Source organism: Prinia subflava, chromosome 16 (assembly GCF_021018805.1).
Source record: "Prinia subflava isolate CZ2003 ecotype Zambia chromosome 16, Cam_Psub_1.2, whole genome shotgun sequence".
NCBI classification, from domain to species: Eukaryota; Metazoa; Chordata; class Aves; order Passeriformes; family Cisticolidae; genus Prinia; species Prinia subflava.
This window is the reverse complement of record NC_086262.1, coordinates 2,965,001-3,230,000: the sequence shown is the minus strand read 5'-3', so window position 1 is coordinate 3,230,000 and position 265,000 is coordinate 2,965,001. Positions and strand designations below refer to the sequence as shown.

The 265,000-nt window shown below is 51.7% G+C and overlaps 2 protein-coding genes across 4 annotated transcripts; one reads left to right on the top strand and one right to left on the bottom strand.

Moving 5' to 3' along the window:
* The first annotated feature begins 51,509 nt into the window (after positions 1-51,509).
* On the top strand, positions 51,510-124,191 carry PSD2 (pleckstrin and Sec7 domain containing 2). The gene is made up of 16 exons (XM_063413690.1): positions 51,510-51,645; positions 89,260-89,358; positions 91,284-91,790; positions 95,353-95,841; positions 96,907-97,101; positions 100,150-100,230; positions 100,705-100,817; positions 101,456-101,514; positions 106,280-106,369; positions 107,457-107,500; positions 110,409-110,599; positions 111,708-111,778; positions 118,310-118,467; positions 119,451-119,595; positions 120,613-120,756; positions 122,278-124,191. Exons 3-16 carry the CDS (start codon positions 91,327-91,329, stop codon positions 122,482-122,484), a joined length of 2,451 nt encoding a protein of 816 aa, XP_063269760.1. The 5' UTR covers positions 51,510-51,645; positions 89,260-89,358; positions 91,284-91,326; the 3' UTR covers positions 122,485-124,191.
* A 3,664-nt stretch (positions 124,192-127,855) lies between these two features.
* Positions 127,856-240,401, bottom strand: NRG2 (neuregulin 2). 3 transcript variants are annotated; one of them, XM_063413670.1, is made up of 11 exons: positions 240,284-240,401; positions 186,131-186,302; positions 173,873-173,991; positions 170,741-170,806; positions 160,173-160,293; positions 150,916-150,992; positions 137,556-137,658; positions 136,562-136,685; positions 135,144-135,271; positions 132,467-132,691; positions 127,856-130,225 (listed from the first exon to the last, which is right to left on the bottom strand). In XM_063413670.1, the coding sequence occupies exons 1-11, from the start codon at positions 240,348-240,350 to the stop codon at positions 129,598-129,600; spliced, it is 1,830 nt and encodes a 609-aa protein (XP_063269740.1). In that variant the 5' UTR covers positions 240,351-240,401; the 3' UTR covers positions 127,856-129,597. The 3 variants fall into 3 exon arrangements, with proteins under 3 accessions (XP_063269740.1, XP_063269739.1, XP_063269743.1); XM_063413669.1 differs by lacking the exon at positions 240,284-240,401 and adding an exon at positions 212,888-213,056; XM_063413673.1 differs by lacking the exons at positions 170,741-170,806; positions 240,284-240,401 and adding an exon at positions 212,888-213,056.
* Between the last annotated feature and the right edge of the window lie 24,599 nt (positions 240,402-265,000).

Below are 265,000 nucleotides of genomic sequence, written 5' to 3'. Positions count from 1 at the left end.
CTGGGGATGGCACTGGGTTCCCCCATTGCTGCATTTCAAATGTGCTGGGTCACACTTGGGTCAGTTCTCCCTCAGTCACTGTGACACTGCTCCCTGCTGTGACACAGCACGTGGAACACTCCTGCCAGGGCAGTGCTGCCACTTCCCACCCTGGGAAGGACTCACTAGGGATGGGTGGAGGTGTCAGCAGCTGGGGATGCACACTCCGGGAGCTTTGCCTTCTCTTTTTGAGTCCCAAATTGTTTGTGAGCAGCTCCAGGCCTCTTTGCCCTCATCCTTTCAGAGTTTTCCCTCCATCCTTCCATCCATCCCCTTGTATTTCCTCATGTGCTGAGTCCCCTGTTTTCTGGCCCCTGTGTGGGTTGTAGGGTAAAGCACCACCACCCAAACACCCTGTATCTGCCTCTGATAAATTCTCATGAGGTCACATCTGCTGTGTCTTGCCCTGCTGGACTGACAGGAGCCCAGAAGGTTTGGCTTTAAATCTCAACTTTGTCACTTCTGAGTTACTCAGGAACATTAAACTGTCATCAACACATGGGTGATGCAGCCCTGTGCTTCCCCAAGATGCTCTCCCTTACAAGAGTTGGTACATTTTTACAGGAGGGAAATCCCAAAGTGCACAAACACACAAGAAGTTCTTTTGTGTCCCTTTTTATTTGTTGTTGATGCTACTGTTGTTTTTCCAAACCTGGAGGATGAGTGGCGCATCAGAACAGGAGGAAAAGACCATGCTGAATGGCAATAACTGGATTAAGAGATTCAGTGGCAGACTCTCACCTGTGCTGTTTATAATGCAGATTAACTATTTAATCCAGCTGCATCTCCAGTTTCAATTCTCTGTTCCCCTTGTCCTGCTTTCCCCTGAGGTCCTCCCCCACCCCCTGCAGTCCCTGCTGCTCTGTTGCCTCGCTGCCAGGTCCCTCCTGTGCCCTGCCCGGGGCTTTGCCCTCGTCCCAGGGCTGGTTCTGCTCTGTCCCTCCATGGGAAGTGTCCCAGTGAGGGCAGTGGCTTTGCTCTCATCCCTTTGCTGGTCCTGCTCTGTCCCTCCGTGGGAAGTGTCCCAGTGAGGGCAGTGGCTTTGCCCTCATCCCTTTGCTGGTCCTGCTCTGTCCCTCCGTGGGAAGTGTCCCAGCAAGGGCTGTGTGCTGCTGGTGCCTGCCCAATGAGCCCTGCAGCTGCCCAGGCGCCAGGAGCAGCAGTAATGACCGCCGTGGCGGGGATGATTAATCAGGAAATGGCAAAGAAAATGCACTTGAATTTCTGACTTTACTGGGGGGTGCAAACTCACAAACAAGGTCATGGAAAAGAAATCCATCGAGGAATTGGGGACAACTGAATACAAGGACTTTAACTCTGGGTCAGGAAGTCTCTAAACCACAACCCACTGCAGGCTGGAAGGATATCATGGGAAGTGCTTGACCATGATCACGCTGTCCTGTGCATTGGTCAGTGCTGGGGACAGGTGCTGAGCCTTTGGGGCACTGTGTCACACCACAGCCATGGCAGCATTCACCAGATTTTGATGGTGGAGACAGAGAGTGGGCCTTGCCATGGACCACGAGACAGGGAGTAAAACACCAGGCTTGATGTGTACATCACCCACCCTCCCCTCTGCTTGCACTGGCCATGTCCTGTGGGAGCTACACCTTGGAGAAGATGGCAGAAACATCTCCACACCTGGACTCCTCCTTCCTGCTTGACCACAGTGCAAAAGCAGGGCCCAGCCCAGGGTTCAAACTTCTTTGTCTTCTGTGGAGAGTCTTATCCAGTATTTAAAATTCCTCTGCCAGCTTGGTGTGTGACCATGCAGGACACCCTGAGTGCCAGACTCAACCTGCAAACATAAAATGGAGTGAGGCTGGCCTAAAGTCACAGGGGCATGGGGGGTCCTGCTCTCTGCACTGACAGCACAGGCTTCACATCCCCTTCCCTTTGGAACTTTTCACATTCTCATTTTTTTTCTCTGTTACTGAATCCATATAGATTACATGAATGTGAATGTATGGTTCTTAAAAACTGCAAATGCATCCCTGAGATGCAAAGGCTGTTTCCAAATCATGGGTTTTAAAGGGGCACCTGCCACAAAGGGCTGAGGGTGGTTAATACAGCACATACCATCCTCTGCCTGAGAGGAATCAGCAGCACTGATGATAAGCTCATTTGATAAAGCCTTTGCTGGGCACTGCAGATGCAGGCTAAGTCCAGCCTTTAATATCTGTCCCAGTCCCACAGGCAGAGCTCTCAGACAGGGCTGCCTGGAAATATTGTAACCCTCTCTATTGCCCACCCCTCATGCAGGTTTGAGTCCTGACAAGTCCTCACCGTGTGGCCTCACATGTCACAGCTGCCACTGACCTGGCCAGAGATCACCAGCTGATACCCAGGCAAATGCACGTTTGCACCAAGGCTCCACGGGCAGCACAGACTTTTTGCAGCTCTGTGGGGTTGTGGTGTCCTGTGTGGTTGAAGCAATGATTAAATCCCATGTAATGGTTCCAGCTGGTCACTTACCACAGAAGATCTTTTCTGCTGGAAGCTGCTGACGTTGCCCCATGAGATGCAATATTGGGGCTGGGTTCTAGCAGCCTTCACGTGCAGGAGCTTGTCCCATCACGAGAAATAATGGATGGGAAGGAGCTGTTGAAGGAAAGGAAAATAGGGTGTGGTGTGGCCTCGTCTGTCTGCTGGAAAAGGCACAGGATTGCTCTGCGCCCTGGTCCTCACACTGCAGGGGACTGGGTCCTGGAGAATCCCACTGGGCTGGGGCGCTGCTGATTGCCAGGCTGCTCTAACCTAACTCACAGCTGATGTCTCACCAGCTCTCATGGCATCCTGCCAATCGAGGAATTGGGAAGGGAGGATCTGGGCTCAGGGTGTTTTCAGGACATGCAAGACATGTGCCACTTGAAATGTGGCTCATCTCCCTTCTGAGCCTGAGCAGAGATGAGCTGCAGTCTGGGATGTGCACTGGGTTGGTTCCCAGAGCCCATGATTGGAAACCCAGGGCTCACAGCTCCTTTGATGTGCTGCACTGGAGGGACAGTGGCTGTTAAGGTTCTACACCTCGAGGGCCATCCCTGGGCTTATGGACATCCCTGAAACCAAGGTAAGGAGCTCCTAGTGGCTTCTCCATCTAACACCAATTAAAGCACAATTTTCCAGTCTACCCTGAGGCTGGGTTGAAAGATCCTGAAGAAAAAAAAATTATTTTTGGGTTCTGTATGACTTGAATTCAGCAGGAACATTTGAACGTGTGATGTTGCACGTGGACACCAGGCTGTGTCTGAAGGAGCACAGGGGCATTTCCCAGCCCTTCCATAGTGGTCCCTGCATGATCAGCACTTTCCTCCACTACTGACCTGGAGGTGGCAGAACCTCGGGGCTCCCCTAAACGTGCTGCTGATCTAGGAGTCATTAAACCCTTATCTCTGTGTCTCACTCCATCAACGTTTTTTCAGTCTGTATTAAAAATCCTACTATGGTTTTTTAGCACAAAAGGGGAAAGAAGAGAACCTTCTATGTTCAGGACATTTGGGACATCACTAGAATTTCATCCATCTGTGATTGGCCCTCAGACCGTCATACTCAATTTATTTCTCAGCCAAAGTTTTTCAGCCATCTGCTCAAGTGGAACAGCTTCCAGCATTTATTCCCAATAGTGCTCCTCTGAGGGAGCGCATGGATTTTCTCCAGTACGACAGCATCACTATTTTCCAAAAAAACCCTCAGCCCAAGCCCGCAGTCACTGGCGGGGAGCCCTCCCTGCTCTGCACCCCGACCTTGAATTTTAAGCAATTGATCAAGAAAACACAGAACAGTGTCTGCTCCACCCAGGACCACCGTGACCGATGTTTTTTAAAGGGCTCCTCTGCAGAGATGTTAATGAGGTCGCCTTGGATACTCAGCTTAAAACGGTGTCGCTTCAGCTTCTTTTATGTCAGCAATCAACAACAACAACAAAAAATATAAACAACCCATCAGCGGATCTGCTTGGGTAGGGGTGGGGGACTCCTGGCAGGTGACTGGAGCAGATAGTGACTCTCAGTCCACCTGCTGCCAGCAGTTCGGTGCTGAGCCTCTCTGATTGTCTACTGGAGCATCAACACAATGATCCCCATAATTATTATCTCCTTAAATTGAAAATTAAAAAAAAAAATTAAAAAGACAGATTAGAAAAGCCTGATTTTTCCAGCCATCCTATTGAAAGTGCCCCAGGAAAGGATTTCAGATTGGGAGTAATAAGAGGTTCAGGGACAGTCAGGGAAATAAAAGCAGTTTCTCTGTGTGAACAGAGGAGAGCTGTGTGTTCTTAGGGAATTGTTTGCCGGGCTGAGACCCACTTGCATTTCTCCTGCTTAATGAGTTACCATCCATCAGCTGAGCTGGGAGAGTGGGCCATGTCCAGGTTTAAAAAGCAGGGGGAAAAACACCTGAGGCAGGAACACCAGGCAGGTGCATTCAATGCTTTGATGATCCACAGAACACAGCGCTCACCAGGACTCCAAACAAGCTGCTTGGCTCCTCTGAACCTCCCTGCCTGGTGAGCAAGAGTAAATTCAGTGCCACGTCCCACAGGCTCCACTGGAGTTCTAAAGGAAAATGTGGAACCACCGATAGAAAGGCATGAGCAAGTTCAAAGGAGTGGCTTTGGCAAACACACCTTTACATATGAAGTGAGATCAGACTGATTCCTCAATTAGCAGTTAGATTAATCACTCTAGAAATGTTTATTATTACTTTTTATGTCTACTACTCCACTAATCCAGTTTATAGGAATATAGATATAGGAGAACCTACTTCTTTAACCCCCACCAGCAGTGCCCAAACGTGATGCTGGAGAGCATCCTCAAACCCTCAAGTAGATTGGCATCATGGTGTGAGCACCCCTTTCCTTTGAGGAACTGAGCCTGGCACTCTGTCTGGGGTCTCAAAGCTCAGACTTAGACCATAGAGCAACCCAGGCTGGTTCTGCACCTCCAGGAGTTCTGTCTTTTCTATCCTTCCCTTCAGGCAGTTGCAGAAAGCAGCTTGATCTTCCTCCTACTCTCCTGCAGGATGAACAAACCCGGCTGGTTTTGCCTCTCCTTATACCTCAACCACCCACTGGTGGCCTCTGCTGGACCTGCTCCAATCTGTCAATGCTGGTTTTGTCCCGAAAGCCCCAAACTGGACCCAGTGTTTCCAAAACAATCTCAGAAGGGCCAAACAAAGGGGATTCTCACTCCCTTGGTGTGCTGCCTGCCTCCTTGCTGACACAGCTGAGGGTGTGTCTCACCTCTGCTGTAACACAGCAATGACCCGTGCTCATTTCCTCACCAGCAATCCCATCTCCCTTCCCACCAAGCTGCTTCCCAGCCCAGCTGTCCCCTGGCCTGTCCTGTTCCCTTGGGAGGTTATTCCATTAGGGTTGTGTACTTGTCTGCCCATTTCTCCACTCCCTCTGAACAGCAGCTGCAGCCTCTTGGCTGTCGAGTGCTTCCCTCCCCACCGCTTCCTTTGGTGGCATCTGAAAACTTCCTGAGAGTGTGCCCAATTATCCAGGCCATCAGTACCAGTCCCTCCAGGATCTCAACAGCAATGAGCCCAGGTGGGCTCTGATCATCACCCTGTGAGTGCAGCAGTCCAACCGATCCTCCAGCTTCCTTCTTTCCCATTTATTGGGTCCATATCTCCCCAGCCTGGCTCTAGGGAGAGTCAGCATCGAAAGCTTTACTGCAGCCAAGGGAAACCCCTCAATATTCCCTTATTCACCTCTATCCTCCCAGCCAGTTTTGTGGCCTTTCTAGGTAGTCAGGTCCATCAGGTGTGATGTGACCTTCATTTTGCCGGGTTCAAACCAACCCATCTCTGACAGACATTCTCCTACCCAGACCAACAGCTTCCCAATTGCACCAGTACTACTTCTGTGGAAGAGTCACAGAATCACAGAACTGCAAAATCCTTCAGGTTGGAAAAGACCTCTGAGAGTACTGAGCCCAACCTGTGGCTGAAAACCACTTTGTCAGCTAGACCAGCGTGCAATCCATTCTTGAACACTACCAGGGATGGTGACAACCCAATGCCTGACAACGCTTTCTCTGAGGGAATTCCTCCTGATGTCCACCTTAACTTCCTGTCTTGGATTATGTAACCAAAAAAAAAAGTGTATTCTATTTCATCTGTAGAAAGCAGTTGGGGGTGGTTTCTTTTTTTCTTTATCTCTTGTAATTCCAGGGGGAGGGGGGTGGATGCCCTCTGATAACAGCCCAGTTGTTAAACCAGGTGGGGCAGTGTTTGTGATCTCTGTCACCACTGCCCACCCTCGGGGATATCTTCTGTTAATGGGCCATTGAGGGTCACCAGTGACTGACACATTCCATCATCCCATTGTGGGGAGGAGACAACCATTCCCTACCCAGATAAAAATGGGGACACAGGGACCCCAGACATTCCTCTTTTCCACTGGATTCCCAGAGGAAGAGCGGACTCATCTCAGCACCACTGAACCTGTCTGCAGGATCATCTCTACTCCAGCAGAACCACATCTGTCACTCCAGGAGGATTTATTTGTACTGCTCTCAACACCCTGACCAACAGGGTGTCAGGTCGTATTCCTCACTCTGTCAGGGATTTCTAGAACTCTTGCTTGTTTGTTTTTTTGTATTAGTGCATTTGTATTTTTAATATTCCTAGTAAAGAACTGTTATTCCTATTCCCATATTTTAGCCTGAAAGCTCCTAATTGCAAAATTATAATAATTTGGAGGGAGGGGGGGTTACATTCTCCATTCCAAGGGAAACTCCAGTTTTCCCTGACAGACACCTGTCTTTCCAAACCAAGACACCTCCCTGGCACAGCTTGAGGCTACATTTCAGCCACAGGTTGTGTTGATCCTGCAGTAGGCATGGTCTGTGCATACAATCAGAGCTGCTCCTTCATCCAGAGACTCTAGAGTTCCTTATCCAAATAGACAGTGTGGTGGGAAGACAAAGGAACGTGAGACCACCAGGGATCATTAGTCTGAAGCTGGATGTTACGGTGGTTTAGTTAAACTGCTCTTGGAACAGTTGTGTGGACAGTCCTACTCACAATGGGAAGAAAAAGCTGAGTTTCTTTTCTTCTCGTTTATTGTGGACATGAGGCAAGCTAGGAGTGGAGACTACTTGAATTCTGAACAGGAATGTCCACATAGACAGTTTAATGAAGTTTAGCTAATCCAATTTGCAAAGGTTAATTCAGATTCATTTTCCTGGTTGTCTCTGTGTAGATAAGGCCAAGGTCGCTTCCCCAAGGTGACTGGCTGAGCCAGGCACAGGATCCACACTTCCTTTCACCGTCACTTTCCCAGGCTGGTTTGTCCCTATCCATGTACCCCCTGCACACTCCCTGTACAGAAGAACACAGTTTCTCACACTTTCCTCCATCAGCATCACTGATCCTTGCTGATCAAGATCCCTCCAAACCCTTCTCCTGGGTGAAGTGCAACAGGCCCCGCCGTTCCTGGGGCTGCAGCTCACACTGCAGCTTGGAGGTGAATTACAGCACACACACAGGAGCTGGTGATGCTAAAATCCCTCCCAGGAATCCAGAGCAGCCCTAGGATCTTGCTGGTAGAGGTGGACACTTCCAAGCATTCCAGCTGGCTGACAGGGCAGACCTTCTAAATCATCCTGATGCTTTTCTGGTTTTTTCTGACCCTTCTGTGCTCTCACATACGTAACTGCAGTTATCCAGGATCTCCCAGCAAAAGCAATGGAGGCAGTTTAGGAACTGAAGCTCCCTGTCCTAGGTTACAGTGTAAGATGTGCCCACAGTCTGTGTTCTATCCCCACCTTCAGGAGCTGTCAGAACCAGCTGGGGCAGTGTTTCCCTTGCCCTCCCTCTGGATATCTCCTGTTCATGGGCCACCAAGGCCCTGCCCATGACTCACAGGTGACTCCCTGGGGAGCTCTCTCTGTTCAATGGGCAATCAAGGACCCCTGCAGGACTCATGGAATGATTTCAGCCCATTGGGAGATGCTCTGCCCAGGGGAGGAGCCAGGCATTCCCACCTGGATATAATCTGGGATTTGGGACAGCAGAGGGGCCTCACCCACTGGATTCCCAGAGGACAGGAGCTACAGACCTTTCTACAGGATCACTGCTTCAACAAGAGTGCTTCATCTGGACTGCTGCCACCACCCTCACTAACAGGGTGTCAGGCTGTATTCTGACTCTGTCAGTGGACTTTTCTACTATTGCTTTTATTTTATTTTACTCTTTTTTTTTCTTTTCTTTTTTTCCTTTTTTTTCCTTTTTTTTTTCTCCTATTGAGCTGTATTTCTGACTTGGAGTCTCTCACTGGTTTTGCTTTCAAACCAGCACACTCCCCTCTGCAAGCCTGCCGGGTGCAGGCTGTGATGGGACCTGATGTGCAGGGACATCTGTCCCACAGCTCTTCCAGCAAGGTTCTCACCTCTGCTTCTCAGCAGCTGGTGCTGGCCCCTGCAACACCCCAACTGCTCGTCAGGGACTGACATCCAAAGATATTTCAGAGTATTTAAAAAGATACATATAATCTAACCAAACTGAAGAGCTGCCTTAACCTTAGCTAAAAACTTCCCCAAAGGAGTTACAACCCTAGAACAAGGAGCTTACATCTCCCAGCACATGATGAATGGGTGCAGGAGCTATTCTGAACAGCAGGAAATAGTGAATGGTTACATTTCCTTGGCTGAGATGAGGAAGCTTTAAGTAACTAATTAAAAAAAAAAATCAATAGAAAGTCTTTTCCCACGATCTTTTGCCATGAGTCCTTGGCAATAATTTCAGTGCTCACTTCAAAGAATTGAGGTCTCTTTTCTGGGCCTCTTTCTACCATGGCAAAAGAGTTTACAAAGAGAAGTTGCTTGAGCCTAGTAGCTGGCTGTTAGCTTGCTGTTCTGTTTTAGGGAGGACTTGCAGTCCCCAAGTCCTTGTGATCAGGGGTCCCTGCATGGGTTCTCCTATAACCATGATATGTGTCCACACTTCTGGTTTGTTTCCATCATTAGAAGATCGTTTCATTTCCTCTGGACTTCCTCAAGTGATCATTTCTGTTCTTTCCATACATGACTGTCCAGCTCCTCATCCTCTTCCCCACCTCTGCAGCCTCTCTCTTAGACCTGAAGTGCCCTGAACTGTCCAGGGCTTGGTCCCTGCTGCAAGGACTTGAGTTGGGCAGTGAAGAACAAGCCAAGGAGCAGAGGGGACAGAGAGCTGTGGGTGTGCAGGAAGCAAGGATGAGTTTTCTGCCAGCAGTGGTGAGAAGTGCTCTCCATCTTGCACTGTCACTGTAGCCTTTCCCTTCAGAGTCCATGGCACAGCTGGGACATCACCCATTGGAACACAATCTGTATTTCCCACAGCTGCAAAGCAGTTTCAAGTGGTCTTTCAGAAAGAGTGCTGAAGGTGTGATGTCCTCTCTGTCCAGGAGGATCTGCCCATACCCTGCTACTGCATCTAATTCATGGAAGATTTTGCCTCATTTCAGAAAAATTTTAATTGCTCTCGGACAAGCGGGAATGTTCCTTCTTCTTGGTCTGGTCCACCTGCTCCAAGTTAAGACAAAGCCCAAATCTACCCTACAATTACTAAGAAGGGACCCAGCTGCTGCCTCTCCCCTTCCATCAGTGATCTGCTGCAAGAGTTTGCTGCTCTCCTCCTCTTCAGGGAGAAATTTAGTGGAGACACCTGGGCAGCAGACCAGGTGTGCTGTGGGGTGTGTGTTTGTGTGTCACCACGTGGGAAAGGCCAGCTCCCACCACCCCTGTCCCATCTTCCCAGCCTTGGTAACAGGTCTGAAACAGAGTCTGAGCTCATACCCCAACACCTGCAGGAAAATCGTCACCCCTGTTCCTCTCACTGTCCCAAGAAACATTAAAGGCAACCTCCAACTCTTTCCTCCCTCCCAGCAGTACATTCCTTTTAGTGTGTAGCCAGAACAAAAACCACAAAAAAGGGATCATACTACTTTCTACTATTTTTACTATTTCTACTATTTCTACTGCTCCTCTTTCCAAAAGCTTTTTGAGGCAAAACAGGCAATTGGTAATCAGATCTTCAAGGAGGTGAACTTACCTTTGGTGTGGAAAGATGCCTTTGAGCCACTTCTGCTTGGTGAGGAGAGAGCCAGTCACATTGCCCTAACTGAGTCTCGTATGATTTGTAGCATCTTATTCTGGTCCGAGTTTTTCATGTCATCCCAATATGAAGCAGGATTTAATTTCTTCTTGTAGCCCCAAAAGGCTGTCACAAGGCAGTGGAGAGCACAAGGCAGCTGCAGAACATGTACAGAGGAGTTCATATAGCAAATAAGTGTAATTCTTTTGTACTTAATACAGGCTAAGGAGCAGTGCTAAAGACAACTCTTCATTAGTATCTGAATTGTTGGTCCTTTCTCTTTTGAACTGAAGCATCTGTTAATATTTAGTTCCTAAAAGATTATTTTTTTATGGGAGGGAAAGATATTAATAACCTAGGGTCTACTGGGTCAAGCAATTTTATTATGACTAATACAAGGTCCTATTTCTTGAGTATAGACTCAAAACCCAGGATGTAGCTCAGGACCCAGTCTAGGTGCTCAGTGCTTCCCAGAACCTGTCCCACGTGTTCAGTCCTCTTCCCAGTGACTGTAACCCCCAGCTCCTTCCCATGGCCACAAGAGACTGCCTCATCTGCAGGTTTTTCTTGGTCACTTGCACTGCCAATTTTCCCTGTGATAATCCTCGTGTTTGCTGCTGAGCTCCCTGGGTAGGCTCCTCACAGTGCTGGCAGTCCTGAATGGAGGCTCTGATGTCTTCTCCTGGTGGTTCTTCCACTGACCTGGGATGGGTCATGGAGGGTCTGTAAATTGAAGCATAGAAATAAATAAAATGTTCTATGATAAAAATATCCCCTTCCAGGAGATCCCATGCAATAGGGAATATCAGTACTTTGACTCCCATTGGGACAGCAACAATATTCAAATGATTGTGAGGAGTGAGCATCACTTCCCGTTACCTAAAGGTTTGTGGCTGAAATGTTGAATGAGGCTGAATGTCTGGGGTCTATTCTAGACCAAATGTGGCCTTTGGGAGGGCTGGGATTTTTCAAGAGCACTCATCAGTGCTCCAGTTCTTCTGTGAATGAAACCTCCTCTGACCATAACCAAGGAACCACTCTGTGTGCTTCTGAGTGCCACCTCTAAAATGGATCAGGCTCTTCTGACCTGCTTCACAGCTCTGTGCTGCTCAGGCACGGTGTCAGCCAGCACCTCTGAAAAGCCCAGGTAGGAACAAGACCTGCAGCAGTGCCTGATCTGGGCACTGGAGGAGATCTCTGGGGTCTGAGTTCAGTGCTTTGGAGATGCTGGAGCCAAGGGCACAGCACGGGGCCCACAACACACAGTGAACCAGTGCTGGGCCAAGAAGTGGGGATTTCTCCCACCCTAAGGAGAGTCCCTCAGGCTCACAGGTTCTGCAGGTGGCTTTTCCCCTGTAGGATCAGGAATATCTGGGATGTCACTTGGGATCTCTTGTACCAGGGAGCTCTCTGGTTTCAGGGATTGGCCACCCTCTCAAGTGTGGGAAATAGATTTGTAGAGAATTTGTAAAGCTTGACAGAAGATATGAGATACTTTGAAGAAATAGAACTGTGAAAGGTGCATTGTAATAGGACCCGCAAGGGGTAATTTCAGATGATTTGCTTTAAGGCATCAACAGCATGGTATGGCAAAAGCTGATAGGCCAAGAAACGCTTATAATATTTTGTAATTAAGAAATAGTTGGCTTCTGATTGTGATAGCATGAATTAAAACATCTCTATTGTCTCACTCTTCACATGAGACTGAAAACAGAATAAAAGTTTTTAAAACACCTCTCAGTTGCCCCATCTCTGGGTCAGAAAAGAGTGTAATCCAACACTCCAGGAAACTCAGGGCTCCCCAAGCTGAGGTTGTGCCAGTTTTCAGTTCTCTTGCCAGTGCCAGACTGTGAGAGGTTCACACTCCCAGGACACCTGAACAGGTCCCTGGACTTACCCAGTGCCCTGTGGGAGGTGAGGCTGGGCTCAGCTCTGCAGGAGAATTTCAGTTTTTCCAGTTGCTCGCTGCTGTTCTCCCGTAGCAAACAGCCTGGGCCTGCTTGCTGCAGCACATTTGTGTACTGTGCTCTCTCACTGCATTGTCCTGCCCCGGAGCTGCGGGCGGTTCAGCGGGAGACCGAGTTCTCCCAGCGCCAGCTGCAGCCCTCAGCCCGTGCACGCACCGCTCCCCGCCAGATTGCACTGGGAGCACAAAGGGGAAGAAAGAAACTGCCTCCTTGGCTGCTGTTTGTGTCGTTTACAAAGCCTCTTCTGCAGGGTTTCTGATCCCTGTTGGCCAGGGCTGCCGGGTTGTCCCAGGGCTGCTCTGCTGCAGGGGGGGTGGGCAGGATCTGTCCTTGAGAGGAGGCTGGCAGGGAATGGGGACACTGGCACCTCAGCACCCTCACCAAGGAGCTCCTGTGCTGGAATTGGGCTGTCCAGACAGGGATGCAGCTTTGCTGGCCCACTGGAAAGCTCTGTGTGCCACCAGGGGCAGGGGGATATGCCATGCTCTGTACCCACCATGGATGTAAAAGCTGAGGGAGACTCCCCTTCAAGCCTGGCAGTGGGGCCCCGTGCCCGGCACCCCAGACTGTGCCCTGGCACCCCACAGCCCCCTTGGGCATGGCCACAGCCCTCCCTGCAGATGCCAGCATGCCTGGCAGCTCTGCAGAGGAGGGACACAGCTGGGTCCCAGGAAGCAGTGCTGTGGCTGTGCACGCTCCTGAGGCTGCTCATGAACCAGTGTCTTTATTCTCCCATTCTGGTTTTGGTCACCAGTGATGCAAAAGTTGGGTTTCTGTCATATTTTCGGGGTGCTGCTGTTGGACAGTGTTTTGCTTTGGGCTGCCATGGATCGTGGCTCATTTTCTGCCTGGCCCTTGTCCAGGGGTGAGGCTGTGGGCTCCTGGGGATGGGGCCAGCCCCAGTGAGGGGCAGTGCTGTCACACCACCCTCTCCAGGGCATTGCACTTGTAGAAATGATCAGGATCACGTAGATCCTGGTGGGTTTTGAATTTTGACCTTTTTTGCTGTGGGGAAGGGACTGCTGGACTTTGTAGGGTAGAGATCTCCTCACAAGTGAAAGTTGTTGGTCCCTGAGGGAAGAACAAAGGAAAATCCTTCTGATTTGAGGAAAAAGGCCAGCCTTATTTATTTTACAGCTCTGAGGAGGTAAACAGGGTGGCAGAGTCCAGGACAATTAAAACATTGACTGAGCAAGGATGACATCTCAGAGATGAACCTTTTTTAATTTTAAACACTGCAGACAGGGAAACAAGCTGACATCATGTGAGATTTTAGAAATACAGCTGAGGAGAGGCCTCCCACATGGTGGCTCCAGTACAAACCAAGGCAGGGCTGTCCGGTTTGGTCTCATGGTCGCTGAGGATGGCTGGCTTCCCTGCCAGAGGCTTGTGCTGTGCCCCCCAGCAAGCTGCTCGAGTGGAAATGCTCAGCCTGCTTCTCCCTTCTGAGGCTGCCCTGATCTCTGCAGCCCCCCGGCACTGGGTACCCGGGAATACAGAGGGTCTGAGGGGAGGGGGGCTCACCCCACGGGCTGCACGCTGCGTCCCATCCTCTGCCCTCCCTCGGGTTAAATAGGCTGTGCCCTGCAGCCACCGGCATCACCGGGGGATGTGCTGCGGGTTTCAGCATCGGGCTCTGCTCCTGGAGGGGGCTGCAGACAGGGGGTGGGAGAGGGGAGACCGTGGCAGTGAGGTGGGGACAGATCAATGCAGACTCTGGGGCTCCACGTCCCCCCTGTGCCGAGGAACGCAGGGCACGGAGCCCGCCAGGCTGCTGTCCGCGGGGTCAGGAGCAGGAGGGGCATGGGGACCGCGATTCCTGCTGCTGGCAGCGCTCTCGGTCCTGGGAGAGATCCCAGCGGAGCCCGAGGAGCCCGAGGGGGAGCTGCAGACCCCGCCGGCTGTCTCCCGTGGGTGGGAGGAAACCCACCCCGGGGAAGGATGCTGCGGAGGGAGGAGAAGCCCCGGCACAGCGCTGACAGGGCGAAGCTGCTGGCAGGCAGCTGTCTCCAGGGCGGCTGCAGCACTGCAGCATCAATTAACCTTTGGGGAACTTCTGCCAGTGCCGCTCAGGCGTAGCCGAGCGCTGGGGCGCGAACCTGCCGCGGTGGAAAGCTGCGGCCAGACTACAAAAGCCCGAGCAGGAGCCAGCCACCTGAGCCGAAGTGCCTGTGTCTCGCTCCCCAGCCCGCGCTAAGTGCTTTTATCTCCTCTGCTCGCGTTTACGAGGGTGGCTCTCTCCTCCGCGCCGCGGCGGTGCCGCGGAATGCTAATGCGGAGCGAGCGGCGCCTGCCCTCCGCAGCCCCTGGCAGGCGATTCCCCCGGGCTCTGCGGGGACATGGGACCCCCTCCCTGCAGCCCTGCCCTGGCACCCACCCAGCTCCGGGGGCAGTGCCAGGATCGTCATTCCCCGCCAGGCAGAGGGACCCGGTGAGACCCGAGCCCTCGCTGGCGGTGTGGCACAGATGTCCCCGCACTGCAGCCTCGCCAGGGCCGGCGGGAGGCAGCGCTGCTGGGGAGGGGGCTCTCGGCACGGGGTGCTGGCCCGAGGGCAGCGGTGAGCTCATGGTTCCTGCAGCTCCCTCCTGCCCACGGCTCCTGCAGCTCCGTCCCGTGAGCGCCGTGCTTTGTGTGCTCTGCAGGCATCTCTGGGAAGTCCAGACTGGGAGGTTAGCGGGCAAAATGAGAGGGGAAGAAATAGAAAACAGCAGCAAGGTTTTAGAAGGAGCAGCAGTACCAGGGAGGTGTCCTACAGGGAGGAGTCTGGTCAGGCTCGTCCATAAATCATGTGTGCTCCTGCACACAACCTCTCCTTGGCCACTGAGCTCTGCTCTTCAGGGAGCAAGACAGTCCTTGGCCAAAGCCCTCTGAGGCAGTCAGGCATCAAATTCCTGGAAACGTGGGCTAAAAACGTGCTCTTCATCCCAGCCTGATGTGTTGACTCTGCTGTCAGAGCCTGGGGCGCAAGGGAACAGCCAGGGGTAGCCCAAGCCCCTCTGGCACACGCTGCTGTCACTTTGGAAGCCGTGGCAGGGATGTGCCATGCTTCCCCTGACTGCCCCCAGCCAAGCAAGACGCAGCAGGAGCCTTCCTCTTACCCTGAAAGAGATGGACTCCACCCTGACCAGGGACATCGTGAGGAATCAGGAATTTGGGGTGGTGTGGCAGGATCCCCTGGATCCCATCACCTTTCCCAAGGGCAGCCACACCCTGAGCTCCCAGCTCAGCCGGGGCAGCGCTGCCAGTGCTCTCCCAGCCTGCTTCCCTGCATGCAGCGTTCCCTGCACGCTCCAAGGCAGCCATTTCCATGCTGCAGGGGAGCTGCAGGCAGCGGAGCCGGGAGGCAGCAGCAGCACCTGGCTGCCTTCACGTGCCCAGCCTGGAGACAGCCTGGCAGCCCCTGCCCGCCCAGCCCTGCCCGGCGCCTGCCGCGGGTGTTCCGTCACGGAAAGGGCCACGTTGGCCACTTTTCCTATGATCTCACCCCGGCCAGAGCTGTGAGTCATCGGAAACCTGGTCCCCCTGGGGCTGAGCCAGAGCTGGGCGAACTGACAGAACGACCACCACGGCCTTTGGGACCAGGTTGAGCTCCACGGTCACTCCACAGCATGTGAGGCCAGCAGCAGGGCTGGGCTCAGCTCTGTGGGGAGCACAGGGGTGCTGCCACGGCAGCTCTGCCTCTCCTGCACCCCTGAGCTGCCAGCACTGGTGCTGCCTCCTTGGTGAGCCCCCAGGGCACTGGGGTGGAGATCCAGCCCTGGCCCCAACCTTGGCATCCCCTCTCTTGCCAGACGGTGATTTATAAACCTCTGGGCTGGGGAGGCCAGGAGCAGCAGGGCAGCTGTGCGGCTCTGTGAGTCTGCCACAAGGTGGTTTCCAGTAAGGACAGCTCATTTCTTCCAGAGCATCTGAAAACACGAGCTGGAAATATCCCCACCCGTCCTTTGTAAGCAGCACCCAGGGCAAGGCTTCCCCAAGGTGGGGCTGGGCTTTTGCTGTCATGTCATAGCTCATGCTGTGTAGATGTTTTCTGTGTGCCTGGTAATAAGCTGCTGAAAAGACAGATCATTTACTGGCAGTAGCAAGGAAAAGTCAAAGCTGTTTCTCAGTACAGCTCCACTCCTGGAGATTTCCCTCTCTGCCTCATGAGTTAGGGGATGCTGGTTATTCCAGAGACTCCCATGTAGCCCTGCACATCCTTGCTACAGGGAATATCTGCTTCCCAAGACTCCTGGTGTGTGTGTCACAGTGGGTGTCTGCCTCCAAGGAGGTACCTGTCAGACTGAGAGCTACCCTGAAACCTCACTTTGCCCACCAGTGACAACACTGCAGGGGCAATTCCACCTTTAACTCTTGGATTTGTCATCTCTAGGGAAAACCAACTAGTTTCCACCAAGTTTCAGGTCCAGCTGAAGGTGGGAGATGAAGGACAAGAACAGGAAGATGCAGAAATAATTTAGCCTCAAACACATCAAGAGAACAGCTTGGTTTTCTTCTGCTCTCTTCCTGTAAGGGCTGCACGGGGCTGAAACACATCGGGTGTTCCTCTCCAGCTCCTGTTTCCTTTGGAATGCCAATCAGTGGGCTCACCAATGCCTGGAGCTCGTTGTGGATGTTCCTCTGCGGATGTTGTGGCTGTGTTCTAAGCAATGGATAAAGCTTTCTTGTCCAAAACCAGCTTGAACATCTACCTTTACTGCTGGGAAGTGCAACGCTTTTCCTGCAAGGTGAAAAGTGCTGAAATCCCCCACAATATCTTTCTCCATGCTGGTGTTTCAGAGTGCTCTGACAGCACTGTGGGTGTCTGATCCCTTGGAGTCTGGCACAGCCATGGACAGAGCCTGCATGCTGACTGATTTAAGCTCCTTTAGAATGATGTAGTATGATATCATCATTATATCATGCTGCTGTCACCCAGGTTGGGTTTAATCTGAATTAAGCTGAATTCCCAGAGAGCAGTGTATCTTTTAAAGTTAGGCTTAGCTAAATGCTTGTCACTGCAGGTTTATTCATGGTGAATACAAGCAATAATTGCTTCAGCTTCTCATGAACTTGTTACAAATTTGTGTGGCTTTACCTGCCAGCTCCTGCTTTTTAATCTGTCCCACAGCAGCAGGTCCCTGAGCCACCCCTCTGGGATAACTACATACTTGCAGTTTATCCCAGAAATTCATGGTGTCACACACACCACGGCCCTGGAAGCTTGCAGGTGGTTCCTGTGCTGGACACTATGGTTGCATTTAGTGATATTTTGCCACAATGGACTGAGAGTTGGGAAGTCACCCTTAGAATCTGGAACTGCTTCTGAAAGCTGTGGAAAGTGATGTTTTAAGAACCTTCTTTTCTTAATCTGTGGTCTGTTACAGATCTTCCATGTCTCCTTCTCCTCCCAGTTCTGTCTAACACTTGTATTTCAGACATGTTCATGAACACACAGACACAGGCAGGGTTGCTTGGTGAGCCCAAATTCCACTGCAGGAGTAGGTGAATGTTCCTGACCATGAAAAACAGGGCTGGTCCAGCCAACAGGGACCATTGTGGTGTTGCAGGAAAAATCTGAGGTATCTTTTTAGTCTTTGAAGGATTTCCATCAATGGCTCATTAGGTTTATTGAGGCAACAGTGATGTTGTCAAACACACCCTGTTAGGCAAAGAACAAACCCACATAATAACAAATTAATGCACAGACCAGTGGCTTTTTCATGACCAGTGGACATCAGTTTGGCCCTTCCCATACCTAGATAGTGGGTCTTAATTTTCCAGTTTTAAACTGAAATGTCAAGAAGTGCCGCACTGCCAGCCTGGGTCCAGATGCTGTCACAACAGATGTCCTGGGCCTGGAGCTGTCACTTCTGTACTGAATGTCCCCGTGTCAGTTTTGCCATGTTACAGGGCACAATCCTTGAGATGCTGTGGTGACGTGACACACTTTGACTGGTTTTAGCTGTGACTCTCCTTTGCTTGGCTCTTTAAAGTTCTCCCTTACAACTTGCCAGCTATGGAGAGAGCTCTTTTTACTCTTGTTTTGACAGTGGAATTGATGCCAGTTTTGGGGAAACACTATAAATATCCCCGAGTCTGTGATCTCTGGTGTTAGTATTTCCTGGCAGTGCTTTCAAGAGTATCTGATTGATAAGCACTCAACACAATGGTGAGTCCTGACACATTTTTAAGTGCTCACAGATGTGGCAGATAACCTTGTCCCATCATCTTTGGATGCCAGGTTGAGGGCTGGACATTGTTTATTGATAGCCACGACTCCATCAAGGTCCACTGTTATCAGCGAGTCACAACTCAGCCAAGTGTTCACTTCATTTCCAACACACTTTAAAAGATTATCCTCACAGCTTCATCTAGTCATTATTTTTAAGATGGGCTGGAGGATGACAATGTTTTGGTTTCTTGTAGTCACTTTCTAGATTCTTACAGATAATTAGAGAGCATAAAGCTGTTTCTTTTTATAGGAAGGGTTACTTGGGTCTTGTGCGAGTGATCTTTTGGGATATCTGATGCGAAATGGCTTCTTAGGAAAATGTCCAGTTTGTCAGTTTACTCCATTTCATGAGCCTTTTAGTCACAAAATCACCATCGTGTTTCTGGCTAACACCTCCAATTATCATTACATTTTCTGCTGTGGCCAGTGACCTGCAAACCCACTGATGCTCCTCAGTAACATCAATGGAGCCACTTCTATGACCAACTCCTGCATTACCCCAGCTCCCTGGTGCTGAACTGTTGGATTTTCCCCTCGTGGTGCCTGGCTTCAGACAGAGCAGGATCTGCCCTTGGTGTCTGTATTGGAAACCTGATCAGAAATGCTCAGTCACCAACAGTCCCCTCCCCTCCCCGTACTCCTCAGTGCACTCCAGAGCATTGTAATGGCTTAAGATGATGAATACTATGCAGACAACACACCCAGCTGTCCAAGCAGACAGTCAGCGGAGAAATGAAGATATGCCTGCCTAAGTAAAAGTTTGATTAATTGCATTAATTAGGCCCTAAGGTATGGTTCATAAAATAGGAGTACAACTGGTGTATTGGATTGGGGAATTGACTATGTGACAGGGAACAAACAGTGGCATGAACGGGAGCTCGTCTCTGTCTGGAATGGCATGATAAATTATCAATTAAATAATGGAGAGTGACAAAGCTGCTGTCCGTGAGAGGGACCTCCAGCCACGGCCACGGCCGGCCCGGGTGGGTGACTCAGCCACCTCTGCCAGTGTCTCCAGAGCTTCCACACGAGTTTGTTCTTCCAAAGGGGAGAGCAGCACAGCCCTGGCCTTGTGGCCCTGTCAGCACTGCGGGGCATTGGACCCTCCTGGGGTGAGGGTGGGCTGGGCAGCCATGGGGCTCTGACAGGGACTGCAGCAGAGCATTCACCAGCTGCTGATCTCCCCCTACCACAGCAGCAGGACTACCTTCTGCTGGGCAAAGGGGGGAAGAGGGATTAATTCATCCCAAATGCACTGGTTTTGACCTTCCCATGTGTCCCATCCTTTGGCATCTCCGTATTTGCTCACCAAGGTTTTGCCTTTGTGGGAGAGCCACGGGTCAGCTCAAGCACAAGGGCCAGTAGAATTTCTCCTCTTGGATGCTGCGACTTTGTGCCAGGCTTTCGTGTGGCCACAGCTGCAGCTTCCTCATCCTCTCCTGTCCTTGCTGCTCTGAACGATGGACTCCTCACTGCTCTCCCCTCCTATCACCCTGCAAATCTGTGGGGATTTGCCTCCTGCCAGACAGGGGCTTGTCCTCACCTGCGCAGGCAGAGGTGAGTGGATGGCTTGTGTTTGTGGTGTGCTCCACCACACCCCTTTCCCCTCTCCCCTCTCCCCTTTCCCCTTTCCCCTTTCCCCTTTCCCCTTTCCCCTTTCCCCTTTCCCCTTTCCCCTTTCCCCTTTCCCCTTTCCCCTTTCCCCTTTCCCCTTTCCCCTTTCCCCTTTCCCCTTTCCCCTTTCCCCTTTCCCCTTTCCCCTTTCCCCTTTCCCCTTTCCCCTTTCCCCTCTCCCCTTTCCCCTCTCCCCTTTCCCCTTTCCCCTTTCCCCTTTCCCCTTTCCCCTTTCCCCTCTCCCCAGGGATGTCAGAGCTGCCGATGTCCGGGGCTGGCGCGGTCCCGCCGCTCCGTGAGCGCCGCCGCCGCTCCGGTCCCAGGCAGCGCTGCCGTGGGTGCTGCAGGGGGAGCCGGGCAGGAGCAGCCTCTGCAGACCCCTCCTCACCGGTGTCATTAATGACTCTGCATTTCCACGAAGCCAGGACAGGCTGGGACAGCTGTGTCACCCCCTGCCCCAAGAAGCTGATGAGAGATGCTGCCTCCCCAGCGGCACCGCCTCAGTTTCTTTTAGAAGAGATTCCTTCAGGATCGTTTCCACCAGCTCTCACTTTCCACAGCTTTTTCTCTAATTCTGCACTGTTTTCTGTTCCAAGGTTTGTTCCATTATTATTTTTAGTGTCACACAAAGGCCTTGACCGAGATCTAGGCTGGCCTCTGACAAAGAACCTCTACGACAACACCTCTGTGAGTGGGCAGGTCTGTCTCCAGTGCAGGTGGCACGAATGATATGGGGAACCCCAGGGGAACTTCAGCACTGCCAGTGAGAGCTCAGGAGCAGGTATGGACTGAATTATCCACTCCCTTCCCTTGGGAATGGTCCCTGCAAGCAGAGGAGGGACTAAAGGCAGTGTGAGAGCGGAAACCCAGCAGGGAAACGAGCACAGTTCCACCCTGATGAATGGCTGAGACAGGGAGACGTGCCTGGTCATTAGTTGTGTTGTCTCCACAGTGGGTGTCCAGACAATGTAAGACATTGCTTGAACATTTCTCTTGTGCCATTCCCCTGGCAGGGTAGGATGCTGGGGAAGTGACAGCTCTCTGGTGCTTGGTGCCCTGTTCATTCTCAAACCATCGTTGGGAACACTCCTCTCACCTCCTGTCTGTCGGATTTCTCTGCCATCCATCCTGTACATTCAGACAGGGCCCTTTCAGGCACACCAAGACTGACTTGTCAAAAAGAAATCAGGGTAGTTCAAGGATGGTTGAAATCCACACATCCTGGTTTTTCCTCTCTCCCTTCCCTTTTTCTTCCACAAGCCCAAGTACCTGTGTTTCCTTGCCCTGGATGGAGCAGCGACAGTAGCTTGGGACAGAGCAATCACATGCATCAGTGTTTACTAGTGCATGCTGAGGAAGAAGAGATTCCTCCCAAAACTAGAGAAAGAAACAATTCCTGGTCCATTGGTGCTTATGGCGGCCATCAGTGCAGAGCAGACAGGGGAGGAAAGCTCGAGAGGGACAAGAACTACAGCCCTGGGATCTCATTCACTCGGGATGCAGGCACATCTCTGTGCTGGTGTAAACACACCTCTGTCAGGTGTTTTAATGACTCAGCACCTCTGGGGACCTCTGAGATTTCTTGCTTCCCTGTTCTTTACCCTTTCTGAATGATTTTTGGAGTTACAAGGTGTGGATTACTCAGCACATTCTCTTCAGCTTCCTCTGAGTCCTTTGTGTGCCACTCTCCCAAGCGCAGCAGGGCTGTTATTTCTGGACAACTGTCTCCTACCAGTGACGGTGACACAATCAGTGCTATGTCTCTGCCTGTCTCTGACATGATTTCAGTCCCCTGGCAGGTTGGCTCTCTGTCCCCTGGCAGGCTGGTTTCTGTTTGGGATATTTGTGCAGCAGTGTCCCTGACAACTTTCAGTATCAGCACGTTTCTGGCATGTGAATTTGGAGATGGGTGGCTGCTCCATGAATTTCTCTCCTCATTTATGTTTAGTTGTAATGTGTGTAGCACAGGTTGTAGTTGGGATACTGCTTTCACAGGACAGAGGATCTTTCCATTTTGCTTTGAAAAACACCCACTCATTCTGCAATTGTAAAGCCACGGTTTCTGTGAGAGAGGCTGTACACTCCTTGGGGAGGTGGTTGTCCTTGTCTCATCAGGTTTCTTGCAGAACAGGGCACATCATCTCACCCCAACTTTCACAGGTGATGCTCAGTGAACTTGTAGTTGAGCTGAAGCCTGGTTTTCCAAAAGATGCCCAGCCTGGAAGTTTTGGATGAGTCTATTTTCAACCACAGAAAATCTGATAGAGCATCCCTCTATGCAGAAAATGAACTAAGCTTTGAGCTTGCTCTTGGAACCATGGAAATCTACTGGCAACAGGCATGCAAACCTCTGGCTGATTCATCTGTCTCTCTGCTCTTGCTTTGGGTGCCCCTAGTGAGGAAACTGGATGGGAATTTGATTGGTGTCATCACAAAAAGTGGCTGATGTTGAACAAAAAGCTGTGAGAGCCCAGCTGTGTTTGGCTGCAGCAGTGCATGATGCCTTCCTCTGCCCCCCTGACCCCTGGCCCTGCTCTTTTCGTGGTCCCACAAGCAGGCCAAGCTTCCAGGGCACTGGGACATCCCACAGTGACCTGGTGTGGTGCTGGCACCACTGCATGAGGGTGCCCTGCAGAACCTCCCCTCAGCTGAAGTCCTTTGGGGTGCCCCCCTGATTGTCACAAGGAGCCAACAGCTGCAGGACAAGCAGCAGCCTCATTTTAACTGCAGCTCAAGGCCCTGCCACCAGTGCTGGCTTCCACAGGTCTGTGCAGGCTGGTGGGAGCACTGTGGTGATTGGAACCTACTGGGAGTTGTTATCTTACAAACCTTTTTCTTTGCCTCGTTTGCTTGCACCTTTCAAACATAACTTGATAGTGATCAGGGAGCCTCCTTCACCCTCCTCAAACCTCACTGGGGGTGAGTGAAAGTTTTTAGTGTCCAAAGGAGGGACAAGAGGATGGGGAATGGCCCAGAGGGGCCACCCAAGGAGCAGCTGAGGGCACTTGGCCTGTCCAGCTGGAGCAGAGGAGACTGAGGTCAGACCTCCCCAGGGGCTGCAGCTCCTCCTGAGGGGCAGCTCCCATCTCTGCTCCCTGGGACCAGAGACAGGACCCAGGGAATGGCTGGAGCTGTGTCAGGGCAGGGTTAGGTTGGATATCAGGAGAAGATTCTTCCCCCAGAGTGTGGTGGAGTCCAGGGAATGGTCCCAGCCCCAAGGCTGCCAGAGCTCCAGGAGTGTTTGGATAATGCTCTCAGGCACAGGGTGGGAGTGTTGGGATGCCCTGTGTAGGGACAGGAGTTCCCTGTGATCCTTGTGGGTCCCTTCCAGCTCAGGATATTCCATGATTCGATGGTAACTGCACAGGGATGCCACTCTAACCCATAAGTCCCCCACATCTGCCAAAGGACCCCAGTGCCTCCACAGAGCTGGTGACAGGCGTGGGCTTTGGGGCACGTCTGCCAGGCTTATCAACACCTCACTGCTGATACCAGCCCCAGAGGGAGTTCCTGTGTCAGGGCACTTTTTGGGTGGCAGAACAGATGAAAAAGCCCCATGATCAAATGCAGCAGTCCCCACCCATCCCCTTGCCTCATACATGGCAGCTGGTGAGTCTGTTGTGAAATACCATCCGCTGTCCTGTTTATTCCAGATGAAAATCTCATCTCCAGGGACTCTTTCCCCAGGAAAAATTCTTCATTTGTGTAAGTAGTTCAGAAGGAGAGACTCTGAAGCTGGTCTGAAATGAAACCCTTCTCTCTCATCAAGGCTGAGGAGTCCAGCTAAAGCAGCTACAGCACCCCTGCTTTACTTTCCAGGAGAAAAAGAGATCCTTCCCATGGCAGGGAGACAGCTCTGCCAATGTTTCCTTCTCATACCTAGCACTGGCAGTAATTTCAGCTGTGGCAAGATTCATCAAAGTTAATCATCTGACCCTCATCTACATGAGATAATTTTTCAGCGAGCAGGATTTGCCAGTAGCCTCAGCTGGCATCACGCAGGCCAACATGAACAAATCACATCCTGTTCCAGGTCTGGCTTTCCAAATCCCAAGCAGGGAAAGAGAGCAGCGGGCGTCAGATCCTGAGGAAGACCTAGATTGGATTCAGCTCTTGGTGTTGGGCCATACGGCTGCCTCAGGTAGCTCTTCAGCAAAAATCTGACAGGGCCCAAAACTTCACGAACACTTCTGGCCCTGAGCGGCTGGCATCTTGCACAACCTTCTGATCTGACAAGTTTGCCAACATCCTGAATGGTGAACATCTCATGGGGTGGGCGGTTCTTGGGAGGCTTCCATGCATCTTCTGTCGTCTCTGAAAACCTGTCTGAAAAAAAACCCGGCCTCCTTCTGGCTCTGCGTTCAGCCCGGCACCAAACCTATGGAGGCAGGTTCCATTGGACGGGTCCCATCTCTGCAGGGGCTGCAGCCAACGCTCTGGTTTGATGTGAGCAGCATGTACGGGTGCCACTGAATGACATGTTTCCATGATAAAGAGTGTGGTGATGAAATCCCCCTGCGTGCCAAGGATGGAAACAAAAAAGTCAGTGGGCAGCTGCAACACATCACAAGAGCTGGAAAACAAAATCCTTCCTGATTCCCAGAGTGGTTCTTGAGGTACTTGGAAACCTCAGATTCCTGCGCCCTGCAAGGGACCTGCGCCTCCCCTGAACACATAAAGCACTGTCACTGTATTAAAGCTAAACAAATACTCCACAGAGAATAGGGAGATATTGTTTGAGTGACAAAGGCTGATAAATCATTCTCTGGACGTTTTCCTCTTTGCTTGGCTTCTCCCCATTGATCCATAGGAAATCGGTGGCACTTTGCATGTGAAAATCCATAACCCGAAAGTCCATGCATTGATGACTGTGAGCAAGCTGTGCTCTCAGGTAAAACACACCGCTTGCTTTTGGTTTTCATCAGCATTGTTTGGTGGGGAGGAGGGCGAGGAAGGCCCAGGGTGATTTCTGATGTGGGGGCAACAGAGCTGATCCGTGTGCTCATGTCAAAGCAGCCTCCGGGCCCATCCTGGAGAAATGCACACCACACGTGTGTCACCCATCCCCAGTGCCACAGCTCAATATTCTCAGGGAACTGAGGGCAGAGATAAACACACGGCATTGATGCAAATGATCCCTTCATGGACAGCTGGAACGTGGTGGGCACCTGAGGTTCAAGAGCCCAGCAAAGCCCTGGGAAGCTCGGCGTGTCTGCCCCACCTCAGGCACCACCCTGGGCTCCCCTCCCTAGAAGAGGGATGACAGTCCTTGCTGTGGCCTTGGCACGTCAGTCTGACTTCTCAGCCTGCAGGCTGCATCTTGTAGGCCTGTTGTGGTGGGCTGACCCTGGCCAGCAGCTAAGCACCCAGGGAGCTGCTCGTTTGCTTCCTCGGCACAGCAGGATGGGGAAGAGAATCAGAAGAGCAAAAGTGAGAAAACTCGTGGGTCGAGGTAAAGAAACAAAGCTGTGTGCCTGCTAAGGGAAAGAAGGAACTCGTTCACTCCTTCCCATCAGCAGGCACATGTCCAGCTGCTTCCTGCAGTTCAGGGCTTCAGTACACATGATGGATACTTGGAGAGACAAACATCATAACCACGAACAGCCCTTCATCCTCCTCCCCCTGAGCTTTCATTGCTGCCATCATATGGTCTGGAATATCCCTCTGGGGTCAGCTGTCCTGGCTCTGCACCTTCCCAATCTCATGCCTGGGGGTGGAATGGGAAACAGAGAAATCCTCAGCACAATGCAAGCCCTGCTCAGCACTAACAAGAACACCAGAGTGTTATCAACACTGTTTTAGTCACCAATCCAAAACACAGCACCATACGGGCTGCTGGGAGGAAAAGGAGCTTCGTCCCAGCCAGACCCACTACACCCACAAAGCTTCAGCCCTCAAAGCCTCCCTGTGCCTGGGGCAGCACTTTCTGTCTGCCATTGGTGAAAACTTCTCAGGGCTCTAAAATGCCACATACAGAAATAGGTCCATCAGGATCATCTTCCCCTGAAAATCTTCTTTTGATCCAAAGGCAGAGACAGCCTGAGGCTGGAGGGAAGAGCAAAGGGCCTAGAGAGTGCTCCCCTTCAGTGTAGGACAGGTACCAGGAGACCTTTGCTTCACTTAGATGTCCTGAAGAAAGGCTGAGTCATTTACCTTCCTTGTGTCTCATTTTCCCAGTGCCCAGGGCAGAACTGGCAGCACTTGTGTCCCAGGGGGTGGTGGTGTTCAGGGGTATCAGGGAGGCTGGTGGGCTGTGTAAAATCACCTGGGGCTGGCTCTGTTGTACAGATAATTTGCCACCCTTTCTCTGACCTTGTTTATCTCCGAGCTGCCTCTTCCACAAGATGTAACCTCCACCTGGATACCACCGAACTGGTTCAAGACTCACGGAAGTTTCCCTGCAGATCTGTGCCACAAGATGTGATCTGAACCTGCACAACATATGGCTCAGATCTCCGTATTTCATAAAAATGGGACTGAGCTTCGTAATCCTGAACTAAACAGAAAGAGATGCAAGCAGAGCCAGAAGGGAGCATCACTGCCACTCTCCTGCCAGTTTTCTGGGTCGGCACTGACTTACACACATCTCTGCACAAGTGTTCAGCAGTCAGCCGGTCTCACCCACCAAAACTCATTTCCAAGCAGCCAGATGGGGACTGAGTCAGGTTTCAGCTGAACCACTTCCAGGTGGTGCACCAGGTAGCCCTGTGCAGACATTGCCTGGCACTGTGCTGGGTGACACTGCCATTCAGGGCTGCTCCAAGCAGGGTCCCTTCCCGGCCTCAGGGTCCTGAGGGAGCTCTGGAGTGAGTCACCAGTGGCACTACTGACCTTGTGCTGGCAGAGATGGGCAACAAGTCCCCCTGTGTCCATCCAGTAGTCTGGAATACAGAACTGGATCATGAATTTGCCCATAAAGGCTTCTCAGTGTGGGGAACAGGCATGTGCCCAGGCAGGCAGGAGGGACTTAGCTGTCCTGTCCTCTGGCTTGCTGTGCCTCTTCTTGAGCCTCAGCCTTTCTGAGTTTGACCCATGTTTTCATATTCTTCTTTCTGTATTCCTTGGCTCTAGTTACACAGTTTGTTTTTCCCTTTCCGAGTTTCAGCGCAGTGAGTCGTTCAGGAATCAGCTGTTTTGGTTGTTTGCTGTGTTTCCATGGCTTCCTTTGTACCTGTATGCTTAAGATCATGTCTGTAAGAAAGTGTCAGCAGCCCTCCTGCCTGTCCCCCTTAACCCCTGGGATGTCCCCTCTGGGTTCTCCGAGGCCATAGAAGATGTCTCCCAAGCCCACTGCCTCTCTCTTGCCACTCTCCTGCCACTCAGAGCTGTGAACTCTCACAGCTGCTCTCACCCAAGGTGCCTCCCACTTCCAGTTTGCAAGGATCCTACATCAAATCCATGCAGCCTGAAGCTAACAGATGTTTTGCCATCCCATCAGCTCACTAAGAAATTGAGATTGCGATTTTTTTTCCATTGCTTGTACCACCCGTACCAAAGGTTCTCTGGGATAAAAGCCGACTTCACTGAACACCTGCTCAGCCCTTTGCTGCCCTGTGAGTCCTTCTGTAAAGGTCTAGTCATGCCATTTTCCTGCAGATGCTGTCTTAGGATGCAGAATTGAAAATCAGTAACCTCGACAATCATAGATATCACGAATTTGTCTGAGTACAGGACTCCTGACTCTTTTTCCAGGTCTCTCGGAGATGTTTCCCACTGAAAATGGGCTACCTGGCCATGCTTCCCCACAGTTTACTGAGGAGCTGGAGTTCCTCTTTATACCTGACCTCAGAGAGCTGGAAAGAGCAGTCATGCTCACAAAGAACCACTGTTATTTTCCCAGAGGGGAGCCTGAGTTCTGTGGCGAGACCAATCCGTGGTGATTATCCCTTGCTGGCCATATAAGAGAAAGTCAGGCACAGAGAGCTTTCATGGCTGCATGGCAGCACAAAGGAAGGACCAGGCTGTGTGCAGCTGCAGGGCTGAAAAACCTTCTTCTTTCTCTACAGCAGTGTGGGACCTGCTGGGGAGCACACCCTGCCTTTGTGACCCATGAGCAGGGCCAGCCCTTCCCGGGGTGTCCCAGCCCACCTCCTCACTGCATGGGAGGTGAGGAGTTCTAGCCCTTGCTTCCCACCCCATTCCTCCATTTCCAAGACAGAAAGGATGGGTGTAAAAAAGAGCCAGTCTGTTCTCTGTGCCCACTGGAGCAGGGCTGCTCCACGGCCTGCGCCAGGCTCTGCACGTGTGTTGAGGGTAGGATGCACTTTTTGACGATTCCGCAGAAAATGCATCCTGCTAGCTCCCTCCTCTGTAGGCAGCCCAGCTCTGCAGAGCTGTGAGTCATGCCAGGCAGCACGATTTTATTCCTGTCATTGCCACATCAGCTCGGGCTGCTGCACAGGGGAGCTGGTGGGTTCAGTAAGGAGGTGCCATTTCTACACCGTCGCTCTCCAGGCAGGAGCAGCACTTTTCTCACAGTATTTTTTTACAGTGTCTCAGCAAATAAAACTCTGAGCACAGAGGGTCAGGACATGCTGCATATCAATGAGGGGGATGTACAGCAGTCACACATTCTCTTATCTCCTGCTATCCCCCACAGAAAGCTGGACCTCAGAGCTGACATGTCTTGCTGAGGAGGTCTCCAGAAGGACACACAAGTCAGCAGGGTGCAGGAGGAGTCCCTGAACTGTCAGCAGAGGAGGCAGGACAGCAAAAGGGACTGCTGGATGGAAGGTGGATATGGAAAGCTGTGCATGACCACTGGCCTTTGATAAGAGACACAACCAGAGGAAGCTGAGAGAAGCAAGTATCCACCACCTGCTTGTCCAAATCCAACTATCCTCCAATTGAAAACAGCATGGTAAAAGAGGGAACCCACCCTGGTATTACCAAACAGCTGGGGAGTCTTGTTCTGCTGACCTAACCGTGTGGATCTCCCTTCTGAGTTTATAAAACTGAAAGGTTTTTGTCTAAATGGTAATACTAAGCTGCTGTCTAAGTGACAGTTTTTTGTCTAAGTGATCTGATCTCGTTAAGGAAGGGGGAATCTCTCCTCAGAGACCAGCTCGTTCCAGCAGCATGGAGAGCTCCATCTCTGTAAACAGAGCTCAGCTCCAAGCTGTGGTTTAGGTGAGGAGCTCTGGGTGTGAGGAGCCAGCTGGGATAACTCACGGCTTTGTGGAGCATGGGGCAGATCTGTCCCCCTTTGCCCCATGCCATGGCTGTCCCTGACCCAGCAGTTTGGCCACACTTAGCTCCAGAGGGAAGGGGGAAAGAGCTGAGCAAGTCCAGTATCTTAAGGCTTCCTAAAGGGTTTCACCCGTGCCCTTTGTTTCCATGTCAGGTCTGGTGTGAGCTGAGGACCAGCCCGTTTTTTGGGCCCAGGGTGAGAGATTCTCACAAACTTTCAGGCTGACTGAGAAGATGCCTAAATCAGAGTAAATCAGTTGCCCTGTGATCTACATACATAATTTATACATTTTGCACAAACATGTTCTCTAAAGGGGCTGAAATCCAAGAGAGGACCAAGGCAAAGAGACAGTAAAGGAAAAGGATGCACCCAAGCTTTGTTACTGAACAAAAGAGAAACCAGTGGCTTCTCCATCCACATCCATCACAGACACAAGGAAATGTTGATGGGGAGTGACCTCTGAAGATTTCTAGTCCAATCTGCTCAGAGCTGGCCAGTGCTGTGCCAGATCAGCTGTGGTTTGTCCTGACTGCTTCTTGAGAGCCCCATTCCTCTGCTGACCTGTCCAGGGAAGGAACACCCACACAGATAAAACATTTTTAACCAGAATTTCTCAAGCACAACTTGTGGCCATGGTTCTTTTTTGACTTGTCAGCTTCCCACCTCCTCAGGACCACATCACACAAGGATGGGAAGGAAGGTGTTGCCAAAAGTGCACTCTGAGTGTGTCCCCATCAGCATGTCCACTGAGAAGGGCTTCAATGATGTCTTTGGAAGCTCTCAGAAAAAACCCTGCACTGACAGCCTCACCCCTCAGGCAGCTGGGAATTATGTCCTGACTGCAGACATTAGAAATGCTCCAATAGTGAGTGGGAGAAGCTCCAGCAGGCAGTGTAAGCAGGTTGTTCCTGGCCGTAGGGCAGTGCCACTTGAGCCCTGCCCAGTTTGCCTCTGCCTGGGAAGAAATTCAAAACAAGTGCAGCTGCTAAGCAAGATCTCCAAGTTACCTGCAGCTGGGAAGGTTTTGATGCTGCTGGGACTGAAGTCAGGAGGTTTTGCATTGGTGGATAGAGCTGATTGGTTTTTTAAATTGAAATATTTAGATCCCCCTCTTCCTGGGGCTGGAGAGGGCAGAAGCCCTTCCCTCAGAGCACGGAGGAGGCCCCCACACCTGGGGCCAGGTGTGCATGTACAGACCAAAGGAGTGACTCCAGATGTGCCCTCTGCTTGTAGCACAACACTTCAACATTCCCCATCCTGCTGGGCCTCCTTGCCCATGGCAGGAGCTGGCAAGAGGCTGCTCTGTGCAGGATATTTGAAGCCATGTGCAGGTAGTTATTGTTTGGAGCTGAGGAAACACAAACATTTTCTTACCTATTGGCAGGAACAAGATCATCCCTGTCCAAAGGCACTGGGTTGAACTGGAGGTATCTGAGTAATCAGAGAATGATGGAATCACAGAAGGTTTGTGTTGGAAGGGACCTTAGAAATCATTCCATTCCACCCTGCCATGGGCAGGGACACCTTCCACTATCTCAGGTTGCTCCAAGCTCTGTCCAGCCTGGTCTTGGACATTTTCAGGGATGGGGAAGCCACAAATTCCCTGGGCAATGTATGCCAGGGGGTCCCTACCCTCACAGGGAAAAATTTCTTCCTAATATTTAATTTAAATCTACTCTCAGCTTGAAGCCATTCCTCTTTGTCCAAACAATAATACTCACTAGGAGTTCAGTAGCTTCTTCAAATCAGCTTTCCTGAGTTGAAAAATGGTTGGAATGGTTGCCTGTGAACCCACCCAAAGTCTCCCTGGAAATTACAAGCCCCCTGATTTTTGTTTGCTAACACATTGTCTATTTTTACTGAAACCTTCTCCAAAACTCCAAACTTAAAATTTGTTGTCGACCAAACCCCTTCTGTTAAAATACAGTTTCTGAAAAAAGTGAATTCTCATAATTGTGTAGAATATGGCAAATGTCAAATTGAATTAATGCCAGCTCCACTAATTTATTAAAAAGAGACAATCTTTCCATTTAAGTAAGTTCCTATCAAATATTTTGGCCAGCTCCCCTAACTGTGGCTTTAATTGTGATCCACTTATCCCACTGGAGCCAGTCAAATGAACAGAGGTGAGGACGTGGAACAGAAATTGCTTGGGAGTGAAATCGAGGGCAGATGAGGAATTCCCTACCCCCATGGCAGAAACCCACCCATTGCCAAGGAAAGCTCATTGCTCAGACTTCAAACACTACAGCTTGTGCTTAATTTGGATACCACGGTTCTCCTGCTAGGATGAAAGAGTGCCAGTCTTACTCCAGGCAGAAGAAATTGGGGGCTCAGCAGAGCTGCCAGGCCCCATCCTTGCACAGGAGCAGCGCAGGGTCCAGAGCAGGGGCGGCAGCGGCGGCCAGCTCGGAGGGGTGGTGACCAGGTTGATATGGGTGGGAGGAGGCCTTTCCTCACCCACTGGGGAGTCAGGCTGGCTTTCTTTCACCTTAAAACGCCAGGTTATCACTCTGGCCACAGTGATAACAGTGTCATTAACCTGTGGGGTCTCAGCAGTGGTGCACGGGATAATGAGAGGCGATGGCTGCAGGCAGAACCTGCAGGTTGGATATTAGGAAAATGCCTTCCCCCCAGGGGTGCCCTGGATGGGTCACAGAGGTGTGGGATTCTCAAACCTGGCCAGCAAAGCTACACCAGAGTGCCAACAGTCCTGCTCCAAGCAGCAGGATGGAGCAGAGACCTCCCATGAGCTGGACCCCTTTTCCATGTTTTATTTTATGTCCTGGTCTGGCAGACTGTGCCATTATCTGTTCCACTGAGCTCAGGTGTAGCATCCTCTGCTAAGAGCTCCTGTGGGCAGGCAGACCTTGCTAAAAACACTGAGCCACTTCTGTGCAAGGATTTTTTGGTGGGAGGTGAGCACATACAGGTGCAGGCAGCTTAAATGTTGGAAGCATTTCCAGCCTGCAGCCTCTGTCCTCATAAAACTTTGGAGAAATACCTTCCTTCCCAGGTCAGCTGATGTTGACACAGCTGGATGGGCTGTTGGTGAACCTTCCTGACCTCAGGGCAGCTCAGGGCCAAGGAGTGAAGGTGGACCCCTCTTGGACCTCACCCCAGACCCTTCTGAGGCCTCAACCCCTCTCAAAACTCAGTCCCAACCCCTCAGGGACCTCAGCCCCACCCGGGCTCCCAGACTGGCTGGTTTGATTGTGCTCTACCCTCAAACAAGGACAAATGAGGAGGAATTCAGGGAAGAGCAACGGGAATGATTATGGAGGTGGAGGTAATTGCTGAGGAGGAAAGATTTTGAAATTTAAAGATGGATAGCCAGGCTACAAGCCTACATACAGAGACATTATCATCAGTCATTAGGCAACACAACACTTCAGAGCCGGGGCAGGCTCATGATTCAAGACAGCCCAGTCTCTAAAGTGCCGTAGCCCAGAGGAGCAGTGCAAGGCCAGGCGGAATGAGCCTGCTCAGGCTCGTGAGCATGAGCATTTATTTTTATTTTTTCTCTCAATGCAACATCTCACAGCATGGAGTGAAATTCTGTTTGGCACTGGGCAGTACCACAGGGGCACCAGGGAAAGAGAACCTCTTAGCATCAGGACGTGATGATCTTGGAGGTATTTTCCAACCGTGGTGGCTCTGTGATTCCATAATTCCATGATTCTATGATTCTATGATTCTATGATTCTATGATTCTATGGTTCTATGGTTCTATGGTTCTATGGTTCTATGGTTCTATGGTTCTATGGTTCTATGGTTCTATGGTTCCATGTTTGAGGAGATTATGAAGAAGTTGGAATTTTCTTGGCATGGCACTGCTCAAACAGAGAAAGCGCCAGAGCCCCACAAATTGCTCAAGACACTGAAGTTAGACTGGACAAAGCATTGGGCAGCACCCAATGGTGAGGAATGGCCAGTGGGCAGCAGATGGACAGAGCAATCACAGGAAGGCTTTCCCAGCACAGGTTTGCAGGAGAGGGGCCAGCTTTGCCTCTGCTGTCACCCAGAGGTGGCCAAGCCCTCCTCACACCTCCACCCACAAGGGAGCCAGGCTTTGGTTGCAAAGTGCTCCCACAGAGTTTGCAAACCCCAAATGCCACGGGGTGAGACAGGGAGGGAATGAGGGGAGCAAGGGGAGCAGTTAATGTGCAGCTGGTGCACGGCCTGGGAGAGAGGAGGTGCTGAAGACCACCCAGAGCTGAGGCTGGGAAACCCACAACAAAGGATGAGTGCAAGGCCCAGCACACCAGAAGAGATGCACTGAGCTGGAACCAGCAGCCAGCAGTGACAGCAGAGCCCACGGGCTGGGGGCACGTGGCTGGCACAGAGAAAGGAGGAGGCCAGAGAGGAGTGCAGATGAGCTCTACCAAGGGAATCGGAGGCCTGCTGTTCTGAGAGCCAGGACAAATGGCAATGGCACACACGGCGCTGGCAGCAGGAGCTGCCTGCTCCTCCGTGTCCCCCCAGGAGCCAGCCAGAGGCAGCTGCTCCAGGCTCAGCACAGGATCCTCCACCTTCCCTCCTGCCTTCCCCAGGGAGAGCTGCCCTCAGTAACGCACTGCTGGAGAGAACTCAGGGCCTGCTCCTCCAAAGCGATCCTGCAGCCGAAACTCCTCTGCCTTCTGGCATCCAGGCCCTTCCCATCACGAGGGAGGGGATCATCCTTTGCTCACCCATCATGGTTTGGGGTTTGGTCACCTGGGGCAGGGCTGCACCAGCCTGTGGCTCGCAGGTTGGGTTTGCATGGTGGGACGTGTGTGGAGACCTGAGAAGGGAAGGAAAGGTCCACACTGCTGAGGCCACCTGCCCCTTGCCCTGCTGGGACATGGAACTGTGGCTTAGCACAGCCACTGCCACCATGAACCTGGTGACAATACTGCTGCTGAGAGCAGAGACGATTTTGTAGCCGAGCACACAGACCAGAGGCCCTTGCATCAGTGACATCCACAATGTGTCTGTGTAGGATGTGTGAGCACATTAGAAATTACAGTAAGTGTTTGAGGGTCACATCAAACATCTGGGACAGCAGATTTGTAACCCTGGTCAGGAACATTTGTAGTTTGAGCACCTCACCCCTACCTTCATGTGCAGGGCTCCAAAGGGCCTGAGTCATTGGTTTCCTTTCACCAAGCTAAGCACAGCGAAGCAGAAGTTGAGCATCTCTGCACTAGCAAAATTTCCAGGAGCAGTAAAACTGCCTTGAACAACTCAGACCTTTAAAAGAAAGAAAAAAAAACCAAAACCATGAATCCATCCAAACCCTCCCTTTTGACTCCTGGTATCTCCTCCATTTGTTTGTGGCCTCCCTTGTGAAAGATGATAAAAGAAAATTTTGCAAAGCGTAGGGTGGCGTGATTTTTGAGATCCTTCTTGCTGCTCCCAATGCACAGCCCAGTTTAGAGGAGTGTTGCTTCATCTGCCCAGCTCCTCACAGTTCACCTGTAGAGCAAGGCAGGCTCTGCAGTGCTGTAACAACCCATTGGACAGGCAGTCAGTCACACCAGTGATCTCTGTAATGGTGCTCCCACCAGAGCTGGGCACAGCAGTGCACCTGGCAGTCGCCCCAGTGTCTACCAGGGGATCAAAGGATATTAAAGGGGTAAAAATAAAATTCTCAACCTGATCTCCTCTCCAGCTGCCTCTTCCTGCTGGTGTGGACACAGTGTCCTTGAGGATGCCATGGCCATGTCAGAGAGGACTCCTCTAGCTGGGGTTAGGCTCTCTGAGCTCTCTAAAAGCCCTCCTCTCAACAGCTCACCAGCCCCCACTCCCCAGGAAGCTAAAATCACACTGGAGGGTATGCTGGAAGCAGGAATCCCTCTCCCTGCCCTTGGCCTTCTTAAGCCCCATGATAACTGATGCTGAGATCTAGTCCAGGAGCCTGGCTATACAGGGCAAACTGCTCTTCAGTGCTGCCCTGCTGCTCTCTCCTCTTCATTTGGTTGTGTCCTGTCCTTGGTGTGTGATGGATACTCCAGAGCTACCTCTTGGTTCTAGAGATTATGCACTGTGTGGCCAATCCCTCACAGTCTAGACGAGGACAGCTTTAGAAACTGCATCAGGAGATGTTTTTATTTCTTCTCCAGCTTGAAGCCCTTGGAAAGTGTCGCCCACAGGCTTAAGCTCTTCTCAGCAAGACACAAACTAACTAAAATACATCAAAGCAAGATTCTCATATACGCCCCCAAACCTTCCAAATATCCAAAGCCTTGCACTGAAACCAGCCTAACCAGCAATCTCTTGATGCCCCAAAACAGAAGGCTTTTCTGGAACGGAAACCTTGGGTCCCTTCAAATTACTGAGCATTGTGCAGGGGTGAGTGGATAAGAGCCTCTGGACTATGCCAGTCAAAATGATCTAATTATTTCTTCTGGCCTTAAAAGTAATTTGTCAAAACCACACCGAGTCTGCACCAGGCCAGCAAAGCCTCTGCTATAGATTTGGCAGCAAGATGTCCAGATCTACAGTAGCCATTGACACCCTCATGATGGATCTGCTGAAGAAGGCTTGGGTAAAGGAGGGGTACATATACAACAAGGAATATGGTACACATATAAATATGTGCAGGCTTCGGTAAGCAATAAATCAGTTGAGAACCCCTTAGTGTTTAGAGAAAACCAAGCTACGTTCTAGTCAATCAATCTGTTCCTGAAAATATTATTAATGCCTGGCACATGGATTTATGATGAGGGCTAGATGGATGCAAAAGAAACGTTTGTTAGTGGGAATTTTTGATGACTGTGCTGAAATATCATTCATTTGTGAAAAGAAATCTAAATACAATCATCATGGTTATTTATCAAGGAACAGAGTCATCTTCATCTCTCAGTTTCCACCTTAAAATCCAGGATACCTGCAGGATTCTCCTGTCTCTCTTTTTGTCTTAAATGCACACAAGCTAAAAATGGGTCCCTGTGAACAGCATCGTGGCAGGAGCTGCACCATCATCACATCACTCCCAGCACAGCAGGAGATGTTGGGCCTGGTCTGTGTTCAGAACCTAATGGCACAAAGTCACGGTGTAGGATGTCACCTCAGTGATGTGTCCTGAGTGTCTCCGTGCAGAGATGGACACACGAGGAGAGGAAAAGTCCCTTCTGTTGACTTGGTTAAGCACAGGGGCTGTGAAGCTCTGAGGAATTACAAAAGAACATCTAGAGAAGGTCAATAGGGAGAACAGGTTGTACCAGTAAGAGCATCTCTGGCACTGCTCACAGGATTGTGGATGGGTGCTGAACCAACAGCGTCCAAAAGTGGTGTAAATCCCAACTCCTCATCCCAGCCCTGCTGACCACAGTTCCACTTTGCCATCACCTTTTCCTGCCCTCCCCAAGAAGGTGCCTGAGCTGCTGTTAGACCCTGGTGTGGTCATTCCTCCCCAGCCAGCTGGGAGGTCCATGGTGTGGAAGAGCCAAGCTTTGACACTTTGCCAGAAGTGCACAGGAGACTGTCAGATCCCACGGGACACTGGCTCCAGCCTTCCCAACACCTCCATGGACACGTCTAAATGCAGGCTTGGGTGGAACCAACATGGGATGAGTTACTGTCTGCACAGAGGAGGAGCTCATGGTGGGGGTACAACCCTTCCCCACACCGAGCAGAGCAGCTCTGGGACCCCCGCTCCAGCACCAGCCTCGGGCTGAGCTCTGCCCCTCCAGTCCCAGCCCCAGGCTTCCTGGGCCAGCTCTCTCAGCTCCCTGGCTTCCCTTTAGTGCTGTTTTTGTTTTCTTTCCACAGCTCGTTTTCTCGGTCATCCATGTCTCTGTGCATCATATATCACGCCTGTGTGTCCGGAGGAAAGAAGGATCCCCTCCAACCCAGCAGCCCTGTAACGGATGGACCTTCCCGACTCGCAGCGAGCTGACAGCTTGTGAGAACAACAGCTTGAATTACTGAAAGAACTTTTCCCACTGAGTTAATCTGCAATGGATGTAGGTGACCTTCTAAAGGCATCTATTAATCAAAAAACCAGTGCCCATTCACTGTGCTAGGCTGAGCCCTTTGGGGGAGGGGGAAACACTAATTTCCCTCTGAGATAAATCATAATTTGACAATAATCATCTGCCCTAATCACTCTGATTCTTCCCTTTAATTATTTGTACACACGGCTCTTCCTGCCTGAGAAACACAAAGGACGACATTAAATGTGGAAATGCTGAAGGCTCCAGCCACAGCCTGAAGTCCCTGTGTGGAGCAGGGCACCCAAAAGAGCTGAGCTGACAGGGTGCACCCTCCTTCCGAGATGCAGGGAGCAGCCTTCCCCACTGCTTCCAGCCACAGGGAGAACACTGGTCCCAGCCCGGGGACCAGAGCACCAAGGAGAGAGCTGCTGGAGGTGACAGCAGAGAGCAGAGGGGCCCCCGAGCTGTCCCAGCAGCCCGGGGTGACACCTCAATGCTGGAAGAGGCTGATCCCCACACAGCAGCCATTCTCCCCCCTGGGAGGGCTGTAATAACAGGAGGGCAGTGGAGAGCACAGGGTTAATGTCACATCAGAGCCCCTCGGATGCCGGGAGGAAGGGCTGTGAGCTGGGGAGCCAGCCGACCGTGGGAGGGAGGAAGGAGAGAGGAAGGAAGGGAGGGAGGGGTGGTTTGGGTGGCCTTGTGCTGTGTTGATGCCTCGCCTTGGCCTGGGGCTGGCATGGGGTCTGTGCCCGGGCTGTGACCCTCACCCAGACTGCGAGGGTGGCTCCGGCAGGCACCAGCAGCCTCCCCTGCCCAGGGAAGCTCTCAGGTGGTGCCAGAGCGAGTGCAGTGCCTGGGGGCCCAGTGTGGGCTCCACTCCCTGGCATCCCCTGCCACCTGGCCATCGAGCTGGGGTGGGGTGCTGGTACTTACACTCAGCCACCTTGGAGCCACTGCATCCCCAGGGCATGCTCCAAGCAGCACAATGCTGTGTTCTTGGCCACCGTGAAAGCAAAGGGGACATTGAGGGGGGTCAGGTGACCATTTTGTAAAAACCTGCACCTGTGAGATAAGAATATAAATGGCAGTGGTGTGAGAATTTGCCTGTGCCTGAAGCGGGGCAGGCAGTGGGGTGTGCCCATGGCAGCGAGGGTCCTCTGCATGTGACCGACTGAAAAATGCTCAGCAAAACCCTTTTTCAGTAGATTCGTGGGATGAGGCACACAGAGCATGCCGTCCCCAGGAAAATGGGACTCCTCCTTGTTCTCCTTGGGAAGAAATCCTCTAAAACTGGAAACAGCCAGGAAGTGCTGCACAGCAGCTCTTGGGAAGTGAGATTTCTCACTGCCCCCATCTCCTCTCCCACCGGCCTGTGCCCAGAGCATCTCCCACCGTGCAGACACAGGCTGGGTGTGCCGGCTCCTCGCTGCCAGCCCCACCGAGAGCCTGGAGCTCCTGTAGGGATGGGGCCCCAAGAGCAGCAGCATCACTTCAGAAACACACCAGCCACATTTCATCCTCTGCTTTGCAGTGTTTGGGCCAGGACCTTTTAGGATTTAAACATCTGCCCTCCAAAAAAAAAAAAAAACCCAAGCAAAATAGAAGACAGCCTGCACAAGCTTCTCCAGTGCTTCTGAGCTGACTTCTAGCAATTCTCGGAGCCCGGGTCACTGTGCTGTCTCACGAGCTATACCATGGACCTACAGCACCATATGCTGGCCTAGCTTAGCATCTACACGGCAGTGCCGCCTGCGCTGGTTCCGAGCAGAGCCGAGCCGAGCCGGGCATCGCCTGCCCCGGGCCCGGGGGAGCTGCGGGCGGTGCCGATGCCCCCCTCTCTGTGGGGGGACTGCCGGTGATCGGTGGGGACAGAGAAGGAGCTGAGCCAGCAGCCCTGGTGTGCCCAGTGCCCAGCAGGGCAGAGTCCTGGGGTGCCCACCCCGCGGTGTGGGCACAGGGGGTGAAGCTCCCTCCCAGCCGTGTCCTCCCGATCCGCCCCAGCCCCGTCTGACCCTCGGCGCTTTGTCCCTGGGGCAGTGCGGCACCAAAGGCAGAACTGTGGGAACGATCTGCTCCAGGCTCAGCAGCGCTGGCGGTGCCGGTGCCCTCCCTCGGGAGCCCGCAGCTGCTCCCCTGTAAGCCCAGCCGGGGCCAGCTCTGGGTCCTGCCCCACCAGGCCTGCCAGGCTTGGCACAGCTCCGCGCACGATCCTCCCTCGCGTGGGAGGGACGGAGCGACCTTGAGCAGCTCTGGAAGTAACCACATTAACATCGAGCTGGGGAGGAGCGGGCTGTTTCCCGACAGTCTAATCCACAGGACTCCCTACCATGAGAGACTGGTGGTGCTGAGAGCCAAGGATACAGAAATAAAGATTTAATACGACTGCCGAGAACTTAGCGTATCCCTGAGGAAAACAGGCACAGTGCTGCTCCATGCCTGGGGCCTTTATCCCTTGGTTCTTGTCACAGGATGCCCTTTGGGCTGTCCAGCACTGACCAGCGAGCACAAAAGCTTGGATTGCAGTGCTCAGGGTCGTAGTTTAGGGGTGGACCTGGGAGTGCTGGGTTAAAGGTTGGACCCGATGATATCAGACGTCTATTCCAGCCTTAATTCCATGATTCTGTGCTTATCTCCAGGCCAGTGAGGCATCACTGAGCACGAGCTTTCTGTGCCCACTTTGCAGTGCTGTGGTGCTTCCTAAGCCATGGGGGACAGCTCAAAACCACACGTTCCCCTGGAGCAACTCTGGTGGCAGACCCTGAGAGTTTGGGACACTGTGAGTGACACTTGGCCTGTTTGTGACTAAGTCTTGCCATGGGCAGGAGAGATGGATGGTTCCTCATGGGGGAGAGGGGTCTAAAGTGCAGCATGGCTCAACATTTTCTCAGATTATACCCTTTTCTGACCCAGAGATGGGGCAACTGAGAGACATTTAAAAAACTTTTATTCTATTTTCAGTCTCGTGTGAAGGGTGAGACAATACATGCCATCACCATCAGAAGCCAACTATTTTCTAATTACTACACATTATAAGCATTTCTTGGCCTATCAGCTTTTGCCACACAATGCTATAAATGCCTTAAAGCAAATCATCTAAAATTATCCCTCGTGTGCACCTTTCACAGTTCTATTTCTCCAAAATATCTAGTCTTACTTGCAAGGCCATCCTTTGAAACTTCCTTCAAGTTCCATTTCTCTCTCAACAATGTCTGTCCTATCCCATGGCATTTCTAAGTCATCATTTTTTATCTCAAAGTTTGCATAGATGCATACTATGTGAGCCTTCTGTCAGGCTTTGAGAATTCTCTACAAATCCATTTCCCAAATTTCCATCTCTCTCGTGAATGGAACAAACTTCTTTGATGTTCTTTTGTCCAAACCAAAAACTACTGGGAGAAGTCTGCCCTCATGTAATCATAGGATGATTTGGGTTCTAAGGGCCCTTAGATCTCATTTTGCTCCAACCCCCTGCCATGGGCAGGGATACCACCCACTAGACCAGGTTGCTCAGAACCCCATCCAGCCTGGCTTTGGACCCTAAGCCATGCATCACCCTAGGTCCCTCCTGACCCCAAAACCTCTAGAGGCAGAGCTGGAGTTAGCAATGACCCATCCAGGCATTGGATTCACCACCCGCTCCAGCTGCCCCTGCTTTACAAAGAAACCCATCCCAGCACGCTGGCTGATCCCCTCCTCCCTGTGGGATGTGCCCACCAGTGAGGTCAGATGGAATGCCCAGCAAGAAGAGACATGACCCTGCAGTCTCACAACACCCTCTGGATTGGTTTGCCCACTACACTGGGGCCCCAGTGAAGAGCCTGGGGAGTAATGGACAGAGCCTTTGCCCCCGTGGTCCAAGGATGCAAGAAACCAAACAAAATGCAAGAGGTCAGCAAACACAATGCAGCAATTAGCACAGGCAGTGGGGAGGAGAGAGGAGACAACACAATTTATGGTGCTCAGGAGAGGGAATTCTCTATGGGCGCCGATCATGCACTATAAATACCTTCAAGGTAATGACAGCAATGGAGTGAATTATTCACCATCCCTGGTAATGGGAGGGCAAGAGGCAGTGACCTGGATCTGAGGAAGGAAAGTCTGGGTGGGAGGAAGCCTGGGCAGCAGGAACAGCCTGGCGTGGGCTGTGCTCCCAGGGGCAGCCCTGCTTTCTGTGCAGAGTCCATCTCTAATATGTCCTTGGCTGAGTCCACATCAATCCCAGTGCTGGAGGGGCCAAGGCCAGGTCATGTGAGAGTTCCCAGCCTGCCTGTCCCTCCTGGCATTGAGGGAGTCATTGAAGTTTCCTGCATTTAGTGGCTCTAGCCCATACACAGACTCTGCTGAGTTCCCGGGGCTGTGGCTGGGCAGGCAAACATCTTCCTTTGCCTGGGAGAGCCATCCACGTCCACCTGGCCCCACACAGGTCAGTTTGGCATTTGTGACAGCCATCAACCTGGGCAAATTACTAGAAAGGAGAAGAATCTAAGGTTCTAGGAATTATTAAGGGATTATTGCCTCCAGTAAGATCTCACCATCACAGACTGTCTGAGGTTGGCAGGGAACTCTGAGGGTCACCTGGCCCAGCCCCCTGCTCAAGCAGAATCACCCAGAGCCAGTTGCCCAGTTCCATGTTCAAACAAGTTTGAAATAGCTCTGAGGATGGAGACTCCACAACTCCCTGTGCAACCTGTGCCAGTGCTTGGTCATTCCCAAAGGGAAAAATGTTTCCTGATGTTCAGAGGGATCTTCCCGTGTTTCCGTTTGTGCCCATCACCTCTTGTTCTGTCACCGGGCACATCTTCTCTGCACCCTCCCTTCAGGCTTTTATACACATGGATGGGGTCTCCCTTGAGCCTAAGAGATGGAGATTTTCTGTGCACAGCCAAGAAACCTCCTGCCTGCTGCTGGGGCTGTTTGTTTTCCTGTAGACCTGTGTGTCTGTGCTCAAGAGAAAGAACCACACTGAGGGTATGGGGAGGCCCAGAAAGATGCTGTGCTTCCACTGGTTCTCTTGGAGAGGCTGTGGTTCAGTCCTGCTCCAGTCCTGCTCCTTCACAGCAATCCTGGGAGCTGTAACAGCTTTCCCAATGCCTGCTCTTTGTTCTCTCTGCTGCTGGATGGCAGCTGACGACACAAGGAAAACAGAGGAGAGGTGGGAATATCTCTGCTATCCCCTCTGTCGTGATGACCTGTGGAGGCAGCAGTGCCTGCTGCATGCTCTGGCAGCCTAGAAACGCAAAATGATCAGTTGTGCAGGAGACTTGTTGCACCTGCTGGGAGACCCAGACTGATTTCTGGAGCTTTTTCTATCTTTCTGCAGATGGGTCTGTCCCTATCTGCATCTTCCCTGGGGAGCTCTTCAATGCTTTATCATAGCACCAGGCCTGGAAAATAGCTAAGGGTCCCCCAGAGCAGTTGTGGAGCTCAGGGTGGCACTGGGATACCCATCATCAGCCACCCACCAACCTTCCTCCTGTCAGGGGCAGATGCTGGAAAGCAGGAAATCAGGGAGAAGAGTGGGTCTCTTCCTGAAACCTCTCCAGGAAAAAGTAAACAGTGCTCTGATCTCACGTTCAACATGCAGAGTCACCCCACTAGCCAGGACCCTGGATGTGCTGTCTGAATTGTGTCAGTCCTGTGTGTTTCTCACCCATCACAGCCATGTGGAGAAGGTGGCATGGGCTGAAATGGCTTCTGGAGCAGAGTCTAAAGGATATTTGCTGGCTCTAAAACCCACAGAAACCGGTGTGGAATAGCGTTTTTCTTCCCACAGCTTGTTTCACAGCTCTCTCTTGAACAGAGATCCTGTTCCCTCTTAGCTGGACAGGTGGCCACAGGCAGGGTGGTCAGCCCCAGTGTTGGGGGAGAACAGAGAAAGGAAAATTCACCTTGGAAGAACATCACAGCTTTGGTAGCCCTGGGCCAGCTGCCTGGTTCGTGTCTCCCATAGAGAAGGATTGTTAAATTCAGTTTCTGGACACTGCAGTGGCACAGAGCTGTATGACAAGAGCAGGAAAACAATGATCCCTTAGACCCTGTTTGGTTCTGTATGGCACTGGCAGAGACACAGTATCTGTCCCAGGCCCTGATTCTGTATGCAGAGGACAAGGACATAGGTCTGCTCCAGCGTGGGACATGCAGCTTTATGTGCCAGAGAAAAAGAAAGAGGAAGAGCAAAGGAAATTGCCTCCTAAATGTGAAATAAGTGGAGGCTGGCTCCAGACCCTCCAGACAAAGCCATAAATCTGCCCAGCCCTGCTGCGAAAGCATGAGACACCCTGCAACAGCCACATGGCGTCAGAGTATCCTTGATCTCTGTTTTCCCTTCCATCCCTCCCTTTCATCCCCCCAGCCCCGGGGCACGCTCGGTCTCGGGGCGGCTCCGGCTGCTCCGCCCGCAGCCGGGCCGCTCCCCCGGGCCGCCGCTGCTCACGGCACTCCCGGCTGAAGGACAGGGCTGCAGCAGGGCAAGGCTGGCCTCGCTTCCCTCGGCCTGCAGCAGGGCCGGCCCGTGCAGGGAGTTCATTCCCGGTGCAGGGAATGCAGCCCCGAGGATGTTTCCCCCGGGGCTGGGCTCGGCTCATGCGGTGACAGTGCCCCGGGCTCTGAGCCGTGGGTGGCCCGTGGCCGTGGTGACCGTGCCCCCGGGCCGGCTGTGGGTCACAGAACCATCGGGACGGCTCCCGACCCTCTCTGTTTGCTGGGCTGGAATTTTCCTGGTAAGCGGAGATGAAAGGAGGAATTCTCCGGCAGTCCCAGGGAGGGCGAGCCGCGCCGACGCCTCTTCCCAAGGCACGGCTGACACCGAGACATCCCGAGAGCCACGGGCGAGCCCGGCTGCTTTAACGCAACCCTAGTTTGAAGGCACAGCCCCCCTGTCCCGCATGAACGAGCAAGGAGACGGTCCCAAAGGCACCCAAACCACATCCAGGCGGGGCCATTTCCCGTGTGGCCACGTCCTGGGCATTGTCTGGAAGCGAGGGAACCAAGCAGAGAGGGCACAGAGCCATCGCCTTGCTCTCCCCCAGCTCGGCTCTGTGGAGCACAGGCAGAATCAGCACAGAAGCCATAAGTCTGTGCCACATTTGTCTCCTTTCTGTCCCTGGGCTTGCTGCACAAGGAGCAAGGGGAAGAGAAATGTGTTCAGGCTGCAGCTAATGCCAGAGCCTAAGAAAAGGATCAATTCACTCCCAGACAATCTGCAATGCAAAGGGAGCAGCTCCCCTCTTGTTTTACTCCTCCCCACGACCAGGCACAGGCACAGCCCCTCTTTCCCACACCCCTGCCTCGGGAGGAAAGCAGCTCGCCGTCCCAGTGCAGACAGAATCCTCAGCCCATCCGCTCCCCCGCCTGGCAGCTGATTTAAACCCTGGCACCGGCACCCGGTGCCCGTTCACCCCCTGGCACCGGAGCATCAGGAGCAGTGAGGAGGGGGTGCCAGGGAGGGGGGCACCCAGCACATTGGCACTGCTGCCCGTACACAGCTCAGCTCTCCTGTCTCCAAAGGCTTCTCTCCCAAGCGTGCCTGACTAATTAGTAAACGGAGCCTAAACCTTTTGGTCTCCATCGATCTTATCTTTAAACCCTGCAGACAACAATTCCTCAATCGATACCTCATTTAATTGCTGCCACCAGGCTGACAGCTGGGCTCCTGGCTGCGCAAGCCTGGCTGTCACATGGCAGGTTGCCAGTGCCACCTTCTAATCCCAAACTGATTTATCCTCTTCCAGCTCCTCTCCTCTCCCTACCCCCCCACTTCTGACCCTATTCCTGCCCCTCCTTCCCCGTGCAGGGGTAGAAAAAGCCTGACTGACTGCATCTCCCCCAGGAGCACATCCCACCCCCGTGATGATTCCCCCCTGAGCATGGCTGTGACCAAACTCGTGTTGATGAGCATTTGAGCAGGAACAAGCAGCCCCCACACATTGCTGAGACCCATTCCCAGCCAGGCACTACCACAGGGGGACACCTGGATGTCACCTGTGGTGTGTCCCAGCCAGCCCACACAGGGGGACAGGCACACAGGCAGCTCCTGCCCTGCACATCCCAATCCAGACCCGGCCTCTGAGCATCCACGGCAGGACCCAGCATGTGCTGGGCATGATCTGTGGCTGGCTGCTGTTCCTGGCCGGCCCCTGGGTGTTTATGGATGTTCTTGGTGTCCTGAAGAGCAGCAGGTAACAGAGGCAGGCTGTGCTGTTTTGGGAGAAGCTGCCTTTGGAATCAGGCACTGATTTCCCAGCTCAGCACTCTCTGCTCGGGGCTGGGGGACGCATGGCAAGAGGATCAGGCTCCTGTGATGGGGCAGTGGCCATGGGTGCTCTGTGTTTGCTCTGGCTCAGTTTTTAATCTTGTTTGGATTGTGGTTTTTGTTTTGTTTTTTGTTTGTTTGTGGTTTTTTTTTGCTGCAGTTTAATGATAATCATAGGTGCAACACACATTTCTGTCAGTGGCAGAATTGGAAAATAATTGCTGTAAGCTGATCTTAGATCAGTTTATATTTGTCATCTGCAGCTCTTGATGGCCTCTCTTGGTGGGGATGCTGATTGCTCTGTCCTTGTAGCCTCAGGAAACATCAGTGTGTTATTCTGGAAGGAAATAGCATTTGTAAATGACATCACCAGCAATATCACCAAAATGAAACCTCAGGATTGGGATTGTGCCCCACAGCACAACCCTGAGCCTGTGGACTGTCCAGCAAGGGGGTGGGTGCCTTTTTCCACCAGTGACACTTTGTGTGCCACCTGTCCTTGCAGCTTTGAGTTGCTCCACTCTGTGGTGAGCCAGAGTCAGCCTTGTCCAAGCAAGAGGAGGTTCAGATATAGAAAATAAATCACCACCTCTACAATTTGCCTTAGGTGGAATCCTGATTTTGAGCCAAGTAAGAAGGACAAGGCCTTCACTGGGCAGGTGCTGAGGGGAACCACCAGTGTCCAGCAGGAATGTGGAAATCTTCTCCAAGGTACCATTTAAGGTGTTCACAGACCAGCAATGAGAAACTAATGCATGAGGAAAGTCAGGGGAACATGCCAACGCCTTCCTGGGAGCAAGCACAGCTCTGGGGAACATGGATGCATGGTGGGAACACCGGGCTAGCTCAGAAGAGCTCTGGCTGCTGCAAGGCACTGGTGTCTCCTCCAGCAGTGACAGGCAGGATGTACCATAGCTCACACATCTCCTCTCCCAGTTTGCTCTTCTCCTGCAACAGCTACGCCAAGGCAGGGTGTGACCCTGGGCAGAGGCCAGAATCTGCTCTTGGTGCAGGCTGCTGAGGCTGGAGAACAGAGCAGAGGTCAGGCTGAAGGTAAAGGCACCTGAATGCCAGGTTTCTGGGCCAGAACCCAATTCCAGAGCCTTTCAGCCTGGACAGAACCTGGACAGCCCATAGATCCATGGTCTCACACAGGGCTCAAACAGCACCTGTACAAACAAGGCTGGGCCATACCAGGGTGCCATTAGCAGACAGTGTGTCCTGCTCTCATCCCCCAGGCCACAGCTTCCAGAGAGCTAGGGAGGGAGGGGAATGCTCAGCAGCTCCAGGAGGGAAGGCCAGGGAAGCTTGTCATGGGAGTGGGAGGGAGGGATTCCTGCACTATCAGCCACCAACAGCTTGGGGTTGTCCTGTGCAGGACCAAGAGCTGGACTCAACAATCCTTGTGCAGAGCCAGGAGTTGAACTTAATGATCCTTGTGGGTCCCTTCCAGCTCAGGATATTCCATGGTTCTGTGACTGTCTCACCTCTGCTGCTCCTCCATAGCCTGTTTCATTCAGGGCTGCTCTCTGCTGCTCCTGCCAGCTGCCCTGTGAGCCAGGCTGGAGCAAAGAGGCCCAGGTGGGCAGGCCTGTTGGGAGAGGAGAGCCCCGTGAGCAGGGCAGGGCAGGGCAGGGGTGGCTCCCTGTGCCAGCCATGGCACTGGAATGTTGGAATGCCGATCCCACAGCCCCTCGCCGCGGTGCCAGGGGGTGCTGACACATGGCACTGGGAGCTCTGCAGTTGGCCCCGAGCGTGCCCCAGATGGTTCAATGCCAGGGTGTTTGCACACAGCTCTGCCATTTAATGGGGAGAGAAGGCAGAGCTGATCCCAGCTGAAGCCACACCAAAATGCTGACAGACTGTTTGTCGAGACACAAACATTGGCAAATGGCCCCGCTTGCCATGTACTGAGAGTCACGGCAGGGAGGGAGGCAGCTCGAGAACAGGGATGTCTCTGGCAGGGACTGGGAGTCCTCGAAGTGCAGTTCAGAGTGTGTTTCTGGGAAGAAGGAAGCCACCTTCTGGGGAGATTTGAAGCACCCTTCTCCAAAAGCGCAGAACTGGGATGTCCAGCTTCTCTAGATGAGGCTGGGGGTGATGGGGAGAGCAGGGTACAGTTGTTGTGCAGCACAGTTTGGGGGATGGATCATCCCACCTGCCCAGCCAGGACAGGATCTCTTTGGTCCTCTGGCTGGTGTTTCTTCTTATCCAGACAAAGCCAGACCATCAGCACTTTGGTTGTGTTAGTGCCCAATCCCAGCAGGAATGGAGCATGCGGGGTATGCTGGAGCTGCCTGTGATCCGTGGATTTTGGTAGGGCTCTGCCTTCCCCACCAAAACCTGCCATTAGCTCTTCCCCTCTGGATCCCATCCTCCCAGAAAGGAGGGAGTGGGAGCTGTGGGGAAGGTCGCTGTCTTGGTTTGGAAAGACAGGTATCTGTCAGGGAAAGCAGGAGCTCCCCTTGGAATGGAGAATATAACCCCCCTCCCTCCAAATTATTATAATTCTGAAATTAGGGGCTTTCAGGCTAAAACATGGGAATAGGAATAACAGTTCTTTACTAAGAATATTAAAAATACAAATGCACTAATACAAAAAAAAACCAAAAAAAAACCACCCCAAAACCCAAAAAACAAACAAAACAAAACAAAAACCCAAAAAACCAAACCAAAACAAAAAAACCCCCAAAAAACCAAACCAAACCAAAACAAAAAAAAACCCAAGCAAAAGTTCTAGAAAACCCTGATGGAGGCAGGAATATGACCTGACACCTGGTTGGCCAGGATGTTGGGAGCAGTACAAATAAATCCTCCTGGAGTAACAGATGTGGTTCTGTGGAGTAGAGCTGATCGTGTAGAAAGGGTCCAGGGGTGATGAGATGGGTCTGGTCTAACTCTGGGAATCCAGTGGAAAAGGGGATGCTTGGTGTTCCTACATCTCCGTTTTTATCTGGGTAGGAATGGTTGGCTCCTCCCCACTGGGTGGAGCATCTCCCAATGGATGATGGAATGTGCCAGGTGAGCCTCAATGGCCCATGAACAGAAGATATCCCCGAGGGTGGGCAGTGGTGACAGAGATCACAAACCCTGCCCCACCTGGTTTAACAGCTGGGCTGTTATCAGAAGGCATCCACCCTCCTCCCCCTGGAGTTATAAGAAAAATATTTCCCCAACTGCTTTCAAGAGATGAAGTAGAACACACTTTTTTGTTGTTGTTGTTGTTGTTATATAACCCAAGACTGTGGCACTGAGAGCATGAGCCAGAGCTGGGCAGCCTGGAGCAGTGCCCAGCTGGTGGCACAGGCCTGCTCACCTCAGGGACAGGCTGGCCCCTTCCCACAGTGGTGCAGGAATTTACAGCAGGGCTGTGAAGGGAAGAGCTGCCTTCGAACAGCACCTTCCAGCCTCTAGCACATCCCCTAGGGAACCTGGGCTTGGATCCTGGGAAAGCCAGGTCCCCTCACCTGAGTGTCCAGCCCAGAAAGTCCCACTCTCAGGCCACCTGGGTAGCAGGAGGAGGCTGAAGGCAGTGAGCTGGAAAGCTTTACAGCTTGTCATCAAACCAAGGAAAACACAAGCTGCTCCTGTGCTGATCTAGCAGCTCCACTTTGCCAGCAGGAGCCTTTTGTCTCTCAGAGGATCCCCCTGATTGGAAGCAACTTTGGAACCTAAGTGTTAACTCAGCTGGGCCTCAGTTCAAGGTGACTTCTCTGGACAAAGACCCAGTGTTTCCAGAAGCTCTCCCTGCAAAGTGCTGAACACTTCCCAGGGCAACAGGAGAGGAAAGGAAAACGTAGCCTTCTGTGGGGGCACAGAAGGGTAATGAGGGGGGAAGGAGCTGCCAGCTGGGAAGAATTACAAACAAAACAAGGTTTTGTCATCTACCAGGACACCAGATGGATGTTAAAGGGGTCCATAGCTTTAAATTACCAAGAATACCATATCAAAAATACCAAAATTTGGGGTGAAGGTTCAAAAAACTGTGGAAGGACTCCTGTCACCTGTGTTTAGGTGACAGACAGGGGTCCATCCCTCCACCAGCAATCACCACAGTCCTGCCCAGCTCCAGGCTGAAACCAGCCCTGACTGTGGCACCCACTGTCACCCAACCAGCAGCATCACCAAAGAGTGCTTGGGGAGCCGGGTGGGGATGTAAAGGCCTGGGAGAGCCTGGTGAGCTGCCTCCTTGGAGCAGCCACCCCCTAATTTGCTTTGTCAGTGCAGCCCAGGGCTTTAAACTCGATGTTTGCACCTGCAGGGGTGCTCAACCAAGGAATGCCCGAGCATGCAGAGCAGCACGGTCACTCTGTCTTGTTTTGTGCTTCCTTCTGCTCCCTTCTGGGGCCTCCTTCGTGCTGCCAGCATCACAATATGTGATGTTTTTAAAATTTTAAATGGCATGACAGAAAGGGTGGTCACCTAAGAAGCAAAGAAAGGTTTTAGCTTGTGTGAGTGACTGTGATAAACATTAAAAGGACTTGTACAGAAGTGGAGAAATGCCTATTGTGGTACTGAGGGGCAGCTACTCTGCAAAATCACAGCATGTGTCAGACAGCAACACCCCATTGCCCCAGTCCAGGCTCTGGGACAGTTTTCCACCTAACTTGCACTGGGGAAATATCCTGAAATCTGTCTCCTATATCATCTCCGTCTGTTTTTCTCCCTGGCTTTCAGACCCCTCATGAATTCCTTGCCATATCAAAAGAGAGGAGACAAACAGGGCCAAGTGAGTATTTCTCAGCCCAATGCAAATGCCCCAGGCAGGGCAGCCCTGCACTGCCCAGCTCCCAGTGCACTCATCCTTGTCCTCAGTGTCCCCCTGCCCTCCCCTCGGCCAGGTACCCCCTCAGCCTCCCCTCTTGCACGTGTCAGCTGCTACCGAAGAGCCTCCATGGCCCCAGGAAGGGGAACGGGCTGCTAACAGAAATACCTCGCTTCAGAGTGACCTCCCTGACCTGAAACCCTCCAGAGACTCTCTCCAGATTTTCATCATCTTGCTGATGCTCAGCTCTTCCTCCTCCTGGCCTTGACCCTTCTGTCCCCACTGCAGATGTTTCCCTGAGAGATGTGGGGCTTTCTCTCTCCCAGTGCCTTGCTGCAGCTTTTTGTGCGCTCTCTCACATCACCCTGCCCTCATCCAGAGGTTCTCCCGCCGACGTACCGGGCTCGGCGCTGGCACCGCCGCATCCCGTGGGATCCCGTCTCTTAGCAACGCCAGGGAAGATGCTGAGAGCACGTCTGGTCCATTGGCCCGCGGAGGCTCCCTGCACAGGGCAGAGGGCAGCTGCATTCCCTGCACACACCTCCTCCTCCTCCTCCTCCTCTGCCCCTGGGAGGCGGTGGAGGCGCAGGAGGCCGAGCACTGCTGTGGCTCACCTCAGCCTGGTGCTCCAGCCCTGCTCCCCGGCCCATCATGGAGCTTCCCACAGCCCTCCCTGCTCCAGCGCCCTGCCAAACCCCCACCACCCCTCCTGTCTCTGCCACGGCTCCTCCACGCTCGCAGCCCTTTTGGGGCGGCTGCAGCACCCTGTGAGGGCCTTGGTGGTGGTGGAGGAGCTGTGGAGGAGACAGGAGGGGTGGTGGGGGTTTGGCAGTTTGCTGCAGTGGGAAGGGGCTCTGGGAAGCTCCGTGATGGGTCAGGGAGCAGGGCTGGGGCACCAGGCTGAGTCCTGTCTCCTCCATGGCCCCTCCATCCCCGCCAAGGTCCTCACAGGGAGCTCGGTCTACCCCAAAAGGGCTGTGAGTGTGGAGGAGCCGTGGCAGAGACAGGAGCTGTGGTGGAGGTTTGGCAGGGTGCTGGAGCAGGGAGGGCTCTGGGAAGCTCCATGATGGGCCAGCGAGCAGGGCTGGGATACCAGGCCGAGTCCTGTCTCCTCCACAGCCCCTCCACCCCTCAGGGCCCTCACAGGGAGCTCGGTCTGCCCCAAAAGGACCGCGAGCGTGGAGAAGCTGTGGTGGGAGTTTGGCAGGGCGCTGCAGCGGGGAGGGCTCTGGAAAGCTCCGTGATGAGCCGGGTAGCAGGGCTGGGGCACCGGGCTGAGTCCCGTCCCCTCCACGGCCCCTCCACCCCTCAGGGCCCTACAGGCAGCTCCGGCCGCCCCAAGCGCCGCGGGCCCGGCGCAGCAGCGCCGCGGGGCCGCCAGGGGGCAGCGCGGGCCGGGCCTGCTCTCGGCCGCCCCCCCGCGGCCACGGCGGGCGCTGCAGGCGCGGCCGGGTCCCGGAGCCGCGGGGCCGCGGGGCCGCTCGCCCATGGGCGCGGCGCTGCCCGGGGCCCGCAGCCCGCCCGGGGCCCGCAGCCCGCCCGGGGCCCGCAGCCCGCCCGGGGCCCGCAGCCCGCCCCGGGCACGGCGCGGAGAGCGCGGTGAGTGAGGGGGCCCCGCCGGAGGAGCGGCTCAGCCTCGGGGCAGCGGCGGGCTCGGCAGGGCGGGGCAGCTCCCGGCTTTCCGTGCCGGAGGGATGGAGGTGCTGCCGGGGTTGTGGTACAGATGGGGAAGATCCCCGGGCTGCGTTGTCGCTCTTGCCGGAGGGATGGGGATGCCCCCGGGGTTGTGTTATTCCCCGTGCTGGAGGGATTGAGGTGCCTCCAAGCTGTGTTATCCTCATGCCGGAGGCGTAGGGGTGCCCCTGGATTGTGTCATCCCTTGTGCTGGAGGGATGGAGGTGCCCCCGAAATTGTGTTATCCCGCTGGCGGAGGGATGGGGGTGACCCTGGACTGTGTTATCCCGCTGGCGGAGGGATGGGGGTGTTCCCCGGACTGTGTTATCCCCGTGTTCGAGGATAGGGATGCTTCCGGACTGTGTTACCTCCGTGTTCGAGGGATGGGGGTGCACCTGGACTGTGCTATCCCTGTGTTGGAGGGATGGGGGTGTTTCCCGGACTGTGTTATCCCCGTGTTCGAGGATAGGGATGCTCCCGGACTGTGTTATTTATCCCTGTGTTCGAGGGATGGGGGTGTTCCCCGGGTTGTTTTTCCCCACGTGCTGTAGGGTTACGGGTGCCCCCCTCGTGTTATCCGCTGTGTTATCTCTATGCCAGGGGAGGTGGAGGTGCCTCGGGCTGTGTTATCCCCGCCCGACGTGGAGAAGGGGCTGCTCCCGGGGCTGTGCTACCCTCGTACCGGAGGGACGGCGATGTCCCCGGGCTGTGAGTCCCCGCTCCAGAGAGCAGAGGGTGCTCCTGGGGCTGTGTTGTCCCACAATGGGGAGCCCCCAGGCTGTGTCATCCTTATGCCCTGTACCAAAGGGAAGGAGGAGGTGCCTCCAGGGCTGTGTTACCCCCGTGCTGGATGGACGGGGCTGTTCCTGAGGCTGTGTTACCCCGGGCTGGAGGGATGGGGCTGTTCCTGAGGCTGTGTTACCCCGTGCTGGAGGGATGGGGATGCTCTTGGGGCTGTTGCCCACTTCTGGAGGGACGGGGCTGTTCCTGAGGCTGTTACCTCCGTCCTGGAGGGACGGGGCTGCTCCTGGGGCTCTGTTACCCGGTGCTGGAGGGACGGGGCTGCTCCTGGGGCTGTTATCGCCGTGCTGGAGGGATGGGATTGCTCCTGGGGCTGTTACCCCAGTGCTGGAGGGACGGGGGTGCTCCTGGGGCTCTGTTACCCCGTGCTGGAGGGATGGGGGTGCTCCTCGGGCTGTGCCATCCCCTGGATCAGCAGCAGGGTGCAGGACAGGCTGCTCAGGGCGCTGCATGCCCGCCTCTCTGCAAGCCCAGCAGTGCCTGAGGCTGGAGCGACCACGTCTGGGAACAGCATCCTCTTACAAGCGGTGCTGGGAGAAGTGACAGGAGCTGAGCTGGAAGGCGGCTGTTCTTCCCTGAGAGCTCCAGGATGGAGTATGCGGGATTAAGCTTGTGCTCAAGTGGTCTCACGCTATCTCAAAGCTGCAATTCCTCTCAGGCTGTTCAGGGAAGGACTTGGTTCAGGGGTTTTGGAGGATTCCAGGCCTGGCAGAGAATTTGCTGCAGGGATTTTTCTGCACTCAGGTTCCTGGCCAGCTGCTTCCTTGTCCAGTGTGTGTCCAGCTTTCTTCTGTGTGAGGAAGCAGGCTCTGCTAGGTGTCAGAAACACCCTCCCAACAGGGGTGGGTAAGACATGAGCCAGAGGAGCGGCCTCCCTGCCATGCCCATTCCTTTGTTCAGATATGTGTTCGCCGTAGTTCCCTGGTGTAGAAGGAAGGCTGAGGAGCAGAAACAGAAAGCTATGATGTAGATAACCCCACTGAAGCTGACTTGCAGGTCATCATGGTCTGATGGACAGCAATTGCCCTGGGAAGGTGTCAGGCCTTTCTAGGCACACAAAGTTAGCAGCATTTTGGTAGATTTGCAGGCACAGGGTGCTGTGTCTGTGGGATGGGAAGCTCTTGCTGTGAGGAGCAGCCTTGTGCTCAGAGATGTCTTCAGCCTCAAGTCCACTGTCAGTCCCTCTGGGCAGTTTTGATCAGAGTGGAGCTCCTCTGCTCCCACCTCTGCAGATATACTTTGGGGGAGATAGAGGGCAGGCTGTGAATTAGAATGTTTGATAAATGAGGTTGCTTTCCTGAAATGTCTTTTTTAATTAAAAGAAAATGTTGGTCATGTCTTCAGAATTAAGTTATTCTCTGTGAGTCTGAGATTCCTCAGTCAAAATGCCTTTGCATGGGATGAAAGACAATCTGACTTAAAAAATCATTGTCCCAGGGTGAGTGCTTTTGCTTCTTTCTTCCTGGCAGCAGTTGGCAGCAGTGTGGCAGGAAAATGGTTACTGGGTTTAGTGTGAGGGAGGTGGTGGTTCTGGGTTTCTTCCTGGGCTGGCTGAGGTGGTGAGTGGCTGTGAACAGCCAGGCTGTGCCCTACAGAGAGCTCAGAGCCAGCTGTGCCTGCACCCTGCTGCTGGCAAACTGAGTTTCACTGCTGGGAGCCCAAAGGCATCATCCCATTCCCACAAATGGGACCCAGGCAGCCCTGGGCTGGAGGCTGTGGTCCCTTCTGTGTCTGTCCCTGTGTTTTCTGTCACCCCTGGGCTTCATCCAGCACCATCACTCCCTGTCCCACCCTGCTCTTCCTGAGGAAGGACCCTGACATCTGCTCCAGCACAGGGCAAGGCAGACCATCCTCCTGCTTTACTGCTGCCTGCTCTGCCTGGTCCCTCCTTCTACCCCAAAAGCCTTTTCTTCTCTGAAAGCCACTGAAACAACCCTAGCAAAGACTAGAGGAACCTTTCTTCACCTCTCAGCTTTGTTCCAGCGTGGTGTGCAGACTCCCCCGGCTCAGAGTGAGGGGCTGAACTCCTGAACTCAGTGCAGGGCAGGCGAAAGATCATTGTGGGTGACAGATTAAAGGGATCTGACATGGGGATACGGGCAAAGTGATCTCTCTGGCTTTTCTCAGGGTGGGCTCAGCCATCAGGTTAGTCCAGAAACACCCACCTCAGCTGAGAGAGTCACTCCTCGCCTCAAGGCTGCCTCAGACTGCTTTTGGCAAGTCTGAATTTACCACACCTGGCAGGGACACCTTCCTCTGGAGGGGCTTAAAGCTTTCTGGAAAGGGACCTGGATGGTTTCCTAGTGCCTCCTTTGAGAGCAGGAACAAGGAGCAGGGCTTTGAATGGTGTCCTGAGACCTGATGCTCTGAGTTTCCGTTCCAGCACGGGGTCCCAAGCCAAGAAAACTGCCTGTCCTGCCAAGGCCGGGTAGGAAACTGGGCCCTGGAGCAGCAATGTGGTGTTAACTCCTCTCTGCAAGGAGCACTGAGGCTCCTTTGATGAGCTGGCTATCTGCAGCATTCACTTTCTTCTTTCCTTCCAAATGACCCATCCTGCCTGGCTTAGCTGCAGCCTGACGCTGTGCAGCTTGTGAAGATGCTAATACAAGCTCACTGGTGAACCTTAATCACTCTTAGCCATGTCGTTTCTGAGCTGAGCCCTGCTGGGGAGCTGTCAGCCTGGCTGGGGGAAGGCACTGGGGGTCAAGGAGTCCAGCAGAGGTACGTGGGCTGAGCCAGGGGAGGGATGGCCTTGGAGCAGGGAGCATCAAACATGTTTTGGCATGCCAGTGGTCTGGCACATGGGGAATCCTCTGTTTTGTGTTTTTGGGGATCATTTCTTGCAAAACCCTGCATTTAGCAAATCAGGTAGAAGGTTAGAAGCTGTTAGTTTGGGCACCAATCCCACAGGCTACTCGGGGTGGGACACTGCTCCAGGTAGGACAAGTAGACTGACTGGCAGCAGCAAGTTCAGAAGTCACCTCAGAGAGACTGAGAGCTGCTCTGCTTTGGTGGGGGACTGCTCATTCCAGCTGTTTGCCTGAGCACACCACACATCTGCACTGGGGCCGCCTCCATCAGGTGAGACGTGTGCGTGGACAAGCTGCCTGCTCTGCATTTGCTCCTCCTGCTGCAGTGACCAGATGTCCTACTCTTCAGCAATGCTGCCCTACTTTCAAGTAGGTTATTCTATTTTTGCCTGGCCCTGTCCTTTTTGTGACTTTGCCTTCCTTCGTGTCCCGTGCCCGGCTTTCCCCTGGCGGAGGCAGAAGTCCTGCAGGTTGTGGTCCCAAGCAGCACAAGCCATTTCTCTTTGCTGTGTTTCCTTGCACACAGGGCGTGAGCTCAGGGACCCAGTGCCTCCTTGGAGATCATCAGATGCTGAGGGTGCTCAGGGGGAAGGGTCAGGCTTCCAGCCTGCTTTAAGGGCCTGGGTGCCTGGCAGTCGTGTGAAGGTGTTTGTTCTTGTTTGTACATCTTATCTTCAAGCACCAGCGCTCCCAGGATCTGGAAAGGAGGTTTGGGCAGAGAAGGAAAGGGCTGAGCTGATGCTCAGGTTCAGTGTGAGCTGGGAAATGGGAATGGAGCCTTGTCCTGTAACTGCAAACAGGCAGTCTGGGTGCTGCCAGCTCATAAACCTTTCTTGGAAAACGCCTTGGGCTGCCAGTTCCTGCTAGCCCTGATCTCTGACTCTGGCTCTTCCCAACCTCTTCTTCACTTACCCTTTGACCTCAGCTGGAAAACTGCAACCTCTCGTTCAAGCCAGCCATGATACGCTGAGGTCAGCATGTCAGAGGCCTCTCAGCTACCTCAGGTGGACTCCAGGTGTCCTGGCATGGCTGCAAGGCCGTGGAAAAGGGCAGGGGAGCTGGAGTGCCCTGTTGGATAGGCTGTGCTGTAGCAGGGCCGGGAGGGAGCACGCAGGGTGGAAGCTGAAGGCTGATGAGCTTTGGGCCAGTGCTGCAGTTTATTTATGGCCTGCTTAGCAATCTCAGGCAGGCAGTGTGAGTTAAGGCATCTCCTGTCCTGGATTGACAGTTCAGATCCAATTAGCCATGAAAGCCTCTAATTATTTGTCCTGAATTGCTCTGGTGGTAACCAAGGCTCTGCTATCTCCTCCTTTTGTCTGTGTCCCAGCTGGAAATGCCCCAGTGTCCTTGCATCTAGAGCAGCAAGTGTGATGTGCAAGCAGAGTCAGCACAATCTAATCAAGGGAGACAGGCCCTGTGAGTTAATGAGGGGATGGACCTGCTTCGTTTACTTTGGAGAGTTCTCTAAGCCCCGTCCTGAGAGACAAAGGGCTGAGGTTGCGTGTGGCAAAGATAAGGCTCACAAGAACGGGGTGGCTGTCAGACAGGGCCTGACAGCAGAGAGCCCCTTGTGTCTCGGAGGAGAGAAACACCTCCCTTATGAGGAAAGGCTGAGAGAATTGGGGTTGTTCAGCCTGGAAAAGAGAAGGGTTCAGCATGACCTTGTTGTGGCCTTCCAGTACCTGCAGTAGCTCCAGGAGAGCTGGAGAGGGATTTCGGACAAAGGCCTGGAGTGTCAGGACAAGGGGGAATGGCTTCAAAATGACAGAGTAGGTTTAAATTAGATATTAGGAAGAAATTCTTCCCTGTGAGGGTGGTGAGACCTTGGCACAGGGTGTCCAGAGAAGCTGTGGCTGCCCCATCCTTGGAAGTGCTCAAGGCCACATTGGATGGGCCTTGGAGCAGCCTGGGATAGTGGAAGGTGTCCCTGCCCAGGGAATGGGGTAGAACAAGATGACCTGTAAGGTCCCTTTTAACCCAAACCCTTCTGTGATTCCTCAATTCTGGTTCTGCAGCTTGGCCAGCTGAGGTTGGCAGCTGGAGGCACCACTGGGGTTACACAGGCAAGGCCCAAGGACTTCCCTTTTCCAGACACTCATGCTAAGTTACAGCTGTGCATTCTCAACTGCAAAACTATTTTAAGGGGAACAAAGCTTTGCAGGCCACTTATGGCATCCTTCTGCCTCTTCTGGGTTCTTGTTGTGAAGAGGGGCCTTGGCTGTCTGTGAGAGAAAATGTGTCATTAACGTTCTTAGTAACCTTAGCTCTGACCAGACATGACAGCAAATAGCTCTCGGATGAGACAGGGCAGCCAGCCTTGGCTTGAAAGCAAAATTTTGCACAAATAACATTCAGCTCCTGTATGAGGGGCCAGCTGAGTGCTTCCACCATTGTTTCCAGGTCACAGGGTCCCCCCAAAAGTGGCGTTTACATCATTGTCTTGAGATGCTGCTTGCAGGCAAGCCATGGCTTTGCTCACCAAGTGCACATTTTCTTTGTGTGTGGATGGATGAGCAGCAGACCTGCCGGCAATGTGGCTCTGCCCCTGTGCAGGGAGGAGAGAAGAATCAGCAAGGATGCCCACCTGGGGGAAGCTGGGAGCTGTTCCCAGGCATCCTGGTGCAAAACAGGCTGCTGGAGCACCAAACGTGTCTCTGACCTCCATCCAGGGGACCTTCAGACAGGTCCCCTCTCTGCCAGGGCCAGTGCTGGCCCCAGGAGTCAGCTGACACCTCCTTCAAGCCTCTTGGTGTCCTTCCCATGCAGTCCAGAGCCTGCCAGGTTCCAGCCAGAGAGCTTCCTCCATACAAATGGGGACGAGGGGGGCGGGCTGTGAACTTACAAAAACTGTTTCTTTCCTGCCCACTTGGAAAGGGGAGCTATGGAATTTTAAGCAGCAAAGACAAAACTCTGCTGAAGAGGCCCTTCTGTGCTTGCCTGTTGAAATCTCTGATGGCAGTGGTGGTGGGGTCCAGGGACATGCCAGGCTTGCCCTTATTAATGGCCCTGTTGTTGTCTGCTCCAGTTTGTTGGTCTTTGCTCTGGGAGACGGTTTGCCAAAGCAGCAACTATTTTCCCTGGAGCAGCTTCCATGGAGCTGTCCCTGTGCTGGTGGCTGTCCCTGTGGTGGTGGCTGTCCCTGTGGTGGGGGCTGTCCCTATGGTGGGTGGGGGTTGTCCCCATGATGGGAGCTGTCCCCATGGTGAGGGCTGTCCCCATGGTGGGAGCTGTCCCTGTGGTGGGGCTATCCCCATGGTGGGGTTGTCCCTGTGGTGGTGGCTGTCCCTGTCATGGGAGCTGACCCTGTGGTGGGAGCTGTCCCCATGGTGGGGGTTGTCCCCGTGGTGGGGTTGTCCCCGTGGTGGGGGTTGTCCCCATGGTGGGGGCTGTACTCATGATGGGAGCTGTCCCCGTGGTGGGGCTGTCCCCATGGTGGGGCTGTCCCCATGGTGGGGCTGTCCCTGTGGTGGTGGCTGTCCCCATGATGGGAGCTGTCCCCATGGTGGGGTTGTCCCTGTGGTGGGGCTGTCCCCATGGTAGGGTTGTCCCTGTGGTGGTGGCTGTCCCTGTCGTGGGAGCTGACCCTGTGGTGGGAGCTGTCCCCATGGTGGTGGCTGTCTCCATGATGGGAGCTGTCCCTGTGGTGGTGACTCTCCCCATGGTGGTGGCTGTCCCCATGGTGGTGGCTGTCCCCATGAAGGGACTGTCCCTCTGGGTGGCCAGGCTGCACATGCACAATGCCAGTTCTCAGACCTGGCCTACAGGGCTGAGCCAGAGTGTTCTTGAACTTGCAGGTAGAGGAGGCATAGGTGAGAGGAGACAGAGGATCTTTGCTTCATCTGGGACTTTTCCCTCCTGGATTTTAAGGGTGTTCAGCTCAGTACCACACGTGGGGGCACCAACTTCTCCTGCCTTGGTCTCTGCTCTCTCCAGCAGCACCAGTTTGGCTGAGCTGGGGATGCAGTGACAGCCTGACTGCTGCTTTTCATGCATCACTTTTCATGCATCATGACCATCCAGCAAAGCAGCTGTGCAGCTGCTCTGCCCTGCACACCTCCTGTTTCCCACCCCGAGCTCAGAGCATCGGGCCCTCTTACCTGTGTTTTTCTCCTTGAACCACTTAGTTTTAAAATAGAGCAATTATCTTCCTTCAGAAAGGAGCTTACCCTCTCCAATCTAGGGCAGTTTGGCAGTGCAGCAGCCTGCACAGCTCTCCCTGGGAGCACGGCTGTGTTGCCAGCATGGGGGCTCCGAGGGCTGGAGCCCCTCTGCTCTGGAGCTGGGCTGGGAGAGCTGGGGGTGCTCAGCTGGAGAAGGGAAGGTTCCAGGGAGAGCTCAGAGCCCCTTCCAGTGCTTAAAGGGGCTCCAGGAGAGCTGGAGAGGAACTTTGGACAAGGCATGGAGGGACAAAACAATGAGGGAATGGTTTCCCACTGCCAGAGATCAGGGTTAGATGGATATTGGGAAGGAATTGTTCCCTGGGAGGGTGGTGAGGCCCTGGCACAGGTTGCCCAGAAAAGCTGTGACTGCCCCATCCCTAGAAGTGTCCAAGGCCAGGCTGGACAGGGCTTGGAGCAATCTGGGATAGTGGAAGGTGTCCCTGCCCACAGCAGGGGTTGGACTGGCTGATCTTGAGGGTCCCTCCCAACATAAAGCCTTCTGTAATACTGTGATTCTTTTCAGTGACCTAGGATGGTGTTTGGATCATTGGTTTGGGGTCTGAGGCATTACTGGGGCTGAGCAGTTTGAGCCCTTGGTCCCAGCCTTTCCTCTGTAACCATTCCTGTGTCAGAGGGATGCAGGCTTGGCTCCTGGGGAGCAAGGCCAAGAGGTTCTGCCAAGGTCCACAGCCCTCCCTCCATCACCAAGGCCTGAGGGATAGGGAGTATCCCTCTGGATAGGGAAATCTGTTCCTGAGTCTGTGTGATAAGAAAACACAGACCTTCAGACTTTCACCTACACACCATCAACAAGTGACAGATCTGCAGGAGGCTGGCAGGAGCTTTCAGAGGTGGCCGAGCCCATGGTTATGCCTGAAGATGGGACTAGTCCTTTTGTAGGTCACTGCCAGCAAAGGCTTCTCCAGCCTGCTCCTAAAATGCCTGCCCATGATCCCTGTCTGTTTTACAGGATGGAGTATTGGCCGTGATTCAGGGTATGTAATTGTTTCTGGGTTTAAATACTCAAAAAATAAGGTAGCCTTTGCAGAAGCTTGCTGCAGTGAAGAGTTTGGTGACGGAGCAGATTGTGCCAGGCTCAGCTGCCACACTCTCTGTGGTAGGAAGGGTTTACATCCTCACATGTGTAGATCACCTAATCTCCTCTGTCTTGGGATCCCTCTGCTGTCTCACACGTCTACACCCAGCTGTTGTTTAATTAAAAAATAAGCGGACAGGTATTCACTGGGAAAATTAAGCTGTTGTGTTCTTTATGTGTCCTTGATGCTCTCCTAGCATCTTATCTGGGGACAACAGCTCTAAGCCTTGAATTTGCATTTATTTTTGTCTTGCAAAGCCAACTGTTTTCACAGGGAGCAAACCCATGGAACAGTGCACGTGCCATGCCACACAGACTGGCTGTGCTGCTAGAGGGGAATGGTGCCGCGTCTCCCCTTTGCCCTGCCCCATGGGCTGCGAGGTTCAGGGGATGTGGCTGCAGTTCCTGTTCAATTCCACGTCATGGGTGACTGCTGAGGGCATTTGGCTTCTTCAGCCTGGAGCAGAGGAGGCTGAGGGGAGACCTCAAGGCAGTCTGCAGTTCCCTGATGAGGGAAAGCAGAGGGGCAGCACCAATGGCAGGGACAGGACCCAGGGAATGGCTGGAGCTGTGTCAGGGCAGGGTTAGGTTGGATATCAGGAGAAGGTTCTGCCCCCAGAGGGTGCTGGGGGCACTGCCCTGGCTCCCCACGAAATGGGCACAGCCCTGAGGCTCCCAGAGCTCCAGGAGTGTTTGGACACCCTCAGGCACAGCATGGGAGTGTTGGGGTGTCTGTGCAGGGCCAGGGATTGAACTGGATGATCCTTGTGGGTCCCTTCCAATTCAGCATATTCTGTGATTCCATGGCACAGCTTTGTGTAGCTGTGCTAAGCCAGCCTCAACACCAAACACAGCCCATGTTGTGCTGTGAAATAGGGTCAGGAGGATCAGGAGAACACAAGAAAGACCTGTGAAGGGCACCCAAGGTCACATGGAAAGGCAACATCAGCTACTGATGATTCCCAGTGTAGTAGAGGAGAGCCAGCTGAGAAGAAGCTAAAGGGTGGGGGTAAACCCTTTGTAACAGAGGGTGTTTGTCCACAGACACAGAGCACACGAGCTTTTAGTTCCTTCCTTTCAGTGAAGCTGGAGCTATAATTCACACCCTAGAAGTTGGGGACCTACAGATGTGAGCTCTCTGCATTTGTCTGGGCCTGACAAACCTGGAGATGCCAAACAGGGGAGCAGGCTGGGGCTGTCTCACAATTCCCTGAGTCAGCAGAGCTTCTCCATCTGGTGGCTTTAGGTAAGACAGAGAAGAATAAAGTTAAAAGGCTGATTTTCAAAGGTTGGAGGAGTTGAATCTCCTCAATTAAGGCACTGTAGAACACCGTGATCATCAAGCCCACCCTAAGTGTTTGTCTTGAGCCAAGCCCAGAACATCTCCTGAGTGGGGACCTGAGAGTGCTGGGTACATGAAGCCCAAGCTTCCATGGACACCCTCTCAGTGGATCAGCTGGGGCAGAGTTCAGAGATGGTCCAGCTGAAGAAGGGTTTCCTCCAGGAACAGACAAAGCAGGACAGGACTTGTTTCCTTTGAACTTTCCCTGCAGGAGTGCCAAGCTTTTACCCCAGATTCCCCCAACACCCTCAGGGTCCAATCCGCAGCTGGGTACCCTGAATGACTCCATCCCTCCAGAGCAAATGCAGTGGAGCAGATCCAGCCATGGCTCTCTAATGCCTGGAGGCACATCAGTGTCACTTCCTTGTCATCTCCCAGCTATAGCACCTCTGACCAGGGCAGTGCTCATGGCTTGAGCTCCTCTGCACTCCTATAGAAGCACTGAGCAATTTTCATACTGAAAACTGGGATTTGCAGAGATGAAGTGAGTTGATGAACGAAGTCAGAGCTGTGGGGAGCGAGAGAAAAAGAACCCAGGAAAGCTGTTAATCTGCCATTTTAATTTACTGCATTGTACCCTGAGAACATCATCGTTGCTGAGCTACCACCCCAGTGCTCATCCAATGGAAACTGCTGGAGATTTGCAAGTAGAAGAGCTTTAAACAAGAGACAACGTGGATTAAGCCTGACACCCCATCAGATTCTCCTTTTCTGGGTCCCTGATCTTCCAAGAGGCACCTTTCCCACTTTGCATATAATGTGAACTATTGTATAAATATTTAGTCACTCTGTTGGGAACATTAATTATAAATAGAGACACAGCTTTTGAAAGCTGCCTGTAGGTCTGGGCACCCAATTTCCATTAATTTTAATGAGAACCAGACATCCAAATCCCATTCGGTGGCTTTGAGCATCTCAGGCAGGAAGCTTCATGTGACACCCCCCGCCTCCATTCCCCCTGCTCTGCAATTTAAGAGTGAGATTTGCAAATACCTTACAAATCCTGCTGATGCCTGAGTTGCCCTTGTGCCACGCCATTGTTGTCTGCTGAGGACGGTTGGGTGGTAGCTTCAGAAGTATTTCTAATAAGTTCATTTAATCCATCCTGTTAGTTCTTTTCCTTGGCACCCCCCTCAGCACTTTGAAATGGCGATGCCTGAATGAGCCCCCAGCCTGCGTGGTTCTTGACAGAGAAGCTTTGATGCTTGCAAATGACAACTGTGCAGAGCAGGTCTGAAATGAATGATTGAATTATCTGACTGATTAAAAATGTGCTGTGGCTTGGAAGATCTGACAGCAAGTATTCACTTAGGCAGCTCCCATGAAAGAGAGCACACATGCACGCAGGGGGTGTGTTTGTGTGTGCATCGGGAAAAACAGCTGGTGAGATGGGACAGACACACAGAGCAGCAGCTTCTTAAGCTCAGCATCCTTTCCAAAGCTCCAAATCTGCTGTGAGATGCTCAGCAAAGCTAAAACTCAGCGTGGTTGTGGAGATAATGATTATTTAGACAGACGTCAGCAGTGGTTTAGGAAATGGAAATTGAGCTAAAAAGTAGTGCAGGCTGGGGAACTACTTAACTGCATCTCAGTCCCTCCTGGCCCGTGGCTGAGGAGGGATAAACTCTGCTGCTGGAAACACGGGTCCATCCTGTGTGCTGCAGACACGTGCCATGGTGAGGAGCAGCCCCAGGGGCACCAGCTCCATGGGAACCCAGCCCAGAGGCTGCACAAACCTGAGCCCTGGTGAGATTAGCTATAAATGGCTGGAAGGATGGAGCAAGGAAGCGTGGTTATGGCTGTGCCCTTGATGCCATCAGTGATGGCAACAGCAGATGTGCCCATGCAGCCCTTCCAGACCCACCTCAGCTTCCTTCCCAGTCCCCATGTAGTAAACTCTCCCTTCCTGGTGCCTCAGAGAAATTGAGCTCAGCTAGAACAGAAGAAAACGATCTGGAAGTGAAATTAATAAAAAAAATTAAAAAGTAGTTTTTTGCAAATGAAACATATTTGGTTGGTTCAACAAGTTCACAGGTTCCTACTGGAGTTCCACACAGAGAAAAAAAAATCATGTTATAGAACACAGTTGCAGTTGCAGTTCTTCATTGTGAATGGTCTTCTGATAGTTTGCTGAAATTGATTTTTTTCCTAAATTGTCAAACTGCTTTTCATCTCCCTGCTTACAGAAGATCACTATCTTGCCCTGACCCCCAGCTCAAAAGAGGTGAAACACTGGGCTACAGCTAATTGCTTTATCTGAAATAGTTTTGGTTTGTTCTCTCAGCCCAACCACTGAATAATTTGCTCTTTACCCCTTCCAGTGCCATTAGTGCTGTTGGGTGTCTGTAACAGCTTCAGCCTTGCCCTCTCTGCTCCTGTCCCAGTTCCAGTGGTCATTTGCACAAGACTAAATGCTGCAATAGTCCTGAGGGCACACAGAGCTAATGGCAGCTCATTGGCATCTGTGTCATCTCTCCATCAACATCCCAAAATGTGCCTCTTATTGAACCCATTCTGGCAGCTCAGGAACACTCAGAGCAGAGAAGGTGCTGCTCATGTAAACCCTAATCATTTTTATCTGTCCCCCTGCAGCCCAGGTGTGGGAGCCCCAGGGCTCTGTGTTTCTGCCCCACATCTCTCCCAGCCAGGACCTGACTGCTGAGCTTAAATGAAATATCAGATCATTTGAATTCCCTTTTGCGTCATCTGACAATGTCTGTTTATTGACTTCGTTTTTTTTTTTTTAATTTTATAGACAGTAGACAAGCTGTTGACACTCCATCCCTGGAAGTGTTCAAGGCCAGGTTGGAAAGGGCTGTGAGCAACCTGGTCTAATGGAAGGTGTCCCTGCCCATGGCAGAGAGTGAAACAAGAAAAGCTTTAAGATCCCTACCAACCTAAACCATCCAGTGTTTCTGTGAATATAATCAAAATCAGGTTTTAACTTCAAAAATTGTTTCTAATCGTGCTTTCCTTATCCCAAGTCTTTCAAAAATGAGAGCCAGAGGGCCTGGCCTCTAGGTTGGACTCAGAGTGACAAAGAGCCTTAAAGGTGAGGGTAGATGGGCCAACACCTCCAGTCAGAGTCTGGACAGTTTGATTTACCTTGGCCTGAGTTTTCTGCTGCCCTTGGTCAGTGTACCTAACCCTGCAGGCTGAGCAGTCCTTGGCCTGGAAGACCCAGGGCCTCTCTTCCCACAGCTAAAGTGTCCTCACTTTCTCTGTCTTGGATTGTTTCAGGTAACAGCAAATTGTCCTTCCTTTGCTCTCTGCCCCTTCTCCTCAGTGCTCCAGAACCTGCCCACAGCCAGCAAAATTAGTCCTCACACCCTCTGAAATCCCTCTTCAGCTCTCCTGGAGATGCTTCAGGGGCTCTACAAGGCCACAATGAGGTCACACCAAAACCTTCTCCAGGCTGAACAAACCCAACCCAACCCTCTCAGCCTTTCCTCATGGCAGAGCTGCTCCATCCCTTTGGTGCTCTTTGTGCCTCCTCTGGACTTGCTCCCTCCTGTGCTGGGAGCCCGGAGCTGGAGGCAGAGCAGGTCCCAGTGTTCCATCAAGGGCTGCTCCTGCTCTGGGGCTGGGGCAGATCCACCCGGTGCAGATGGATCCCTGCAGGCTGCCGGATCGAACGGGGGATGCACAAACAGCTCCCCTAAACAGCTTCATAACAAAGTGAAAGGAAATCCATGTGCCCAGAACAGCTTTTCAGCCTCGGGGAGAGATGCTGAAGGGCTCGTGCTGCTGCCAATGCAGAGCCCCACGGTTTCTAAAAATGACAGATGATAATTTTCTGTTACCGAAAGTGTTGCAGTGAATTTGGTGTGATTCTGGATCAGGCGTCAGTTGGACAGATAAAGGTGAATTGATTAGTGAACTCAGAATTAATGGTTGCTTAAATGCCCTAATTGCATTTGTTCTGAGCAGAATGCGATCCTAAATTGATAATATGTATGCAAGGCACTTGAAAGTGGTCAATTTTCCTAAGTTGGGAACAATTACAAACAAGAAACGACTGCAAGAAAAAACGAGAAAAAATAATGTGTGTTCTAAATGAGGGTTGCTTAAGAAAGCTTTGATAGATGCTGTCTCCTCCACAGCATGCACACAGTTCTGCAGTCATTGAAGATATTCTTAGCTGAGAATCTATCATTGTTAAGGAAGAGAAAATCAGAAATAATAACAGTAATAAAAACCCAAACAGGAAAAGAAGGGATTTGGTGACAAAAGCAATGAATTAAGTGTTACATAATGCAGAGACCTGGAAGGCTAATCTGGAAGAGCAGTCAATGGAAACTATGTTTGGTGGAATTAAGGACTTTTAGGGAGTGTGCATGTGTGTGTGTTTATATGTATGTATGTCAGGAAGAAAATAAGTGCCTGTTGGTTTTAGATGAAGCCGGTAAAGACTCTGCTCTGATACTGCCAAAAAAAGTGTCCAAAGATTCATAGCTTTGGAGAAAAGCAGCCTGGTGGGTCCATGTCCTGCTGAGAGGATGGAGAGATGCTTGCTCCAGCAGTAACCAGGCAGTGCATTAAATGGCACCTGGTAAATTGAAATGTTTGTACATGTCTAGGACTAGAAAAACTACATTGAATGGTCTCATGTGTGTCAGTACCTGGGTGTTGGGGAAGGGTGTGCCCAGGGAAGATGTGGCTGCCCCATCCCTGGAAGTGTCCCAGGCCAGGCTGGACACTTGGAGCAGCGTGGGACAGTGGAAGCTGTCCCTGCTCATGGCAAGGGGTGGGACTGGACGGGCTTTCAGGTCCTTTTCAGCCCAGGCCATCCCTTGATTCTATGACGTTAGTCCAACAAAATGGGATATCATTTGTTTAGGTGAGATGATGGATGGTAGAGAAGGGGTGACTCCTTGCACTGGGGTGTAATAAAAGATGGAAGAGATGATGCTGACCCCTTGCAGTCAGGAGAACACCAGACTCCCTGTGAGACCTCCAAGAACCTCCTCACTCACATCAGTTGCTGAGGATACAGTTTTCATACCCTTAATGCTACTGAAATTAGGACAAGTCAGATGCTGCGAGTGGTCAGGTCTGCTTGGGGAGCTGATTTTGTGTCAGCAGTGGGCTCTCAGGAAGACAAGTGCAAATTCATACACTCAGAAACCCCCGTGGGCAGAGGAAAGATGGTGTTTTGGAGGACAGTGACTCATTTGAAAGTTCCCATGAAGGAAGATGGAGACTGAGCAGAGTGCTCATCCAGCACCATCACTCTTACCTTCTGCCAAAACCTGAAATGCCAAGAATGATGACTCCCGTATTCCAGGCTGGGATTTCCCAGGCAGAAGTGCCTACACTGGGCAGGGAATCAAAAACCTCCATGGCACATGGAGATTTATTTAGTGTGAGCAAGAGAGGTGACTATTCCTGCACAGGAGATTAGTGCACAGTGTCCTCTTGGGACTTCCCGAGGGCTCTGGTGGCTGTGCTGGCCAGGCTGGCACTCAGCTCTGGCTCCTGGCCCAGCAGCCAGAAAGTCATTGAGGAGCTCAGAGAATGAGCTGTGGAGTAGAAAACCACACCCCTGTGGAGCCCTAAACAAGATTCCCTTGGATATATCCAGGAGGAGGTTGCAAGGGAAATTGTCACAGCCTGGGTGAAAGAAAAACTCTCAGGGCAACACTCCTGAAGTCACTGGGCATGTCTGTGTAGGAAGAGCCAATGGTTGCAGGGTGACCCAGACACAGTATTCAGGTGCAGGTCCTGGGACTGGAGCTGTTTCACCTGTGAGTTAATTTGCTGTTTGTTAATTTGGGCAGTTTGTCTCTAGGTGAGGTGTTTGGTGTAGGTGTGGACTTTCTGACCACACCTTGCCTCCAAGGCCAGACATCACCCAGGACAAAGAACTGATCTTAAGCGTAAGAGAAATGCAAAGGCTCTCAAGGACTGGCCCTTATTCTTCAGAAGGGCTGTAATCCCCCTCCACATCCCCATGTCCACCCCACCTGCATGCAGCAAGGCCCTCATACAGATTCCTCCTAATTGTGGCTTCCATCAAAGTGGCTTGTACTGAAAGTTAGTGAATCCCAGCTGGGAAATCCGAGGGATTTTCTGAGAAAAACAGCTGTGTGAGGGCATGGATGCGTGCTCATTCCTGGGTACAAAAGAACACTAGCAATGTTTTTTTTCATAATAAAAACTGAGAAGGCTGAGCAGCACCCAGAAGTGTCCCTGTGTGCCACACAAGAGCAGGGCACTGCTGGAGAGCTCTTTGTAATGGGGATTCAGCACTTCAAGCAAAGTCATTGAGCTGCAGTTGAGGCACTTTTTAAACGGTGAGGCAAATGAATGAACCCTGTGGGGCTGCAGGGTACATGGTGCTGTCTTCTCCACTCAGAGCCAAGGGGGAGCAGAGTCTGCAGAGCTGCAGAGTTCAGGTTTGGTGGGTCCCATGGGACTACAGGAACATGAACCCTCTCAGGACCACATGCTCCTGTCTTTTTTCCAGGTGTCCCCTTCTGCCCTCAGCCTAGCTGGGGCATTCCCATGGTCTGTACAGTGCAGGTGTTTGCAGTGTTCACTTGTGGTGTCTGCAGTTCCCTGGCAGGCTCACAGGGAGGTGCCTTCACCTGTTTGGGGGCTCCCCTGATGCTGCTGTGCAGGGAAGGTGTCCTTGCCTCAGGATGTTCCCTCTTCCTCAGAGAACTCGTGCCACAGGTGGCAAAAAATCCAGACAGTTCAGCAGCACACACAGAATCACTGTAGTTTAGGGGTTTTCTTAATTGGAAGGAAATATTATGACATATTTGTGGCACCTGACAGAGATGTACCAGGAGAAATCTCTGTACTCTGTTGCTGTCAGGAATGCCCAATCAATGACAGGAACAGGCTCAGTACCCCGCCAAAGGGAGGAGAGGAGGCTTCTCCCTGAATCCAGCTGTTGATACGCTCATTCCCAGGAGCAGAATGATTGATAACACAGTTATTTGGAACCCACCAGTGGATGTATTCTTAGAAACTAGAACCTCGTTTTCTCTTGCTGCAAAATGTCATTTCCTAGGACTGGCTGCACAGAAATTGGATTCTGTTCCTTGCCTTCAGAACTGAACAGCACAACAGACTGATAAATATTGATTGTGCTTTTATATTTTAATTTTTTTTTGTTAAAGCACCCTAACCTGATAATTGCTTGATTACAAATACACTAGAGTTTATCAGAAAGAGCAGCAGGACAGACTTCTATGATGGTGTTAATTGAATTTCTTTGGTGAAGGGATCCTGTGGGAGGTTAAAAGCCCCACACCTGGATTTGCCCAGCTTCTTGACTGTGGCCACAAGATCCATTTTTGTGTGTTTCCAGCACAGTAACCTTCATTCACACTTGCATTTGTTGGAGAAGTCCTGAGTATAGCTGCAGGGTGGCTCATTACATGGTTCATTACCGATACTATCCCTGGCAAACAACCCTGTGTGCTGTGCTGGGGGTATCCCTGCTGGAAGCATCTCTGGCCGTGTTCTGCTGAGCTGCTCCAGGATGTTATTTCACCTGCTGGCTGTGCTGCAGTGTTGGGGTGTATGGCTGTATGTTGTAATGGTATTTTTAATTTGGGATGTTGGGGAGCCGTCTGCTTGTTCAGCAATGTGTGTCCCCTGGAACAAGTTTTCCAAGAGACAGAGTAGGGAAAGGTTTTCTCCTTGGAATCAGGAACATGCATCTACGGCAGACACCAAACCCTTCATCCTCACCCAGAGGTTTGATGGGGTTTGGTCTAGTGGAAGGTGGCCCTGCCCATGGCCTGGGTGCTTCAGGTGCCTTCCAACCCTTCTGTGATTCTGTGACCCCACATCCCTGCACAGCAGTCAGGGTGCACCTCCTGGGTGTCACCAAGACATGGGTGATGCCAGCACAGAGGTGTGCCAGCTCTGGGTGAAGGATCCTTGTAGCTGGCCCAGGCTAAGGAACCACTGTGCTCCAGCTGGGCAACTTGACCCAGAGAGCACCCACCACCCCTCACCCGAGCACCCACAGAAAAGGGTATTGTACCCCATTGGTTTACAGCCACCAAAAGGGACAGTGTTAGCCCCACACCACTGCTCTGTCTGATAAAAGGGCCCTAAAGCAAGGAAAGCCCTGTGTCCCAGCCTCTCCAGCCCACACTGCATCCCCAGCCCTCTTGGTGAGCCAGGCCCTGGGTTAGCCTGTGCACAAATCCACTGTCTGTGCATGCAAGAGCTGTCAGCATGGAGATGTGTCAGTGCTGGTGAGCAGGCACCAGGTCCAGCCCACGGTGGTGGGGGAGGCTCTGGAGCCAGCTTGGGAGGCACACGGGCTGCTGGAGCCAGGGAGGCTCTGTGGGATGGGATGGGGTGGGGTGGGATGGGATGGGATGGGATGGGATGGGATGGGATGGGATGGGATGGGATGGGATGGGATGGGATGGGATGGGATGGGATGGGATGGGATGGGATGGGATGGGATGGGATGGGATGGGATGGGATGGGGTGGGGTGGGGTGTGGTGGGATGGATGGGATGGAGCTGCAGCAGGTGGGAGTGTCCAGAGGCACGGAGCAGCCCAACCTGCAGTGCTGGGGTCTGCACCAAGGTGGGTCCTTGAGGCATTTCCAGTGCTGCACTTCTGCGTTGGGAAGCGCATCGATTGTTAAAGACAGTGAGAGCGTTTGGCAGCATTTCAGCCCCAAACTTCAAGCCAGTGTCAGTTCGCAGGGTGACGATTTGCTGGCAGCAAGCAGAGCAATCCCTCGGCGCTCTGCAGGTGCCCGTGGGGGGACAAACCCCAGCGCTCCGGGGACATCCCGGGCAGCTCCTGCGCTGCCAGCGGCGGCTCTGCTCCTGCCAGGGGCTCTGCCGGGGGCTTCGGCAGCCAGAGCTTTCTTCCATCCTTTCCCTGGTCCATTCACCATGCCTCCTGCCTCCTCCCCCTCTCCCCGTCCCTCCCACCCTGCCTGCCGGATCCCCGGCAGTCTCTTGACACCTTGGGGGAAGGCTGGGAGGTGTAACCATCGCCAGCGAGCGAGGGAGAGCAGGAGAGAAGCGAGAGGGAAGCCAATAACAGGGAGGTCTAGGAAGGTGGTGGAGGGGGAGGGACGGGGCCACTCCTCCATCGGTGGGACTGCAGATTATTTTGCATGGATTGTTGAAGAGAAAAGGGAGCTGCATTTGTGAAGGGACCAAAAACCAAACAGCTCATTGCTCGGGTAAGTGCCAATGCGAGCTCCCCGGCTCTCATTGTCATGCCGTACATCGACCCCCCCTCCTATTTTGCTTAGTTATACTGGATTTGATTCTCATTAGGATTATTTGGTGCATCAGCTGTATGCTTCAGTTGCTGGAGACTGAGGCTCCCCGGTACGTGTGTGTGAGTGTGTGCATGCGCCTGCATGTGGGAAGATGCCCATTCTCTGGATAGACATTGACACATTTTTCCAGCTCTCAGTGTGGTGTCTCGTTCCCAGTGTTACCCCAAAGCGTGCCGTACACACACACGCAAATGGTGTTTGCTGCTCCTGCCTTTAAAATCCACTCACACACGCGATTATTGAAGCTGAAAATTAAAGGGGGGCTCTTAAATCACAGTCCTCGGTGGTAGGGGGCTGCTTCTCTTCTTCCTGAACCTGACACGTTCAGTATTATGTTTTATAGCAAAGCTACATTTAAAGATCAATTCGGCAGTGGTTATTGCATCCAAATTACATGGTTGTCATGGAGATGGTACAGAGAAGCTGAAGTGATATGACTGCATCTGGACTGGAGTGGGGCTTCACTGCCGAGTGAGATCCTGCCTTGCCTCCTGTGTCTTTTTGTCTCTGCTGGGTTACAATTTCTTTTAATCTTGAATGAAGCGGTGCCGTATTAGAGGATTTAGAGGTCGAGCTGCTGGGAGGGGGGTGTGTTACCCCCACTCAGCACTGAGTTATTATCATAATTGTTCTATTAACGTCTGCATCTCCCTGAATTTCTTCCACAAGTCTGGGAAGGAGGAAGGCGTGAGAAGGACAGATAGTTTTCTGAACACAGCTAGGGCTGGGAGTACTTTCTAAAAGGATACCTGCCATGCTCACACCTCCCTGCTGGCTCCCACACCTTGGGGGACAAAAGGGAAAGGATGCTCTGATTTTAGCCATGGTTATCTTCCATTTTGCTGCCTCAACTTTGAGGATTCAAGGAGCCAGTCACCTGCTCATCACTGTGTCATGGGAATGGATTTTTTTTTTCCATTTTATATTTATTATTATATTTGTTTGCTTTGCAACTGGTAATGTGGATGTGTTGGCAGTTGGGAAAGAAAATCCATAATTTATGAGAATGAAATTTTCCTGCCTAAGGCTAGCTAGAATACAAAGAGTATATCTGTGGGAAGGGCATGTTATATGTTACAGATGTGTATTTCTCTAGCGGCTGGGAGTAAATCACACTATTGTGCTCATCTTCATTATTTGGGGTGTTAGGCTGGCTTTAGTCAATATTTAATCTAAGCTCATTGTGTGCTCACACAATAAACGTGCAATTTGGAGCCTAACTTTACATCTCTGAAATGCTTTGGGAATGCATGTGGCATTGTCTCCATAAATGCAATTTCACCCTTTTCTGTGAGACCAAGCCTATTGTAGGCATGTAAATATAGTAAAAGGCACTGGTGGAAGCAGGCCCATCAGAATGGCAGTGTTTCTCTAATTGTATCACTAAACATAAGACAGAATTAATTACTAGGATAAACAGAGCTTTGTAGCTCTTGGATCAGGATAATATTTGTATGGAGTTCCAGGCCTGCATTATAGTAGCTGGCATTATGGCTTAAATTCCCCCCATGCCAGTAGATAATGTTTTTAGCCAGGAGTGGAGCATATTATCATTAGATATTTTTGCATTAAAAACATGTCAAATCCCCATGTCCTTGTCAAATTGTCCATTGCTAGTGTTCCAAAGTCTGTGATTCAACCAGGATTTTCCTTAATGTGATTTTTCTCATACAAGTCCAAGCAAACAATGGATAAAGTCTCAAAGTGGGCAGCCGAGTCCAGAGGGGGAGAGATGGCTGATTCACAAAATGGATGGTTCTCATTTTGTGCCTCTTCTCCCCCTAAAAGTTGGGCACAAGTGGAGTTGAAGAGGGCAGTTTTCCTTGGAGATCCCTGGTGTGTGAGGCTGGAAGGAGTTCTGCATTAATACTGAGTTCCCTCCTGTCTCAGCACCTTCTTGCTCTTCAGCCCACCCCAGGACGTGGCTGGATTATTCTCTGGGGAAACTGAGGCTTGGCGTGGTTAGGTGACTTTGCCAAGGTGACAGTGGCAGTGTTGGGCAGGGGACACAGGAGCTCTGCCAGGAAGAACCTGTGTGTGGCCACCAGGCCTGTTCAGTGCCCTGCTTGTGCTGGGGAGGTGGTGGTGGGAGGCAGCAACTCCCATTCATGGAGACCGGGTGGATGGGGTGAGGGTGTGCTTGCTGAGACAATCTCACTCATGAGAGCTCCACAAAGGGTGCTAAGAGGGAGTCAAGCAGTTTCAGGCCAGTTTCTGATGTGGCCAGGACAAGGACTTGCTTTTCTGACCTCAGGGTGTCCTCCTTGCGTGGCCCATCCCGTGGCTCTTCACGTGAAGCACTCGCAGGTGTCTTGGCTTTCTGCTCTCCCCACTGGTGCTGCTCACCTCTCATCTCCCAGCTGAAATGCCCTAAATTGCTCTTCTGGACTCCAACCCACAGTGCCATCGCTTCTCTGCTCTCCATCCCATCACCCAACTCCTTTTTGTCCTCTTCCTCCGTGGCTTTTCCCACCAATGAGGTTCTGTCCATCCAGCAGTGCCACAAGCTTCCATGCCATGGGTTTGTGTGTTCTGTGCCTGTCCTGAGGCAGACACTGCTGGGTGTGTCAGGCCACCATGTCAATGTGACTGAACTGAAAAGTCTCCTCTGAAATCTGAAGTTGCCCCATGTGGTGTCCATGGTTCTGCACAAGGCTGGAGCTGGTTCTTGTTGCCAGAAGGAAATGGAATTCCCTGTTCAGGTCATACACAGACACCTGTGTGTGCCCCTGCAGGCTCGCCCAGGCTGGTGGAGTTGCCAGAAGGAGGTTCCCTGGGCTGGGAGGGAGCTGTGGTTACTGCCAGCAAAGTGTGATAGCAGAGTGATTCCTGCTGAGGGAAAAGCTTCCCTGGAGGTTGTGTGTGAGCAGCCCCTGGAGTGGGTGATGTCCTGGTGGAAGTGGCCACATCCCTTGTGGGTGCTGCTTGCTCTGCTACCTGACAGTCTCTGCTGTGGACACACCTCTCTGCCAGATTTCCTGGTGGTGAAAATCCTCCTCGCCCTTTTGGCAGGAAAATGCCTTTCCCAGGGATGTGCTGGGACAGGATCCATGGGAGGCTCAGTTCATGCAGGCTCTCAGTGGCTGATGGAGCCATGGGAGTGGTGCAGGGGTAGATTCTGCACAGGAGGCTGGTGGTACTTCCCTGTGGGGTTATGGTGTGAGAGGGACAGGGTCAGTTCTGGCTCCCCCCCTGTTTCCTGTGACCCTGGGGAGGAGACGGGCAGGCTGGGCTCACGGGGGACCTGTCCAAGCTGGACAGTACCCAGCTCTTCCCTGCTCCTCACTGCTGTCCCTCTGTGTTCCTGCAGGAGCTCCAGGAGCAGCTGAGATGCTCAGGGAGGTCCTTCCCTGCAGGCCATAGCCCAGCCCTCCTCCCCTGGGCAGCACCCAGCTCCCAGGTGGGGACACTGGTGATTCCTTTGGAGCAAACTCTTCCTATCGCTGGATCAGGCCCAGTGCTCCAGGCAGGGCCAGAGAGAGTGAGGAGCTGCAGGCAGCCTCAGCAGAGATTCTGCAGCTGAGCCCAAGGCCCTTCTTGTGCTTTCCATGCTTTTTCTGGGCTCTGGGCCCCAGCCTGGCACTGGGTACACAGTTTGTCACCTACCTCTTCACCACCACTGCTTACATTTCCTCCACTCCTCCCTCTGCCTTCTTCTCATCACCTCCCGTACTCCCCTCATGGTTTCTCAGCTCTGTAGTTTTGAGGGGCCTGGCTGTGGCTGTGGAAGAGGCAGGGCTGGCGGGTGGCTCAGGCTGTCTGCTGTCAGGTTCTCTGAAGGAACTGTCCCCATGTCCCCATGTCCCCATGTCCCCATGTCCCCATGTCCCCATGTCCTCATGTCCTGGCCAGGAGCAGTGCTCACACTGGGTCCCAAAAGAGGAGACCACACCTGAGGGGATCTTCCCAGCAGCACTCCAAGGGGTGCCATGGGAGCTGGTCAGGGTGTCACCTCTGTGGTGCCACCATCCTTGCCTCCTCTTCTGCTATGTCCTCTTCTCTGAGGCATCCTGGATGGCTCCCAGCAAAGGTGGTGCTGGTGGGGTGCCCTGACATTGGTGGTGCTCTGAGACACCTCATCAGGGGTAGGGAAGGGGCAATGCTTCCTCCCAAGCAGGATGAGCCCAGGATTCATCCCAGGATTTCCTGCCTTCCTGTGCAGCATGGGACATGGTCTGGTTCCAAGGACAATGTCCCAAAGCCCCAGTCTGGCGAAGTCTTTGTGCACTGTTTTTGTGTCTCCCCCCTCCAGCTCTGACACCTCCACACTGCCGAGGCCCCCAGCGTCTCTGGGGGCTTTCTGTGTGCTGTGACTGTGGCAGGGACGTGCTGGGGCAGGGCTGCTCTGTGACCTTCTGGATGAGGTGTTTTCTGGGCTGGGCGCTCACAGCTGGATTCGGTGTCTTGTGCGGTCACTGCCCATCCTTGTCCGCCCCGCAGGCGACACAGCTGAGCTCCCTGTGTCTCTGTGGCCTTCCTGGGGCTCTGGGAGGGAGAACTGAATTCCCCCTCAAAAAACAAAACCTAGGAGAGCAGATCCCAGTGATGTTCCCTTTCTGGGGGTCAGAGCATGTGCCTCTGAGCTCTCCTGATCAACATCAAGCAGGAAAACCGACATCAGACCCCAGTGGCTGATACACTTACGGTTCACCAGTCGTGCTGAAAAGCCCAGGGAAAATGATGTGAGCTCAGCCCCTCTCTGGCTTCTCCTCCCCTGTGTGCAGTTGTCTCTCCATTATTTTCTTTATATGGAAAAACAAATTTGACCCAAATGTATTTTTTCTTTTAAATCTTTAAAGAATTGTAAGATAGTAGGGAAATGCTGTGATACCAAACTAAATTGAAGGCTTGCATTTTTATGTTTTCTGTATGTGCCTACATGCTCCAAAGTCAAGGCATAAAGCTCAGGTCTTGCAACATTGGTTTGTTTTGTTGGGTTTTTTTAAATCCAGCTCTTCAGTGGTTTCAGCACAAGTGCATCACAACTCTAGGTAAGGTTTAGCTGACCTATAATCACAGTTTTCAGCAAGTGAAAAATTTTTCCAAAAAATTTCACACGGTTCTGGGCAAAAGCCTCACAGAGGTGGAGAGGGAATTCCCTGTGGGACCTTCCAGCCTTCCTCCAGCACCTGACCCAGAACTGGGTGGTGTGAGGCTGGCTCAGGGAGACACCCAGGTGCTGCCATACACAGAGCAGGACCTGCTGAGTGCATCCTCCCCAGCAGGGCCTGGGCACACTCAGAGATCTCTGCCCACGCTGTGCACAGCCACTTGCTGTTGGCTGGTACTGGACACAGGAGGAGAGGAAGGCCCTGGTCTAGTGCAAGGTGACCCTGCCCACAGCAGGGGTTTGGAATTAGGTGATCTTTAAGGTCCTTTCCAACCAAACCATTTGGGGATCCTGTGGCACCTTCTCCAGTTCACCCACAGCCTCCTAAAGCAGCATCTCCTCACTGCACCTCCTGGCACTTCAAGGAGTGTTTGGACAACACTGTCAGGCACAGGGTGGGATTGCTGGGCTGTCCTGTGCAGGGCCAGGAGTTGGACTGATGATCCCTGTGAGTCCCTTCCAGCTTAGGGTATTCCATGGAAGACAGGCCTGGCAGACTGGGATGAGCCCTGCCCTCAGTGTGACACAAGGCACCGCTCCCAGTGCTGAGCTCACCTTGTGTGGGGCTCTGCTCCTTCCCGGATTCTGCATGTTTGCCCTCAAACAGGCACTGGTACCTAGACTGTGGCAGTGGATGGAGGTGAACTGGGACCCTGGAGCTTTGGCACTTCCTAGGAATGAAAACAAGCAGGCTGTGGATGCAGCCTGCCCAAGCAGGACACAGGCATGGGGGAAACAGACGGGGTTTCTGCCCAGAAGGGGATAAACGATGCAGGGAGATTCTGCTAAATTAAAAATATATATTTGTCTTTACTGGTACAACAGAAGCTAGGGGAGCAGGCAAGAGGAAAGTGAGAAAGCTTTATTTAATTAGATTATAAGGCCCCAAAGGCTTCAGACTCATAAAAAAAATGAATTGATTTTTGTAATTGAGGATGGGGTTTCTGCCAAGTGCTGCCTTAATGAGTATTTAGGTTTTGCCTCCTAAGTTAGCAGCACCAGGTGAGGGCAGCTATTCAAGGCACTCCTCAGCAGAGTCCTGAGCTTGGGAACAGGAGCTGCTTGCCTGCAGCTGGGAGTGTTAACCTGCCTTTCCAGGAAAAGACATCTTGTGTCCTTTCAGGGCAGTTCATCCACGTCTCTTGGTAGTCTCTCATGAAAAGCCCTCCCTCTTCCCCAGAACCCAGGAGGCATCTTTCTCCATGCATGGCTGTGGAAACTGAGGCACCAGATAATCACAGGGTTGTTTTTCCTCACAGAAGTAGAGAGAATTAATTTGCTGCAGCAGCTGAGGCAACTTCCTTTGGTGGCTCCTTCCCAGGGGCTGGTGGGAGAGGTGTGGAGCCCATGCTGGGCCACCCCTGCGTGGGAAGGTGCCTCTCCTGCAGGTGAAAGCACAGCACCTGAGCACAGTGAGAGGGGTTTGGTGTGTCCCAGCTGGGACCTGCCTCTGCAGGAGCCACAGCACACCAGGGAGGGCATTATCCCTCATCCCAAACCATAAGACTGCCTGGAAAGAGTAAGAGATTTTTATCCCAGCCTTTTGGACCTGCCTCCTCTCGCCCCTACAGGCTTCCTCCAGAGTCTTTTCATTTTTGCATACAAGAATGGGGAGAGTTCAGTGTGCAGAGGTGGCTTCAGGATTTCCTGTGTGCCCCCGCTGTGAGAACTGGGGTAGGTCCAAGAGGAGGTGATTCCAGAGTGCCTGGCAGTGATGTTGATCTAGAGCTGCCTGGGGACCAGGAGCAGAGTAACAAGGCCAGGGGAAAGGCAGGAGGTTTGGACGTGCAGGATCACAGCGAGATCACAGCTTGATAGCAACACCTAAAATGCAGATGTGTTACTATTACTGCCTTCGGAGGAGGGGAGCAGAGAAGTGGCCACAAAATTCCAGCAGCTCCTGGCAGATGTAGGGAATGGTCCTGTAGCAAAAGCCTGTGCTTTTGATGAGCTGGATATTTTCTGAAAACAGAAGAGCAGGAAATCCACTGCTCTCCAGATAACAGCAAACTGCAAGGAGTGCTCCTTGGGGACCTTGGGGACACTGTCTCTGTCGTGCTGCACACGGTAACAATGAGAGCTGGCCAGGGGCAGGCGCAGGGCTGCAGTCTGCACATTGTCTCAGGCTGTGTGCCCGCAGCAAACCCGGCTGCCCCTCCCCGTGTGCCACTGTGTCATTGGGTCACTGCCTGAGCAGCGCTGCTCTCCGGAGCCTCCCTCATCTTTACAGCACGCTGAGTTCTGGCAGGCCCCTCTGGGCTTCAGTAAAGCCTCAGTCCTGCCCATCATTCATCGGTTCCCAAAGTCATTGTCTGATGCCCAGATGAAATGATGTCTAAGGAGCAGGAGAAAAGCCCTGAGAACACCTAAAAAAGTCTGCTGAGAGGCAGAATGACCCTATTGCAGGCTGATGTAGCAGCTCTGCTCCATCCTTACCACAAAATCTAGTGCAGGGCATCTTGGAGGTCGGGAGAGCCTTTTGGTCCCAGAGCAGGTGTAATTAAAACACTGTCCTGGTGCAATGACATCACCCCGATGTGCTTTTTGCTCTTTTTGTAATTCTCCTGAGGAGAAGCAGCATCCTTGTCCCTGTAAAGCACCTTTCCATCAGTTTAGGGGTGTGCCTGTTAGAGTCCTTCCTCAGGGAAATCTCTCTCCTTCCACCGTGGTTATCCAGCACATCCATCAAGGGCAGATCCAGCCTCTGCACAGGAACTGCAAAATGGCTCCACCAGGGTTTCCCTTGCAATTTCTGGGCAACTTGCTCTGTTTTCAGAACAAGTCAGCTTCAACAGTTCAGGCTGCTCAGAGGCAGTGGTGCCTAGGGAGGCCAGGTGTGGCCGTGTCACAGTAAGATGTTCCTGTGGATGCGTTTGCAGCCCCAATATGTTTGGCAGGGCTGGGCAGGAGCCCCATGCTTTTCATGTGGGTGTTTGCAGCAGACGCACCAGAGCTGGGGTTCTGTCCCAGGCTGGGGGACAGAGAGCAGCAGAGTGAATCCTTCTGCCTGTAACACAAACTTCTAATGCAGATCAGACACAGCCTTTCTGCTGGCTCTGAGCCCTGGGGGCTGAGCTCAGCTGGAGATGCCTGCATTGGGGTGAGCTGAGTCTCCCTCAAAGTGCTTTTCCATGTATTCAAGCAAGTTCTGGTATATCCAAGTTCTGAGCAGCATCTCCTGTGCCATGTCAAAGATAATGATAACAGATCCTAACAGAGCAGCAAAATCCTGCTTTTCCTTTAGTGATTCCATCCTGGTCTGTAAGTTCTGAGAATAAATATGCAATTATATTTTCTGCCATTTCTACACCCTGCTGACTGCAGCCTGGGAGACTGAGCAGACAGCACATCACTACACAGGTGTGATGAAGACACCAAAAATGTAGGTGTGCCCTACACACCTACATTTTTCCTTGAGTGAAACGTGCTGGAGAAAGGAGAGAGTGGTCATGCTACTTGCAAAACAGACACATTTTCCAGAGAGCAGAATGAGTGTCACTCCTCCAGCATGGAAGGATGATGAACTGTTGGTGCCTCCTTGGTTTTCTACAGCCAACAGGCAGTTTCCAGAAGGTCAGTGATCATCTGTTTGCCTTTGAAAGATTTACTTAGCCCATGCTTCTTTTATAGGAATGTTTTCTGCAGTTTTGAAAGCAAAAGTGGAATTTTTCTGCTAAACCACATTACAAAAAGCCTGCTGAAGTGAGCTTATAGGCAGAGTATTCACTGGGAAAGGGCTGATGTTCACATCCTAGGCTGAGAAGGGGTGATTTTCCTACAGCACTGTCCTGAATGTGCCCCTGTAGTGGCTCCCTCTCTCCACTTTGCCTCTCAAATGTCTTGATTTGGTCCTGGTGACGTATTAAAGTCCCTTCATATTAGATCTCACGTTCTCAGGCAGTTCCTTGCAGGTCCTCTGGGCAGACAGCTTTATGCCCAAGTGGAGCTGCTGACTTTAGTGGAATTGCCACGTTTCGTGCCCTCACACCCTCTAATTTCAGGCAGGGAAGTTTCAGCCCTGTTGGCTGTCAGCAAATCTTGGCTGAGTCTGTGTTTTCAAGCCAAATAAGTGCATCTCAGTCTGATTTGTGTGAGGGAAGCTGTTCTTTTTTTCCTTCACTGAGATGAAAATAGAAAGTCCCCACTGGTGTGACAGCTACCCAGCTGTTCCCCTCACAGATGGATGACTCGCCTTGGGTCTGAAGTGGACACTGGTTGATCCCACGTTATGCTTTGCTTGCTGAAATCAGTCAGTGTAATTAGTCCTCTCTGGACTCTCCAGCAGCCTTTTCTGGACTCAAACATCTTCAGCAGTCAAGGTCTCTGCTACCTGTCCATGGGTGCCTTGTGGCAGTGCCCCTGGTTTGGAGGCCAGCTGGAATTGCAAGGCTGGCATGGGGACACTCAGGAGCACCCAGGAGTCCTGAAGCAGGTGTTCCTCTCGAGGCTGTGGGGACATCATGGTGTGCACAGAGCTGTGCTGGCAAGCAGAGATTCTGCTTCACTGATGGGCAGGGAGAGCCCTTGGAGAGCAGGGCTGAGTCTCTGCTGGGCAGAACAAGGACCATTCCTCTCTGCCAAGGGAGCCTGGTCACCCTCCTCACAGAGACTGAAGTGATTCCTTTTTACCTGGAGGCAGTCCATGGTGGAAATGCAGACCCTTTGAATGTCTGTAGATGTATATAATGCCATCCACAATGCTTGCTGTTCTCTTTCTCAGAGAAGGATCCCCTCCTTCATCCTCCAGCTTCCAGAGCAGCTGTCTCATTCACACTGATGCCAGCAGGTTGTTCCTGGTGGTTCCCTGTGGGTGAAGGAGTGCTGTGTGGAGAGAATGGGAGATTTCACACTCTCACTGACGTGTGAGGAGTTATCTGGTGTTGCAGGTTGCTGCACTTCAGCTTTGGACACCATCAGCTGGCTCCAAACCAGTGTTCTCTGATGTCAGCACCCGCAAAAGTCTGTTTGCTGTCGTCCTCCTCTCCTGACAGGTTTGGGAGATGCTCAAGAAGACTTTGCTCCCTGCTCTCTGGGGCACACTGAGCTCCCAAGGAGCCCAAGGCCCATGCCCAGCCATCTCTGCACATTCTGGGCATGTGGACTCATGGTGCTGCTGTCCCCACATCCCTTGGGCTGGAGGCCATTTGCACACATTGCCTACCAGCTTCTGTGGCCAGAGCACCTCTGTGAAAGCCTCATGTGTTACTGGTCCTCATCTCCAAGGTTTATGGATGTGTTGGAGTGTGAAGGGAATTTGCCTCCCTTCCAAACCCCCAGTTCATTCTGCGGTGCTGGTCTCCATCCCTCTGGATGTTTCTCCCATCCAGCAGGATGGGCTCGCCTGCTGCCTCCTGAAATCTTGCAGCGAGGCGTTGCATGGGTTTAGTGTAGACAGACAGCATGGCAGGAATTTCCTTTTCTGGGGTCTGAGTCAGCTGCCAGCCCTGTTTTATTATTTTGGGTACTGGGAGAATGTGGGGAAGGAGGATCAAGCAAAGGGAGGGAAAGAGAGGGGAAGAAGCTGTTTCCATTTATGGGTTATGAGAAGCAGTTGCAAGTCTTGTGGATTTTTATGGAAGGTAACCCTGGCTGTGGGGAAAGCTGGGTTTTAATGAATTCAATTACAATGCTGCACAGACCTCAGTGGAAAGGCCCCATAAACAGCTTGGTTTTATATAAAAAACCCAACCCTATAGACACTCACACTATAAACTCCCCCTCCAGAGAAGGTGAACACCAGAGCAGATAGGCCAGGTGAGGAAGGAGCCAGCTCTGAGCTGAGCCTAAGACCCCTGAAAACTCCTGTCTTGAATTGGACTCAACCCAACACGGACTCATTACAAGCTGTTTGTTCTGCACTAAGGCAAAGCTGGAGCCACTGGGACTCACCTGTTACCCAGAACAGGGATCCTTCTCTCAAGCTCTCCTCTGAGCTCTGGGAGCTCCCTGAAGCTGGGGTACCCGGGCACAAAAGGCCTTTTCTCTGCCCCTTTTCTCCACCTTTTCCCCCATGCCAGGAAAGAGCTGGCTGGGATCCTTTGGTGTCCCTGTGATCCCTCTGCAGCTGCAGCCTTGAGATCTGTGCCGTGGGCTCATGGCCTTGGGCTCCTGCAGCAACATCCACCTTGGCCAGACCCCTTAGTGGGGAGCATTGTGTTGGAGAGGCAGGAACAACACCCCTTGGGTGCTGCCCTTCTCTTTCCCCAGGATGCAGTAAAAATTTGCCCTCCTTTGCTGTTCCCTCTCTGGAGCTCCTGGTTCTCTCTGAGCCACAGAAGGATTCCTGTGACTTGCAGTGGGTTTCTGCAGGAGTAATCCACATGGCAAAGTCCCCAAGGGGGTCAGGGTTTGCTGTGCAGGAGGATCTCAGGATCAGACAGACCCCAGCAGCTGCAGCAGGATCTCTGTCCTCCCACGGTGAGGCTGTGATGCCTTGGATGGGGTTTGAGAGGAGCCTGTTCCAGGAGGATTGCAGGCCTGGCACGTTGTGTGGAGCACAAGGACGTTCAGGTGCATGCTCAGCCACACCCTGCACCTTCTGCCCCGAGCTCACTTCTCCTGGGACACCCACAGGCCTCACTGTCCCTGTGCTTTGGCCCAGTGTTGTGGAGGCTTTAGTGACTCCTGCCACGTCACCGGGATGTGAAATGAGGGTGCAGTCACAGAACCACAGCACCACAGAACTTCAGAACCACAGAAACACAGAATCACAGAATCAGAGAACCACAGAACCACAGAACCACAGGACCACAGAACCACAGGACCACAGAATAACAGAACCACAGGACCACAGAACCACAGCACCACAGGCCAGGGAAGGTTGGAAGGGCCCACAGGGGCCCACCTGGTGCCCCCTCCCTGCTCCAGCAGGGCCATCCCAGAGCTCAGGGCACAGCAGTGTGTGCACACAGCTCTGCAACATCCCAGGGAGGGACACTCCACAGCCTCTCTGGGCTCTGCTCCGGGCTGGCACTGCCCAGGGCAGAAGTTGTGCCTCCTGTGCCTCAGTCCCTGCCCGTGGCTCTGGGGCCATTGCTGGGCCTGGAGCAGAGCCTGGGCCTGGAGCAGAGCTTGGGCTGCTCTGCCCTCCCTGCACACAGGGACAGACACAGGGACAGACAGGGACAGACAGGGACAGACAGGGACAGCCAGGGGCACACAGAGACAGACAGGGACACACAGGGACAGACAGACAGGGACAGACACAGAGACAGACAGGGATACACAGGGACACACAGGGACAGACACAGGGACAGACAGAGATAGACATAGGGACAGACACAGGGACACACGGGGACAGACACAGGGACAGACAGACAGGTACACTCGGGGACACCCAAGAGCACCCAGGGAAACACAGAGACACACAGGGACAGACAGGGTCACTCAGGGACACATGGGGACAGCCAGGGCTGAGGGTCCCCCTCAGCTGGGGCTCCTCTCCAGGCTGAGCAGCCTCAGCTCCCTCAGCCTTTCCTGGGCACGGAGATGCTCCAGGCCCTTCCTCAGCTCCAGGAGCCCCAGGTCCCTGCTGTGCTGGGCAGCCCAGAGCAGGACACAGTGCAGCCTTTCACCCCTTTGCACAGGCTTGAAATCACGATTCTGATTCCCCTCAGTCAGGTTTGCATGGTGCACACGCAGGGCTGGAGGAAGGCTCCGTGCCCACAGTGCTGCCCAGCCAAGGTGTCAGCACGAGGAAAGGAACATGCAAAAATTAGTAAAGATATTCTTTTATTTTTCCCTGTTTTAATAACTGCAAAAGAGTGCAAGCAGGAAAGCTGTTAAGGATTTTAAGATTCAGCTTTATTGTTTTCTATAAGCAAAAAGCTGCTGTTGTTTCCCCAGGATGAAGTTTAGCAGGAGCCATTTGGATCTCAATGTGTCCTAATTGCTCTGGGGACTCTAATAAAAATTCAAAATAAGGAGCTGTAGGATTTGGTTTCAAGAAAACTATGTTCCTTGCATAGTGATTTCTGATTACCCAAAGACTCTTTTTTTAGCATGTAGCTGGTTTATTTTAATCTGTGGGATAAGTTTTATCCACGGCCTCTTTTCCACACTGGAAGTGAAGGGTGCAGGACCTGCAGTTTGCACTGGCAGAGATGGATGGAAACCACTGGGACAGCATATTGCCCATGAGCAATGGCATCAGTGCTCCAGGGGCTCTGCAAATTCTGGAATTCAGTGTGTGGCTGAGGGCTCAGCCCAGCCCTGCCCCTCGCTGCCTGGTCTGCAGGACAAATGCTGCAGGTGATTTAGAACTTGGTGTCATCAGGGAGGGACCCCTGGACAGAGCAGGGGGTGATGTGCAGAGCAGTTTGGTGCTGCACAAATCTTTGGTGTGCCCACACCGTGAGTTCACTATGCAGTGCTGCTTTCTCTGTGTTCAGACTGTAAGAGTGATAGAAGTAAAAGAATTAGAGAAAATCCAGGAAAAAGTAGTCAAAATATTTAGGAGAGTGGAGAAGTTGTCTTTTGAGAACAGGTTAAGAAGGCAGGGTCTACAATCTGGAGAGGCTGATAATGATATGATTGAGGTTTCCAAAATCATATAAAAACCAAGCCCATGGGAGAAATAAATGGGGATTTTCACAATGAGAATGGTAGAAGGTTTTTATTTTCAGCCATGTTGAAAGGGCAGAGGTCAAAGCAGAGACATAAGAAGGAAGAAATGTGCTTCAGAAAGAAGAACCATGGCTGTGATCTCTCCATGTCTCTACAGGACAGTCTCTTCAAAGAGCCCTGACTGTGCCCATGTGTGTGACACCTGCCTTTTATAAATTCACTGGTAAGTCAGGCCATAAAAGTACATCCATCCCTGTCCTGCAGCCACGCTGTGGATGGGATCTACAGCCTGGACATCAGAGGGATGGGATCTACAGCCTGGACATCAGATGGCTGCTGGGCACATCCCATTCCTGCTCACAGGGGACAGGAACTCGGAGCATGTGGTCCATCACAGCAAAGGATGTCATTATAGGCATTTTAGCCCAAGAAGTTCAGCATCTCTTCCAACCCAAACCATTCCATGATTCTCTTTTCACGAAGGGAATGGGATGCAGAGCAGCAAGGATAAGCAAGACTGCTGCAGGAAGCAGCCCAGCTCAGCGTGAACTTGAGGAAAGGCACATGCTTGACTAAGCAGCAGAATTCTTCTCCAAGCCTTCCTGTGTCCCAGCAGCCAAGTGGTTACACAAAACTGAAGTGGGAGCCTTTCCAGTTCGTAACGCAGGGAAGAAAATTAAAAATAAATCATTTCCCACCAGCCATTCAGCTTCAACAAAAGCTGGGACACTTCCAGAGCCAGTCCCTGAAAGAGCTGCTGTGTGGTTTCCAACCCCTCACAAAATCAGGACAAACTTTGATGCATCTCTGCCCGGCCTCTTTGGGACCAGTGCTTCCCTGCAGTGGATGCCAGCTCAGTTGTGCTGGTCCCACTACAAATCCAGCATCATCCCAAAGCAGATGATGGGGCATTTCTGCTCTCCTTCCCTCCCAACCAGCCCTGCCCTGTCTCCTCCTGGCCCAGGGTCTGTGCAGGACCCTGGGCAGAGCAGGGAGTGAGGGCTGTCCTGAATTGCTATCCTGTGGCACTGGAAGCTCCCAGTGATGAGCTGGTGCTGCTGGAAGTCTGATAGATGAAGGTGATAGGTGTTGGCTTGCTGAGTCTGGCCTGAATCTCAGGCAGCACGAGATGGCCACAGGGATGGGGTCCTCAGTCCCTTCAGCCTCTGTGCCATCTCTCCCACCAAGCCCCAGCTCTGGGAAGGAGATGGAAAGGCCATGGTTAGCCATGGATCATGGATATCTTGGCTTCCCTTAGCCTCTCCCACAGCAATAATGTGCTTTTTCTAGCATGAACCCATGTTCCTCTACTTCTGTGGGCCTTACAGAGCTGGTCTGCTCCAAATCATGGAGCTCCTGCTTAACGACTGTCTACAGCTCACAGGGCCACACCATCCATTGTTGTGACCAGTCCTGGCTGGGATGTGTGCCAGTCATCCTCTTTTCTTGCCAGACCCTTTTTTGAGTGCTAACCCCAGTTACGTCTGTGGGAAGCTGGGAACACTGGACATGCAAGGGTGCCCACCCTATTCCCAGGACCTAGGGAAGAGCAGTCACTTGAGGGGGTGCCTGAGCCTGCAGAAAGGGCAAGACTTGTGAAAATCCACTGATGGGAACCCACATACCACTTTTCAGCCCCCACCTGCTTCACAGAGCATTTTGCAAAGCAGAAACAGAAGGAAATGAGGAGGGACTTGGGGAATGTCATCCTGCAGCCCGAGGCAGCCAGGCTGTACAGCTTTGGGACAGTCAGAGGAGCCCCAAGGGCCCTCTGAACACCCCTCCATCCCTTGCCCCAGTGCTGCAGAGTGTCCTCTCCCCACAGCCCGGTTGAAGCTCTGGCAGCTTCAGAGGCTGAGCTGCACTTTGGTGCTTTCCAGAGTAAACAGAATGGTGTGGAGAGTCTGGGTTTGGGCTGTGTCCAGAGCTGGTGACCTCTCAGCTGTCTGCTGGAGGCAGATGTGGACAGTTGCAACCAGCTGTTCCACCATTGCTTGTCTTCCAGGTTTCCCAAACTGTGGCCTCACAGCCTGTCTGCTCCTCCCTTTGCTCATACACCTTCCCCACACAGGTGGGGAGGCAGCAGGAGGAGCTGTAGGGTGGGAGAGATCCTCTGCAGCTGACGTGGGATGAGCTGGGAGTGTGGCAGGAGCTGGCTGCATGACTGCAGTACAAGGCATCGCCATGAGGAGCTGCGATCAGAGCCACAGATGGTCACAATCCAATCTTGCAGCTCCTCTGGACATTCTGGGAAGCCTCAGCCACTCATAACCTCTGTGTGCTTCAAGTGACTGTCACTGCAAGCAAAAATCAAGTGGTTGTTGGTTTGTTGGGAGTTTGTCACGGGTTGCTACACCCTCAGCTTGTCTGCAGACCCCGGGTGCACACAGCAGCCCCCAGGCAGGTGTGTGCAATGGAGCAGGGATGCAGTGGGAGACACACCATCCTCAAGGGTCAGGAGGCTGCAGGAGGCCTGGATTTCTCCTCCTGGCTGTGCTCAGCTCCCAGTTTTGTCACACTGGGAGCTGATGGTCTTCCCAGCTCAGCAATAGTCTGTGCACACATCCTGCCAGGGCTTCCCTGGTGCCTCCTCTGCAGCAGGAACACGGGCCAAGGAGGAACATGACTAAGGCTTTAACTATTGATTCCTCAGCACTCCTTCCAGACCACAAACATTCCAGCAAGGCTTCACAGAGGGGGAAACAGTAGTATAATGCTTAACAACTGTAGTAGTTTATATGTAATAAAAATGGTGGTGGTTTTTTTCTTTTAATATAAATAATGGAAGTTACTTAAAGTTAGGAGGGATGGCTGGGACACCACACTAAGGCTTGCCAACATTTCTTACTCAGGCTCATCTCCTAACTGCTTTTAGTTTCCTGTTTTCTGGTTGCATACAGCTGTGCCAAGCTTCAACTACTGGACTGGAATTCAGCTTGGGTGGTTCCTACTGGAGTTTTTGGATGGATGGCAGGGAGATGGAGCATTTCAGCTCAAAGCCTTTTGGCTGTTTTTTAAAAAAATTCACTTAAAACCCCCACATTATTCATCTCCTCTTAAGAAAAAGGCCTGCTGGAAAGTTTTGCTGGAAAGATTCCTCCAAAGATTTCAGCAGTGACTCTGTGTTGCACGTCTTCCATGTCTGTGTTATACCTCCACTTTGAGAAAGTCCAAATTTGGCCCATGTTAGGCTTTCAGTGTTTTTGGGGATCACAGTGTGGTTATGCTCAGGACGGTGTTGGTAGTTTTGCAAGTCAGTTCCTGGAGGATGCTGCATTGGTTTGGCCTGCTCTCAGGGCATGGGAACACCAAGTGTCTGGGGCTGATTTTCTCTCCTGGATTTGGTGGGAGAGATTTACAGTTTTCCCCCTTAATTTGGGATGGCAGATGAACGGGCTAGAGGAGACCTGGCCCACATGTGTGAACCTGAGGACTGTCCCAGGGGCTTGTTTTGCCCTCCCTTGGGAGGGTTCAGCTCCTGCAGGTGGGATCCTGAGCTGCAGGAGGCTGATGTGCTGGTGACCCAGGAAGTCTAGCCAGCCTTTCTCTTGTCAGGCTAGTGGAGAATGAAGCTGAAGGCCTGCAAGGGCAGCCCAAGAGAGGGTATAAGCAGATCCCTCTGCAGGGACTCAGCACAGACATCTGCTGCCAAGCTGCTCCATGGGCTCTTTCCAGCCACTGGAAGGCAGGTGGCACATCTGGGCCCTGATCCACCCATCACCTCTAGCAGCACACAGGCAGTGGTGTCCCGTCTTTCTGTCTCCATCAACTCTGTGCAAGTCTGGCCTGTGAGCTCGGGCAGTGTCTGCAGGGGACACACCATCTATGGTGACCTGACATGCTCCCTCAGCTTGGGGTCACCTCGGGGGGCGCATCACTGTCCATCCCTGCATTGTACAAAACACTCTGCAGGAGAAATGCTGCTACATCAATCACTTTGACAGCTCGGGTTTGCTTGCATGTAGCTCAAAGACCTTTAACGTGGCTCTTTGTTGGTGGGGCTGAGGAGGGGTTGTTGGGGGGATCAGTCCAAGACTCAGGTATCTCACTCTATGGGTCTGAGGGGTGAAATTGGACCTTCTGTGCGCTCACATCGACAGGTTGCTTCTGAAACCTGCAACCACAGGGTCCCTTTACTCCACCTTAGCTGGCTGGGGGGCTTTGTGAGGAAAGAAGCCCCATGTAAGGAATACTCTTGCACTGCCCTGTCTGAAAACTCCAGAGAACCAGAGCATGCTGAGGAAAATGCACTTGCTGAGGAGTCGTAGCATGGGCCTGGGAAACAGCCTGATGAGGAGCAGCAGCAGGGTGGCAGGAAAGCAGCAGGATTCTCCTCTCTGTCCTGGGAGTCACTTTCTCTGATGCTTTGTTGCAGGCAGGGGCCGTGCAGGGATCGGGAGCGCCGGGCTGCGATAGGTGCGGCGGTGCCGCGCCGTGACAGCGAGGGATGCACACGGACACACCCGGAGAAGAGGTAAAACCGCCAGCCCTGCCTCCAGGAGGGACCTGCCCCATCTCAGCACTGTGGCACCCGCAGTCCTCAAGGAGTGCTTCACCCCATGCAGGGCTCTGGACTCCCCAGCCCATCACACCTCCCAGCTGTGGAGAGCAGGACGTGGAGAACACGCGGGATGTGATCCCCAGGAGTGCCTGGGCTGTGGGACAGGAGCAAAGGCAGGAGTTGGGGTTCCCCTTGGGATCTGTCTTGCTCAGCAGCAGCTCATCATGTACCTACGTGGATCTGCCCCTACCCAGGCCACTGAGGGGTTTTGGGTCCAAATCCCTCCTGTCCCTTCTCAGGTGCAGAGCAAGCAGCAGGGAGGGTCTGCTGACCTCTCCACAGGGGTGAGAGCAGAGGCAGCTGCAGTTCTGCACCCCTCGTTAACAAGAACTGGTAGAGCCCTGACCTGGCCAAGAAATCAGTGATTTTACTGCTAATAGAGGCTTCAGCTCAGCAAGTGAGAGCACCCAGTGTTGCTGAACCTGGGCACCCTCCTGGCTGCTCAAAGGTTCACTGAGAGGGAAACTGAGGCAGGGAATTTGGATGATCTGCTTCAGATGTGCGTTAGGAACTGAGTTAGGGGAGAACCCCAGAGTCCTGTCTGCCTGCTGGCACTGATTAGCCAGGCGTCCTGTGCAGCGGAATCACAATCACATCACCAAATGGTTTGGGTTGGAAGGGACCTCAGGGATTATCCTCCAACATCCTGCCAGGGGCAGGGACACCTTCCACTGTCCCAGGCTGCTCCAAGACCTGTCCAACCTGGCCTTGGACACTGCCAGGGATGAGGCAGTCACAGGTTCTCTGGACAGCCTGTGCCAGGGCCTCCCTACCCTCACAGGGAAGAATTTCTTCCTAATCTTTAATGCAGCCCTGGCCTCTGTCAATGTGAAGCCATTTGCCCTTGTCCTGTCACTTCATGCCCTTATCAAAGTCCTTCTCCAGCTCTCTTGGAGTCCCTTTGGGTTCTGGAATGGGCTCTAAGGTCTCCCTGGAGCTTTGTCTCCTCCAGGCTGAACAGCCCTATAAGGACAGATAATATTTTAAAAACATCTGTGAAGACACATATTGCTTAAAACCAAAATCAGCTGTTACAACGGCTCAGCCTGTGTGCCATGCAGAATCCTCCTGCTTCCAGAAGAGATCATTTCTGGTGGCACTTGACTGCAGCTGTGGGAGGGTCATGATGGAGTAAAGCTTGCAGCACTGTGGGGCTTGTAAGACTTTGCATCAATGGGTCTATTTGCCAATAAAGTGCCTTTTTGTCAAAAAAACCCTACTTATATCAATGCAAAATGGTGTCCTTCCTTTGCCCTACAGAGAGAGCAGCCCAGGGAATATTCAGTCAGGACACTTTTGCCAGGGTTTTAGCTGGCAGCTTGTGACACCCTTCAGCAGTACGTGTGTTTTGGGAAAGGAGAAGTGGTGCTCTGGCAGGCAAGATGCTCTGCAGAAATGCTAAGCCAGCAGGGAGACTCACACAGGTTGGCACAGCACAGCTGCCTAGAACGGTTAGAAAAGAATAAATCATGCTTATTGCCTGTTTCACCTATTTCTCCTGTTTCTGGAGGGCAGGGAAGAGCATCCCTGCAGGGAGCCCGGGAAGTGCAGCCGTGCCACGTTCCTGTCCCTACCAGCCTGCCAGACACATCCCCTGTTCTGGGCCCCTCTGGGGTGATGGGAGCAGCAGGAAAGGTGGGTGTCTGACCTCAGTGGCTCAGCACCACCACAGCAGCTCTTCCTCTCCCATCTCACTGCCCTGAGTCGGGGCACTGGGCCTTCAAAAGCACCAAGCACCAGAACAGTCCTTCCCTGCTTTTACACTGAGGATGTGAGGTGGGGCGGGGGCTTCAGCCTGCCTTTGTGATGCCCACGCCGCGGTTTCTTTTCCCTTGCAGGTAGTGCCGAGGCTGAGCTGAGCGCTGGGACAGCGAGCGGACCATGAGCGAGAGCAGCCCCGTGCCATGGCCCGCCGGCGCTGAGGGCGAGCCGCCCTCCCCGGGCCCGCCGCCGTCCCCGCCGGCCGGCAGCGATGCGGACGAGCAGCCGGGCCAGCCCGCGGAGCCTGCCAGCGGGAGAGCCAGCCCCCGGCACGATGCTCAGCCCTCCCGAGAGGAGGGGGAGCGCGGGCACCAGCGGGACGAACATCTGGGAGCGGTGACAGAGGCAGGCGAGAGGCTCGGCGGGCAGGGCGGCCCTGCGGACCGGGCAGCGCTGGCCAACGGCGGGGACGCCGCGCTGGCCGCGGGCCCGGAGCGGCCGCGGGGCCGGGACACACCCGGGGCGGGGGACAGCGGCTCCCACCGCCCGCACACGGCCAGCGGGGCCCTCAGCAAGGAGCGGTGGCACAGCGTGCTGGGATCCTCGGAGGCTCTGAGCGCTGACGAGGCGGAGGAGCAGTTCGGGTGAGTGCGGAGCCGCCGTGAGGTCGGCTCGGTGCTGGGGGGTGTGTGTGTGTTGTTTTCGAGGCTCCTCGGTTCGAGTTACTCTGCTCCGTGTGTAACTCATCAGTTTAAGGAGCTGCAGCTGCTCTCATGGCTGACTGTGGCTTTCTACTCCTGTTTCTCTTTGGGTTTCTCGCACATTTTTTCCGTGTTTGTAACTTTTTACTCGTTTTCTTCTCTGGGCTTCTCACAGTTTTTTTCCTGTTACAAATGCACAAAGCTGTGATTGCAGCAGTGTCTGCTCAGAGTCACTGAAGTGAAGGGGAAGTTTTTGGGATCTCGAGAGGAGCTGGTTGTGCTCGATTTGGGGGTGTCCCACTTGCAAAGTGGAGACTGAGCTGCAGCACTAAGGGCAGAGTTACCTGAGGTAACTTAAAACAAGCACAAGAGCCTGGGGATGCCAGAGAGCCAGGCTTGTCTGGGAGGCTGGTGTGCCCTGGCAGTCCCTGGCAGCGTGGCTAGCTCTGGCGGTCCCTGGGCTAGCAGGTGGCAGCTGTGCATCTGACAGGGCACAGCACTGAGCTTTGCTCTCCACTGCACCTGTGGCAGGTGTTACCAGCTCCTGGGTGACAGGCACAGCAGTGTGGGACAAAAGGTACACAAGTGTCATCCAGCTCTCAAGTGCCTGAGACAAACCTGCATGAGTGCAGTGTCCCTCAGTCCCTGAGTCCTCTTTTCTGGCAGCCTGGCTCACAGGAGACTTCTCCAGGCTGGGAGCACCCACACTGGTGTGGTGTCCACAGCTGATTTTATGCCTCTGCAGGTTTCTAGACCTCCATGGGACTCTGCAGGCTGGGGGCTTAGGGGGAATGACAGGTCCCTGGGATGAGGAGAGGTTCTTCCCATGCCATTCCTGCAGGAGGGGTATGGATGCCTCCCTCCCTTTGCCACCAGAAATCAGCCAGGGCTCTGTGTTGTAGCAACCCGGGGTTGATGCCTGCTGTGAATTTTACAGTCCTGCCTGTGCACCTACCCCGGGGCAGGAGAGATGCTGCAAATCAGGAGGGGCTGAAGAAGAGCAGCAGGGGTTGTCCCAGAGGAGTGTGGCCTTCTGAAGAGGAGCTGTGAAGGGACAGGGTGGGCAAAGTGGCCTGGGGATCACCTCCTAGCTCCAGCCCCGTGCAGGCTCCATGCTGAGCTGCACGTTCCACACACTGTCTGGAGCGTGGGCAGCAGAGCTGGGCTGGGCTGACAGCAGGCATCCCTCCTGCTTTGTTTCTCTGCTGTTGAACAGGCTTCTCTCTAAAAAGCTGGTGGCTTGTTTCACTCAGGAGCAAGAAGCAGCACACTGCTTCAAAAAGCACAACGGCAGGTGCTGCAGAGGAAGCGTCCAGGGCAGGCTGCTGGGAGCCCGGGGAGCCTGTCCCCAGCAGGTCCCATGAGCCCCGAGAGCTATGCAGTCAGGTCTTGGATAGCTGCAAGTCTCTCAGGTTTCAGGGGAATCAGATTTGCCTGGTAGGTGGCTCCCTGGCAGAAGCTGCGAGTTCAAGAGGAAGCTAAGGGTGGTCAGAGAATGCTGCTGCAATCACTGGAAGTGCAATTATTTTAAGGTACCAGGGCATGAATTGGTAGAAGTGGCAGGCTGAGGATTTGGAGATGATGCAACCTGACTGGGGTCTGCATGCAGAGTCCGTGATCTTGTGCTCTAAACATATTCACTTGGATAGCAGAGGAGTCTTTTGGGAGGCTGAATGCACAAGGGACAAGTCACACGCTATATTCAAAGCAGAAGGGCAGCTGGAAAACTTCTGGGACACAGCTGAGGACTGGGAAAGCACTCAGTGCCTGCAGATCGGGTGAGCTCACTGTGTGGGAGCTCATCAGGGCTTTGATCACCTATCTTTAGGGTAAAGGGCAGGAATGTGGCTGGGCCAAGCACAGCGTGGAGCTGCTCTGCCCTGACCACAGGGACTGTCCAGCTCTCCTGGGTCAGTGTGGGTCAGGAAGAAGTGGCAGATGCACCAAGACACCAGGAAGTTGCTGTCATCCTGCATCACCTCTGAGTTTCCCCATTTTTTTCTTTACTCCCCTTCGGGGAATAGCTGTCTGGGTACAGGAGAACCTGGTCTGATGTTTTACTAATGAGCAGTCAACTATCTGTTCCTGATGACAAATCATTTGTCATCATCTGCATGTTGCTGCTTGTATGATGCATTTTCTCCCTGAATTTTAAAGTACTTTACAAGAAGGTGTTGAGACTTGCTCTTCCCACTGGAATGGAGAATTAAAGGGGGAAGTTATCCAATGTCATCACTCCATGGTAGAGCTGGAGAAAGAACCTATGATTGTCCTCATGAAGGTAGGTTAGGGCATCTATGCAGGAAATGGTTGGTAAAAAAAGTCAGGGAAATAGAGCCAAAGACTGAGTGTTTGTGTTGCAGTTTGCACTAACTGAATTCCTTTTTCCCCTTTCTGGTTTATCCCATGGCATCTATTGTGTGTCAGAGTCCCATTTTCCTTTCCTTTCACCTTCTCAGATGCCCCCAGCGTTGGCCCTGCTGATCTCAGGGAGGTCACAGCTTTGCAGTCCAACTGTGAGATCCAGTTAATGATACTCTCTGCTTTCAGCCCCATGAACTCATGGAAAAAGAGCAACATTTTTAACAGAGAAATCCCCACCTTTTGCTTGTAGACACCCTCAGCACCTGCAGTTTTGGGACTGCGGCTTTTGCCCACACATTTCCTCCCATGGCAACATACAGCTGTCAAAAAATTCACATTCCATCAAATAAAGTTTCAGAAAAACTTTGCAGAAAGACTGCAGTGCAGAGGCAAGACAGTCCTGGTTTCCACCGTGTCTGTCTCTGGCAGGATCCACACTCCACCAACACAGCAAATTTGTGATGGCAAGTTGAACATGAGTCAGGAGTGCCCTGGAAGCTGGGGGGACAACCATGTCCTGGGGGGCATCAGGCCCAACATTGCCAGCTGGGCCAGGGAGGAATTGTCCCACTCTGCTCTGAGCTGGGGTGGCCTCACCTCGAGCCCTGGGGCAGTTCTGGGCACCACAATATGAGGAAGACCTAAAGGTGTCCAAAGGATGGACATGGGGATGGTGAAGGGCCATCAGGGGACAAGTGTAGGGCTGGAATATACAAGGTCTGTGGTGTGAGCAGTTAATAGAAATGGTTCTGTACAGGGTATTGAAAGAACAGGGCTCTCTTCCCTGGGATTATGGCAATGTGGGACCTGCCAAGTTATAACCAGGAGGTTATTCTGGCACTGGATCTAGTAGCAAGTGTCATATGCAAAAGTCTCCAGTTCAGAGCTCTGGCTTTTTACTGGAACATGACCAAATTAAGGGCTGACTGGGCCTCTGGGATTGCTCATCACAAAACTGTTCTTTTCAGCTCTAGAATCTTGTAACAAAATTGGGAATCAATCTTTCTGTTATACCACAGAAAGATCCCAAGGGCCATTATCACAGCAGCCATTTCTGCCTCTTCTCTTGCCTCCCAGATCCAAGTGGAACAGAGCAAGAATCGCCTTGACAGTATTTTCTACATTTCTCCTTTTGGTCCAGGTTTGCTTCTGGAGATGCCAAGCTGAGCTGCAGTGATGATGACAGGGAGCATTTCCAATTCAAGGACATCAGGGATGGCTTCAGCTCGACCTTCGAGAAGATTGTTGAGTCTGACCTTATGAAGGGCACCTACTACAGCAGCCTGGACTCTTTGGACGTGCTCTCCCTGACAGACGAGACAGACAGCTGTGTCAGCTTCGAGGCACCCCTCACCCCGCTGATCCAGCAAAGGGCCAAGGAGAGCCCCGAGCTCTTGGAGCAGAAACTGGCAGCCCAGCAGAGAGAAGCCCTCCAGCACATGGCTGCTGATAAGCAGGAGCAGGGAGCAGCCAAGGCAGCAGAGGGGGATTTTGGGAGCCCTCTCAGACACTCCATTACCAGCAGCAGGTCAGAGAACGTGCTGAGCCGGCTGTCCTTGAAGAGTATCCCAAATGGCTTCCACGTGGAAGGGCCAGAGGAAGATGCCACCAAGATCATCAACTCCATCAGGTAAGGCAAGGGGGCTTCTTGGGCAGTGGCTCTTTTGCTTAGGAGATCCCAGTGCAGCAGCAAGGCTCAGTGGGCATGACTGAGTTGGAACTGCTCTTTCACCCCTTGTGCTTCCTCTCATGTGCTGTTGTGGCACAAAGGCCAAACACCAGCAGGAAAACTTTCACCTGCACCTGCAAACCCTTGGCAGGCTGGGGATGGTCAGCTGCCCTCCCAAATGCCTCTGAAGTGCAGGGAAGACTCAAGGTTTCACTTAGGACAGGGTATCCCTACAGAAGCTTCCCCAAAGGTTCTTCTACAGGCAATGAGGAGATCAGCAGAGACTTCATTCATCCTCTGCACCAGCTCAGACCCAAACTATCACCCCTGGGAGGCAGCAGCTCATTTGTAGGGCACTTCCCTGCATGAGGAAGCCAAGTGATGAGCAACCAGGTCAGGGGAGAGCTGGAGCAATGTTTTGTGTCCAGCTATCAGGCCAGCAGTGAGTCACACTGCTGGAAATGCATGAATTGGTGCTGTAAATGGCCTTGGGCAGACAGATAAAGGGCTGTATGCCCACCTGGATGGTGCCAGCAGGGTTGCTCAGAGCACTGTCTGTGGGCACAGCCACGAGGCCAGCAGGCAGCTACAGGGGAGCAGCTCACCAGTAAAAGCTGGTCTGATGCCAGTCCCACTGACATGATCTGTGCAAGTGCAGTTTCTCATCCTCAGCAAATAACCTGAAGAGCACAGCATCTATCCCTAGGATTTCCTGGATGTCCACGGCTTGGAAAGAGCTTGGGACCCCCAGTGGGGAGAGAGGAAGCTTAAAAGGTGTTGAGGCTGCTTACTTTGGTACATCCTTTCTCAGGGGGGAGCCACCCTCTCTCCAACCTTTTCTACCAATTTGGAATTGCACTGCACTGTTTAATTCAAGCTGAAATGAGGGAGGGTTCATCCATTGCCCACTTCACAGCCATATTGCTGCTTTTTCATACTTCTTCTTGTGGGGGCACGAAGGAATCAAAAAGTGGTGTTTTTGGTGGGTTTCCTCAAGCTCCTTGAGTGTTTCCTGTCTCTGCACAGCGACGCCAGCCTGAAGGACACCCTGTCCGACTCGGACTCCGACATGGGCAGCACGGAGCAGCTGGACCAGGGCAGCACGGACACGCTGGCCAACGGCTGCAGGGCGGACAGCGAGGCTGCCAAGAGGCTGGCAAAGCGCCTCTACAACCTCGAGGGCTTCAAGCGCTGCGACGTGGCCCGGCAGCTCGGCAAGAAGTACGTGGGGACAGCCCTGGGAATGGGGGCACACAGACACGGGGCTGGGGGCACTGCTCCTGCTGGGAGGGCAGGAAAGGGCAGGAAGGGCCGAGCCTGTGTGCTGGGTGGAGTCAGGGCTGATGGAGATCTTCCAGGTGAAGCTGGAAGCCCAATGCCCTTAAAATACGAATCCTACAAGCTGCCTGTAGTATTGGGCAGTAAATGTCACAAGCTGCTGCCCACCAGAACCAAGAGCTGCCTTCCCTTAGGAAGAGCCCAGAAAGACTAAAGCAATGCCTGAAGGGTTTGGGAGCCAGAGCTGCCTCTGCACTGGGCTCTCTGCCACTCCCCAGGTTTTTCATGTCTGCACCCCAAAATGTTCTTGCTGCAGAGCCTCCCAACCCAGTGTGTACGAGAGTAGGAAGGGTTTTCTGGAGAGCCAGAGACACACAGGGCAGTCCAGGCTCTTCACCTGGTAAATTTGTCTGGGTAAGGCAGAAGGGAAATCAAAAAATATTCAAAAGTGGGAGAGTCACAGAGATTTCTAAGAGACAGAGTAACAGTAACAAGTGTAGCAGTAACAGATTATTTTAGGATGCCAGTGGGTGTGAAGGCACCAATCCCCATCATCCTTCGCCTGGATAGATATAACCTGTGTTGCTGGGATTTTTTTTTTCCTTTTTTTTTTTTTTTTTGTCCTTGGAATGTCTCCCCCTGCCCGATCAGCAGAACACACCTGTCCCTCAGCAAATACCCACACTCTCAGTACCAGGGCTTGTCTTCATTCCCAGCTCAGTGCTGGGACAGAAAGAGCCCAGGAATTGTCTGCTAGAGAGGCTCTTTGCATCACCTGCCATCACCCTCATTCCCCTCCTTTGCTGAGGTTCCTGTAGCAGGTGCATTGCTGGTTGCTCTTGCCCCAGGTGTGTAACATCCTTCTCCTTTCTTTCAAATTTGCCATGACAGCTCACTCAGGGGGGGAGGTTTCAAGCACTGGTTTCTGAGTCTGTCCCTTTGCTATTTCCTGCAGTCCTCACTCACACCTGCAACCCTCACGCCTTGGGAGGCTGTTTGGTGACCCACATCTGGAAATCCACACAGCCTGGGAAGTAAAAGGGTTGTTCTCATCAGCTGGGTTCTGACATCTGAGCCATTTCCTGACATGAGACCTAAACAGAGCTGCAGACTCTTGGATCAGGGAGGTGAATTGGCAGAGCAGAAAAGGAAATAGGGTGAAGATAGGTATTTATAGGTATTAATAAAGGTATTAAGTCAGTCTTGCTCACTTAAGACAATGAAAGACCAACCTATAGTGCTGGGAGCAGACTAAGTTTAAATAATGCTTTCAGGCCAGCTCTATGTAGGAGGGCTGTACAAAAAGTGAAATCTCATTTTACCACTTCTTTTTTCTTTGTGATAATTGGCAATTAAAAAAAAAAAAAAAAGTAAACCAAAGCCAAAACTATTCATCGTTGTCAAACAGGCAGAAAAGGCTTGACAAAGAAAGAAATGCAGGCTGAATATCTCCCCACAGTTTGCTCCCATCTGCCTCAGTTGTGTGAAATCAACCTAAAAGCCAGAAATTACCACTGTCCCACTGAAGGGAAAATGTTTGGGCAGCTGAACACTCCATGGAAGACTCTTTTTTTTTCAGTGTGGCCCTCTCAGCTCCAGCAGTGCCCACAGCCACTGCTGGTGCTGGGTGGAGGTTGAACTGTGCCGGGCTGTGAAGGTGGCAGTGCCAGGCATTTCTTTGTTGGGTTTCCCAGAGCTGTGCTCACCAAATCCCTGCAGCAGCAGCCCAGGGCAGTCCCAGCATGGCAGGGCCCTGGGATGTGGGGTCTGTCAGGGTCCCACCCTGGGCAGCACGGCGTGGGCACAAGGCCTGTTCTGTCCCCCAGAGAGGAGCTTTTACTCACACAAGCATCTGTGGATCTGAAGGGACCCAGGTGAAGCACAAAGGAGCCCTGCCCTGCAGGACAGTGGCACTCAGGCTGTGAAACAACACAAATCTTTCCATGTCCAGACACACAGGAATGGACTGGGACAAAAGACCAGGGCTCCTGTGTCCCCCTGGGGTGACTTGGGACCCAGCAGATCAGTCAGAGCTCCTGGGGCCTGGACCCTCCCAGAGCAGGCAGAGGGAGGGAGCATCAGACTGGGGTGTAAGGTGAGAGGAGGGCTGTAGAGGCTGAAAGGGCAGCAGCCAGAGGATGCCAAGCATGTCCCCACAGGAAATGCCTTGCAGGGCCACCAGCCAGAGCATGGCAGGAATGTCCCCATGGGAAATGCCTTGCTCTCCTTGTAGGAATGTCTCTGTTGTCATGGTGGAAGTGTCACCCATTGCTGCAGGAAGGGCTGGCACTGGCACAGGGACAGAGGAGGATAATTCCTGAGGGAGGAAGCCAGAGCAAACACAAAAGCCCATCTTAGAGGGGGACACGGTCTTGCCCTGACCACTGTTGTTATCCCATGGCCTGGGGCACGTTAACTGGCTCTGGAGCTTAGGGAGAAGAGTCCCATTTGCGTCCTGGACTTTATTGTTTGCAGGGTCTGGCAGCCTTCTGGTGTCCTGTGACACTGCCCAGCTCCCTTGGCAGAGCCAGCAGCCCCTGCCTGGAACCCACTGAGCCCTCCTGCTCCAGTCTGCAGCAGCACCCATCTGCCACAGGAGCATGGGGCTCTGGTGAGAGGGTGGGATGGGAGCCTGTGTGGTGAGAGCAGGAATATTTCAGTGGGAGAAGAGGACACAGGTGTTGGAGGAGCACAGGATATCCCTCTGGTCTCCTCCTGGCTGGTTTGGGAGGAGGCTCTGGCCAGCAGCACAACACAGGGGTGCACAGGGCAGGTGTCCCTTATTCTCAGGTGTCTGGGGCTGGCTGTGGGTGCATCAGGGAGATCTCCCAGCAGCATTCCAGGCCAGGAGCAAGTCTCCCTGGGTCTGAGATCATGTCTGCAGTGTCTTGCTGGGATTGGGCTGGCCAAGAGGCAGCAGTCTGCTGTTCTTCTTGTGCACAGTGTCTTCCTCCCTTACAAAGGGGCTGACCACTCTCTCTTTAATTACAGTAACGAATTTAGCAAGTTGGTAGCAGAGGAGTATCTCAGCTTCTTTGACTTCACTGGCCTGACCCTTGACAAAGCACTCAGGTGAGCTCTGGGATGGAGAGAGTGGTGGGATTTTGGGGGTTCCTCCAGGCTCCCCAGCCTGTGTGAGCCATCCATGTGACAGCAGCAGGGACTGGGGGAGATCCAGGCTGTCATTCAGTCTGTGGTGTCACCTTTGGCACAAGGTGCTGTCTCCAAAGGTGGGCTTTAGCAGGAGGGCCTGCAGCCTGCTTCCCCAGGGTGGAGAGCAGCTCTCCCAGGAATCCCATCCCATACAGAGTCAGAGCAAGTGGGAGCAATCCCTTTCCTTGGGATGGGTGACCCATGCTGGTGCCATCATGCCTGAGGCGGATCAGATCCCAGCTGGCAGCACATTTCCCTGAGCAGCTCCATGGATCCCTTTGCATCCCCTCAGCAGGGTGTGGGGCTGGGGGAGGATCAATGACCCCTTTCTGCCTGAACCTTGGCCAGGACACTGCCCAGCAGTGCCTCTGTCCTCATCCCTTCCTCTGGCAGGACGTTCCTGAAGGCGTTCCCGCTGATGGGAGAGACGCAGGAGCGGGAGCGGGTGCTGATCCACTTCTCCCGGCGCTACTGCCACTGCAACCCCGAGGAGAGCACCTCTGAAGGTACTGCCTGCTTCCCTCTGCCCCCTGGCCACACCACAGGGCACCCGTGCACAGAGCTGGGGTGCAGAACCACCCACGGGCAGGCAGACACGGTGCAGCTCCTCCCTTCCCCGGGATCCTGCCCTGTCATCCCTGCCCTGAGAGGGGCTGGGGGTGCTGGGTGCTGGCAGAGCCCCCAGACACAGCCACACCACTCACACGGGCCAGCTGACTGCACTGGGATCCAAACACACTCTGCCACATGGGCTGGTCCTTGAAGGATCTCACAAAAGGGCTGGAGAGCAAAAGGGAGGAGGCAGGACTGGAATGTTACTTTGAAGCAGCTGCTTTGGGTTTAGAAGTGGGAAGTTTGGTCTTTTTGAAAAAAAACTGCTTTGAAGCCAATTTGATGGTGGTTGTTTTAGGAAAAGGTAAAGTCTGAGGGAAAAGAAGATGTCTTTAGGGGGTTTTTTTGTGTTGTTTGTTTTGGTTTTTTTTTTTTAATCCTACACAGCCGAAGGGAGCAGATATTGTTTAAGGTCCCTAGATACAGAACTGGCCTTGGTTTTGCAGTAGCTGGGCTGCCAAGACAACAAACACCAGAGCTGCATGAGAAGGGCAGCAAGCAGCCCCAGCTGAGTGACTGTTGTGTGTTTCAGATGGGATTCACACGCTCACCTGTGCCCTGATGCTGCTGAACACAGACCTCCACGGCCACGTGAGTAGCCCTTGGAGGAGCATCCTTCCTTTATCCCTCAATAAATCACTTCCCAGGGCACAGCTCTGTTCCCTGATGTTGAGTGTGTTGCTGGACAATTGGGATGGGCTGGCAGAGTTCTCTACCTGCTCCAGGTGGAATTTTGGGTGCCAGGCCCCAGCCCCCAGCCGAGTGTCCCTGCAGGCTCCACCAGAGGCGTGTCCTGCTGACACCAGGGATCTGCCAGGGACAGGCAGGGCTGATCCCTCTCCCAGTCCCAGCTCAGCCCTGCCCAGGAGCTCCCAGTGAGATCTTCCCTGCCAGTCCCTGTGGGGCTGCTCCTTCTTGTGATGCAGACACCACTCCCCAAAAACTGCTGCAAGGGGGCCAGTGGGTTTGCACAGGTCGAGATTTGATCTTTCCTTCCCAAACCATGAAGTGAGGTCCAGCTGTTCCTCTTCCCCAAGGTGTAACAGGCAGCCACTGGAGAGTTTCACAGCAGAGAGGCCTCTGGACAGAGAGCAGAGTGAGCAGAGCTCAGTGCCCAAAGAGTGGCTGGAAAAGGCAGAAGCTGTGAGAGGGTCTCTCACCACCTTTTAGAGGCTCCCAGTAACCTGTCTCTGCTCGCAGTGGTGGGATCAGTCTCACAGAGCATTCATCCTCCAAACAAAACTGTTGGAGCCAAGGAATTATTTCCATCAAATCACTTCCTGCAGCAGCAAAAGCAACATTGTGGCAAAAGGCAAACTATGTGACCTCGATCCAAAATAATCTTGTTTTCTCAAGTTTTTTAAGTAAAAAAAAAATTCCAAAATATGTCTCTGGGAAGACAAACATAATTGAAGAGACAAAAAACCTAACCTAAACCTCAAAAACCTTACCATTTCTATCCTTCATTGACAAGCTGGCTCAGAGGCCTGGTAAGAAGAAAAGCTGTCATGATATCTAGGCACTGAAAAAATAGTTTTCTTTTGACCAGGTGTGCAAATGCCTGAACTTTTCTTTGAAAAATCTTCTCTTTATTTTTCTGCATGTGTAACATTAATTTCTTCTTCTCCTTTTCCTCCTTTTTTTTTTTTATTTTTTTAAATTTCCTTCTGCTCCTGGAACCTCTCTTTCTGCTCTTTAACCCTTTCCCAGGTGGTAAGTGCAGACCTTCTAGTGTTTTGCTTTAAAGCGCTGGCATTTTACTTTTTTTGATTGTGTTAAAAACAGTGAGGAATTTTGTTTGTCTGGAATCCTAAGTGATTGTGCAGTGTTCTTCCCTACGTAGCAGCTGATACCATCACATGAAATGCTCCTGGTGTGAAGAAACCTCCATGAACTGTGGTGTACCTGGGAATGTGTGACTTGACCTCCCACCCCTCCTTGTCAGAGATGCTGCCATGATATTCCATGTCACTTTTGGTTTTATTTTCCTTTCAGTGTTGTGTGTGTGTTGCGGTGTTTTACTGTGCCTTGCTGGAGTGGGGATGCCCCTGGTGAGGAGAGGGGGGTGGATGTGTCTGTAAAGGGCAGCTCCTCACAGCAGGGCCAGTTCACCATTCCAGCAAAGACCTGACACACAGGTTTAGAGCAGGAGATTTGCACCTGGCCTCAGCACTGCTGATTTTCTACTCAGGTGCATTCAGACCCTGTTTCCAAACCATCCAGAAAACTTTAAAATGAGGCATTCCCTATTCATGGAAGCACCTGGAGTTGGTGTTAAAAGCCAGCAGGCACCAACAAATATTCCAAGTATAACAAACATTCCAAGACTGATGCCTTGGAGTGGCTACCTGGAACAGAGGCTAGACAAGATTGAGTAAAAGCAGATATTTATTGAAGGCCTTCAATAGGTGCACCTTGGGCAGTCAGAAGCCTCTGAGGGGCTACACCCGAGGTCACCTGAATTTTTCAGACAATTAAAAGTTTTTTTCATTTACATATCAAGGGTTAATCCTCTAATTACAGTTTCAGGTAATGAAGTCATTTACTCCAAGTTTTCCCCCCCTAGTTCACTGTTGTTTACATCTCTTGGGGCCAGAGACAGTGAGGTGTCCTTGAGCTTCAGGCCTGGAGAGGAATTGTTTTGTCTGAATGAAATGGGAGAACAGCAGCTGCCAGGCTATGGAGTTTTAGAGTTTTACACTAAAGCAGCACAGGATCTGAAAAATGTAAAAGCTAAATCCTAGGGCATCAAGACTATACATGTAGGATAATCCAAGTTGTTGCAACTGTCTGCCTTGCTCTGCTGGTGCTGTTTGAGCTGCAGGAGATCTTCTGGCAAAGTAAGCACTGCCCTGCTCCACCTCTGCCCCGGGGAGACAAGGCTTGGGGATGTGTCCTGTCCTTCCCCACTGTCACTGTGAACCCTCCTGGCCATGACAGATCGACACCTTTGCATCACCAGCACTCAAGGGTGCACTGTGGTCCTTTAGGAAAGGCCACCTGCTGGAGCAATAATGGGATTTGTTCAAAAAGCAGAGCACCAAACAAAGCTTGAAACGGGATCGTGGCTCCCATTTTTCCATCCCCATTAATCTTACAAAGCCTGTGGTAGTGTCCTCAGGCCAAACCCAGGGTCCAGTGTGAGCAGTGTGAGCAGCAGTGCTGTGTGAGCAGCCCCTGGCATCACCTGCAGGGTGACACTGTGTGCCCACAGCAGCTCTGTGTGGCCCAGGCCTCCCTGGTACCCAGACTCTGCAGGCTGGTTCCTTGCAGGGCATGATTTTATTCCTGCAGCCTAGAACACATCCACCAGCAGAGCAATTACTCAGCAATTAGCTGCTTTTCCGCAGTGTGGCTGCTGCCCCAGGTGAGCTCAGAGGTCTCTGGCACCAGAGAAAGAGGCAGATCACACAACGAAAAGGAAGGCATCCCTCGGGGTGGATGTGAGTCCCAGACACGCACATGACAAACCCCCAAAAGGGCCTGTGAGACTGGTGATTTGTGTTATCTCACTCTGTCCACTGACTTCCAAAAATGCCTTGGCCTCTGCCTTCAGTGCTGAATCTCTTTGGGCACGGAGGGCAGTGCTGTGGGTTCTGCTGCCCTGTCTCAGGGCGGGGCTGGGAACAGGCACCTTCACCTGCACAGCAATTCCGTGCCTCAGTCTCAGGCAACACCTGCCTCACCCCCGAACCCCCTCCCTTCTGGGGGCTCCTTGTCCTCCTCCCTTTCTCCAGCCACACTCTGTTGTGCTGCTGGATTTCTCCTTTATCTTTTGTGTCCGAAATTCACCGGCCAGCAGGCACAGGAATCTCCTCTCTGTGCTGAAATCCCTGCATGTCTGCTCCTTTGCTGAGCCCTCCTGCAGCCCTGTACCCCCTGAACCTGCCTGGCAGCTCTGGCTAGTGGGGCTCCCTGCGAGAAAGCCACGGGGGCTGAGCTGTGCTGTGCCACACCACGTCCCCAGGCTCTGCAGACTGGTAGCAGTGCTTTACTCCTCTTTTTCTTCATCTCTCAAGGGAGCCAGCTCATCTGGAGCTGGCACCAGCAGGATGCATAATTAAGAGTATCAGACAGAGCTGCTCAAAGGCAGTGTTGGCTCCCTGTGCAGCCTGAGAGTGTTTGCACACACAGAAGGCAGGGGGTGCAGGGGGCCATGCTGAGCTGATCCTGTGCCCTCACTTCTTCCTGATGTTTTCAGCTGGGGAGAAGTCCCCAAGCCATCAGCAGTGCACATTTGTGAGCAGGGGTTTCTGGTCTCACCCCTTTCAGGAGGTTATTTCCTTGCCCAGAGGACACATCTCACCCTGCAGGGCGTCCCCTGCATCATCTGCTGCAGCTTCATCCCCTGCCAGACCCACAGAGGCCCTTCCTCTTCCTCACTGAGCCCTGAGCAGGGCTCTGGCTCTGCTCTTCTGGGCCATCCTCCCATGTCCTCCTGGATGGTCACCTTGATGTGAAGCCCAACACTGTCAGGATGCTGCTGGGATCCCCAGGACCACCAGTGGCAGCTCATGCTGTGCTCACTGCCTCCACTGCCCCCTCCAAGCCATGCCCCACACACTGGGGGTGTGAAGGATAGGAGATAACATGGCACTGTCATCCTTTGTGACATCAAACTCCTTTTTCTGAACCCTGTAATTGCCTCTAACTCCTGCACACCTCTGGTCCATCCCTTTGGAGAGGTAGGATTGCTGGGGAGCCTTGGGAAGAGGCTGACCTTTGCAGGCTGAGGAAGTGAAGGGTAAAGGGTTTGGGGAGACAGGTGCCACAGATGATGAAGCTGTGATATCAGGGCTGCCAGGTGGCCTGGAAGCATCAGTGCCAAATATTGCTGGCATTAGCTGGTGCTGAGTGTGTTCCAGGCTGTGAGGTTCTCCCAGTACCAGTAACTGGACCATTTCTTTTTGTAGTGCCAATCAAACATAACAGCTTCCATCAAGGACCAGCATTCCCCTGCCCAGTGCTGGCAGTTCCAGGTTCTGGCACTGCAAGCTCACACGATTTCACTCACAGCAGGCTTGGAGCCCCATCCAAACATTGCCATTTCACCAGACAGAGGGTTTGTCTTGAGTTTGGAGACACAGAGCCTGCACCCATAACCACTCCAGCAAGAGCTGGAGAGGCTGTTTTCAGGTGTCTGATTTCCACCATTAAAAAAAGAGGTCATTTGAAACATTTGGATGCTGGCATGAGCAAATAAAGCAGAGAACCCAACAGCAAACGAGATCAGAAGCCCTTTGAGCTCCTGGGATGAGCCCAGGCTTCATCACTACATATAAAATTGTTCTTTGAAAGACACTGATTAAAGTCAAAACTCTCCACAAGTTTAATGAGCTGCTTCTTTGCCTTACAGAACATTGGCAAAAAGATGTCGTGCCAACAGTTCATAGCAAACCTGGATGGGCTGAACGATGGGAAGGACTTTGCCAAGGATTTGTTGAAGGTAATGGGATATAAATAGACAGTGGGATACTGTCATTATGATTGCAGTGCCACCCAGTCCTGCTGGGACACTCTGAGCCCTTCAATCAGCATTTTCCAGTTGTTTCAGGAGGAGAATTGTAACCCCCATGAATGTCTCTGCTAACTTGCTGTGAGCCAAAATAAGTCTGTTTCCTGGTGGTGTTTTATCCAGATTTGTGCCTTCAGAGCATACCAGGGGCCCTTTTTCCCCAGCAGCTCAGATAATGCCCAAAGCAAGGTACTCCCCACCCCAAAACACGACCATCCAGACAAAACTTTTCTCTGCCTCCACTACCACGTGCTGAAATGCAATGTTCCAACACAACCCGTGCAGTACCATGGGATATGGTGAAACATCCCAAAGGGAGTATTTTCTCCTGCCACATGGTTTAGCAGCACCACTGCTCTCTGCACCTGCTGCAGCAGCCTCACCTGAATTTCACTGTATGGGAGGAGGTTGGAATGAGAGGTGCTACATCAGGGGTGTCACAACATGTTTGGGGTGACATCCCCATCTCCCAGCAGAGCTCACCCTATCCTAGCCCTCTGTATGGTCAGGACCACCTGCACATTCTGCTCTGCTAGCCCACTCCTGCTTCTTTCCCAGTGCCCCAGGGAAGCCAGTGGAAGTTTTGCACAGAAGGAACTGGAAAAGTGAATTCCAAGGTCATTCACCCCTCCCCTGCTACTCAGTTCAAGCCTCCCTGTCATTGTGCCTAGTTAAGACATTGAAGGTGTCATGGGATGTCCCAGAGTCTCCTACCACTGTGTGGGCCAGGATTCACCCAGAACTAGGTACAGCAAATGGAATGAGTCAAAATCCTGAGCAGGGCTGGCTGCCAGAGCCCTCTGCTGCTGCTGTGTCCAGTCCAATACCCAGCGTGGCACACAGAAAGAGGGGGTCTAGCAGGACAGCAGCCATCCTGCTCACCAGGAAATGCTTCTCCAGGACAGCCCAGCAGGGAAAGTATCCCCAAGAACACAGACAGGCTGTGGAGGAGGAGATATCTCCACAAGCAGACATGACTTGGATGAGAGACACAGCTAATTCCATGTTCTTTTTTCAGACACTGTATAACTCCATCAAGAATGAGAAGCTGGAGTGGGCCATGTAAGTATATGCTAAGCATTAAAGGGGTGGTGTGCCTTTCCAAGTAGCTGGCAGGTCCTAAGTCATGTTTTCAATTCCAGAATATTTCCTGCCAAGCCCTTGAGTGCTGAAGTCCCTCTGTAGACAAATGGAGTTTATTTATGTCTTAGACACAAAGGCACTTGGGAAGGTTGGTGACAGTGTGTGGATCCATGACCTAAAGGAAGGGAATGCCCTCTTTGTTTACTATTCCACTTGTAAAATGCTGGTTCCTCTCCAGGTGCTTCAGAAGTCTTTGCACAAGCAGAAGTCTGGGATTATTTTGATCATTGACTCTTTCTATCTCTCCCACGAGGTGTTTTTTTTTTTTTTTCTGGAAATAGTATCAGAGAATCACCTAAGGAGGAAGAGACCTTGTGATATCTGTAGTTCAGCTTCCTCCTCAAAGTATGATCAGTGCAAAGTATTGAATTCAGACCAGGATGCTCAGGGCTTTGTTCAATTTGATCCTGAAACCCTCCAAGGACGGGGAACCCCTGCTCTGGATCCACAAACCAATACTTTTTTTATTATGAGAGTGGCATTTTCTCTTGTCTCTGTTGTTTTGACTTCTGCCCACTATCCCTTGTCCTTGTGCCACCAGTGATGAGCCCAGCTTTGTCCCCTCACACAAGGCTGCCACGAGGTCCCCAAAGCCATCTTTGCTGCAGACTGAGCAAGTCCAATTCTGAGCTGTGCAAATGCTCCAGCCCCAGGTTTCTCGGCCTCAGCTGGAGTGTCTCTCCTTGCTGACGCCCTCTCCTGCGCTGGGCCCGGCAGTGTTGGCTGTTTCAGATTCGGTGCAGGCAGAGCAGAGCAGAGCAGAGCAGAGCAGAGCAGAGCAGAGCAGAGCAGAGCAGAGCAGAGCAGAGCATCACTTCTCCCGGCCTCCTCACTGTGCCGCTGTTACACAGCCCAGTGCTCCTGCCCCTGCTCCTGCCCGGGCGCGCCGGCTGCTCCTGCTCATCCTGCTCAGCTCCCGGAGCCCCAGGGCAGCACTCGGGGGCTCCAGGCCCTCTCAGAGGTGGCCTTGTATCCCTCTTTTTCATATCATCCACTAGTTCGATGAGATCATCGTTTGTTACCCTGAAACGAGCCTGGGAGCAGTTGGCAGGGGGGGCTCCATCACAGGTTCACACAGCCCCTTCCTCAGTCCTTCCCCCCGCTGCTCCCTCAGAGCACAGCCAAGGTCACCAGCGAGATCCCCCAGCCCCGGTGTCCCTCGAGGGGAAGCCCGTGACAGAGCTGAGCTCCGAAGATGACACAGGACACGTTCCTCCTCTCCTCTCCTCTCCTCTCCTCTCCTCTCCTCTCCTCTCCTCTCCTCTCCTCTCCTCTCCTCTCCTCTCCTCTCCTCTCCTCTCCTCTCCTCTCCTCTCCTCTCCTCTCCTCTCCTCTCCTCTCCTCTCCTCTCCTCTCCTCTCCTCTCCTCTCCTCTCCTCTCCTCTCCCCGTGTTTCCCTGCTCACAGCAGCCATCGGGAGGTGCTGCCCCGGTTCCCGCTGGATGCGGCGGTGCCGCGGGGGCTCTGTCGGGAGAGGGAGCTGCGATCCCGAGGTTATGGAAGGGCGGCTCGGCAGGAACGCATCAGCCTCGGGCTGCGGGCCGTGCTCACAGCCGGCACAGCTCCCTCCCTGCTCGGGCACACCCGGGACTGTCACCCTGCCGGGGTCCCAGCCAGCGGCGCCCGGATCCCTCCCGCCCCCCTCCACCCAGCCCGCTGTCCCCCGCATCCCTTCCCCATCCCGGCCTGGGGCCTGCCCTGCTGCAGGGTGTCCTGCCGGGCTGCGGGCTCAGAGCCCTCAGCTCCTCTGCAGAGGGACAGACGCCCCCTGGCTTGGGGTCCTGGGCCAGGGACTCCCTGGTTTTCTTTCAGTCATAACCTTGCACAGCCAGGAGCCTCTTCCCTCTGCTGGCCTCTGCCTTGTGCCCTTGCCCATCCCAGGGAAGGAGATGCCCTTGCCCACAGATCCCAGCGGACAGGCAGGGATGTGACCAACAGCACAGAGCTCAGAGAGGTGCAGCCCAAACACCTGAACCCCTCTATTCCCTGCTCAGGAATAGTATCTGTGCTCTGCCTCAGCCCCAGGACTCCTGAGGGCTAAGAAATCACCCTTCTCTTCCAAGAGGTGCCCGATGCTTTGGCCACCTGCTTGCTGCAGGTGAGGAATTGTGTTTTACTGCTCACAGCCCAGCCAGTGCATTCATTGAGGGTCAGTTCTCAGCTGAGGTTTGTTCCCAATCTGATCTGCAGCCTGAGGCGACCACTCATCCCATTTAGACATTGGCATGTATCAGACAGGGCAGAAAACCCCTCTCTGCTGTTTCTCCTCCATGTCCAGGGACACTATCACTTCCCACACAAGTCCTACTTTCTTTGTGCCAGAGCAGGTTCATCTCCCGAATGTCTGCAGATCTGCTGTTCCTCAGAGATGCAGAGGACATTCCTAAAGGTATTTCACTGTTTAGGAGGCCCCAGGCATTGCCTCCCAGCAGCTGAGAAATGCTGGTAATACCTTGGTCTTCAGCAAAAATCCTCCTTAAGCTCTGGTTTTAGGGCACAGAATTGGAGACTTTTCCTGTGAAGTATTTGTAGCCCTCAGCATGGGATGTCTGCAGTTTCCTGGTGTTCAGGCAAACACCCGGTCCCTTACTGTTTTGAGTGACCTCACAGTGGGACCACTGGGACAGTTACTGCCACCCACACTCGTCCCAGCTCAGACCACCACCACTGGCACTCTCTCCATTATGGTCCTGACATCTCCTTCCTTTTTCTTTCACTGCCCAGTCCTGAAATAAAAACTCTAAACCCAAAGCAAATAGGGCTGCTCTGCACTGCCACCAAACCCACACCTCCTCCACTGAGACTCTCCTCTGATTTTGTTTCCAAGTGACGAGGACGAGTTGAGGAAATCTCTCTCGGAGCTGGTGGATGACAAATTCGGGGCCAGCTCGAAGAAAGTGACGAGGATTGTGGACAGCAGCAACCCCTTCCTGGACATCCCCCAGGCGCTGAACGCCGTCACCTACAAGCACGGTGTCCTCACCCGGAAAACGCACGCGGACATGGATGGCAAGAGAAGTACGTGGTCAGGGACAGGGACAGGGACAGCAGGGTGCCCCAGGCAGTCCCAGAGCCTTGCCCTGGCTCTCCTGGTGAAAACATTCCCTTACCACATCCCAGGCAGCACAGGAGAGATCCCCAGAAGTGCTAGGACAGAGGAAAAGGGGGGTGTTCTGGGGCATTTGTAGATATGAGTGTTTTGAGGAAGCCTCAGTCTTCCCTTCTCGCTGCCAAGGAATCTGACACAGACAGAGCTGGCCTTCCATCCTCTCCATGGGCCTAATCCCAAATCCCAGTCTCTGAGCAGTGGAGGAAGGCTGGTTCCTCAGCAGTTGTCCACCCCAGCCCTGACCTTGGGGACACTCTGGCCTGCCAAGCTTTGCTCCTGCCCATACCCTGCCATGGGCTGGCTGGGCAGCAGAACACCCAGAACTCTGCCACCAGCATATGGCACTACAGGAAAGGTAAAGGTATTTGGGAACTGTTAATGAGCAGAGATTAATTAAACCTCAGGTAATTCCTTTTGCTAATTGATGTGATTGGCCCAGTCACCACAGCTGATTAAAAACTCTTGAGTAGAGATTACCACCAAAGGGCTCCCTTGCTTCCAGCACCTCCTTAACAGCCCGTGCATGGAGGATCAGCTCCCTGGTGGTGATGGCTCCCCTCATCTCCCACCCCTCTCCAGCTTCTGCCAAGCTCCCTGTCCCCAAGTCCATGGAGATGGCAATGCTCCCTCCTCAGGGGAACAGAAGCTGCCTTATCCAGCTGTTCAGTTCCAAGCAGAGGAGCTCAAGGGATGTCTCTGCTCTCCAAGCATTAGGGCCAAGGAACACAATGATTTGGAGGAGCAGAGACTTCCTGCAGGTGTCCACTGGTACCTCTGTACTGGCTCGTGTCTGTCTCTGACCTGCTTGTGTCCCTGCTGGGAGGCTGCAGAGCCCAGCCACTGTCCCTCAGACACCTGTCCCTGCTCACAGAACCACTCGTGAGCAACAGCCTGGACCTGTGAGGGAGCTCTGGGCATCAGCGAGTGCCTGTGGTGGCTCAGGAGGAGGGTTGGCTTTGCCTGAAAGGTCAAGCAGCACTGGCAGACATGTACAATTAAATATTCTTCCTTTTTTAGCTCCCAGAGGAAGAAGAGGTTGGAAGAAATTTTATGCTGTGCTTAAAGGGACCGTCCTTTATTTACAAAAGGTAACCATGTGGGTCTCTCCCCTTTGCTGTCCCCAAAGCAGTGATGCAGAGGTGAATCCATGTCCTAACTCACACATGGACATCCCCAGAGCTCCTCCAGAGGGCAGAGCTGGAGGATGCTCTCATCTTTGGTGGTGCTCATGCTAAGGGCACATTCACAGCCTCACAGGGAACCCTGAAGGAAGAAGCATGAAAGTGGAAACACAGATTTCTGCAGGAGGATCCCAGCAAGTAGGAGCTATTGGGGAGGATGAATGAACAGATAGTGTGGAATAGGTGAAGTAGGAGGTTGGTGAGAAATGAAATAAGAAGGTGAAGAGGTGGAGCATCTGACCAGTCTTATCCTGCCTATAGTTTTATTTGCTGGCATAGATCTGATCATGCACAGCTTTATTGGGTCTGGCATAGGAAGCCAGCTGATGGAATCTTTTTGGGGTCCACTAAAGTTTTTGATACTGTCCCTCACAGGACCCTTCTGGACAGAATGTCCAGCACAGAGCGGGGTAAACACATCGTGTGGTGGGTGAGCACTTGGCTCATGGGTTGGGCACAAAGTGTGACGGGGTGACATCAGACTGGTGACCTGTCCCCAGTGGGGTTCCACAGGGCTCCATCCTCTGCCCTGAGCTCTTCAACACCTTCAGTAGTGGTTTGGGCACGGGACTCAAGGGAATACTGAGTAAGTTTGTAGGCAATAGTAAACTGAGAGGGGCTGTTGACTCCCTCAAAGGCAGAGGCTCTGCAGAGAGACCCTGACAAATGAGAGGCCCAGGCAATCCCCTGCTGTATGAAGTTTAACAGACAGTGCTGGATTCTGCACCTGGGACAGGGTAATCCTGGAAGCACAGACAGACTGGGGAACGAGAGGCTGGAGAGTAGCTGTGGAAGGGGACCCGGGAGTCCTGGTCAATGGCCAGCTGAATATGAGTCAGGAGGGACATCTGTGCCCTGGGGACATCAGGTCCAGCATTTGGATAAGGCTCTCAGACACAGGGTGGGATTGTTGGGGTGTCCTGGCAGGACCAGCAGTTGGAGTTGATGGTCATTGTGGGGTCCTTCCAGCTCAGAAGATTCTGTGAGTCCATGGTTCTACGCTGAAAATTCATATTCTTCAGGACCTTGATGATTCAGGGTCCTTCCATGGGCTGTCAAGTGACACTTTGTGCCTCTCTTCATCTCTGTTCATTGTGTAGCCACCTCCTGTCAACACAAGTGCAATTCCCAGGTTCTCATGGGATGCAAAGGCATCATGGAATTGCTTCCCTGAATGCTGTCTGGCACTTGGCTGCTTGGAGGATTTGCTGGAAAGCCTTTTCTGAGGGAAAACCCGAGGAGACAGGATAGGGGCTCACTTGAATGTCAGTGTGAGCCAGCCCAGGATGCCAAATGTCTGTTTATCATCAACATAACCCACTGAACTAGGTCTGAACTACCTGAGCAGCACAGGCAGTGCAGTAACCCATTGAACTCACCTTGCTGGAGCAGCACTCCCCGTGGGTAGATGCTCCTGCCTATTGCAGCATTATCTCCACAGCAATGAGAGTAAGCAAACATTGGATTATATAAGAGAGGCAGAAGATCCTCAGGGCAGCAGGGAGCTGTGACTCAGAGCTCGTAGCACACCCCAAAGACTCTCGTGTTTCGCCAGGTCCTGGCACACGTCAAAACCCAGCAGAAATCTGGCAGCAGTGACTCCTACCTCCCACTGTGGGTTGCTCTTAGCCCAGAGGTGTTTTTACAGCTGTGCCACTCTCTCCTGCAGCTCAGGGAAGCTGCAGCACACAGGGGAGCCCGGATCTCCTTCAGGCCTCTAAGCATGGTGTTCTTCAAGCCAGCAGCACTCTTCTCACTCCTCAGTCCTTGTGTCATTACACATCTTCACATGGAGTCCACCAGAGTCCTCATGCTGACCCGTGGGTTATACAGGAGGATTTGACTTGTACAGAGTTACCATCAACATTTAATTGTATGACACTTCTTCTGCGGGAGGAAAAAAAAACCTATCAAAACTATTGCAGAACCTTTTGGATCTAAATGAATTTTCCACCAAGGACTTCTCTGTGGATGAGTCTGATGAGAGGGTATATATTGAGAATGAAATACACTTTCAGGATGGAGCTTTCTTCCCTGGCAGCAGAAGGAGCCGTGAAGCCAAGGCTGAGTGTCATTGCTGCTGCTGGGGCAGAGGGGCTGGGGGCTCTTTGCTGTGCAAGACTTGCACAGTAACCACTCATTTACAAAGTTCATTATGTTTGTCTGAGGTGTTCAGGATTTAAAAAGAGAGCAAGGGATGAGGTGGCAGTGAGGAGATCAATGCTCTTATCTCAATGACCTTCAGGATCAAGTGGTCCAGAGAGTGAGAGCTGTCTTTATGGAGAAGGAGCAAAACACCCAAGATTTGGCTGCGTTATCAAAGTGTCTGATAAGTAAGAGCCATGACTGATGTGTAATTAGCAGGAGGGACCAGAATTGCCAAGGATGCCCCAAGGAAGTAGAATTTGGAACAACAACAAAAATAAACCGAAGGAATGTTTGGGCAAGGGATTTGGGGCAAGAGGGGTTTCTTACTCGTGAGCTGCTGCCAGACTGGATTATAGTCCTCTGCAGGGAATTCCTTGGGCTTGGCTGTAGACAGTGTCTATCAGGCTTGCAGAGACAGGACAGAAGGATGAGAACACAAAGACAAAGTCCTTGCCCTGTCACTTGCAAACATTCCCAGCACCACCACAGAGAGTGGATAAACATCCACCTGCCCTGTGGATCCTTGGTGTCATTTCTTGCCTGTGGGGTGGTTTGCAGAACAAAGGAATTGCACAACACAGGAAGGAAGTGGTGTGCCAGGCTCCCCAGCTGTCAGCAGAAGACAACTGCAGATAAACATAAGGTAGAACCTTGGCTGAGCATAAATCACTGGGGAAAGATTTTCTGATGGGGAGATAGAGAAGAAAGTACCTGCTTCCAGAACCACCTGATGGAGCACAGGCTCAGCCTGTTCCACTTTTCTGCTCAGGCCAAACTAAGGATCTAGGCTTTAGTAGTAAATTCACATAAGCTGAACAGGGAACTCCATTTGGTTTTGAGGAGCAAGTTGAGTATAAATAAGACTGAGAGGTAGAGGGAAGGTGGGTGGAAGGAGGGGCTGGGAGGGTGGATGTGCAGAAAGAAGCCAGACACAGAGAGAGGTGGACATCACACAGGCAGAAGGGTGGGTGGACAGGCAGCAGTCAGTCTGACAGAAGCAATTCAGGCAGCAGCCATAAAGCTGCTGCTGAGGAGATGTCACATGTCATTGACTCGCTGGTGTTAATTGCTGGATCAGCATGTTCCAGCACAGTCTGCTTGATCCCCTAAAGGGATGCAGCAGAGTCTGGAGGAAGAAATGCAGGCTTGGGAGCAGGGCACACCTCTCCTGTGCACTAATCTGCTCTGGGCACTGACTCACTCCATGGCCTTTGGCAACTTACTTCACCTCTGTGAAATGGGGATAATAATCCTTAATCACCACACGTATAGGGGGGTTAAGAAAAATGATGGAGAGCTACAAAGCACGAGGTGCTTTTATATAGAAGTGCTTGAAAGGGTGCAGGTGTTCCCACAGGTTCTGTCCCCAGCCAGGAAGGGGTTCCCAGCACAGCCCTGAGCCACAGGTGCTGTCCATGCAGGCAGACCCTTGCCAGGGGCTCTGGGGAGGGCCAAGAGCTTGCCTAGACTGAAAAGGGCACGGGGGTTCGTTTTGCTAATTAAATGGTTTGTTTAGGATGGTAGATGTGAGGTGAAGAAAAGAAAGGAGAAAGGCCACTCACGAGCCAGAGCGTGAGGAATATCTGTTGGTCCATGTCCATACTGCCAGCACTGCCCAGGGCTGGTTCTGAGGCCAGAGGAGAGGGCAGCAGAACTGATTCCCTGGGCTCTCCCACCCCATCCAGGTGCCCTACAAAGGCAGGCACAGGAACTAGATGCCTTTTCTTGGCAAAATAAGCTTTGAGATCAGTTGTGGATCTGCTCACAGGGGTAGGCAGCAGGGGACAGCAACCCAAAGGCACCAGGATCTCCCAGCATTATCAGCCAAACGTGCCTTTGGCATTGGGATGAGCCTCTGGAAGAGCCATCCCAAGCAGGGAGCCTCCAGCACCGTCCACTCCTGCAAACAGGCAGGCAGAATGTAGAGAGAACCTGCTTCGTTCAACCTCATGTTGATTTACTGGGCCCAGCATTAGAAAAAGAAGATTTGATTTTTTCCTACACCAGCATTGATGCCTGAGAACCTGAAATCCGTGGAGGCAATACTGGATAATTCCATTCAAGACGAGGATCTGCATTAGTCAAAGCACTCGGCAGCTGTGGCAGTTTCCTCTTGTCACATGCCATTAAGATGCTGTTTCGCACTGCATTTTCAGAAAGCTTATTTTGAAATAAGAGATCATGGGCAGCACAGTCAGATTTATTCAAATCCAGAGAGCTTCAGCCTCAGAAAAAACCCCAAACTGAAGTTTGTCTATAATCCATAAGGCCTGAGCAGTAATGTCTTCCTCAAGCAAATACTTCTGTTCCAGTGGGGTAACACATTAGGTCTCCACAAGGCAAAGCATTTGGTTTTCTTTCAAAAAAGGCTGACAGGCCACCCCTCTGGCTGCTGAAATCACCAGATAAGGTCATCCATACTGCCCACCTGAGTGCCTCCCTGAACACAGAATGCCTGCAGCACCCAGCCTTGCTCTGCTGGAAACCCAGGGCTTTTCTTTGGGATTCACCATCCCCAGGAACCTGTGCCACGCATTTTGGAGAGGGGCATGGCATTTTTTTTTTTATCCAGGCCAAGTTTCATATCATGATGAGCACAGTATGGCAACCACTCATCTGGATGAGATGATTGCTTTGAAAAATGAGGGAACAAATGCCTCAGAAGCTTATTTCTGACCAGGGGCAGGACTAGAGTGAGCCACATCCATGGGCTGGGGAGTGCTGGTCCTCAGTGCTCTCAAGAGCAGCAGAGGGGAAACCTTTCTGACCCTACACCAGAGAACAGCCTCACAGACCAGGGTTACCATCCCAGGGCTGAACAGCTGCATGTGTACCACTGGGAATGGCAAACAGAAAACAAACTTTTTGCAAACCTGCAGAACTGTTCTGGCTTGGAAGCTAAGGAAGGCTTGGGATGTATAGACCACCATGACCAGGCAGGTCTGCCCTGGTGCTGACAGCCAAGGAAAGCAAAATACAGAGCACATTAATCCTGTAGCACTGTGATCACCAGGGCAAGGCAGGGCCTTCCAGGGACACCCTGTCCTGGCATGGCCTCTAAGGTGGCTGGGGTGGTGGTTTGCTTTAGCCAGGGCCAGGTTCTTTTCACCAGGCTCTTTTTCCACCTGTCCATGCATCCATCTGTCCATCCTTGCCCTGCCACCATCCCTCTGGTTGAGCTGGCAAGGGTGCAGAGTGGGAGGCAGGACATTGTGTTAAGTCACTGGGAAAGCAAAAGGGTAAACACAGGATGGACTGAACTTCTTTATCGCCTAAAAAGTGCTGTGCCAAGATCATCATTTCAGAGTCCCATGTTTGGTATTTTCTACCTTTTTCTAAAATATAAACACATACAGTTACTGCTGCGATCCCTACTTGTGTGAAGTTGTTCTTCAGTGGAGAAGGTAAAGCAGGAATACAGGGAATGCTGCTGCAATTTGCAAGTGCCAGTCTGAGGAGTTACAGGGGGGAGCGTGCCAAAGGAGCACGTGTGCTAAAGGGAGACCAAACCTGGTTCAGGGGGCACACTCAGACTGGCAACTGCCCACCAGGCCCCACACCTGTACAGAGATGCACTGGTTGCAGGGATGCTGCTGTTCCAGGGCCACCTTCCTCCACACAAAGTTGTAGTGGTAGGACAAGGAGCAACAGATTTAAACTGAAAGAGGGGAAATTTAGGTAAATATAAGGAAAAAATTCTTCCCTGTGAGGGTGGGGAGGCCCTGGCACAGGTTGCCCAGAGAAGCTGTGGCTGCCCCATCCCTATCCAGGGCCAGGCTGGATGGGGCTTAGAGCAACCTGGGATAGGGGAAGGTGTCTCTGCCCATGGCAGGGGGTTGGAATGAGATGAGCTTTGAGGTCCTTTCCAGCCCAAACTGTTCTCTGAGTCTGTGAAGCTGCAGCACCAGGGCAGGTACTCGTTGCTGTCCTCTGCTGATTGGGATTGCACCCTGGTTTGGGCTCTGCACTGTGGGGGGAGCTCTGCAGAAACCCAGCCCTGCCTTGTGCCTCCCCACAAAGCCTCAGGCATGTGCTGGGTTAGAAATAACTATTGATAATTATGTTTAAAACTTTCATCTCCTTCTTTACATCTTCCCAGTGAACTTAATGATGGAAGCAGTTGTCAGATGTTAATTATTATCATTATCAGCTCCTAGCATTTACTGTACAAAGCAGCTCTTTTCCTGGTCTCGGCGCTCTGTGATTATAGCAGAGGGAGAAAGGCAGGTTCATTAAAGCAGCCCGCAAATGTTAGTGTTGTCATTATCCAATTAACGTTCCTCTTCACAGGATGAATATAAACCTGACAAGGACCTCTCTGAAGTGGATCTGAAGAACGCCATCCGTGTGCACCACGCCTTAGCCACAAAAGCCTCCGACTACAGCAAGAAGTCCAACGTGCTCAAGCTGAAGACAGCTGACTGGAGAGTCTTCCTCTTCCAGGCCCCGTGAGTCCCACCCTCCCTGCAGTGCCTGCTGGGCAGCCTGACCTCACCGTCTGACCTGGCCAGATCAGCACCCGCACTGGGGGGCACACCTGGGGGAGGAAGGGGCTGGGGGCTGTCTCTGCAGGGCTGTGCAAAGGATTTAGTCACAGGTCACAGTTTCTGGGTAGCTCTGTGCCAGTCCTTGAGGTCCTTCCCAGCTGTCACCAAGGGTGAGCAGGATGGGCTGGGATGTGCAGGGCTGAGTGAAAGGGCTCCTCTTGCTACCTTCTCTTGGTGTGTTCTGGAAGGGAGAACATCTGTGTGGTGCAGGTGGTGATTCCCCTTGTCAGCTTCTGATGGGGAAACTTCTAAACCTCCTTAAAGCAGCCTCCCCAGCCAGGGAAAATGTTTTATCTTAGTCCATTGCTGAGAAATTTTATGGTGTTAATAAGTGTCAAGTGTGATGAAATCATCTTCTGTCTCACGTTTTTCATGTCTTCTGCTGAGAGAGGTGACGCTGTCTGTAGGCTGGGCTGGGGTACTAATGTCTAGCTAAAGCTTGACATCTGAATTTGTGTAGCAGACACCCACTTGAAGGCTTGGGGGAGCAGTGTCTGGTCAGATTTGATGAAGGACCCTGGGCAGTGTCTCACAAATGACATAAATGACATCCTGCTGTGTGGCTCCCACTCTCCTAAGAGCAGGACACCCCTGGCCCTGGCCTCACCACAGCTCCTCAGGAGTACAGCCAGAGCTGATGAAGAAGGCAGGACTGCCCAGGCTTTGAGAGGCAGGCAGCAGCCCTGAAATCACCAGGGCACTGCAGAGGAGCCAGCTAGAGAGTGTTTCCCTCTGCTCATAACCTGGCACAGAAGTGGCATCTAAGCAAGGCCACCCATGGCCTTCCCGAGCATGGGTGGCTCTAGGGCTGTTGTCAGCTTTGTCTGCTCCTGGCTCGAGAGCATTTACAGACTCCCTCTCCCTTCTCCCCTCCTCCAAAACAGAAGTAAGGAGGAAATGCTCTCCTGGATCCTGCGGATCAACCTTGTTGCTGCCATTTTCTCTGCCCCTGCCTTCCCAGCTGCAATCTGCTCCATGAAGAAGTTCTGCCGCCCGCTCCTGCCTTCATCCATGACCAAGCTGTGCCAGGTAATGTGTGAGAGAAGGGGTGGTGGAGGGGAGCCCAGGGCTCAGCAAGCCCTTCAGCTCAGGGTGAGCCCATCTGCAGGTCCCCCTGTTCCTCCTGGACAGACAGAGTCAGGTGCTCAGTGCAGGAACAGGGGAGAGGAGGGGGCAGCTTGGACAGAAATGGGAAATCCTGGCATCTGGCCAGTGCTGCTTGTGCATAAAGAGCTCTGTGCACACACCTGCCTGTTGGTTCTGCCTTGTTTATTGCCCTTTGCCCATCACATCCCAGCACCTTCCTGTTGCTGGAGTGGAAACAGCAGAACAGCTCCAGAGTTGATGCTGCAGACCCAAGAGCCCAGGTCTGGTTTATATCATGGCACCCTCTCGTTTCTGGAGCTCAGAAACCCCAGACAAAAGGGGTGTCTGAGTTCCAGTCAGTAGGGAAGGTTTTCTGGAAACAAGGGGGGCACCGGGCTCAGCTACCCAAGAGCAGCTGCCATCCAAAAACAGCTTTTGTTTCCCTGTCCAGGGAAGGCCCAACACGCCTCAGCACTTCCAAAAAGCAGGGACACGCTGCCACTGCCCCCCAGCAAAGGGGAGGAAAGCTGCAATGTCAGGGCAGACACAGCCTGCTGAGACAGATGTGGCCAGATGTTCACCTGTGTCAGAGCCCAGGTGGGGAGGGTACCTGTGTCTCCAACAAGAGCAGGATGAGCAGCTCCTGGGACAGGGCTGCTTCTGCCTGGCTGATAGAGGATGTGTGTTACAGGAGCATTTTGTGCTTGTGAAGCCAAAGATGCCTCAGTGCCAAACAAATCCACTCCTGGCTCTTGAGATACCCGAGTTTTGCTCTTGCTCCCATGCCTGTGTTTGAGCTGCTCCTTATCAGATGAATTTGCAAATGCACAACCCCCCTTTGGCTCCAGCACAGCAGCTGAGCCTAGAGGCTCGCAGGGAGAGTTCCCCCAGCCACAGGCAGGAGGAGCACTTGGGTGCTGCGCTCCCACCTTTTAATACCTGACACGCTTCTCTCGGCAGGAGGAACAGCTGAGGTCTCATGAAAATAAAATGAAGCAGATTGCAGACGAATTAGCAGAGCATAAATTACATCCTGTAGAGAAGAGCCTCAAGTCAAAAGAGGCTGAGGAATACAGACTCAAAGAACATTACCTAATATTTGAGGTAAAGGAACTTTCATCTTTTCTGTGATAAATGATACCTTGGCTGATGGAGGAGAACAGAGCTCCAGAGTGGGTGCTGTGAGTCTGGGAGAGCGTGGAAGGAGAGGCAAGGACAAGGGTTCCCAAGCTGGATGGGTGTCTTGGGGCAGCAGCAAGCCTCACTCTTTTGCACTGAAGCTGAAAAAAGAAATAAGAGCCATTTCCTTCCCTCTGTCATTTCTAACCAGAGGAGGTGAACACTGACAAGAGAAAGAACATCTTCCTTTACTGTGCCAAATTTTGACATTTCCTCAGGTCCCAAGTAAGAGAGTGGTTCAATTCTCAGTGTGACTCAGTCTTTTTCAGCAATTAATAAAAAGCAAAGGGAATCCCTGGGAGAATTAATCCTGTTTCGCTGCAACCATTTCTGTAAATAAAGCCAAACCCAGTGTTACAGCTGATTACAAACCCTTTGAGGATGCATGTAAATAAGTTTTAAGTCCCTGTAAAGTCTGAGAAGCCTTTAACTGTGGGAGGAATGGGGTATTTTGTTCCAGTGAGAGTTGGGCAGAAGGTGTGGTTCCTGCCACATAGGTGTCAGTGGGAAGGGACTGCTGGAGGCCTCTAGTCTTGCTTCCAGCAGGAATTTGGATTATTTGTAGTCTTAGCCCAGACTGAGTGTGCCATTTAGTGGCCAAGCCCCCAAAATCACTAAGGATGGAAATATCCCACTTCCCTCATGCCAGGGCTGTGCCATCCTGTTGTGTAACACCCAGCCTGATTCTCCCAGCTGCTGGTTCCCTTGTCTTTGTACCAACCTCCCAAACAGTTGCTGATGCCTCCCTTTTTCCAGCATCTGGTTTCGGATGCCTGCAGAGAAGTCTCTATCTGAGCTTTTCTCTGGACTGCCTTTTCAGTCTGCAAGGAGAAGCTGGCACTTCCAGGGCATAATTCATCTCATCTGTCTTGTGAGATGTGCTCCAGAAACGCTTGTTTCTTTGTGCTGACAAAGAAGCCAGCACAGGCTGCCTCTGAGACGTTAGGAGAAAGGATGGGTATTACACAAGTCCTCAAAAAGATCCCATCCAGCATTGGAACAAAGGATCCAGGCAGAGAGGATGCCTCCCTTTATGCTGTGCTCTGTGAGGAGCATTGGGGGCAGAACTCAGCAGCAATAACTGAACCACTGGATGGAAACAATGACAAGCAGAGGTATTTTAACCAGCCAAGGCGAGCTCCCAAATCAGGAAGCAGCAGGTCTGTTGATCTCATGTTGCCCCCAGTATCATCCTCCTACAATCAGAGTGGCAGCCAAGACCTGTAAAATCAACTGGAGAGTCCTACACCCCCCACACATCCCCACACACACCTTTCCCCTCAGACCTTTGCACAGACCAGGCCTCGTGCTGGGGTTACGTTTGTGGGGTGTGATTAGCGGGGTGCTGTTGGGGTAGGATGGGTTTTCCTGGGGTAGCTGATGGAATTGTGCACACACCACGGCCTGTCCCTGTTCCCAGGCTCTCTGTTCCCTCTTTCCCTGCAGAAGAGCCGCTATGAAACGTACATCAACCTACTGTGCATGAAGATAAAAGTGGGGACAGACGACCTGGAGAGGATTGAGAGCAGTTTCTTCAAGGTGGAAGCCGACGACATCGCTTTGCGGAAGACGCATTCCAGCCCTTCCCTGAGCCAGGGGCACATGTCCGTCAGCTGTAAGGCAGAAAAGGACATTTTAGAGCAGAACACTTAACAAGGAACATGTGCACGGGGGGATGAACCGGCCATGCTCTGCGCTCCTGGACTTAGATTGATGAGCACAATTTTACTTAGGAAATCATGAGAGCAAAACTGTAGACATGTATGACATGGAGATTGCTCTAGTGAAAGAAATCAAAGAAGCTTTAGTTGACACTCTCTGACAATGCTCTGGCATTTCAGCATCATCTCTTCTTCATTCCCAACTGCACCAGTGGCTTTCCTTTCCCTCCTGCTGCAGCCTGCACAACAAAGGGATATGCTGGTTCTTCAAGGGCTGGCTTGCTCTTTCCTCCACCAGCCCTGTCTCTCCTCCTTCCTTCCCTGGAGTCCCCAGCAGTTCCCGGTCACAGTGCCTGGCAGCACAGGAAACCGAGCCAGGACGATGTCTGTGGCACCAGCAGCGCTCCCAGAGAGGGGCACAGGGGGCAGGGGCCCGTCCCTGTCCCCGGAGGAGCACGGAGGGCAGGACGGGTGTCGTGAGCGGGTCCCCGACAGGGCGAGAGGCGTCTGCAGCACGGCGTGCAACATGGGAGCGTCACCTGCCACGGCAGGAGGAGCCTGGAGGGCCCTCTGCCACCTTCTCCTTTATATATATATATATATATACATATGAATATATATATAAATATATATATATAAGGAAACTTTAACGTGGGTTTTTAACCTCAGTGTGCAAGTGAAGGCAGGCTGCCTGGGGAAGACACGAGGGATGTGGAGGGTCTGACCAGCCCACCAGGATGCTCTGAAAAAATGGAGTAGCTGTGTACCTTTTTTTTTTTTTTTTTTTTTCTTTTCCTTCTTTTTTTACTCGATTGGAAATCCCACCTGGCTTTGCTGTGGAACATCGCTGTCCCATTCCTGCTTTTTCAGACAAACTGCCCAAGTGGCTGCTGGTTTGGCAGCCATGGGATCCACCACTCTGGGTTCGAGGCACAGCTGGAGCCGTGAGCAAGCTCCAGAGGAACCTTGTGTGCAGGAATGATCCCACCTACCTGTCCCTGCTGTATTCCTCCATCCTGCAATGCACATGCTGTACTCTTTTAAGTGGGAATTGTGTTTCTGTTCCTTTCTGCTGTCTGTGGTCCAATGATTTACTGTTGTGCTGAAGTGAATCCTCTGCTTTTCAATGCCACGACTGTCCTCCCACACTTTATTTATTTCACTGTTTTGTTTGATCCTTTATCTCAGATTGCTTTTCTTTCCCCTAGATGCGTTCACAGTAATCAAGTTCCAGTTTTGAAGGATCTTGTAGCTGCTAATTACAGTCATTTATTGTTTATATTTTGCAGCATTTTTTAAACAAACAAAATAAGATTTATTTGGACCTTCAATGTTTGAGAGCCTATGGACTACTGTTTTCCATGACAGTTCATGACACTAAAAACCTCTTCCCAACTTTATCGCCTCTTCTTTTATCTCAGTTTCTTTGTACAGTTTGATAGTTTATTTGAAATGATGCACTAAGAATCATGTAAAAAAAGAATAACAATAAAACTGAATCTGTTGTTAAAGAGAATTGGTCTGAAGCATCGTTCCACCATGTGCTGGATTGATCCCAGATTTCACAGAACCAGAAGGCCAGGCTGATTCAGATATCCACCAGCACCTGATGCAGAAAAGCCAGGATCCTATGGACAGAAAGCACCAGAAAACATCAATTCCTTTCCACAAGTGGGTACCAGCCCACCCAGTCTCTTGGATGGTTTTGGAGCGGGTGTGGAACACGTTCAGGTGACCCTTCCCTCCATCTGGTGCATCCCAGATGTGTCTGTCCACATGCAGCTGAGAGATTTATGGGAGCAGAAAGGTACCAAGCCCTTCATTAGTGATTGGAGATGTTCTCACAACGGTTCCCAGAAGAGTCTGTGGCTGTTTCTCCAAGGCATCTTTGCTTTTGTGTCAGGTATTGTACAGACATTCCTTGCTCAAAGACCTCCAAGATGTTCCTACTCACATGAAGTACCTGCTGCGGAGACTCTCACAGTGGAAGTCCAGGGGAAAGCTGGGCCCAGCTCCTTGTCTCCAAAATCCCAGGTAATATTTTGTACCTCAGTGTTCCCTTTCTGAGCATCCCTTCCAGTGGGCAGTGACATCTCCAGTGTGTTTGAGCTGCCACCAAGAGCAGCTCAGCCCCCTGGCTGAAGGTGCCAGTCTGCCATCCTCAGCTGGCAGCAACTTGCAGAGAAAAGCAAGATCTTGGGAAGTCTCCTCTAGGCAGCAAGAAAGAGACTCAGAGCCATGAGACTGAACACCCAATGGGTGTGGGAAGGGGTGGCAGCTGATGTCAGACGACTTGGCAAGACAGCTCAGAGTATTAAACTCGTTCTTACTGAGTACCTGCAGTTTGCCTCATGCGCAAGTCCTGATCCAGGTGCACAGGTACACAAAAAGGTGTTGAGAGCATCTTACCCACATGATGGCAGAGGGAAAATGCCTTGTTCAACCAATCCACAGCCTCAGACTGTGACTTGGAAGAAAATGGGTTTTTTCATCCCTTTACTCCCTCCCTGGAGGTGAAGGACTCAGCCACCCACCACTAAGAGAGAAGAGCAGCATCTCAGAGGAGTAAGCAGCCACATCCTTTTCTTCTCCTGCGGTTACTCAGATGCACTTTCTGCACATCCCCAGCCTGTGCCAGCCCCTCCTGCAGGCACCACGACTCCTTCAGGTCTCACACAGCCTCCCCTGGCAGAGGTGGTTCAGCCTGACCTCCCTGCCAGGCCACTTACCCTGGACATAACCACATTCATTTTAGAGGGACTTCTTGTGGGGGAGACTTTGTGACCCCAAAGCCAGGATCCAGCACTCCTCTCCTGCTTGTGTCACCGATCTGTGTCATCAGAGCAACTCCTTCCCCTCTGGGAAGGGCATTGAAGGCACCTCACATGCAGAGCAGAGCTGTCAGGAGGCTTTGGTGGCTCCCCCACCTGTGAAAATTGCTGTAAAATATTTACGGCAAAACCCCAGGAACACACATGGCTGGAAATGAGGAGTCTAAAAATAAACCAGCCAGGGAGAAAAGAGAGAGAGATACAGGCTTCCTTCAGAGGCAATTGGAGAGAAAATTGAAGTAGCATAACTGCCTCTAAATATAGAAGGCAATTATGGGAATCAAGGGGCACGTTTAGCAAAAAAATCACACAGAATCCTGAGGCTGCCATGGCTCAGAGCTAGTGGTGTCTCAGCAGATGCAGAACATCACAGATCCCTGCAAACCATGGAGCGGGGAAATATCCCCCTGTGCAGGGCAAACCCACAGCTCCTCTCCAAGGGACCCAGAGGGATTCCTGGTGGGGATCAGCTGCATTGACCACACATGGAGATGTGGCCACATGGTTGTTCTGCATGCCAGGGAGACCTGGAGCTGCACCTTCCTGTAGTGCAGGTGCTGCTGTGCCAGCCTTGGGGGGATTTCTCCATGAGCAGAGCTCACAGATCCTGAGGAAAGCCAGGCAGGGAGATGAGGCTGCTTTGGGCAGCCAAAGGCCCCTGATCTCTCTCTTCCATGTGTCTGGTTTCCCCAGGGATCAGCCTTGGTGACTGTCCACACGTGTCCCTTCCAAGGGGTCAGGTGTTCTCCGCCCATTTCGGTCCATCTCACCTTGCTCTGGGAGCCACTGGAGGAGCTAAGATGGATCAAAGGCAGTGGGGAGCTGGGACATGTCCCAAGAGTAACGGGGAGTGGAGAGCTGCACTGCTGCTTTCATCCAGCACAGTATGTCCAGAGACAATTGTCACCCACATCAGGACTTGACCCTACCTCCTTTATCCCCAGGTTTAGTCACCTAACACCTCCTTTGGACGTTGCTGTTGGGTGACATGGGCCCCATGGCAGGAGGGCAGGATCCTTCAGCCTTTAACCTTCTGGGAAATCAGTGTTGAGATGTCTTTATTCAGGGTGGAGTGCTGAGCCCTCTGGTCTGTCTGGAGGCCGCACAGGACATGCAGTGAATGTTTGGGGTGGCCTGTGACCCAGCTCCAGGGCAGTGGGCAAACTGGGGGGGTTGGAGCAGGAGAAGCCCAGGCTGTGGGTGTGCTTAGCCTGCCTCCAGCATGGGCAGCACTGTGAGGGCTGGGGAGTTCTCTCACAGCTCTGGGCATTCATAGAATCACAGAATGATTTGGGTTGGAAAGGACATTAAAAATCATCTAGTTCCAATCAGATCAATTAGTTCTAACCTATCCATCTCAATAGGGCTGACTCACCATAACAGATCCCTCTCCTGATAAGTGAGGTCAGCGGGGAGTTTTGGATACCTGTTCATGTCACTGAGCAGGAACAGGGGAGCGGCTTCTGAGCTGGATGGAGCCATGGTGCCACCTCAGGGACTGTGACCACACCACATTGTCACTGAGTCCCCTGCATGGGGTTGGCCAGATTTGCTGTGGAGGAGTTGAACAAGGGAGCTGTTTTGTGGGAGCTGGCAGGGATGGACGCACACATCTCCACTCTACTGCAGTCACTGAAATAAGTGCCAGGTCACAGCACATGCCAAGCATCCTGACCTCTCTTGGCACAACTGGAAACTTCCTTGGTTCAAGTGAAGGGACATCTCCTGGTCTGCAGCTGGAGGAGGAATGGCATCCCCCAGGAGATGTGTGGATAGCATTCACTCACCTCAGGGAGCCTCCACTCCTGAGCCCTGCAGAGAAGGTCAAATGTCCATGCCAGGTACAAAAACATTCATCTGTGGGTCTTCATGGGCATAAAGATCTTTACTGAACCAGAGCATCTCTCACATGAGGAAAGAATGAGGGAGCTGGAATGTCCAGCCTGGAGAGGAAGCAGGCTCAGGGGGGCCTTATCCATGTGTATAAATATCCTGTGGATGGCAGTGAAAAACAGGGAGCTGGACTCTTCTCAGCAGTGTCCAGGACACAAGGTAATGGGCCTAAAATAGTAAATGAGGCAAAGGGCCCAAATTAAAAATAAGTAAGTCCAGTCTGAATACAAGAAGACAAATTTTTGCTTTGAGAGGGACAAAACACTGGCAGAGGTTACCCAAAGAAGTTGTGCTACTGCCATCTCTGAAGATACTCAAACCCTGACTGGGCACAGGCGTGGGCAGCTGACTCTGGGTGAGCTGGTGGAGCAGGAATTGTGGAAGAAGTCTCTTCCAGCCTCAACCAGTCTGTGATTCCGTGTATGGTGCCTGTCACAGCTCCCCATTTACCCCCTCAAAGGGCCTGAGATTAATGCAGCCCACAGTTTGTTATTTCTTATTTTATTTATAATATAAAAAATGTTCAAGTGTTAAACAGTCAAGAGTTCTGACATTCAGACAATCCAGAGCAAACTTTGACAATCATCTTATGACAAATTAGCAGAGTTTTCTATCTGACCCCATCATGGGTGAGGAATAGAGGGTTTAGTTACTTTATTGCTAAAAGTTAAATGAAATAATACACTGTCAATTGTTGTATTATCTTCTCAGTCACAGCTTCACCATGCATCCAATCTACAGTATCTGAAATGCAAAGGACATGCAGAAGTAAAAATATAAAAAGAAAAAAGTCAGGCTACAATGTAAACAGGTTTGCTGCAGAGAACTGAGGAGAGGGGGCACTTCCACGGGGGATGCTCTGCCGCCTGGACACGCAGGACTGTCTCTTTGCGCCACAGAGCCGATGGCCAGAGCTGCTCCGGGGTTGGGAAGGCGACGTCCGTCACCAATGGCAGGACGTGACGGTGACAACTGTCTTTGCAACACGTGGCACGGCCGTACGGGAGAATCCGCTCGCTGGGCTGCCCCACGCGGGGCCTGCCCCGCCAAGGCAGGGCCACAAGAGGAGCCCAAAGCGCCCGGGGCCCTGCTGACCGCTGGGGCAGCACGGCCGGCCACTGCCCGGCTCCGTGGCCAGGGTGACACGCGGCCATCTGTGCCATGGGACCACCCCCTGGGTGTCCCCTGGCACCCCGGCCGAGGGTGTCACGCAGGCCACCACGGCTCCGGCAGCCCCAGGGCGCCGCAGTGCTCAGCCAAGGGGACGCCGCGGCCGGCACGGCACTGGGGCGGCCACGCGGCCACGGGCACCGCGGCTGAACGGAGCTGCCCGCCAGGACCACCGCCAGGGCCACCACCAGGGCTGGCTCAGCGACCCGGATTCGAGGGTACGGGACAGGTGTGACCCACCCTGGGCACAGGGGCGTCTGCCTGGCCTCACCACAAACCTGCGCCAACCCCATCCAGACCCACCGGTGAGATGGCCAAGGGTTGAGAGCTATATTGTAAGGGTTGCTGCTGCTGCTGCATGATTTCATTTTCTCTTCCTACCTGTGTGGCAAAAGAAACGTTATTTCTGCATTTCAGCACAGTGCTGTTGGGTTTCTTTTTCTCCTGATTTAAGCGAAAATACAAGTAGTTTACAGGGCAAGATAGATCCTCATTAGACATGACAATGGAAATGCTCCCACTCATGTCCTTAAAGTGTGTTTAAACAATACTTCAAAGAATAAGATCATTAATAGCAGGGAACGGGGCAAAGTGGCAAGGCTGTTTTCTTCCAACAGAAGAGCGCCCTTGTGACAGGTTGTCTCCCAAACAAAAATCTATGACCTTAAAAATGCTACTGAAACAGAATCCTCGGCATGAATCCCAGCACTAGCATACAGCAAAAGGCACCACGATAGTTTTGTTTTCTATTTTTAAGTAGTCAAAAATTGGCCCACTTTTTTTTTTAACTTTATTGTTTGTTTTCTTTTCTTCTTCTTTTTTTTTTTTTTTTTTTTTTTTTTTTACTTTTTTTTCTCGGAAGCTGTAAATCAAGACATTACATATAAATAGAGATTCCCTATAAAAAAGTCATTGTCGTTAGCTATTATAAGACAACTTTGCTAAAATGAAAATAAAACATTTTTATTCGTTATATTTTTTTGGGGGGTGTTTTTTCCCCCCCTTCTTTTATATAAAATAAAAATATTTATTTGTTTTTTGTTTTTTGTTTTTTGTTTTTTTTTTGTTTTTCATTGCGTTCCTTTTTTTTGTTCTGCGGTTTGTGTGGGGTTTTTTGTGTGTTTGTGTGTGTGTGGGTTGTTGTTTTTGTTTTCCCCGCCGCGCCTCGGCCTCCCTCCTCTCGGAGCCGCGGCTGCGGGCGCGGGGGGCGCCTAGAGAGGGTCGGGGTCCGCTTTGGGCGCCGCGTGCGCCAGGCCGCCGCGGCACGTGTGGTGAGTCCGGCTGTCGCCCGGCCGGTGCGGCGGCGGCGACTCCGTGTGCGCCGCCTCATTGTTCTGAGTGCTTAGGAACGGGGTGCTCTCGGCCACCAGCTCCTCGTCAGACTCGCTGTAAGAGGCGCTGCTCAAGGAGAAGGAGTCCCGGACGGCTCTGGCTCTGTGAGGGATGTGCCCGTTCAGTTTGGATTTTTTCCACCGCCTGTTGCTGCTGGCTGTTTTCTTTGGCTGCTCTAGCGCTGTGACGTACTCCTGCGTCGTCTCGTACTCGTCGTCCTCTGTGATGCGGAAGGGGCTGGAGGGCAGGCTCCCCATGCTGTCGTTTAGGTAGGTCTTCCTTTGGTAGTAGCTGTCGTACCTCTGCGTGTCCTGGAAGGGGAGCTGGTACCGCCGCAGGAGGGGCTGCTGCTCCTCCACGCGGAAGCTGATGGGGGCCGCCGGCGGCAGGGACACGGCGTGCGCCGAGTTGGGGGAGGTGATCTCGAAGGTGGGCACCTGCGTGGGCATTGAGTAGTGGAAGTCAACGGGAGACAGGCGTGCTGGTGTGGTCAGGGCCGACACGTACCTGCAAAAGGAACACCTCTGTTTGGACACAGAGCGACCCCAAAAACCTCCAGCTGAGCCGGTGCCTTGATGAACACCCCGCACAGGGACCCACGAGGGCCCCAGTGAACCTGCTTGTGGAGGTTCTCCTGGGGAATCAGGCGGAGGGACCTTGCACTGCTGTGCCAAGGGAGGGTGAGCCGCTGGCTTCAGTGGGCAGCATGTGCTGAGCATCCCCCAAACTGCTTCTCCCGAGGGACTCGGTGCACAATTCCCACTCTGCATCGCTGCAAACCCTGCAGCATCTCCCAGCAGGCTGAGTCATGGCTTCTCTGCCTCTCATCTGCCTGACAGCTGCCTTCTGTTCCCTCTGGAGCTGCCAGGCTTGTCTCTGAGGAAGGTCCCTGGAATTCCCTCTCTCTGCTCAGGCCGCAGATGGGGAAACCCTGGGCATTGCCTTCTCTGACTTAGCAAAAATCTTGTGTCTCAAAAAGCCATCTGCCACTTCCATTTTACTCTAGTGACAAAATCAGTGTGGTCACTCAGGTCTGGTCTAGCCCTTCTCCACACAGCCCTTCCTTCAGCACCACTTCTTTCTAAGGAGCAGATCTTATTTCCTGTTGATCTCCCCAGTGGTGTCTCTGCCCAATTCCAGCTGCCCGGGCTCTCTCACTGGTCCATGGCCTTTTTACCTGTTTTGTGATTTGTGAGATCTCCATGGCAGCTGGGTCAGTCTGCCTGAATGGACCAGGGACAGGAATGAGAGCAGGAGATGCTGCCTTTCTCCTCTGCCTCATGGACAAGTTCCACTGCCTTAAAGGGTAGCAGCCCAAGAGGGGCCATGTGGCCACCAAGAGTCACTCATGGCTACTCCAAAGGGCTGGAGTAAGGGTGGAGATGTGCTTCTTCTCCATGAGGAACCAGACTGGGGGGAGGACAAGTGTTGCTGCTGCTGTCTCAGCTCTGCAGCTGTGTTCCTTGAAGGCTGGGTCATACCGAGTCCTGTCCCAAGGCTGTGCCCTCATGCAGCACCCTCTCACCCGGCCATCCAGGACCGTGCTGAGGACAGACACCTTTTCCCCAAGTGCCTGAGGGCCAGGCCCTGCTTGGCAGCCCACCAAGCTCCCCAGGGTGTTCTCCCAGCCAATTTTTCTCTACCAGTTGCTGACTGCAGCTGGGCACATTCTGCTCCTGTCATCCCTGTGCTCCAAACCTCCTTTGCCACCAGCGTGCAGAGCTGGCTGCTGCCCCGACCAGAGTGACCTCCTGGAGGAATTGGCTTCCTCTGGTAGGACCAGGGCTGGAGTTTCCCCAATTCTACCATGGCACCGCTGCTCTAGGGCTGGTAAAGGCAAACATTTTTGGGTTCGTGTTGGGGATTAGACTTGTTTGTTTGTATATTTGTTTTACTTATAGAATTTTTTCCCCATAAGTTGCTAGAAGACTAACTACTTGTGGGTGCTTGACCAAAACGAAGTGGCCAAAGGAGACTTTAGCACTGGGCTACACCTATTGTTTTCGGGGTCTCTGTGAGTTTCTCTCAGATGGGGGAGATAATGCGAGTTTTGGGGGACATAAAGGACAGGACTGGGGTCAGCTGCTCTCTCTTGCTTTTGGCATTGGAGAGGAAGGTCAGGCTGCTATTTTGCTGTGGGAAGAGTTCACAGCCATCACTCCATCCCATCCTGGGAAATCTACTGCCATCTGCTCGTGTGCCCAGGAATCCTGCTGGGCCAGCCCTGCTCCCACTGCCACTTCTTCCCTGCTGCTTTGAGGCTTTCTGCTACTCTGTAGCCCTGCCCTGCCCTGCCCTGCCCTGCCAGGACACCCCTGCCACTCCAGCTACCAGTGCAGAGCTCCTCATCTCATCCACCAGCCTGGGACTTTCCTGACTTCCAGCTCAGTCTCTCGAGTCCTGCAGGGGCACTGAGATCAAACTGCTCCAGGCTCTGTGAAAGAAAGCCCTCGAGGTTCCTGGTTCTGTTTATTATTGATGTTGTAGTTGTTGTTGTTGTTTGTTTGCTTTGTCAGTAAAGATATAACAGTAAAGAACTGTTATTCCTATCCCCATACCTCTGCCTGAAAGCCCCTTTAATTTTCCTAAATCATAATAATTTGGAGGGAGCAGATTTGAATTCTCACTCTCTAGGGAGGTCCTGCCCCTCCCTAGCAGACACCTGCCTTTCAAACCAAGACAGTTTGGCAGGGAGGCATGGGGGCTTGCCTCTGCTGTGCTGTGGGGCCCCAGGCAGCGGGCTCTGACCTCTCGCTGTGGGGCGAGTCCCGCAGGGAATCCACCGAGTCGCGGTACTGCGTCGTGGGCCGCCGCTGCTCCTCGATGCAGAAGGTGGCCCCGCGGCGCGCCCACGCCTCCACGCACGCGGGGCTGTTGCATTTACTGGTTCCCACCGAGGACAGCATTATCCCAGACTGGGAGTCTGAAGTCAGGCTCTCTGTTCGCTCCAAGCTCCAGGTGTGGCTTTCATGTCTGTGGAGGAAAGCCCAGGCAGACAGTGAGTAAGGAATTCCCACCCAGCTCCCTCCAAAGACGCAGGCACTGCTCACGCTCAGCTCTGCACCTCTGCACCAGTGTCCCCCTCCTCTCTCTCTCATTAGGATATATCTGGCCAGGGATGCCCAGATTCCCAGCCCTACCTTTGATTTGCCTTTCTTTGCTCTTTCTTGGAGATGCCATTAGAGGACAAAGAAAGTAAACCAGTGCAATAGCAGGTATTTATCCCACCATGGAACAAATGGCTGGGAGCGGGATGGGACAGCCTCTGGAGGGAGGCCAGGGCAATTCTGCTTTGTGCTTGCAAAGTGTTCTGGGTGTGGAACAACACATTGGCTATGCCAAGGCAAGTCAGCCAAGTTCCTTCAAATGTGCCACCTGCACTGCCAAGTGACAGCCCCTCTGGAATTGCTACCAGAGAGGGAGCCAGGAGAAGCCACTCAAAATTAGCAGGGCAAAGTCTACCAAAGATTTTGGCAGCAAAACACTTTCAAGGTGCTAGACAAAGACCATGATGTGCTGAGCAGTTGGAGCCCCACGGGCCCAGTCTTGGTGCAAGGAGGACATCCCAAAAGGACTCAGAGGATGCACAGGGCCACCTGCACATGGGGGTCCCACCAGTGCCACGGCCACCACGCTGACCCCCAACATTGCAGAAGCACGTGATCCACGAGAGCAACCCCTCTGAACTCCCAAACTGCACCAGATGGAGCTGGAGTGTGGGTGGAGGATTTTGGGTGGGGGTTTACAGAGGAGAGCAGTCCTCATTAAGATTTCCCAAGAAGTTGTTAATTATTGATGGCTCCAGGCACACGCTCATTTATAACTTCAAACAGCGTCCTCATTAGAGGCACTGATGGAGTAACATGGAGCCTGATTATGCCAGTAGTTTGCCTCTGGCATGACTTCAACAAGCACCTGCTCGCTGCACTTGACTCAGGAAAATGAGGTGGCAGGTAGCCAGGACCAGAGGGTACCCAAGGTAGGTTCCTCCCTACAGCTGTCAGGAGCTAATGCTGCCCTCCAGACACACCTTTGTGTCTTCAGAAGGTGCCCAGGGATGGCCCGGGCCTTTGAAGTGAGCATGGAAGGCCAGCAAGGTGCAGCTCTGCAGGCACAGGAGCCTCTGTGCACCTGGCTCAAGATTGCACATGCCTACCCAGGGCTGGGCTGAAGAGTATGAATGCAAAAAAACCTGGAAAATGTATTGTCTAGCTCATGAGGAGTGGGATTTCCCTGGAAAAAAGAATCATTCCCAGCCGATCAAGTCATTCCTGGCTTCCTCTCTACTTGCTGGAGGTATAACCAGACGAATCTGGGGAGGAATTCACCTGAAAATCCAAGTTCAACATCTGAAGTTGGTCTTGCCCACTGTAACTGAGAGTACTTCCTCAACTCTGAGGAATGCCCGGAGCCTAAGGAAACCTGCCTGGAGCCATCTGTGAGCTTTAGCTGGAAGAATTCCTGCATTCCTGGATGAGTGGAGAAAACCCCATCAGGCTAATGAAGGATATGAGCCAGTCACATACCAGAGGCAAGTGATCTCCAAGGAAAACCCCTGTCACTTACTGGAAGAAGCACAGGAGCTGTCTAAGAGAAGGAACTGGAACATCCAAACTCAAAACCCTACAGAACTTTTTTTAGAGCATTTGAAGGACTTTTCTGGACATCTCAAAAATAGGAAAGTCCATCTGCAATTTAAATGTTCTCAAAAACCTTGAGAAGGTTCAGGTTCCAAGCCATGGTGTTCTTCCCCCAAAGGTTATTTTGAAATAAAACCAAAAAATATGTCTCATCCTGTGTCACAAAGCATTATTGGTACTTTCCTGCTAGACCAGGTTTTCCAAAAAGCTTCAGAATTGCTTCCAGTGAAAGAGGTACCACCACCTGAGGTGGAGGTTGGTAAACTGAACAGGAGCTTTTTCTTTCTGGTCAAAACCTGTGACTTCCAAGTCAGCCCTTGATTCTGAGGAACTGATCAAAACATTTGGTGATATTTTGTGTACTTTGTCTCCCACAAGGCAAATACATTCCAAACATGAAACACATAACCTGTGTGTGCTCCATGAAGTATTTTAGATGCCCAGGGTGGCTGTAAACACAACCTGCAAAACCTTTCCTACACACATCCTCCTGTTTGGGTCTGTGCAAAGCTTGGAAGCACAGGTTCATTTCCTCTGTTTTCCAGCTATGTCAGGCCTGCAGGATTCTGCTGGCACCTCCCTGCAGGTCAAGGAACACACTTTTCCTTACCTCTCACTAACCAGCTGTGCCTGCAAAGTCCTGCAGTGTAGACATGGCCTGTATGCCACTACAGAGCCAAACATCAAGTGAAAACAGAAAGGGAGGTGAAAGGCAAATCTTAGGATCTGACAGCATCCTATGGCAAATAGCAGGAGAAAGGTGCAGAGAAAATGGTACACATCACCTCTGGCTGGACGTTGGAGTGGCTGTGGAGCAGTGATGAGACGGGGAGCAGGAGTGACTTCCTGAAAAGGTTGTCTCTGTTTCCCTTCGGATCACGTGCTCGGTGGCAGAAACATTCTTAGAAATATACTGCAAAACAGGAACAGTCACACAGATCAGCCACCAGTATGTGAATGCTGCCAAAGAGAAATTCAGCTGGCCTGGTTAGTTCTGGTGAAATCAGGTGAGTGAACCTGAACTCAGGTGAGTGAACTGGGTGAACCCAGAAGCTCAGCACCCCACAGAAATGGACTGGGAGTGTAGAGGCTTTCTTCTGCCCCTTCACGTTGAACACTGGGAAAGGGCTGTGGCACAGGGATTGCAGAAGGGTTTGGAGAGCCAAGGGATTCCCCAGAGGACAGTGGTACCATGTGTAGCTACTGAGCAGAGACACATCTCTGCCCATGGCTGGCTACACCCAATCTAGTACCAGCAAAAAGAGAACAACGTGAAATCTGTCAGAGATGTGAGTTCTGCAGAAACACCAGAAGTGATCCAAATATTTATGCTGAGATATTCCTTCATCTAACAAGCAGCCCTGCTTCTCACAGGGGCACTAAGCTCTCTGAGAGAGCCAGTACTATGGGTCCAGGGGCTGTGGTTCTTAGAATTCCCTTTCCCCCTTCCTTCATGGTTGGAATCCAACCTACCTAAATTTTAATATCCTAAGGCTGACCCACAGAACTTTGAACTGATTCATTGGACTCATTTCTAGCAGTACTTCTTGTTTGGCTCTGCCTCCCCCTTCCCTTTTTCTGACCCCTTTCAAGGCACTTAAGCCCATTGATGGCCCTGTTGAGTTCATGGGGTTTGATGGGAATCTTGTACAGCTGGAGTCACGAGAGTGGCTGAACTGCCCTCTGGATCCTGTCCTAGAGAGACTTAGGTTGTTCTCATTGGTGTGATGGTGGCACCCCACCAGGACTTGGCACCTTGCCCAGGACAGAGCCCCTGGCATGGGCAGGTGGGCTGATGGAGAGCTGACCACATCCCCACAATGTGCCTCATGTGGCTCCGGTCACCGCCGCGCTGATCCCATCTGCCATCCCGCAAAGTGGGACTGGACAGGATAGCACAGCAAACAGGAAACATTGGGAACACCTCTCCTACTGGAAATCAGGGTCACACTTGATTAACCAAAACAAGCCTATCCCAAATGCCCGAATCTCATCCTGTGCTTCAAAGCAAAATCACATTTCCCTTCAGAAGTCAGTTTTGGAAATGTTTCTACACAGAATCCTTCTTTTTGCTCAAGTTTGTTTGCGCTTTGCTCCTCATGCACAAGCACACAGGTGAGTAAGGACACGCACCCACATCAAACCCCTGGTGGAAAAACAGCCCCTCAGGAGCATGCAGGGAGATGGAGGCAAAGGGTCTTACATCAGCCATTTGGATTTCCTCAGGATCCAAACGTGGATGGCTTGGCCCGTTGGCAAGGCTCCGGTTTTGATGAGCAGGACACATGTTCTGTCGCAAGTGGTTATGCATTTGTTTTCTTTGTTTCCTTTAGAACAGAAAAAATCCATTAGGAACACTTCCCCCATGGGGGTCTCTGCCCCCAGAGATGACAGAGAAGGCAAGTCTTGGACATGTGAATGTTCCAATGGTATTTGCAGAAAGCTGCAAACAAGAAACAAGGCGTTCAACACTTAACACCTCCTACTGCTTCTCTTCTCATGGACAATTTGGGAAGCTGGGTCCAGGTCCCCTTTCCAACACAAGGCCCAGCACAAAGGAGCAGAGCCAGCTGGCAGTGGAGGAGAAAAATGGGGAGAAGAGGAAGTGAGTCCTGACTTGGCCACAGTGACAAAGCACCTGGCCTGTCCTGTGTGAAGAACAAAGTGGCACAGCCTACCCATGCCCACGGTGGGACATCTGCTCCACAAGAGCCACTGAGCTGCAGGGGCACTCTGAACTGAGGTGCAGGCTGAGAAGGGAGAAAAGTTCCATCCAGGCAGGGAAGGCTGACCATGAAAGAGGTTCCCCAGTCTCCTGTTCCATTAAGATTGCTCTGGAAGTCCCTGCAAGGTACACAGCTGAGCCCACAGCTCCTGCACAACAGCCCAGTGTGCCTCTGCTGGCAGAAGCTGAGCTGCTGGCTGGGGTCAGCTTTTCCCTGTAACACAGCATCACCTGCCTGGGTGAAATGGTGCTGTTGCTGGGGACAAGCAAAGGGTGCCAGGAGAACATCCTATCTAGACACAGTCTGGTAGACAGCTTCACTGGCCTCCTGCATGAGACCTTCCTGGGAGCACACAGCACACCATTCCCTAAACCCAGCATTTGGGTGAAAAGCACAGAAGGAATGTGGAATGTGAACACTGCCACTCACTAACCTGTGGCCAGTTCTGGCCTGTCAGCCCCCCATACTCACTTGGTTTTACAGTAAGCTACCACACAGACGATGCCCACCACAAGCAAGGCAACACAGATTCCTGTGATGGTTAAAACCCTCTTCTGGTAGAGCTCCTCCGCTTCTGCAAATGGAGAGAAAGGAACCAGTTACCCACGGGCTCCAGCACCAGGGCTGCCTCTGGCTGCACAGGAACCAGCTCTGCGTGGGGGTGAGATGGAGCACAGGGCTCAGGCAGACCTCCTACCAATGCACTGCCCATCTGACCTGAGCCCAGCTGGCCCAACCTTCCTCACCCCTCAAAAGATTCTTCTTGTCTCCCTGCACCTTTGCCCTCACTCACTTGGTAGCTCACCCCTTCTGCCCTCACTCTTCTCACCCTCTCTTCTTCTCCCACAGTGACTAATCTCACAAAGCCCCACGGTTCTCCTCTCCCTTCCACCTTTCTGCTGCCTGGATCAGCCAGCACAGAAGCCCTGGAGCATGCACCGCTCCCCACGGGCACGCAGTGATCCCTGACCCCAGGCTCTGCTCTGCCCCGCTCAGGATGCCCCTGCATGCCCTGGAGCAGGGTGGTGTGGGAGGACCACCAAGCAACAGGCCCCAAAGCATGCAGGTCCCAAGAGGGACATCCTGGAACAGTCAAAAAGCAGCGTGAGGATGGAAAAGTGATAGCGTGCCAGGCAAAGAAAAGGGAGCGGAGTGATCCAAATACAGGAACCAGTCATGGATTTTTAGTGAAACCCCAGGAGGCGATTCATACCATGGCATCAGGTAACTCAGAGACACACAAAAAATGCAAGCAGCTTGCTGCTGGCTCTCTCAAATACCACCAAGTGTCACGGGCTGCCTTTCAAACCAGAGGAGCCAGGCACTTGCATCAAAACCCAGACCATGCTGGAAGTGAGGTGATTCATTCCCATCAACCGAGGCTCCCAGGGAATGCTTGGACCTCGCCTGCACTGCACCTAGGCAGCAACACCATGGCAAGGACAGCTCCTCCTCTGTGGCTCCACCAGAGCAGATGTGACACCCAGCAACCTCTGCCACGAGGCAGTTTGGCTCTCCAGCTGGATGACTGAGAGAAGGATTCAGGGCAGAGCTGCCATGAGTGTTTCAGTTCAGCAGCTAGGAACAAAGTCCTCATGCCCCCACACTATGTGTTAGTGTTCAAGTTATTGGGGTTTGTGCCTTCATTAATATTCATTGATTTTTTTTTTTCCCATCTAGATTAGGCAATAAAAGTCATGCCATGGTTGATGTGCTCAGTGTGCTTCACCACAGCACTCAAAATACCTTGAGGAGACCATGTGATATCCCCTGTGCCATCACACACTCAAATACAAAACCAGGAGAGAAACAGGTCTGGTCCCAGAAACCCCTGGGACTAGACTTTAACCAAAAAAAAGTGAGTGGGAAGCAATGAAACATTCCAGACAACTGGATATTTAGAACAATTTCAGCTTGACATTCTAGGCTGAACAAAGCTTTTTTGGAGAAAAAAAAAGGATGCCAGGAAAAATGGTTACCTCTTTCTAACTAAAATGGGAATGGAGAAAGGTAAGCAAGGGCTGGTAAGAAAGACAACCCTGGCATGAAGATGCAAAGTATAATAAACTAAGCCTTCTTGAGGTGGTTTGTTTTTGTTTTTTGGGGTTTTTTTTTCTCTACAAGGAAACAGGGGGAGCTGGAATGGAGGAAGAGCCCACTCTGGGGTGAAACTCCTTCAGTGACATGTTTCTTTTGTATGGGTGCCTTATTCCAGGCATCAGCAACCATGGCAGACACGTTTTCTTGCTCTTGCACATCTTTGGGACCTGGATTTCAGTTGTACATCTCTCTCCTTCAGATAGGAGTTTCAGAGATTTTATACAAATTAGGAAAAACAGCTGGGATCACATCCTGGTTATGGATGGCACTAGGCAAGAATTTTGCTCCTACCCAGCAAAAACTACTTTAACAAAACCAAAACACAAAAAAAAAACAAAAACAAAAACAAAAAAAGGCTGGGAGGGAGGTCAGTTTTCAGCATGGACTCATTCATCAAGCCAAATTTTCCAAAAATTCTTCAATAGCAATGCTTTTTGCTACAAAGACTTTTTTTTTTTTTTTTTCCTAAGCATAAATCATTCCATTTGAATCACAGAGAAGTAAGAAAGAGCAAAGACATTAAAACTACTGGGGGGGTGGGTGGTGTGTTTACTTTTTTGTTGTTTGTTTGTTTGGGGGTTGTGTTTGCTTATTTGGCTGGGGTTATTTTACCTATAACAGGACAAAGTTCTTTGGCCAAGGCTCAAATCCCAGCCCTTGTTCTGGTGATCGTGTCAGCATGGGACCCTGCCTCTGGCTTTTCTGACTGTCCTGAACCTTCACTTAATTGCACAGGGAATGTTTCAGCTCATCACAAATGCAGATTTGGCCTCTCTGTCTCAAGCTGACAGCTCTGCTGCATGAAGCAGTGAAGTGTGAGGCCGTGCATCACCGCTGCGGACTAAAAATTGAATGATCTGCTGATAGTAATTTAGCTTGGCTCCCAACATCTCATTAAAGCTGATGCTTAACAACAGCATCTTCACGTTGCACAAAACCATCTCAACAACAACAGAAAGGAAACAGGAGAGAGCACGCTGCGACTCTGTGTTTGGGCAGGTAAGATCCCAGAGCAGGGCCGTCCATTCGTGTCTCCACGCTCCACAAACACCACGTCTCCACCAGCAGCATGGTCACTTTTACAGCAGCAAACACTGTGAACAAACCACGGGGTGCCACACAACGCTGACAGAGCCACGGCCCGGCCGCGCTGCCACAGCCAGGCATGACAGGGACAGACAAATGACAGAGCAGAGACGGCTGCAGACCGGGAACGGGATGTGTGCGCGTTGTGATGACATCGAGAATGGGTGAGGAGAAGGACAAAAGGTCAACAAAAAAAGGGATGTCAAAAATCCTCAATTTTAACGTTTGTTCAAGTGTATTAGCATTAGCAGCACCGCTTTCTCTGAAGTGCCCTGACTGTAAAATTCACACATTTCCTGCCTCAGGGGGATGCACACCTGTCCTGGGGGATCAGGCATGCAAAAGCTACAGGAGATGCATTTCTCCAGCTTCACTTAGTGAATGTCCCTCTACCTCAGAGGGCAACTTAGAATCCACAGCTGGAAGACTGGTGTCCTCATACTTCTAGCAAAGGGAATTGAAGCATCTTCATGTGAAGTTCTGCTCTGGTTGACACTGCCAGGCCAATGCTTTTAAGTTGAGTGATCAATCCTAGAATCATCACAGAATCATAGAATGGTTTGGGTTGGAAGGGACCTTAAAGCTGACCTTGTTCCAACCCCACTGCCATGGGCAGGGGCACCTTCCACTATCCCAGGCTCCCCAGTCTCTCTGCTCCCTCCTGACCTGCCCTCCCTGCTCTTGGCTTGTACACTCCAGGGAAAACTTGCCTCAAGGATTTGATTTCCCAACTGCTTATTCAAGGGATTACTTGATATATATCTACAACCAGACTGAGGAGAATGAAAAGAAAATAATATGATTATGAGCAACTGGGCAGCAGCAGGTAAATGCCCAAAGGGGATATCTGTAAATGCATTTAACTTTCTGCAGTGTTTTCCCAAGCTTGCCTCTGGGGTGCTCAGCATTACACCCTCCACTCTCGTGGGCAACTCCTGACTTCCCTGGGACAGTTTTCTAGACTGACTTGTCTCATGGCATCTTTCTTGGAACAATTTCGTCCTCCCCAAGAACCAAAACGAGCTGCTAAATTTCGGGAGGAGGACATGGCAAAGCTCATCCTGACCCTTGGCAGGATCTCCTGGAGGTTCTTGTGTCTGGTATGGCAATTTCTGTAACAGCCCTGATATTTCTAGATCTCGTCTTCCCATTCCTGGAATGCCTGCTGGCAACCCTTTGGATGGACACAAGACTCCAGGTTTTCAGTTGGATACACAAAAGCATGTTGAATGGAGATGTATGGAAATTGTAACATCCCAGTCAGGCCACGCACACCACGCTGCTGCTCGGAACAAAGAAAAAAGTGCTGCTAAAAATACACCTGCAGTTTTATAGGTTTACATTCAGAATTTGTGATTTGCTTTGTTTTAGTTTTGTTTGTTTGTTTGTTTTTCAATCCAAACATCTATCTTGGTGCCAGGGAAGAGAACAGAACAGCTGATTTTTTAATCATCCCATTAAAGCCATAAATATAATGTTGGAAGCTCTTAATGGCTTCTGATTAATAAATGAATGGTTGTTCCATACCCTTTAATTCAAATCCAAGATGCTCTGCCAATGCAGAAAGAAGACAAGGAAGAGAAAGAGAAAAAGAAAAACAGGTCTGTCAGAGAACTCTAAAATACAAACACACACACTGTGCAGTTACAGCAGGTTAGCTTTTGGTAGGCTCAGCAGCACTCACACAGAGACACTGTACACTTCAGAGCATTTCAAACCCCCACCACAGCTCACATGTTATGCAAAGAAAGACCCAAACAAATTGCAGTGGAAGTTAATTATGAATTCTTTCAGTTAATTATGAATTCTTTTGAGATGAGCCATGTTTGTTAGTACCTGATATGAAAGTCACTGTTTAGGCAGGGAAAAAAAAATTAAAAAAAAAAATAGGAAAGGTACACTTGTTCTGAAACAACTCCTGACAGGTCAAAACACATAGAGACTGCATGAGCCTGGTAAAAACCATTCATTCCCTTTCCACAGGACAAACCTGCCCTGGCTGGTGTCCCACGCCCCGGGGCTGTGCTCCAGAGAGGAGTGCTGGGCACAGGGCTGTGAGGGCTCCTGCTGGGGCCTGGGGCTGGCCAGCCCCGTGCTGCTGCCCACACCCCGAGCCCAGCCCTGGGGCACAGCAGCCCTGGCAGCACAACCCCTGCCAGCCCTGCCCTGCCAGCCCTGCCCGGGAGCCCGGAGCTGCCAGGGATGAGTGCCCGGGCAGGGCAACGGATCTGAAATTGCAAATTGCACTGAAAGCTTCCCTCCAGCCTCTGACCCTCCAAACTGCACTCCTGCCGTGGCTCTGCATTGTTTTAGTGAGCTGCAAGAAGCCCAAATGAGAGCATGAGCTTTGGGATTCATATTCAGAACAAGTAAGATTGCAGCTCATCTTGCAGAGACAGTGCTAAGCACAGGAGTTCATCCAATGAATCAACACTGCAAAACAGGCACCCGGAATTTGAGTGATTTTCCTGGTACAGACCTCACCTAAAGACAGCTTTTCTTACATAAACATGAACGTTCTCCATACTTACCACCACACACAAAAGTGAGCTCTGCTGCTCCCAATCACCATACACACAAGATTATTTGCAGCTTGATGTCCAGATTTATTTACTATATTTTCCATAGGAACTGCTTTTTGCTGCACAGAAATATTGGCTTTCTTTTGCAGTGCTGTTTGAAATTTAGGCGGGGATAATTAGCACTAATTGTTACAGAACATGTAAACACGTGTTCTAAAGCAGGTTCTTCTTTTCTAACCAATGCTGAGGTTTGGGGGGGGGCTCTTGTAGGGGGAAGTTGGGGTTCTTTAGGGTGTTGTATAATTTAAAGGGCACAAAACCCAGCTGCTGTCTGCTTCACATCTCTTCATGTGTGTAGAAGGAATGGCAAACTCCACAGAGCATTTCACAGTCATTTTGCACACGTGGCAGTGACAAGGACACAACGTGGTGGGCAGCAGAGAACTGGACAGAACATATTCATCCCAAACCACTTGGTTATCACAGCCAGCCCTGACCCATTCCTAAATCTTCCTGCCATTGCACACACCTGTTTCCCCTGACACTGACAAATGCACGTAGATACCTCAGATTTCATCCATAAATCTAAGCTGTTGGTGCATCTGCATACACACATTTCTCCCCATCCCAGGATTTTCTGCAACATCTGCAGCTACAAATGGATGCAATTCAAAACATTTTAATGAGTTTTTGCAAACTCAGAAACACCTGTGAGCACAGAGGTGGTGGGCAGGACCTGAGGAGCCTGAGCCCTCCCACTCTCCCTCATGTCAGAACTGTTTCTTTTTGGCTGCCTCAGGGAGCAGATAGAGCCAGCTGGCTGGGAAAGCTGTGCCAGTGTCTCATTACCATCACAGGGAAGAATTCCTTGCTAATATCCAATCCAAACCTGCCCTCTGTCAGTTTGAAGCCATTCCCCTTTTTTCTGTCACTCCAAGCCCTCTAAATCTCTTCACATTCCTTGTTGTCCTCTCTATTCCACAGGACAAGCTCCATGGAAAGCAGTTTATCCAGAGGCTGCCACGCAGATAAACTGCAGTGAGACAGGCCTGAGATGGCAGCTGCAGGCTGAGGAAACAGGCACAGCACTTTTCTCATAACCTTCATCACCATCCTCCTGTCTGCCCTCCACACATCCCCCCTGGTCAGGGCAGGGGGCTGCACCTGAGCACCCTGAACTGCTGTGGCACTCCCCAAGCCACCTGAACTGCGGATGAAGTATTTTTGGAAAGTCTCATTCTAAACATGCCTCCTGAATCTTTCTGGAAATGGTTTTTCTCAGCATTAGACAAAAAGACAAAGTCCTGCATTTACTTCATCTGCAGTGACTTTGTGACTGTGATGTATTGTAGTTATTTTAAAAGAAGAACAGACAAAAACATTTAATGTAAAGTACTCCTGTAGGAGTAGCACCTCAAGCAAGATGACTCTCACTGAACTGTAGATTTATAAGATGATTAAGAAGGATAAAAGCCTTAGCAAAGAGCTGTGAAAACTGTGGCTCTGTTCTCCTGGTCTTCAGATTGCCCAAGAATGTCGATAAGATGTTTAGTTACTGCACGTTATTCCCTCAAAATGCACTCTCTGGGACACAGAGCATGCTCCAAGGCAAGAAACAAAGTGGAGAATTGACATCTGAGGACTGGCAAGATAATAAATTGACGATAATTTTGTTGCTAATCAATTGTATTGACAAGAGTAGCACTGGCAGGACTCTGACTCAGGTTTTTCCCAGGGCGTGCAGGGAGCAGTGCAAGGCAGGGGGTCACAATGGGGACAGGGGACACCGTGCCTGTGCTCAGAGCTGGCTGGCACGTGGGATCTCCAAGAACAGAGAGTCTGTCAATGTTCCACTAACCCCACAGCCATTCACCTTCTCCAGTACTGCAGCAACAAAATTAATTTGTTTGGCATCAAGAGTCCAAACACACAGCAACAGAGTATTCAAAATCTGCTGTGGATGAGGCTGCAATTAACTCCAGGAGATCCTGAGGGTAACCTGTGCTGTGTCCTGGGGACAGGGGTAACCCTGCCATGCTAAAGACAAACCCCCTGTAATTCCCCAGGCACACCAAAGCACAGCCATCACCCTGTAATTCAGTGGTCAGTGTCACAGTGGACACGGAAAGAACCACACGAGGACACGCTGGTGAGCGAAGCAGGAAAAAGGGGCGAGTTTATTTACAAAACTCAGTTTTATACATTTCCTATGGGGCCCGTGGATTGGAGGATGGAATTCCACCTTTCAATCCACATTGGTCAAGCCAACTGGCAATCACCTTTCTCCTCCCACCTACAAATAGGTAAACAATGAAAGAGTTAGCAAAACATGGCCAGTGTTTATAGTAGAAAGTGTGATAAGGTGAAATTTCTGACTCCAATATGAAGAATATTACAGAAGGCTTAGAAAAGGCTTCAAAACCAGGGTGACAGGTCAGCAGTTGCCCTGGCACTGAATGGAAGCTGCAGAATGCCTGTGGAATTTAAAATGCTGCCAAATATTGGTTTGGGGGTCAGATGAGTGAGAGGTGGAGGAGGAAGCAGGAATTTAGGTAAAACAAAGAAGTAATTTTTCAATTATCGTTTTTGTATTGCAGTCACAGCAGGTAGGAAGCCAGTGCTAAGTGAGGTGAACAGAGAAGCTAAAATTCAGATCTAGCCCTTCCCAGAAGAGCTTGAAGTGGCACATTTATCCCTCTGCTCACGAGGACACTTCACCTCAGCATGAGGAGCCAGGTTCCAGAGGCCACCCATCAAAGGGTCACTTGTACCTGCCAGGGTGGTGCCCAGCACGGCCCTGGGCACTGCCAAGGACCATCCTCAGGAAAACAAGGAGCCTCTCACCCAGCAAAGCCACACTGCTCCACGAGGGCTCGGCCAGCAGCCCTGGAACCAGCTCCTGTGCTGCTGTGGGAACAGGCTGAGGACAAAGCTGCTCTCCCAAGGGACACCTGCAAATCTGCTCTGTGCTCCAAGCACACCAGGGAAGCCTCCAAATGCGAATTAAAATTCGATTTGTGAAGAAACCAAACCAAATATGGGGTAAAAATGGAGAATATGCTAGATGACATTGCATATGAATGTCAGCTCTGTTCTAGGGTGTTTACAGGCAGGCTACAGCCTGCAGTTTTAATTGGATCACAAAGTAGAAAATGAAAACGTTTCACTAAGCAAGATGAATGGTATGACATTTGTCCTCCAGATTGGTGATGATTATTTGTAGAGATGAATAAACAGCAAAGTTAAGATGAAGTTTCAGTTTCCACAGGCAAGAGGGAAGCATAAATATAAAACTTTATCCCAATTTTCTAAATTGTTCCATAAATCCCAAGGGGAAAGAATCCAAATGTGCAGATTTAGGAAACATATAAATGTTCCTGCTGACCACGTTTAGTTTTCAGGATCTCAGCTGCACCAGGACTGAAAGAGCTACCAAGATGTTTTACAAAACCTTTACCAGCCAGCCCAAAGCCTGGCAAGTTATTAGTAAACCTCCAGGAGGATTTAACAAAGACCTGAAAAGTTGCTTGTACAAGAGAGAAGATAGAGGTAGATCTTGATCTGACGTAGAAATGGCAGCTATGAAATGTATGTACCAGCACAGCTTTGAAAAAGGAGTTTCTTAGAAGGAAGGATGATTTTGGACATGGCTCTGTTTCCTGGGAAGAGCTGCAAGCCACAGCTGTGCCTGTGGAGCTGGGGGCAGGAGGCAGCTCTGCACTGGTGAGCCCCAGCACCCAGCAGGAGCCCTCAGAAAGAATCCCTGACCCTTTTGGATATTGCTGCACCAGCAGAGAGGAAAATCTGGCCAAAGAGGCTAAATGGCCCACGGATAGCACTGCTGTGGATCCATTCTGGCTGTGGAGCAAGAGTTTGAGGTGTTCTACTCTCCCCAGTGCAGGGACAGAGACTCCTGTGATCTGTGGCTCTGCAGGTACCTGTGCCACAGGAGCCACCTGAGAGCCACTCCCACCAGTTTGTCTGTGGAGACAGAGCCATGAGGACCTTGGTGTCAAAAACGTTTTAGCAAGAGGATTTAATGACTCATCAGCCATGGAAATAACTCCCTGTTCTCATCTGCCAGGGCATTCCTAAATTTCATACAGCAATTGCAGACAATCACTGTCCCCTCTGTTCACTGCCATTAATTCTCTGCAGTTTAAATTTCAGCTGATTTAAATGTTGCTTTAATGTCCCTCTATAAGGTTTTCTTCTCCCAGGTTAGTTACAGCCTAAATAAAATGATCTCCTAACCTTGATCCATCAGCCCTATTTGTGGCCAGAGCCAGGACAGATTGGGGGTTCTCTGAGCTACCCCACTGAGGCAATTCTAGGGAGTTTCTCTGCACCAATCTGGTAGAAAATAGCAACAGTGTGAGCTTGACATGGAAAAAAAAATCTTTAACATTTTTTCTTCATTTTGAAGCAGTAGTGTATATATCCAGAAGGGCTGGCAATAGGCACCTGCTCATGTGGTTGGAACAGCAACATAAAGAAACATCACATGTGAAAAAACATATCTAAATACCCCTCATTTTCATCTTAATTACTGCAGTGGTTTAGCAAGTGTTTTGGGCAATCAGAGAAAAATAAACCTCAAGAGCTACCTGCCAAAGAGACAAAGACAGCCTGAACTCCTGGAGAACATGGGGAGTTTTACCTGAGCAAAATGTGAATAAGGGTTTAAACCAGAGAGGGAGGAAGCTGCTCCCAAGAGGAGGACACACAACATCTGGCATGATGCTGGGATGCTGCACCATCTCCATCTGCGGCCCAAATTCAGCAGAATATCTGCCACAGCTTTTCAGAACAGCAGCTTCAATTTAGCTCACTCTGCAGAGACTCTTGCTCAGCCCTGGGATACACCTACTAAAAGTCATTGTCATATTTAATATTCATATTGAAGAATCAGGAGGATCCAATTTAGGCCTGAAAACCTGAAATACCCCAAATACATCTAAAACAACACCAATATAGGCATTCTTATTTAAGTACCTGTCAAATGCCGGCAGTGCTCTCAAAACATGAATCAGGACAGAGCTATTTTATTTCCAATGGAAATGCCTGAACCTCATTTAATCTGTTTCAGCTTTTGACCTGTCAGAACCCATATGGGATGAAGCATTGAATGAATTATGGAACATCAGCAGCTTCTACTGTGCCCTAATTATTGATCAAAGGAGAAGGTAAGCATTTGCAGGGTCCACACTTGAGAGAAATGCTTTTCCTACTCAGAAAAACAGCAAGTTCAGTGCAAGGTTTTCTTCAGTGCTGCTGCTATCTATATTACCCAACTGTGACCTGAAAGTGAAAACAGCTATAAACATGTATGAATCATCTTCTTATATGAATTTTATCCAAGTTCAGACAGGTAGCCTGGATTGTTAAGCTGTTTTTACCTTACTGTGCTGTGGTAAAAGCAGACTTGAGGTAGGGAAATGTACATGTGTCAGTTTTAAAGCTGGCATCGTTTCTGTAACATGTGAACAAAACTAAAACAAATCTCAGTCCCATAAAAAGCTGGATTCTGCAAGTTGGTGAAAAAAAACACATGCTGTTTACTCCTGGCATTAGTGCTCTCAAAAGGCATTTTCCTGACATAAAGCTCATTTTCACCCCTGTTTTGGTTTTGCAACACGGCAGCAGTAACGTTTAAGCCTGTTGGACACCACCTCATGAACCATGCTGCAAATCAGCTCCATGGGGTGAGCATCCCACTGCTGGCTGCAGCCAGGCCCTGACACCCAGGGCTTCCAACAGGGAAGGAAACCCTTCAGCATCAGGTGAAAGGTGGAAATAGAACATTCTGGGCTGTCGTTTTTAAACGAGCTTGCTTGGATATTGGAGTCTGGGAGGATAAATCAATGGAGGTTTCAGCTTCGGAAGCCAGTTTGGAACAGAAGGCAATGTAAAAACATTGAGCTGTCCCAAGGGCCCCACAAAGTCCATTTGCATCTTGTCTGTATGCTCCATGCAAGGGAGTCTGATTCCAGCACTTGCCAGCTATTAGCACGTGCTAATGAGGCTCCTGCGATTGCCAGCTCAGGATGAGGACGGCAGGATTCCTCCCAGAGCAGTGGGAGAGGGGTTCTGGCAATCAGGAGCCGTCCTGAAGAGTCATTTCTCCTCTGGTTACTGCTAATTAAAGCCTCTTTCTTGGCTCTTTTTAAAAAGCCTCCCTTTAAACCCACCATTTGTGGTGGGTCCAAGCAGCCAGCGTGGAGGCAGGATGGGTTTCAGGGACAGTCACAGAAGGGTCACAGGGAGGTCAGAGGTTTCCTGCACTGTAACTGCATCTCCTTCCATGTCAGTCCTCACCCAGACCAGCATCCCTCTGATGCCGGGACACTGACTGGATAGGGACCCAGGAAAATTCTCCACCTTGACCACAATGAGCCAGTTATGTCTACAAGTGAGACCAGTAGGAACTGGAAACTAGAAACTGGGAAGCACCAAGTGCAAAGGCTTTAGGATATTTACACCCACTGAATGCATTAAAGGATGGGTCACTGTAGTTAGGGTCAATCCCATATGCAAGGCTGTCCAACCACCGAGGAGAGACAGGAACACCTCTGTGTCCAGGAGGGACCCGGTCTGATGCCCTTTTGGCAGGTTTATCCTGCATGGCAGGGAGGCTGGGAAGCCCTGAGGCAGTGGCAGCCACCAGCGTGACCTCTGTGCCACTGACTGTAAAGTGATTTCCTTACGATCACACCCTCGCTGGGATTTCCTCCTCTGGTCCAAGGAGACTCACACCCCCTTCGCAGGAGTGGTGGGAAGATACCCATCTCCTGTCCTGCACAGCACAGGGAAATGCACATCTCCTGTCCTGCACAGCACAGGGAAATGCACATCTCCCATCCTGCACAGCACAGGGAAATGCACATCTCCTGTCCTGCACAGCACAGGGAAATGCACATCTCCTGCCCTGCACAGCACAGGGAAATGCACATCTCTTGTCCTGCACAGCACAGGGAAATGCACATCTCCTGTCCTGCACAGCACAGGGAAATGCACATCTCTTGTCCTGCACAGCACAGGGAAATGCACATCTCCTGTCCTGCACAGCACAGGGAAATGCACATCTCCCATCCTGCACAGTACAGGGGAAATGCACATCTCCCATCCTGCACAGTACAGGGAAATGCACATCTCCTGCCCTGCACAGCACGGGGAAATGGCCAAACCCTGCCCTGCACAGCACAAAGAAATGCACATCTCCTGCCCTGCACAGCACGGGGGAAATGCACATCTCCTGTCCTGCACAGCACAGGGAAATGCCCAAACCCTGCCCTGCACAGCACAGGGAAATGCCCAAACCCTGCCCTGCACAGCACAGGGAAATGCACATCTCCTGCCCTGCACAGCACAGGGAAATGCCCAAATCCTGCCCTGCACAGCACAGGGAAATGCCCAAATCCTGCCCTGCACAGCACAGGGAAATGCCCAAACCCTGCCCTGCACAGCACAGTCCGTGTCAGGACAGCAGTGCTGGCAGGCCCAGCTCCACACACAGCACAGGCTCATCTCACACAGCACACCCACCACATAAACTCGGGCCTCGTTTGCATTTTGCCTGAACAGAGCAAGCAGCATTCAGTTCAATCAGAAATGAAAGCAGAGCCCATTCTAACAAACGGGGACATAACGAGCCCCGTTCTGCTCTTGGACACCATCACAGCTCCTCTTAGCACCAAGCAGAGCTGGGAGTGCACAGGACAGGGAGAGGGCTCTTGGAGAACAGAAGAACCTGCTTTAAGGACATGACACAGAGCCACAACAACAAGGAGAGAGAGAAGTAGAAAGAGACATACTGGAGAAGCTGACCATTGCGAAATGCTGACACCGGTCTCCTGTGAATTCGATCGGACACCTACCGGAAGAGAGAAAACCAGAAAGAGAGAAACAAGATAGCAAAATGACACCAAACAGGCTGAACTGAGGCCCCTCCTGATCCCTTCCAGGGCTCCTATCTGTCTGCTTTCAGCCTTCACCCTTACCTGCAGCCCTAAGCCCTACCCAAAGCTGACACCAAGAGCCATCCCTGACTAGACCACTCTACATCCACCGCTGTGCCCGGGAGGTTTTAAGTAGTGTGGTGCATTTTTTGTCTTCAAACATACTTTGCTTAGGATCTGGCATGTACAATCGCAAAGGCAGTTTCTCCAAACATCTCTGTCCGAAGAATCCGTTTGGACATCTGGAGGGGAAAAGGGGAGAAATCACAGAACATGTCTGGCACAGTTCTTGAGGCTAAGGTCAGAAATAAAAAAGTGCATTGTGATGAATGGAAAAAATAAAGGCTTTACATGCGTATTTACTCTTTGCTTTAACCAGGCACCTGCAACATCAGTCTTCCAGCTCTGGTTTGGGCCTGGGTCTTCAAGCAGGCAGCCAAACCCCTCCTGCTCTGCCCTGTTCTGCCCTGCTCTGCCCTGCTCTGCCCTGCTCTGCCCTGCTCTGCCCTGCTCTGCCCTGCTCTGCCTGCCTCCTTCCTTCTCACCTGCTAGAAGTACCAGCTGGCAGGAAGACTGAGATGGGCTGGATGCTGCTTTCAGAGACTCCGTGGAGCTGCTCTGTAGACTGGCAAGAGGCACCAAAAGCAGTGAGCAGCTGCTCAGGCGACAGCGAGCACTGGGTGTGGGAAGCATCTCCCCGTGAGGAGCCCAGAAGTGCCCACGGGGGGTTAGAGAGGAAGCACATGCAGAGTCTCTGTGTTAACAGAGAGGAAGGGACAGAGAAGAAGGCTGAAGGGGTCTCACATGCTGTCCAAATGCCAGGCTCTGTCAGGGTGTCCTGGCTGAGGTCACCGGATGGGCCCAGGTGTGCCAGCTCATGCCCGGGTGGCAGGGAAGGTGCCCTGCAGCCAAGGGCCCCCAGGCATTGGCACCAGCCCATGAGTAGCTCCCCAGAGCACTCCCCAGCTGAGCCAGGTGTGGGGAGCACAGGGCCATGGGCAGGAGCTGCAGAACCACCCAGGGTGAGCACCCACTGCAGCTGCAGGTGAGCCTGGGAAGCGATGGGAGCCCAGCCTGGCTTGGTCAAACACGTCTCCCCCAGGCACTTGTCCACCTCCCTCACTTCACATCTTTTCTTCTGGATATTCCTTGGATGGTCCTGCACAGTATCTCTGGTTTTCTTGAAGTCCCAGCTCTCACCTCCCTGTCCCACTGCTTCCTCCCTTCTCAACACACCTCTCTCTCCTCCGAGCTTAAGAGGCCTTTATCTTTACAGCATTTTAACATCTTGTTTTTCAACATTTCGTGAGCAGAACTGCAGGCTCTACACCTGGTACACACCAGGCCTCCCTCACTCTCAGGTATGACCCACAAGATTTCACTGTCCCACAGTGACCTGTAAGTGGTCAACCAAGAAGGGACTGAAGGGCACCTCAGTAAAACACAGATGAATCAGAGGCCAGGTCTGATGTCAGTGGCTCAGCTCCTGGCCAGGCTGCTGCAAAGGACAGCAAGAGGCTGGAGCAGCCACAGCACAGTGCCAGGTGACCTGTGGATGTGGTGGGGTGGGACAGGTCCAGGTCCAGGTCCAGGTCCAGGTCCAGGTCCAGGTCCAGGTCCAGGTGCAGGTCCAGGTCCTCCAGGTCCAGGCTCCATGCAGAAAACCTTGATATTTACTAGCTGCACCTCATCATGGACATACACTGAGCTGGCTTTGGCACTCTATTTCTTGCTGGATTTCACTGCAGTTTGGATAGGCCTGGGCTGTGCAAAAACACCTGCTGCACCCTCACTGCCCATGACCAAATGTGGGTCAGCATCTGGTTTTTTGGCACCTGTGCTCACACCTCTAAATGGGAGTGTGTTGGGCTATTTGTGCACCCTAAACGGCTCGTGGAGAACTTTAGGACATGGCTCTGCATGAGGCTGCACTGAGCTCTCCAGTCATCCACTTCAGTTTCTCAGTATCCGAGTCTCTTCTGGAGCTGAAAATTGGACTCCCTGGTCAGGCAAATACCTTTGAAAACTTGGCACTTTTTTTTCTCATTCTTGGACATTCATTGGGTCACTCAAGAGTCTGAGTTTCATTCTTGGACATTGATCTTGGGCACAGGAAAGGGAGATGTGCCAACCATACCAAGCCAGCTCCCAAGGAAAGCTCAGCCCAAGGGGTGACCACCAGAGATGGGGCCTGTTGACCTTCCCTGCAATGAAGCAGAGGAAGCTGGTGCTGGGAAGTGAAGAAAATGCCCTGCTGTCAATCAAAAAGCACAACCCTGAGGCACTGGGTGGCACAGAGACAGCCCCAGGGAAGCAGGACTGCAGAAACCCTTCAGAGATTGCACTCGGGTTCCAGCAAGGAATCCAAAAGAGAAGGTGTCTTCCCAATCCTTTTTGAAGTTTATTCATCACCTCTGATAGAGTCAGGAACTTATTCACGGAGTCTTCAAGGGAACCCAGTCTCGTTTGCAACGTGCTTCCCATCTGTCTGGGACCTGAGATTTCCTGGATGCTGGGAGCACACCAAAGGGCCTCAAGAGTTCTGTTGAATGAAGCAATTGTCCCACCCACCCCAAAAAGGGGTGTCAGAAAGGAGCTTAAACTATCTCAGGTGCACATCTTCAAGAGGTCAGCCAAGGCTGGAACTCCTGTGTGACCGCTGAGGCTGCATGCCATTAAGGGAAGACCAAAAATTATGGGAAAACTGGCAGAAGGAAATAAAAGCCCAGAGAAAAGAATTGGTAAGAAGTGAAAAAGCAAAACAAAAAGGTGTCAAAGAAGCTTTGATGCCCTGACAGCTACCATATAGCCCATCTTCAGATCTCTGGAGTCAGCCAAGCATGGGTGGGGAGAAGAGCTCTCCAGGCAGAAGGCAGTAGACAACTGTCTTCTCTGTGTCTAGGACACCTCAGGCTTTTCATCTTCAGTGACTCAGTGATTCAGCGCTGGGAGAAGTGACAGCAAAAAAGCCCCCCTGAGCAAGAGCACCTTCTGCCACCTCTCAAGCTTGTGTACAAGCTGTCAGGACACAGTGTGCCACCCCTGCACGCCTGGGTTCTGGCTCCTCATAAGCAAGGCTGCAGGCAGAAGCAGTGACCAGAAGACCTTTGAGAGCATGCAGTGCTTTTGGTTGCTCTTTTTCAAATCTGTCTCTAACTTCTGAGTTGCCAAAGACAATTTATTATTTATTACTGTGGCCCCTGATGTGACTTCAAGGAAAGAAATTTCTGGCGTGCTTGGCACATGGATTTCCCAGTCTGGACAGGAAGAGCAGTGGAGATCCCTTCTGCATTAAAATCTGCTGCCTGTGGTGAGGAAAGCCCTTCTGCCATGAGGGATATACCTGAAAGTTAGGGCTGACTGGAGCTGAGAGCTGTGAGCTGGATGATCATGGCATCCCTCTTCCTGCACGTTTGGCTCAAGAGGCTCTGGCTGGCTGTCCCAACAAAACCAAGTCCCTCCTCCTTTGGAAAACTCTTGCAGGGATTTCACAGATGGTGGAGTTTCCTGCAAATATCACCTTTGGGCTTTATTGTGCACTGGCAGAGGCACAATGGGTCTCTCCCCAAAGGCCAAGGGATGTGGACAAGGGTGTGTCTGCAGGGATGGAAGGACAAGGCTGGGGAAGGACAAGGCTGCACAACCTCACAGACAGCACCTTGTCCCCTCTCTAGCCTGAGTGGAGACTCCCAAAACTGCCCTTGCTTAACTCCATCTCTCTGTGTTTAATTGCTACCTCTGAAAAGTATTTGCAAATGCCACTGATAAAACTGGTCATGGATTTTTCTGTCCAGATTCTGTTTTCTATTATTGCTGGAAAATATCCCATTCTTTTCATTTTGACCTTAAGACCTTGTTTTTTTTAATAACCGTTTTGAAAACATCTGCAATATTCTGCTCTTGGGTTCAGGATGAATTGCAGTGAGATATTTACATGGTAACAAAAATGCAGCAAGATGATCAGTCAAATAAAGCATCTCAAAAAGTACAAACCAAAATGGTTTGAATGACTCATTTCTGTGATGTTTGCTGGGCACTTTTTTCTGAAAATTGAGGAACTTCGACATTTTGCCCCTTATAAAGGCAGAGCAATAGTTATTGTTAATTATTATTTCTTACTTTTAATTCATTATCATAGTATTCCTGCTGGAAGCAAAACTTTTTCTGTCCAGCTGTTGCTCTAAATCTTGCAAGGGTAGGCACGTCTCCTTTGCACCCCCCGATCTTAATTAGAATATGCAAAATTCGTAGCTCTCATAAAGTAATCCATGCTACAGAAAAATGTGAATGAGCAGGTGCTTCAAAGTTATGTGATAAAGACAAGCTGTAGCAGAAGGACACAATGCACTGAAGTAAGCAAATGGAAAAAAAAAATGTTTCAAGCACGTTGCTTTTTTTTGTGGGAAGGCTGCAAAAGAAGACAGTTCTGTCATTGTCCCCTGACCAGTCCCAGATGATCAGGCTCTGGAGAGCCACAAAAGTCTGGACTCCACAAAATCACTGATGGGAAGAAGAGAAAGCAACCAGAATAAACACCAAGGCCTTCTCCAGAGCAGCTAATCAAGGCATGTTTGCTGCAGAGTGGAGTCCAGACCTCAGGGACACCCACGGCTGGGCTCTGCTGCCTGCACCGAGCCTGCGCTGCTGCAGGAGCAGCTCCCACACCCTGAGGGGCCTCGAGGGTCTGACACAGCCACAGTGCACTGAGCAGGAGGCACAGATGGGCCACCTGAACCTGGAAAAGCACCCGAGCTCATCACCCAAGATAAACAGCATGCAAACCCCAAGGAACGAGTCCTGGCTGGTCCGGGGGATTTGGAACAGGATGTGGAGATTTTCACCCCTAGCTCCTCATCTCCAAGGACATTGCAACACCTCCCCACGGGACTGCTCGTACACCCGTGGCACAGTGAGGTCCCTGTGGCTGAGCACTGAGCAGCTGGTGCTGAGCAAATGCCACTGGAGGGGTGGGACAGCTCCGGATGCCACAGGGCAGCTGAGCAAACAGTGCTGCCAGGAGGACCACGGCCATGCAGGATCCCTGTGACGTTCACACCTTTGGATGCTGCTCTGGGAAGCACAGGGGAGCTGGCAGTATGGGCAGCCCTTCAGAATGATTCTTCTCTTTCCTGGGAAAATCTGCAGGAAACAATGCACTTGGAGGAGGTGAACATGAGATTTTGAAAACTGGTGACTTGGATTCATCAGTTCATTTTAGAACAATCTGATCTTTTCTCCTTTTGCTTTGTTTTGCTTTTTGTTATTTCCTTCACTTTCACTTTTTGCCTGAGGTGCTCCAGGCCTCTGACCTCCCTCCCTCACGTAAGGCAGAGCTGTCACCCCAGATCCAGAGAGTCTGTTTATGTCAGCATTGTAAATCCTCCAGCCTGATTCTTGTGAGCACCAGTGGTCCAGCATGATGTGGGGGTGCTACTCTGGAACACTCTTTAAGTCTTCTGATCCCACACAAGATCCTGGCCCAGGGCAGATCACTTGATTCCACTGGCCACACAAAAGAGATGTGAAGAGTGTTTTAGGGCAGAGAAGGCTCTGCAGTGCTGAGATTTGCTTGCTTTGTTTGGCTGGGAAGATCCCAACTGCACCTAATGAGTGCCAAGCCCTAACTGGGAAGAGGAGCATTTCTGCTCTTTGGGTAGCACAGCCCTGTGGGGCACCAGCAATAAAAGAGTGGAGCAGCCTCCAAGTGCTCTGAGCTGTGCCAGGGACTCCCTGGGCTCCAGGAGGGAGGCAGATCCAAGAGCAGAGGCTGCCAGACATCCCAACACTCTGTTTGACTGGACACAACAAACCAGGCAGTGCTGCTGTGTGTCCCAGCCCAGCTCAAGGCCCGGGACCTGTGTGTGTGCATCCCCTCTGCAGCACCTCAGTGTGCTCTACTCAGACCTGTCCCTGCCCCAGGGCCCAGCTCCCAAGGCCTTTCTGAGCCAAAAGATCTGGAGAAAGGTCGAGATATTCTTCCTGTCAAGAGCCTGGGAATTTTTAATTTACAGGGGCTGCTGAGGCACGTTCTTTCTGTGTGTGGCTCTGTCATTTCCCAGGTTTATGTGGAAAATTTGCAGAATATTTGAGGCAGGTTCTCCCATCTAACTTCCAGGTGGTCTGCTTGCAGGGTCAGGATAACAGCACACATTGCTTTATGTTCAGGTTTCCTTTGACACTAGCGTGTGTAAAATTTATTTCAAATTAATGACAAAATTATGGAAGAAAGCAGTCCAGAAAGACACAATTTCTGGAAAAGATCCAAATCCATTCTGGGCTCTTCCTCAGTGAAGAAAATGCTTTGTCCCAGGTCTATCTGAAGTGTATTAAAAAAGGAGGGAGAAAGTGGGATTACAAGCAAATACTTTGTTCCTCAGGATTTAAAAGACCAGGAGGAACATGTTTCTGGGAAGCCTGTTATAAAATAATAATAAAAAGCCAGCTGCCAATTTAGGCAATATTTGTTGCAAATCGAGCATGAACCACATCAGCAGAAGAAATTATTTGAGAACTCATCTGCTGTTTTTGGTCCAGACAGCCAGAGGGAACATGGACAGGAAGGATTTTCTGTGCTTCTGGACAGCTGCAGGAATGGAAGCCACTCCAAGAAGGTGATCACAGGAGGGTAGCAGGCAGGGAGGGGGAGCGCTCTGAAATTCTGCTAGCTGGTATTGGAAAGGCTGGTGATATCACAGGGGTGTTGGGGGGAAAGGATCCCCTGGGGTTCAGTGATGAGGGGGGCCAGATGATTCCCCCAAGGCCCTGCTGACTCTGACTGGAAGAGTGACATGGGAACAGCACATGGACACGTGGCTGGAGCTGCTCAGGTGGCTCTTGTTGACCTCCAAACCTTGAAGAGGTTGTGAGCAGAACCCACTGATCTCTCCCATGCTCCTGGCCCAGAGGCATGGTGAGGCTGGAGGGCCAAGGCCATTGCAGAGATCAGAAATTAACTTTGAAGCCTCTGTCTGTGCCTCCTCTCCTTTCTCCTGCTGCATCTTTCACAAACCAGAGCAGCAGCTCTCCTGTCTTGGTGTGGTGAGGAAGCTGTGGAACATATCAGCTCTTTGTCTGCAGGCAAAGGGGAAGTCTGTTTATTCACCAGCATCTTCCCCAAAAATCACCCTTGTCAGTGGGAGAGCCATTTTATGGGAAACACTCTTCAGTTCAAATGGTGCTGCATTCCTCAATAACCATGATCCTCCAGAACCAGAAACCCTGAAATAACACCACTTCAAAAGCCAGGTTTTCTTATCTTCAGTGTGACATCTAGTGATAAAAACACCCAAGGAGAATGAACATCCAGAGGTGTCCTCAAACAGTGAGATCAGAGGTGACTGTGCTGTGTGGAGGGCACTCAGGTCTCCAGGGTTTCTGTGAACATGGAACCACCTTTTCTCCATGAAGATGAGCAGTGACAGTGCAGAGCTTCCCAGCACCTCCTTCTGGGTAACACTTTCCTGCCCTTCCACACACGCCTGTTCAGTTCCCGTCTGGTTTAGGAATTGGTACCTTGGAACTCATCACAAAAGGATATCATGTCTGCAAAGTGAGGAATTCAGGCTTTCAAATGATGTGAAATAATTAGGTCTGTTTGGTGTGGCACATAAAATCTTAATGGAATCCATCACTGAGCGTTCCCTCTGTTCATCAGCTGCCAGAGCAGCCTGGCTGGAAGGTAGGCTGGAATTATTTTGGTTAAAACAGTCTATCTGCTGAAGACATTTGACAATTACCATAGTATTCTTCATTAGGAAAAAGTGATTCTTATGTATGCTAGGAGTTTAGGTAACCCTTGTTGTAATTAGAAATTGATCCCATTTGAATCTTGATCTGGATTTGAGTTCTTCCCAAAAGAAATAGCCTTCAAATCTGTGCTTCTGCCATGACCACGTTGCTTACAGACAGAAATGTTGATTCAGACACTCCTCCATACTTCAAGGGTTCAGCCCTTCCCAGAATGGAAAGACTGGAATTTCTGGGGCTTCCTGGGCTACAGCTACCCCAGAATGGTGGCTGTGACTTCAACCATCAATGGAGCTTCCCCCTTGTTTCCTGTGGGGAACACTGACAGGATGAGCCCACGGTGCCACCAGGAAGGCACTGGCAGTGACAACTGCTCCTGTGGGGGACAAGGGCTGCTCCCACTCCATGCACATGGGAAACGTGGAAGCCACAGCTCCTGGTCTGTGTCCTACCCAGCTCTTCCTGTGCCTATGGGGCAAGTCTGGGAGAACTGGGAGATGCTCCCTCCACCACAGCTGACCCTGCACTGGAAAGAGAGAGCCAAAGAGCTCAGCAGGATGCGTTTCCACGTGGCCTTTTCTGCTGCTCCCTACTGAAGCAAAGGAGCACTGGGAGAAGGGAGGAGCTGTGCTCGGTGTGATCCAGCCCACGGGCTTCCCACGAGGGCTGAGGGTTGTGTTCAGGTGCATCCTCCAGGGCTGAGGTACCTGATGAGCATCACATCCTGCAGTGCTGCTGGGCTGACATCCACAGATGTAAATACCTTCAGTTGTGTGTCTGACTGAGACTGAGAGGTCTCTGGGTTCCAAAGGGAGAAAACTGTCAGCTCTGGGCTTCTCCAAGCTGGGCAGTGATGCCTGGGCCACCAGGTGAGCTCAGAAGAGATTCCATCTGCTCAGTGAATGCACGCCCAGGGCACAGCTCCTGCTCACTGTGCAGGAGCCCAGGGGCAGCCACAGTGAGCTCTGGGTACCTGCATCTCCAGCAATCAGCCTGCACAGCTCATCCACAGGCACTGCTGGCTTTGGGGGTGAGGTGTGAGATGCTATTGGGCTTTCTGGTTCTGAACCAGGGGTGAAAAAGTCTCACATCCCGTTCCACATTCCTCAAGCTGTGTGGCCCCACTTCAAACTCTTCAAAGCTCATTTTAAGGATAACTTAATACATGTCTCTGGTTTCCTTGCAGGTTTGAAGGGGGAACCAACATCCCACAGTGTCCAGAAAGCTGCACAGAGTGGGGAACAGCTGGGGGTTAACCCTGGGCCATGAGATACAGGCTCAGCCAGGGACCCCTCCAGGCACAGGGGAGGGAGGAGGCTGTGCCCTGGCAAGGCCCCCCTGACTGGAGGACGGGATGTGTCAGCTCAGGGAGAGCAAAAGGGACCCAAATTCCCCTGAAGCTGGAGAGGAGAAAGGGAAAAGAAACAGCCAGGACAAACATATTCTTAGAGGGAGAAAAGCCAGGAAAAGTGAACAGTGACACACACACGAAAAAGGAAAACATGAATCCTTGCCCCCCCACCCCTGCCCCTCTCGTGCCCCTTTCTGAACCTGCACCACTCAAACTGCAATTGCCAGGAGAATTTTGGGCTCCCCCCACTCTGGCAGTTGCACAAAGGTCTCCTCTCCCTCAGCCAAGAAATTTCCATATTGACACAAGAACTCCACTCACTTACTTGCACGACAGCTGATTAATCCCCTCGATGTAGTAGCACACCCCTCCATTGACACAATAGGACTTGGCTGTTTCGTTGCATTTTCTGGCATGCCCGGACCAGGAGGAGAGAGTTGTGGTTACTGCAGGGAAAACAAAAACACACACAAAAAGGATATATTGTTATTTCCTTCGTTGGGCAATTCTGCTTCCTCAGATGATTTGCTACGAGTTCATTTGCCAAAGTTAAATCCCCAGAGCTACAAACCTTTGCCTGTGCCTTCAGACCCACCTTCAGGTTCAGGGCTGAAACTCGACCCTTCCTTTCCCAGCAAAAGGGGCCAAGTGAGTGAGGAGCTGAAGGCTCATCTTCCTCTAAGCAGCAAACACGTAGTAGAAGATAATTTTTTTGGCAAACTGTAGGGAAGTGCCCCTTTCCTGCTGTCCTTGCTCGGAATGCTGTGCCAGCAGGCAAGCAGGAGGTCAGGAGGAAGAGGAGCAGCAGAGTCACAGAGTCACAGTGACGAGGCCTGAGGACATCAAGACACTGCACCCACACCCAGAGGTGCTGCAGGGGACCCCACACCTCTGTCAGCTCAGTTTTCAGAGGCAGGAGCAGGCCTGGCACACACAAGAACAGCTCCACCTGTGCCTCCCCTTCCCTGAGCGTTTCTCTGTCCTGCCCCACCAGAGCCAGAAGTGCAGCAGCAGAAGTCAGCCAGCCCCAGCTCCTGCTGTGAGGCAGCATGGCTCGAGTTTCCTGGGATACAGGTGCTTTTCCAAATCTAGAATTCCTTCTAGAGAAAAGCGTCACAGTCCTGTAAGCTACAAGAAAACCTGAAGGCAGTCTGCAGAATTTCACTGTAATTCCTGTCTCTGAGAGACTCCAATAAGCTTACAGCCTAAAGCAGAGTCTCCAAAGGTAAAACAAAGGCTCCCAGGAAGGAAAAATCAGTTGTTAGAGCATTGATACAGGTTACAGAGGGTGAGCACCTCTGGGGAATGCAGACCCATCTCACATAATTCTGATAAGTGCTGGGCACTAAAAAGCATGGATTTTTTTACAACTGAATACTTCAACTCATTAAAAATAGTTCTCTTTCCTGGACTACCCATCTTGCTCAGACCCTATCACAGTTACACCTCCAGCAGTGTGGCTCCTGCCTACTTTGCAGCACCTTTTATGCTGCAGTCAAGGCTTCTGAGGAGACATTCCATCTCTACCATCCTGTTCCCAAAGCACAAATGAGCCTCGTGGAGAGGCTGGTGACACCATCCCTGAGACTGAACTCTCTGACACGGGATTCGAGGAAGGAAGCTTGAACCAGAGCCAGGCAGGAGCCAGGCAGAGCCCCAGAGGAGCAGCAGGGCAAGCCCTGGCCTGCCCTGGAGGGAGCCAGGGCTGCTCCCACCCCTCTGTGCTCATCCCACCTCCGCAGGGGCTCCCAGGCTGCCTCTGGCTGCAGCCACACGCCAGGGCCAAGGGCTGCATTCCCAGCTGCAGCTCCAGCCCAGCACTTGCTGGGAACATCTGGGCTCTCCCAGGCAAGGGAGGGCTCCCAGCACCTTGTGCAGCCTCTCACACCTGGGTGATGCTTGGCACTGGAGCAGCCCGGACAAGTCTGTTCTGGCTCTGCTGTTCTTGGGGTCCGTGCCTCTCTGAAGGAGGAGATTCCCACTGGGCTGTGCCCATGCTGTTACCTGTGCTGGGCCGAGCTCCCTGCTCGCTTTGGCTGAACCCACGAGCTGTCCCAGCCATTGTCTTCCATTCCCACAAGGAAGTGGATGCCTCCCACTGGCTGACAGGCCGGGTTGTGCAGGAGCAGAGCTGTTTCCACACTTTGCCTTGAATAACCATTGCCTCTGGCTCTGTCTTTTCACAGTTATCCAGGGCACAGCCTGTTGTCCCAAAGTGCTCTGCTAACCAGACATGGAAAACACTCCAGCAGAGAGCCAAGATGCTCACAGCCCTGGGACAGCAGCTGCTCCCTGGGGGCACGTCCTGCCAGCCAGCTGGGAGCCAAATGTGGACAGCAGAGTGCACACACTGGAGTGTTGGAGCAGAGGATGGCTTGACCAAGCCTCCAGTGAAGCTCTCTCAAAAATCCAAATCCTACACTTCTGCAGGAAATTCAGCACTCCCTCCCAGTTAAGATTAATGGTAACTAAAAGCCAAGGCCATTATGAGCCTGTGTAATTTATCTGGGGAATGCAGACTCATTATACAGACAAGACTTTATAATTTATACCTTTACAAGATAATAGCACATTTCTGCTCAGGAGAGGAGAGCTGTGGGTCTCTGATAAGTGTGGGTCTCTGCAAGTGTACCATTGGATCAGGGAGCACTGAAACTTCATCAGCCAAAGGGCTGGTGCAGATTGAAAGGCACGTGGAGGAATAACAAGCACAGGCTGCAGGGAGCTGTCACCCCTGCAGCCATCAAATACACCACTTGGTTGTGAGCAAAATGATCCATCTGGCCAAGTCTCGCATCATAAACCCTACAGGGAATGATTTTGGAACAAACTTTGCCACAGCAAGAGAGGGGCAGAGAGGGAGAACTGAAAACAGAGCCCAGAAACCTCCCTGTAGGAAACACCCCAGATATGAAGATACCCAACCCACCAAGAAAGGTGGATGGGAAGGTGCAGTGCTGGTGAGGTGACACCAGGGAGGATTACAGTGCTCATCAGCCAGAGATTGCATGGGATCTTCATCCCACAGAAACAGTTTTGTCCCTTTTAAACAGGTAATGAAGAGCCTGACGTGATTGAGGTTTGGGCATGTTGGGCACTTCTAGGGGAGAGTTGTCAGTAGAGCTGTGCCTGTCAGGAAAATACATAGTTGATCACCTCTAGTAAAAGCATCTTGCTAATGTCATGATCCTTTAAACCCTGTTTCCTGCAAGTACCTTGCCTTTTATCCCGAAGAAGCACGAAGTGTTTTAAAACTGAGTCATGGGATCATTACTACAGTCCATTTGCCAGCACAGAGATGTGGCAAAGGCCACAGAAAGAAGCAGGTCCTTGTTGAGAAGAGAGCATCAGAAAATGAGGCAATTTCAGACTACAAGACTGGTCAGGCCAAAGCCCTGCCTTGGCCCCAACAGTGGGATCTTAAAAAAGAAGATCAGCAGAAGCATGGAGTGATAATCTTCCTTAGGCCCTCCAGGATGGGCACTCAGAGACAACCCAAGGCAGCCACAGTAATGTCATATTTAGTGGCTTTTGTTAGATTCTTCCACCAACATGTTTAGTTGCCGTTTGAACAACTCTAATCTTGCAGCATCCGCAATATTTGTGACAAGAGCTCCAGTGCTATGCACACAGCATGCAGGGCCACATCTCCCTTTAATTCTTTTAACCTGCCCTTCCCTGGTTCTTGGATTAGAAAAAACTGGTCAGTCATTATCCCCCCTTGTTTGTGCTCCCTGTGGCATCACAGGCACAGCCAGCATCTCCTTCCCTAGCTGGGAAGCAATGATCTCTTTTTATTTGTTTTTGGGTCATCCCTGGTTCTGTTTTCTCTTTGGAAATAGTGAGACCATACTGCACACATGGTATTTATGGGGTATTTATTCCAGTCATAGGCATTCCTAATGTTTTTTGTGAGGTTTGATGTACTGAACACAGATCTTTCTCTCTTACAACCCTGAAATCTCACTGCAGTGTGGTAACACAGTCTAGAGCCTCCCAAGGTGCCTGATCACCCTGGGATGTTGCTGCAGCTGGGGCTTCACGTTCCTGAGAGCAAATATTTAAGGAGCAAGGATGGAGAAACCAGCCAAGCTCTAGTGGGAGGAAAAGGGAAGCAAAATGTCTCCCTTTGAAAATGTTCATTGTGCCTGGGCTGAAGTGTGGCTCTCTGACACCTGTGGCTGCAGATCACACACAAACACCTCAAAGCGTGATGCCAAAAGAAATTTCAGTGGGTTTCCACCAGACTAGTGGGATAATTCCCAGATTCACAAGTGACTTTGTGTTTAGCTCTGCTCCCCTTCAGCCTGGGCCACTGCAAATACTTCAACAGCTGCATGCCTGGTCCAGAGTCATCTGGAAATTTGGATGTTGGTAAAGTGAACCTCACACACGGTTTATTTAGAGCCATGCAGGTACTTTCACCTCTCTGCCAAGCACTGCACAGCAGTGCCTGAGATCCAGAACTTACTTCCCACAGCTATTTCACATTAACTGCAGTACAGCACCAGGCAGACTTTACCCCCCGTTGGCTGATGTGGCACAACGAGTCCTTCATTCAGCCTCCAACACAAATCCATCTATCCCAAGTGACTTGGAAAGTTAAAAAATTGCTGAGATGAGTGGAGAACTGCATAAGCAAGGGAGCAGTTTTGGGTGGTAGCAGGGTGGAACAGGACTCATGAAGGCAGTGGGACGTGACGAGGGGATTGTGCAGTAACACCAGTCACATCCCAAGAACCTCCCCAGGTACTTCAGCAAATTAAAGCAGAAAACCTCATGCAGGAGTGTGCATGAGGCAAGCAAGTGGTGACCTTTCCTTTTGACCAGTGGGAATAAGCAAGGTGCCCTGAGACACACAGTGGCAAACTGGTCAGAGACCCTGCAGGGTGAGAGGAGGGCTGGACCAGCTCACCCATCAGCAGGTCAGACCTCCAGCTGCTCTTCAGCCCCAGGACTGAGAACCAGGCAGGAAGGGGGGAGGAGGGGAGGACAAGGAAGAGAGGGGAATAAGGAGGTGAAGGAAAGAGGAGAGTAAGGAGGTGAGGACAGGGAAAAGAGGGCTGCCTCTTGATGACGTGTTTGTGAATGATCTGCAGCCACGTTTTATTGTTGCTGCCCCTGCCAGTGAGGACAGAGCAGCATAAACACAAGAGACTCAGAGCACTGGAGTCATTCAGAGTCTATTTTCCACCACATGCCTCAGTTATTCTGGACTACCATCAATGACGGGGCAGCAGAGAAGGGAGCCAGAGCAGTGACTGTGCCAGGTGGACTTCCCTTCACACAGCCCATCTACGCAGAAAGGCCATTAATGATTGTGCAGGGATTCTTACACAATTCCTGCCATGCACGTCATTTAACCTTTGCAGGCAGATCACCAGGCTCTTCTCAGAAGTCTGGTGAAATACTCCCCCTGCAAAGAGTTAATTAATGCAGCTTGGACTATAAATTATAGTTAATTTTTCACGAACTACAGCTACTGTCGAGGAGGGCAGGGAGACAGCGATGGTTTCGCCGCTCCTTTTCTTCTTTATAAATAACTTTGGCTGGTGGGTTCATAGAGTACAGACACTTTATTCTCTCAATATTTAGACATTCGGTTAGACAGATGAACTCAGCTGGTTGGGGAGTGTATACAGATTGCCTGCTCTGTATATGCCTCATGTACTTACTGATAAAACACAGAATGGCTGAGGTTCCCCTCAAAAGAGTTCATCCAACTGCTTGTTAGAGGAACATGGATGAGAAGGTGTCTGGCCAAGTTATTCCTTGGTTGCAGCGCTGTAATCCTGGTGCGAGCCACAGTAAATCCATGATTTACACTGATTAATACATGGAGGGGCTGGGGATCCTCACCATTCCCTCTGTGGCAGATTTCTGTATGTGTGGTACGACACCTCCTCTCACATAAACCTGAGCAGAGTCTGGATGCTCCCCACTGCTATCTGTGCATAAAATCAGAGGGGCCTGTGCACACTGGGGCTTGCCTGACAACAGACTGGGAACTCTGGAGCTCATAAAAATTCTGCTGCTGTGTGTTTATTCATTTGGAAATGACCAAATATTTACCCCTGCGTTTTATTGAAATACATCCTGCTGGAATCATGTTTCCAGTTCCCGAGGGGATCATTAGGATCAATAGCTGCAGACTAGGAGTTCATCCCAAGATACAAACACCAGACTGCAAGGCACTCATCCTGGAGCATCACACACTGCTGATCAAAACAGCACAGGTTGCATTCCCCACCTCTCCCATCTGCACTGTTCAGGGGTTTCACTAAGAAACAAGTTTAAAGGTTTCTGAGCACTCAGGGGCTGCCTGTTTCCATGGGACAGGCAGTTATTGCAGGGGCAAAGTCCTGTGTTATTGTCAAGCTTCTAGCTGCTCCTCTGAATGATCTCTGCAGCTTTATGAGGGAGCCCTTCCTATGCTCTTCTCTGCCACAGGGGTCTGAAAATGCACATGACAGCAGCCCAGCATTTCATTTTCCCAAATCCCCATCATCAATTGTAATAGCAGCAACATGATACTTCAATGAGGGGATTTGTCCAGCAGCCTAAAAATCCTCTCGCAGAGCCAATTCCAGTGTGAAAGCTTCACAGGCAGGGCAGCTGAAGCCCAAGAAGTGAAGCAACACACCAGGATCCCAGGATGGAGCCAGAAGATGGAGCAGATCCCCTGGTCCAGAGCCCAGTTCTGAGGGCTGGGCTCAGCCTTGGTGCTCCCAGGGGACATCAGCTCCCACCCCACACTTCATTCTGCCCCTCTTTGCCTTTGGAGTCACTGCCTGTCTTTACACCACACCTCAAAGTGGCAGCTGTGTGACTACTTAAAAAACACACAGCGTGCAAAATGAGCCAGGAGCAGGGTCTGCAGCTGCCAGGCACCACACAGCTCTCTGCAGACGGGCAGTGAGATCACCACATCACCTCAAGGTTCCGTGCCTGCGTGCGTGCAGGTTCCGCTCAATTACAACCACACCTCCAGCAATGGGGTTTAAATTGGCTGAGCAAAGACCACGCCAAGGCTGATTTTTAGTCTAATATTGAAAATGCCTCTGTTCACATGTCCGGGCTTGTGTCTGCCCTGGGCTGGCTGGACACCCTTCAGCTCCAGAGCAGAGCACTCTGCTCACCCCTGCAGCACTGGCAGCTCCAGGAGAGCCCAGGGCTCAGGCTGCAGGGCTGTCCTGGGGTGACTTTAGGATGTTTGTATCCCCAATGGTCTGTTCTGCTTGGGTTGGATACTGTGTTCTGTACCTTTCAGACTGGTTCTGAGAGTGAAGGGGGGGAGAGAAGAAGTGTGCAGTTTGTTTTAAGGAACTGCCTCACTCCTCCACACTGTGCTCCTGGACTGTGCTGTCTGCAGCACAGCGATCTCCTTTGCTTTTAGTTTGAGCTAGCTGAGGCAGAGAAGCTCCCTGGACTGTTTTATTTCCTTTTTCTTGGGGCTGTTTAAACCTGTCCTGGACTGAAAACCCAGAGAGACACTGGGATCTCATGCCTGTGGCCCAGCAGGGCCTGGTGGCATTTTCCAGCTGGAGGGACTGATAAGGGACTGAGTGAGCCCAGCTACACCCACAGCAAGGACTCTCTCAATTTGCCATCTCTCTTCAGAGCAGCGAGAGGTTTTGTTGTTTCATGCTACTCGTTTTTTGTGCTTGTGGGCACTTTGCTTGTTAAATAAATAGTTTTTTCCACTTTTCTCTGAGGAGTTTTTTTCCCAGACCAGTTGGGAAAGGGGCCACTTGGGTTTGCTTTCCAGAGGGATCCCATTTGGAGGTTTCCTCTCAAATTTGCCCTAAACCGGACAAGGGGCCAGGTACTGACCAGCCAACTCACAGGCAGGTGTGCCATGGTCACCCAGTAAAGGCCATGCCAGAGTGGATTTGGGAGCAGCTTTGGGGGGTCGGCTCAGCCATAACCTGGTGGCACGTGTCCCTGTGGGGTGTGTAACTCACAAACCACACCACAGCCACTGCAATCGTGCAAGTCCATCAGGCTGAGCTCACCTGGCAGAGACAGAGTGAGGAGAGCATTTCCAACACCCAGCCATGCTAGGCATCAGGGAGGGGATTAAACTGCAGAGGAATTGCCTAGGTGAGTCTACACCAGTGAGGCTACAAACAGTGCAAGGTGACAGCTGTGGACCCACACTGGTGTGTGGAGAGTTAGACTTTATTGGAGAAAAAAGGACTGTTTCAGCCACCTTTCCCACAGGGGTCTCTAGAGGGACTCCAGAGAGGGCTTGTGATCCCCAGCAGATGAAATAAAGGCCCCCAAACTAGACCCAGAGAGCCCAGCTTTCATTCAGGCACTTCATATTACCCCCCAGTCCTCTTGCTCCCAGCACAACTCAGCACTGCCTGCTCTGCTCTTTCCCCATTTCACCTTCTGCCGTGACCCCGAGCCTCTCTCTGCTGCAGGGCACCCTCAGCCAAGGGCACTGACAGCCCAAGGGGCTGATGGAGCTCTCAGCCAGGCACTCACCCAGCTCCAGAGCGAGCAAGGAGCACGAGCAGAGTCCAGGGGAGCAGCTGGTCCACCTTGGTTTAGAGCACCTGCCCACCACTGGCACATCCTCCTGTATCCTGGCAGTATCCAAACCACGCTTCCTCCACCTGGCCTGTGTCCTCTCCTTACCCTCAGGGCTTCACCTGCTTCTTGAAGTCAAGGGAAGGAACTGGAGGAGAACTCAACAGCGGAAAACAAGCACAAGGGATTACCTGACCTTCTCAGAGACTTCAAACATTATCTTGCCTTTTTAAAATTAAATTTTGAGAGGGTTTTACTATCTCTGTCCTTCATAAGCCTTCCATCTCAGAAGCTCTGCAGATTTCTCTGACCCTTCTTCCATTTCTGCTTCTATCAGAATGCTCCCAAATGTCAGCACTGGTCCCTATCCTGTTTACCCCACAAATCCATAGCCACAGCCTCCTGAACCTCATTGAGCTGCCCCCCACTGCTCTGTGACAGGATCATGTCACCATTCTGAGCTCTCTGGATGCTGAAATGAGCAGAAAGGACCTTCCTCTCTCCATCAAGGCACACGATCGAGTTACCCATCCCTGCAAGTTCTTGCCTGAGAGCTGAGCCGCTGTGACCACCCAGCTGCACAGCCTTAGCCCATGACAAGAACAAAACAAAGTGTCTTATTGAGCACCTTTTCACCAGGAATGAGGCGGCTGCACCACAAATGAAGCTGAGTGGAACCTCCTGCTATTCACATACCAGATACTATGGGCAGCAGTATCTAAAATCCAGCAAGGGATTCACAAGATTTTAGTGAAACAATGAGAGTAGGGACAACCTACAGGTGACTCTGAATACAGATATTGAAAAGAAAAGCAAGATTTTGACAAGAATGAGCTACTTGTCTGGTCTCCAGATCATCCCACCTCACAACATCATCACCTCCCCATGTGCTGTACACACGTGCAGCTCTATGATACAACATCCATCACCATAAAAATCAGAGAGACTCTGAATTATCCAGATAGCACTTGGGAGATATTGCAAAAAAGGAATGCAAAGGAAAAAGTTACAACTTTAACTCTGGGGACCTTGCAATCTCTTCCCATCATAAGAAAAAAAAAAGGAACAGTGATGATGCACCCACAGAGGAAAGAAGTTTTCCAAAAGGGGAAATCTCTATGTTTCCTTTCTGAGATTTGGCTTTTAAGAAAATAGTATTTATCTAATGTGATGCAAATAAGTAGCATGGATCTCTTCTGGTGAAAACAAAGGAAAAATCCTGGGGAAGGATGGTGTGGCCATGGCATTAATGATGCTGTATCTCAGCTTGGTGTCTCCAGTGCAGTGCAAGGCTGAGCACTACACAAGAGCACATTTTAAGTGCCATTTTCTAATCAGAAAAGCTTTTAAGGAATACCTGGCCAGTGCCTGCTGTGGCTGCAATCAGTTTTCTTTTAAAATCATAAAAGACTGAGCTTTCAAATGAGGCAACATCCCCATAAAATCTGCAGAGCAGAATTGCCAACAGTGAGGCACAGCCAGCTGTGCTCTCAGCTCTGGGCATCTGCAGCTGGGATGGAAACTCAGCACAGATCTCCAAACCCCAGCCTGGTCCTGGCTTCCCAAGGCTTTTGCCAGGATCCTGGTGGGTCCCCAGTGGGGACAGACCCCCTGACACAGACATAACACCAGAAATTGCTGAGCCAACATCCAGGCACCGGGATCCTAACCTACACTTGTATCCCTTCCTTGATTTTTATTGCTCTGTGCCCATTTTCTACTGCTTTTGGGACAGCTGAATAGGAGGGAATGCTGAAAAGCATTTCAGCCACATTAAATCAAATTAAGCATTTGGGGAAATCTGTTCTTGCTTTCTGGAGACTCAGAAGAAAAAATGGGATGGCAGGGCATGGATGGATTTTTCTGCAATTTTCTTATTACCTATGCTTAGAAGACTCAAGTCTTTTTTCTTGTACTTCCTACAGCCTATCTTGATTTTATCAACTATCCTCAAAAAAAAAAAAACAAACCCAAATCCAAATCCAAAAACAAAGCAATAAAAGAAAACCCTGTTAAATCAAAAGCCATAACAAGCAGATCTTGCAAGTATCAATAACTCCATGTCCTGAAAGAGCTGGGAATGCTTAAACTTCAGTTGCAATTTTAAGTAGTATGTTCTTCAAGCTGCCATTGTAATAGTTATCAAATTCTCCCTCTCCAAGATAGACAACAGCAATATAAATCATATTTTTTTAAGATCTAGGGAAAGAAAGATCAGTGGCTTTGGGAAAAATCAGACAGAAGGAGTGATTAAAGATTCCAGGAGGCAATAAAGCATTTATGCAAAATGTCTCATAATAACAAACAAATTAGGGGAAAGCAGCTGTATGGGGGGAGTGGGGGAGAGGTACTTACACTCTTCTTCCATAACAACTATTTTAGTTTCTGAGGCTGGTAAGACTTGTGGTGCTTTCGTTGTTCCTGGGGAAATTAAGGTAAGAAAGTAGTGAACAAAATGTCTCTTTTGAGCAGAGCAGGGTGGGCTTAGCTACTGTGGGGAGGAGCAGAGGGGCAGCTGCTGCTGGGGGCACGGGCTGGGGGCTGTGTTTAGTGCTGGTTTAGGGCAGGGGACTGGGGTGACAGAGGCAGGACAAGGAGTGTCCCTGCAGGGGATGGCACAGGGCACGATGTCCCCTCACTGTGAAGGGCCTCGTGTCACAACAAAGAGGCAGAAATGGCCCAGGGTTCACCTGGCAGGAGATGAATGAAACTGTGGGAGGTTTTCTTAGCCCTGATGGCCACAAGAGTGCAGAGATGGGATGGCAGGACATGATAGTGGGGGAAAAGTAGAGTTTAAGAAAAGGTGGGATTTTCTGAAGAGCCAGGGGTTCGTGAAGTTCTGCAGCACGAATTAATGCTCCTACAAGAGGTGGAGGAACATGAAACAGAGGAAGGTCAGGGCCCCAGGCAATAGGGAAGACAAGCACAGGTAGTGTGCTCCTTTTTAACCTCTTTTTTAACCAGGATTCTGGGAACCCAGTGCCCACAGGCACCAGCTCTATTCAACCCTGCTGGCAGCACCAACACCTTTGGAGAAGTCCCTCACACCCTCTGGATGCACAAAGAAAAAAGCCCCAGGAGCCCGGGCTGGGGTGCACTGCCTGCCAGAGACAGGGGTGGCACCACCACAAAAATCTGCAAGCAGAAAGATGTTTTTTTAACAACTTGATTTTTTTTCTGCAGTATTTAATAAGAGGCAGAGCAGTCGAGGAGATGCCTAGAAATTTTCTGAGGAAAAAGAGAATCTGAAACAGTCATATCTCACCTGTGCCCTCATGGCCATGTGATACCAACATTAGACTAAAGAGAACTGGGAAATGGGACATTTTTCTGAGAAAGCATCTAATTTACTTGAAAGTCGTAAAAATCAGCAATACAACCACAGCACAGTATATTTTGACTAAGTCCAGAAGAATTTCCTCAGAAATTAACACCCTCACAAAGTTTCTCAATGCAAAAGGATTTATTTGTGAGCTGAGAGTTTTGTGGAAATACTGGAATTCTAGAGAAGGGATGAGGTGAGGGTTTGGCTGAAGGGCATTTCCTGAATGCCAGGGGGTCCCTGCTCTGCAGCCACTCTCTGTCTGTCTCTCTGTCTCTAAAGATGTGGTGGTTTTGGTGACTTGCAGCAGATCTCTATGGCTGAAAAGCTGCTTTTCTGAAACTGAAATGTGATATTGGAATAGAGCAAAGATCACTTTGCAATGGAAGCCACAACAGGATCAGTGCTAAGGAACTTGGGGAAGAAGAAACAGGAGACAACACATGTGTGGATTCAGATTCCCTGAGTTTTCTACTGAAAGATATCACAGAAGAAGGGAGCTTGCAGAAGTGAGGAAAGCTTGCAAGACCCCAAGAAGGGGCAGCAGGAAAGGGAGAGGAATACTCCAGGACATGCCTGCATTCTGGGGAAGGCTGCTTAACTCTGGGTAGCTCCAGGGGAAAGAGGAAAAAGGAGTGCATAGGGGTAACAGGGACAAAAAAGGCTCCAGGGATCCCGATCACCTCGGCTGCCTTTGCAGGGGCTCCAGCTGGCCCTGCTGTCCTGGCAGGTCTGCAAACAGCAGCAAGGAGTGTGTGCAGCTGAGCAGCTGAGAGCATGGATTCACCCAGGCACGGAATCCACCGGATTCACAGAGACTTCTTTGTGTGTCTTTCATGTTTTTCAGCTCTTGACACATTTCTGGGCAGCTCAGGTGTGAGCCCATGGCTGCTGTGAGTGGTCCCTGCCCCACAGCGTGGAGGGAGAGCCGACCCTGGCATGGAGGCAGATAAATGCCAGATGTGCATTTACCTGGAGTGCAGGTCAGAGCCTGGCAGCAGGCACTGCTCAACCACACTCCTCCTCTTGCCAGAGGGGTGCTGCTGATGGGGAAGGGGCAGCAGAGGAGGCAGGCAGGGCCCTGATGGCTGCACACAGGGAAGGGAGGTTGCACATGCAGCTCCCATCAAACAGGAGCAGTTTACATGGGGTGGGACAGTCAGAGTGTGAACCAGGGGAAAAAAAATAGGAGAGCGCTGCCTCAGTTTCTTCCATGGGTCACTTTTCTATCACAATCAGAAATAAACCCAGCAGAGCAGCAGGGCTGAGAACACAGGCAGGGAGGATGAAGGCAGGGAGGTGTGAGCACGGGCAGCCTTCCTGCAGGCCGTGCCAGGGCTGGGATTGAGCAGCAGGATAACCGAGGGGGAGGCTGTGTGACGCTGCAGCTCCACGGAACAAAAGAGTCAGGATGGCAAACACGCTGAGGTTAAGAGAGAAAATACTGCCAGAGAGCAGCAGGGAAAAGCTACCTTCCCTCACCCTGGCATAACGCTGGGGAGAGAACAAAAATGGATCCCAGCAAAGGTCTGCAGAGCCCAGAGCCAGAGGCCAGGGCTCAAAGCCAGGCTGCCACAGTGCCCGTTGTGAATGGCAGGAGGAAGAGCTTGGGAAATTCAGTCACCCCCTCCCTAGCTGTGCCCTCCCAGCTTCTGGCGGCCACTGTAGGGACTTTCTGAGCTGGAGGGTGCATCCAAACCATCGTGTTAAGCAATATAATTATTATGACCAAGATAATAATAAAACCACCTAACCTCAGACTCCATCCGCTGAGCTCTAAGAGATGGAGCACACATTCTAGGATGAAAACCAGAAGCAACTTCACTCATCACAAAGCTATGGTCTAATTACTTGTCTTCTGGTGAATATTGCTTCTCAGAAATTCTTTAAAAAATGAAACCATCAAGCCCACCAGCCTTTCTTTCCTCCTTACCCCTTTTTTAAAAAATACATAGACTGTAAGTTTATTTAAAATGTAAATTAACCACATTGCCAGTGACAGATAACAAAGATAAACATTTATGCTAAGCTGCATTTTTCTTATCTCCCAAGATTGTTTTACTCGATATCCTGAAAGCATGAAACAAAATACAAGACAGACCATGTGCAGAACCTTTCTGTGGAATGGCAGACAGCTCGAGACATTTGCTGGCTTCTTCACTTACCACTTTTCACATTCAGGCTGCCTTTTGCGGTGTCTTTCCCTAAAACGTTCTCCGCTTCGCAGCTGTACTCCCCAGCATCTTCAAGCTTCACCTTGTTGAACTGCAGTCTGGAAATCTTTCTGTTGAAAAGTACAGCAGACATTTCTTACTCGGTTGCTGACCACCCTCACAAAGTGACAACCATTCCTGGCCCTGGGATGCTGCCTGGAGGGTCACCCCTGCTCAACAGGACGGGCCTTGCAGGCTGAATAGGCTCTGGAGCCTGGATAGGATTTGGGTAAGTCCCTTCCCAGGGTTTGCTAGGTGAGCATCTCCCTCTGAACCCACTCTGAGGGTGGTGGGTGGTTTGGTCTGACAGCTGCTCACAGTCACACAGAAAGTCCCAGGAGGGTCTGAGCCCCAGCAGCCCAGCACAGGCTGTCCACGCTGGAAAAAAGCCACTCTGCTGATGGACAGTGGGACCTGCCTGCCAGAAGGGATGTGAAGAGGAGACACCCATTCTGCACCCTCCTCAGCAGGGATGCTGAGCAGCCAGGGCTCCGCACGCTCAGCAGTGCCACGCGCTCAGCACAGACACCCAGGGGACTCACCCCTCTCCAGCCTGCACATCCCACCCCCGGGGTTTGCCCTGGACACATCACTGGCAGCTTCATCTGGACCTAAAGGAAGGGCAAGCACCTCGAGTCCCCCAAATACACACTCCAGTGGACTACAGACGTGAGGCTGAGCTGCACACACTCATCTGACCCGCCAGACGTGCCTCGAAAGAGCAGGAGAGGGTGGGTGCAATGACTGCCCGTGTCACCTCACTGTCCATGTCACCTCACTGTCCATGTCACCTCACTGTCCATGTCACCTCCCAGCCTGTGTCACCTCCCAGCCCGTGTCACCTCACTGCCCATGTCACCTCACAGCCTGTGTCGCCTCACTGCCTGTGTCACCTCACTGCCTGTGTCACCTCACTGCCCGTGTCACCTCACTGCATGTGTCACCTCCCAGCTGGTGTCATCTCACTGCCCAGGCCATCACACAGCCCAGGCCACCACAGATCTTGTGTCACCTCATTACCCATGCCACCTCACAGCCCGTGTCACCTCCCAGCCCATGTCCCCTGGCAGCCCGTGGCCCTGGCAGCCGTGCAGCTCCCTGTCCAGAGGAGCAGCTCTGCTGCAGAGCTCTGCGGCGCTGCGGGAGGGAGCATCGCCTTCCCCGCTGGCTATGACTCATTCTCTGGGATGGCTCTGACTAACAGGCAGAACCTTTTGTTGCCCATTTTAACAGGATCCATAGGAGCCTTCAACACACACTGAGTGCCACTCGTGAGACTGCGGTGGGGCTCCCACATGAGACCCTCTGGCTTGCTGCATTTCCTTCCATTTCAGCCATCTTATCCAAACCCATCCTGTCTGCTCTTCTCATGAGAACATCTCCATGTGCTTTCTACCCCAAGCTTTTACCTCAGGTCTGTGTCACTTTATTTAGAGCCTTGAAAGTGCTGCCAGTTTTAGAATGAGGTCCCAGTGGCCAATGTTGCTGAAGGCAAATATAATTCCATTTATGTGGAAAATAATCATTAGCCTTGGACATAGTTGCAGTGTTACACATGTCATCCGAGCAGGACTTTTCTTTGGGCTGTGCAAATCATTGTCCATAGGAAGCCCTTCACAGAAGCACACTGGCATCTTTTTAACACCCTGACAAGCTGTTCTCCTGGGAGGCACGGCGCAAGGACACAGCAGGAGCATCTCACTAGTTCTATTAGTAAATTAAAAGCACTTGGAGATGACTTGGTAGAGCTCCCAGGAAACAGGCACTGCCCTGTTTTACAGGATGCGGTCAAGTGTGCAATTGCATGAGCTGGGGCCACATGTGGAGCAGTTTTTAAATGAATGTTGACAGTATGCAAAGACCTCTTGGATCCCTCTGACTGTAGGTCTGCCCTGATCCATTTGGACCAACACATTCTGACATGGGAGCCTAAACTGGAGGGCTGATTCTGCCTTGGCTCCCGGCTCAATACCCTTCTCTGAATGTTCTCACCTCTCAGCACAGCCTGTGGCAGCCCTGGGCATTGTAGTCCCCACTGCTGTGCTGCCTCAGGAGTCAGGTAATGCACAGAGAGAGGCATTTGAGGACATTTAGGGACATCCAGGGGCTGTTGGCTCCTGCACCTTGCTGGGACGGACAATGGGTGCATGATGGGGGGTGGGCTTTTCATGTTCCCCACTCCCTCCGTAGAGGAAGGTGTGGGAATGCTCATCATCAAAGGGCTGAAATGGCTCCAGAATGCAACTCCAAGACAGCTCCCAGCCCAGCCATTGCTCTCTCCCAGCTGTCTCAACCCTCTCTGCCAGAATACACCATTTGTTTTACAAACCAGCTCTCGGACAGGCTGCATTGCAGGCAGCACATGCTGAAAGCAGCTTGGAAAAGTGAGGCTCTAACACAGAGTCCACAGAAAACATCACCCTGGCACGTCAGCACATCAGGGCTCTCTGCCAGGGCAGAGCTGAGAGCATCAATGGACACACTGCCTTCGGCTGCCAGAGCACAGATGTTCTAATGATAATTGGCTGCATGGCAGTGTCGAGCCACAGCACATTTCACCAGGTGGAGCAACTGGAAAAATCCACTGCTGCATTAGAATACCACCTAGGTATGTGATCTTTTACAGGTAAGGGGGTGTAAGTCCCAAAGATATGAATTAGGGAGTTACTAGTGGCACATAAGGGGTCACACTTGACAGACTCAGCTCCAACAACAGGGTGAGAGACATTTGGTCTTTTACCTGGAACCAGAGAGGAATGTGAGCAGAATAAAGAGTGATGTTGGCATTTGGAGCACAGCAACATCAAGGTGAACCCAAATGGGATTACTTTGTTTTAATGCACAAGACTTGTACTGTCAAAAGAGCTTATTTTTGCCACCACAATTTGTTGAAATTATCCTGGACTGTAAGATCCCCTTGAAAATCCAAGAGCTTTTTCTTGCTTTTCACAGCCCAAGCCAATGGAGTGGCCCCTCCTGATCTCCCCACTGTGCTGTACAATGTCTGGTGACAGACTCAGGGGAAAGGAGATGAAGGTTGGAGATATGGATCAGTTTTCATGTGGAGCATAAATGCAAAGAGAATTTCCCTATTCCAAGAAGCACAGAAACAACCTTGCTTCACAGCATTAACCATGGTCCTTTTAATTAACATGGATAATGCCTGTGCACTGGAAGAACTGAGCTGTAGGATGTCAAAGGGATAAGTCCTGCCCTGATCCGTGTGTGCCAAAGGTGACCAGTCTGGTTTTGTTCTATTTTACTATCTCCAAGTGCTCCTGAAATATCACAAAACTCCTTTGGAAATCAGCTTTTCAAAGTTGTGCTCTCGCCCCTGCTGTCCCCAAAGGGCAGGTACTTTGTTCTCCTGAGGGCTGATTGTACAGACACACCAAGGAGGGGCCTCCAAGGAGTTCCAGTGGGCACAGGGCTTTGGGATGAGGGCTCCTGGGCAGTGTCTCCTGGGGACAGCAGGCCCTGGGGGAGCCCTACGTGTGCCTCACAAGGGTGCCTGGCTGCCAGACGATGCCATTCTTCTGGAGGAAGGCTCTGCCCCGGGCTGTTTGCTCAGTGAAAGGGCCAGGGTCACTGACAGATGCCATCACTTCGCTGCAGTGCAACTCTGTTGACATGTCTTTACTCCAGGGGAAAATCTGCCTCATTGTCTTCCCTGACCCTCAGCACATATGACTTAGCCACGCACTAATTATCTCCTGTAGTGCCAGTGGAGGGATGAGCCACGGGGAATATGCTGTCTGCAAGCTCTGAGGGATGGGATTCACAAGGAGACCTTCAGCCTGGCCAAAAGAAGATCCCCCAAAATACCTTTCTGGCCAAGAGAAAAGAGTCCCCCAGAGGGCAGTTTGGAGGGATGAGTAAATCACCCTCTTCAGTGCCAATCTCCAGACTACAATGGGAAGCAGGGAGATCAGCCCTTGGCCAGGACCTACACAAAGATCCTGGCAAATTCTGGCTGGGAAGGGTGTCCTCATGGGCTGTAATTTAGACATCTATGTGAGCTCAGGCCCTGAGGCCTCCAGTGCAGTGAGAGGAGAAGAAACAGGCCCTGCATCTGAGCCAAGGAGGAACTTCTCATGACAGCAGTCGTGTTCCCACCAGCACTTTGGTCAAGCTTGAATCATTTTTCCCCTCTTACCTAATGCCAAGTGGAAATGGGGCCGTCTTCCCAGGTCATCTCCTCACCAAGCCATTCATGTCAGGACATGGGATCAGGAGAGCAGCTGCCATGAGACACCTACACTGAGGACTCCGTGTTCCCTGTGTGAGTTCAGCCATTCCTGCATCGTTCTGGACAGGAGTAGCTCTAGGATTACTACTCTTGTAGTATGTTATTAGTCTTCTAAAAATAGGGTAACTAACACATAAATAACAAAGAAGTCAGGGAATAAGCTGATAGAACTTGGAGACTACCCCATATGTGGCCCCAGAATTGTCAGTGGAGAGCTCTGCACATAATAAACACACCTGAAACGCTAGGAAAAGGAAATTCCAAAACATGACCCCTGCCAAGGACACAGTGGGTGCCCTGCTGTGGTCACCCATTAACTGCATTCCCCTCTGCCTGCAGGGAGAGCCGGCGGCAGGAAGAACACTGGCACTGCTGAGGGCAGGAGTGCCAGCAATGGCTGTAACGTGCACTGCCTGCATCCTGCCAGGGATTTAATTGGTGCCTACGTGCTGCCCTGGCACTCTCACCGAGCTGCATTTGCCCTGAAAGAGCAGGTTAATGATTGGCAAGAGGATTCAGGATATCCAGCTTACAAACCACAAGTGTTGTCCAGCAGCCATCAAACACTGGACAGGGGCTGGGCAGGGGCTCTGTGAGGACACATCCATCATCCCCAGCACTCAGTGGGATAAATTCAGCCAGAGGGAATCACTGCAATGCCAGGGCAGTGTGGGGATGGCCATGGCAAAGCCCCTTTGTCTGGCAGGGCAGCAGCAGCCAGGAGCATCCTCTCCCTTGCACAGCCCCCCCAGTCTCTCCCCTGCCTTCCAGCTGTGCTCAGCAGAGCACAGCAGAGCTGGGCAGGATGGCTGTGCTTGCAGTGCTTGAGGAAAACAAGTGTCCTGTGCTGGCTGCTCTGCACTCCAGAGCATCATCTCACCAGGCCAGAATCAGCTACAGAAAGGACAAACAGGAAAGGGGACAGAAATGCCCTCAAGCAAAGCAATCAAATAAGACAGGTAAGGACAGGAAGATTCGGAGTTTTCAACTTGGCTATCATCCCTTCTCTATCTCCCTTCCTCCCCTCACACCATCAAATGACCCACTCTGCGCTTGACCTGCTGGGATTGAGGGAGACAGACAGGACAGACTGACAGACTGTCCTTGCAGAGCCCAGGACAGGACCAGCCATCCCCTGACCCCCTCTGCCTGCTCTCTCTTACCCCTGTTCCCCAACATCAAAGCGCTGTTCTAACCTGAAAAGCAGATTTGCCCCTTCTCTGCTCAGCAGTGCTGTGGTCTCTGTGCCCAGGCTGGGACAGGCTGATTTTACGAGGAAGACTCGGCCAGTCCTCACTGTGCAGAGCTGACACTGCCACTGCTCTGAGTGAGGGCTGGTTACTTCTGGCTCGGGCAGTGTCAACAAGAGGGGAGAGGATCGATAAGTACACTCCAAAGAGCAGGGTCACTTGTGCAACCCCCTGCAGGCTCAAATGCAGCCAGGGGCGTTCTGGCAGTGGGAAGAGGTGTGGGGCAGCAGAGGCAGTGACACACAACCACACCAGTGCCTGGAGTGGACTTTGAGGCTGCTCTGTTGAGAGGCAAATCCGTGTGTGCTGCTGCTCTCTCTGTGCCAGGCCAGGCTGTGGCACCTGCCAGGGTGTGACGTCAATAAATGAGTAAAAGCTGAGTTTGGGGTTCTGGCTGATGCACAGACCCAATGTCATTGCAGGGTCCTTTGTATTACTTCTCCTGGAACTCAAGGCAGTAGATCCATCCTATGAATATTTCCTCCAACCCCAATGCCAGGATTTTAATTTCTTTGGGAAAATGTGTGTCCTGGAGCAGTACCCTGAGGCCAGCTCCCAGCAGGTTCTTCCCCTGTTTCCTGTGATCTCATACAGGAGCAGTGTCCCAAGAGCCAGGGACTTCCCAGCACCAAATGTGGAACAGATCTCCCACTGTCCCAAAGACTGTGTGAGACAAAGACAGGGCCCTCGGGGTGCCCAGGTCTCACCACCTCAGCAACCAAACCATGAGCTGGTGCTGTGGCAGGGAGGGAAAAAAGGGCCAGTGCTGCTGAGGAGAAGGCACAGGGGTCCTAGTCTGAAAGTGTACCACATGTTAGGTGGAGGTTGATGTGCTGGGCAAATCAGAGACAGGACCAAAACTGCAGGGACTGCCAAAAGTGGGGAGGAAGGCCTGAGGGGACCTTTGAAGCAAAGCACATTAGTTATAAAGACTCAAGGAGGAGAGGGAGGTGCCATACCAAGAGCAGCTGTCATGGGGACAGCCCTGGGCAGAGCCCAGCAAAGGAGGTGAGCAGAGCCAGGCTGCAAATACTAATACCAGGAAAAAATATTCTGAGGAACAGAGACCATGGGAAAGGGATGGCACCTTCACATGGGCAGGGAACTATTGTTCAAAACCTCTGTGAAACACCACCGTGGTCGTACACAGGGTATGCAAGAGATCCAGATAAAGTTTTGGGTCTCCTCATGTCATTCCTTTCTCCCCAGGCCATTTTCCTCCAGCTGGTGCGTGCCAGAGATCCTCAGCAGTGTCTGCTCCATGGCAAATTCATGCCTGCAGGTCTGTGATGTGCTGTGCTGGGTGAAGTGCCAGCAGCCTCAGCCCTCACCCCAGCCCTCCTCCCCGAAGGTAAAACATTTGAACTTAAACAGGATGAATGGGGCTTCAGCTCAAGTCTCAGTGAGGGCCTCGACCTAATCTGTGACATTTTGCAGCCGCAGTGGGCAAAGGTCTGTAGAGAGAGGTTTTTGTTTTTGTAAGCAGCCAACACGGTTGGAAAAACCACACAAAATTTCAGGCACATAAAGCTCCTTGCACCTCTAAGTTTGCAGAGCCCACCAGCTGAAGCAGCCCAGCAACCGACCGTGACTTGTTAGCAGCTATAATGCAGTCAAGTTTGATTAAATGTCCATTCCTTGACTCTCTCAGGAGCCCCAACTTGCAAAGTCTGTGGATTGTTTGAGCTCAAGACCCAACTGCTTCTCCTTTCAGTTCTCAAATTCCCTGGTTCAGTCCCAGGTGCATTGGCCAAGATGATGTCCATCATCTCCTCTAAAACAACAAGCAAACAAACAAAGGAGATGCTCTCCTTCACACCCCCCTCCAATAAAGTGCCTTCAGCAGCTAAAACCAAATCCCAAATATCGGAGGCTTATAATGCCATCGTGAGAGTTAGCGAGGCAGCAGCTCCCCTGGTGATTGTAACAACACCGGTGCTTGAGAAGAGTCCTCGCTTCAAGGCATCTGGAATTGCTCTTGCAAGATCCATTGTCAAATGAGCTTTTTCCTTTGTTTAAAAATGTCAGCCCGAAGACCCCTGCCAGAGTGGTGGTATAGCCTGCTTGGGTTCACTCTGGCTCCCACAAGGCTTCAACAGCCCTCTTTGCCCCTCCTTGTCTCCAGGCTTAATTAGGAAATCATTTATCTTTATTGGCACTCTCTTTCCCCCGCTGCTTTGGCATTATTTTTTTTTTCTTGCCTTCATTCCAGTGCAGTGAGCTGTACAGGGAAGACCACAGCCCCATTCATTGTGGGTGGGGAATAATCTACAACTGGGAGCCCTACAAGGAAGACCCCAGCAATGAATCTGCTCAAGTGGCATGGCCCGAGGGACTACTGCACAGAAACGGGAGAGGAGGGTATCCCTTGGCTCCACTTACAGGCTAACAATAGGGATTCCTGGTGATACTGAAAGTAGGACACCACTCCCAAGGGATGTCATATGGTCAGCCTGTCCCAAACTGAACTGCCAACCCTCTCCAATCTAATGATACGCCTACTTCATCACCCCAGCAGTGTCCCTTGGTAGAAGAGCACACAAAGGGAAAGGGCTGTGAGGACAGGCACAGCTCGGGGACTACCAGGCTCCTGGGCTCCAGCTGAAAATCTGCACATCCCAGGCTGAGCCTCGAGCCTGACTTCCAGAAGAGAAGGTTCTCTACACCTCCACAAGCAAAAACTCCCTCGGCCTCCTCCACAGCTGGCATTTGACCATTTGCCAGGATAGTCAGAAAGTCAAAACCCAACCTGAACTTCTTGGGAGCCAGCAGCCTCAGCCAGACCTCAGACACACTCAGCCAAAAATCTCACTGCTTTGGCAGCTTGGGGGGAGAGCCATTCACTAGGCTGTACTTCCACTACCACGGGCAATTCTTCCTGCGTAATTTCTCTGGGTTCCCCATCAACTGTGTTTGATTTAAATGGAGATGGAGATAAAATTCCAGCCAATAATTTCTTCCACCTTAAAGATCTTTCCCCTTCGTGCAAGCCAGGCTTGCCCCAGCCTGTCACTAATTACAGATGGAACATGAAGTTCAGAAAGGAGGAATCAGAATTGTTCCCCTCCCTCCGGCAAAAATCCATTGAAAAAAACTTGACTCCTTTGCCTGATGGCACCAGAAGTTTTGCTGGTAAGTTTAAAAAGAAAAGGGAAAACGATTGATGGAAAAGCTGAAGGGCTGACCTGCAGTTAAGTGCTCCTCTCCTCCTTACAAGATATACATCCCTTATTTTGAAAGAGATCCCCTTTTCTAGAGATCAGACAAAAACCTGATCACAAAAAATAAGTGCTTCAGTCCTGCTTTCTAGTCAGAAACCTCAAGCTCTTTAAACACAGGGGGAGGAAAGCCAGGAATGAATCACAGAGGGCAACCATGTTCTTGTCTCCCATCCTGACCCTCTGCATGCTAAAGATCTCAGAGCTGGAGACAGATTTCAGCTGTGCCCACCTCTGCCAGTGCCTCGCAGGGCCAAGGGAAACACTGTGGATATCACTTTGCTGGAAGGGTTCCTTTTGCCTGGCTCCAGCAGAAAACTCTATTAGGTCTTTGGATTACACTTCTAAAGAAATGATGCTGTGCACCTGGCCAGGTCCTGCACAGCCTGAGAAGTTTTTGCCTTGTGTACTTTCCCTGTGAAGGTCCCTCCCCAGTGCTCCATTTCTGGCCCTCTGAAATCCCCGCTCTGAACTAAAGGAAGCTCAGAGGATTATCTGGAGGCCAGCGTTATCTCTAAGTGGAGCCAGATGTATAAATCCCATTATTGTTCAAATAATCGTTATAGAGTAAGATCTCCTTTCAGAGATTTACAGTTTGGGATGCTTTTCCTTCCCTGGAGTCCCTTCCCAACACGCTGGAAGTAATGATCTACACCCATATCACATGTCCCTCCACTAAACTTGGCCCCACCAGCTGCATAATGAAGACATCAAAGTCATGAGGGCTCCCTCAACCCTCAGCCTGCTCTGAGCAGTTTTTAGTGTTTGTTCCATGCAGTCAAGACCAGAGGGAGGCAGGTCCAATGCCAGCAGAGCCTCTGCCTCGAGGTTTTCAGCTCTGGGAGCCGGAGCAGGGGACAGAGGTGGGAATGCCAGAGTGTGTGTGCACAGACCCACCCAGATCCTCTCAGAGAAGTGTTCCTGCTCTGCCAAACAAGGGGCAAATGCCCACGGAGGGGTGATTATCTCAGAACTGTCCCACAGAATGACAGAATCATTTAGGCTGGAACAGCCCTCTGAGATCACCGGGTCCAACCATCCCCCACCACTGCCCAGGCCACCAATGAACCATGTCCCCAAATGACACATCTACACATTTTTTGAACACTTCCACCACTTCCCTGGGTAGCCTGTTCCAATGCCTGACCACCATTTCAGTAAAGATATTTTCCCTAATATCCAAACCCCCCCTTGGCACAGGTTTAGGGCATTTCCCTTTGTTCCTGCTCAAGAGTCTTGAGTCCAGTCTCCATAGCCTGGTCCCAGCACAAGACACAAGACAAGACACTTTAATGGCAGCAGGGAGGAGAAGCTGGGATGGGAAGTGATTCTGGGGGTGCTTCAGGCTCACACCTTTGTTGCTGAGGGAGTCTCAGACACTCAGGAGGAGGCAGGTGCTCAGCTTTCCTTAAAATGTTTATCCTTGGGTTCATTTTGCCAGCAGGAAGCCCTTCCAGCACCACACATCTTTGGCCTCTCACTGGAGAGCCAACACGTTGCCATGGAAACTGGCAAATACAAAATTATGACTTGACAGCATGTCCTGAGGGAAGGGGACCAACTTCCCTCCATTTGCTTCTGACCCTGGCCCAGGCTCTGTGTGTCCCCTGCACTGCTGGGGGTGGGATGCCGTCCTGTCCCAGCTTCCAGCTGGACACGGGGTGCCAGGAGGTGGGAAAGGACTGGGATAACGGGGAGCACAGCAGGGCAGTGCCCTGGGGGATCCCTCCCTCCAGCTGGGGCTCTGGCTGGGGCTGGCTGCCCCCCAGCATCCCTGCAGGGCTGCACAGGCAGGGTTCCCACGCCTGCCTGCAGAGCCTGCTGCAGACATTTCTCCAGGGCATCCCAGCACCCATTGCTAAATAACCAAGCCCTGAGGCTGACAAGGGCCACAAAACAGTGAGGGCAGCAGAGGAGTGAGGCAGGCACAGCCCTGCCCTGTCTCTGCTGCCTGCAAGCCCAGAGAGCCCTTCCTGAGCAGGCAGCACCCCCTTACCCTGGATCCACTGACCACCTCACTGCCTCATCCCGAAACAGCCACAAGTCCTAGAATTATTGCAAAGGAGGCCAACCATCTTGGGTGTAACTCTGAAACCAAACTCAACAGGACTGAAATTAAATTAGAGCAATTGGCAACGCCCCATTCAAGCAGTGACTGATTTTCCTAACTGATTTGTAGCGGCTTTTATTTTTCAAAATTGCTACTCTATCAAATCCATAACAAGCCTTTATTCACACACCCAGAATATATGTTAGCAAAGAATTAGCATAAAATTTTCCAAGGGGCCAGGCAGTGGGAAGCTGACTGTTACTGGCTAGGTCGGGACGTATGAATGCAAGCATAGTCATGATTATGGAATAATTTTAAGATACATCATATGTAAATATTGGCCCTTGAGAAATACTAACATGATTTCATTTAAATCCATTCCCTGTGAGAATCCCTAGCTTGGTCACTGGGGCTCTTTCCCCAGGTGTTTTAGCACTGCCTGGATGAGGTGACCTGAGGGTGACCCTCACTGAGAGCTCTGCCGGGTGGGGACTTTGGGGCAGATGGGAGGGAACTTTCCCTGGGTGGGCAGATGAAAGGATTTGCACAAGACAAGGTCTCTGCAGGTGACTGTGACCCCTGAGCAATGTCTGGCATCTCAGCCCTGCTCAGTGTAGAGGAGAGAAGATGGAGAAGGAATCCCATTAACGCATATAAATATCTCCATGGGATGTCAAATGTTGGTGCCAGACTCTTTTCAGTGATGCCCAGTGACAGGACAAGGAGCAATGGCCACAAACTAAACCACGAAAAGTTCCAGCTCAACATGAGGAAGAATTTGTTTACACTGAGGGGGGCAGAACACTGCAACACCTGCCCATGGAGGTCAGGAAATCTCCCTCTCTGGAGATATTCCAACACCACCTGGACACGTTCCTGTGTCACCTGCTCCAGGTACCCCTGCCTTGGCAGGGGGGTTGGACTGGATGGTCTCCAGAGGTCCCTTCCAACCCTAATTTGTCACTCTGTGATTTTTCAGTGGCCTTAGATGCTTCTGTGTCCACCCAAATCCAGAAGGGAACAACCCATTTCCTCCCAGAGCCCTGCTGCTGAGTGATGGGGTGACAAGCTGGGTTTGGGAACCTTCTGCATCCAACCCCCTGATCACAGAGCAGGGGTCACCCCAGGCTACCAGGGAAAGCCTTGTGTCCCCACATCACAGGACACCTGTCCCAGGTATCCAATGGCTCCCTGACCCCAGGACAGCCCATCAAAAACCCAACCTCTTCCCTGTGCGTGCCCTGCTCCTGTCCCCACTGCTCTCTGAGGACACTGGGGATCCTGCTCGCTCTCCTGGGCAGGGTAACTGAGCTGAGCACGGCCCTGTGGCCCTGGGGGAGCCCTCAGTGCTGCTCAGCAGGACTGGGGAGCACAGCAGCACCCCCAGCCAGATGGGCCCAGACCCAGACACTGAGAGGGCAGAGCAGCCCCTGTCATACTTACTTCCCATTCCCATACTTGATCCGGATGTCTTTGCTCTTCTTCAGCTCTTTCCCATCTTTAAACCATTTGTAGGATGGCTGAGGGTTTCCAGCAGTCGCCTCACACTTCAGGGAAATCTTCTCACCCACGTGAACATTTGGGCTTTTCAGTTTCTTCAGTTTGGGAGGAACAGCTGTGGAAAGAGAAAGGGAACACTGTGAAACCCCTCTCAGAGCTGTGCAGGCACACCCCGAGCCCTCCCCCGGGCAAAGCTCCTGCTGCCCCTGCTGCCCTGAGGGGATGGAGAGGGGCTGCCCAGCGAAAACAGCCCACAGGGAAGGGCCATGGAGTCAGAACGGAGCACAGAGGGAGCCCCTGCCTCTGGAGGCTCCACATCACCAGATCTGATGGTCCCACAGCAGGCAGGAGCGCTGAGTCTCCTGTCCCTGCACAGGTTTGCTGAGCTCAATACACAAGTTCAAGCTCTTCACACACTGTTTTCCCCCTGCTCCTTTCATTGCTGCTGCAGATTACCAACACCTACAGGACCTCTGTGGCTGCCAGGGGCGGGCTGCCAATCCCACAGCCCCAGCAGCCCCAGCCAGGAGGATTTTACTGGATGGAGCAGAGGCAGGGAGCAGGGCCCTGTGCCCCTGATGCTCCAACTCTGCTGCAAACACCTTGTTTAGCACAGCTTCAGCATCAGCAGAGCACCGAGAGGGGCTGCAAGAAAAACCTGCATGTGTAAGGGGTGAGAAGGGGAGGGACAGACACTGTTCAGGCTGCAAGAAGAAAAGGGAAAGAATAGGTATTTTAAATGGGTTTACGCCAGCAGTGTCAGGCTGGCCAGCAGCCTTTGCAGCCTGGAGCCTGCCTCTGCACGTGGGTGTTTCAGAGAGGTGATTTTTACCATGCACCTGGAACATCAGACAGAGAGGGAGACACTTCTTATCAATCTCTGCCAGGCTTTATATTAAACCTGACAAGAAAGGATTAGCAGGCTTGCAATTTTTCTTTCAGCTGACAGCTCTGCACTCTTCTAGCTCCCTTTTTCTTTCTCTGTGTCAACCTTAAAAAAAGAAACAGCAACTTGCTGGTTTTGCCTTAAGAATATTGGTACCAATGGCTTCCCCTTGTCTGAGATGTGTTACAGATAGAGAATTTCCTCTTTCTAATATGCACAAATCACCTTCTAATTGCTTTGTGCACTCTGATCTTGCCAAATGGCAAAGCACTCAGAGGGATGGGATGGGTTTCATCAGAGCAATCACTATTTTACAGATCTTTGTCTCCCCTAGTTCTTCATGCCAAGCTAAGTTAGTGTAGGTTGGTAGTATTTAAAGACTGTTCTCACCAGAAGGGATCTTACAAGAAATAATAAAAAGCACAGCAATCATCAAGAATATGCTCCTGTGGCAGGAAGCTCTCAGAACTCTCACATTCCTCACAGGAATGAGAAGTTAAATTGTCCTTAATCAAAAGGATCCCAACATGGGTAGAAATGGAACAGTCCAGGGTCACAGGAATTAGCCCAGCAAAGCTCACAGGGACTGAAAGGCGAGCCCAGGGCTGTGGGTGGCAGGGCTGGTCCAGGCACATCAGACCCTGCAGCTGCTGCCCGGAGGAGCTGTGGCTGCCCCATCCCTGGAAGTGCCCAAGGCCAGGCTGGATGGGGCTTGGAGCAACCTGGGATAGTGGAAGGTGTCCCTGTCCATGGCAGGAGGTTGGAATGAGATGAGTTTTAAGGTTTTTTAAGGTTTATTCAACCCAAACCATTCCACGATTCTAATGGGACAGGGACAGCACAAAAACTTGGGTCAGCTGCAGGCAGTTGCTGCAGGCTGTGCACTGACATCTCCCACTGCTTCCCAGGTCACTGTGCTTTGGCACTAACAGAGACTTCTGACCAGAAATGATCTCAGATTTCACCAGATTTGAGGACTTCTGTGAAAATCCAAGGTGTCATGGGTTTTGTCAAGCCCATATCCCTGATCCTTGCCTGGAAATGGGTTGCCCAGAAGAGCTGGAAGACCGTGGAGGGAGAAGAGAGCTGGTCTGTTCCCAGAACACTGCATGGAGAACCAGGAAGGTAAACAAGACCTTGCTTTTATAGGGGTCATTTTGGGGAATAGAGAAATAGCCTCTCAAATATTTATTCTGTCTGAATGTGTGTGTCAGTCAGCTCCCATTGTACCCCGAGGTCACCCTGTGTCCTGCCAACATAATCCGTGCACCTTAAATACAGGAAAGGTCCTGACCTTGGCATGGCTGCAACTGCTTCATTTTCCTCCCAGCCTGGTGGTCTGCAGAATTATGAAGCAGGCAGCATATGGACATAATATGGGCTAATTTGGACTGAGAGTCACCGAAGGGACAGCTCTTGTCTCATTTCAGAGAAGCCACAGGTGTGAAGAATTCCGATATTTTATAAGCTAGAACCAGCAGTAAGGTGTGAAGAAGTTCAACTGGTGTTAAAACTGGTATAACAAGTGAGTCCTAGGGGGTGAAAGAATATTCTCTTCTCGTCTCCCTTCCATAGTTTTATGTACTAGCATCACCCTGAGTGGAGGAGGAGCTGCAAACTGCTGGGAGAAAGGGGTTGCAGCCCTGCCCCTCTCACTGAAATGCTGCCAAGAGCAGAGCAAACCCCAGAAACCCAAAACCTGTGGAAGAAGAGGGCCAAGAACCAGCAAAGAACTTTCCATGATCTCCCCACCAGCAAGAATCATGTCTCACCTAAAACTCTGCACATGCCACCAGTGATGATTACAGGACATTCCTAAGCAGGTAGATCCAAAAAAACACAAAGAGCTGACACACACACACACCTCCAGCAGAGAGTCCTGCCCAGAAAAAGGGAGGAGAACCTCTTTCCACCCCAGTCTACAGGGTTTTGGTGTCTCCCTACAGAAGGGAAAGAGGCAGTGCATTCAGCTCCAGGCCACACTTCGTGGACTCCATGGACTGCAACTCCCCAGCTGAATCAGAGCAGTGAAAGGGGAATCCAGTCCCGAAATATTCTGGATTGTGTCTGGGACACAAGGGCTGTGCACAAAGAGGCAGAGCTGCACTCCCTGACACATCTGTGCCCTTTCTGCTGCACTGCAGCAGGGCTTGTGCTTGGACAGCAGCGTGGGAAGAGCAGGCAGAGCCCCAAGCCTGGGAAGCAGCATCCAGAGCCTTGCTCTGGGCAAAAGGGAAGGCCGGCCTTGGTCTGTGGGAAGGGCTGCTCCAGGCTAGAAAGCCTCACTTCATAATTCCTGCAGCCTTCAGAAAAACACAGAAATCTTCATTTAGAGCCATTCAGTGCTGACGACTCTGCTTAATTCCAGACAAAGACTTTCCTCTGGTTTTTACTGGTAAAAAGTTTAAGCTGCAGCTCTTATTCATAGTCTGAACTCCTCTAACTTTGGCTTCCAGCCAAGAGATCTCTGCCTTTCTCTGGCAAATTTTAATCCCATCTAGCAAGCAGAAACCCCTTCCCTTTTTAGGTACTTGTAAACTATGACTGAATCACCTTTCAACCTTCTCCAGCAGTAAACTAAAGTAGCTTGAGAGACCAGAGCAGCACAAGGAGTGCTGATACTGGAGTATGTCAAAGTTTTACATTCAGGTACATTTTCAGCTTTTGACCCATTTCCCACCTCTGCCCTGTCCAAATCACAGAGTTACAGCTCAGAAAACCATGAGTCTAGTTCAAAAAGATCAGAGGATTGATTTTAAGTGCCCCCTTTCTTAGTGCTCTGAGCATTTGGGGTCATTTTAATCCCCTCCTTGTTTGATACTTTTTTCCAGCATGCTGGAAAAACAAAGTCAGTATCTTCACACACATCAAAATAGCACACTATCCCAGGCAAACAGCTTCAGATGTGTACCAAGCAGGGTCCAGGTCTAATTCTGGGGAAGAATGCCTGAGGTGTTGGACAGAGTAGCCAGATGTATTTCCAGACAATTTTTCTAAGTGACAACCACATCAAGGGTATGTCATCCTGCAAAAAGGAAGTTTAATCCTGGTAGAGCTGAGACCAACAATAAGTAAAAATTTTCTACAGATTTTTGCTCATTCCAAGGTCAGCTGAAACCCAAGCAACCATTAGATCCCATCCTACAGTAGTTGTGTGAGCTGTGAAAATTAACCTTGAAACATGCCAGAGCCAGGACTGACAAATGCACAAATTTCCTGACTTGTTTTAAGAGCCACAAAAAGACCTTTGCAGGAGAGGTTTGTCCTCTGATGAGAGGCATCTGCTGCCTTCTCACGGAGAGGAGAGGGTTACAAGAGTCTGAAACGCTGAGCTCCAAACCACACGATACGAGTTGTTTGAACACCCGCCATAAAAGGACTTACATGTACATACTGCCTTAATTAATTCACTTCTGATTACACTTGATACAACACTGAAGTACCTTGATGATAACAACACCTCCTTTACTTCTGGTACCTGCAGTATGCCTGCGAGCACCTCAGAGCCTCAACTCAAAACATCATTAATCATCCATGGGCAGAGTGCCCAAACGGAGTCCAACAATGGAGTGGTGACAAAACCACATCCCACCCACGGAGCATCCTACATAAACAACCCTCAGCAGCAAAAAGCAGGAGCAGTCATCCTGGGAAAGGTGCTCCATGAGCTCTGGAACAGCCAGCAGTACCAGCCACAGAGGCTGCTTCCCGAGCTCTGGGGATGTTCCACACAGACACATCTGGGATCTCAGGACAACTGATGTCATGAGGAGATGGGAATTCTCGTCCTGGCCTCCTCCAGGGGCTGCAGTGTGAGCCATGGAGGCTCCCCCACACTGACAGCACACGGAGCCTGGCAAAGTGTTTAGGCAGGTGGATCTGGAGACTTGGGAGAACAGGATCCCTCTGTGTCTCTCTGACAGCTGAGGAAGAGGGCAACTGAGCTTGAATTCCCTTGGGCGTGGAAAAGGGAAACTGAAAAATGCTTTCTCACAGGAATGGAGGAGATGCCAGGAGAGTTAAGATCTACAAACTCACAGGTGATCCTTGACGTGCCTGGATCCGAGCGATGGCTCTCCACACAAGGCCCCCACCCGAAAGTCCTGAGGTCAGGACACCCCTCCTGTGCCAGAGGGGGAGGGCAGGAAGGTGCACAGGTGATCTCTTGGAAAGGAGCTGTGTTTCTCAGCCTGCCCAAGCCATTGGTCTCAGGACAGACCTTCCACATGGGTGCCAGGCCTTCCACTGGGCTCTTGTGGAGAAGCTGCAGATCCAGCAGTGTCTCCGTGGGTGTGAGCTCCCAGTTCTCCCTGGAGGAACCCAAAAAATGCTCCAGGCACAGCCCTTGAGGCTTCCAGGACCCACTGAAGGGCAAGATCTGGAGGCATGATCCTGCCCAAGCCAGGTCTCAAAGGCTCTGTTCCCTAAGCCCCTTCTGGAGAGTCCCCACCACTCTGCTGTTCAAAATCCCACTGCCTGCACAGACCATTCCTTTAACATAGGGTGCCTCAGGTGGGAGCATTTCAACATTCTCTCACAAGGAAAACAACAGAAGTCGTCTTTCCATAGGAATTGTTCTACAGCCTCAATTTGCTCCAAATTCAATCACAAACATTTGCCAAGATGGCAACTCCTAACTGAAAGGAATTTTTCCTGTTTTTATTGTCTCTGCTGCAAAGTAAGGACACGTTCCTGGCACATCACCATGCAGGTTGGCACATCTTGGGGGTCAGCACGCTCCCCACTGTGATACATCCCACTCCCTGCCTGATGCAGTCCCACAGGCTCCACTGTTTTAATCAGAGGTGATGCTCCTTTGCCTTGGGTTTAATTTGGCCTTTACTGGACACAGAGACAATCCTGGAGCTCAGCAGCAGCTCCTGATTCCCTGCACTTTGTTTCAATACTGGCTGCAAATGCCAACCTGTCAAAGAAGGGACCTACTCTGAGGAAAGCTCCCCCCTGCCAGAAGGAATGGGAACATGGGATCTGCTTGGAAAAAGCCTCACAACACACTCGGTGTTTGTCCTCCTTTTTCCAGGGTTTTATGGAGAGGGCAGGAGGCAGTCCCTGCTGTGCACCCTGGCAGGCTGTGGTGTCAGCTCTTTGGTGGCAGTGTCACAAGGACTCCTCGGAGTCTGTGACCCTCCAATGCCCCTGGAGGTAACAGGGCTGGATTGGAGTGAAGCTGTAGAACAGCCCTGGCTTTATTGCATGGGTGGACACAACGTCCCCAGACCACACACAGCCCAGAGCCTGCGGGGAGAACCTTGGTGTGACACTGACACTTCGCCCCATACCAGCCTCTGCCCCCAGTGGGTAACTACAGGCTCCAAACCCAGAGCATTAAACATAATATAATATCTGTAACACCCTTTATACTTCAGGCAACTTGTGTTTCAGTTTATGCCAAAGGATGTTCAGACGTTCTCATGGCAGTCTCTGTAGCCACTGTCTCAGACCTTGGTGTGCTGAGCAGGGGGACATGACAGGTAAACAACAATGACAAATTTAAATTTCCAAGGGGCAGCATTTTGCTGTAACCACTGTTTGACCTTTTAATTAACAAACAGCCACGATTTTCCATGAGCAGTGATCATGGAGCCACGGAACCATAGGAGGTTTGGGTTGGGAGGGACCTTAAAGCTCATCTCATTCTGTCCCCTGCCATGGGCAGGGACACCTTCCACTATCCCAGGCTGCTCCAAGCCCTGTCCAGCCTGGCCTTGGGCACTTCCAGGGATCCAGGGGCAGCCACAGCTGCTCTGGGCACCCTGTGCCAGGGCCTCAGCACCCTCAGAGGGCAGGGACTCCAATGTAGGAGCCAGTACTAGACCATGGGGCTCACTTGGGATATTTACACCTCACCTCCACTGTCCGAGGTTCTACCTGTGCAGTAACTGCAGAGAACAGCAAGGGTTAATGACCCAGAGCTCTCCAGGGACACGAGAGCTGTCCTTGCTGCCCTGCCTCTCCCACAGAGCCAGGCCAGCAGGGGTCAGAGGCTCACCTCGTGCTCCTGGGAGAGGTCCCACTCTGACAGGTGGGACAGCAGGAGCCACTGCTGCGGCTCCTGGAGGGTCTGCTGAGGACACCCACCCAGCTGACACACAGAACAGACACTGCTGGAAGGGACACAGGTGACTGGAAGTGTGAAGATGCTGAAGAGTCTGAGATCTGTGATTTGGGGTTGGAATGACGCATGGAAGGCACTTTGCTAAAGCCAGAACAAATGCATTATTCCTCCCTATGTGTCCCATACCTTCCCTAACACTGAAGTTTCTTTTCCTATAACTAAGTTTCTGTAGCCTTCTGTCCCAGGGAAAAGTGACTACAACACCAATCTACAGCACTATTAGCTGGCTTTTTTAAAAAATCTGTTTAAATTGTGAGTTACAACAATCTCTATTTTCATGACCATTCCCATCACCAAAGAAAATTGACTGAAGATTTGTAAGCAGGTTTGTTGATGTAGGGGTGCTCTCTATAGGATCGCTCTGTCAACTCAAACCGTGGGATCCTAGAGGTCTTTTCCAATCTCTGAGATTCTTTGACAGTGCCACAAAGCCAGAAATTTCACCCTCCTCTTACAAATCCTGGCTCCACTTATATTTAAGAGCAACTGATAAATTCCTCCTCCTCTGTCTTTCCCACACTTAAAAATCCAGCTATTCTTATTTCCAGTGAAAGTTTTGAAATGGGTGTATGATTTGGTCCAGAGCCCGAGGCTGAAATCTCAGCTCCATTGAAATCCATGAGCATCTGGCAACACCCAAATTGTCAGGACAACTGGGCTGTGCTTTTGCCACAATGCTGGAGGTGCCTGTGCACAAACGCTCACCTGAAGAGCTCAACAGCTCCAGGGCATGCACATGCAAATATCCAAGATTAAAATCCAGGGGCTGAAGTGGTTGGATTTGCCAAACCTAGTACTCTATGAACACTAGCTGGTTTGCAAACAATGTAATTGGAGTAGAATTGCTATTGTGTTTGTTTGTTTTGAATATTTTTGGCCAGGAAGTTGTCCTGGAGGTATAGTTGAGCATAAGTGGTCTGGTGGAAAAATGTCATTCATTCTGTTCCTATTAAGACCAAAAACAATAGCCACACAAAGACAGCAGCGACAATTTCTGCTCTTCATGCCTCTAACAATGTGTTTTGAACCCTAAAGGCAACATCTTGTTTGTACCCAATTGATTCTGGGATCGTATTTTATATAATCAAATATATCTTTGAACAAAGATATGTTTTATGAACTGCTCAATTTCCAGATGACCTTGGAAACAGCAATTCATAAAATACAGCTTTATCTCTATCTTCACAAACAGCTAGGAAAATTGCCCACCCATGCTCTGTGGACTGCCAGTCCAGTCCCAGCCAACAAAGAAATTACCCCAGGCATCCAAAACTTTAAAATACATTAATCCTTTGTACCAGTCACTGAGCACTAAGCACAAATTGCTTGCCCTAGAACCCTGGTAAAGACCCGGGTGGAATCCATCATCTTTCAATCACCAAAGGAAAGTGATTGAAAAACTCACCCCAGGAGACAAAACAATCTAGGTTAGCAGAAAACCCTCTCAGTTCATTCAATGTTTATTATGAAATCTGTACATGAAACCACATATAGACCCCTTACATCGTGGCAAAGCTAAAGGCTAAAAGCTTTCAGATTACAGGGAAGAATTTGCAGATGCAAATGACCATTAGTGGAATGTAATTGGTTCTAGAAAGGGATGAAAAAACTCTACTAGATGTTTTACAGCTTTATGAATCACAGGACTGTTGCTTTAAAACATGGGAGAGAACAGCTCAGTTAGAGGGGAGCTGAAATTCCTCTAACAGGGACTGCCTGCACCACCCAGGCTCTCCCAGGCATGGGAGGACAGCGGGCAGAGCATCCTGGACTGGTGGGAGCATTCCAGGGAGAAACTCTTCCCTGTGAGGGTGGGGAGGCCCTGGCTCCAGCTTTCCCAGAGAAGCTGGGGCTGCCCCAGGATCCCTGGAAGTGTCCAGGGCCAGGTTGGACAGGGCTTGGGACAACCTGGGACAGTGGAAGGTGTCCCTGCCTGTGGCTGGGGGTGGAATGAGATGGTTTCCAAGGTCCCTCCCAACCTAAACCACTCCGGGATCCTGTGATGATTCCGTGTCTCAGGAAAACCTGCAAAAACAGGGCCCACTGCAACGTGTGGGTACAGCCCAGCCCCAAACATCCACAGTCTTTCAGCTAAATCAGGACAGGGGCCACTGCAAGCAGGTGAATGTGACCGAATCTGTGAGCGGGTGCCAGGTGTGCCACACACCTGCCCCTCCTGCCCAGCCTGTGCCCATCACCCCTGGGTGTGCAAGCCAAGAGCAGGGCTGCCCTCAGGCAGCACAGCACTCCTGGAGATCCTCCTCCTCTCTCAAAACATTGCATTTAAACAGCAGGAGGACCCCGGAGGGGTTAACTAATGAGGTGTGAGATCTGAGGTCAGGGGGCAGGAACCACGGAACACCTCACTGCAGAGACTGGGCACCCCAGCCCCATCCCAGCCCCACCCCAGCAGAGAATCTGCCTCCTCCCCTGCCCCAGCAGACTTAGCTGTGAGAGGCAGCTTTAACCAGTGTTTTTAAACATGTTTAACTTCAGCATGCAAGGAAAAATAGGAGAAATTTGGGATCAATTACAAGATGTTAATCCAGGGCAGGCAGAGGTGAAGTGAAGGTCAGATGCGACAGCCCAGCTGGCAAAGTTTTTTTTGCCGTTTCAGTTTCCCAGGATGTTCTGGACCAGAGAACATCCTGATGTTCCACACACAACCAGGTGAGACACCACACAAAACAGGGATTCACAGAAGAAAGCACCTTACTATCTGGATAAATAAATTCAGTGAGAAGCCTCTAATACTGAGGTAGAAATGTTTAATTTTTAACCTATAAAATAATATTCTCTAGCATTCCGTGACAAAAGCCAACCACTTGCAGTCCTAATTACAATATTTTTTTCCCATGTCTCTGCCTACTTTGAAAGTTCACCATTGTCTCTGGTGAGAGACAAATCCACCAGAGGGTATTTCCAAAACAGAAAGCCCTGTTTTTATCGGGATCTCCCCACAAGAGACCCAGGGCTTGCATTAGAGACTTGTTTGTTCTCTGTAATGTTATATTAGAAAGATTAAAAGTTTTGCTGTTAGTTGAAGGAAGGCTTTAAAGCCCTGGTACCAGAAGTGACCGCAGGTCTGGTTTTCATCCAGACACAGGAAAGAAACTCAAGATCATCCCTGAGACAGCTTTTCCAGGAGCTCAAATCCCACCCAGCGTGGCTGAGATTACCACCCCACGCTGTCACCTTGTCCCAGTGCCCCGTTCACCCCGGGTCTGTGCTGCTGCTGGAGCGCTGGGCACAGATCTGAGCCCTCCCCAGGGGCTGTGCCTGCGCAGGAGGGACCACGGCAGGCAGAGAGCCCCCAGCCCGGCCAGGGGTCAGGGGAAGGGCCACCCCAGCCCCTGGGCTGCAGGGGAGCAGCAAACCGAGCCGTAAATTCCGGCTGGGACTCGGGGCAGTGCCCAGTGGAGACACTAACACAGCGTGTCTCCTGCCTTGTCCAGAGCGCGGCTTCCCAGCATTGTTCTGAGCAGCTCCGGACCCCCACTGGAGCACAGAGATGGGTGGCTTCCACTGAAATGTCCCCCAACCACGCTGATTTACAGCTGCCAGGAGTCTCCAGGATGTCAGCTCTTCCTGATTAATTTTTTTATCCTTATTTTCCCTCGTTTTATATTTGAATATTGCTTATTGCGATATTCTTCAGAACTATTCTCTGGAAAGCCATCCTGGCTAATTTTTGGCTTGTAAATTGCTCATGAGCAGTTTGTGGCTTGTGTTTAAAAAAAAAAAAAAACTAAATCAAGAAACTCTGGCCCATTTTGGTTGGATGAAGAGATTTTGTGGCCTGCATCAATTCTAGTCCCTGACAGCAATGACAGAGCTCTTATTATCACAAACATACAGTTGCAATTTTAAAATTTGCTTCCTGTGACTCTTCGTTAAAATTTAATCAACAGTTTCTGTTTCTATAAACATTTCTCTGGCAGAAAGATCACTTTATAGAATATTTATAGGCAACAAACGAGAAGCAAGGTAAAGCAAATTTGACTTTGTGATGAGAACCAATCCCTGCTGGCTGTCCAGCAACTTCACAGAGGGATTTAGGGAAGAGCAGCACAGGAAGGTGTAATTTTCTATGAGCTATTGCAGAACACAAGTGACTGAAAACAAAGACCAACAATACAGCAGCAAAATGTGAGCAAAGAGGAGACAATGGGCAATGTGGTGATGACCCAAGCAGGGATATTATTCCAAATTCAAAGTGGTCATGGGTTTAGTGACCTGCTTCCTATCTAGCTTTAGGTCACAAAAGGGGAAATTTCACCAAACTGGGCAGCAGATCCTGCACAACACAAACAACTTAAGGTGAAAACCAGAGTTCTGAACAAAAGATGGTTGTTGAGCAAAAAGCTATTAATAGTGCTGGGTTTTATCCCAGAAATGTTGCGTAAAGTGGGACAATTCACATCCCTTCTCTGTGCTTCCATTTCCTCTCTCAGAGATCCCACTTAATATATTTGGGGCAGGGACTGGCTCTTGTTATGACTCTGTGCTGTGAATAGCACAAGGGGAACAATGCTGCAGCCAGGACCTCTGGATGCCACCACAAATGCCAATTTTTAGCAGCAGTGACAACAAGCAGGAGTTTGGGACCCAAGGAAGACCTGGGAGAAGACAGGGCACAATGCAGGTTTCATCCTGTGTTGTAAGCATGGGTGGTGTTCATCTCCATGCAGGAGGGACAAAGGAAAGAAGGCAGGCAGGACAGGTTAAAAGGGTCTCCAGTCAGACCCTTTGCTAAAGCAAAATTTCTGCAGAGCTGCTCCTTCACTTCTGCACTCCCACTGCCTCCCCCTCACCATCTCCCCAAGCCTCCCTTGAGCAGCTCCATGCAGAGGAATGCAACCACCTAAAACTCAAAAGGGATTTACAGGGGCCTGAGGACACTCTGAGAACCTGATGGAAAGAGTGGGATCTCCTCTTCTGGAGGACATTTTTGTAGGAAATGCTCAGTCTGAATACCCCATGCAGGTGACTTTGTTTCTGATGAATCTGCAGAAGGTACAGTGGTGCTGAGGAGCTGCCCTAGAAAAACCTGGATAGACCTTTGGGTCTACAGAACTAACCTGGCAAGGTCCAAAGACAGGGTTCAGGGGGACAACAACTCATGGGATTCCAAGAACAAGCTTGGAAGAACCACACAGAAACTGAGCAGATCACATCCCTGCCCCATGGGGGGATCTGCAATATCCATTCCACTCACCAGGATCCAGACACAAAACCAAGCTGTGCTACACATCCACACTGCACCCCACAGGGTGCCCCAGGCCCTGGATGGCTGCTGAATGCAGCTGATCCCAACCTCACAATCCCACCCATGGGCTACTGAAACCTGTGAAGCTCTTCTGGTCCCCAGGTGCAAAAGAGATGTTCCATCATTCTAAAGATGTCATCCATCTCTCCTTTTGTCCTGTCCTTTACACTACACCTTCTTTCTGTTCCCTTCTCCTTGCCCATGCCAGCTGCCACCAATCACAGATAACCAAAATTACTCCTCTTTGTCCTTCCTGTCTCAGTCTTGGCTGGGAGGTTGATGACTTTTTTTTTCCTTTGCAAAATCCATTATCTTGAAAACCTTGAATATCACTCTTAAGCCCCAGTCTCATTCTCCTTTCATTTCTGGAGATGCTGAGTACCTCCCACATCTCTCTGAAGAGCTCCCAGCAGCCTTGTGTCCATGAAATCCAGAGGGCCTGAATCACCCTCTCAGGCAGACACCTGAGCACTGGTGCTGCTTTTCTGATTTTCTGCCTGTTTGGGATGGAGCACGGGGAGCTCCACTGTCACACACAGCTCAGAGACACCTCAGAGCTGCTTTGAAGTCACACTTTCCCCCTGGCTGCAGGATGTAGAAGCTGGGCTTCCACTCACACCCCGTGAAAGGCGACTGCTGGTTGCCCTCCTGCCCTGCCTGTCCCTGCAGAGGCAGCTCCTGTGCCTGGTGGTCAAGCCTGAAACACCACGAGAAGAAACCCTTCCTGCTTACCTGGACGATGCTGGTTGTAGTTGCAGGACCCCTGTTCACGTACAGAGGAAGGAATCATCCCAGATTTTCTAGTTACCGACCCCCTGCACAGGTGGAGGAAGGATCCATCCCAGATCTGCTTTTGGTGCTTTCCAGCAGGGGCCCACACCAGCCCTTGCCCAGCTCTCACCCTAAGCCAGGATCATGGAGATGGAACATCCCCATGGAGCACAGCCTGCCCTATTATGCTCCTCACCTCATTTTTCAACTTGTGCCCCTCCCTTGGTAATTTGGTGGTAAATAAATGCCTGGACAAAATATCACCCTAATTAACTGGGAGCGTCTTTGTGAGCACGAACAAAAGCCGAGCGGACACCTCAGCCAGGATCACACGGCAGCCCTGCCCCGTGAAGGATAGTCTGAAAAAACATTCCCAGGTAAGTGACAATGAACAGATCCCTCTCCATGAGAGCCCTCAGGGACTCCCCAGGTTGGCTGCAGGGTCCCAAGGAGACCTCTCAGAGGTGAACTCTGCAGTCCCCACGGAGGGCAGCAGCTGGCACTGCTTGAGCTCCCAAGGCTGCGCTGTCCTTCACTCCCCTGACAATTGGACACACTGCTGTTTATCCTAATCCATTGTTCATGGTCCTCCCCACCCAGCTCTCAGCCCATGTGATGCTCTCCTGTCCTCACCAACTGGAATTAATTTGGGGTGCTCTATCAAGGCATTTCACTGAATTCTAAACGTTGGCAAAGAATTACCTGCTGTCATGAGATATTTTGGGATTTTATCAGACACTCAGAGTAAACACAAAAGTCATCACATTTTTCTGGGGCAGCTGGCTTGTACTTCCCAGTTCCCTCAGTGATCCTCTGAAGAACCACGCAACTTTGAGAGGGAGATCCTGGTCAGCAAGGATTGTTTATCAACATAAACTTTATTCCCCCAGAATTCCCCTCTACTGGCGTGTTATGCAAAGCTGATGCTGCTAAAACATTCAGCTGAACTTAGGTCAGGAGAAGATGGCTTTTGAAAACCTTCCAATGGTTCATTTGCAATAAATGGCTGAGAAATAAATCATTTCAGCCCTGATGAGTCCTCAAGCAGCCAACTCTGTTAGCAGGGCAACTCCAGCAGTGAGGAACAGGGGGAGGCTTCAGTGACACAGGGGGACTCGTGACAGGCACAGAGAGCAGCCAGGGAGGACCACCAGGCTGAGGGAGCCTGAGATGTTGGGTCTGACCAACAAGAACCCCACTTAATGCAGCAAGTATCACTCACTGCTTCTGAATGCTTCCCAGTGGGGAAGTCTTCTGCATTCCCTCATGGACAGGGCTGGTTTCTTGCCCTGATGCCCACAGGCACAAAACCCCTGCGTGCATTTTTCCCGGGTTTATCCAGATGACAGCATGGCTGTGCCTCATGTAAATGTCTGCCTTTCTGCCAGCCCTGCTATGCTCTTGCCCACAGTGACTGCAGTGACAACAACTTCCAGGGGATGCCAATGAAACCAGCCAGGAGCAGCCAGGGATGTCTGTGCTCCCAATTTTGGCCTCAGAGAGACGTAGGGAATTTACACTGACATGACTTTTTGTATTGTCATTGTGTCCCTTCTCCTTTCAGAGACCTCAGGTTTCCATCCTGTGGGGTGCAAGGTATTTCAGGGCCCCTTGCTGCTCTCCCAAAGGCAAAGGACTTTAATTCGCAGCCAGGAGTTGGGATGTGAGACCTTAGCTCAGCAGGCACAGTCCACCCCAGATCACCTTCAGCTGCCCAAAGCATCTTTTCCCAGGTGCACCTCAGCTTTGGCATGGTGGGACTGAGGCAGTGCTGGAGGTCTGGATCTGAGGAGGAAGCTCCAGGAAGCTTCAGGCTCTGGCATAGGTGGGACACAGATGGCAGCTGGGTGAGCAGCCCCACAGCTCAGAGAGGACCAAAGCAGAACACCCTCCTGGAGGCAGCTGCAGCCTCAGCCTGCTCCAGAGGGCTGCTGGTTCAGGGCTGCCCATCGAGCTGAGCCCCAGGCTGCTCAGACAGGTTGGGACTGGAGCAGCTGACCCAGGCCCAGTGCTGAGGAAGGGGGACTGTCACCTCAGGCTGTGTGCACAACCCCTGTTCAGCCTGGCCTCTCCAGAGGGTACCAGCAGCCCCAAGGCAGGCCCTGCTCTCAAGTGCTGCCCCTGTTCTGGGTGCACAGAGAGCAGCCTCCCCTCCCCAGCCCTCACCTCCTCCCAGTGCTACCCCAAGCCAGCTCAGAGCAGAGCTGCCACAGGAGCCCTTGGCTGCCCAGGTCGGCTGCAGCTCTTCCACCAAGCCCAGAGATTTAAAAACACCAGTGCCCTCCTGCAGGATGAGGGGGTTTAAGGCAGGACTCTGGTGCAGAACAGTCCTTTCCCTTTAAATTCACACCCTAGGCCAAGCATGTTTTGCAAGAGCCTCCCTGTGCAGACAAGCCCTGAGGCTCCAGTGCAGAAAAACTCCGCTGCTGGGGGAAGCACCCGAGCCCTCCTGGGGCAGGGCTGCAGCGTTGCAGCGAGGCAGCTGCTGCGCCTGCATGCAGAGGAGACAGGACAGCGCCAGGGAAGGGGGCTCTGCATCACCAGAGAGCAAACAGTGTCCCCTCTGACCTGCAAAAGAGACCAGGAAGGAAAGGAGGGGAAAGGAGGGGACAGATAGACACCACACACGCAGCTCTGCTCATTTAGAAATCATGACCTGGGCTTCTTCTCCTTCTTGAAAATTGTGGTATTGAACTAAACAGGAGATTTCCACTAGAGATGTGTTTGGGGCTTGCTATTATCTTTGATGATGTGAATGCTGAGGGCCCAGATAGGACACGCTGCAATGACAAAGGGTAAGAGAAATTGGAGAGTCCCAGAAAATAAAGTACAGCACCTGGGGCTTTACGGGAAATACCAGATTATCACAGCTCTGGCAATAAAACCAAAACTGCCAGCAGTGCTTCAGATTACAACTGCTTCTTTCTTGCCTTCTGAGCCCCCAAAAATGAACAAGACACCTACCTAACCCCACGAGAAAACCAGAGCTGTGACTCACAGAATCTCCCTCAAACAGCGACTCAAAACATTACCAGCACAAAAATGTTACAACACATGAAATGAGCAATGGACCTGCCAACACAAGGCTGCTTCCTAAAATTGCATGGCCTGCCCACATTTTCTAAATATAGGATAGACAAGGAAACCTCACCAGAAGTCTTATTAATTAAAAAAAAAAAAAAAATAAATCAACAACAACAAACTTTACGTGGATGGGGGGGTTTGAAAGCTGTTATCAATATGTTTCCATTGCACTACAATTTTTCCCACTCCTGCTGTCTCTCCTGTCCAGCAGCTGCAGGTAGGATGGATAAGCTTGACCACAAAAAGGAGCAATTCCCTGAATTGCAGCTTAGGAAAGTCCCATGCAACAAGAGCAGCATCACAACTTCTTGCTGCAGATTCAGGAGGGCAGTCTGGGAGTGTGCCAGGAGAAGAGCTGGAAGTGTTACTGAAGAGAATCAGAGCTGGGGAGTCTGTGGAAGCCAAGGTCGCTTGGCATGGGCAGGGTCTGCAGCATCACCCTCTGGGCAGATCAGCTGCACCCTCCACAAAGGAGCTGAGAGGAGCACCCAGGAGGCAGAAGGGCTCTGTGCTGGGGCTGCACAGCCCGAGCTGCACTGTGCCTTCACTGCAGCTCTGCAGTGCTGCTGTCCACCAGCAGAACCCCTCAGGACACGTTCCTGCAGCAGTGCCCCTTCCCCTGTTTCCCACAACAGCGAGCCAGGACCGTCTGCCCACGGCATTCCTCACTTGACAGCTTTTCTTTGGTTACCACCAAACCTTTCCACTCTCGTGCCTGGAGGTGCACAGCAGTGAATCAGGAAAGCTGGGCCAGGCCTCAGCCTCGGGGGCCAGGAGCTGTCCCCACAGCACTGCCCTGCCCCTGTCCTCCCACCAGAAACCCCAGGGCTCATTCCACCATCACCTGCAACCTGCCTCCAGATTTTTAGCATTTTCTCCCCCAGCTACCACCATATGTGCCAAGATATTTGACAGGACAAGGGGAAATGGATTTAAACTGAAAGAAAGTAGGTTTAGATTGGATGTTAGGAAGAAAATCATCCCTGTGAAGGTGGGGAGGCCCTGGCACAGGTTGGTCAGAGGAGCTGTGGCTGCCCCATTCCTGGAAGTGTCCAAGGCCAGGTGGGACAGGGCTTGGAGCAACCTGGGATAGTGGAAGGTGTCCCTGCCCATGGCAGGGGGTGGAATGGGATGAGTTTTAAGGTCCCTTCCAACCCAAAGCAGTCTGTGATTCTAAGTTTCTATGATTCAAGGTGACCCTCCTGAAATCCATCCATGTTTCTTTATGGATCTCAACCCTCGATACCCAGGACTCTCCCTTGATCCACATGTCTGCTTCTGACAGCAGAGAGGTTTAATATTCCTGCATGGTCCCACTGGCCCTGCTGGACAGAAAGGGGGGAGTCAGGACTCATCAGAGTGGGCAGTGGGAAGGACACCCAGGAACAGGCAATTCATGCTGCCTCCCATCTTTCTGAGATTACCTTTTTAGGATAAAAGGTTCAGATTCTGGACAAAGAGTATTCCTACCTGGAAGAACTGGGAGAGGTAACCCAGGACTGAGTTGGAAATGTTCTTTCAAGCAGAGAGGCAGCATGGTCACCGTCATACACACGGAGCTTTTGGTACAGAGTCATCCTTCATGCTAGATCCAGGGTAATTTTAGGTTTGGGCTGACTCGTTTCTGCTTGGTCATATAACTGGTATCTCTGCAATGTCAGGATCTCTCCTGAGATGCAAGTTTCAGCTGTGTTTGTTACCCCACAGCTATCCAGAGAGTTTATTTTAGCATTCATTAAACGTGCCTCTCACGCAGCCTCTCAGCACAAATACAGAAACCTAATCTCATTTATTGACAAATGTGAAGCAAAATATACTTCCATGCCAAGGAGAAGTTCATTGCATTCTTTGTCCTTGCCCTTCAGGCAAAAGCCTGAATGAGCAGATGAAGCAAAAGAACTCTGCAAGGGAAAGGAACTGTGCCTGGGGCAGTGATCAGGGAGACTCCTGGCCCCTGAAAGACATCCTGCCCTGCTCCAGCACCTCCACCCCTGGATCTGTGAGCAAGGGATCTGTTAGCAAGGCACTCTGGAGCCAAACCACTTTAACACTCAGCTCTTTTCAGGCATCAAACTCCCAGCACAACACCAGCAGCTCGTTCTGCTCCTGGCAGAGGCAGAGCCCAGGGCTGGGGTGTGGTGGGATGTGGAGCTGGAGCTGCTGTGCCCATCCACGATGGCATCACGGAGCAGAGCAGGCTGGGGAAGCCCTGCCCTGCCCTGCCAGCTGTCTGCCCAAAAGGGAGCAATGCTCCCCCAGCTGTGGACACTGGGGTGTCTCCCAAGCCTCTTCCCCACCAGTATTCCTCTCGTCTCCAGGCTCTGCAAGGGAATTCAGGCAGGTGGGATTTGTTTTTTGTTTGTTTTGCAGTGCAGCTGAGGTTTCTCTCCTGCAGAGAGCAGCAGGTTTGCATGGGCACAGCTGAAGCTGGTTCCCCTGTGTGCACAAGGACTGTGGCAGCAGCTGAAAGATCCTCCTCCTCTCCCTCCACCCAGCCCCAAATCCACATTTCTCTCTGCCAGCCCTGCCCCACTCCCCTGAGCTGGGAGCTGGGCACAGGGGACAGGCACCTGGGCAGGTATGCAGTGCAGGCAGGGGCATGGCCAGGCTCAGGGGAGCACCTTTGTGCCCTGGCCTCTTGTCTCCTGGGACCATCCCCAGCCAGATCCCTGCTGGCACCCCTGGCTGCTCTGCCTTCCCACATCAGGAATCAACACCAGGTGCTCTGAGAAGGCTCCACACACCACGTCTGCACTACTGCTGGAATCAGGCTGCCCCAGAGCAAGGAGATTTCTCTCCAGGAGCACCTGGGCCAAGCCAAGGGGCAGGGCACAAAGAGCTCTTCTGGAGTGCCTTGAACCAGAGGTGGAGACGCTGAGCGTGGGAGTTCTGTCAGGGGTCTGACTGGAGGAAGAGACGTACAAGAGACACAGAAGGAGCATCAGGGTCAGTACAGGCTCTGCCAGAGGAGTGTGCGAGCCAAAATTGCATCTCCACACCCCCAGAGGGCTGGAGCACATCAGGAACTAGGGAATTCTTGCAAAGCCCCATGGACTTCAAAGAAGAAAAAACTCATGTGAGCACAAACACATGTACACATGCACACACATGGAGTTTTGGAGGGGAATAAAGTCCCAGCCTTCAAATCAAAAGCTGTTGAAAGCCAGATTGTTGGATGCTCAGCTGGTACATATCACACACCCACCAACAAAGCCAGAGGAGACAGGTCAGAGAAACATCTGCTGAGAACCTGCTGGATGGATTGCAATCTGATTTTACCCTCAAATTAAGCAAATGTGCAAATTCTGACACCAAAAAGAAGTTTCTCTGAAGGGCTTCCAAACATCGGCCAATGATGTAGGAGATCTGGTTCAAATTTTGGGGGTGTCCTTTTTTAAAAATAAACCAACTAAACACTAAAACACCTGACTTTAGTGTAGTCCTAAGGTAAATTAAAGCTTCACAGCTTGCCTAAAGAATACTTTTTCTGTCCATCTCACACATTTGTGGCTGTCTTTCTTTTTCTGGTCTGCCAGCCACCAAATATCAGACTTGGAGAGTAAATGTGGTTTCCTTCTCTTCCTCATCCTCAACACAGATGAAAATTTAGCAAGAAAAACTGGGCCCTGCCTCCTATTTGTAGACAAAAATTTAAGGGGATGGCAGGGATGAAGTCCATTGTAGAAGAGCTCCAGGCCCACCAGACTCCTCAGAAGTTTGGTGACACCATTGCCCCATGGAGACAGCCTTGTGTGGCTTATTGATCTCCTCTGCAAAACTCCTCTCCCTCCTATTGAGGAGCTCTTGCCTTCCAGACACGCCTGAACTAAAATCCACCATAAGAACTGATGACTGAGTCTGCCAAGCCTAATTACCAGAGTTATTAATTACCTAAAATGTTTAATTTTTACCATTATCTCTTGTATTTGTTGTTACAATTTGAAACATCTCAGAAATGCAACAGCGGAGCGCTGCCCGTGTTGGACAGGAGACCACCCCAGGTCACACTGGTTCAAACACCATTTGTTGCCTGGGCACGGCACCAGAGGCAGGAGCAGGACTCAGCCTGGGGGCCAGGCAGTCTCTCCCTGCTCTGTCACTCCCATGGGATGTGGAGGGAGCAGTTTTGCCCCAGTCAGTCCCTGTGGGTGCAGTGAGAGCCTCCCCTCGGGCAGGGTGCCCCTCCCCGGCCGTGTGGCTTTGTTGTGCTGCCCCGGACAGGAGGTCAGCACAGCAGGCGATGCATGTCTGACTCCAGCCCTGCTGGAGAGGCCTTCGCCCTCCCGAGGTGCCTTCCCTGCCAGCACGTCCCTGACCAGCCCCAGGACAGCACAAGCTGCCAGGAGCCAGGGCAAGGAGCCCCGCACACACCGAGGGAGCCTGGGTGAGCCTGGAGTGCTGGGAGGTTCCTTCCCACCTTTCCACGGCCTCCAGCCTCATCCTCAGTGACACAGGTGCAGATTTCCCAAAGAAAACCTCCAGGTTATCTCACAGCCTCTGCTCCCAACACTGTTTCTAGCACAGACATCCAGCCTTTACTGGGATTTCAGTCTTGTGACTTTTCAGCCAAAGGAAACAGCCTGAATTTAGGATCCTAGGCATGAGTTGCATCTCTCAGGCTCCTCTTGAACTTGATTTCTTCAAGTTCTCTTCAAGACACACTCTGTTTTTTTATGGAGTTTTGCTGCCAGGAGAAAACAAGCACACCCAAGCAGGAGGTGTGTTACCCAGAGCTCCACTCACTGCATTCTCCAAGAGCTGGAACAGAGCTCCCAGGCACTGCAAAAGGCACGGGGTCGTACAGCCCCCATGCTGAACATCCCCCTCTGGCACCTGAAAGCACTCACTAGAATCTGAGGGAAAATGAGAGGGGCTCAGAGAACAGGAGGCTCCTCTCCCCCCATTTCACTGCCTCAGGAGTTATGCCCGAGTCTCATCCCACCTTCTCCCAGCTGCAGTTCCATTGGAGCTCAGCCCTGAGCCCAGCCTAGGCTCAGGGCAGCGCTCAGAGCAGGACTCTGGCAGTGCAGAGGCAGGAGGGGGATGGCAGAGGCAGGAGGGGTGATGGCAGAGGCAGGAGGGGGGATGGCAGAGGCAGGAGGGGGGATGGCAGAGGCAGGAGGGGGGATGGCAGAGGCAGGAGGGGGGATGGCAGAGGCAGGAGGGGGGATGGCAGAGGCAGGAGGGGAATGGCAGAGGCAGGAGGGGAATGGCAGAGGCAGGAGGGGGAATGGCAGAGGCAGGAGGAGGGATGGCACAGCCAGGCTGCCCATGGCAGCACAGCTTTCCTTCAGCCAGGCTGCAGCTGGGGCCCATCACGGTAATGAGGCAGGAGAATGAGCCGAGCACGCGACCCCCAAGGTCAGCAGGCAGGCTGCGCTCAGCCCCTCGCCAGATGTTCCTCCTCTTTCCAGAGACTGCCTTTCCCAGGTTGCTCACACCTCCAAAAAGGGATTGAAGATGGAATGCCCAGGGCTCTGACTCACCAGCTTTTGGATCCATAGTGGGATTATTTGCTAATGTACTGTTCTGCTGCATCCTGCCCTGCCAGGCGCTCCTAGCCCTGCAGTCTGCCTGAGTGGAGAGGTGGGTTATTCCTCAGCCCTGCTGGGTCCCTCTCCCATAACTCCTGTTTGCATTAACACCTGAGACTATGAGCTATGGGCAGTGGGGGAACAGAGCTGCATGTTCTGTTCAATCCCTCCCCCAGCAGAGCTCCAGGGAAGACCAGAAAGGAGCTGGGATTTACCTCTTCCTTTACCCCAGCATGAATCACTGGAGCTTGTGAGTCAGACCCCCTCCATTCCCAAAGCTGAGCAAGTCAGTGCACGTTCCCCAGTGCGTGGAAACTGTCCCCATGTGTGCTCTGAGCCACAGGGAACACCAGCCCATGGATGGAGCCAGGGGAAACAGGCTTGGGACAGATCCTGGAGCACAGCTGTACATCTGGTACCTTGTGTGCCTGGGTGTTTATAGAAAACAGAACTGCTACTGTAGGATATCCGCTGTGGGTTATTCTTCTTGTAAACAAACCTTTCTGGCTAATATTTCTACGAGCTCCTTGGAACTGGAGTCTTTCTTGGGAGCAGAAAGCTGAGAACAAATCAGGAGCATGTTCACCCTGCAGCGTGGACACAGCCCACACTGTGGCTGTGCAGGGAAGGAGCTGCTGTGGTTGTGCTGCTGTTGAGTGTCCCTGAGGCCACAGCTTGCACCACACAGCCTGCACTCAGCATCTGAGGGGCTCACACACCTCTCCCCAGACTCTGTGGTAGGGGGGCAGCACTCTAAAGCATTGCTACAGACCTGGGCAATGTGCACCTGCCTTGCTGCAGTCCCACTGCTGCCTCGTGCCCAGGGACACCTTCCCCTTCAAGCTTTGGGAGTTTCAATTGCAATACCCTTCTGCACAACCTTTCTACCAGTTCCTGACTCATCTGGGAACGGAGGTCAAGCCAGTTCCTACTGAAACATGAGATACTCTCTGCTGAGACTCTTCACCTGCTCTCTGAGTAGTTTTCCAGCCTTAGCAATTGCCATGGGCAGATCAAGAGAAAGCACAGTGCCTGTGCTGCCAGCTTATTAGCACTGACAAACAACAAAAAGCTGAAGCACACGCAATGTTTTCCTCAACACCAAATAAAAATAAGAGAGAATGCCTGGAATTGCTGGGGAATTTAACCAACCAAATGCTTTACATTTCTCTGGTCTTTTCTCCCCAGGTGACCTCGTGAAAGTACAGATGAAATGCAGACCCTTTTCAGCTTGCTCCTTGCCTATCTCTTTGGCAAGGCTTCCTCCAGCCCTTCTTTCTTCTCATCCCAATCCCCTGCCACAGCTCTGGCTCTGCTCAGCTCTGCTGTGAATGTGGGTGTTGGTCTTGGTCCATTTGTCCCACTTCCCCAAAGCCTACCCCAAACCTTTCAGAATGTGCCAGGACAGCTGCTTTTACACTCACAGTCTTGCCTCAATGTCATAACTTTGACTGCCCCATGCCACACATGGTACATGATAAAATTCATCTTTTCTTGCAGTGAGGAAGTTCTCTCCAGACCTGAACTTTGTGGGACCATTTCCCATTAATTTGTGGGTCTGCTCCTACATCCTGCAGCTCACGTAGTCCCTGCAGGGCGTGCCTTCCACGTGTGCTGGGTGGGACACGGGATTTTTCAATGCATGTCACAAATGCCTGAAAGAGGGATCCCGATGGTTTATTTTCATAGGTGGACACCATCTCCCTCTGGAGGCCTTCACAGGCTCTTCCACTGGCTGAAGCTGCAGCCAAGGCACTCACTTTAGGACAGCTGCATCGCTAGAGGCAGGGAAATGTGAGTTTAGGTTAAAGACAGTCCCTGTCCTCAGAACAAAGCTAGCACTTCACATGAGATCAGCAATCCTCTTTTACACATTCACAGAAGCCAAAACGGTTGTTTTAAAAGCCACAGTGGAAGACAAATCCTCTGCTCCCCCAAGTTTTAGAGACCTCAGGGGAAATCTAGCACACCCCATAGCACATGGATGCTCTTTCCTGAAACTACTCTTTCAGGCCTCTCCTCCTTCAGAGGTTATTCTGCTGCTCTGGGTCACTGGCAGTGAAGAGCTTTACCTGGGGCAGCTCCCTCAGAGCAGTGGCAGGGCTGGGACATCCCCTCTGGAAGTCCAGGTGAGTCTTGGCCATGCCAGAGCTGTCCTGGGGCTCTACAGAGCACACCCCAAGGGCTGTCTGAGGGTCATTTTCCATGACATCCCACCTAAGAGCACAAGGGTAGATCAAGACTTTCAGAATGTCCCAGGGATCAAAGTTTGGCCCTCAGGGATGCAGTGGGAAGGATGAAGGTTTTGCACATTGCCATCATTTCCTTACTTTCCCCTGCACAGACAATCAAATGAGTGTTCCTGTCCTGGTATCTGCAGAGATTGCATGAGATTTTTGTAGATTCCCCTTCTGCCTCCTCGTTTCAGGGGGTCAGCACATCCTGTTTGCAAGGAAATTCTACAGCCTGGGAAAACAGAGCACAAATCCCCCTGACAGTGCCCAGCCAGTGGCCTGGTGTGTGCCAGGGCTGGTTTTTTTTTCATCAGCCAGCGGGAGAGCAGTCTGAGGTCCAGCCTCAGGCTGAAGAAATGTTCCACAGGATGATCTGCTGCCCAGAGTGAGGGTCTGTGTGCCTGGACTGGGACGTCCACTCAGAAGTGGCCGGGGGAGGAATTCCTCACTTCTAAAGGTTCTTTTTGGGAGCCATTGCTGTGGTGTCCCTTAGATCACATAGCAAAGGTGACCCATGATGTGAAGATGTCTTCTCAGCCTTCACTGGACCAAACCAACCAAAGGGAGGTTTGATTGAGGGACACCACAGATTACCAAGTGTCTTCTTCTAATGGACCCACAGAGCAAAGAGAGGGCAACCTCTATAGCAATGCAGGGCAAACGAGCAACCTGGATCTAAACCATCCAATTAACAAGGAATGCAAATAAAAGGATGCTGTGCGAGCCAAGTACAGAACCTTTCAGTTCTCTGGTTGAGGTACAAACAGGATGACAGAATCATAGACTCACAGAATCATTTAGGTTGGAAAACGCCTCTAAGATCAACAAGTTCAACCTTTGGCCAATCACCAGCTTTTCAACCAGACCAGAGCACTGAGTGCCACATCCAATAATTTCTTGAACACCTCCAGGGATGGTGACTCCATCACCTGATCAATGCAGTCACCCCCAGTGATCAATGCAGTCACCCCCAGTGATCAATACAATCATCCCCAGTGGTTAACACAATCATCCCCAATGATCAATACCATCATCCCCAATTCCACTTTGGACCCATTAGCAGGGAGCAAGGGGGTTTGCACCCTGGCCAAGGTGCCAGCTGTGGGATTTATCTGTGATAAAGGAGCCTGATGCTGATGCATCTCAGCAGAAGACTTGGTTGTCAGTGGCAGTAATGACAAGTGAAGGGTCTTTCTTTCCAGGGCAGGGAACTACTGCAGGGCTTTGACGTGGCACTACAAAACTCAGTTCACACCTGGCCCTCCTCAAAGCAGGTGGGCAGGGCCAGTGTGCCTTATGTCCCCTCTGTGCCCAAGCCAGTGCCTCCCAGTGCACCAGCCCCTCCTGCTCCCAGCAGAGGAGATGCCCACGATGCAGGCACTGCCCTGTGCCCTCTGTGCATTTTGGAGGCAAGGGCAGGGTGATGCTGGTGATGGCTTGAGACAGCTCCCAGCCCCTGCACCCTCCTGAGCCCCCAGGGCAGAGCCCATCATCCTCAAGCATCCTCAAGCCTCTGCCTGGTGATTCCAGGCTCCCTGTCTCGAAGCTTTCCCAAAAGCCTCCTCCCAGATCCCACAGCAACATCAGCTCTGTTCTGATGTCCCCAGCCTGCCACGGCACCAGCACCCACTGCCACCCCAGCACTCGGGGCAGAGCCTGTGCAGGAGCCCTGCCCTGGGCACAGCACAGCCCCCTGCTCAGGGCCAAGGGATGGAAAGGGGAAGGGGCAAATCCTGCCCCCAGTGGTGCCAGTGCAACGCCAGAGCAAGCCTGCTCAGGTCAAGAGATGTCACTCATGTCCCTGCAGCAGGAGCCAGAGCAGAACTGCAGCCAGGCAAGTGAGGAGCTGAAGTGACAGGCTCAGGACAGGACCCGGTCCAGCTTGCAGCCTCTTTTAACACTGATAAAACACAAAGCCTGACACAGTTGCTGCTCTCTCCAAATGCATTGCCAGATAAACCACAGATAAGAAACAGCCCAGGATAATCCCTCCCTGATAGCATGAGAGAGAAAGGAATTACACTGGGCTGCTTTACCACCGAGTCTTCTGTACTTTTCCAAGACAGTTCTTGTGCTACCCATGTGCTCAGGAACTGAACTGTGTCCATTAAAACATTTAATCCTGGCAATATCATAAATATTGCCTTGCTCGGTCAGCAAGGAGCAGTCAGATCTCTGAAGAACAGCCTGATTTCAGGAATATCAGCATATCAGCAAAGAGCCCACGTGTCTTTCACTACAGGTCATTGCAGTCACCCTAAAAACCGAGGCTGTAACTAAAATCTGATCTCTGAGAGTTGGTCTGTCTCAAAGAACAGTACCTGTGCTCCTCCAAAATTATGGCTTTTGATATTTACCTCAGGAAGAAGTGAGAAAACAACCAACTAAACCACACAGCAGAACCCCCAGAGAATCAGAACAAACCCCTTCAATTCCCCTGTCACCATGACAGGAGCTGCTGTTCGTGAAAGAGCTTGTTGCCCTGGAGTCTTGGGGCTTTGGGTATTTAAACAAAAAACCAAAAAACTAAAAACCAAAAAAAAACCACCCCCAAAAAGGTAATAAAAAGTAGAGTAGAAAGGAAAAAAAGAAGGAATATGAAGAAGAAATCAGACCTGTAACAAAAGCAGATCTAGAACAGCATGAAATATGAATGAGATGCAGAGATTTGCACACTCGCCTGGCAAACAGTCCCTGGCACTTGCACCCTCATGCAACCCACAAGTACTTTCCTGCTGGCTTGTCCCTTCTTCCTTTAAGTAAAATTTGTTAAAAATGGGAAGTACCTTTTCCTGGGTCAGGTTCTCTTTCCCCTTTTTTCCCTTCTTTGTTCTTTTTGCTCTTTCCTTTCACTTTTTTCTTGCTCTCGGACATTCTGCACAAGTGTTTACAGTCTCAGGAAAAGACAGTCCACACCAGATCTATATGCCCCACGACTGCTACTCCAAATGTTACTTGCCAGCTGCAACTTCCGACTGTTCTTATATTGTTTCTGACACAGACAACACCCACCACTGGGTGGAGAAGCAAAACTTTAACCGTTTGCTCACTGCTCCCAATTGGCTGAAGGGATGCCCTGGGTTGCAGTGGGAGGGTGAGGGAAGCAGGGCTGCGGGACAGGAGAAGCTCAGCCCGGAGTGGCTTGGACACACGAAGTCCAGAGGTGGTTTTTCACTTGCTGATTCTGTCTTCTGGAGCATCACAGAAATGAGTGTGTTTTGGGGAGTTCCTGAGGTTCAGACAGTGATATGAGAGAGGCAGTGGAGTCTAAAGGAAAGGGTGGAGATTTGCCAACCATTTTCATTTTGCTTTGATCCTGCAGAGGGGTTAAGTTGGCCTTTCTCTTCTTATTGTTATTCCCACCATAAATCAGAGTGACTTCACCTGCCCTTGCACCCAGCTCTTTGCTGTCCCAGAAAGCCTTTCCAAAAGTAAGGAATAGCTGGAGAGCCCTTACCTGCACTTCTTGTCTCTGTCCTCCATCTCTGGGAGCTCTAGGTGGTTGGTTAAGCCCACATCTCACCTGCTTGGGGGTTAATCAGGCCCTTTCCACAGTCCAACATGGGATGAGTGGATCAGCTCAGTCCCCTTCTGCAGGGCTGCCCACGCTGACATCGCCCCAAAAGTCCATCAGGATCCCCAGCTGGAAAGCCCCAGAGAACTGGCCAGTCATTCCCAGAAGCAGCTGAGGGCTCCAAAGGCCCAAAGGGGCCAGAGGTTGCAGGGCACTGGGTAGCACATTTGATCCAGTTACCCATGAATGAAATCCAGTTCCGCACTGGTGAGCAAAGCGTGTCCTCCAGAGACGCTCTCCCGCCTGGTGTGCGCACACCAAGACATGAACGAGGTACCAGCCCCCTTGGGATCATCTCCCAGTGCTTAATCACCCTCATTGTTCACAATGCCTGCCTGCTCTGAAGCGAAATATCTGGCTTCACTGTCCAGCCATTGTTTCTTACTCTTGTTTTCTCCTCTAGATTAAAAAGCCCTTCAGCAATTGGTATTTTCTCCCATGGAAGTACTTACACTCTGTAATTAAGTTATCCCTCAATTTTCTTTTTTGATAAGCTAAACAGATCAAGGGGGTTTTTTTCCATTCCTTGCTGTATGGCATTTCCCCCAGCTCAGGATCATATCTGTGGCTATCCCATTTTGCAATATCCTACTTAAGCTAAGAACACAAAAACCAGGCGCTATTCCATTGTCTCTTGTGGACAGAGGAAAATACAGAGGGAACATCCCTACTGCCACCCATTCCCAGCCTTTTAACTCCCAACTACTACATTCAGGCACTGGGCTTCACATGGAAAATCTGTCCCTCTGTGTTTCTACTGCAGGTCCCATCCAGTCCCTGCTCTGCCAGACGGAGTCACCAAGAGGAATTATTTTGCTCTCCCACAGCCCCAGTCTCTGTGGTGAAGCTTCATTTAATGTTCAAGGGGCCAGTGTGCCAAACCACACCGAATACCCTCTCTAGCTTCTTCCTCCCCACCGACCCTTGAAACCCCACCAGTCTCTGTCTCTCTTGCTGATTTTATGAGCATTTTCACCTCCAGGTTGCTGGTGATGATGATCTCACAGAAACACCTCATGGAGCAGTGACCTCCTGCCAGCTCTGGCTCTTTGGTATGTGTTAGTCAAACTCTCCTTCACCTGTATGTGAGGGGCAAAGGAGACCTTCCAACACCCCCTTGCAGTTAGAGCAGAGGACATCATCACACTGAGCATGGGGGCACAGCCTAACGAGGAGCTGAGATGTGAACACCAGACACATCTGAGACACACCTGAACAAACCCGCTCTGAGCCACGACATAAAGCTCCCAAGTTGGCTGATTTGGAGTTGGAGCTCAATATACGTTGTTTTAACCTAGAACCATAGAATGGTTGTCGTTGGAAAGGACCTTAAAGCTCATGTCATTCCACCCCTGCCATGGCAGGGACACCTCCCACTCAACCAGGTGCTCCAAGCTCTGCCCAAACTGACCTTGGACACTTCCAGGGATCCAGGGGCAGCCACAGCTTCTCTGGGAAACCTGTGCCAGGGCCTCAGCACCCTTACAGGGAAGAATTTCCTCCTAATATCTAATCTAAACCTACCCTGTTTCAGCTTAAGGCCATTCCCCTTATCCTCTCACTCTATTCCCTTGTGAAAAGTCCCTCTCCAGCTCTCCTGTAAACACCTTTAGGTGCCTGAAGGCTGCTATGAGCTCTCTCTGAAGCCTTCTCCTCTCCAGACCCTCCATATTTCCTTGTCACAGGACAGCAGCAGTCCATCCTACTGTTTCTTTTCCAAAAGCAAGGTAATAGTGGTTACTGACCAGTTAGTGTCTTCTGGGTCATTATGAATGATGATTCCCACATGGTTACTCCACTCTTTGGCTCATTACCATATTTCTCTTAGCTAATATGTTTGTAAAGTCCTGTAATTTTGTACTTGAGCTCTATTTGATAGGCAATTTCCCTCCAGATGTCTTTAAGCTTGTTGTCTACACATCATCATTCCAGATGTACATGGATTGCTACCTATTTTTCTCTTTACTAAATTTGTCAATCTTCTTATTGCTTCCAGTTGTGGCATTCAGTGCTACCAAGACAGGACATCTGTGGGCTAAATCTTGTCCACACTTGTGACTCTGAAATCTGAGCTTTCTTGGCCTCTGCTCAAAGAGCTCCCAGTTCTACTCATTTTCTTGGGAGTGTTTTCAAACCCAACCAATTTCACCCAGTTTTCCTCAGCCTTGGGAAAAGAGTTCCTTGGAATCCTCAGGAGTGTTTTGTCCCTGTATGATTGGAGCTTCCACCTCGTATCTCGTGTGAATGGAAACCCACCATGGGCACTGTCCCCAGCCCAACCACGAGGGATTTACACAGACACCTCAATCCATAAGACAGCATTCACCAGACATAATGAGGCCCAAACCCAGTACTCTTTGTTTTGGGATTAAATCTGACAAGTCTTGAGGGGCTTGGATGTTTTACTCCTAGGGATAGCTGCCTTGCCAGCACATGTGTCCTGAATGGATGATGTGTCCCAAAAAACACATTTTCCTTCCTCCTTTCTTTTCTTTTGCAATTGTATTTTCATCCTAAAATAGCTTTTCTCACTAATTTCTTCACATGAGGACTGTATTTTTAAGCTCCTCCCCACAATTTCTGAAGGTAAACTATAGCTCTTCCTCCATCCAGCAAATTTGCCTCCATTCCTGTTAAAGACACAAAGTCTGTGTGCCCTTGGGATCACCTTTCCAAAGTCCTTGTGTTTAGCAGAGGTTTTTAAAGGTAACAAGTGCAGCTAAGATGATGCCCTACCTTTTCTTCCCCCCCTTTTTTCCAAATGAATGAATAATTAAAGATTCCCTACTGCTGAATGGCGCTCAGAGGGTGAAGCTGTGCACAGCTCAGCTTCAGCATCAGAAAATGACAATTTAAGTCTAAGAAGAAGTGGCAGTGTGTGGCTTGGCCCCACCATCCTGAGCAGCCTGGGATTTGTGAAGGGAAGAAGCAGCCCCAGCAACGCCCACTGTGGCTATTTTTGTACCCTGGGGCACTCCCTGCCTCACTTCTGATGGGTGAGGAATATTACACGCAGATCAATTTTTACCTTGGCAGGTGTACACCTTGTACACCCTGGTGCCTTATCCAACAGGCTTGCCCCTGTCCCAGGGGGGGACCCGCCCCTCCAGATGCTGATTTTTCATGGATCATGTGGAATACGCTCTCCCCTGAGCATTCCCAACACCCACACACAGGAGCTGCGTTCAGCACACGACTCCAGCCCTCCCCTGGCTGCACTGGCACAATTAAACCTTCCAAAGGCCAGTGGATTCCAGCCTGGTGTCCCAGGTGCCTCATCTGGTGGTCAGCGCACATCTCAACAGCTGGGCTCTCACAAGTCACTTAATATTTCACTCTAAAACAGCTTTTAATGCTTATGGCTTTAAACAGCCTCGTGCAGAGTTATAACCTAAACCACCATCAACACATGGGGCTTTCAGTCTTTACAATTCCTGTACAGCTTTAAGCTCGAAGGAGAGGAGGGATGCGATTATGTAAGAGGCTGAGCCATACCTTAAGCACAGATAATTCTTGCACAAAATCCATCATTCTGAGCAGCAGGGCGAGTTTACCAGGCAGAGAATCCTTACCCCTGTTAGGATTTGCCTATATGCAAACCCAATGGGATCCTTTATAATCCCCTGGAAATGAGAACAGAGATCAGGCAAAAGAGAACCTCCCTACCTCATCCCCTACAAGGTATCCATTGCCATCAGGTGCTGTGGAATTGCTTCTTCAAACAAAGATCCCAGATCAGCTGGGTGGAGAATGGAGTCTGTGGAGAAGAGCAAGGCTGCTGCTCTGCACTCTGGCTTCTCTTCTGGGAGGACAGAAGGCGCTGCTCCGGTGCGGAACAGCACTGTGCTCTCCAGGGAAAAACAGCCAGCTTTGCATCTGGAAAGAAATTAATACACCACCTCCCGGCCTGATGGGGATTAATAAAAAAGCTCTGAACCATCGCTGCTCCTGAAGCCCAGACAGCAAGCCCGTCACAGCTCCTGCAGGCTCCACATTTCAGGAGCGAAGTCAGGCGCGCACGCTCCGCACACGCCTGTAGCTGCATTTACAGCAGCAATCTTGGGAGCACAATGACCCATTTTAAATCGTGCCTTTCTCACAGCCTTCCACTGTTGGCTTAACTCTGCCTTCACTGGCACCACCAGGAGGTGGCCACCAGCTTCTGGGGAACCTCTGTGTCACATTCCATGGGCTCTCCTGGAACTGCCAGCTCCTGCGTAAAGGTGGAGTCAACCCAAAATTGGCATTAGCCAGAAATACTTGCACATTATTTCTGTAGAGGTGGCATAAAGGAAGGCACAGTAGGACTGTACCTACAGAACAAAAATGATCAGAAGCTGCTCTTGGAGTTTCCAAGAGATCTGAACTTGGGCAAGAGGCTGCGTGTAGGGGAGCCCAGATGTGTAAGAGCTCATGAGAGTCCATAAGGAGGAGCTCAACATCATCATGGCTCCAGCTTGCTTCTGATACCTGCCAGAATCCCTGTGGCTTATCAATGCAATCTGTTGGACACCATTTCTCTATGACCCTGTTCCTACAAGGCACAGCAGACTTGCCCAAAAGGCTACAGCAGCAAAGCTGAGGCTCCTGACAGGCAGAGTCCCACCTGCAGTGCTCTGAAGCAAACCCACTGCAAGGCCCTTGTGCCACTGCTTGAGACCAGAAGACAAGATACTGGCACTTGCTGGACACCAGCTCAACACAGCCTGTGTGGTAGGTTTGTCTGCTGGCACTGACAAGGCAGGAAAGGTATTTTTAAGCTAAAAATACCATCCTTCTTTTTGCAGCTCTTGCTGCCATGAAGGAAAAGAGAAAAACCACTCAGCAAGTGCAGCTATTTATCTGTCCAATAACGACAAGCATTGCCTGATAGCCCCACATTGCACAAATGGCATTTTTGCCATTCTCAGTTGCCCGTCTGTTTTTCCCCAACCCAGCCTCACACCCACTCATGGGTACACACAGCTCTGAAAGGGGCCAGGTCTTGTGGGTGCTTGACAGAGACCTGACACAGCCAGCCCAAGTAGGATATTTCACATGGCATCTCCCTTTCCTTTTCATCCTTAAGGGATCAAATCCTCATCCTGATAGGATTTATCACATAGCAGTTGTCTTACAACCATACACGGCTGTGCTCACAAAAGTGAACAAATAAGATTTTTACCAAATCTTATTGAAGTCCAGCTGAATTTAATTCTGAAAGCAGGCAGAAACACAGGAAACACCTCCTGAAGGTATCCTCAACCCACTGCTGACACATTCAGCAAGCCCATCCCTTGGACTCTGATGTCAACGGAGTCACCACCAGCTTAGAGAAATCCCAGCCCTTGTTTGCAGCTGCTCCATGTGGATGAGAAGTGAGGCTACACCAGGCTCCACTGCTGGAGAAGATGGGCAGTGTGGGTGTTCTTTGGGTGTCTCTGGGGGTGCCCTTTTGTCACACAGGTGCCCTTTGATGTCTGGGTGCCCTCCCACAGCTGCCAGGTCAGTCACCCCTTGTGCCCGTGGGTGCTCCTGGCCCATCCCAGTCCGTGCTGAGCTGCACTCAGGCTCCATCCCTGCTTTGGAAGGGCAGCACTGAGGGCTTCTGTGTGAGCAGGCTCAGCTGATGGGCTTCAGTGATGGGCTTTGAATCACAGATCTGCCCTCTCCATCTCACAAACTGAGCCTCTGAGGCTGCACAGAACAGCCTTGCTGGGAAGTGGCACAAACTCACTCATCACTCTGGGACAGCTCCAGTTAAGGTGTCTGTGTCCACCAGCCAGCCCAGACACCTTAAAAGCAGAATTCAGCTCCTTGCTGACCCCTCCACCCCAGCCCTCAGCACCTCTGAAATCCTCCTGGGTGTTTATCATCCCAGCAAGAGACATCTGCCATTTCCTTCAACAATTTCTCTTTATTTCCTCCTCTTGCCCCTGCACACAAAAGTAATTTCCACGTGAAATCAATGAACAGGGCACCCTCCGTTCACACCTCCATCCTAAGCCTCTCAACTAGGTCTTGCCAGAAGAGGCTAGGAAGTTTTGTGGAAAATTCCATGAATTCTTAAGGTCTCTTTTTCTCTAGAGGCAACTCTGCTAAAGTGCTGAAGGCCCCAGCAGGTTATAGCCTCCCACAAAGAAATGGGAAAGTTGCTTTTAGGAATGTTTATATTTAAGGGCTAGCATGAAGCCTCTCCAGCTCAGCCCTTTGCCTGCTGGCAGGGTCAGTCTGGAGCTGGAGGAGTGGAAGTGGAGGCAGAGCCCGTGCAAGGGGCACTCTGACACCTCTGAGTGGATCAAAGAGTGATCCTTGGCTGAGCCCTGTGCCAGGCCTGTGCACAGCCTGCAGAGCTCTGTAGGAGGTTCTGCTTGCCTGCAAGAACTCTGAGCCAGCATCACCCTCCTGCCCCACACATCCACCAGCTCCTCACACCTACACCCACAGGCTGCTGCCCGGACCCATGGGATGTCTGCAAGACAAAATTCATCCAAATAGCCACATGGCCACGTGGCCAAGGACAGGAAAGGCACATCTTTTGTGTTAGCTCCCCCATTCAGAAAAGAACTTCGACAGGATAAAGGTTGGACAGGAGGAACTGAGACCACATGGAGCAAAAATGATCAGAAGCTACTCTTGGAGTTTCCAGAGATCTGAACTTGGGCAAGAGGCTGCATGTAGGGGTTCCCAGAAGTGTAAGAGCTCATGAGGGTCCATAAAGGAAGGGCTCACCTCATCATGGGTCCAGCTTGCTTCTGGTTCTGTGCAAGCCCCAGAGAGTGCAGCTGCAAGGTCCTACCAGCGACACACCAGCCTCTTGGAAAGCCTCTGCAAGGATATCGACCAGAACACCCGAGCTCTGCCTTAGAGAAATGCTTAAAAAACAATTAGAGATCGTATCTCTACCCAAATGAAGTTTCTTTCCCAGAAATCTCCTCCAGGACCTTAAAAGACCAAGAAAAGTAGATACAGCATCACTCACTGCAATGCTGTGGGTGGAGAGCACGGTCAGATGGACAAGTACATTATGCAGGGCACGTGTTGTTCTGTGTTGTATTTGCCTGATGAGAATGTGCCTGAAGCAGCAGAGTAATTGGATGTGCTGCATTTGAATCCATGGAGGAGATGCTGCGGGTTAACCCCAGTGGGCAGCGAAGCATCACAGAGATGCTGGCTCACTCCTTCCCACCCCCAGTGGGATGAGGTAAGAGAAAGGAAGAATAAAAGCAAGAAAATTGGGGGTCAGGATAAAAATAACAATACCAACAACTGTTTTATAAGTGAAGGATGAGTAGAAGAGAAGAAAACAAAACAAAAAAGTGATGCAAAGGCGATCACTCATCCCCTTCCATGAGTACACGGTGCCCAGCCAGCTCCCAAGCAGATGGTTAACCCATTTATTGGCAAGCACGGTGTTGAATGGTGTGGAGTATCTCTGTGGTCAGGTCATCTGCCTGCCTGTGCCCCTCCCAGTCTATTGCATGGCCCCAAATCTACTCCAACAGGAGTTAGACTCTTAGTTATTGGTGTTGTTTTGATCAAAAAGCTGAAGCACGTCAATTTGTGAGCCACTGTGAAGAAAATTAACTTTATCCTTTCCAGGGCCAGCCCATGAGATATGCAAGGCCCTGTTCAGGGAAGGTGCTGGTGTTCCCACCACGTCCCCATCCAGCACTGAGAGCTGTGCCTGCCCTGGGCAGGCCCTGCTGGCAGTGACACCCCGGCTGTCTGTGACACCCCGGAGAGCTTTGGGTGGCCAGGGGACAGCAGCAGAGCACGGCCACAGCTGCCAGCCCTGCTCCAGGGAGATCCACGGGCAGGGAAAGGCGTCTGCTGTTGTCTCTGCCCATGGGAGAAGGGAAGGGGGAGCTCAGGCAGCCGTGAGAACAGCGACGTTCTCCCCCTGGGTGGGAAGCAGGGCAGCCAGCTGATGTCAGCGCAGAAGAGAAGCTGCAGCAGGGGATTCCTCCAGGCTGTGTGGGGAAGGAGGTGGAGAGGGGAGTCCCTGGTGATTCCCAGAAATAACTCGGTACAAAAAGGCCTGGATTGACAGCACCAGACACTCAGGCAGGTGAGATCAGCCCGTGTGGATTCCAGGCAGCCCTCTGTCCCACCAGGAGTGAGGGGAGCAAACCTGTGCCTTGCTCCGGGCTGCCTCGGGATCAGGGCAATGCAAAGAGCGCTTTCTTTGCATAACTCCTCTAATCCAGAGACAGAAGAGCCCGGGGAAACGATTTTGACTTTGCAGCAGGGAAGAAGCAGCAGCAAATCTGCGCTATTATTTTTGTCCTCCCCAACATGCTGCCTCTTGTGCAGGTGTGAGGGCACGGAGCACAAGAGGAGCCGTCTCCAGACTGCGATTCCCTCCCTCTTCTCACCACTCCAAGTATTTGGCTCCCCCAGGCTGAAGGAAGGCCTCCCACCCTGCACCGCTGTCTTTTTGTGTTGCTGCCAGTTCACCTCTGCCTTGTTCCCTGTGGCACAGCCGAGGCCACAGCGGGCCCAGGGAGATGCCACCGATGCCACCTCTGCCCACGGGTGCCCGGAGCGGAGGCTCAGCACCACCGAGCTCTCGTGATCTGCTCACGCCGCCAGGGCTCTCTCCGAATTACTGCTTCCCAAACAGCGCCTGCTCATTACAGAATTCTGCCGATAATTGTTGTTGCCCGAAGGTATGAGCTGCGTTTCTCGCAGGCTGTTACCCAAACCATCCTTTTCTGCTCGCTGTCAAAACCCTCCCCGCCGACTTTTATTCCCTGCTCCCTCCCCTCATTCGCGCTGCGCCTTTTGAGCGCCCAGCATGAGGGCTTTCCACGCCTGTCCCCTCCATCCCCAGGGGTTCCCCGGCGGGGCAGGGACCCTTCCCTGCCTCCCTCCCGCTCTTCCATCCCTCCTTCCCCACTCCGGGAGCGATCCCGGCTCGGAGCGCTCCGGCCTCCGCGCCGCACCGCAGCACACTGCGAAGGGTTATCCGCTGCCTTCCCCAGCCCACTAATTGTGTAATTATGCAGAAATGGCCTGTCTGGTACAATCTATTTCTCATACTCCCCTGTGGTGCTTGTTGCTTACAATGCTCATTATTCCTCTAAGTATTTGCAGACCTTCACCCTCCATCATATTTCCACAAATTGCAGTTCTATTAACAAGGGAACAATTCCTGAAGTCCTTGCAAATACTGTATTCATTTTCTCAACTGCTCGCTCCTTTCTGGCCAGGAGCAGACGGAGCTCTGCCTGCAGGCTGGCTCAGGTCAGGGAAGGTGCCTTTGCACTGCAGCCCGCGGCTGCCCTGCGCCCCTCCCCAGGCTCGGGGGGCTCTGGGGACCCCTGGGGAGGAGCAGAGGGCAGGGGGCTGCCCCACACCGGGTGCCCGGGGTCACACACCTCGCCCTGTGCGCTGCTCAGCCCATCCCGCGAGGAGCCAGGCAGGCTGTGTGCTCATCCCGATCGCTGCCGGGTGCCAGGCTCAGCGCTGAGCAATCTCACCAGAGCCTGTGCTCCGGGCTCAGCGTCCTGCCACAGGCATCCATGGGTCTGACATGAGCAGCCCCCTCCGGAGAGAAGGAGCCGGGGGTGCCCCCACCATCCCCTGCCTGCTGTGGGCAGCGACAGTCACAGAACTACGGAGCCACGGAATAGCCAGGGCTGGAAGGGACCCACAAGGATCAATAAATCCAACTCCTGGCCCTGCACAGGACTCCTCAACAATCCCACCCTGTGCCTGGGAGTGCTGTCTGGCAGCCTCGGGGCTCTGAGCCTGTTCAGTGCCAGGCCACCCTCTGGGGAAGAACCTCTCCCTGATATCCAACACAAAACTCTCCTGACACAGCTCCAGCCTTGGCTTCTGTCACTGGTCACCAGAAAAAGGAGATCAGTGTTTGTCTCTCCTCTTCCCCTCACAAGGAAATTGTGGGCTGCAGGGAGGTGTCCCCTCAGCCTCCTCCCTCCCAGCCTGGACAGATCAAGCCTCCTCAGCTGCCTCTCAAACAGCTCCAAACCCTTCACCATCCTCACCACCCTCCTCTGGACACTCTCTAATTTAATATCTTCCTTACATTGCAGTGACCATGGTCAACACCAGACCTCCCCAGTGGACTTTGTGAGCCACAGAAAGTCAAATGAGCCACAAACTGGACATTGTGCTGCCCAGATGATTCAAGGTGGCACAGCTGACATGAGCCACTGCTGAGTGGGGACATGGCTTTTGGGACAGCCTGGGGAGGTTCTGGACCCACCACAAAGGCCCCTGGAGTGGAGGCTCCTCTAGGGCTGTGCATGGCTGTGGAAGGCCAGGCCAGCCTGGTGTGAGTCAGCAGTGGGCTGGAGGGAGCTTTGCCCAAGGCACACGTCAGATCTCCCTGGCCTGAGAAGTGGGATTTCAGGGAATTTCCCTCTCTGCAGACAGGAGCAATTAGAGGGACACCAGGGCAGCCACCATATGACTTCTTAAAAATACAGAGCCTTGCTTTGTGTCAGTACCACCACGGGAAGGAGGGAGAGCCCCAGACCCAGCAGCTGTTTTCTGGATGAGACTAGAAACAGCACTACTGAGCAGCAGCACTTTGTGCCAGCATGTCCCAAAACACCTCATCCCTCAAAAAAAACTGTGAGATCCCCAAAGGCCTGCAAGGATACATTGGAGTTTACTGCAAAGCTGGAGGCTATGGGCAGCCTGACTAATGGGGATATCCAGAGGAAGCTTATGTCAGACCTAATTTCCATTTTGTATTTCCAGTGCAGCTTTTGGCTGGTTTGATTTGGGCCACAGACCGGGTGCAATAAGAACTGATACAACTGTTGAACATGGTAATAGACCAAATGTGTTGTTTAGCTTCACATGGGTTTATCTCTGGTGTGGTATTCCACAAGGGAATTTAAATGTCCCCATAAAATTTAATTCTAACCATCTTTCTCTAGATATTTCTGAAGGGGGTTCTCCCACGAGAGGCCTGGTGCTCTCTGCTTTCATTAAGTCTAGACATTTCATAAAGTAGTCTCTTCTTTTAGTATTCTGTCTTCTTCATTGGAAGCCAAGAGTTGATAAGATTTTAGAAAAAGGGAAGAGGAGAATACACCCAAAAACACCCGACTTTGACACCATTTGGTCAGCTCAGCTGTAGATCTCAGCAGAGAGTTAATGGAGGAGAATGAATATGCTGCTCAGTCAGACAGGACTCCTTCATCCTCCTTTAATGACAGAACAGCTGCTTTTGTAACTACCCCCTGCAGATATTAAAGCTGAGAAAAATCCTCCTCATAGCAAACCACAAAAAGAAAGGAGATTTCTTCTGGAATGCTGTGTCAAGTAACTTCTTAGGACTCATCTGAAGGCAGACACATCTTGGGGTCCTCAGGCCAGGAGATCATTCACCTGGACAAATTACGCAGTGCAAACAAATCCACCGAAGAGCTAGATATCCCTTCCTGTTTGTAAAATTTTTCTGAGCTGATCTTACCAGCTAAAGATTACAAACACATTTATAAACATCTGCTGGATAGTTTACAGCAGGAAAGGTCAGGCTGTGACGCAGGTCATGCCTCATGGTCTGCCTCTGTCCACACGGCAGCCCCAGATGTGACGGCCACGGTCACGCACGGCTGGCCTGGCTCTGACCAGCACAGGTGAGGGCACGGGTGAGGAGAGAGAACCCTGAGCACTCACACTGTGTCTGCTTCTGCACTCCCACCAGGACACTGGAGCTGCCTCCCTGCAGCGTTTTTGTACAGATATAAACTTGCACTGTGGAATGGAGCACTTTGGCACCCCTCCTGCTCCAGCTGCCCGTGCGCTGGGCAAGGCGAGGTCGCAAGTCCCAGCAGTTCCCTAACCAACGAACAGCCCCGTTAATGACGGCCTACAGACCTGGCAGAGGCAAAATGTGAACATGTAGGAGGCACCAAAAAGCCTGGCCAACCTTGCTCAGCCCTTGCTGACAAGCTGGCTTTGATAGCACTGACGAAGAATAAGCTGGTTGATTTGTCTGTCCCATCTCCAGTGGCCTCAGTCAGCCCCAAAGGAAGTTTGGTGGTGCAGCCCTTTGCAGGGCACCTCCTTGAGCATAAATAAAACTGGAGGAAGCAGGAGGGAATCCTAGGAAGAGCACGAGGGTCTCAAGCGAAAGCTTATGATGCACTAAACATATGATTCAAGTGCTCATGTAGTGGAAAAGTGTTGCAAAAGGTCTAGTGATGAAATAGACTGGCACACCAGGGATTCAGAGGGTACAGGGTAGTGTTTGCACCTTTCTATGGTGTTAAATACTCACTATCCTGATGAAAGAGGCTCTGCTTCATCTATTTCCATTAACTCAGGTGAGTGTACACAGAAATCAGTACTTTCCTCCATAAAGCACAAAAGCACAAATGGCAGAATTTCTGGCAAAATGACAGGCTTGATCCCATACCTTTCTCCATTTGCTGGGAGAAAATTCTTTGCTGTCCCCTTTCCACCATTCCCAGTCAGAGTCTCTGTTTCAGGGCTCTGTCTGCAATTCTTTGGTCTAACAGAGTGGAGTGGTTTTTCTGCCTCTTGTGCCATAACAAAACAGTAACGACCTTCTCTGGCCACCATTCAACCCTGAACAATTTGGTCCATGAGCAGTGGAGGTGCTTGTCCCATCTACCTCTGTTTAGAGCATGGCCAAGATGTTTTGCTTCTCTTCTTGGCTAAGGCACAAAACCTGGAGTGATGCCACCACCCAGCCCTGTCCTCTGAGCTCACCAAAGGTACACTGGCAGTTTTAAAGGCAAATTCAGTGCCTTTAAAGGCAAATAACCCAAGGGCCCATCCTGCTCTGAGACATCACACGTGACACAGAGAAACACAGACTGCCATGTGTCCCCTCAGTGTCTCAGTCCACGAGCTAAATTCCCACAGCTCAGAGGCACAGGGTGACAGGACACCTGTCACAGAGTGACCGCTCAGAGCAGTCTCTGTCCCTCTTGGCCCTTTCAGTCTAATGGAAAAGGGCAGAGAGATGGAGGCAGACAGACCATTCGCTGCTCCCTGCCCTCCCATTCACCTCCCAGCCCTTTGGTGTTCCTCCAATCCCCCTCCCTCCAATCCCTTCCTGCCTCTCATGTCCTTGTCCCAGCGCCTGGGACAGAGTGGCCAGGCCACTGAGCACAGACCTCAGAGCCCCCTCACAACACTGCTACACCCAGGACTTCCTGACTGAATTCTCATGGGATGCCTCGTGGAGCAGTCACTCCCCACCTCGAGTCAACAGCCAATGCCACAAAAAGCATCAGACACAGCCTGGCAGCTGGGAACCAGTGGGGAAGCCAAAGGATGATGGGTGTCCTCAGGAGACACGAGCTCTGAGTCATCCCAGACAGCCAGGGGGATGCAAAGACCCACTGGACACACCAAAGGGCAGGTGAACCCCCTTCAGACTCACACCATCCTCCAGACACCCCGAAGGGCAGGTGAACACACTGCAGGCTCACACCATCCTCCAGACACCCCAAAGGGCAGGTGAACACACTGCAGGCTCACACCATCCTCCAGACACACTGAAGGGCAGGTGAACACCCTGCAGGCTCACACCATCCTCCAGACACACCAAAGGGCAGGTGAACACACTGCAGGCTCACACCATCCTCCAGACACTGAAGGGCAGGTGAACCCCCTTCAGACTCACACCATCCTCCAGACACACCTGTCCCTTCCTGTAGGAAGGGGTGAGGACACACAACCTGCTTGGATGGCACAGCGAAGTGCCCAGCCACGGTCTCTGTGACACAAAGAGGGTCAGAGGCAGGGTTCTCTGCTTGTGACACATTGCAGGCAGTGCTTGCCTGGCTTTTTATCAAAGCAATCCATTTCACAGTCCAGGGAAAGGGAAAAAAGGCAACAACAGGAGAAAAATCACAAAGATGACCTTCTCCCACACAAAGGTCAGCAGGTGAAGGCACAAGGAACACAAGCCATCTAGCACTTACAATTCCTGGCTCAGGCAGAATAACTGGAAGGGACAGAAGGAACAACAGGGACTTTTGGGCTGGGAAAAAATAAGGTATTGGGTGGAAGACAGGGGGGAAGAAATTAAAATCATACATTAGCCTAGATGGAAGATTCATGCATTGCACAGATCTGAATTTGCCCACAGCCCAGTTTCAGCATTTTCAAAAGTGGAAGCCAGTTCTCAGTGCCCACACCCAGGCAACTGCTGCCCTTCCACCACTGCTGTGTGTGGCCACTTGCCCCAGTGAAGATCCCATCTCAGGCTGTTCAGGGTAACTGTGAAGGATAAAGGGCTTGGGTTTCAAAGCATCTCTACCTGTTGCCCTTCTCCCACACCCAGAAAGAAAAGCCCTTTGAAAAAAAAAGGGTCATGGATATTTTTTTCACTCTTTATTTCCATGCCCTACCCTTCTGTGGGAACTGGCAGACCCTCACCCATCTAGAAACACCAGCTGCAGCCCCCAGGGTGCTGCTTGTTCATTCCTTTATATGGAGTAAGGTTGGATAGTGCAACATACAGTGGGATTTCTGGGTTGGGATTTTTCTGTACCTCCTAATTGGCATTCTTGCCTTCCTGGACAAAGGCAGTACCAGGTCAGCCTCTTGCTGAGAAGACACGTTTGTCAGTGGCTCACCTCTGCTGAAGACCTGGTAATGACTTCCGCACATTCCCGGGCTCCAAAGGTTAGACATAAATCAGTGACTAAATCCCAGAATGCGTTGTTCCTCTAGCTGCTTGCTGGGGAACTGTCCATGTTTGATTCCTGTTGCAGATAGCCCAGAAAGCCAGAATTCATCAATGAGCAGCTGAGCTGCTCAGGAGTCTACTGGGAAAACATTTCCATAGCTCCACAAATGAAAACCGCTTCTCCCGGGCTCTCATTCTGCTCGCTGCACTTTCTACCCCACATGTCAAGCTGTCACAGTTCTCACTTGCCAGCAGCTGCCTGACCCTGCTTGGGCGGTGGTAGGAGTAAAGGAGAAGAAACGTGGAGCCAAGGGTTTAAAGGAGGAGAAATGTTCTTGGCAGACACGGGCAGAGAACACAAGGCAGGCTAGAGAGCTGTGCACCACACCAAGGTCCCGGCTGTGCTCCCTGGACCATCCCAGAGCAAGCAGTAAATTCGTGCCCTGGAGCAGCTCTGACAGACTGCAGGAACCACAGTCACCAGTGTGGAGTGGCTCAGCTTTACCTGGGCGGGCACTGCCACCCCAGCCGTGGCACCCGCAGCTGTGCCAGCTGACATCCCCTGCCTGGGGACATGTCCCAGGGAGGGAGCAGAGCCCTGCAGCCCTGCTGCCTCCAGCCCTGCAGCCCTGCTGCCCCCAGCCCTGCAGCCCTGATTCCCCCAGCCCTGCAGCCCTGCTTCCCCCAGCCCTGCAGCCCTGCTGCCCCCAGCCCTGCAGCCCTGCTTCCCCCAGCCCTGCAGCCCTGCTTCCCCAGCCCTGCAGCCCTGCTTCCCCAGCCCTGCAGCCCTGCTTCCCCAGCCCTGCAGCCCTGCTTCCCCCAGCCCTGCAGCCCTGCTTCCCCAGCCCTGCAGCCCTGCTTCCCCAGCCCTGCAGCCCTGCTGCCCCAGCCCTGCAGCCCTGCTTCCCCCAGCCCTGCAGCCCTGCTTCCCCAGCCCTGCAGCCCTGCTTCCCCAGCCCTGCAGCCCTGCTTCCCCCAGCCCTGCAGCCCTGCTTCCCCAGCCCTGCGTGCAGAGCTCCCGCTCTGTGCTGTGCGTGTGTCCCAGCCCAGCAGCACGGCGAGGAGCCTCAGCTGGAGCCCAGACACATCTGAGCTCAGTAGCAGCATCTGACGACAGATGTGTGTCTTGCAACATCGCTACTGAAGTGTCTTGTCCTTTCGAAGTAGGAATCGCTTTCCTTCACGTAATAGCGCAGGCAAATATAATCCTATTAACAGGGCTATTAAACTAAACAATACTTGGCACGCCATGACCTACAGAAACAATCTACCGGCACCGGCAGCCTGTAAACAACCCCGTCCCCAAGGCAAAATGGGCATTTCCTCTGCCTGAGTGCCCTCCTGGCCAGCACCCTGCCACCCTGCTGCTGCACCGAGCTCTGCGGAACACCCAGTCCTCACTTGTGTGGGAGGGTGCTGAAGTAAAAAGCTGATGTCTGCATAAAAACTGTCTTTACTGGGACAAGTGGGCCCCTTTCCATCCCACTATCGCAGCCTCTAAATCAAATTTATTCCCTAACCCAATTAGCATTCACTCAAGTTTACACCAAGACAAGGCTTGGATCTTTGTTGGCATCTCTGCAATGGCTCTCATCTCTTGGGTTTGGGGCTCTTCTCCTCCTCCACATATCTGAATTCCCAATCCAGCCATGCCTGAATTGAAAGACTGGGCTCACATCTCTTTTCAGTAGGCCTGTCAATTAAAGTTCTGCCTTCTGCTCTGCTCTCTTGACTGAAGCAGTTCTAGTTCTTGCCCCACTCCTCCACAAATGCACCTGGCCCTCCTCTGCCTTGCTTGCAGCTGTGGCAGAGCATGACCGCATTGCCTTGGGAAGAGGTGGATATTGGGATGCACAGGTACTCCATGTGCAGCCCTGGGCACTGGTTCCTACCCTGAAAACAGCTGTCCTATCCATGGTGCTGCAGCAGCAGAAGGGCAAGGAGAAGAGTTCGGGCTGGGGAGCCATTTGTGGTGGCAGCAAGTCTTTCAGCAGCATGAAATGATGTGTTCACTCCACGGGGCACCAAACCGTGATCAGCAAAGGAGGAACCCATGGGAGACCAAACACAGTGCTGATGACCCAATACTGTCTCCTGATTGCTCCTCAGAGCTCCCCACACAACAGGAACACTGCAGATCTGTGTGCTGTGTAGAGCACTTATCTCTGGCCTCCCAGCCCTGCTGGGCTCCCTGGTGGTTCCACAGAGAGCAGACACTCGTGCCTGTCTAAGCACTGCTGGTTCCCTTCCCCTGCAGTGAGCTCAGAACAAGACCAGAGCCATCACCTCCCTCTGCCTCCCTGCCGGCACTTTATCCCTGCCTTTGCAGCTGCAGGCGAGCCCCGAGTGCTGCTGCCCTGGGTGCACATCCTCTCATCTGCCCTTTCCCCACAGTGCGTCCCTCAGCCCTTGCTGAGCAGCTGTTCCCTCTGGGATGAGACCCGCTGCAGATGAAGCCTTGGCACAGATCATCCACCACACGGCTGAGGGATGGTCTCTCATCACCCCAAGCACTTCTGCCAGTTCCAAGGTGAGGAGCAGAGGTGTTTGTCCAAGTGACATCTGTGGCTCCACTCTGTGTTGGAGCTGGGGTTTCCAAAGAGATGCATCATCCTACCATTCTGCTCTGGAAGATCTGCCCCAGCCCCACCAACATATGGAAATTGGATTCCTCTTGAAGCAGAAGAAAGACAACCCAAACCCCACTGGCCACTTTTCAATACCTTTGTTATTGTATATTGCCTTATAAACCTATGCAAACCAGTAATGGCCACAAACCCAAACCCGTTTCCAATGAACAGTGTGAATCCCAAAAGAGTCCCAGTAAGAAAACCTGGACCTGAGAAAATGCCATATTAAGTGGCACAGTGAAAATTGCTCGTTGTGTCTTGACTCTTGCACAGCCCAGGTACTTCATATTTTCTCCCAGCCAATTTGGCTTCCCTTGTTGTTTCATTTTATGGAGAAGATTTTGATCATTGCTGGTTTATATCTCCCTCATCTTCTTTTATGAGGAAAAGGTATTGGAAATTCCCCCTCACACAAAGGGAAGCAGTGACAAATGGATCTCAAAGGATGAACTGATCAGCTGCTTTCTCAAGGCTTTCATCTGCCCAGAGGCTGAGATAAGGCTGAGATGAGCAGCCCTGCACTAAAACACTCCTCAGGATCTGATAGGATGAAGAACTACAAATCTGCCCCTATCAGAGAGTACAATCAAATTACAGGAATTCACTCAGGTAAACAAATAATCCCAAAATGTGTCCAGATATGCACAGGGTGATTCAATCCAACAATAAATAGACCAGACACAGCTCCAGCCACTTAAACTGACCACAGCACCTTTCACTGTCCCGAATTCCCGGAATAACAGACATTCTGCCTTGTTCAAGCAAACAATATTTATTTTATTCTTACGTAAAATTGTATGGGTTCTGCAGATGTAAACACGGGTAAACACTGCCTGCTGTCCCCAGTGCTGCAGTGCACAGCAGAGTCTCAGGGAGAGGAGGGCCACAGGGTCTGGAGTCACCTCCCAGTCCTGCCAGACCTTCCCAAACACCTTTGCTGTGGCCAAGCATCCTGGGTTTTAAACTCCATCAGACCGAGCACCCACTAAAGCCAGTGTCACTTCAGCACATGTCAACACAGCCCAGTTTTCAAAGGTGTTGAGCTACAGTAGCTGTGACCAGCATTCCCAGCCTTCAGCAGCCAGGCCACTTCAATTTACGTAGATAAATATTTTAAAATATTGACAACAAACATTCTGTGTTTAGGCACCAGGAAAGAGAACAAGAGAGTTTTCCAAGCTGAAAGGCTGAGTTAGGCTCTTGGTGACAGCAAACAGGGGACAGAAAGAAGCACAGAACCTTACAAAACCAAGACAGCAAGTGCATGTGCTGGCTTCAAGAGGCTGATTTATTTGTCTTTTAGCAAAAGCATTCAGAAACTCACATCTTTGCCTCCTCACAGATGGTGCTAAGGCAGATTGTCCTGCTGGAACCATTACTGACAGTATCACTGAATCATCTCCATTAATCCCTATGAGGAGGCAGAGGTAATTCTGGAAGGCTGGCGCAGGGCAGAGCCCAGTGGGACTTGTTTTGTACTTTATAATCACTTTTGGAAAGTTGAGTTCCTGCTTTGAGCCTACAAAGCCAAAGATCAGCTCTCACCAAGGTTAGGAACAAACTCTACCCAGGTTTCTGCCAGGAAGATTCGTTGCAACTCAGTTTCACCTTTCAACCAGCATTCTGAGAATTCACTGGGGATGAGGATCTAAGCTCAATCTTTCCACAAGCTCATCACCCCCAGGAGCAGGGAAAAACCATGAGAAAAAGTGCTACTTGCCAGTCACACCACAATTCTTTGCTGCAACAGCAACTGGAGGATGCAAAAAGAACAAGACTGAAGAACCAGTCACCAGGGGAGGTTATGAAATAAAGACCAATAAAGAGTACATCTAATTGCCCCCCAGTGCAGGCCAACCCCACAGGAGAGTGAGTCTTCCAAAGCATCCTCCTGGAGGTTATGCACTTACACACTTGTTCTCTGAGTATGAACTTGGGCAAAGGGTGGGAAACACACTTCAGTCTATGACATGAGTCCCAGGTAAGAAGGGAGAGCCTTTCTGTCCCCTCTCACCACCCTCTGTGAAGCCAAGGGCTGCAGAGCCCCTGCATTGCTCAGCACTGGCAGGCAAAGGGCAGAGGAATGTTTGAACAGCTGATTTTTGAGTGGCACCGGGAATTTGCCAGTTCCTCCCTTTGCCCTGCAGGGTTTGCAGTTCTCTGAAAGCCCTGGGAATGAAGGAATCTATGATGCTCAGAAGTCTTAAGGATTTTGTCTCCTCTGAAGCACTTTATTATAAAAGTTACTTCATTACCCAAAAAAGTGAAACCTCCTAATGAATCTCAGATCCTTCAACTCATTGCAAAGTTCCCCCTCATCAAATGCTGTGTTATGACAATGGGTAAACCAATTGCCAGGGGTAATATTAATAATATATTCTGGAAGAGGACACAGCAGAGTAGGTAAGATTTTGAGAACTGCATCCACTGGGAGCACAATTGTCAAGTCTTTTATCTACCTGAGGTCTGTTCACACACCAGTTCATCACCTGTGCAGGTCTCAGAGCTGCACACACCCCAAAGCATCACAGGAACAAGTGATGGACTCTCCTGGACTTCTTCTGACTACAGCCAAGATGACTCCAGAACCTGGACTTAAGGAAAAGCTTTAAATCAGTCAGTCACTGGGCTGGAGATACACCTGCTGGAAAGAGCTTGGAGAAACAGCAATAATTTCTGGGGAGAGCTGTATTATTACCAGGTTTATTCTGGGAATATCTAAGAGCTCTGATTTCAAGTGGGGCTGTGCAGATCCAGTGTGTTTACAGCACACACAGATAAGGCAGGTAAAAGAAGGACTTTTAGATTGGAAAATCCTCCCTGTGAGGTTGGGGAGGCCCTGGCACAGGCTGCCCAGAGAAGCTGTGGATGCCCCATCCCTGGAAGTGTCCAAGGCTGGGTTGGATGGGGCTGGGAGCAGCCTGGGACAGTGGAAGGTGTCCCTGCCCATGGCAGGGTGTGGAATGAGATGAGCTCCAAAGCCCATTGCAATCCAAACCCCTCTGGGACTCTGTGAAGAGCTCAGCTGTGTCCTGGAGGGCAGGAAGGGAAGCAGGGGGTGCTGGCCTGACAGTGAGAGGGCTCTGCAGACCTGCTGGGAGCTGTGTCCACATCCCACACTCAGAGCACACAGGGCACCGGGTGGTGAAGGCAGACAGAGTCCAAGGGCAGTCAAAGGAAGAATTAGAAAATGTGGCTGAGAGGGGCTAAGTTTAGCACAGGACAGAAGAACAATCTGTTTTCAATCCTCATCAGCTACAGACCCAACATGGGACTTTTTGCAAATCATCTCAAGCTTGACTTATGGTGCTGCCAGCACCTTCTCTCTGTAGGGCAGCCCACAAACACCAAAAAGAAGCCCAACCACCACAGAGAAGGAATTACTAACAAACAGGAGAGCCACTCTGAGAGCAGCCAGCCACTCAAACTCTGATTAACACGCAGCAGCAGCGCTGGATGGATGCTCACACCAGGAGCCCCAGGACGTTTTCAGCCTCAGCTCAATGCCAAAAGCACATTACCCAGGCAACTGGGGTATGACCAAAGCCTTTCTCTAGCAGAAATTCATGTTCCCCAGCTAAATATGGGTTGAGCTGGCAATGCTGGCTGCAGTGGTTCTGCAGGCTGGTTTCTCTAGAGCCTGACAGGACCTGGGTGCCTGTTCCAAACGCTCTTGTTCGTGTTGTGAGCTGCAGGTGTGACTGTCACAGGTCTGGGGTACGTAGGGGTGGGTTGGTTGTCTAAGGGTTGCTTGAAATTGCTTCCCTGCACCCGTGTCACTTCCCCAGGCACACGGAGGGGAGGGAGTGTGAGTGACACGGGGTGAGGAGTGGCTGCAGGCAGTTTGGTGAGCAGACCTCTCCCAGAACCCTCCCTCCATCTCTCTCTCAGCTGTTTCAATAACTGAGAGTGAAACCCCAGCCCACCAAAGCAGGGCGCAGCTGAAGTGGCAGAGGAATTGCTGAACACCACAAAGGGCCCAAGGGATTTGCACAGACACAAGGTGGGCAGGCTGCACGGCCCAGACAGGAACATGGGTTACACGCAGTGAACAGATCCTGAGAACAGCCCCTTTCTGAGGACCTTCCTTGTGCCAGTGAGGACTTCCTACAGCCACAAGGTCCCATCTGTCCTCCCATCGGGTTTGGAAACTCCCACTCAGTTCGGCAGACAACCAGGAGAGCATTCCCTCCCCTTCTGCAGGGAATTATAACACAGCTGTCCTCTCTCACCTGGGCTGCCAAACCCTCCTGCTCCTGTGTCTTCTCCAGCCAGATGACCTTCACTCAATGCAGAGTACAAGGCCAGGCCCAAGTTCACTCAGACTTGTCTCATTTTCCTTTCCAGTATTTGCATGGCCAAATCCTCTGAAACACTTTGCACAGCCAGAGCTGAGCCACCCCAAACCCTCAGTGCATGCTGACCCTCTAGGCTTGAGAGCAAAGCTGTGTCTGGGGCTTGTGAAACCTGTTCTGCACCAGGCGAGGTGAGAGATGGAGAGCTGACACAGGGCTCTGTCTTAAGCTCAATAAGAAAACCCCAACAGTAAATCCCTTAATTAAACAGCTGCTTTAATAACATAGAATTAAAGAGAAATATTGATAGTGAGTAAATCTGACATCCCTTCAGGTGTTGGAAGCCCTGCATTTTTGCATCATCCAACAGAGCCCAGGTGGATGTTCCTACAAGGCTGCACAGATCCTGTCCCTGGAGGAAAACTCCTTTTTACTCATCTGAGCTACATTTTCTCACAAGAAAACCACTCACCACGAGTATTGCCAAACAGAAGGGATGTTCACTGCCACACAGGCAGTGTGATCACAGTTGAGCACATGGGAGCTGCCCAGGGGCTCCTGCGGTACCAGGAGCTGCCTGTGCCTGTCCTGCAGCCATGGGATGTGTGAGGTACAGCCCAGCCTGGGGCCATGCTGGCCACCCCACACAGCCCAGCCTGGGGCCGTGCTGGCCACCCCACACAGCCCAGCCTGGGGCCGTGCTGGCCACCCCACACAGCCCAGCCTGGGGCCGTGCTGGCCACCCCACACAGCCCAGCCTGGGGCCGTGCTGGCCACCCCACACAGCCCAGCACGGGGCCGTGCTGGCCACCCCACACAGCCCAGCCTGGGGCCGTGCTGGCCACCCCACACTGCCCAGCACGGGGCCGTGCTGGCCACCCCACATAGCCCAGCCTGGGGCCGTGCTGGCCACCCCACACAGCCCAGCACGGGGCCGTGCTGGCCACCCCACATAGCCCAGCCTGGGGCCGTGCTGGCCACCACACACTGCCCAGCCTGGGGCCGTGCTGGCCACCCCACACAGCCCAGCCTGGGTCACTCTGTCATGGATCACTGGCTCTCCACGCACCGTGGCTCCCGATCAGGATCACTGCATTCACCCCCTGATCCACATGTGGTTTTCCTGTCCAAAGGAATGATAAGTTACAGATTATGTTAATAACATACAGGTTTCCCAAGCTCTAAGGACAAGGCGCAGCAGAGCATACATGCCACATTCAAAATCACTGATTCCTCTGAGACAATGCCTTGTGCAGTGCTCACAAAACCCAAACATAGCCAGCCGTGTGCAGCTGGGTTCGGGACCTTTCTGAGCTCATTTTATGAGGACCGTGCTGCAATTTACACGTTCTTTTGGAATTTCGTTTGTCTTTGGTTGAGTTTTCCATCTGCCTAAACATGCCCAGCGGGATGTGAGGATGCCCACACAATCCTTGCAGCGTTACACCTGAGTGACAATCCCCAGGGTCTGCTCAGACACCTCCCATCCTGCTCCCACTTGGCTGGCAGTGGACGATGGACCATTGCCTCTGTTCCAGGTTTGTGTGGGCAGGGGTGACCAGGGGCAAGAGCTCAGAGCACCAAGCCCTGCTCCAGTCCAGTGGGCATCGCTCCTCCAGCTCCCCCTGGCACAGCCCAGCCCTGCAGAGCTCAGCTGGATCATTCCAGCTGCATGAACAAGGGCATCTGGATTAATATCGAGAAGAAATCCTTCCCTGTGAGGGTGAAGAGGTTCTGGCACAGGTTGGCCAGAAGAGCTGTGGCTACCCCATCCCTGGAAATGTTCAGGGCCAGTCGGGACCAGTGGAAGGTTTCTCTGCCCATGGCAGGGGGATTGCAATGAGATGAGCTTTAAGGTCCCTCCCAGCCCAACCAGCCTGTGATTATATGACTCCATGATTCTATGGTTCTATCTCTCTTCCACTGTCCAAAGCAGACATCCTTTCTGAGGGTATTTGCTTTACTCAACAGTGCTGTTTCAGTGAGAAAGAAGGATGCATGGAGTCACATACCCAGGTTTTGATTTCATTTGTCCAGGCCTAGCAGTGACAAGAGCAGTGTCACAGTCCAGGATGCCCAGAGGAGCTGCTGGGCAGCCTCTCCTCACTGGGAGCTGTCTCCCCAAACCAGGACACCACAGTTGCACCACTCTGGCTCAGAAGTCTTAACAAAGCCTTTTTCTCGTGGAGGAAGCCAATGTCAGCCTCAGACTTGGACTCTTTTGAGTTCTAACAAACCTGGGTCCTAAGAACACGTAAGCTGAGAGGTTTTTCCAGTGGAAGGACAAAAACCAGTTGTATGGGTTGCATACTTGAACGGCTCACAAAGGAGTGACAGCATCAAAGCCCTGCTATGTTTTAACACCAGTACTTGATAAGGAAGAAAAATACCGATTTTTAACTGATCATTCAAATATATCTGAGTCATCCCCTCCTTTGCATAAAAGTCCCTCCTAATCCTGACATCCGGGACAGAGCTCTCTGATTCACCCACATCCCCTCTGCACTCCAGGCTCTCCAAGTGCTGCCATCCCTTTGCTCCAGCCCTGCTGAGGGGGCCAAGCCACCCTTTGTTCACATTTCACCTCCTTGCAAGAATCCACACAGAAGCAAAGCTGAGCTGCTCCACAGCAGAAGGCAGAAATCACCTTGGGTGACCTGGTTTGGGATCAGCCAGTGAGACACAGCTGTTTTCACTTCCTGTGCATCCTGAGGCACACAGGACAGAGATTTCTCTCTGTCACTCTCAGCTGTGGAACACAACCAACGCTCAGTGTGTGGAAGCCTTGGTGATCACCTCAGCCCCTGCACCTTCACACCAGAGTGAGCCATGCAAAGGACACACACAGGCACAAACACATCAGGGACTGGGGCTCAGATCAGCCTCCCTTGAATCAGTGGGACTTCCTAGAACATCTACTTTGTATTGGAGCTGGCCCCTTTGCTTTCATTGACAGAAGGCTGATAGCCCTCTGGTCACACCTTGCCTGGAAAATGTGCAATGGGGAAAGCACAGAGGATTTTCTGCTGCCTTTTTAGGCAACTAAAGCAACTGGAAGCAAGAGGCAGCCGGCAGCGGTGAGCACACGAGCATCTGAGAACCATTTGAACCAAAATCGCAAGCAGAGTCTGTGATGTTATCCCCCTGTTCCAGCCAAACAGAGATTCTAAAGGCTTCTGAGCACAATGAACACGGAGGCACCACAGGCCCCAGACCACACCATCCCAGAGACCACGGGCTTGTAGCACAGTATTAGAGGATGGGGCTTGGCAGACAGACACATTTTGGAGTTGATGTGGTTTCCTTGGTGCCACCAGCAGAAAAAGCAGCAGGTTCAAAACCAGCACAGGGCACTGTGGCTGCTGTAGGTTTGCCATGGAGGCAGCAGCTACAGAAAAAGCCCATCTCCCCCAGGCAGGGTAGCAAAGCAAGCAGGCCTCCCCCACACCCAAGGGTGGCACAATCACAGATTCTGCCATCACACAGTGGGGAAGGTTGCAAGGGACCACAGGGGACCACAGGGTCCAACCTCCCTGCTCCAGCAGGGTTTCAAGCAATGGCCTTCAGGCCAGAAAGCTCCTCAGCTCCAAACCTCTCTGCTGCCTTGGGTGGATGCCCTTGCTGCATCCAGGGATGTGCCGTGGATTCCTGCTGGGACCACCTCTGCTGGAGAAGGGGAATGCCCCCACCTGGGCACGGAGCCCAGGGCTGCAGCCATCCCTCACTCCTTGCCAGACTGAGCTGTTGTGACTGACAGCTGTTGATGCCCAGTCCATCCCTGGGAGCCAGTCCAGCCATGAAAGGCAAGGACCTGCTCACTGGGAGTCACCGTGGGGCAGAGCAGCACCAGCTGCCCCACCAGTGGAGCTGCTCACGAGTGCAAGCTGAAGGCACTGTGTGATTTACACTGACAGACCTCTGCTCAGGCACAGACTCAGGAAACAAGCCAGGTACAGGGGACAAACACCATCAGAGACCATTTCCCCTCTTTGGTTACAACCATTCCAAACAGCTGTACTGTTATGGAGATGCTGAGCCAGCTGAGAGAAGCTTCCAGGCTCTTTGTGGGTACTCAGATACTGTACAGGTAAAGTCTTCATTGCACACAGCCGGGGCACCACATGGATCTGGTGCCATTTAGTGCAGAGCCTTTCCAGAGGTGCACAGGGCCATACAGGGCTGATGTGCTGCTGGAGTCCTGCCCAGGGCTGCCTTACAAGGCCCACCCTGACATGCAGCACCAGCCCAGCTGCCCTCCCCAGCCCCTGGTGCTGCCCTGCACCCCGTGCCCTGTGCCAGGCTCCCTCCCCGTGCAGCCAGCACAGCTGTGTGTGTTTAGCTCACCCAGAGCGGCACTGGGGGTGGAACAGTGACCTTTCCCATGAAACCGAATGGGAAACGAAATTCCCTCTTTCAAAACTTTGTCATGTCTCAACTAGCTGCTCTGCAAGTAATTTTTTACAAAAGGAGGAGGGAGCTGTCAGCTGAGACCTGTCAGTGACCGAGAGCACAAATCACCCCACGCCATGGAGACAAAAGCACTTGGCACAGCGAGCGCCAGCCCCGCTGCCGCCGTGCCAGGCTGCCCGGGCCGGGAGGAGCTGGCAGCCAGCGTGACAGCGCCAGGGGAGGGCTAGGAAATCAAAGAAGGGCCATTTCCACGAAGAGCAACACTCCCGTGCCTCGGAGCAAGCAGGAGCTTGTGCCTGGAAGCGCATGTCCCGTCCAGCCTGCGAGCAGAGCGCGCCTGGGGCTCCCACGCACTCCAGCACAGTCCAAGGGATGGGTGAGCATCAGCGCCTGCCCTGGAGGAGAGGCCTCCCAAAAGCTGCACCTCGGGGAGGTCTGGCTCTTCGCCCCTCTGGCCAAAGCAGTGAGGCTAAAAAAACCTCTTTGTCTCCATCAGCAAGGACCCCCGTGCACAGAATTTGTAACCTTGGAGCAGCAAAGCTGAGTGCTCATAAATGTGAGCAGCACTGTTAGGAGACACTGGAAGACAGAAAAAACCTCTGGCACACAAGATTTAAAAACAAGGGAGAAGAGAATATTACCTGCATAGGAGAGGTCTGTGAGGGGATTTCCCATAACATCATGCTCAGCCTCTTGTTTCAAAAGCATGTGTTGAACAGGGTAAGAAACGTTTCTCTGCAGTGAGATAAATCCATGCTGAGAAAAATCACCACCCACAGCTTCAGCTGAGCTCTGGGCTGCTGCTCGTGGCATGCTGACACTTCCATATCTTGGAGAGATCTGTCACTTCAAAGTCACACTGACACATGAGGAGTGAAAGGCGGGAACAGCCTCACGTTTGCACACTGCAGCTAAATAAAGCAAGTTGCCAGGATACATTTTCTGCTCTCCAAAGACTCTGCTGAACATGGTCCAGGTGTGCAGAGGCATTAGGCACAATCATTAGCACTGTGATGCATCCATTGGTCATTGACACGCTGAGACCTCCCTTTCCTCTGCCAGGTTCCCGCTGGATTTTGTCCCACTACTTCCACCCCAGTCACTTCCACACAGATCAGAGAAACAAGATCCCATCCTAGCCCTCAAATGGCTTAGGACTGGATTTTCCCAATCATCCAATAAAAATACCTCAATGCCTTCCTGTGTGCTTATCCATTATGATGCTTCTGCTGAAGTTTGGGAGTCCGGTACTAGGCTTTTTGAGGTTGGTGGCACAAAATTCTGTTATGGTAAGGAGAGAACTTGCCCTTTTAGCTTAGACTTTTCCCTGTTTTGCACTAAGTACTTGTTTGTAGTTTTTCCCTTTTTTTAATATCCTCTTTTGGGAGAGATTTATGAGCTAAAGGAATTCATACAGCATTAGAGATCCTCTTTAACAGGTGCCTTAAAAAGCCTTTTCAGTGCTGACTGGAGGCACCAGCAAATCCTTCTCCTTCAGGTCAGTAGCTGTAGGGACGAGGTCCTGTTCCTGCAGTGGGCATGGCAGGATGATATCTCATGGCACTGTAACCTGGGGGTTCATGCAATGCCCCATACAGGGCAGTTCTGCATCAGATCTCAGCTCTCCTTGCTACAACAGCATCCTTAAAATCCCAAAACCCACCCTCAGCACCTGAGCTGAGGTGCCAGAGCCCCAAGGTATGGGTCTGCTCTGAAGAAAGCCATGGTTACACATTTAGACTCCTTGGAGGTGTTCCAGACCAGATTGGGAACCTCCAGCAAGGGATTTGGGGAGCAAAGTTTCCAGCTGGTGGCCTGAAAGGGAGATTTGATGAAAACAACACAGGCCTTGGTGCTTGCAAAAACTAAGCAAAGAGATTATCCAAGGCTTGGATAGTTAAATGTGAACAATCTAAAATTTTAAATCTGGAAAAAAATATTTTGAATTATCAAATGGGAAACAAGTTAAACATCTCCTCAAAAGCTTGGCTCTCATCCAGTACACAACTCACTGTGGAAAGTTTCTCCCCCTCCTCCTAGAAGGCTCCTTCCCAGGCCCCTTCTCCACCGAGGACTTTGATTTCTCTTCACACTGTGCAGTCAAGCTCTAAGCTTGCCCCCTTCAGTTCACTCCATTTACTGCCCAGAAACCCGAGAAAAGTGCAGTCACATCCCTTTCTACACATCATGATCTTCCCTCTGTGCCAGGCAATGTACTCCAGAATCTCTTCTGGCACCTCTCCTGTCTTTTCTGCTCGTGCCTTCCCCTTCTAAGGGCCCCCAGAGGTCACCCACAGGGGTGTCTAACAGGGCAGTCCCATTCAGAGCAGCAGCCTGTGGTCCCACCACCCACTTCAGCTCTTCACAGCCTCCCCACATGGTCCCTGTGCTGCAGGGTGGGGATCTGGGGTGTCACCAGCCCGTATGGGTCAGGACATCCTGCGTGATCCCACCCAGCCAGAAACCTGGGCAGGTGCCTTCCTGCCAGCTTTTCCCTCCTGAGCTGGTGTAGGAAGCCAAGGAGTGCTGTTCTCTTCCCTCTGACATCCCACAGGGGAGAACTCCCCAAGTGGATCAGACACCTTTTATGAATAAAAAAATCATTGCTCAGTGGTGAACATCCTCCTCCATTTCTGGGGGTTTGCATGGGCTCCTATTTAACACCTGAACTGGACTAAGGAAAAACAATCAGGAGATTTTCCAGCCTGTCCAGTGGTGTGGTATTTACTGCAGGGTGTGAAGGCAAAGGCTGCGTGTGCCAAACCAGGGTCTGCTGTCAGGGATGAGCTTTCCCCAGAGCTGACACACCCTCATCCATTCTCATCTCCTGGTTCCTGACCCCAGCTCAGCCAAAAACCTGCACCCAGTCCATGGAATTACTCACCAATGCAGAAGGAGCTTACAGAGAGCATTCTGGAGAGGACCAAGGGAGAGCAGAGAGACAGAAGGTGCTGCAGCTGTGCCACCACTGCCCAGCAAAGCCAGTAACAACTCTCTACCTAATGAGGAAACTTTCTTGAGGACCAGTTGCAGTGCCCATGCCAGATGAGACCTTCCCGAAGCAAGCCAGCCTCCACTGGCCCCAGTGCTCATTAACAGTTTCTTCTAGGACAGATTTCTGCGTGACTTTCTTCCCACACCCACCATCCACGGAACACAACAAAGTCAACAGAGCCACTGAAAGAGGGACCTGTGCCCAACCCTACAGAACAGTTTATCACTCTCTCAGCTGCTGGTGGACCCACCGCAGCCCCGTGCAGCCATCTGGGAGGTCTCAGAGTCCCAGAATGGTTTGGATTGGAGGAGACCTTAAAACTCATCCAGTCCCGCCCCCTGTCATGGGCAGGGACACCTCCACTGTCCCAGGATGCTCCAAGCCCCATCCAGCCTGGCCTGGGACCAGGGGCAGCCACAGCTTCTCTGGGCAGCCTGTGCCAGGGCCTCCTCACCCTCACAGGGAAGAATTTCCTCCCAATCTCTAATGCAAAGCAGCCCTCTGTCGTTGTCAAGCCATTCCCCCTTGTCCTGTCACTCCAAGCCCTTGTGAAAGGTTTCTCTCCCAGGAGACCTGCAGACATGGGGAGAGGGATGCTGAGGCCAGGAACAGAGACAATGCCACCAAGATGTTGGATTGGACAGACATATTGATGTGCTGACAACCCTGTCAGCCCAGAAGTGCAACAAACTGAGATTGTCCACTGTGCCACTGCTCAGGACAGCTCCCAGCTGGGTGGTTTGTCTCAGGACTGGCCTCTGCAGAGTCCCCACATGCTCCATTACCCTCTCCAGCCAAGCTGGTGGCTGGGGAATGGGTTTCCAGACCTGCATCCTGACACCTACAAAACAACTCTGTACAAACTACACCTGGCTGCCGAGAGCCTTCGCAGGGCTGCCAGACAGGTAACAGCCCCTCCTCGATCCTGAGGGACCTGCAGTCCCCAGAGCAGACCATCTCCTCCCCCAAGGTGTTTCTGCTTCTTTCTGGTTCCATTCTCAACGGGAGCACCTCTTCTGCAGCTGCATCTTCTGTCCCATTCAGGGAGCGCTTTCCAGAGCCAGGTTTGTGCAGAATGGGGCTGTTTGGTGTCATCTCCCCTGGTGGAACTTCTGCCTGGGACAGTGGGACTGTTCAAATCCACTTGATCTCTTCCACCAGGAAACCTCTGATTATAAAGTACTTTACGCTAATTGCATACAAGCGAGTTATTAAAAAAAAAAATAAAAAAAAAGGCAAAATGTTCTCTATAACACAATCCAGTGTTTTCTACTTTTATAATGTATTTGATGACACCCCCTGGGGAAAACACTCCTGCATGAACAAGTAACGACGCAAGAGGAAAGCATAAGTAGGGCAATCTGAGTATAGATGATAATTACCAGCGCATAAAAATATATCATAAGATACGCTTAAATAACTTCACATGAGGCAGCAGTTCTGGTCTAGCAATTCCTTTGCCATGACATAATTTTTGTGCTCATAGGCCAACTGAGTGTAGCTAAAAATCTCAGGACCTCATGACCAAGGAGTCAATGGGGAAGGGTTTGTGTCTTCTCTGCTGTCACGCTGTCATTCCATGTAATTTGGCCCTGGGAAGCTGGGCTAGTTTTCCCTGTGCTGCTCCTTCCTGGCTAGCCAGGCCTCAGTGGCCCATGCCATACTGAATTCCAGATCACCAGATATTCTCTCTTCACAGCTGACCCCTGCTTTGCCTTGAAATAAGAGCTTGGTCAAGGCCTGCTTGTGTGGGACACAACGTCTTCTTTTGCTCTGAGCAAAAGACTCCTGGGCTGAGCTAAAGCAGAAATCATTTATCCAGCCCTCAGGAGTACAGATTCCCACTACTGTAATGGCCTGAGTGCTTCTGGAACCCCTTGTGCCCTTTGGAGTGGCCTGAAGGGACACATCCTGCAGTAAAACTTGTCACTGTCTCCTTTGCACTGTAGCTCATGTGGTACCCAGTGGGCAGACACAGCATCTGAGGCAACAGACAGAGCCCTGAGACATCTCCCAGCTCGGCAGGACATGCACAGGGCTTTCTTTGTATCTCTGAGGATGAACTGAGACTCATCTTCTGCACAGGAGTCTGCAGAATGCCCAGGGTGCCATGGGAAGAGGCAGCCTGAGCGCTGTGGTCTGCCAGCAGCGGCCCCAGGAGATGCCACCACGGGCTCAGGAGGTCCTGGGCAGCAGACAAGGCTGAAGAGGCATTGCAAGAAGATGTTGGCTGGGCATGTGAATGTTGCAGGAGGCCCAAGAAGCAGGCAGGAGCCTGAGCTCTCCTGGAGGCAGCAGATAGGTGTTCTCCTCTGAGCTGCTGCACTGGGGTATGGGGAGAGGCCAGGAGCAGGAGACAGGCCTGGAAACAGGGACTAAGGACAGTCAAAGTGTTTTTCTCCATTGTAGTGCATGTGTCCTGCTCAAGGATGGGCTGGTAGGGGTGAAACACTGGTGTCACCCTACGTGCCTGAGCACCAGGGCCATGTCCCTCCACCCAAAGCACATATAAAGAACTTCTTCAGGCCTCTGGCTCTGGTGTCTAATTCAATGGCTGAGCTGTGCTTTAGCTTGAGGTAAATCCAGGTTTCCTTGCAGAGGGACTATAAAGTGCTTAATGCAGGCCCTGCCATTTTCTGTTGAGACAACCAGATCCTCCTTTGTTCCACACAGTTAAGGCTCTTCCCTAATGAGAGACACAGGAACCAAACCCCTTCCTCACATCCTCACACCCACAGTGGAGGTCCCTGACCCTGCTGGGGAGGAGGAGCTCGTGGGAAGGGACTAAACACTGAGAGCAGCTTGGCAACCAGCTGGAGACATCTCACCCTGTTCTACCAGCTGGGGAGGGGATGTGTAGCAAACAAAAAAGAAACCAGACCTTGAGTGCTTCAAACAATTCAGGTTTGAGCTGTTCACCTCCTGGAATAAACAGCAACAGTGAAGTGTCAGTCCTGGGAGAAAAGGATGAAGCCCCTACCCACCTCACCCGCTCCAGTGAGCCCCTTGTTGGGCTCAAACCAGTCTGGATCTCTGACAGCTCTGTCCAAATATTCTGTTGCCCACAGCCAGTCTGAAAAACATTTTCTACCAGAGTCCCTGTGACACTGTTATCTGCCTTCTGTGCATAACATACACAGCAGAAATAGTGGTGGTTTAATCTGTACTTTCCACTCCTATTGTTCTCTAATGATCTGGTGCAATTATCCCAACTGAACTCTTCTGGCAGAGCACAGAGTCGTTTCTGAACTGGCTCTGTCTGTTCCCAGTGGGCTCCTGCCCCTGTTTGGGGCATTTTCTCCTGGTGGGGTGTCCTAGGAGCCACTGATTCTCTCAACTGAGCACATCCAGCAGCTCTGGGCTGAGATGGGAACCACCACTGCTGCCTTGGCAGTGAGGGGAGAACTTTCCCAAGCATTCCTAGAGCTTCACACCCTGAGATGGAGAGACACAAGAATGCCATCTTCCTTGACAGCAGATAGAAGGGAGAACAATGAAAATCCTTTCCAGGTGCCCTACCACAGACAAGCACAGTCCCGTTCAGCCAGGAAGCTGCACTGGTGACCTGTTAGCCTTGGTGGGGTTCTGTGTCTTTGTTTGGGTTTTAGTAAATTACCTTGCCAGTCTCCAGATTGGTTTGTTTTGGGTTGTTTTGCCTGCCAGTAAGCCAGGGGGGAAAAAAACCAAGCCCAAATAACAAAACCTTATCAAAAATATGATCTTTCTCCCCTGGTTTCCTTCTCTAAAGCTGCTGAAATGAGGGGGACCAACAGCAACCACCACACTGGTCCCAGTGCCTGGTTTGGAGATGAGAAGTGAAGCTACATTCCCTGGGAGCACACAGGTAAATGAACTGCCTGAGCAGGGGGCTGCTCAGCACCTCAGAGCCAAGAGGTCAGAAGGAGGTTGATCCTTCATTTTCTATTCTGGCACAACTCCTGGTGTTATCCACAGGCACATGGTGAATTAGGGCCCAGAGAGGATTCTACAACTGCTCACTGAATTTCAGATTCCTCACGTTGCAGCAGCCTTGGTGCACCTCCTGCACCCCAGTGATGGAGATCCCCATACCCCTGGGGCCCCCATCCCACTCTCAGGCTGGAAGGACACAACTCCACAGGTCTCTGCTCCCAGCCCTGAGGCAGCGTGGGCAGCACAGGGTGAAACACCAGCACGTTCATTTCTGGGCTGCCATTCACCCTGACAGCACAGCCAGAGCTGCCATGTGAGCCCCCAGGCTGGGGCACTGATGGGGGGCACTAAGCACACTGCAATGTTTGCAGAGATGGGGAGGGGATTAAAGCCCCGTGTGAGCAGCACTAACCCCAGCCAGAGGAGCAGGGCACAGACTGTGTGTCACAGTACCCAGTGTGCAGGCTGGGATATTAAAGGCAGATTAGGATAATTTCACGTGCCAGACACCAGGAGAGCCCTTGCAGTCCAAACATGCTTGAACTTGCTGATAAACCTGTTGCCTTCAGTGGATAACCTCCAAAGCAGGCAAAAAAGCTGGAGCCACAAAGCAAATGCCAGGCCTGATAACAGGCATTTAATATTTATTAGTGAGGGGTTATGAGCCCCTCTCTCTCCACTTGTAGCTTCACTAAGAGCATCAGCCCTTCTGCTATCCCACCAGGAGAGAGGCCTTTCCCTGCTCAAATGGTTTGTGTCAGGCTGACACCAGACGCCTCCGTGTCTCACGGGAGGGAGCAGTTTTATGGCCAACTGCCAGAATTAGTTTATAACCTGTGGCTGGTACCAGCCATCCCTCGGTCTGGCGGAGGGGAAGGTGCCCTGGTCTCAGCTCTATGGTTAAGGATGTCAGGAGAGCTGCATTATCACTCACACTGCCTCGGAGGAGCTCAGGGTATCGTGTTAACCCCTCCAGCTCACACTGCAGAGAGCATCAGCCCTGCAGTGTGCAGGGAGGAGCTCTGGAGATGCTGGGAAGGGCCTGTTCCATCACTGTCCCAGCCTGGAGTTACAGCCCAGTGGTCTCTTTTCATCCTGGAATCTCCACTGCAGCTTCATCCTTCCCCCTGCCCTGGGCAGTGTTTCTCTAGACTTCCATGGCTTGTGGTTGAACACAAGCCGCATCTCCAACAGCCTTAAGAGCCAAACAGAAATTCACCACTTACACCTCCACTGAAATACCAGTCCTCTTTTACACATTTATTGCCATTATTAGATGATCTCATACCCAGGACCTTAGTGATGTATGCAGCCAAAGTGGCACTGAAGGTAACTGGGTCCCTTAGAGGGAGAGCAACCAATAAAAGGGCAGAAATTCTCTTTATGTGGAGTCAGATCAGGGTCAGATTCACCAACCTGGAGTCTTTGGATATGAGGGATGGCATTCCTAGTGCTTAGCACCTTCACAGGACAGGACATCACACAGAAGCAAAGTGATGGACAGAAAACTGCACAAAGGGTTCAGAAGCTTTCAGTCAAGGAAAGGAAAAGGGCAGGGGCAAACTGGTCTAATGGAATAAGAGAAAATCTATTGGATCGAGCCATCCTAGCGAGCTAAATTGGCATATTTTAAATTTGCTTGGCATCCTAGAAGGAGAATGTATTAAGTGCTCATGAAATCAGAGGAAACTCAAAGGAAGGAGACAAGTTCTGCTTCAAGGGATGAATTACTTCAAAGCAAGGGAATCCTTCTGGCAGAAGCAAGGCAGAGGCACAAAGATGGACATCCCTGGGACAAACAGCTCCATCTCCTGTGAGTCATTGGCTATGGTGACACAAATTGGACTTCTAAATCCCGTTGCTGGCACACAAGAACTGCACACAGAAGCATCCTGGTAGCACAAGGGTCCCCACCAATATTCCAGGCTCCAGTGTATCCAAGATGCAAATTCTGAGATGCCCTGTAATCCCCACCCTCTGGGATACTGCTCTGGATATCCTCTCATGGTGTATCCCAGCCTGGCCCAGCAGGATTTCAAAGAAAAAGTACTGACAGGAAAAAGAGAAGGATTTTTATTATCTCACACACCATGGAGCAGCCTTTCTGCTCCACTAACAGCAGCACAGCAGTTCCTGTCTTTGCTGATCCCACCGAGCTGAACATCCCCTCACTCCAGCCACATATCCACGACACTGGATTGGAAACAGGAGCACCAATGCAAGGGAAGCACCCCTGCTGTCCTTGGAGGGATTTCTTGGATGGAGGGTTCACCACAGCCCTCCAGGGCCCACGACTGTGCCACACCATCCACACATCCTCATGTCAAGGGTCCTGCAGTCCCCAGCTCGGCTAGAGGGACCTGGAGCAGCTTTCGGTGCCACAAGCCGGGTGTCAGCATCCTCCTGAGCACTGAGCAGAGGCACACAAGGAGCCCAAACATCCTGCAGGTCACCTGGTCAGCACAGTGGAAGGAGCATGGTTTGGTGGGGTGCCAGCTCTACAGCAGCCACTGCATTCCACACAGTAAACCAGGAAGGGGAGGACTTTCAAGTATTCCTCAAATAAAGGACAGTAGGAATAAAATAAAATAAAATAAAATAAAATAAAATAAAATAAAATAAAATAAAATAAAATAAAATAAAATAAAATAAAAATATAAAAATATAAAAATATATAAAATATATAAAATATAAAATATAAAATATAAAATATAAAATATAAAATATAAAATATATTAATAAGAAATAAATTATAAAATATGAAATGTGAAATAAAATAAAATAAAATAAAAATATAAAAAATAAAAATAAAAATAAAAATAAAACAAAATATAAAATATAAAATATAAAATAAAAAATAAAAAATAAATTAATAAGATATAAAATATAAAATATGAAATATGAAATGTAAAATAAAATAAAATAAAAAATAAAATAAAATAAAATAAAATAAAATAAAATAAAATAAAATAAAATAAAATAAAATAAAATAAAATAAAATAAAATAAAATAAAATAAAATAAAATAAAATAAAATAAAATAAAATAAAATAAAATAAAATAAAATAAAATAAAATAATTGATGAGTTTTCTTGCTAAAAAAACAGCCTGGGAATTTTGCACACATGGCTGTAGCAGTAGTACAACAGGTCCAGACAACAGGAAAAGGCTGATGGAGGAGTCCCACATGCCACAGAAGGAGCAGAAGGAACTTTGCATCACTTTGCCAAATGCCCTGGAGATGCCAGCTAAAAATAAACAGGAGAGCTTTATTAATGATCAGAATTATGATTTACTAGGGGCAACAGATTGTCTGGGAGAACTCAAACTGCACCCAGAAAAGTATCAGCCTGTTCTGGAAGAGGAAGGGATGCTGTTTGTGAGGACACAGGCATGGGCTGCAGACCTACAGAGAGCCCCAGCAGGGCAAAGAAGCAGCTCTGGGGACAAGAGGACAATCTGGACCACGCTGAGGAGGATCTGCTGGGACAGGGACACTGCAGAGCCACGCTCAGCAGCGACTCAGTGAGGAGGGCTGGGCAGAAGACAAACGTGAAAGGCAACACGGGTGACTGAGCCTGGGGAGCCTTCAGAGGGGCACCAGGAAAGTTAAAATGCTGATTTCAGAGGGCAAACAGCCACAAGCCCTGAGCTTTGTTATGAATGTCTTGGAAGGCTGGACTACAGGAACAGATCTGCTAGCTTGGTGAGGAGCAGCCCTTGAACAAAGTCTCTGGCTGCCAGGGCAAGGCAGGAGGAGAAGGAAGGGACCAAAAAGCTGAACCGTGAGATCCTTGTGGAGTGCAGAAAGGAGAATCAACCTCGGGCTGGATTACAACCACCAACAGCTAAAAGCAATCTCACCAGCACAAGAAGATAAAACTGAAAGGGCAAGACACTGAGCTCTGCAGGAACAGTGAGGGTGGAAAACTGCTCTTAGTCCATCAATCGAGAGAGAGAGATGACACATCCACCTCTCAGGGCTGGAGAGCTCAGACCAGCTGCCCTGGATACATGAAGAAGGTCACAAAGACCACTGTGAGACAACAGCAGCAGCTGGTGCAGCACAGCAATTTATTAGTGTCTACAGGGGTTTCCAATGAGATGTGCAGGACAGCCTCTCACAGGGCACTGATGCAGGATTCTAGGTTTTGGACTCCAGACACAACCAAGGAGACTTAGAAGGTCACAGAGACAGCACATGAAGTGGAAAATAGGAAGAAAATGGAAGGAAAAAAAAATCTGGGCCCATTCAGACCTATTAGATTGGCTTTTGCTACCATAAGCATGAGATGCAAGCAAGGAAGGGTGCAGGAACAAACACAACTCTTTCAGACTCCTCCAGACTCCTCCAGCTCTCTGGATAACCAGGCAAAAGGACTTTGTAGATGAAGAAAAAACAACAGTTACCACTTCTTGATGTTAGTAAGACTTGTGACATTTGTTTGGTGACAGTCTCCTCAGGTATTTAAGGGAGCTTCAATGTCCATATGATGAGAAGACATCCAGAAAAGACATGTTCAAAGAGCAGACATAAATGGCTTGCTGTCTGATGGGAGATGAATCAAGTGAGAGATCACAGGATGAAGTTTGGGTCAATCCTAACTGGCCTTTCTCCTCACAGCCAGATAACAGACAAGGAGGCAGGTTGATTCACCACACAAGAAGCTGCCAAAATATCACAGGACAGGTGCTGGATTCAAACCAATCTCAAGGACTTGGGAGGTGCAGTCAGGAAAAAAAAAATAAGAAATAGGTAACAAGTGAGTCAGGGCAGTCATCCCCATGGGCAGGGAAGGGACAAAGAAAGGTCTAGAAGGAATTGTGGGTCACAGCCTGCACAGGATCTATGTCCACTGATGGACACAGGGCAGGAGGGGCAGGAGTCCCCACGGGTTTTAAATAACTCCACAAATGGAGAGTCCACATCCTCTCCAGGGAAGTCCTGACAGAGTTTGGTCACTGTCACCACAGAAAAGGCTTTCACTCTGTTCAGATGGAACCTCCTGCATGCCCAGAGCCTCTGGTCCTGTCACTGGGCACTGCTGAGAAGGCTCCAACTCCTTCCCCTTCTCTGCCTCCCATCAGGTATTTATAACACGGATAAGGTGCCCTGAGCCTTCTCTCCTCCAAGATGAACAGTCCCAGCCTCTCAGCTTCTGCCCATCAGAGAGGTGCTCCAACCCAAACACTCAGGAGTCCAGCTTGCTAAAGTGGTCCGAGCCTGAGGGTTAGTCCTCCTTGCCCCAGACCTTTCCCCTGGACTCAGGGGTTTGTGATTGCTGAAGTCAGATCAAGTACCTCAGCTTTTGCACATCTGTTGTCAGCAGGTCCCTGGCATTGCTCAGCAGCCGGCCCAAATTGAGCCTACTCTGCCCTTTGTGTTTAGGTACTTGCAGGATCATTTCTGTCACCCTTCACACTCCTCACTCCAGGTGATCTTATCCCTGCAAAATCAGACAGCAGCTCTGTACTCCTCCTAGATCATCTGCCACCACTTCCACCTCTTGTCTGCTTCCTTTGTGTGTCCAGTTCAGATACAACCTGCTCACCCATCCAGGCCTTTGGTTAATCTCAGTTCTATGCTTTGACTTTGCACATTTGCTGCTTCTCACCTAGGTGAGGTCTCTTGGTGGAGAGCAGCTGCATTTACACAATCATGGAATTCCTGCCTTGGAGGGGACCCACAAGGATCATCAAGTTCAGCTCCTGATCCTGCACAGGGCAACCCCAACAATCACAGCACGTGTCTGAGAGTGCCACTACCCCAAACCTTGTAAAAATCAAACCTCCAGTCCACCAGCTGCATTCATTCTCCTGATGTCATGTGGGTATTCAGCTCCTCACCACTCTACACCAGGCCATGGGGGCATTTGCCTGTGTGAGTGGAGCAGATGCAAAAACCACAAAGAAAGTCACAGTAGCTGAGTCTCCCCTCTTACCCTGCTCCCCCCTGTAGAGCCCTGCTGCACAACGTGGCATGTTTCAGCACCTGCAGTGATAAATAGTGACACAAAGCAGGAACAACCCCTCGGTCGTGTTTATCCTCGAGTGTTCCTCGGTCTCACAGCAGCCCACAATAGCACTGGTTAACAATGTTAGAACATGGTTACAAATTGCAGCAAACACAAACTCCGGCAGTGTTATTGCAGACTTCATTAGCGATGATCCTTCGCATTTCAGCAGCAGCCACTCAAGGATCTGAAAACATTTATGTGCCTCTGCGAGCCAAGTGCCACGCTCCATGTGTGAGCCAGATGTTCACAACATCGTTTCACAAATGAGGGAATGAAGTCCACAGGACTGGCTCCAGACCCCCTTCCACCCACTGAGCAATCCACTGCCCACCAACTAGTCACTGGGGAATTGTCCAATTCAAGGCAAGGCAGGGTACCATTATGGGCTCTTTGTTTCCTTGCTTTGTCTCTTAATCCCTCACTCCTCATCTTGTATTTAGACCCTGGGCCTGGGGGGTACCTCTGATGGGCACAGAGACACAGCTCAGCCCTGCTCAGCCATGCAGGGCTACCAGGGTCTGGGAACTGAGGGCTCATGGAGGAGATCTCCAGCAGCTGCTTGTGCCACACCAGGCCCCTCACAGACACAGCAAGCCCAGTGAACTCACAGTGGCAGCAAAGCCAACCAAATCCCACATCCCTGCCACTCCAGCCCTCCTGCAGGGCTCACAGTGCCTGCACTTGGCAGGGCCCTGTCCACCTTCAAGGCTTGGCACTTCCAAGAGCCAAAAGGAGAGTCAAGAAGTCATTCCCACCTAGCAAACCGCCTTTTTTGAAGTGCTTTGCTCCTGCCTCTCCCTCCAGACCCCTCTGGCTGAGTGGCACAGGAGATCCCCTTGCATCAAAGAAACACAAATGTTTATTAAGCCAGAGGTGCTGCAGCATCTCTCCTACACCCCTCCTGCCAAACTGCTCCACCAGCTGAGTCTCTGCATCCTGTCCTCTTTTTTCAAGATTTAGGAAAAAAACAAAAAAAATCACATGCTGCTCCCTCTAGTGACAACCTGAGCACGTTTAGGCAGCCTGGCCGTGACTTGCAACATCCCTCCAAGAGCTGGTTTTAGGCACATCAGGCAACATTTTTACAGAGGACCCACTCCCTGTCACCTTAGTGTCCCTCCCATGCCTCGGGCACATCAGAACCTACCTGAGCTGCTCTCTCAGAGGGGCTGCTCTGCACACACAGGGCTCTCCAAACTCAAGAAGCTGCTGATGGGATCTGCAGAGCTTCACCAGTCAGCACTGAAAATCCAGTCTGAGCTGAGAATGACTTCAAGGTAAAAGCACTGGGCAGCTGTGGTCACCTGAGCGGGGTCAGCAGGTGTGCACTCTGCCACTGGTGCTTGTTTAGCAAATAAAAGCACATTGGAGAATTGAGAACAGCCATGCAACAGGAAACTGAGCTCAAAGCAGCATCCCAGCTCCTGCATTCCTTCCAGGGATGGCAGAAGATGGTTACACTCAGGTCTAGTCAACATAAGCTAAAAACAAAAATGGGTAGTACAGCTTCAGTGGAAAAAAAAGCAAATTAACTGGGCAAACAACAAAGGGGACGTTGACGTTAGCACAACCATCACTTTTCTATTCAGTCTAGACCATCAGGTGGCACAGGTTACCCAGGGCTCCAGCTGGACACAGAGACTCCAACCACCTCACATCTGACAGACCCTGGTGCATAACAGTTCTGCACAAGGCTTCATGATTGAAGCCAACAAAGAAGAAAGCTGAGGAGGAAGGAGGTCATTTATTTCTTGATATTCCCCAGTTTTGGCTGGGGCAGCATTAATTTTCTTCACAGTAGCTGGTCTAGGGCTGTGCTTTGGATTTGTGCTGGAAGCAGTTGTGTGCTGGGCTGGTTTGGATCCTGCTGAGCAGTGCTGGCACGGGGCTGAGGTGTTCCTCGCCCTGGGAGCAGGCTGAGGGTGCAGTCTGGCAGAGGGCACAGCGGGGACAGGCGATCCCAGCTGGCACCAGGGGGATCCCAGACCACAGAGCACCACGCTCAGCATGGGAAGCAGGGTGAAGAGGGTGAAGAGGAAGGAAGAGGGTGATGTTCACAGTTACAGCATTTGTTTTCCTAAGCCACTGTTAGGTGTGAGGGAGCCCTGCTCTCCCAAGGATGGCTGAACACCTGCCAGCAATGGAAGCAGGGAATAAATTCCTTGCTTTGCTTTGCTCACGTGTGGCTTTTGCTTTGACTACTACAGCCTTTATCTCAGTTATCACACTTTTGCCTTCAGTTCTCCCCCCAGTGCACAGTGGGGAGTCATCCAGCAGCTGTCAGGACTGAGGACCCAGAGCCCTGCTTTGCCTGTCTCTCCCAGTGCAAACAAATAACCTGCCAGAGTGCCAGACTCCCCTGGCCCAGCAGCTCAGCCGTGTGTGGAAGAGCAGCGCCTGGCAGCCCCTTGCAGAGCACACACCTCTCTGAGCTGCCTGCTCCTCCTGCCAGCCCCTCTCAGCAGCCCAGGTCACGACCTTGCAAACACCAACCTGAGACATTCAACCTCCCCTGTGTGACAGGAGCAGTGACACGCTCACCGTTCCTTCCCACTCACACCTCGGGGAGTGCAGGACCCAGAGGGAGACAAAGAGCATCCCCAAGGCTGGGGGAGCCCCAGGCACTGCGGGATGCAGCCCCAGCAGAGCTGTCAGGGCAGGATCCAGGATCCAGGGACAGGATGTGCTGGGTGTGTGGGAAAGAGGCAGACACCGGCTCTGGGACAGGCATTACAGAGACCTTTAACCCTGGTGCTGCTCCTGGGGGCTGTGGCAGAGCATGCTGGGGATGTGGGATGTGCACATTTAATGCCATTTCATTCTCAGCACTACAGATATTTAAAATAAATTAATTAAAATAATCCCAGTGCCACCACATCCTGGTACCTGCTGCAGACAGGGACCTTGAGCAGAGCACGCCCTGTGTCCCTGATCCTCATCCTGGGAGCAGCAGGTCTGCTGGGCTGGGTGGGAATGGGCTGTGTGACAGCCTGGCACAGAGAGGAGGGCACAGTGTGACATGGCCAGCATGTGACAGGCTGACTCCCAGCCAGGCAGGGCTGCTGTGGCATGGACCAGCCCCCAGCTGGTGCCCTGACTGCCAACAGAATGATGTGATGAACCAACCCCAGCTCCCAGTGGGGCTGAGCCCCATAACATGCACCTGATCCCAGTAAAACACAAGGGATCAGCTGATTCCCAGCAGGAATCACACAGTGCCGAGGCTCTCAGTGACACCCCGGCTCCCAGCAGGACACAGCCAACACAACAGCTCCTAGCAGGGCAGAACCAGAGTGTGAGCTGCCACACGCCAGCAGAACATGTGCAAAGGGCCCTGACCCCAGCCAGGCAGAGCAGAGGCTGTGCTGTCCCATCAGGGCACACCCAGCAGAGCAGGACCTGCCAGTGACAGCCCAGCTCCCAGCAGGACTCTGGGGGTGCAGTGGCTCCCAGTGCAGCCCACAGAGCACCCCAGCTCCCAGTGGGACTCTGGGGGTGCAGTGACACAGCAGGAGATGGGCAGTGCGGTGCCTCCCCGTGGGTCTCTCACCAGGGATGCCCTGGCTCTTGCACATGCCGGGCTCTGACTCCCACCAGGTTTTTGAGGGCACCAATTCCACGGGAGACACGCGCCCTGCCGTGACTCCTGGAGTGGCCAGGTCAGCATGTGAAGCACAGGACGCATGGGAATCACTCGTTCCCGGGGTGACAGGCACTGTGTCACCTCAGCTCCCAGATGACACCCAGCCCCCGGTGGGAACGGGATGGAGCGCCGGGCACGGGTCGTGGAGCGGGGCAGGGGCAGGCCACGTTGTGCTGGGGGACAGAGCCACCATCGCAGGGCTCCCAGTGCCATCTAGTGGGGGACAACAAGCGCTAGGGGCCACTCGTCCCCCCGACCTTGCCAGCCCGGCCAGCCTCCCGCAGCATCAGCCTGTCCCCAGCAGCCCCCAGCCGCACAGATCCCGCGGCAGCCCTGCCAGCTCCCCTCCCACGCTCGCTCATCCCCGGAGATTGTGTAAAGCACCAGCGAGGCAGGGACAGAGGAATTTACTCCAGGTTCAGCTCGTTAATCACGTCAAGTCCAGTCCTGCCGAGTCACTGGGTGTTCACCCTGCACAGGGTGAGCACAGGGAGCTGGTCAGGGAGCCCCGGCTCTGCCGTGAGCTGCAGCCTCCAGAAACCGCTGAAGCCACTCTTGTAAGAAAGTCAGAAGTGTTGCATCTGCTGGGGTACAGGGCGATGCTCGCTGCGTTTTTTACCTGCAGCTTTCCCTGCTCTGTGCCCATCAGCTGAGGCAGGCAGTCATGCACTCACCAGACTGCACTGCCACCAGCCAGAGGAACACCGGCACAGCAAACAGCCTGAGGGCTGCACCGGGATTGTTTCAGAGGCTTTTTCCCCCACAACAGACCGGAGAGTCTGGGAGGTGGAAACAGCAGATGTGGCCATAAAGGTGTGGTACAGAGCCGTGTGGAAATTTACTCATGGGAAGGCTAAAAACCAGGAACAAATGCAGTTTAACATGGGGGGACAGATTTGCAATCCTGCTGATTGTGAATCCAATCTTCCATCTCCCCACCCAGCGGGCGGCCATCAATCTCTTAAGCCATATCTCCACTCATCTACAGCCGTTTAATCACTTAGATTTTCTTCCATTCCATCTGCATCCTCGGGCTCTTCCTTCCACACACATCCCCAGCCTGAAAACAATCCCTGGATATTAAAGAGAAAACCATGACACCTTGTGGAGTAGATGGAGCCTTCTGCAGATGGAAGCACCCTCAGGAACACCAGCATTTCCAGCAGGTCTCACAGTGCAGGACAGCCCAGGCTGTGAAAGCAGACCAAGTAAGGCCCCCCAAACCCATCAGGTTCCAGCAGATGCCCCAGGTTCAGCTATTGATCAAGCACAGCCCCTCTTTCCTCAGAGGATCAGCCACCAGATTTTTGTTGGCCTTAATCATGATTAAGCTGAGCATCTCTCCAGGGAGTTTTCCCAGGGAACTCAAATCCCTGAAAAAATTAAATCAGATGCTGGATGCTCTATTATCCACCCTGAAATCAAGGTAAAGGCCCATCACAGTGGTGGTCTCAGCTAGCCAGTCATACATGAGACAAGTCTAGAAGTGGGGAGAGGAAATAAATGCACAAAGTGATGGGTACCAAGTTTAGAGAAACGGGGAGGAAGGGGTTACCAAAAGCTCCTGTCGTTAAGGCTATTGGCACAGCCAGGGCCTGGGTGAATGAACAGGTTGGGTACATCTCTCCACACATGAACCAGTGCAAAGCTGGGACACCACATGAGCAGCTCAGGTATAGTCCAGAAAGGCGAATGACAATCCCACAGAGTTATGGGGTCACAGTCTCCTGAGCCCCTGCTCCCCGGGGCAGCTCCTCCTTACCTACAGCAAAATCCCACTGGGTCCCAAGGAAACACCAGCTGCTTCCCAGGTCCTTGAGCTGCTGGCTGAACTCACCTCCTCCTCTCACGCATCCCAGCTGCCAGCCTACTGTCTGTTTTGAAAACAGGAGGATTTGGGGTGGAGGCTGTACAATAAGCTGTGGTTATCCTTCCTCAGGACTGGTGTCCTCCGAGAGCTGCCCTCTCCTCCCAGAGCAGCACAATTTGAAAGAAAGGAAGGAGAAGGGGGCAGACATCAATCTCAGAGCTGAACTCCTGCAGCTGCTCAGGACCAGGTGACTTTCGTAAGAGCACTTACATGAGAGAATGAACAGCTTGGGAACTGCCAGGGAGACACTTGGCAAGGTCCCCTCCAGGTCACTGAGCACACGCAGGGCAGCAGAAGCAGCTCCAGGCTCTTGGCTCTGTCAAAATTTGGTGGCAAAACTGAGAAATGTGGTAGAAGATATTTTCATTTTGCAGATTTTGCCAATCTGTCAGGAGCTGCTGGCGGTGATGAGCTGCAGAGAGGTTTGGGCAGGCAGGGGTGCTCAGGACATGTGGGGAAGAGCAGAGGAGAGTGGGAAGATGTGCCCATAACAGGGTTACACTGATAGAAAGTTGTTTTTGGGGTGGGATTATCAGGTTCTAGCAACACCCAGGGATAGTGAGACCCACCAGGCTCCAAGCAAATGGTCACAGCAATCCAGCCCTGCTGGGGCACAGCCTGTCTCCAGGGCACAGGGAATCAAGAGAAGTATGTGAGGCTGGAGTGGCTTTGCATTACTCCAGGCCAGGTAGCCCAGCTGGCCCCCAGTGCTGCAAGCTCAGCAAGGCCTGCATCCCTTGGCAAATGCCCAGAGGGCTGGGCCACCATGCCTGAATGTGACAGCCACCATCTGCATGGCATGCAGGGTCCCTCAGCATGACACATCGTCATCTAAATCCCAAAAAAGGTATCAAAATCGTCCATCTGGCTCTAGGGAGGCTTTAAGGGCTTTGGGGAATGAAGCAGGTGAGCTCAACACAAAAGAAGGAAGGCATTTCCCCCCTGCCAGACAGCAGATCCTTGACCCTGCATCAAAATAAGTTTGGGATCTCAAACCAGACCCCTTCATGGACACTGAAGGCTCCTCAGACCTACATAGTCCAGGGCAATGCTCCTCAGGGAGGCAAGAGAATAAGCTAAGAGGGGCTCAGAGAACCCCCTCTGACACGTCCTGAGGCATTGCTGAACTCTGGATATGCCTGCACTACCCAACAGCTCTGCTCCCTCTCTTGCTCCACTTGCACTTGACAATGTTTTATTCTTGCCTGTTGAATACTGAAGACCTGCTGCCAAGGTAGGTCCTGGCTCACTGCTTTCTGAGTATCAAGTCAAAGAAATCATGAAGAAAAGTGCAGCTCAGCTTGAAGTGTATTTTTTCTGAGCATCAATCACTCCCTATAATTAATTAGATTCCTAAAATACACAAGAAACTAAGAAAAACAACAGCCACAAGCTAAGATGACTGCACTCCATCAAAAAAGCTTTTATCTCTATGCAATGAATAAATAACTCTGACGTAACTACACACAGCAGTTTTTCATCAGATGTCTCAGTATCAAACTCAGACCTGCTCTGACACAGCTCTCGGCAAATGTGTCGGTGGAAAACCACTGGCCACATTCACAAGTGGGTCTAAAATCTAGCACAGGAATCCAGGAGGAACTGTTCCCAAGACCTCCCAACACCACCTCCTCTTCCTGCAGCAGTGCACCCCCTGTGCCCCACAGACGTTTTGGTTGCCAGCCTCGCCGTGGAACGCCTCACACTGCTTTTTCAAGGACAAACAAAAGGTCAGCAGCTGAGTGGATATTCCCCAAATCCCTCTGATATGTTGAGGCTGATGAAAACTCTGAGTGCTCAAACACAGCCTCCTCAGGTGAGTGGCCAGCAGGGTCGGTGTGTCCCCAAACCAGCACCAGCCACCGATGGACACCTCTCATCTCCAGATCCCTGCTCCACTGCAGGCAGCACCCGGTGGTTTCATGTGCCTCCGACTGCAGGGCCCCCGAACAATTAAGCAGGCTATTTCTGCCCACACAATCGGCCCTTTTCAGGGAAGGCTCTTTCATATCAGGCCCATATTGCCATCGCTTAATCAGGCCGAGATTTAAGGGAGCCCGCTGCGAGATGACACAGATTGCTGCCTCCCTCGGGACACCGCGGGCAGCGTGACCGGCAACCCCTGCACGCAGAGCCCCTGCTCAGCACAGCCCCGAGCCCTGCGAGCCCTGCTCCTGCCGGCCCTCAGGGGCCTGGCCCGGGCTCCAGGGGCTCTGCAGGCTCAGCCACCCCAAGGTTCCCCCTCGCCTCGCCCCTCGGGGGTCCTGAGCAGCCGCAGCCCCGGCAGCAGCAGCAGCAGCAGCAGCAGCAGCAGCAGCAGCAGGGGACGCGGAGCTGCTCTCACACCCTCCTGTCTCCCATGTCAGAGCCGTGTCTGGGTGCCCACGGAACCATCTGCTCGTGTCTGGCAGCTCCAGGCAGGCAAAGGGCAGGACCAGCTGCCACGGCCAGCCTGGGCACTGCCCGAGCAGCCAGGGCAGGGCAACGCTGCCCGGGGGCACGGCCAGCCAGGAGGGGGAAAGAGCCCATCCACCAGGACAGGGCTGGAACACGGCTCCGGGATCAGTCCAAGCGGTTCCAGAGAGCTGACACCTTCTGATCCAACTTCTTCAAGACCTCTGGAAGTCTTGGCAGATGCCCTACAAGAGGCAGTGGTGAGGGATTGTGCCTCCAAAGGGTGTAAGTCTGCTAAGGCTCTGTATTTACCTCCTGTCAGGGTGCTGGAGCTAAGCAGTTTGCCTTCCCATGGGGGGTCCTGCAGCCTTTCCCCAGCTTGGGTACTGAAGCTGCTGTGATGTGCAGAAATGAGGCCCCAGACAATGCTACCTCCAAACCTTCTTCCACCCCAGCACAGAAGAGAAGAGTGTCCAAGACATCAGCACCATCACCACCCCACACCTCAAGACATTTCCTGCCCACTTGGCAGCTTCCATCTGATCCCAGAGCCCAGGAAAATGCCTCACCCAGGTCAGAACTTGCTGTTACTCCATGCCCAAAGTCTCCCTGACTTATCAGACCAAATCCTCAGGCTGTACAAATAGCTTTGCATAAACCCTACAACTGTGGCTGGCAATGTGAATGTTTTCACATTAATTTCTCCTGAGATACAGCTGATGTTGCACCTTGCACCAGGCACAAGTGGATGGGAGGATGGATTGGAGCCCTTCAGATCCCTTTTCACACCTATTTTGCAGATTGTTTCCCCACTGAACTTGAATTTAGGAGGAGTGTCTTGCCTGCTGGGAGATAGAATCCTAACATCATTAAGGTTGGAAAAGACCTCTAAGATCATCAAGCCCAGCTGCTAACCCAGCACCACTCTGTTCACCACTAAACCATATCTCCAAGTGCTACATCCATGTGCCTTTTCAACACTTCCACACATGCTGTTCTTGAATTGCACCCAAAATCCCCCAGCACATCTCCCAGGACTGCGTCCAGGGGGGTCCCTTGCAAACAGACACTGCCTTTCCAGCTCCCTGCAAGTCCCTGTCCCAGCTCATTGCTTCCTCAGTTGGCCACTCTCACTCCTCCACGATCCCTTGCAGTTCCCAGCACTGGTGTGTGTGTAAGAGGATACAGCTGGTTTGAGCTGGGTTCCTCCTCTTGTAGCAGCTTAAAGCCTAAGGAGCCTCCATGTATCCGGGTGAAAGTGGGGATCAGGAGGGCTGCAGCACTGCCCTGCCGTGGCAGGGCCCTCTCAGGCCTCCTGACCCTCTTATTACAACTTATCTGAGCACTATCTTTTACCAAGACACTCCTCAGCATCCCTGCATGGGATATCCCTGAAGATCAAGTCAAGCAAAAGCCCCTTTGTACAGCAGGGGAATGGGAAAGCAGCTGGACATTGCAGCAAGCTCTTGACAATACATTACTTGCCCATCATTGGCTTTCTTTCCCCTGTAAAACAATCCCATGGGAAATTCCTGGGAACCACACAAAGAGCAGAAAATGTAGTTTTAGGAGGAAAAGTGTCAGCGGTGTTCCCTGAAGGCATTGTTTATGGTAATTAAAATATATAGATTTATGGGGTCTGCACAGGCATGACCACAGAGCAGGCAGCTGTGTGTCCTGTGTCGAGCCCTTTCCTGTGGCAAACCGAAAATCCAGCATTGGATTCTTGGTGTCAGCACTGCCAAAGCAGAGCTGGGCTGAAAGTGATGGAACGAAGAGAACTGTGCACAAACTCCCTTCTGCTGCTTCGATTTCCCACGCATTTGTAAAACTCCAACATTCCTTTAATGATAAAAAGTGTTAGGGATGTACAGTTTTACCCCAGCTGAGAAGATTCCTGGTGGCTTTGGTTTACAGAACAAGAGCAGGACATGTGGGAGGAGAGCAAGCCAGGGAAATTTGTTCCTGAGGAAGCAGGGACTACCACGGGGTGGGATGAGAGCAAGGACAAGTGCCCCCATCTTCTGAAACCCCTGGGCTGCTCAAACCAAGTGCAAAGCAACGTGTCATTACTGCCGGGTATGGTTTTAACCCAAGAGCCCCTTCCCACAGCAAGTGCCAGTTGTGTGACAGCTGAACATCCCATCTCAGACAGATTGCTCCTCCACAGCACCGTGCTTAGAGGTTAGAGGTGATACAGGTCATTTTGGAAGACCATCATGGCCCACCATGAGCAACAGCCACAGCCTATTTAACCTTAATTAAGACACAGTGACAGTAATCGCTTAATTAGTCCTTAATTAGGATCTGAAAAAAAATTTAAGCATAAAAAAATAAACCATTTGGCCAAGTTTGGGAGCCTGGCCTTCATTCTGTCTGCCTTGGTTCCCCCTCCATGTTTTCCAAGTCCATGGGGAAAACCCACATCAGGCTCAGACCAGCAAGCGAACAGGAGCTGGCAGAGCCGTCATTTCCTCCCAGCCGAGCTGGCACCACGTCAGAGCTGTCACCAGGTCTCTCCTGTCCCACTTTGCTGTGACTGGATGTCACTACACGGGAGGGAGGCCTCGGAGGCTCTGGGACTAACGTGCGCAGTTTTCTAGGACAGCGTGTTCCAGCTGTGAGCTCCTCAGAGCATCCTGAATGTGGTGGAGATCCAGCTCCTCCTCGGGTGCAGCTGGAGCACCCCCAAAGTCAGCTGTAGGCTCCTGCTCTGGCCACAGCAAGCCACTCCTCTGGAGCTTGTTGGCAGAATTTGGGCCCTCCCAGGGATGCTTTTCTTCCATCAGATCCCCTGGAAGGGAAGGACTCTGAAGTCCTCACCACAGAGAAGCCATTTCATTAAAAGCCTTCCACACACCTTGATCTGCCACAGCTTCCCACCCTCCTGCAGCCCTGTGGCATGAGGGCAGAGAGAAGACCCAGTCTGGGGTTTCCATAGCCTTCCCACAGAAGGGAATCCCAGGAGACTGAGCTGGGAGAGGCTGCTGCTCCTTCCCAGTGCCCATCATCTCCCAGGGCAGTCTTGCTGCTGCTCTTACCTGTGATCTCTTGAAAGCCACACACCAAGACACAGCAACACCAGTAAATGAAACTGCTTGGGAATAAAAGCATCTGCACTCTCACAGTGTTGCAGATGCCTTGACACTGTTTGATCTGGGCTGAAAAAACTCCTGGTCACAGTTCAAGAGCTGACAGGACTAAGAACCCTTCTCTGCAGGTAGCCCTGTTCCAGTGGTTCTGTTCCACAGGTGTGTTGGTGTCTGTGCCAGAGGGCAATCCCGTGGCAATGCAGCTGAGGCATTTTGTGATAAGACACAGCAAGGCATGCCCAGCACCCAGTGGGACAGGAGAGCCAAGTTTTCCCCATCATCCTGAAGTATGGGGAACCCCAGCAGGCCCAGTGTTCAATAAAAACAAGAGGTGTCTATCTGAGCAGCCCAATCCCTGCCCCAGTTTGTTTTCTCTCCAGCAAATAAATCATTAAAAAATTAGGTAGAACCAATGAAACACAGGTCTGTCCACCCCTCACCCTATTCTCCAACAGCAGGAAAACAACAGCCTGCTGGAGCTGGCAGCTAAGTGGGTATCTGAGTGCATGTCACAGCCTGAAATCCTTCCTCAGTGAAAAGAGGCCTCAGCATCTGACGGGGCCACTGACAAATCGCTCTATCACCTTGGAGCTCTGTCAGAGGCTGCCTGTGCTGGACACGAGTGTTTGGAGGAGGCTGCACAGGGGAGCAGAGGCCCCTCTGCATTGGGCTCAGCCAAACATTATGCCCAGCAGCCTCCCAGGACTGCACTTCCTCCAAAGGAGCCTTGGCTTCCCGACCTTGAAGGGAGCCACACCAGGATTCTGACTGCCCGGCTGACCCTTCTGCAGAAACAGGGGGAATCATTTTCATGACCTAAATAATCATTGGGTTCCCATGTCTTCCCCCACCACATCTCCACCAGCCTTCCTGCACCCCTCTCTCTGCTGCTTCCTCACATGTGCTGTCCCTCACTCTCTTCCTTCCAGTCCTTCCCAAAGATGCTGCCTGAAGAGCAGCAGGAAGCAGAGCAGGGACATTCCCAGTGCTCAGAGCAGAGCACAGGGCCACCCCCAAGTGCCTTGGCAGAGCTTTCACTGCAGACCCCTCTGGGGAGAGCAGATTGTGCCCCTGAGGGCAGGTTCCTGCCCTTCCCCTCTCTATCCCCTCCAGTGCACCAGGAGAACCATGCAGTGCAGCCCTGTGCAGCAGCTGGGACACGGGGCACCCCCCAGACTCTGCCCCTGCACCACAAAAGTGGGGGGCAAGCCCAGAGGCCAGTCCAGCTGCATCCCAAGTCCTGCCTGCCAGGACCAGCGAGCCCTGTGACTCCTCAGTGAGCGGGTCCTGCCAGGCACCTCAGGGAGCTCAGGCAGCCTCACTGGCAGGCTGGGAGCTCTCTCAAGGTGGCAGAGCTCTCTGCCCTGGAAGGTGGCAGAGCTCTCTGCCCAGGAAGGTGGCAGAGCTCTATGCCCTGGAAAGTGGCAGAGCTCTCT

Coding starts and splice junctions, on each gene's coding strand:
- PSD2 (XM_063413690.1), top strand. CDS start 91,327: ATGAGCGAGAGCAGCCCCGTGCCATGGCCCGCCGGCGCTGAGGGCGAG. Junction 101,515..106,279: donor ACACAGACCTCCACGGCCAC/GTGAGTAGCCCT, acceptor TTTGCCTTACAG/AACATTGGCAAAAAGATGTC. Junction 106,370..107,456: donor TTGCCAAGGATTTGTTGAAG/GTAATGGGATAT, acceptor TTCTTTTTTCAG/ACACTGTATAACTCCATCAA.
- NRG2 (XM_063413669.1), bottom strand. CDS start 212,975: ATGTCCGAGAGCAAGAAAAAAGTGAAAGGAAAGAGCAAAAAGAACAAA. Junction 170,807..173,872: donor CAGCCTGAATGTGAAAAGTG/GTAAGTGAAGAA, acceptor TAATTTCCCCAG/GAACAACGAAAGCACCACAA. Junction 135,272..136,561: donor AGGAAATCCAAATGGCTGAT/GTAAGACCCTTT, acceptor CCTGTTTTGCAG/TATATTTCTAAGAATGTTTC.